Source organism: Aquarana catesbeiana, linkage group LG05, assembly GCF_042186555.1.
Source record: "Aquarana catesbeiana isolate 2022-GZ linkage group LG05, ASM4218655v1, whole genome shotgun sequence".
In the NCBI taxonomy this organism is placed as follows: Eukaryota; Metazoa; Chordata; class Amphibia; order Anura; family Ranidae; genus Aquarana; species Aquarana catesbeiana.
Window position 1 is genome coordinate 242,462,163 of NC_133328.1, and position 288,358 is coordinate 242,750,520.

Consider the following 288,358-nt stretch of genomic DNA (forward strand, 5'->3'; position numbering starts at 1 on the left):
GGAAGTAAACAAAGCCAGAAAGATAGAGATCTTCATTTTTTTAAATATCAATCTTTCCAGCCTGGAGAGGAGATCTGGGGTCTTATAGACACCAGATCTCTCCATAAAAAGGACCTGTCACACACTATTCCTATTACAAGGGATGTTTACATTCATTGTAATAGGAATAAAAGTGATCAAAGAAAAAAAATTTAAGGAGAAAGTGTAAAAATAAAAAATTGAAAGTAAAATAAACAATAATTTTTTTTTTTTTAAAGTGCTCCCATCCCATGTGCTCGGGCACAGAAGCGAAAGCACATGTAAGTATTGCCGTGTGTGTTAGAGCGAAAGCAACAATTTTAGCACTAGACCTCTGTAACTCTAAACTGGTAACCTGTAAAAAATTTTAAAGCATCGCCTATGGAGATTTTTAAGTACCAAAGTTTGGAGCCATTCCACAAGTGTGCACAATTTTAAAGCGTGAAATGAGAGGTATCTATTTACTCAGCGTACCATCATCTTTTACATTATACAAAAAATTGGGCTAACTTTATGTTTTGTTATTTTTTAATTCATGAAACTGTTTCGCAAATACTGTGTGAAATAAAAAGTTGCAACGACCGCTATTTTATTCCCTAGGGCAGTGATGGCGAACCTTGGCACCCCAGATGTTTTGGAACTACATTTCCCATGATGCTCAACTACACTGCAGAGTGCAAGAGCATTATGGAAAATGTAGTTCCAAAACATCTGGGGTGCCAAGGTTCGCCATCACTGCCCTGAGGTCTCTGCTAAAAAAACATATATAACGTTTGGGGGTTCTGTGTAATTTTCTAGCAAAAAAATATGGTTTTTACATGTAGGAGAGGAGTGTCAGAATAGGCCCGGTATGGAAGTGGTAATTCAAAATTATTATTAGTCATGTTTTTTGCTGCATTGTTTAAGCTCAGACGTGTAAAGTGTCTGCATTTGATTTTATTAAGAATGGCTAAAAGATTAATTCATAGTATGAAAATGTAACTCACAACATAGCAAAGCACTACCATAATGGTATAAGCAATTTTAAATGCATCTTTAAAGTGTACCTATGCAGGGAAAAAATATTAAAGTGGTTGTAAACCCTTAAAATAAAAAAACCTGCAAGACAAAGGCATAATGAGCTAGTATGCATAGCATACTAGCTCATTATGAATTACTTACCTTAGATCAATGCCCCCGCATCGGTCCTCGTTCACCGCTCCGGTGGCCGACATCTCTCCCGGGGGGTTGCTTCCGGGTATCGTGGCATGCGCGCGGGAGCTGCCGGTAATGGCACAGTATGACTGAAACAAAGGCATGTATGTACCATTGCTTCAGTTCCCTTAAGTGCGCATGTGCCGATAACGCCGGCACATGCAAATACAGGGATATCTCCTAAACATGCAGGTTTAGGAGATATCCAGTGTAGCGACAGGTAAGCCTAATTATAAGCTTGCCTGTAGTATAAAGTGGTTGTAACAGGTTTACAACCACTTTAAATTAGGCTGAGCTCTAGAGAGCATGCACTAATAAGGTACCAGAATTTGCATGTCTTGTTAGAATAAGCCTTCTCGCACTGGGGTTGATTTACTAAAACTGGAGAGTGCAAAATTTGGTGCAGCTGTGCATTGTAGCCAATCAGCTTCTAGCTTCAGCTTGTTCAATTAAAGAAGAACTCCATCTTTTTACACACTTTACCAAGCTGCCCCAAACTAACCATGTTCCTCACTAACCTGTGAGGCTGATGGATGCGCAGTATAAACTGTATTTACCTGCGGCTATATACAGCATACCCCACTGTGTTCCGGGTGCGAGCCGAGACTTCCTATTGTGACATCATTAGCCCGCCTCTCTAACTCAGCCAATCAGAGGAAGCTTTGTGTGTTGTGTTTCGGAATATGACAGGAAGTCTTGGCTCGCGGCCTTACAGATTAGTGAAGAACCAAGCCAAGCTTTGTAAAGTCTGTGGAAAGATGGAGTTCTTCTTTAAGCTTTGACAAAAGCTGATTAGGTTCTATGCAGAGCTGCACCAGATTTTGCACCCTGTAGTTTTAGTAAATCAACCCCAATGTGACCAGGTCAAAATGTCCCATACATATACCAACTTTCTAAAAGTTGCTATTTGAATAAATGTAGGCATGCCAGCCACTTGACAATGACTGAGATGGCATTAGACTGCCCAGGCACCAACTGCTGTCACATTGGAGATGGTGGTGTGTGGTTACTCTCCCTATACCTCAAGGGCCAGAGTATTTTGTGAATCTTATTTTTACATAGGGGTTGAGTTACTAAAGGCAAATAGACTGTGCGCTTTGCAAAGTGCAGTTGCTCCAGAGCTTAGTAAATGTGGTAAAGGTTCACTTTGCAAAGAATACCCAATCACATGCAAAGGAAATGAAAAACAGCATTTTTGCTTGCACATGATTGGATGATGGAAAACAGAAAAGCTTCTGCTTTTTTACTAAGCTCTGAAGCAACTGCTCTTTGTAGAGTGCACAGTCTCTTTGCCTTTAGTAAATCAACTCCTTAGTTTATAAGGTTGAAGAAAAAAAGACACAGGTCCATCCAGTTTAACCCATGTATTCCCATAGCCTTGTATATTCTGCTTCCTGAGGAAGATATCTAAATGTTTTTTGAAGTTGTCAACAGTCTCAGCTAGTAACATTTTGATAAGTTTGTAAATAGGAACTGGACTCTGGAAGCTGTGCAAAAAGATATGGGCAGAGGGCAAAGGACAAGTCACCAGCATTGCATGTGGATTCCTGTAGCTGACCTTTTCCCCATTATGGACTTACCATACCGCACTGTGTCTCTGTGTGGAGGTGGCCTTCTGGGTAGAGGCAAAGACATGTCAAGCCTCCAGCAAGTAAAACAGTGAGTGGCGCAGTAGTGAGATTACCAGCTCTCACTCCACATCTCCTGAGACAGTCAGAACAGAGATGCTTTAGATCTCACACAGCAGATATACAGCTATGATGCTGTAGGTAGAGAAGTGCCTAGGCACACTCACATACCAGTGAAGTGCACTGATATGTTTCAGAAGAAATTCAAGGCAAAGGGTAGCTTTTTTTCAGGGCACTGCTTAGACACAAATAACATTTCTAAATCTTAATTTTTTTTGGTTCAGGTCAACTTTAAAGACTGTGACCTATGATGCAAACAATTTAGTACCTATTTTTCACCAAATACTCATTTTACTTTAAATCAGGTTTTATCTACTTTGAAAAATACAGATAGATAATTCAGTGTTTCATATGCTAAAATATTTTAAAATAACTAAATGCTGTATGGTTCATGATCTGAAGGATCTTCAATGTTGTTTCAACTTCTTTAAAAAGGCAAAGTGTCCAGAAATAATTTGTCAATTACAGGGGGTGGTGGTACCAAATCTTCCAGCTTCAAGTAGAATATACGTTGAAGTCCCAATGTACAAAGAGCACGCAGATCCGTTAGAACACTTAATGCTGTTGCAGTATCTAGTTGTTGTCCTTTGTTTTGTATATTTAAAGCTATGTGATCTTTTAAACAACAAATGATTTTGTTGTGTAGTTCATTCACCTTCTTTGGTTCTTTCAGGCCATATCGTTCTACGAAAAAAAAAATGGTATTAATTACATATTTATTTACATTATTTTTAATAAGTATACCATGAAAATTGAGAAAAGCTATTTACAAACTATACAAACTGTGCACAACAAGCTATTTTCCTTTTGTTTTGATTACCTGTGCAGTTCTAGACATCCATGAGACTACATTTATATTAAATATTACACTTAGGGGTGTACTCACTTTTGTTGCCAGTGGTTTAGACATAAATGACTGCGTGTTGGATTATTTTCAGGGGACAGAAAATTTACATTGTTATACAAGCTGTACACTCACTACTTTACATTGTAGCAAAGTGTAATTTCTTTAGTGTTGTCACATGAAAAGATATAAGAAAATATTTACAAAAATGTGAGGGGTGTACTGACTTTTATGAGATACTGTGTGTATATATATATATATATATATATATATATATATATATATATATATATAAATATTTACATACAGTATACAGCACTTTTATACAGATGAATGAGAATGACCTACTTCTTTTTCAAACATGCTGTCTCTCAATAAAACTTCAGATGGAGCCAAATCTGTCTTACAGTGCCTTGCAAAAGTATTCACCCCCCTTGGCATTTTACCTATTTTGTTACATTATAGCCTTTAGTTCAATGTTTTGAACCCCATAGTGGGTCAAAGCCGGAAGCCATGTAGAGCAGGAGTCAACAATTATTGCCATAAAACTAAAGGGAGAAAACCTCCAGCTAAAATAGGGACATGTAGGCATAATTGGGGACGCTATGAAAAGTTCCACAGAGTTTTATGGGTAAAAAAGGTCAAAAGCGTTTAACAGGAACTTGTTTGGGGCGCCAATTCCAGCGCAATAGTCACATCCGGTTACAGGATAGACTTCTTTGATGAGTGCAAGATGCTCCTTTGGGGACTGGGCAAAGCTCACATACAGTGCCTTGCAAAAGTATTCACCCTCCTTGGCTTTTTACCTATTTTGTTACATTACAGCCTTTAGTTCAATGTTTTTTTTTAAATCTGAATTATATGTGATGGATCAGAACACAATAGTCTAAGTTGGTGAAGTAAAATTAGATAAATATATACATAAAACTATTTTTCACTAATAGAGAACTGATAGAGAACTGATAATTGCGTATGTATTCACCCCCTTTGTTATGAAGCCCATAAAAAGCTCTGGTGCAACCAATTACCTTCAGAAGTTACATAATTAGTGAAATGATGTCCACCTGTGTGCAATCTAAGTGTCACACGATATGTCATTACATATGCACACCTTTTGAAAGGCCCCAGAGGCTGCAAAACCTAAGCAAGAGGCACCACTAACCAAACACTGCCATGAAGACCAAGAAACTCTCCAAACAAGTAAGGTACAATGTTGTTGAGAAGTACAAGTCAGGGTTAGGTTAAAAAAAAATATCCAAATCTTTGATGATCCCTAGGATCCCTAGGAGCACCATCAAATCTATCATAACCAAATGGAAAGAACATGGCACAACAGCAAACCTGCCAAGAGACGGCCACACACCAAAACTCACAGACTGGAAAAGGAGGGCATTAATCAGAGAGGCAGCACAGAGACCTAAGCTAACCCTGGAGGAGCTGCAGAGTTCCACAGCAGAGACTGGAGTATCTGTAAATAGGATGACAATAAGCCGTATGCTCCATAGAGTTGGGCTTTATGGCAGAGTTGCCATAAGATGTCCACCTGTGTGCAATCTAAGTGTCACACGATATGTCATTACATATACACACCTTTTGAAAGGCCCCATAGGCTGCAACACCTAAGCAAGAGGCACCACTAACCAAACACTGCCATGAAGACCAAGAAACTCTCCAAACAAGTAAGGTACAATGTTGTTGAGAAGTACAAGTCAGGGTTAGGTTAAAAAAAAATATCCAAATCTTTGATGATCCCTAGGAGCACCATCAAATCTATCATAACCAAATGGAAAGAACGTGGCACAACAGAAAACCTGCCAAGAGACGGCCACACACCAAAACTCACAGACTGGGCAAGGAGGGCATTATTCAGAGAGGCAGCACAGAGACCTAAGCTAACTTTGGAGGAGCTGCAGAGTTCCACAGCAGAGACTGGAGTATCTGTACATAGGATGACAATAAGCCGTACGCTCCATAGAGTTGGGCTTTATGGCAGAGTGGCCAGAAGAAAGCCATTACTTTCAGCAAAAAAACAAAATGGCATGTTTTGAGTTTGCGAGAAGGCATGTGGGAGACTCCCAAAATGTATGGAGGAAGGTGCTCTGGTCTGATGAGACTAAAATTTAACTTTTTGGCCTTAAAAGAAAACGCTATGTCTGGCGCAAACCCAACACATCACATCACACAAAGAGCATCATCCACACAGTGAAACACGGTGGTGGCAGCATCATGCTGTGGGGATGTTTTTCAGCAGTCTGGACTGGGAAACTGGTCAGAGTTGAGGGAAAGATGGATGGAGTTAAATAGAGGGATATTCTTGAGCAAAACCTGTACCACTCTGTGTGTGATTTGAGGCTAGGGCGGAGGTTCACCTTCCAGCAGGACAATGACCCCAAACACACTGCTAAAGCAACACTTGAGTGGTTTAAGTGGAAACATGTAAATGTGTTGGAATGGCCTAGTCAAAACCCAGACCTCAATCCAATAGAAAATCTGTGGTAAGACTTGAAGATTGCTGTTCACAAGCGCAAACCATCCAACTTGAAGGAGCTGGAGCAGTTTTGCAAGGAGGAATGGGCAAAAATCCCAGTGGTAAGATGTGGCAAGCTCACAGAGACTTATGCAAAGCAAAAATAGATGGGGGGGGGGGGGGGGGGCAGAAAGCAATGTACTTCTTTCAATATTGAATATATCCTCAAGTATGAGTAGTTCCTGCTGTTCTCATCCTGCAATCCAAATAAAAATCATGTTACAGTGACAGACACTAATTTTAAGCTGGATGGATCACTTGATACTGCAGTCCAAGCTAGTCAGGTATACTATCACGGAGATGGGAACAAACTCTCAGATATATATCCAGTGCAACCATATGCCGAGGTGCCCACAGCATGCAGGTGTATCCTCTAGGCAATTATAGCAATAAAAGCTGTATGATAGCGCCGTTTCGGTTACTTACTGATAGCTGGTCATTCAGATATCTCTCCAATATGCGGTGAGATTCAATCTGCCGGTCTGTGTACGTACCATGGATCTCCAGCTGGTTTTCTGTGATGTTTGTATGAATAAAAGCGACTTGGAGCTGTGATAGCCACAAAGGTTGGCTCTACAAAGTATTGAATTAGGGGGGTGAATAGTTATGCACATTGACTTTTTCTGTTATTTTGTCCTATTTGTTGTTTGCTTCACAATAATAAAAAAAAAATCTTCAAAGTTGTGGGCATGTTCTGTAAATTAATGATGCAAATCCTCAAACAATCCATGTTAATTCCAGGTTGTGAGGCAATAAAACATGAAAAATGCCAAGGGGGGTGAATACTCTTGTAAGACACTGTATACTCTTGTGAGTGTAAATTTCAATGATAGGCATAGATCAAATCATCCTAACCCTCCTCCCTCCCAATTACACATTTCGATTTTTTTTCTTGGGTAGCAGCTACCTTTATCAGTTGGTATGAGTAGGTACTTGCTCCCACTTACTCAATCCTTACTAGGCATGGCTGACGTTAGCCCTTATTCCACCCCCAGCCTCCTGGGATACATGTTACACATCCAAGGAGGTTTCATGACATGTTCCCCTAGTTAGTAGATCTTGCACATTTGCAGTATCAGTATGGGACTAGCTGTAAGTAATCAGAAAGTCACAGCTTGCTCCTGAATTTAGGATGGTGGTGTGGGAACATAAATATAGGTAAAGACTCTGGGTTCTAGGATGGCAGTGCTGGACTTCTTGCGTTGGTAAATACGTGTTTTTCAAAAGTCAATAGCTACAAACAAGCAACCTCCCTGGACCAAATATAAGTTGAAGGGAAATACACGACGAATACACAGGATGCCCTCCTGGCGTCCAGACTTCATAAACTAGACCCTACCCAAAGGCTACTCTGTCTTACTGACGGTATGTTAACATGTAACCCTGCAAAAATTGTGTCAGAATTTGCTATTCCGAAAAAACAAAAGAATTGTCACGGACGATCACCCTACTGTATGGACTTGAGCAAGGAAGAATAAGTAGTTAATAAAAAAATACAAATAATTCTTTAACTTCAAGTCTGAAGAATTTCATTTATCGAAAGGAAACATGTCAGCATAGCATGATGCCTTGGCATTAGCTGCATCTCATCAACAAAACATGGACTCATAGCTATATGCCAATTTTTTTCACCTTCCTTCTTCCATCTCTACATTTAGATTTCACAGAGACAAGTCTTCCTGACTGAGTGGGGGAAAACAAGCTCTCCCTGGTCTCTGTGCCCCTTTGGAGTGAGTGGAGATGCTGTGGGACCTCACTGCTATCTATCAGATCACTGACCAGCTGTCAGTTTCAGAGGCTGAAGATTACAACATAGCTACAGACATTCCTTTCTCCTCTCTCTCCATACAATGGACAACAAGATACCTGTCAGCACATAAATCAACTGAGCCTCCTGACTTTGTATATCAGCAGAAAGCTGTCAGCAAGGACACAGTATATTGGTCTTTTATGACCTTACATACAACGAATTGCATCACACCGTCCCTTCTCCCTGTACACATCAATATTGGTCTGGGTAAGCAAAGGGAATTCAATCCCTGACATTTTCTTTTCTGTATGTCCTGTTATATTGCCACGGTTCAGACTTCAGTTTGAGATATTATATATGTGCTGACAGTGTTAATAATTACATGGAGAAATAACCTTTGGTTAATCTCATATGGAATATGAACTTTATTATGTGGTGGAGGAATCTATTATTTATTAAATTTTGTATATGGTGGATTTATTTATAATAAAGTAATTATTGTTTTTGCTAAAAAAACAGTTGTTGCTCCTCCTTGAAGAATCCCTTGTGGGCTGTTTGCCCTCTCTTTTTCTCCAGAGAATATTTTCTATAAGAATTTGCTATTCGCCTATATTTCTTATATGCCTCTTCCAACTCTTTCTCATCAATGGTAGCTGATACACTGCTTTCCCAGATTAAACTCCCTTGTGTACGTGGATCCTTTACAGAAACATTGGAAGAGCCCATAAACTTAACCAAGGTTGTGGTTTATGGTTTGTGATTAAATCTCTAGACAGCAATAAACGGCCTGGGCCTGATGGGTTTACAGTGGCATACTACAAACGCTATAAGGACCTTTTAGCCCCATTGATGCTTTTAATGACTTGCGACGAGAACGCAACTTTCATTAGAATCCCATCTGGCAACGGTGTGCATGATTTCAAAACTGAATGCAGATGACACTAATTGGGCAAACTATCGCCCTATTTCTTTGTTAAAAATAGAAGTTAAGCTGCTAGAAAAAATTCTGGCTACCAGGCTCAATGCTGGTATCTGTACTTTATACATAGAAACTAAGTGGGATTCATGCCTCTTCGCCAGGCAGGGGATAACGTGCGTTGGATTTTACTCCTGACTGAAGCTGCAAATAAACACAACCCACCAAGTATGCTCCTTTACCTTGATATAAAAAAAGGGAAATTGGGTTATGGAGAGAAATTCTGCACTTGGGTATTGCATTATACTTATCCCCCCGAAGCGCAGGTTAAGTATGCAGGATTTCAGTTCTATGTCTTTTTTGTTTTTAGGGGTACAAGGCAAGGTTGCCCCCTATCCCCATTACTGTTTGTGCTGGCCATTGAGCCCCTAGCACAGCTTATATGATCCCACTCTGATATCTTGGGCCCTGAAATTGCTGGTTATCAACATAAACTCAGCCTTTTTTCTGATGATACTTTGATGTTTATCACCAACCCTTCAGTCACTCTCCATAATCCGACAATACTATTGACCCAATTTGTTAGCCACTCTGGTCTTCATATCAACCACCGCAAATCCAAAATCCTGAATTTTTCCTCCACATTTAGCATCTTCACTGTGAGCCTCTTTCCCCTATTCGTTTGCACAGAAACACCTCCCCTATCTATGGATTAATATCACCACCTCGTATGATACTCTTTACGAGGCTAATTACCCACTACTTTTTCATAAACCTAAGCACCTTTTTAACTGTGTGGTCCACCTTATTCCTTTCTTGGTTAGTATTGTGGCAATTAAGATGGCATACCTACCGAAGTTGCTATATCTCTTCTATCCCTGTGCCCCCTCCCATGTTTTACATGCACATCAAAACCAGGTTATACGGTTCATGCGGTCATACAGTTCATTTGACATCACCATAAGCCTAGAATAGCAAGCAACACCCTATTTCATAATAGACCCCAAGGCGGCATGGGAGTACTGAACCTTCAAAAATATTTTCAAGCTGCCCAGTTGTCCTTTCTTAGCAAATATCATGCAACCACTGAAACCCCCACCTTTGGGTCTCTTGGGAGGCAGCTGACTGTGACCCCCCCTTACATATAGATAACTTGCTATGGCTTCTCCCGAAAGACTGAACTGGTATAAGCAACCCTGATCCATTACATTTTCTGAAACTTTGGGATGACCTCAGATACGCTGGGCAACTCCAATCCCCTCATTTACCTTTATTGAATTTCCTACACAATCCATATTTCCCCCTGGGCTTCAAGAACCCTTGCCTCCTTAAACAATGGTCACAATGAAGAGTCACTTGTTTACATGCCCTCCTTATGTCAGGTGGTATTATGTTGTTACAAACTCTTCAAAGAGAGTCTCTTCCTAATTCAGAGATATTTTTCTACCTGCAGATAAAACATTATGTCACTTCTTTGGTTCGTAGCACATCTGACAGGACAACCCTTACGTCTTATGAGCGAAAGTTTAAAGGTATGGTCCCCTTACTGTACAACCAACTTGTGAAGGGAGTTTCTAGTCCCAACCATGTGTATATGTCCAAATGGTTGTCAGACCTTGACAACCAAATAGAACTTAAGCAGCAGTCCCAGATCTGGGATACCGCCAAGTCATTCTTTCAGAATGCCATGGCCCTAGAATTTAACTGCAAACTAATATATCACTGGTATTTGACTCCAACTAGAATCACAAAGTACACCCTGGGACACATGGGAGCCTGCTTCCAAGGGTGCTTAGATTTGAGGACAAACCTCCACACATGGTGGACCTGTCCTGACATAACCTGGTGGAGACTATGGACTTAGGTATATGACACGTTAACTCTTTTGTTGGGCACTACAATTCCACTGCTGCTCACTCAGGCCCTACTACTTAAAGCGTTTGTTAACCCCCCCCCCCCCCCCAAAAAAAAGGATCCCGCTCCTTTAAAGCATGTTAAATGACACAGTGCTTGCCCTGTGTCATTGCCCCCCTGTAACACCTAAAATACCTGGCTGATCCTGCCTGTTTCTCCCCACCCTCTGTAAACTGACAACAGTGTATAATGGCTGCTGAGACCAGACATAGGTCAGTTTATGTGCCTCTGTTGTCAGCAGCCTGCTATCTGCTCTCCTCTCTGCTCCTGCGTCCTTCTCCCCCTCCCCTCTCTGTTTGTGTCTGAGCCGCCCCTCCCCCCTCCTGCTGCTCTCATAACACTAACCTGTATACACCATCAGCCCTGCCTCCTATTGCAGTGTCCCCCTCTGTGAATCATTTTTAAATATAAATGCTGCAAATACCTAATTTAAGAGCCAAGATTGTGATCACATGACCAGCTAGCTCTTCCTCCTATCCTCCTCCCCTCCAGACTGACATCAGCAGAGAAATCTCAGCCGCGCCCACTGCATTTCTCAGAGGAGAAAAGGAGAAAGCTGGCTGGTCATGTGATCGCAATCTCGGCAGTGAAATTAGGTATTTCCAGCATTTATTTTTTATAAATCACACACAGAGGGGGATACTACAATAGGAGGCAGTGCTGATGGTGTATACAGGTTAGATTGGATTAACAACCACTTTAAAAGGGGACAGGCTCCTAAAATGCCAACTCAAAGTATCCTTACGGCTACCAAACAGTCCAGAGAACATGCTTGGCTGACTCCATTTCATTAACGGGAGTTAAAAATAGGCTTCATGTAGGTACCCCGGGTTTACCCCCAACTGACTTAATAATATGGACAGAATACTCCTCTTTTTTTTTTTACCACTTCAGTTACCTTGATTCAGAGACATCTTTCAGATTGATGGTCATATTTGTCTCTTGTCGAGTGACATCATTGTGGCCATTCAGTCTTTTCTCTTAATTTATATTTTCAGTGTGTAAAATTTACAATTGTACAAAAATATGTCATAGTGAAAACGGGAAGACTTCTTCCCTAGGCCTTTTCCAAATTACCCAAACTAGTGAACCCCCCCCCCCCGCCCCCCATCCCCCCATCCCCCCATTGACCTACGCTCATTGTTCCGATGCACACCTTGTGTCTAGCTATTATTCCTTCTCCCCTTTCTCCCTCAGCTTCGGGTCTCTGGCTATGGTGCACCATCTCTACCCCAGTAAGAGGGTGATTGCCCTCAGTACTAAGGTAGCACTGGAAAGGAGGATGGCATTGCTTGGATCCATGGGTTCCATAGTTTCGTGAACGTTTTGTAACTGCCTAGCCTTATGTAAAATGTCCTTTCACTCCGTATTATGGAGTTAACCGTCCCGGCCCAGGCTTCCGGGTTTGGAGGTGTGCTTGATTGCCATGCTTGTGCAATTAATTTTCTAGCTTGAAACAAGCATCTTACTATCGCTATGGCTGTATTTCTATCCCTCAGAGCACTACTGGCATACCCCAGCACACAGATTTTGGGGTCGAGCACTAAGTTCACCCTAAACGTAGCGTTTATTTTCTTTATAATCTCAGTCCAGTACCTTGCTAGTTTTGGGCACCTCCAAACCATATGAATTAGGTCGCCTGTTCCTCTGCATCTAGGGCACTCGTCGTTAGTTCTACGGCCAAACATAAACAGCCTTTTTGGTGTATAGTAAGATCTGTGTAGCAGCATCAAGTGGGAGACTTTTTGTGAAGGAGAGACCGATACCTCTGGTCCAAACTCGAGAATCCTCTCCCATTGCTCGTCCGTTATCTCCCCCACGTCGGCTGCCCATTTACCCCTTCCTCCTAATAGGCCTGCCTTCGTGTTTCCTCTCTTTATTAGTTGGGAGTATATCTCTGAGATTAAGCCTTTAGTAGTCTCTGATTTAATTATTGTTTGTAGGAGTGGGGTCCTACACCATACTGGGGGTTGCCTACTGAATTGTTTGCTAAGAGCGTGCCTGATCTGCAGGTAACTATAGAATGCCTGGTTTGGCATCCCATACTCGCGTCTTAGGTCCTCAAAGGATTTCAAAGTATCCCCTTTGTATAATTGTATCAACCGGTTTATCCCACAACTTTCCCACGATCTATTCCTATCTACAGTTGATAATTCATGCAAACACTTATTATTCCATAGTGGCGCATGTTCTGTTATTCCTTTATACCCCATTGTTTTCTTAGCTGCCTGCCAGACCCTGGTGATCATTTTAAGTGTCGGAATTTCTCCTTGTAGCGAGTCTGCCTCCAGTGCTCCCACTAGTGAACTGTGTGGATTCCCCTGTAGAATGATTTTAACATTATTATTTCCCCCTCTCTCAGTGGCACAACCTCCCAGTTGTTGTAGCTGGGCTGCCAGATAGTACATAAATGGCTGTGGGACCCCCAGTCCCCCCTCCGTGTCGGGTCGCTGCAGTTTTTGTAGGCCGATCCTGGCCTGCCCTTTTTTCCATATTAATTCCCTAAAAAGGGACTGGATCTTTTGGAACCACTTCCCACTAATCCAAACTGGGGAATTATGTAGTAGGTATAACAGTTGCGGCATCCAGACCATTTTTATCAGATTGGCTCGGCCCGCCACAGACAAAGGGAGTCTGCTCCAAATGTCACGTTTCCTCTTAAATTTTAATAAGAGGGGGATCAAGTTGTCCTTGATAAACGTACCGGGGTCCTTAGACAGCACCACGCCAAGGTATTTCATTTTCTCTGTAATCTTCAAGTGAGGCAGGCACGTTGGGGTAGTAATAGCCACTGAATCTACCGGTAGAAGCTACGACTTCTCCCAGTTGATAACTAATCCCGAAAACTTTCCAAAGTCCTCTACTAAATGCATCACTTTCTCCAACGAGGAAGTCGTGTCCCCCAGGAAAAATATGACATCATCTGCAAAAAGTGCTATTCTCTCTTCTCTCCCTTTTCTTTGGAATCCCTGTATTTCCGTGGATGATCTCACTGCTCCTGCTAATGGTTCCATAGCCAGCACAAACAACAAAGGAGATAAGGGACATCCCTGTCTTGTCCCTCTTTCGAGGGGGAAGCTTTCCGAGTATTCACCGTTTATCTTGAGCCTTGCCCTTGGCTGATTGTACAGAATTTTTAGCCAGCTGATAAATGTAGGACCAAATCCAAACCTCTCTAGCACCCTCCATAGGTATTCCCACTCTAGGCTATCGAAAGCCTTGGCAGCATCCAGAGACAATATGGCTCTGGATCCCACATTCTCTGTTGGTACCTGTAGGTTCAGGTAAGCTCTTCTGATGTTTGTACTGGTGGACCGGCCGGGGATAAATCCCGATTGGTCTGAGTGCACCAGTTTGTCTATACATTTATTTAGCCTGGATGCCAGCACTCTTGCGATGATCTTAACATCTGTGCACAGCAGTGATATCGGTCTGTATGATGAAACTTCCGATTGATCTTTCCCCTCCTTTGGGATCACTACTATATCAGCCTCTGACATTGATAAGGGCAACCTACCATCCCTGGTCGTCTGCTCTAGCACTTTTAGGAGCTCCGGGAGCAAGATCTCCCCATACTTCCTATAAATCTCCAGTGGTAGGCCATCCGGGCCCGGAGATTTCTGGCCTGACAGTTCTGCGACTGCCTTTTGTAGCTCCTCCAGAATCAGAGGGGAATCCATCTCGCTTCTATCCCTTTCCGAGAGCATGGGCAGATCTACTCCCTCCAGAAACCTATCCATCTCGTGCTGGTTCGAGCCCTGACGGGACCTATACAGGTCTCTATAAAATATGGAAAAAATTTCCAATACCTCAACTGGGTCCGATGTGATATTTCCAGCTGGTGTTTTAATTGAGGAGACGGTTGGTGAGAGTAAATTGGTCCTAGTTAAAAGGGCAAGCGTCCGACCTACCTTCTCTCCTTCCCCAAAATAATTTTGTCTCTGGAAGAGTCTCTTGTTCTCTATTCTTCTGTTGATTACCTCTTTATACTCTTGTTGTTTGTTAAGCCAAATCTCCTGTTTTTCTGGGGTTGGGTCTGATACGAATTGTGCTTCTGCTTCCATAGCTTCCCTACTGGCCCTCACCTCCCAGTCCCTTGATGTTTTTTTTGCCATTACGACCTGCTGGTGTAGTAGTCCTCTAAGATATGCTTTTAGGGTGTCCCACACCACTCCTACTGGTGCTGTACCTGAGTTAAATGTTACAAACTCTTTTAGCTTGGGGAGTATTTCTGTTGGATTACTGATCAGGTCCAGCCATAGTGGATTTATTGTCCACCTCTTCTGACTGGTTCCGGTATTTAATTTTAGAGTCAGAGTCAGAGGTGAATGATCCGATATTCCCCTCGGTCTATATTCTATATTTCCTATTAATCGCAGGGCTTCGTTGTTACCTACTGCCATGTCTATGCGCGAGAGGGTGGAGTGTGACCCTGAGTGGCAGGAGTACTGCCGGATGTTTGGATTATAAGATCTCCACAGATCGTGCCATCCGATTTCTGCGAGCAATTGGGCTAGTCGCCCCTCTGAAACTCTTTCCGTGCGGGACACAGGGGGTAATCGATCCATACTGCTATCTAAAACTGCGTTAAAATCACCCACCGCTATTATAGGGATACCCTCCATGCCGTCCACAAACTCCAGCAGATCCAGCATGATCTCTGTTTTAAACGGAGGAGGAATATAAACATTTGCTATTACCAGAGGTCTATTTTCCACAACACAGCTCAGAAAAACATACCTTCCCAACATGTCTAGCCTAGCTTCCCTGCAGGAAAATGAAATACCTCTCCTCACCAAGATACTCACCCCTCTTGAATAAGAGGTGTGAACCGAGTGGTACTGTTCTTGGAATTTATTATTCCGAACGTACTGTTTAGTCTCATTAGTGAGGTGAGTTTCCTGCAGGCAAACCAGTCCGACATCATAATTTTCCATCACCAAAAATACAGCTGCCCTCTTAGCCGGGTCGCTCATACCCCTAATATTCCACGAACCTATTTTCAAGGTTTTAAATGACATTTACAAAAACAAAAGAAAAAAGAGAAAAAAAAAAAAAAAAAAAAGAAAACAAGAAATAAACTAACCCTTCAAAAAGGTAAGAGCAGTTCATTTGTGCAGTTGTGTCTACTAGACTTGCCATAGTCTCTATGGTTAAATTAAAAATAAAGAAAAAGAAAAATAGGGTGAGGGGGCGAGAATACTCCTCTGATACCTCACTTTTTAATCAGTGTACTCTTCTGGTCTGTACCCAAAAGGACAAGGGGGGCACTTTCCCCTTGGATATAGGTTCTCTTTTTCAGAATTCTGATACCTAAGACAGTATGTGACACAGACGAGGGGCTCTATATGGTGGGTTGGTAACTTCAAGAGTATTTAAAAATGTTAGATGTTACTCTGGAATGTTATGTACTGATTGGTGGAACTTGTACTATTTTGACTGTACTTTTTGCTTGTATTTGGATGTGACATCTCAATAAAATGTTACCTGAGTAAAAAAAAAGGCTTTATGAGACCTTTATTAATTAAAAGCTAACAGCGAGATTGATGGGCAAAATGTCCAAATTCCACATGGTTTGGGACCCCTGGGTCAAACATTTTATGCCAGCAGATTTCAACTGTGGGCTAGCTGACCTACGATACCTACTTTTGTCTTAGTGACCTGCACGAGACACAGGTTACACCCCCTTTTTTTTCTTTTCCATCTCCCCTATCCTTTTTGTTTTTTTCTTTTCCCTCTCCACCTCATCATCTTCTGTCTTTTCCTTCTTTCTCTTTCTGCTTTTTTTTTAACTAGATCTTCAGTGTCAAGATAAATATTGCACCCGAATAACTAAAAATCAAACTATATGCTTGTCATTTCAAGAGTACCAGTGACCCTGGCTGCCTTTTGAGTAGTGAGAGATTTCTATTGGACTTTATTCACTTCTACCTGAACCGTATTGACACATCCTGCTATACCAGTTTCATTTCCCCTGTATTATGCTTCAATAAAAAAGTATTGAACAAAACAAAAGTAAATAGCTACAGTACTTGGCAGCTGCTGATTATTATGTTTTGGTAACCGGGAGAAGCTCCCCTTTGAAGAGTAGTAGGAAATGGCTAAAAACTCCAAATGCTGGTTGAATATGAGAGAAGAAAACATATTTATTATTTGTTATTTACCTAAATAAAAAAACCTTGTTTTAGATTTTAATTTTAGTCCTGTGTATAATAAATACAATATGCATAAAGCACTATAAATTGAAGTCTGGTTCAAAATTAAAATAAACCTGTGCTTTTCCCATTCAGGCAAAATTAACATCTTTGCTGCATAGCAGGCCACCTCTACTGCAGGCACTTACTTTCAATTTGCTTCCACAAGTCCCTGAATAAACACTGTGCTTACAAGGACCCTTCCACTGTCCCCAATTAAGTGTGTTCAAGCCAGGCAATTGGCTCTTCTAGCATTGAGTGCTGCATTATGGAAGAAAAGGAGAGTCACATGTTTCCCTTTTCCTCAGAGTGCAGGGTTTTTATCAAGACCTCAATTGATAAATAGAGCAGCTGCTGTTTCCTCTTTGTATCTTCATGCTCTCCAGAGCCACCAACTCCAATTTCCATAAATCTACACCAGCAGCCAGCACTTTCTTTCTACATCTTTAGTAAAGCCTGTGGATTATGAAAATTTTCACCTTGCACACAGAAATCACAAATCTTAGCAAGATGAGTTCAATCTGACAGATGTTGGAAGTGTGCACTGTACTGCACATGTGTGGCTGGCAGTGGGTTTAAAAACAGATGTTCCTTTAAAAAGAGTTATTTGTAGACTTTCCCAATGCTTAGCCGTTTTTGGACTAAAGTTTTGTCAGATCAATATTCTGCTGTAAAAGAAAAAGGTTGTGGCATCAAGTAGTAAAAGCATACCTGAACTCAAATTAAAGATTCATAAAAGTATTGTTTTAGAGACAACAGGCACCTTCAGGTATATCAGGTCATAGTTTCTTTTAGGTGTTCTGGTAGCCTCTATACCTGAGGCACTCAAGTATGCTAATTTTTCCAGCTCTCGAGGTTGAGATATTCCGCCACCCCTTCCCAAAACTCAATAGTGGCCTCACCTAGTAAGGCCACCTTTTACGGTGATGGGCCTAGTCAGTCCATTTTGACATAAAAGCAAAGGTCCCTTTTACTGCATGCAATTTTATAGGTTTCTACCTGAAAAATGAAGTAATAAGTGCAAATATGCATAGTTTTAAAAAATATGGTAAAGAGAGATAACGAAACCTATTTTATCTTTCTAGAGTATTTTTTCAAAATTCCAGATAACACATTTCTACAACATTGTGTAGTTGTTTTGAGCCAAAGATGAAACATGAAACGATCTGGAATTTTCTCTGCTTCTCAGCTTGTCATGAGTCCTCAATTACTATGGCAACCATTATTTATTCAGTGAATTCACGTAAAGATCAATATAGCCTGCCAGACATGTCAGCACTGCCACTGAAATCCCGCAAGGTATTAACTCACCCTTCAGTGAGAGCACAACTATTTGGTCATCTATACAAAATTAATGTTTAATTTAACTGTAGCAGTAACAGCATGGTATTAAATGTAATTGTACTACCCTACTTACTAATGTGATGTACAATCAAATTGGTCTGCATGGCTGTCATCCCAGAAGGAAGCCTCTTCTATAGATGATGCACAAGAAAGCTAGCAAACAGTTTGCTGAAGACAAGCAGACTAAGGACATGGATTACTGGAACCATATCCTATGGTCCGAGACCAAGATAAACTTATTTGGTTCAGATGGTGACAAGAGTGTGTGGCGGCAACCAGGTGAGGAGTACAAAGACAAGTGTTTCTTGCCTACAGTCAAGCATGGTGGTGGGAGTGTCATGGTCTGGGGCTGCATGAGTGCTGCCGGCATTGGGGAGCTACAGTTCATTGAGTAAACATGAATGCCAACATGTACTGTGACATACTGAAGCAGAGCATGATCCCCTCCCTTCGGAGACTGGGACGCAGGGCAGTATTCCAACATGACATGATTAAAATGACCCCAAACACATCTCCACAGCTAAAGAAGCTGGTAAAGGTGATGAACTTGCCAAGCATGTCTCCAGACTTAAACCCTATTGAGCATCTGTGGTGTATCCTCAAACAGAAAGTGGAGGAGCGCAAGGTCTCTAACATCCACCAGCTCCATGATGTTGTCATGGAGGCGTGGATGAGGACTCCCGTGGCAACCTGTGAAGCTCTGTTGAACTCCATGCTCAAGAGTGTTAAGGCAGTGCTGGAAAATAATGGTGGGCACACAAAATATTGACACTTTGGGCCCAATTTGGACATTTTCACTTAGGGGTGTACCCCCTTTTGTTGCCAACGATTTAGACATTAATGACTGTGTGTTGAGTTATTTTGAGGGGACAGCAAATTTACACTGCTATACAAGCTGTACACTCACTACTTTACTTTGTAGAAAAGTGTAATTTCTTCAGTGTTGTCACATGAAAAGATATAATAAAATATTTACAAAAATGTGAGGGGTGTACTCACTTTTGTATGATACTGTGTATATATATATCTATATATATATATATATAGATATATATATATATATATGTACCGCCCTGCTCCTGTTGACCAGGCGCTTGCATGTAAATTTAGTGGGTTATCTGTTCTGTACATAGTTCAGATTCAATGTTATGGCTAAATTAGCCTCTGTTCCAGCATTGGCTGTGTTGCGTGCAGTTCCACACTGTCATCTGTAGGTGTCATTGTCACCACAGGCCAGTGATGGCAGGGCAACAGGCTAAGGTGTATTGAGTGTCCTTCATCCCCAGAAACAGCCCAGTGGGAGTGGTTCACCGCTGTGCATTCTGGGAAAGGATACTCAAGGGACAGACGCCATTTTTTTTCTTCGCTCTCTCACCTCATGGCCCACCTGGCCTAAGGTATGTGACAAATCCTTTTCTGCCTCGGGGCTCTGCTGGCCCGAGGCTACGTGACTGCAAATAAGCCCAGAAGCTGTCTGGGGCCTACTGGTTCAGAGGTGGTCCTGTGCTGTCTGTCCTGCGGGAAAAAGCCGAGCAATTGAAGGATCCGGGGGAGGACTCATCTTGGAGAGGACTGAGTGAAAGGCTGGTATCTCAAGAGGAGCCTGGTGACTCAATTGGAGGATGCATCCTAACCAATCTACCTCACAGTACTGCCGGATGGCTTAAAGGAACTTTGGTACTGTGTTACTGTATTCGTTACCATTACTAAATCCTGTGGCAGAGGATCGTCCAATTAACACTAAATCCTGTGGCAGAGGATTGTTCAACAATTATTGTTCTCATCAAGTCTGTGGCAGAGACTTTTGTCCCGGCATCATTCCGGCTGCTAGGCCAGTGAGGAAAGCCTATCCGGGTGAGGAAGATCCGTTGACTGAAGGTGTACTTGTCCCTGGGATCTCAAGTTTCTCAGTGATCTGCACAAGGTATCTGAACTTTCCCCTAACTCTCCATCCCCCTACTGCTCAAGTTGTTTAATAAAAAGCATTGGAAAAAGAACTACTGTATTTATTGGCGTATAACACTCACTTTTCACCATGAAAATCGGGTGCAAATAGCGTGTTATACGGCAATACTTCAATTTCAGCTGCCTCGGAGGCAACGGGGGGGGGGGGGGGGGGGGGACGGAACGAGTGCCATCAGATTACATACAGTGAGAATCTCTTGTTTACTTGGTGGCCTCTGTAATAGGAAGTCAATAGATGGCAATGGCGAGGCTGCTGCATTTATGGCAATAGCGAGGCTGCTGCATTGATGGCAATGGTGAGGCTGCTGCATTGATGGCAATGGTGAGGCTGCTGCATTGATGTGGACTAATAAGGCTGCATTGATGGCACTTGTGAGGCTGCAGGTGGGCATTAATCAGGCTGCATTGAAGGCAATGGTGAGGCTGCAGATGGGCACTGACCCTTATTTTGCTTCAAAGTTCCTTATTTAAAATTTAAGTTTTTTCCTTGAAACTTCCCTCTTAAAATGAATGTGCGTGTTATACGCCTGTGCGTGTTATATGCCGATAAATACGGTAATTGACTGGTGCATACATCGGTGTTCGCAAGACCCAGTATACACTCTAAGCTTCTGGTATGGTTAACTGTGAGTAAGGGGTGACGGCAAAGACCCAAAATAATAACCAGCAGCTTCTTCGGGGGTCAGTGCTACATATATATAATATTTAAATATATAAAATGTGTAAAGTTGGGAAGGTATGCAGTTTGACCCCAAAAACCTAAAATGCGTTATCCTAACCCCCACCTCCACCAAACACACAATGCAAGCCTCTATACTGGCTGCAAAGAGATGGATAGATTCAGTTGATCAAATATCAAAAGGACAAGAGACCTGAAAGGCTGTGATCTGAGCACACTATGGGGTGTATTTACTAAAGGCAAACAGACTGTGCACGTTGGAAGTACAGTTGCTCCAGAGCTTAGTAAATGAAGGGAAACTCTGCTGACTTCCATCATCCAATTATGTGCATGCAAAAATGCTGTTTTTATTTGTTTTTATTTTCCTTGCATGTGATAGTGCAGTCTTTGCAAAGCAACGTTTCATCTCATTTACTAAGCTCTGGCATAACTGCACCTACAAAGAGCACAGTCTATTTGACTTTAGCAACTCCACCCTTAGATTCCCTACCCACAAATAATAACAGCAATCAGAACTAACGAGATCTAGCCTCAAGAAGATCTTAAGTAGCCATGTGCATCTTAAAGCTAGTCTTAAGCTAGTGTTTGTAAAATAAGTTAAGAAGTTACAGTGTGCAGAGCAGCAATACTATGAAAAACTGATTTTACTGCTCAACAAACTCAAAAATCAAACTTCCTCAACTTAGCCATAAAGTAAAAAGCTAATGGAACCCATGTCCTGTGATCCTGCTTTTTTTAAAAAACTGTTTTGTTAACTGTGCTCCCATGCATGTAAAGAATTACTGAATTAGGGCAGCCATACCTGGATCAAAATTCAGCCGAGACTGGAGGAATTTCAAACCATGTATGGGCAAGCTGGTTATACAGAAGTCTCTCTACTGATCGACTTCTGTACAACCAGACTGCCTTAGTTTTCCCAAACAATCAGAGCCATCAGGTATAGCTGATCTCCCCACTGTCAGAACACAATAGCACAGCCGGAGTGATTATAGAGTATAGAGAGTGTGCATGGGGGAATGGGGTCAAAGTTAATAATGTTTGGCCAGCCTTACTGTAGTCTTCCCCAAAGCACCCAGCCCCCCATGTTCAGGGCATGCGGCCTGGTACGGTTCGGGGGGCGCTCGCTCTTCCCCACCCCTTTTCCTGACTGGCCGGGCTGCATGCTCGGATAAGGGTCTGGTATGGATTTGGGGGGGGCCCACTACGTTTTTTCGGTGTAAGGGGTTCCCCTTAAAATCCATATCAGACCGAAGGGTCTGGTATGCTCTTGGAGGGGGAACCCATGCCGGTTTTTTATTTAAAATTTGGCGTGGAGTTCCCCCTCAAGCTCTTCTCCCGCTCTCTGATGTCTTCTGCTGATGTCTTCTGCTCTTTTGTCCGCTCTCTTGCTAGCATTGGCCCGGTCTTGTCCGTCGTCTTCTTCCGCGGAGAAGAGGCCGGAGAGAGCGGAGAAGTCGGAAGAGACCCCCCCAAGTCGGAAGAGACCCCCAGAGCTGCCTAATAAATTACTTTAAAAACCGGTCTAGTGTGTTTTTTTATTGACACTTTTTTTCCCCAGGTGAATGGGTAGGGGTACGATGTACCCCATACTCATTCACATAGGGTGGGGGGCGGGATCTGGGGGCCAGTTATTAAAGGGGGCTCCCGGATTCCGATAAGCCCCCCGCCCGCAGACCCTGACAACCAACGGCCAGGGTTGTCGGGAAGAGGCCCTTGTCCTCATCAACATGGGGACAAGGTGCTTTTAGATGGGTGCCCCAAAGCACTCACCCCCCATGTTGAGGGCATGTGGCCTGGTACGGTTCAGGAAAGGGGGGCGCTCGCTCGTCCCCACCCCCTTTTCTGACCGGCCGGGCTGCGTGCTCGGATAAGGGTCTGGTATGGATTTTGGGGGGACCCCACGCCATTTTTTCAGCGTAGGGGGTTCCCCTTAAAATCCATATCAGACTGAAGGGCCTGGTATGCCCTTGGAGGGGGAACCCATGCCGTTTTTTATTTAAAATTTGGCGTGGAGTTCCCCCTCAAGATCATTAGAGCACAAGTCGCATGCCAAAGTCGGATCAGACAAGACAGCGATCCGACTTTGATCTGACTGCAATGATATTCATTGGGCTGAAGTAGGATCAAAGTCGGACCAAAGTAGTGCAGGGAGCATTTTCAAAGTCGGACCGACTTGTGTCGGACCAGTTAAGATGGCTCTCATAGGGAAACAAGTCGGATGGATAGGACAAAGATCCTACTTTGATCCGACTTCAATGATATTCAATGGGCTGAAGTAGGATCAAAGTCAGACCAAAGAAGTGCAGGGAGCATTTTCAAAATCGGACCGACTTGTGTCAGACCAGTTAAGTCGGCTCTCATAGGGAAACACTGATGTTCACACATCATGCGACATGAGCTCCTTGATGTACACGTGTGAACCCAGGCTCAGCCCAGGTTCATGCTGCTGCGGGTTATAAATCGTGCAAGCTCAGCTGAACTTGCATGATTTCTAACCGGCAATGCAGTCCGACTTGGGCAGCGATGTGCGGGTTCATGCACAGGTGTCTATTCCAATTGCCCCAGAAGTTGCCAAAAGTAGTACATGAACCACGTTTGGGAGTTGGTGCGGTGCTGCAAAGTTGGCGCCGCACCGATTTGGACGGTGCTATTGTCGGCAATAGCCGCCGATTTGGCATGCGATTTGAAATGTCAAATTAGCTCAATGTGAACGTGGGCTTAAAGTTTGCAAAATGTTAAATCAGGTGGCCCAGATTCACATACTTAGGATGAAAAAAGACACATCCACCAATTCAATGAAAAAAAAAAAACAGTCTAGATACAGGAGTAACATTGTGGAAAAGGTGAGATTAGCCGTTAAAAGTGCAAATACAGTAATTGCATATATTCCATAGTCATACCCCCCACAATCCTCTATTACACACACTGTCCGCTGTTATACCTTTTGCACTCTTCTTCTGCTCAAATTGCCTGTAATCATACCCTCCACACTCTTTTTTTTCCCACATACTGCCTGTCCCTATACTCCTGCATTCATACTCTCTGTATGCATTCCCTGCACATACTGCCCACCATCATACCCTCCTGCACATACTGCCTGTTTCATGCCTTCCACACTTCTGCCCTAAACATACTGCCTGCCACGATATCCTCTGAAAGTTTTCCCTACCTATACAGCCCTCTCTTATACAATTTGAACTATTACTTTACAGCTTGGCCTGTATTATCTGACCAATAATGATATCTATTATGAATACACTTATCCTTCTGAACAATTTTGTTTTCATGATCACTTATGCGCTAGATTCCTTGATGATAGTTTCCTACGTTAGGAAGGAAGTTTTCTTGAGTTTAGTGGATTTGTTATAATTCCAATGCTGCTGGTAATACATTCAGCCCAGAGATTCCAAATCCAGAAGTTACAATGTTGGACGTATGTTACTAAAGCACACATCCGAAGCACAGCCTGAACGGCTTTCTTAAATCACAATTCCTGGGAGTTTTTATTTATTACAGGTATTGTTGTAGCTCAGGCAATTTATGCAACACTTTACATATATTTTCATTCACATCAGTCCCTGCCCTCAAGGTCCCTACCTTCTATGCAGACATACACATACTAGGGTCAATTTGCACAGCAGCCAATTATCCTACAATTGTGAGCAAAAAAATAAGCAAAAGCAGACGCCGCGTTGGAGACAAGAGATAGAAATTAGCTGTCAGCACACAAAAAGTCAAGATACAGACTCCACAAGTAATAGTATATATAAATAGTGCAGCGCTAAAAAGACAAATGAATTAAACTTGCATGTAATTTTAGTAAATTCTTAGAGGAAAGTTCCAACATATATGACATGCAGAAGTTGAAAAAGTCCCATCCAAAAGTTCATGCACTAGTGGTAAACTCAGAATCCTCAGCTGTGCTCCGTGTAACAAAACACACGTCAGGTGAAGGAATGGTGATGATCCTTAAATCAAAGAGAATTCTGCTCCACACCCAGTGTAAGATAGTACAGTCTGCTTACCAGCTAGATATGACCACTAGATTATAGGTGGTCTGGCTGAGCATAGGGAAAATAGGTTTCCCCAGAACCTTTAAATGCCCTCTCCAATCCATCCGCTCACACCGAACTCGGAAATAAGAGAAAAATTGCTTCCATGGTGCAGTATTTCAAACATAAATTTAATGATAAAATTAATGATTGCACTTACAGGAATCTCCAGATAAAATAAGCATGTAATAAAATCCAATGTATAAACGAAAAGTTGCGGCGTCCATACGGGCTTCACTTCCAGGCTTACTCATGTAACAACCAATCAGAAGGAATAGTGTGATGACGTCACCATCGTAGGCCCGACCCTACACATTTCATCACATAGAACATCGTCTGGGGATAGGCCAGGTTGATGCGTCATCATGCATGTAGATTATATAGAGTTGCGGCGCCATCTTAACTGCTGGCCGCTCGTTACCCATGTCAGTTTAATGCAATAGGAACGGGAAGGGAAGTATAAAGGACCCGCATATAAAACATAAGATACAAAAATGTTACCATCCAGTGGGGAAAAATATTAATTACAAGCAATAAAAACAATATATTTCCCCGGAAGGAAGAGAAAACATAAGGACACCACTTATAAAACAGCCAAAATACCAGAAAAGAAGAGGATTTTTAAGCTTTATTGATGAAACAATTTATGTCCCAGTCAACATTTAAGCCAAAAAACCCGTAAAATTTCATATAAAAAATCCAGCGGGTCTCGAGTCTAGAAATGGATCTAATCATATTGTTCCCTCTCCAATGAGGTACCACCTTATATAATGCAATAAAACGACTGACTGGATTCCTGTCATGATATTTCACATAATGCCTAGATAGGTTATGCTTCTTGAATCCAGGTTTTATGCTGCCCACATGCTCAGCCAGGCGCACATGCAATGCCTGTTTAATACGACCAATATATTGTTTAGAGCACGGACACGAACACGGTCATGTAGACAACATATTCTGTGGAGCATGTAATAAAAGATTCAATATCATAATTCCTGTGCGTAAGTGTAGATTGAAAAGACGCACATCCCCCCACCCCCCAAATTTAATCTGACAAATACTAGACTTTCTACAGGGATAAAAGCCCTTCATGGACTGAAAAAAGAAAATTTTTATTTTGGGGTGATCAACGGTATTAGGAGCAATCATCCAGGACTGGGTGTACCAGGCCAAGCACCTTATCATTTTTCAGGATACCCTTATGCTTGTTAAGAATCTTTTTGATAGAAAAATGCTGATTGGAAAAACCTGTAATCATAGACCATTCAAATCTATTGTAATCTGACCTCCTGGTAGTCCCTCTTTCTTTATGTAGCATAGTCTGCCTATCCATGTTCCCTACCATAATAATTGTATCATTGATCTTGTTCACAGAATATCCCTTCTCTAGGAATCTGGACTTCAAAATATCGGCCTGCTGATAATAGCCCAAAGTATTCATACAAATGCGTCTAATATGTTTAAACTGGCCTTTTGGAACTGCATTAAGCCAAGACTCATGATGGAAACTAGACAAATGGATATAAGCATTACGATCTGTTTCCTTGAAATAAGTGGTGGTAATTATATGGCCTTCTCTCATCATGATATTCAAATTTAGAAAGTTATCTGGGAATTGCTGGCCTCGTACTGCAGGGAAATACCCTTATCATTTTGATTTAAACTCACAAAGAACGCCTCAAGGGAGGGTAAGTTCCCATCCCAAAGGAAGAGGACATCATCGATGTACCTCCTCCAGAAGCGTAACTCGACAGATTATGCAAAATTACCTATTTTTCCCAGTAGGCCATAAACAAATTGGCTAGGCTTGACGCAAATTTACCGCCCATAGCCACGCTGCGGCTTTGTAAGTAAAAACTGCCTCCAAACAAAGAATAATTATGGCCCTTTGCAAAAACTAGCAAATTCATAATAAAATATTTTTGTGCCTGTGCTAGGGAGCTATCCTGATAAAGAAAATACTGAAACGCCTCCAACCCATGTTGATGGGAGATAATGGTATATAGCGAGGCTACATCAGCCGTCACCAATATACAGCCATCTTTCCATTCAAATTCTTGTAGTAAATTGATAACTTGTGTCGTATCTCTAAGGTACGAGGGAGTAGCTGTTACTAGTGGCTGTAAGAATTCATCCACATACCTACCTATCCTTGCAGTCACTGAATCAATACCACTAATCATAGGGCGACCTGGAGGTTTAGAAAGAATTTTATGAATCTTCTGCAAATAGTACATAACTGGCACCCTAGGAGGCGAGGGTACCAGGTATGCCCTTTCCTTTTTATTCAGGATTCCTTGCCGAAAACCCTCATCTATTAGGTATTTAAGTTCTTTCTTATCCTACCATTGTGCCTTTTGAGTATGGGAGGAAACCATACTACCAGAAAAAAACCCATGCAAGCACAGGTATGTATTCACATTTACTTCACAAACACATTGAACAGAAAGATGGAAGAAAGCTGCACTCCATTTGAATGGAGTGTGGCTTTCTTGCACCTTTGTATTTGATGGCTTTGTGAAGTGGATTGTGGATTGCTGGCAAGCCTGCACCCAAAGTCATAGGTGCTGGGACACGAACGTCTGTAGAAGAGCTGTGAATTGTTAGGATTATACAGATTTGCCTCACTGACTTTACTTGCTGCATGCTTGTTTCAGGTCAGTAACTTAAAGCGTTTGTTACCCCAACACATCAAATTCATGATATGTGCCTGCTGTACAATGTATTTGTACAGTGCTTTGAAAAAGTATTCATACCCCTTGAAATTTTCCACCTTTTGTAATGTTACATTCAAAAACGTAAATGTATTTTATTGGGATTTTCTATGATAGACTAACACAAAGTTACACCTATTTGTGAAGTGGAGGGAAAATGATAAATGTTTTTCAAAATGTGTTACAAGTAAATATCTGAAAAGTGTGGCGTGCTTTTGTATTCAGCCCCCCTGAGTCAATACTTTGTAGAACCACCTTTCACTGCAATTACAGCTGCAAGTCTTTTTGGGTATGTCTCTATCAGCTTTGTACATCTAGAGAGTGACATTTTTCTTTGCATGGGCAGAGCGTCTGTGAACAGCAATTTTCATGTCTTGCCACAGATTCTTAATTGGATTTAAGTCTGGACTTTGACTGGACCATTCTAACACATGAATATACTTTGATCTAAACCATTCTATTGTAGCTCTGGTTGTATGTTTAGGGTTGCTGTTCTGCTGGAGGGTGAACCTCCGCCCAAGTCTCAAGTCTTTTGCAGACTCTAACAGGGTTTCTTCTAAGATTGCCCTGTATTTGGCTCCATCCATCTTCCTGTCAACTCTGACGAGCTTCCCTGTCCCTGCTGGAGAAAAGCATCCCCACAACATGATGCTGCCACCTCCATGTTTCACAGTGGGAATGGTGTGCTCTGGGTGATGTTCAGGGTTAGTTTTCCACCACACATAACATTTTGCTTTTAGGCCAAAAAGTTCAATTTTGGTCTCATCTGACCAGAGCACCTTCTTCACATGTTTGCTATGTCCCCCACATGGCTTCTCACAAACTGCAAACAGGATTTCTTATGGCTTTCCAGATTTGTGGAGTGTATGATTAATAGTTGTCCTGTGGACAGATTCTCCCACCTGAGCTTTGGATCTCTGCAGCTCCTTCAGTGTTACCATGGGCCTCTTGGCTACATCTATAATTAATGCTTTCCTTGCCCAGCCTGTTGGTTTAGGTGGGGGGCCATGTCTTGGTTGGTTTACAGTTGTGCCATACTCTTTCCGTTTTCAGATAAGGGATTGAACAGTGCTCCGCGAGGGGGGCAGGAGGCGGAGCAGACATGCATTGTTAGAGCTCCACACCGCTGAGGAGAGAAGAGAAGGACAAAGCGGAGCCTGCAGGCTCAAAAGGTATCCATTTGAACCTTTTTGCCCCAGGGAACAAACTGTGAAAGTTTGGGCAGGAAATATGGTACTGGGAGGAAACCGTGGCAGAAATAAAAATCACCTCACAAAGAGCTCACAGGCACTCACTGCAACTAAAGCAGCTCCAGTCACCTCACAATATACAGCATCAGGGCGCTCTCACAGACAGAAAATGTCACAGCAAGACTCTCCATTTGAGTCAGATACAGAACAAATCCTCTCACAAACTTCTCCACAAGCCTCCTCAGCATCCCCAGTAATATTATTACAATTTGAAAAGATGCTTCATAAGGCTTTAAAACAAACCTCAGACCAAATAACAAAAAGCCTAACCAAAGAAATAAGAGAGCTGGGAAACCGCACCGCAGCCTTAGAAATAAAAATGGATGAAATTGAAATAACAACCCAAGAAAATATAACAGAATTGGAACAATTAAAAAAAGAGAATTTAATACTTCAAACTAAGCTCGAAGATTACGAAAATAGAGCCAGACGTTCAAACTTGCGCATAAGGGGAATACCTGAAACTGTGACAGACCTGCAATCTACTATTACTGCTCTATTACAAGAACTAAAGCCAGATATCCCTATTGAACGTTTAGAACTGGACAGAGTACACAGAGCCCTCACAGCCAAAAAGAAAGATGGACCCCCACGTGATATAATCACAAAATTTCATTATTACAGAACGAAAGAACAAATACTAATTGCTGCAAGAGAAAAAAAGGAACTTAATTTTCAAGGACACAATTATCAAATTTTTGCTGACCTATCCCAACTTACTATTACTAAAAGACGATCCATGAAACCCCAACTAATGGAACTGCAACGCCACAACATTATGTATCAATGGGGCTTCCCCTTTTCAGTTAGATTTAACTACCAAGGTACAATTTACAGAAGCAGATCAGCAGATGAACTACAACAAACCCTTTTAAAATTAAATCTGACAGAACCCACAAGCAGCAACACCCCCACACGCAGAAGAATGGCATCATCTTCACTTTCAGGCAGCACCCAGAAAATTTCAGAACAAAATGGGAATCATCATTCTCACAAAAGAGGCCGTTATGCCACATCATCCATGGACCAAGAAGATTCAATGGACTGACATCCTAATTCCTGATATCTCTTCATTTATTATACTAAGAGATGGTTCTCTATAAAAAACCTGTATTTATAACTGAATGTAACTGCATTCTGATAGTCACACACTGTGTGGGATCATGTTACATTCCAGTTATATTTCTTATTACTTCTGATTCATATAGCCTTAGAATATATAAGTGAAATAAGGAAATTCTTGTTTAGTTATATATTATCAGGTAATAACAATAGATTTATTACTTTTTAGGACAAATATGTTCAATAATCCAGAAGTAATGGAAGCTTTTTCTTTCTTTTCTTAAAACAAATATATTATTACCTAACTAGTTCCTAGAATTATGTTTTTGTTTATTCTAATCTGAAGCAATACAACCTCAATTTTATGAGTTAACATTTCTAAACAGTTACATATGAATAAAATATGTAATTGTTTACTCTAAAAGGGTTAAAATCCCAAAATAATTCAAACTATCTTCATCAATACCAATGTTATTAACAGTACCTTTCTAACTGAATTATTTAGCCTAGGGCAAAACTAACCATATACAACCACCCTGGAATAAATAATTTCAACAAAAACTATATTCTGCACTCCAAATAATGAAACATCATTTTGATGTCTTTTGACATAGCACTTCTCTCCTGTAAGCGGAAGATCCGTGTACCCCCATTAGCCCTCCTCATTCTCCCAACCATATTATGTGGGAGTGTGACGAAGGCACTTATTCCCCTGAGAGAGATATTTATTCTCTTTCACGGGTAAATTGTGATTACTTGCAAAAAATAATTTATACAATGTATCATCTAATCTCATATGTTTTTTGTTTACTCTTTACTCCAGAATTCACTGGTTTCTTTTCTATCTTTTCATCTCTTCAGTCCACACAGGTTGATCTGCGCAGTCAGCTCTGCATAACAAAAAGTAAGTCAAAACTATTTGATCTGTTGCCATGGCACCACTGAATATACTTTCCCTGAATGTTCAGGGAATAAATGTCCCTCAAAAAAGGACCAAAGCCTTCCGTACTTTCCATAACAAGAAGGCTCACATAGTATGCCTCCAAGAAACACACTTCACCAAAGATTCTACTCCAAAATATATTTCTCCTTTTTATCAACAAATTTACACGGCTTCTGCCTGTACCAAGCAAAGGGGAACTCTAATTGCATTTCACCGATCCACAACATTCACCTTATCATCAGAAATGAAAGTCCCAGAAGGTAGATACCTGATACTCATGGGTTATATAATGGATACAGCAATCACGGTGATTTCCTACTACGCTCCTAACAAACAACCTACACCATTCCTCTCACATATATTACAAGTGATTAATACACACAAAATAGGAACAGTGATAATGTGTGGGGATTCGAACCAGGTCCTCCTCCCATTTCTAGATAAATCACCTTTTACACCATCCAAAATAACCTCTAGATTACCTTTTTCTCAACTTCTTTCCAAATACAATCTGGTAGATTCATGGAGAGAAAGTAACCCAATGAAAAAGAAATTCACTTATTTCTCGCACCTTTCTCGTTTGGATGAGCCTATAACTATAGATGAAGTTGCTAACGCCATAAAAGACCTAAAACTTAACAAAAGACCAGGCCCAGACGGCTACTTGGCTTTATACTATAAAACATTCTCAGAAATACTCTCTCCCATTCTCACTGAAACTTTTAACAAACTTCTAGATGGACATTCTTTTCGGCAAGAAACACTAATGGCAATTGTTTGTATGATCCCAAAACCCCTTTCTGATGATACTTCCTGTGTGAATTATCGGCCTATCTCTCTGTTAAACCTTGATATTAAATTATTAGCAAAAATAATAGCAAAACGCCTCAATAGCATTATAGGAAAATTAATACATAGAGATCAAGTAGGCTTCATGCCAAATAGACAGGCAGGCGATAATATACGCAGGGCAGTGTTATTGGCACATATTGCTAAAAAATGGAAAATCCCTTTATGTTTTCTATCTCTCCATATTAAGAGGGCATTTGACACAGTATCCTGGCAATATATGCAATATTCATTACAAAAATGGGGTTTTGGACCCCACTTTTTAACATGGATCAAAGCATTATATAATAAACCCAAAGCCTATATAAAATATGCTGGATACAAATCTGATGCCTTTAATATCGAAAGAGGTACCCGACAGGGTTGCCCATTATCTCCCTTATTATTTGCCCTTATACTCGAACCCATGGCCCAATACATCAGAACAAACAAAACTATAACTGGCATTGAAGTAGGAGGTATCACACACAAATTATGTATATTTGCAGACAATATATTACTTTCTCTATCATCACCACAGGTCTCTGGTCCTAACTTAATACCAGCTCTTGATGGATTTGCAGCCCTATCCGGCCTTATGATTAATCCCAAGAAATGCCTAGTGCTTAATATTTCACTCACAAACATGAAGTTGATCCCGGCTAGGGCTGCACTCCCATTCACATGGGCAGAAAAATCAATCCCATATCTTGGAATTCATTTAACAGCATCTCATTCTGACTTATTCTCAACCAATTATCCTCCTGTATTAAGACAGATCACAAATCTAATAAAACAATGGTTGCAACTTCCTTTATCCTGGATAGGGAAGATTAATGCAATCAAAATGACTATTCTACCCAAATTGCTTTATCTATTCAGAGTCCTCCCTATTCCAATTTCTTCCTATTTTTTGAGAATAGTACAAAAAAGAGCAACTTCGTTTATATGGGGCTCTTCTAAACCACGTATACCTATACACACACTACATCTTCCCAAAAATAAAGGAGGCCTGGGATACCCTAATTTTACTAACTACTACAGAGCAGCACATTTGGCCAGTCTGTCCAAATACCATGCAAAACAGGAAATCCCATTATGGGTATTTATAGAGGCTTCAGAAAATGACCCTCTATTAATATCAAACTTATTATGGCTTGATCCTAAAGACCGCTTTAAAATTCATAATCCCATAACTAAACACTTCTTATCTCTCTGGGATAAACTAAAAACCAAATATCAGTTACAATCTCCACACAATCCTCTCCTTTCTTTTATCAGAAATCCGGCCTTTTATCCAGCATGGATCTACCCAAATTCTTTTAAAGCTTGGACAACATCAGGCATTCAGACACTAAATGACTTCATAGCATCTAAATCATTCCTTTCATTCCCATCGCTTAGAGAAAAATATGATCTACCAAACTCTGAGATATTTAGATATCTCCAAATCAAAAATTTCTATACACCATTCCTAAAGGGGGATACACCAATATCCCAATTATCCATTTTTGAATCAATCTGTACAAAAGATCCATTTGCTAAAGGTACAATTTCATCACTTTATAATCAATTATATGGAGTACCAAATCTTAATAGACCCTCTTACGTTCAGAGGTGGGAGGAGGACCTGGGACGAACTTTAGAAGACACGGACTGGTCTAACATATGGCTCACATCTAAGTCATCTTCACCCAACATCTTAGCACTGGAGACAAATTATAAAGTCCTAACTCGCTGGTACCTTGTACCCGCTAGAGTGGCAAAATATTCACCTAATACCTCAGCTCTTTGTTTTCGAGGATGCCCAGAAATAGGCACACATTTACACATATGGTGGACGTGCCCAGTAATCCAAACCTTCTGGAAGGAAGTCTTCGTGATTGCATCTAAAATATTTTAAAAAATAATACAACCAGATCCTTATATAACTTTACTTAATCTAAAACCGGAATGGTTAACACTCTCTCAATTCAAACTTATGATCCAACTAACAACGGCTGCAAAACAAACAGTGGCCAAGGCATGGAAATCTCCTACATTGGTACTAGCAGAAACAATTCACAGAATGAATAATACAATGTCCCATGCTAAGATGGTAGCCATCGATCAAAATCAAATTCCAAAATTTGAAAAACTTTGGCATCCTTGGATAAAACAACAGTTCCTGTCAAACTTCAATGACTCTGTCCTGTTGCCATGGTAGCAGATTAAATGACTTACAGAGACACCCATTCTAAGGCTTCAAAGAGAACTAAAAAGAATAATAAACTGACGAGCGGGACAACCTTGTGGACCATACCTCTGCCTTTCTACCCTTTTTCTTCTTTTTCTTTCCTTTTCTCCACCTTACGATTAAAGCTCATTATCAGAATTTATTTGACCTATATACACTCTACCTGTAAACAATATGTATAGTAGGTATAAATCATTTAAATACCTACAAAAGTAACTAAGGAAATGATATATATCTTTAATTTAGGTTTACGTGAACCCAATGTTTAATATTTGAAATTTCATGATATTTACCTATATAAACCCTACTGTAAAACAATGAGCTTACTTTATAGATCCTTGTAAACTTACTTTATGTATCTTTATAATATTATATACTCAATAAACTTCTTTTGACAAGGAACAGTGCTCCGCGAGATGTTCAAACTTGGGATATTTTTTTTATAACCTAACCCTGCTCTAAACTTCTCTACAACTTTATCCCTGACCTGTCTGGTGTGTTCCCTGGCCTTCGTGATGCTGTTTGTTCACTAAGGTTCTCTAACAAACCTCTGAGGGCTTTACAGAACAGCTGCATTTATACTGAAATTAAATTACACACAAGTGGATTCTATTTACTAATTAGGTGACTTGTAGTTAGTCAGGTTGAAAAAAGACACAAGTCCATCTAGTTCAACCAAAAAAAAATAAATACAATTCCATATACACAATCCTTCACCCATAGTTGATCCAGAGGAATGTGAAAAACCCCAGCAAAGCATGATCCAATTTGCTACAGTAGCAAAAAAGTCCTTCCTCATCACCCAAGAGGCAATCAGATTTTCTCTGTATTGACTTTACCTATAAATGTCAGTACCATTTATATTATGTACATTTAGGAAAGAGTCCAGGCCTTTTTTAAAGCAATCTACTGAGCTTGCCAGAACCACTTCTGGAGGGTGTCTATTCAACATTTTCACAGCTCTTACTGTAAAGAAATCTTTCCGTATGTCGAGATGACTTCAATTGATGAAGGCAATTGGTTCCACTAGATTTAGTTAGGAGTATCAGATTAAAAGGGGCTGAATACAAATGAAGGCCACACTTGCCACAACCATTTATAATTTTCCTTCCACTTCACAATTATGTGCCACTTTGTGTTGGTCTATCACATAAAATGCCAATTAAATACATTTACATTTTTGGCTGTGACATGAAAAAATGTGGAAAATGTCAAAGGGTATGAATACTTTTTCAAGGCACTGTATGAGAAAGTATCCTGTTTTCTTTGTATTGCTTCCATGTGAAATCCCTGGTGTTCCTGTCAGTCCCTCTGCTTTTCTATTAAAAACTGACCACACGAAGCACACTGTGGTCAGTTCTCTAGCTATGCTGGGAACTCGGTGTCGAGAAAGCTCAGTGTGCTGTTGCTCCCCCCCCCCCCCAGCTCTTATGCAGCTGAGAATAGAGGGAATGTTATCACTTATAAAAAAAGGGAAAAAAGGTGTTTATATATTTTTTTATATCTACACAAAAATGTTTTGCCTTTCATTTTTATTTTAAACGGAATGGTTTATTTTACAAAGCGATCATTTACAATCACTTTAAAATGGTTGCAAACCTCAGACATGAAATATGAACAAAGCATATAGATCTATAATGTGTACCTGTCTCAATTAGGAGCACTAAGTGTCATTTCTGTCTTCCTCCTTCCTCTGCTATAAGCATGAATTACATCTGACAAGTTTTCCTGACACCAAGAGAAAAAAGGTGACATGGGAGAAAGCTCCAGTTGATTGACAGCCTCAACTCTATTCCTGTGAGCTATGTGAAGGGGGGGGGGGGTGTCCCTTCCCTCCAATCAGCTCTGAAAAAAGCTCTACTCATTGAAGTTAAGAAGAGTGTAACTTCAGCTCTCCACCCCCTGCTCTTTGGAAGCTCTAACAAGCCGTATAAATGCTGGACTTTGAATGGATGTGGAGAAGAGAAGACTGCAGATAAACAGGTACAACTTATATAGGAGGATTTGTTTAATTTCTGTGTATCACCTGAGGCCAGTCATTTCACTGGGTATATGGAAGGGTTTACAAGCACTTTAAAGTACTTTAAAGTGTACCCAAGTCGATCCATTGATCGACGTGGGTACAACCAGCCTGTTGCGATAACTACAGGCCGCTATAGCCACTAGCAGTAGTCTTTGTGTTCTGCTGGCCGGGAAGGCTCCACAATATCACTGCGGGAGGGATTCAAGCAATTTTCTTAACTTTTATCCATGGCAGAAGGAAAAAAATGTAATCATATATGGCTTGCCTAAAAATTTATTGGGCTTTAACCATTTGCCGACCGCCTAACGCAGATATACTGCGGCAGAATGGCACGGGCAGGCAAAATCACGTACCTGGTACGGTCGGCTTCCTTAGGGGAGCGATCCAGGCTGAAGGGGAGACCACTCATTCGTGGCCACCCCCTTGCGATCACTCCCAACGAATGAGATTCTTCCTCTGCTGCTGTATAGTAAACAGCGGCAGAGGAAGTGATGTCATCACTCCTCGGCTCGGTATTTTCCGTTCCGGCGCCGAGGAGAGAAGACATCGATGTGAGTGCACAAACACTACACACACAGTAAAACACACCAGGCACACTTTACACCCCCCATCACCCCCCGATCGCCCCCTGATCACCCCCTAATCACCCCCCTGTCACAGTGACACCAAGCAGTTTTTTTTTTCTGATTATTGCATTGGTGTCAGTTTGTGACAGTTAGAAGTGGTAGGGCAGTTAGGGTTAGCCACCTTTAGGTCTAGGGTACCCCCCTAACCCCCCTAATAAAGTTTTAACCCCTTGGTCACCACCCGTCGCCAGTGTCACTAAGCGATCGTTTTTCTGATCGCTGTATTAGTGTCACTGGTGACGCTAGTTAGGGAGGTAAATGTATAGGTTCGCCGTCAGCTTTTTATAGCGTCAGGGGCCCCCATATACTACCTAATAAAGGTTTTAACCCCCTGATTGCCCCCTAGTTAACCCTTTCACCAGTGATCATCGTATAACTGTTACGGGTGACGCTGGTTAGTTAGTTTATTCTTTATAGTGTCAGGGCACCCGCCGTTTATTACCTAATAAAGCGGTGCTATAACTTTTAGGTTAGGTTTTAGGGTCAGATATAGTCTGCGTCGCCCCAGGCAGTGTCAGGTTAGCGCCAGTACCGCTAACACCCATGCACGCACCATACGCCTCCCTTAGTGGTATAGTATCTGAACGGATCAATTTCTGATCCGATCAGATCTATACTAGCGTCCCCAGCAGTTTAGGGTTCCCAAAATGCAGTGTTAGCGGGATCAGCCCAGATACCTGCTAGCACCTGCGTTTTGCCCCTCCGCCCGGCCCAGCCCAACCCACCCAAGTGCAGTATCGATCGATCACTGTCACTTACTAAACACATAACTGCAGCGTTCGCAGAGTCAGGCCTGATCCCTGCGATCGCTTACAGTTTTTTTGGTAGCGTTTTGGTGAACTGGCAAGCACCAGCCCCATTCAGCGTCAGGTTAGTGCCAGTAGCACTAACACCCACGCATGCACCGTACACCTCCCTTAGTGGTATAATATCTGAACAGATCAATATCTGATCTGTGGAACATGTAACATGAGTCATTTTGGGGGGGGGGGGGGGTTGAACTGTCCTGGCATTTTATGGCCTTCAAAACTGTGATAGGTAGTGAGGAGTGAAATCAAAAATGTACGCCCTTAGAAAGCCTGAAGGAGGTGATTGGTTTTCAGGGCTCCGTACGCGGCTAGGCTCCCAAAAAGTCCCACACATGTGGTATCCCCATACTCAGGAGAAACAGCAGAATGTATTTTGGAGTGCAATTCCACATATGCCCATGCCCTGTGTGAGCAATATATCATTTAGTGACAACTTTTTTTAAATTTTTTTTTTTTTTTGTCATTATTCAATCACTTGGGACAAAAAAATATAATATTCAATGGGCTCAACATGCCTCTCAGCAATTTCCTTGGGGTGTCTACTTTCCAAAATGGTGTCATTTGGGGGGGTTTGTACTGCCCTGCCATTTTAGCACCTCAAGAAATGACATAGGCAGTCCTAAACTAAAAGCTGTGTAAATTCCAGAACGTTATGTGTGAATATGATAATTGATTATAATCATGCATGCTATAATGATAAAAAAAACTCTTAAAAGTTAAAAAAGAACCAACAAATGTTTTTTGGACCCTTTTTTTTTTTATTTGTTATGTTCTGTTTTTTAGACAATGGGAAAAAACAAAATTGTCCAAATAGCATTTAAAAAAAAATTGACAGACTGTATATGCCTTTTTTTAAAATGTTTCCTATTTTTTTAGTGTGTTTTACTGAAAAAGATAAAATGAAATGGTATACTTTCTATTTAACATTTTCAAGGTGCTGTTTTGACACCTTTTTAAGAGCTATCGTCTAAAACACCTGACATATTACACCCAAAAAAAAGCAAATGAAAAAAAACTTAAAACATTAAAAAAGATATTCAAGAACCAATCAAAGTTCTTGAAAGCCCTAAAATCATCCTTAAATCATCATAATTGTACCCATCCCTAATGACTCCAATACTTTTTACTGAAATAACCAACATTTTGGCAAAGTGAATTGACCATTTTCACTCATCCTTGGTAGCAAAATAAAAAAAACTCTTACAGGTTATTAGAACCGTACTTGTATTTATAAAAATTTTAAATTAGGACAAATTAAACAATAATTTAAAATCAAACAAAAAATTAAAAAAAAAGAGAGGTTCTGGGCCCAATCAAGGGGCTGCCCTACTAATATAATGACAGAAATAAAATACATTTGTCACACAGTTTTGCTTATGTTGTTTGCTTACCAGAAACAAGACACACTGCAGACAGGCAGGCTATCGTTGAGACATCAAGGTTAAGGCTTTGTAAATGTAATGAAAAGTTTCTAATTGAATCCAGCCATTCACCAAATCCACGAAGGCACTGAAGTCTGTGCAGCACTAGTCCATTACAAAACACAAATTCATCTGCAGTGACATTAGACCTGCATGGGAAAAAATATGTATCAATTTTTATAAAATATATACGTTCTACTGTTAAAATAACCTTGTTCATTAACATGGCTAATAATAAAAACTAAAGTAAACTGCCCACATAAATGTAGGACCTGCCCAAAGTGTCAACTGTATTTTTTGTTTAATGTTTATAGAGTGGCGCTGTCATGGAGGAAAGGGCACTTATATCCACGTGTGGTGGGACTGCGACCAAGTTCGCCCTTTTTGGGACAAGGTATTTAATATTTATAATGGCCTATACAATGTTTCCATGGTACCCTCCCCGCAAGTGGCACTATTATCCGTCCTTCAGCTCTCACAGAAAAAGCCTTCTTAGATATTTCTTGTCAGCAGCCCGACATGTCATATCGCAGTTCTGGAAGAACAAAGTGGTACATGGGAAAAATACACACAATTATGGTACCCTTGGCTCCACTCTTCCACATCGGAACCCTTCCTCAACAGCATTGCCACATGAGGAATGGGCCCCACAAATGTGGAACATGGAAGTGAAAAATAGATACAAACCCTCAACAAATGAGGCTCTGCTAACTCTTATAGTATATTGTATAGCTGACTGAATGGTTATTAGACATTTACTGCTGAGTACCCCCCCTCCTCTCCCCTCTTACTCATACCACCTGATCCATCCCCCTCTATACCTTGATGTCTTCCCCCGTACCCTCCCCTATCCTACAGCTGTTTTTTTGAGCAGGTATTCCAGGCAGTGTCTGGTGATAGATGACACTGCATGGCTGGGTCTTGTATTTTGTATTATGAAGAAATGCTTTAAATAGACAAATTGTTGTAAAATATAGCATTATGTATAGTGTGCGGTATGTGAAAACCGCCTCCCCTCTTCCTCTCCCTTTCTTCTTTATGTCCCCCCCCCCCCTTTTTTTCCTTTTTCTCACCTGTGTTATATTTTCTCTTGAAAAAATCAATAAAAAACATATTCAACCTTAATGTTTATAGAGAATAAGGGGTGAATGACACATTTGCGCTGCAGTAATGTGCGCATTAACACATATGTTACTACAATGCATGTTAACGCACGTATGGGACTCCAACGCACTAGTTAATGCAGTCTCCATCCACAATGGGCAATCTGCTAGGTTATAAGAGGCTGGAGCGCATATCCTTACCCCGTAGCCGCTTCTGCACCTCGGTAAAGGACTTGCGACATTGCTGGATCTCTAGTGAATAATCCAGAAAGAAGAGCAGCTTTGTGTCTTCATAACGCAGGTCAGACTTCAGACGAGCAGTAGCCAGAATGCGATCCCGGTTGCAGTAGTTAAGCAAGCATAGGAGGAAGGGACATGGAGGTGCATCTGGCAGCGGTGGTGATGTAGGAACCCTACGGGCCAGTTCGACCACAAACGTGGGAGGTGAGTTACCATGGTTGAGAATGGTGGATAAGAACTGCTCCATGAACTCGGCCAGCTTGATACCCGTGCTCCGGGAGACCAAGGACCCTGATGTTATTTCTCTGGAGTCTGTTCTTTGTGTTGATTGCCCATTCTTGCAATGCCTTAACCTGCAGCCAAAGGTTACATCCAGCCCTTGGCTGACAGGCAGTGGATGCACCAGTCTATGTATTGTAATACAGAGTCCAGCACATCCACCACCAGCCAGCCAGAATCATCTTTCAGTGCAAATTTCTTTCCCCTCATTAGCAGGTTATTGAATCATGTGCTTGAAAGCTCGTTGTATTCAGAGAATACTTTACTTTCACAGAGGATTAGCAATGCATGTCTTACAGGAAACAGGACAATAAAAGTACATATATTGAGGAAAGACAAGCACTTCCTCTGGTTACCTTAACATAGAATACACATTATAACACTGCAGTGCCACCTGATGAATAGAAAGGTATAATGCATATATATATATATATATATATATATATATATATATATATATATATATATATATATATATATATAGTTTATAGTCACATTAGAAAGCTGCTTTGCATTACATTTTGTTGTTCTTCCAGCACCCCTTCTCATGTGCTTTGTCAAATTATATGAAGTTCCTTCAATAAAGGCTTGATGAATGCATCAGCAGTCATCTCCTCTGATGGGCAGTATTGAATGTCAGTAACACCTTGCTCTTGATTGTTCCTCGGTAGGTGATACTTGACGTCAATGTGTTTAGTTCTAGGATTGACCCTTTCTGATTGCATAAGTTTTATACAACCCTGGTTGTCTTCAAAAATGGGGATTGGTTTTGACCTGTCTATCCCAATGTCCACAAAAAGTTGACAAATCCATATCGCTTCTTGACATGCGTGTGATGCTGCAATGTACTCTGCTTCAGGTGAAGATAGAACGACAGTTGTTAGCTTTTTTGACTAGACCAACTTATGATTACTTCCCCATCCTGGAAGATTAATCCACTTGTGGGTTTGTGGTCTGTGCAGTCTCCGGCTCAATCAGCATCCACATATCCAATCAGTTTTAGATTTCATGTTGCTGGTAACCGTAACTTCATCTGAATTGTTCCTTTGAGTTACTGCATCACTCTTTTTACTGCATTCTTGTCATGCTGACAGGGAGCTGCGACTTTCCTGCATAGTATGCCCACTGCTGTGGCTATGTCTGGTCTTGTCACAGTGGCAACATATAGCAGCTTACTAATTGCTCTGCGATGCATGTCATTGTTGGGTAGCAAGTTTTCTGCTTCATTGCTCTTTTGCCTGGTTTCATAGGCGTTTTCATTTCCTTTGCATCTTGCATACAATGGCGTCCCTAGGGGGGCAGAGAAGGCCCTGACCCCCCCTCCCAACATTATGCTGTGCCCCACCATGTGCCCCCCCCCCAATTAAAAAAAAAATTATTATTATTTTTTTTTTTTTTTTTTACAAAAAGGCAAAAAGGCAATGTCTTTTTGTTTGCATTCGTAGCGGATGCACTGCATCTTACTCGGGCCACCGCTGGAGTAACACAGTCTCTACTGAGAGGGAGAGCGTCCCCACTCAGCTCCTGTGGGTGATTCCTCCCCCCTCCCTCTGCTCGCTGACGCTGCATAATGCGAGCGCTCACACAACCACAGCCGCCCGATCTGCTCCTTCCCCTGCATCCTCATTGGCAGGGAGAAGAGCGAGTCGCAGGAAGGACTCCACCAGGACTCTCAGTTACTGAAAAAACAGACTGATTTCTCCTGTCCTTAGGACAGGAGAACCAGCCTGTAAATTCCAAGAGATGCCAGACCAGCGCTGTCAATAGCAGAGGCAGGACAGCAAGAGGAGGCTGGGGAACCCCACAGTGGCAGAACACCAGGGCCCGGTGGCAAGACAACCTTTGCAACCCTGATAGTTCTCCCACTGCTTTAGACCCTTATATTTTCTTGGTATGCTGGTGACATATATCTCTTGTTTTCTGACACCCTGGGGGGCCCCAATACAGTAGGAAGGGAGCTCACTGCAGAACATATGAAAGGGCCAGTTATGGGATCGTAGTAAAGGGCCCCAGGATATATACCGTATATATATATATATATATATATATATATATATATATATATATATATATATATTTGCATTTTATAGTTGCCCCCCTACTTTTGTCCCTGTCCCCCCCATGTGCCCCCCCTAAATATGAAAGCTGGAGACACGCCACTGCTTGCATATGGAATTGTTCCAAGATTTCGGAGATTTTCTCAGATTGGTTGAGAAGATAACTTGATAACTTCCATCTTCTTCTCTCTCTATTTGGATTCCCAGATGGTAGCTAAAGTTCCCAAGTTCTTTGATTTCAAAATTTTCTTTCAGGTTCTGAACTATCTGATTGTAATCCCTTTTTGTTCAAAACAGGTTATAATGTCGTCAACATAGATAAGGATGTATATCCATCTGTCTTCTTGATTTTTGGAGTAGATACAGGGGTCTGTTTTACTTCTTGAGAATCCCTCTCTGGTAAGTACTTTGTTCACTTTCTCATTCCACATCCTTGCAGATTGCTAGGCTTTGATCCATGCCACATTTCGAATGGAGTACTTTTAATGGCTCTTGGGGGTAGTCTGTTCTGTAGGTAGGTTGCATGACTGATTTTACCTAGTATTTGTGAGGTAGGTTGACATCTGACAACATGCACCTAGCCATTTCTATAGGAGGGAGATTTTTCCTTTCTGTTACACCGTTTTGTTTAGGAGTGTATGGTGTGGTTGTCTGGTGTACTATACCTTGTCTCTTCAGATATGAGGCCACTTCTTTGCTTATGTATTCTCCTGGTTTCTATTGGAATTTGTTGCTAGACATGGCAACACACTCTTGAAGTTTCTCTGATGGTTCAATCTTGTATTTCATTAGATAAGTAGTTGTGTACCTGGAATAATCATCAATGAAAGTCAGTAGATATCGGTTCCCGCCTGACGTGGGAGTTTTCATTGGACCACATACGTCACTGTGTATGAGCTGCAGGGAGTGGGTAGTTTTTCTTTGAGATGCCTGTGGAAGGGGAGCATGTGTGGCTTTTGCTTGAATACAGCATTTGCATTTCATGAGCACTTTGCAAGGCGTTATTGTCAAATCTTCTGATAAACCTCTCTTTATAATGTCCTGTATAGCTTCTGGATATCTGTGCCCCAGCCGCCTGTGTCATAAGTGAATACATTTGCTGTGTATGTCATTAGAGATTATATTGGCGGGAGGGCGTGGCCGGATGGCGAAGAGAGCAGTCGCATAGACACACAGCTCCGGCTCTCAACGACCATCCTGCAGCTATCCTTGGTCCTAAATCCTCGTGGAAGGTATCATTCTGTTCCCCACGGCTGTGGGTACCCACCAGACTGGCTGACATGGTGAAATACGGGCCGCTGCAGCCCTCACACACAGCGGAACAACTGGCGCGGTTCCGGAGGCAAAATGGCGCCGAGACCCATGTAGGGCACTCAGACACGCTGCAGCCCTCCTCCTCAGCCATCCAGTACTCTGTAACAGGGGTGAGTGCATCAATTCCTGCTATATTCCGCACACATACAGAACCCCTGCAGACACAAGAATCACAGCATTCTACTGAGTTTAGCCAGGCTGAGGATTCTCCTCCTGCTGAGCCTACATTATCTACTATTATGCTGGCTATCCAGGTTTGCAAGGCCTCCCTCTCCACTCAAATAGCTTCTATCCATATGGACTTTTCATTATTGAAACAAGATGTCCAGAACCTCAGAGACCGCAGAGGGGATGCTGAGGTACGGATCAATACATTAGAAGATACTGTACACCCTATGTCTGTTACTATACGTGATACTACAAGCGAGATGGCGGCATTACGCGCTAAAATCGACGATTTGGAAAATCGCTCTCGCAGGAATAATCTTAGATTTGTGGGGTTTCCAGAACGTGCGGAAGGTTCCTATCCTGAAAAGTTTCTTTATTCATGGCTGCGGGACATTTTTGGTAAAGACGCACCCTCATTCTCACATGTTATAGAGTGTGCGCATCGCACTCCTCCTCGTCCCCCTCCAGTGGGTGCCCCACCACGCTCCATCATTGCACGTATCCTAAATTTTCAAGATAAAGTGGCCATCCTACGTCTGGCACGAGAAAAAGGCCCGCTTACATTTAATGGCAATAATATTTCTGTTTATCCGGACTTTCCTGCTGAAGTTCAACACCAGCGGATCTCCTTCTCAGCAGTGAAGTCTAGATTGCGCACGGAAGGCCTCTCCTACGCCATGCTCTTCCCTGCTAAATTGCGCATTATCCACGATGGTAAGGCTCATTTCTACACCAATCCCAAGGAGGCCATGAAGTGGCTGAATGATCATTATTGTGTAGCACACAGAAGCAGAGGAGACTGAAGTCACCCTTAACCTGCAAGGAAAGATATACACCCTGCTATGCAAGCTACAGTGTCAACATTCTGCATGTCTCTTCATTATAAATCTTCCCCCCCCCCTTTTTTTTTTTTTGCTGACCTTCATCTTTACATTCCACCCTGCATTGGTACGGTTTACAACTCATGGTGACCTGCATACCAGAACAATCATCCGGACAACTTTTTCCATGTGAACAAACAGCTCATCTACCCTTCAACAGGACATGTCTACTGGGGGGGGGGGGGATATTTTTGTTTTTTTCCCCTCTCTCCTCGGTCATTAGTTGGGAGCCTCACCAGAACCCACGTTACCCCCCTTACCAGCTTGTGGCGAGTCCACGGTACAGTTTTTGACTTCCGCAGTTTTCTAGTTAGGAAGGACTTTTAGTTTAGGGATCCAAAGCTTGCTATGTTTGGGATGGCTGAGCGGAGTGGGGGGCACAAAGGTTTAAAGAAAAAGGTGGTTGGGTTTTTGTTTCATGTTTTCTGTTTTTTGTTTTTTCCTTCTTTTTTTACTTTTTATGTCCTTTTCAACACACTTATACCATTTGCTAATGGAGAGTCATCAAAAGTATACCGGGTCACCACATATAGTGGTTCATTAATACCTCTGTTGTCATTTATATGTCTAAAATGTCTTTTTCTAAAACAGAGGGGAAAAGGAAATTTTTTCTGGTCCATGCTACCTTATAGGCAGACCCATGCACTTTTTTGTCATGTGCTTGTGTGTGCTTTCGGTGGCGCGGCCCACCCACTCATATTGATACTAATTCAGAGGTTTACTTATGCATCTTTATTATTACATGTTTTACTATGGCACAACCCCTTAGGATAGTCTCCTGGAACATTAGAGGCCTGAATGCACCTCAGAAAAGATCCTTGGTTTTTTCTGTGTTAAAAAAATGTCACCCTCACATTATTTGCCTCCAGGAGACTCACCTGACAGGTTCTAAGACAAGGGCCCTAAAACGCCCATGGCTATCCAAGCTATACCACACTAATTACTCAAGAGATGTATCTATACTCCTGGCTAAATCCCTTCCAGCTGAGTTGATCAGCGTTAAAACAGACCCAGAGGGGAGGTTTATTGTTCTTATATTACAAATTTCTACTATAATCTTCACGTTGGTGATTATCTATATTCCCCCTCTATTCTCAGTAGAAGTACTCTCTAAATTATCCCTTCAATTACTGAATAGGCCTTCTGGCCCTTTGCTTTATGTAGGGGAATTTAATGCAGTCCTGGACCCAACGGTGGACCGCCTGGGTGGGGGAAGCAGATCTTTCCCCTCCTTTGTAGACTGGGCCCAGGTCCATGGTCTGACCGAGGTATGGAGATGGAAACATCCGGATGACCACCAATTTTCCTGCCATTCGGATTCCTTTCATACTATGTCTAGGCTGGATATGGCATTTGCGTCGACGGAGACCCTTCCCGTTGTCTCCGCCGTCTCATACCTGCCCAGGGGAGTCTCAGATCATGCCCCTTTGTCGGTGTCTCTCCTCCTCCTTCCAGGTTCGGGACCTGCTTTGTGGCGCCTGAACTCATACTGGCTGGAAGATGAGATGGTACAGAATGAGTGTAAGATGAGTATTTCTAACTACTGGAAGCATAATTTAGATAAAGTAGACCCCTCCACGGAATGGGACGCATTTAAGTCTACATTGAGAGGTACCTTTATGTCTATTACAGGGATTTTACGTAAAAACAACAAAATTCGCACTGAGGAATTAGAAAATGCTATGGTATGTGTGGAATCTGCTTATGCCTCTAACCCTGCCTCTGACACTAGGGAGACATGGTTACAGAGCCGTAGGGAATATGAAATCCGTCTGCTAGATCTCACACAAAAACGCATGTTGTATGTTTCACAAAAGTCGTTTGAATATGGTAATAAAGCAGGACGTCTCTTGGCATATCTGACCAAATCTGACCATACTCCCATTTCTATACCACGAATCCTTACTACTCAAGGTACTATTAGTGACAACCCAGGAGATATCCTAGACTCCTTTCTAAGCTTTTACAGAAAACTGTACACTTCCAGGGTTGAATATGATGATTCCCAGTTGTCTGACTATCTGGCTGACATATCTCTTCCCTCCTTGTCAGATGAGGGACGGGACATGTTGGAGGAGCCTATCACGGCCGAGGAGATTGCAGCAGCGGTCTCCCAAATGCCTGCACATAAAACCCCTGGACCTGATGGTTTCCCGACTGAATGGTATGCTAAGTTCAAGGACCTTCTATCCCCCCTCCTTCTCCGAACCTATAACAAAGCCCTAGAGACTAGGATCCTTCCCCCATCGACGAGGGAGGCTTTGATAGTTCTTTTGTTAAAACCCTGAAAAGACCCACTTCACTGTGAATCTTATCGTCCAATTTCTCTTATAAATGTGGACGTTAAGATTCTGGCCAAAATATTAGCAAACCGTTTAAATACTGTGGTTACATCCTTGGTTAATAGCGACCAGGGTGGATTTATCCCTGGCAGGTCTACTAGAATGAACATACGCAGACTGTTCCACAACTTGCAATATCCACATGACTGCCCTTCTACATGTGTCATTGTGTCCTTAGACACCTGTAAAGCATTTGATAGTGTGGAATGGCCGTACCTTTTTCGGGCGCTACAGAGGTATGGTTTTGGTCCCCGTGTGATAGCATGGATAAAACTTCTGTACACCTCCCCAACGGCTAGGATAAGGGTTAATTCATCTATTACTGATCCATTCCCAATCACTAGGGGCACTCGACAGGGGTGCCCATTGTCGCCCCTGTTGTTTGCCCTGGCCATGGAGCCGCATGCAGTTCGCATTCGCTCCTCCCCTACAATTAAAGGCCTCCCAATTGCAAATATAGAGGAACGCATTTCTCTTTACGCAGACGATACACTGGTGTACCTGGCAGATGCTAATGAGTCTCTGCGGGCTCTACTGGAGGAGGTCAACACCTTTGGGGACTACTCTGGATTCCGGGTTAATTGGGACAAGTCCAGCCTTTTTCCCTTGGATATGAATGACCCTCCTCAGGTGCACCCGGACTCCAAGCTTCAGGTGGTGTCTTCTTTTAGATATCTTGGAGTGCTGGTTCAGGCTCCCTTATCTTTATATACTACTAATAATCTTGACCCTTTGCTGACCCGCCTCCAGGAACAAACTAAACAATGGATAGATTTGCCGTTGGACCTCATGGGGAGGGCCAATATTCTTAAAATGATTTATTTACCCAGACTTCTTTATATCCTCTCTAACTCCCCATGTAAAATATCAAAAGCTACTTTCAAATGCATAGATGTGATATGTACTTCTTTCCTGTGGAAGGGCGGATCCCCCAAAGTGGCACTTGAGACCTTGAGACTACCAGCCCATCTGGCAGGTCTAGCATTCCCTAACTTTTTCCTGTACTATATGGCATCTCAACTGGTGCACATACATGACTGGATGAACCCAGATCCAGCTAATGCCTGTACAGCCACAGAGGGGGCTATCGCATCTTCACATGAAACTTTACATAACATAATATATAGAGGCCAGGTCCCAGACCGCCCTGGAACTTCTCTGCTTTCAGCCTCCCTCTCACTGTTTAAATACATTACCACAAAAATATCAAAACATTCTTGGCTGAAATCCCCTTGTGGTTTAATCCCAATGTGCAAGAATTATACTCTTTTCCAGATGCCAATCGTTGGTATTCAAAGGGAGTTAAATATCTATGTCACTTATATACTACACAGGGCTTTAAAACTTTCTCTCAGTTGAGTACGGACTTTGATTTGCCAAGATCACACTTATTTTATTATAATCAGCTTAGACATGCCATACATGCCCAATTTGGTACCTTAGATGATATCACTGATCTCCCTCCACTGGAAAGACTACTTAGGCAACCAGAACCCTCTAAATTGGTTTCCACTTACTATGCAGCCTTAATGACTGACTTTAACCCTAGGTTTCACAGAGCACATGAGAAGTGGGATTCATTGGATATTGATATGGTAAACGACGACTGGACAGAATTTAGTGACACATATAAAACCTCTGTCATTTCCTCCCGTAACCGTATCATACAAGTTAAAATTTTTCATCAGACCCACCTCACTCCGGTCAGACTGTATAAAATGGGTCTCCTGCCATCAGCTGTCTGTTTCCGAGGCTGTGGCCAGGAGGCAGACTTCTTACATTGCTTCTGGTCGTGCCCGATAGTGACTTCTGGGAGGAAGTGGGTGCCTTTATTTCAACTGTGTTGGGCCTTCCTAACATAATCCACCCTAAGAACTGCTTGTTGGGAGTATTTGGAGATTTACATATACCATCACATGCCAAGAGATTGCTCCGTATTCTTTATTTTTATGTTAAAAAATCTATTCTACTGTCCTGGAAAGGTGCACAGGCCTCTTTGAAGTCCCTCTGGTTAAAACTTATCAATGACTCCATTCCATTATACAAACTAACTTTTGAAATTCGCAAACGAAATAAAACCTTTTATAAAATTTGGGGAAAATGGTTGGCTTGTCCGCTAACTCTTTCTAAAAATTGAATACAATTGATCATTGTTGGGCCGTGCCATAGGGACCTTCAATACCAGGTCCATTAATATGGTTATGTCGTGTAAAAGTGCCTATATCTGACTGTTATTATTACCAATATCTCAACTCTCTTGAAATGAAATGACATGCTTACAATGACTTGTGTGATCTAACTACTAATTGGACACCACTTTTGTGTACTTAATGGATCAGATACTCATGTGTGTTTTGTTTTTGTTTTTATTTTATTTGTGACTGTTTTGTGTCTGTTGGTTTGTGTTGAACCTAAAATCAATAAAAATATCTTTAAAAAAAAAAAAAAAGAGATTATATTGGCTTGCTGGCCTGTGGTGATGAGCTTGTATAGGTGATCATCCAGTTTTCCTTTTGCGAGGAATCACTTATTATTTTGAATTGTGCATTCATTACCCTGGATCTTAACTGTGAGACCGTTGTTTGCAAGACTTTTCACTGATAGAAGGCTGCCTTCTAGTTCTGGAACATACAGCACTTTCTTTACAAGGATACTTTGCTTGCTTCCTTGTGGTGTAATGGAGTTCAGGAAGCCCTGACCTTTACCTTCTGATGTGATGCTTTTCCCGTTTGCTGGGAAAACTTTGTCTTTTGCACTGTAATCAATGTTTGTGAAGAGGGTCTCATTGCTAGTCATGTGGCTTGTCGCACCTGAGTCTATGCATCAGCCGCATGGCTTGCCGCTCTATGTCCTTTACCCACTTGCCTACTAGGCCAATTCTGACAGTTCTCTCCTACATGTAAAAATCATATTTTTTTTCCTAGAAAATGATATAGAACCCCCAAACAATATACAAGTAAAACAGGCGCAATGCAACAAGCTGGCTCCCCTCTCACGGCCGTGTCATCTACACATCTTGGATACCAGACGGGATGAACGTATATCACGGCACAGCCTGTGACAGGACCCGCGTCCTTTTTCCCCTTCTCCCGGAACCCACACCTGGCCAGATGATCGCATCAGTCACCTCATCTCTGCTCTGTGTGTCACCCTTATGAGGTTAAAGAGAAACCGCTGTGCCCCACCACCTCACACCATCCTCATTGGATTTGATGTGTTGCCAGCCATTTATGGACTTGCTGAGGCTTGCAGTTTTTTATAATAAATGCTATATTGATACATATTCAGAGGCGCCCCTTTCCTTGTTTCTCCCCAAACAATATATATATTTTTTTAGCAAAGACCATAGAGAATAAAATGACGGTCATGGCAACTTTTTTATCTTGCACGGTATTTGCGCAGCAATTTTTCAAACGTGTTTTTTTTTTGGAGAAAAAACAGTTTCATGCATTAAAAAAAAACAGTAAAGCTAGCCTAATTTTTTTGCGTAATGTGAAAGATGCTGTTATGCCAAGTAAAAAGATACCTAACATATCACGCTTCAAAATTGCACACGCTCGTGGAATGGTGCCAAACTTCGGTACTTGAAAATCCCCATAGGCGACGATTTAAACATTTTTACTGGTTACATGTTTTAAGTTACATAGGAGGTCCAGGGCTAGAATTATTGCTCTCGCTCTAACGTTCGCGGCAATACCTCACATGTGTGGTTTGAACACCGTTTACATATGTGGGCGCGACTTATGTATGCGTTCCCTTCTGCGTGCGAACACACGGGGACTTTTTTTAATTGTTAATTTTACTCTTATTTTTCTAGTTTGACACTTTCTTTTTACATTTTTTTGATCACTTTTATTTCTATTACAAGGATTGTAAACATCCCTTGTAATAGGAATGATGGGTCCTCTTTACAGTGAGATATGGGGTCAATAAGTCCCCAGATCTCACCTCTAGGCTGGGAAGCCTTAAATAAAAAAATAAAAAACGATCGCAGCTTCCCACCCGAGACGGCGCCATTTTTTTCAAATGCAGGGGCAGGGCGTGACGTTATAACATCGCGCCCAGCCTCTGAATGATCATAGAGACTCCTGGAACCATCTGGTCCACCAGAAATCTCTATCGTCAGGATCCGGCGCCAGCGGTTCCTTTCTCTGACTCTACAATGGCAGGGATGAGTCGGTAGAGGCACCAGAGGGTGACAGGAGAGGGGACATCCCCTCTCGCCACTTGTAAGAACGGTCAAGCCACTATGATCATTCTTATGGTGTAGGGAATCACCAGCACTAAAAGAAGATATCTGAATGATGTCTGTAGCTGCAGGCATCATTCAGATATCACCGCTCAAACCTGACGACGTTATATGATGCACGGCGGGTGGGAGTCGGTTAAAGGTGCCACTCCATGATGTGTCTTCAGTTTCCTTTGTGGCTGCTTTGACTCTTTTGTGGATAGCTCTAGCTTGCGCTGCTCGGCTTTCCAGATAGAAAAGTTCTTTTTAAGTGACCGGTCTTTCAGCGAAAACAGGCTCTGCTTTCTTTGTACATCTTAAGAGCTTTGTCATCATGGTGCATATTTTCTTTCCTTCTGCCATATTCATCGATTATTTTTGCCTTTGACATACACTAGTGTGAGCGCCTGCTCAGGTCTGGTTTCCAAAGCTTTAATAAGAGCAGTATATGTTTCTGGAAGGCTGCAGAGGAGCAGGGCAACAATATGATTATCTTTGATGTCCTCTTCGATGGCACGCATGATTTCTAGCATAGCATTCACGTGGTTACACATATGCAGGCCTTCTACTAGTCCCATTCCATATAGCTTCCTTAGCAGAAAGAGCTTATTGTTTAGGACTTGAACGCTCATGCAGTTTCTGTAATGAAGTTCATGTTCTTATGTGGATAAGCTGGTCATCTTCCACTAGTAAGCTTATTATTTCTTTTGCCTGTCTGTCCTTCCTATCCCAGTCTTCCGTCTATGGGTCTGTCTGTATTCAGCAATTGCCACAAGTCATCCTTGGTGAGAAACACTTCCAGTTTAAACTTCCACAGCTGGTAATTATCATTGTTCAGCTTTGCAATTGCAAACTTCACATATGAACTGCTTGCCATGTTTCAGTAGCTTGTATACAGTATTCACTGACTTGCTGTACTCACTGAGACCCGTTTCACACTGGGGCGATTTGTCAGGCGACTTAGCCGCCTGACAAGTCGCATCCTGTTCTGTACAATGGAACCGTTCTAATAGGAGCGACGCAAGTTGCTCCAATTTAGAAAAAGGTTCCTGTACTACTTTGGGGGCGACTTGAGGCGACTTGCATTGACTTCTATATAGAAGTCGTTTTGCAAGTCGCCGTTGCTGTCGTGTGCAGGTCGCCTGAGGCAGTCGCGCTGCAAGTCGTGCTGCCTCAGTGTGAACCGGCTCTGAGTATTCTTTCCAGTGCCTCTGGGTGCTGCTGGGTGCCTGGGATATCCTCTCCAATGCCTGGGTGACTGGGACCCATAACCTATTAGCAGGTTATTGTATCATGCGCTTGGAAGCTTGTTGTATGCAGAGAATACTTTACTTTCATGGAGGATTAGCAATGCACGTCTTACAAGAAACAGGACAATACAAGTACATATATTGTGGAAAGACAAGCACTTCCTCTGGTTACCTCACCATAGATTACACATTACACACTGCAGTGCAACCTGCTGGATAGAAAGGTGTATTGTATATATATATATATATATATATATATATATATATATATATATATATATATATATATATATTGTTTATAGTCACATTGGAAATCTGCTTTACATTACATGTTGTTGTTCTTCCAACAACCACTACCTCCACTGTGGTTAATTGCTGGGCCTTTCAGCCTGCCCCCTGCATTTACAGGAGAACTGGACTTCTTCTGTCCAGACTTTCCCCAGCTTCTGCCCTGCTGCTCTAGTACCTGAAAGGTAAGAGGGAACTCTGCTGGGCACACATGAATGTAAGAAGGGACTCTTATGGGCACTCCTTGATGTAAAACTGTTTTTTTTTCAGCCTGCAAATATACAATGTAGAATAGCACCCATATATGTACATGGACTTTAATGGCATCCCAGTCTTAGTCCGTAGGGTTCAATATAGAGTTGGCTCACTCTTTGCAGCTATAACAGCTTCAACTCTTCTGGGAAGGCTGTCCATAAGACTTATGAGTGTGTCCATGGGAATAAGTGACCATTCTTCCAGAAGTGCACTTGTGAGGTTGGGTACTGATGTGGATGAGAAGGCCTAGCTTGCATTCTCCGCTCTAAGAGCCCTTTCACACTGAGGCGGGGGGCGGCGTCAGCGGTAAAACGCCGCTATTATTAGCGGCGTTTTACCGTCTGTATGCGGCCGCTAGCGGGGCGGTTTAACCCCCCGCTAGCGGCCGAGAAAGGGTTACATACCACCGCAAAGCGCCTCTGCAGAGGCGCTTTGCCGGCGGTATAGCCGCGCCGTCCCATTAATTTCAATGGGCAGGAGCGGTAAAGGAGCGGTATACACACCGCTCCTTCACCGCTCCGAAGATGCTGCTGGCAGGACTTTTTTTACTGTCCTGCCAGCGCATCGCTCCAGTGTGAAAGCCCTCGGGGCTTTCACACTGAAATGCAAGCAGCGGCACTTTCGGGTCGGTTTGCAGGCGCTATTATTAGCGCAATAGCGCCTGCAAACCGCCCCAGTGTGAAAGGGCTCTAATTCATCCCAAAGGTGTTCTATTGATTAAGGTCAGTACTCTGTGCAGGCCAGTCAAGTTCCTCCACCCCAAACTCACTCATCCATCTCTTTATGGACTTTGCTTTGTGCACTGGTGCGCAGTCATGTTGGAACAGGAAGGGGCCATCCCCAACTGTTTCCGCAAAGTTGGGAGCATAAAATTGTCCAAAATGTCTTGGTATGCTGATGCCCTAAGAGTTCCCATCACTGGAACTAAGGGGCCAAGCCCAACCCCAGAAAAACAGCCCCGCACCATAATCCCCCCTCCACCAAATGATTTGGACCAGTGCACAAAGCAAAGTCCATAAAGACATGGGTGAGTGAATTTGGGGTGGAGGAATTTGACTGGCCTGCACAGAGTCAGGACCTCAACCCGATAGAACACCTTTGGGATGAATTAGAGCGGAGACTGCAAGCCAGACCTTCTCGTCCACATCAGTGCCTGACCTCACAAATGCGCTTCTGGAAGAATGATCAAACATTCCCATAGACACACTCCTAAACCTTGTGGACAGCCTTCTCAGAAAAGTTCATGTGTGTGTAAAGGCAGGTGTCCCAATACTTTTGGTAATATAGTGTAAATATTCACATTTAGCACACTTGCAGTCCTTCCCAACTTTCATGTACCAATATACTACATACCAATAATGAAATGCATTTGAATGCTGATGCCACATGCATACATGTTGTCACCTTTAAATTATGTTAATAAAAATGTATTGAAATTAAAATGAAAATCAGTTTTTTATTTTATTCTGTAGAAATTTGAAAAATGTAAACAAAGCAGGATTACCTGATTGAAAGCCTTAATAGAAAAAGTTCCAGAAATGCCATTTCTATCAGTAATGTCTGATCATCCAGTGAAAGATCACCAAATCCAGGAATCTTTTCTGCCCATTTTTTAGAAATTTCAATGGAGACAGTAAGAAGATTGTAGAACTGTTGAATACATTCTATATCTGTGCTGGCAGCTGCCTGGTCAGTATCAGCAGAGTACTGTGGATTTGAACAAAGAAAAAAATATATATTTGTGGAAATAATTCTGAATAACTTTTATTTTATTTTTAGTAATATTTTCTATTATTTTTTATCATGTAAGCAGGAAAATGTCCCGAAAACTAGACTATCACAAAATTTGCAACACTATGCACTGCAACACACTATGGTGTAGGGTCATGCATTGTGGCATTGCCTTAGTGAGTTTGGCTGCCATTAAAAAGGAACAGTAATGCAATGTAGGTTATCATGCATTGCTGTACATTACCTCAATAAAAAGATCTACTGTAAATTGGTACTTAATAAAGAAACCACATTCACAAAAATGCAGTATATTTACAAAAATGTATAATTATTGTCTGGATTGATATGTTGCTTTAATGACTCTATGAAGTACCACAAAGTAAAGTAATTACTTTTTTTTACAGTTTTGAATAAAGTAAAGAATGGTAAACAACACTGTCCGGTGTCCCATTGGGGAGATTTATTTTTACTTCCTGTACCAGAGACAAAACAGGAAGTTAGTGGAAATCTCTCTGAAGCAGGGAAATCCTCTTTCAGACATCTGTCACCTCTAGTTTTTGTGACAATTTTACATTTCTCATCACTTGAACTGAATCTCCCCAGAAACAAAGACAGCATTAAAAACCTTAAAAGAGATGATGAATAAAAATCATAACATTTGGAATATATAGTTCAAAAAGTTTTATTCAAACAAACAACAAACCAGCGTGTTTCAGCCACCAAGCTCAGTAACCATCTTCAGGGCTAAAAAAGAATAATAATAAACAATCCAAAAAATAGCCCTGAAGAAAGACTAGAGCTGGCTGGGTGCTTCAGCTTAATACAGAAACAAAAGTAAGACATGTGCAAGATGGCTTTTAAGAAGGGGGGAGAAGATAGAGCAGTGGATGGGGGGTGGTGCGTGTTGAGGTTAGAGCTGAAGAGGGGTGAAAGTGAAAAGTGGATGGGGATGCAAAGGTAAGCAGCTGTGGAAGAGTGCTGAACTCTGCACTCTTTGTGTAACCCCCTGAACTCTGCACTTAATGCACTCCTGGTATGTAATGACCCTTTACGACCCACCCACTGTTAGTGAAATTTGGCCACACCCACTATTTGATGTAGTTTGGAGGGTGTGTGGGGGAAAGGGGGGTTGTGGGGGGTCCTGGTTGAGTTCCTGCACCTGTTCCTATACCAAAAGCCCTGGTCATGGCTATTTTCATGCAGTAATCCACATACCCTGTCCCTGTTTATCAGCTGGACTGAAGGCATGCCTAATCTTTTTTATGCCAATCTCAAACTTAATGGGCGAGTCCACTCAGCTCCTTTAAGGACATTACACTATAAGGTCCTTTGGTGGTAGGAACTGATGCAAATGATCTAAATGCTCTACAAAGAAACTATTAGGGCTATAAAGAAACACACAACAATTAAACATACTGTAGAGTAGTCAAGATCCCTGGGTGAAGAGTCTTCTACTGCCTGAATCAAAGCCTCCAACATACTGTTTGAAGGAGATGGCAAACTCCTTTGAGATGATTCTTGATGAGAAGGGCTTTTTGGTTTAGATGGAAGTCTTCCTCTTCTTCCTTTCAGACTGTCTGTTCTTACAACTAATTAAATGAATAAGATATACCATGTTCAAATATATTTTCTATAACGGATATAACTAAGGCAAGTACATTCTGGTAGCAACACTATTCCCCTTATATACTTATAGTACAGTTTTGGATACAAGGAGGCTGATTTACTAATGTTCACTCAATATATCAATTGAAGATGCACTTCAATTATCCAATCTTGCAAAAAGCTAATTTTTATTTATTTATTTTATGTTACACATGATTTAGTGTTCAATGTGAACACAGCTACAATTTATTAGGTGAAGAGTCTCAAAATCCTTTAGTAAATCAACCTCAGTGTGTCATGTATGTGATTGCAAAAGTTCTTCTGAAGTAAGAAGAGAGTGCAGTGTCCCATTAACTTCTCCTAAAGTGTATGTGAAAGCAAAGTTTATGAATGTGCTCATACAGAGAAAGTGCCTATGGTACTTTAGAAGAGATACGCCATAAATAAAACACTTCAGTATAAAAAAATCGTCCAATTTTTACTTATAACATATAAATATTAAAAAACATACATGTTGATGTACAAATCCATAAATTGATTTTCTGATCAGTCAAAATGAAGTATCTAAGAAGTGAACGTTGCTTCACAAAACGTGTTTGGATGTATAATCTCTCCTCTGTCTACAATATGGCTAAATAGCATGTTTTTACTTGAATGGTTGATTAATGTATCATTGCTACATTTTATGGATTTATATATCAACATGTATGTTTTTAAATATTTATATGTTATGAATAAAAATTGTAAGATTTTTTATACTGAGGTGTTTTCTTTATGGCGTATCTCTTCTAAAGTCCCATGGGCATGTTCTCTGCATGAGTCAGTTCATAAAGTTTGGGCACCGAGCTACGCCTTACTCATGCATCAACCAGTTTTTTTATACAGTATCTCACAAAAGTGAGTACACCACTGACATTTTTGTAAATATTTTTTGTAAATATTTTATTATATCTTTTCAACACTGAAGAAATGACACTTGGCTATAATGTAAAGCAGTGAGTGTACAGCTTGTATAACAGTGTAAATTTGCTGCCCCCTCAAAATAACTCAACACACAGCCATAATGTCTAAACCGCTGGCAACAAAAGAGAGTACACCCCTAAGTGAAAATGTCCAAATTGGGCCCAAAGTGTCGATATTTTGTGTGGCCACCATTATTTTCCAGCACTGCCTTAACCCTCTTGGGAATGGAGTTCGCCAGAACTTCACAGGTAGCCACTGGAGTCCTCTTCCACTCGCTAGTAGATGTTAGAGACCTTGCGCTCCTCCACCTTCCATTTGAGAATGCCCCATAGATGCTCAATAGGGTTTAGGTCTGGAGATATGCTTGGCCAGTCCATTACCTTTACCCTTAGCTTCTTTAGCAAGGCACTGGTCATCTTAGTGGTATGTTTGGGGTCATTATCATGTTGGAATACTGCCCTGCGGCCCAGTCTCCGAAGGGAGGGGATCATGCTCTGCTTTAGTATGTCACAGTACGTGTTGGCATTCATGGTTCCTTCAATGAACTGTAGCTCCCCAGTGTCGGCAGCACTCATGCAGCCCCAGACCATGACACTCCCACCACCATGCTTGACTGTAGGCAAGACACACTTGTCTTTGTACTCCTCACCTGCTTGCCGACACACACGCTTGACACCATCTAACCCAAATACGTTTATCTTGGTCTCATCAGACCACAGGACATGGTTCCAGTAATCCATGTCCTTAGTCTGCTTGTCTTCAGCAAACTGTTTGCGGATTTTCTTGTGCATCATCTAGGACAACAGCCATGCAGGCCAATTTGATGCTGTGTGTGCGGCGTATGGTCTGAGCACTGACACGCTGATCACCCACCCCTTCTACCTCTGCAGCAATGCTGGCAGCACTTATATGTCTATTTTCCAAAGACAACCTCTGGATATGACCCTGAGCACGTGCACTCAACTTCTTTGGTCGACCATGGCAAGGCCTGTTCTGAGTGGAACCTGTCCTGTTAAACTGCTGCATGGTCTTGGCCACCGTGCTGCAGCTCAGTTTCAGGGTCTTGGCAATCCTCTTATAGCCTAGGCCATCTTTATGTAGAGCAACAATTCTTTTTTTCAGATCCTCAGAGAGTTCTTTGCCATGAGGTGCCATGTTGAACTTCCAGTGACCAGTATGAGCGAGTGAGAGAGCAATAACACCAAATTTAACACACCTTCTCAACATTTACACCTAAGACCTTGTAACACTAACAAGTCACATGAAACTTGTCAGGGAAAATGGCTAATTTTTCCCAATTTGGACATTTTCACTTAGGGGTATACTCACTTTTACATTAATGGCTGTGTGTTGAGTTTTTTTTGAGGGGACAGCAAATTTACACTGTTATACAAGCTGTACACTCACTACTTTACATAGTAGCAAAGTGTAATTCACATGAATTACACATGAAAAGATATAATAAAATATTTACAAAAACGTGAGGGGTGTACTCACTTTTGTGAGATACTGTATGTAGAAGCAAAGCCTTTTGTTCAGTTTTGGATAGAGTGGGGAAGGTTTAGACCCCAGTGTCAACAAAACAGGAAGTAATTGGAAATCCTAAATGTTAGAATTGTTACATGAGCAAAAGTTGAGGGGAAATCTCCCAATAGGGGCAATTGTTCTGGTAACAACTGTCTAAGATGGGAATTTCCCTCACTTTCCTCTATTTTCCTGTTATATCTCAAAGACAGGAAATATCCCCAGAAGAGCACAGCCAGCAAAAAAAAAAGCTACAATCTGATAGGGGCTATACATACACTTCTTTAAATCCATGTTTATTAAGCATTTTTGTTTTTCATAAATTTTATTGGGGCATGAAATGCATGTTTTAGAGAAAAGGAATTAGTCTTATGTAGTTACATCAAATGCATTCAAATAAAAGCAACTAGAATAAACACAGATGTTTTTTGTTTTTTAGCTATTTTTTCTTTTACCAAATGTTTATCCCTGTAACTCCAATAGGGTTTGTAATTCTTCTCAGTCAGTCTTGTGATATAGCAGTACAGCCAGGTACCTGACTGCCTTGCAGAGTACACTGCAGTTTAGCAATGAAGTCTGGTCTAGGACACACACCAGCCTATGTATGGGCAGTAAAGGAGCAGCAGCACTCTGTTTATTGTTAACTAATAGTAGAGTAATAGTATCGTAAGAGCCGGTTCACATGTGTGCGGTGTGATTTTATTCAGTTTTGCATGTGTTTTTAGCCACGCTAGCATTGAGCTTTATTATAATGCATGTTTTGATGAAAGCGCATCAAAGATGCAGCATGCAGGACTTTTATGTGTTTGCATCAAAACATTCATTCCAATAGCGTTCAATAGTAGCGTGGCTAAAAACGAAGCATAAAAATACATTGCATATATGTGAACCAGTCCAAATAGAGCCCATGGTGGACTCTAGTGCTGTCTATCCTGGAAGCTAATATCAAGACAAATGTAGAAGCTTAGGCTGGATCTAGGTAAAAAGGATTTAAAGCGTTCGTTACCCTAACACTTAAAGTAGTTGTAAACTCAGAAAAAAACAAACAAAGAAACCCTGCAAGACAAAGGCATAATGAGCTAGTATGCATCACATACTAGCTCATTATGAAATACTTACCTTAGAACGAAGCTGTTGCAGCGGTCCCCGCATACCGCTGAGTCTGACACTATGTCTCCCGGGTTATTTCTGGGTTCGCAGACTCCTGCGCTGTGATTGGCCGGAGCCACGGTGACGTCACTCCCGCGCATGCGTGCGGGAGCCGCCCGTCACAGCATGGCTACTGAAGAAATGGCACAAGCGGGCCGTTTCTTCAGTGCGCCTGTGCCAATGACGTCGGCATGTGCGGATACAGTGAACATCTCTTAAACTGTGCAAGTTTAGGAGATATTCACGGTTCCCACAAGTAAGACTTATTATAGGCTTACCTGTAGGTAAAAGTGGTGTAACAGGGTTTACAACCATATTAATATTCCTGATATGTTCCTGCTGTACTATGTAATTGTCTGAAAAAATATCCTGTTTCCTAACAAAATCTGACCACACTAAGCAGGAAAGCACAACGTGGCCAGTTCTTTAGCTAGGCTGGGAACTCAGTGTGCTCTCCCATGATCAGACTTGTCCTGACACGCCCCCGCTGCACAGCCACCCACTGGGAAGCTCAGTGTGCTGCTGCTTCTCCTCCCCCAGCTCTTATGCAGCTGAGAACAGAAGGAATGCGATCACTTATAAAATAGGGAAAAAAGGTATTTATAATTTTTTTTATATCTATACACAAATCTTTTGCATTACATTTCTATTTTAAACTAAAATGGTTTGTTTTACAAGGTGATTGTGTACAACCACTTTAATGGCTTTTAATGAATACAGAATAGATTACCTTCCTAAGGTCAACAAATCATAGAAGGAACTACCAAAAATTATATTTGATGTGCTCACTGCAATTTAGGTTTTATAGTAGGAGACCAAGGCTGTATTTAAAATAAATAGCATTTCAATTTTTTTAGCTAATAAGCTTATAAAAAAACCCAAACATTTTTTTTACCTTCTTTAACCATACCAACACTGAGGCATTTTTGAAATCTGCAGTACTGGCAGCGGTTTCTTCTTCTTTTGTCCACTGGACAAGTTTTGTTTGCCAGACATACATATTTTGCATTTTTCTGCACTGTTCTCTAAAAACATATAGGAGAGAATACTTTTAGTTGGTGGAAAAACAAATGAAGATGAGGGAACAAGGCATGTAATTTATCACTGCATAAACAAAATGCAATTTGCGATATTAGGTGAAATAGATCTTCCTAATGCAATAGCCTGCAGCAAAATTCTATGTATCAGAGCTAATGGTGCCTATTATAATAATCGAGACGACTTTAAAAAGATTCAGACACATTTAAATAGTACAATACAATTATACTGTGTATGAAATTGCTACTCAAGTAATTTTACATTTAAGGGTTCTCATTTACAAACATTTTTCTTTTTTAATTTGTGTAAATTAGATTTTTCAATGTCAAAAGTGAGGCTCTATAGGAAGTACAATAAATATATTTTTTATATATCTTTTTATTAAATTTCCAAGATCATTATACAGCATAAGTTTGCAAATACACACATTATCAAAACCTGAATAGAAGTAAAAAACAAAGATATGGGGGAAAGGAAGAAATTTTATATATATATAGGGTGGAAAAAAATCAATGATTTAAAAAAAAAAATTAAAAAGATCTTAAAAAAAATCAAAACAATCTGATCTTTTTGATTTAAATCAGATTTTTTTTTATTTAAGTCAGATTTTTTTTATTTTTATCAAATTTATTTTAATAAAATGCTATCTAAAGATAGTTTTCTATTTAAGATAGATTAATCATTTAGTTTATTCAGCATGAAATGGAGCTTAGTTATGTAGAATGAGGCTGTATATTCTGCAATATTTACATTTTTGGTAAACCCATTCAATGAATCCAAGCTCTGCAAGCTAAGATAACATGCACTGCATTGATGCATTCACACAATTTCACAGTAACCATGAGATAAAGCAAAGTTCAGGAATAGTCCTTTATCCCATTGTTTTGCAAATCTATGTACCCTATAAACAGTACGATTGAATCAGTTCTGATATCGCTGTTTTACTAACCTGACATCTTATTATTCTAAATAGAAAACATTCATTCTGTTTGCAATTATTAAAGATTCTAACTACCAGCAAGAATGAGTCCTTACATTTAAAGAGCACCTGTTAGCGGCATCCACTCACCTGCTGCCGCCACGTCCCTCACCTTGTTGTGTCACTGCTGCATCACCAGCCATCCCATTAAAGTGAATGGGACTGTCGGTGAGTCAACAGCGGGTCAGAGGAGGAGCCGCTGTGGGACAGAGATGACAGTTGCTCTGTAAAAATTATGATTTAAATTGAGTTGATTTACATCAAGCCTTTTTACTAGTGATTTAAATCCTGATTTAAATCGAGTTGATTTAAATCAAATCAACCCTGTATATATCTATCTATATATACATATATATATATATATATACATATATATATATATACATATATATCTTCTCTCTGAGTTACATATGTTAAGAATTATAAATCCATGTGGCCCACATCTAGTAAAATTTTTCATAAACTCCCTTTGCATTTGTAAACCCAGCACTCTGCCTCCATGATCCTGTCTACTTCTAATATCCATTCAAGCAATGTTGGGTGTTTGTCACTCCTCCAGTAACGAGGTATAAGACTTTTGGCTGCATCTAAAAGGAAAGGTAATACACTGTTCTTATATCTTTTAATTGAGATTGCTGTGTTATGGAATAAGATTTGAAGAGGGTCCTCGCTTACTGGGAAAGATGATATTCTGTTTATCCATAATAAGATGTCTTCCCAATATTTTTGTATCTTGGGATATTGCCACCATAGATGCAAACATTTTCTGCAAGCCCCTCGGTCATGCGTACTAATTTAACCCTAATTCTAGAGATGAATTTATAACCTGGTTCTTGCATTTTTGTACTAATAGATGTAGAGTGAGTGAGGGTAAAGATTTTTAACTTGTTACTAAGTGGAACTTCACGCTCCAGTTCTTGCTTCCACTCACTCCAGAAAGGTAGTTCCTCAGGTATATATAATGTTAAAAGAAGTTGATACAAGTTGATAAGAGATATGAGTCTTTAGATCTTCTTACGCACATCTTTTCCCATATGGTTACAGAATCTATTAAGCGGGGGGGGGGGGGGGGGGCGCGTACCTCAAGAGTTTTGAAAAAAATGTTAAAGCTGTGTCTCCACAAAAAAAACCTATTCGGGAAAAAACATATTGCTAACGTAGTTCAGCAAGGGTAAGTAAACTGCCACCTGAGGCTACTACACCACAGCTTATGTCAGTGCCACTGCCCCAGGTACCAAAGAAGGACATATCCTCTTCTGGAACAAACCATGGAAATCCTCCCAATGGAGCTAGCTGGGACACTGCAGGAGCCAATTTCACCATTGTTTACTCTATCCCAGACCCACAATGTAGCTGTTGTTTATGGAGATACCCCTTCCAACAAACTCCTATACGTGTATGCTGCCGGCACCCATGGGGCATGAGTAAAATGGCATCCAGCCATATAATTTTCTATTTTAACCCAAATCTTATCACTCTCATAGTGATTCCTATTTAGGATCCTCACTAATGTCATAGCTTTATAATATGACCGGATATCCGGTAATCCCAACCCTCCCCTGCTTTTTGGGCTCTGTAATATAGAGAAAGATATTATAGGATTTTTTAATAACAATATACTATATAGTCTATAAACATCTTAAGTACACATCTGAAAAAGGCATTTGGGAGATTAATAGGGACTGTATGGCAAAGATATAAATTCGAGGGAAGAGCATTAATTTTTAGAACATTTATCATTTCTAGCCATGTGAGAGGGCTCCTTCGTCACCTGAGCAGGACTTTTTGTAGAGTTTTCAACAATTGTTCATTATTTTCTAGGTTCAACATTTTCTGGTCTACAGAGATGAATATACCTAGGTAACACATAGACTGCTTTACCCACACAAATGGAAAAGCTGTTTGACATTGTTGTTGAGGAGATTGGTGGGGAGGTTAATAGCAAGGTTTTCAGATTTATTATAATTAATTTTAAAGTTCAATAACTTTCCATACTTATTCAATTCAGTCATTAATATAGGGGGAGATATAACAGGATCTGTAATATAAAAAAGAATATCAGCATATGCTGCAATTTTTTTTTTCAATAGGACCTATTGAATTTCCTTTATATCCGAGTTTTGCCTAACCTTGCGAAGCAGGCATTCTAACATTAAAGCAAAAAATAAAGGTGACAGGGGACAACCCTGTCTAGTCCCATTTCTTATTGGAAACCTATCTGAGAAAGTTCCATTTACTCGTATCCTGGCTTCTGATATAACAAAGTTATCCATCCTCCTATACGGAAACCTAACCCCAAGAACCACAATAGTTCTTCCATAAAGGCCCAGTCCACCCTGTCAAAAGCCGTTTCGGCATCTGTAGAAAGGATTAAAGAGGGTTGGGAGGTTAGCTGGTGGGTAGCCCATTTGATGGTAATAATGGCCCACATGGTATTATCACATGCCTCCCTACCCAGAATGAATCCCGTTTGATCAGGGTAGACTAGAAGGGCAATGAATCATTTAGAACCGTTATAAATATTTTGTATTTAAATTTACACATTTCTATTCTATATGTAATGACACAAGAAATATAAAGCATAGCTGTCTTTTTGTACTAAAAACCATGTATGGGTTACAGCACCCTCCACATATCTTGCAGTATATCCAGACACAGACCCGCTTCATTCTTCCCAGCTCTCCATTACTCCAGAAAGTGTTTACATCCATTTCTCCCCTAGGTGCCCCTGTTTCAGTGTGCTGGCATGACTACAGACTCTACAGAGATGAATGGAAGAGCCGAGTTGAGAGCCAAGTGGAAAGGCCAATTTAAAGTGGTTGTAAACCCTTTTACACTACTTTTACCGTTCAGGAGATATTTACTGTATCAGCATGTGCCTACATCATCAGCACATGCGCACTGAAGAAACGGCTCGCTCGTGCCGTTTCTTCAGCTGCTGCACGGGAGTGACGTAATTGCGGCTCCGGCCAATCACAGCGCTAGAGCCCACGATACCCGGAAATAACTCTGGGAGACATGTCGCCAGCCACAGCGGTGTGCCGGGACCGCTGCAAGGGGATTTGATCTAAGGTAAGTATTTCATAATGAGCTAGTATGCTATTCATACTAGCTCATTATGCCTTTGTCTTGCAGGTTTTTTTTTTTTCGTGGGTTTACAACAGCTGTAAAGTACAGTACAAAGGTACTTTAAAGTGGTTGTTAACCCACTTCCATAACTTTATATAAGCTCCTCTGTGTTCTAATAACAAGTGCTCCTGTCTGTGTTTTATTTTAAAAAAAAGCCTCCTTTACCATGTTTCACAGTGGTTCCCTGCTATCACGTCACCGGCAGTGTCTCCTCTCTGCCCGGCTGACAGATGCAGTGGGCAGGGCAAAGATTCCCCCTGCTGATGTCAGCCAGGACACGAAGAGGAGAGGAGAGAGAGAGCCGACCGTCATGTGATCGCGGGGAACTGCTGTGATATAGGGTAAAGGATGCATTTTTTTAAATAAAGCACACAGACAGGAACACTTGTTATTAGAACACAGAGGGGCTTATATAACGTTTTAAAAGTTATGAGAGCAGCAGAAGTGGAGAGGGCTGGCACTGACACAGGGGCAGACAGGCAGGGAGGGGAGGGGGGAGGAGGACAGAGGAGCACATAGTAGGACAGGTGGGCTGCGGATGATGGAGGCACGTAAACTGACCACGGTGTCAGGGCTCAGCAGCCATAATACACCATGGTCAGTTTACAGGGGGGAGAGTATAGCCAGGCAGGATCAGCCAGGTATTACAGGTGTTACAGGGGGCCAAATGACACAGCACAAGCACTGTGCTGTATAAAATGCTTTAAAGGGACAGGATCCATTTGTATTATTTTTTTGGGGGGTTAACAAACGCCTTAAGCATCAGAAGATGAAGGATGTGAGAATGAATGTGCTGTACATTACACAATACATTCACAGACATCTGCATCACCGATCTCTGACTGATGAGTTTGCGTGTAGTGGTTCCTTATAGAAAACCTGTCCTGGCCTAAAACATTTCTATGGTATCAAGAGTGCTGAAGTGCACTTTGTGGAACCTGCAAGTACCTGATTTTGTCTCAGTGTCCCAGTGTCCAAGTGAGTCCAAGTCTAAGTCTCCTTTATTTCTAGACCCAGGCTGTACTGAGAGCCTTGACTTCTACCCAAGTGGGGACTAATTACTCACCTCCTGATGCTATTGCAGCTGTCAAATGCCACTAGTAGTCAGATGAGGATCTTTTATTTGACAGCTGAATGAGGCTTTGGCTCCAGGAAGGCCAGGAGCTTAAAGTGCAACTTCAGTCATTTTTTCATCTTTCCATCTATTAAATCCTCTACCCTTATTATTTTAACTTTGGATAGTAAAATATTTTTTTCTGCCAGTAAATACCTTATACAGCCCACTTCCTGTTTCTTGTCTGGAAAAAAGCCTAGGCTTATGACATCATGCACAGCTCTCTCTCTCTCTCTCACTCTTGTGACAGTTTGCCAGGAAGGGAGGGGGGATATGTCATAAGAGGGCCAATGAGAGCTGCAGACCTAGGTGTGCTCTGTATGTCTGTGTAAATCCAGGAAGTGAACCAGTAGCAGTTTCAGCTGCCCATAGTTAAAATGGTTGCAGCCAGACTCAGTGGAGGGAGATTTCTGCAGCATATTTGGCAAGTATAGAATCACAGTATATATGAAATAATATGCAAAGTGGTTGGAGGGAAGCTTGAGAATGGCAAAGATGTTTTTATTACAAATTATGTGAGCAGACTGCAGTTCCTCTTTAAAATCGACTTAGAAAAGGCTTCATGTACAGCTTAAGCCTAGAATGCAAGGAGGTTTAACAGGAATACATTTGGAGAAATATAGAGGTACCTTTACAAACAACAAGGTGCCTACACTTTAGCACCGTTGTTTTCTTTGAAAACTTTTAGGTCAGGTATGGTATGCCTTGGTATGAAACTCAATTAAAAAAATGGTATCTTCTGTAATAAATGCTTCCCCCGCTTGTTGGCGGCAGTGTACACTGAGCCACGCATGCACAGCTCAGAATACATTTACAACACTCATTGTGTGTTGCCATAATGAAGTGACTCCCATGCACATATGCAGGAGTGAAGTCATCACGGCTCAGCCATTCAGGCAGCTGAACATTGTAACTGGGAGCGTCCAAGCACTGACAGCGCTGTTCTGGAGGGCTTCCTTTGATAGGTAAGTCTGTCGTAATGTGCTAGTATGCAGTGCACACAGTGCCTTGTAAAAGTATTCATACCCATTGAAATTTTCCACATTCTGTTATGTTAAAACCAAAAACTTAATTGTATTATATTGGGATTTTATGTTATAGACCAACACAATGTGGCACATAATTGAGAAGTGGAAGGAAAATGATAAATGGTTTTCAAAATTTTTTACAAACAAATATCTGAAAAGTGTGGCGCGCATTTGTATTCAGCCCCCCATGAGTTAATACTTTATAGAACCACCTTTCGCTGCAATTACAGCCTGAAGTCTTTTTGGGTATGTCTCTACCAGCTTTTGCCCATTCTGCTTTGCAAAATAGCTCAAGCTCTGTCAGATTGGATGGAGAGCATCTGTGAACAGCAATTTTCAAGTCTTGCCACAGATTCTCAATTGGATTTAGGTCTGGACTTTGACTGGGCCATTCTAACACGTGAATATGCTTTGATCAAAACCATTCCATTGTAGCTCTGGCTGTATGTTTAGGGTCGTTGTCCTGCTGGAAGGTGAACCTCCGCCCCAGTCTCAAGTCTTTTGCAGACTCTAACAGGTTTTCTTTTCAGATTGCCCTGTATTTGGCTCCATCCATCTTCCCATCGACTCTGACCAGCTTCCCTGTCCCTGCTGAAGAAAAGCATTCCCACAACATAATGCTACCACCACCATGTTTTATGGTGGAGATGGTGTGTTCAGAGTGATGTGCAGTGTAAGTTTTCCAGCACACATAGCGTTTTGCTTTTAGGTCAAAAAGTTAAATTTTGGTCTCATCTGACCAGAGCACCTTCTTCCACATGTTTGCTGTGTCCCCCCATGGATTCTCGCAAACTTCAAATTGAACTTTTTATGGTTTTCTTTCAAAAATAGCTTTCTTCTTGCCACTCTTCCATAAATGCCAGACTTGTGGAGTGCACGACTAATAGTTGTCCTGTGGACAGATTGTCCCACCTGAGCTGTGGATGCAGCTCCTCCAGAGTTACCATGAACCTCTTGGCTGCTTCTCTGATTAATGCTCTCCTTGCCAAGCCTGTCAGTTTAGGTGGATGGCCATGTCTTGGTAGGTTTGCAGTTGTACTATACTCTTTCCATTTTCGGATGATGGATTGAACAGTGCTCCGTGAGATGTTCAAAGCTTGGGATATTTTTTTATAACCTGACCCTGCTTCCAACTTCTCCACAACTTTATCCCTGACCTGTCTTGTGTGGTCCTTGAGCTTCATGATGCTGTTTGTTCACTAAGGTTCTCTAACAAACCTCTGAGGGCTTCACAGCACAGCTGTAATTATACTGAGAATAAATTACACATAGGTGGACTCTATTTACTAATTAGGTGACTTCTGAAAGCAATTGGTTCCGCTAGATTTTAGTTAGGGGTATCAAAGTAGAGGAGGCTGAATACATAAATGCATGTCACACTTTTCAGATATTTATTTGTAAAAAAATTTGAAAACCATTTATCATTTTCCTTCCACTTCACAATTATGTGCCACTTTGTGTTGGTCTATTACATACAATCCCAAATAAATAAATTGATGTTTTTGGTTGTAACATGACTAAATGTGGAACATTTCAAGGGTTATGAATACCTTTTCAAGGCACTGTACTAGTACTTTATGGCATTTTCCTCCTGGGGGGCCCATTTCGATTTCTTTTTAAGTGGACTTTAATACTGCTTCAAAAAATATTGGATTGAGTCATACAAACTTCATAAAAAATTGATGTAATTAAAGTATAATCTTGCAAATCTGACAACTGAATTAAAAGCACATATTGCAGCATCTGACAATGATTATGTGTGTTTTCATGAATAGCTAAATTTTTACTATATTGCCATGTATTGCTGTATAGTGGAGAATATTTACTATATGTTTAAGACTACAAATCCTACTTCTGTGACAAAACTAGCAAGAGCGGCCAACTTCAATCCAGCCATTACCACCAGGTAAAAAAGAAAAAGATAGTGGCACTTGCAAAGAATAAAAACAGCTTCTTTTATTGTGCAAAAATAGGAATGAAGTCCCATTAACCACGACACAAAGATATTTCATACATCACATTCCATGGGGGATTGTGTTCATGCTCCCGTTTTCCTGTTGGGTCCTTTTCCTCAGCTCCCGGGCCAGAGATGCTTTGGCAGACCCCTAGCATGTGGTATCGCACGGCCCCAGTATTGGTTCATACGTGAGTATTTTCAGGCATGGCCAGTCATCTCCAATTTACTTCCATCTCCCTATGTTGGCAGTTTTTATTAGATTACATTGCTTTTCTATATCCCTTTTCAGAACACCAATGCATCTTCTCCTGATGAGTGGATAGGAGTCCACGAAAAACGTCAAGCCCACTCTAATGCACTCATTTTACATTGACAATTTTTGATGGTTTACCTATGTACTAGACTTGATCTTGTGATATTGTTCAACCTTTATATGGAGGATTATGATGTACATGTTGTATGTTATGAGCCATGCTGTTATTATTCATACTATGCATATGGATAGTCATTGTGCTTTCATACATGTTATACTGATTTATGTCATGCCATCTTTGGTTCAACAATAAACATACATATGTTTACATTCATGTGAATTTGTTTGGTCCCACCACACACACTTCATTCATAGCCCCAACTTTGGAGAAAGGCTTGGAACACTTCCTGGAGTGCAGTGCTAAAGGGGATAACCTCACAGGCTTGATCGCGACATGTTTCTGGGCACATTCCTCCTACCACCAGGGTGCGTCAGCCCAGAAACTGTCGCGATCAAGCCTGTGAGGTCATCCCCTTTAGCACTGCAATCCAGGAAGTGTTCCAAGCCTTTTCCCCAGCTCTCCACCATTATACCATCTTCCTGCCGACCGGAAGAGCGCGCGATCAAGCCTGTGAGGTCATCCCCTTTAGCACTGCAATCCAGGAAGTGTTCCAAGCCTTTCCCCAGCTCTCCACCATTATACCATCTTCCTGCCGACCGGAAGAGCCCACAGAGCGGCTGAGACAGCTGAGACAACTGAGACAGCATACCTTCTACTGTCCAGTGTGATGGATGCCCTACAGAGCGTTTACCCACAGATGTACCCTTCCTTGTTTACCTAGATGTAAGTTACTATGTGTGTTTTTATTAAAACACACTTTACAGTCTAACTCAGAGGCACCCGCAATTGTTTTTTCTTGCATATCTTGGAGACCGCTTCTGCTTCCCTGCTAAGGCTGGCCCCGAATCAATAGACTAGGCCATTGGACTTCAGTACTATAGGATCTGTTTCAGTACCAGCTCCACATGTATATTTGTTAATGCAAGTGTGTGGGGTTGTGGTGCACACCTAGCCGACCAACTGACACTGGACAACTGGAACAAGTGCTCCAACATGAGGGAAATGAACGCAGTGGAACAAGCCCTACTCTCCTTTCAATGCCAGATCAGAGACAAACATGTTCAAATTCAATCAGACAATACCATAACCACTGCCTACATCAACAGATAGGAGGGCACCAGGTCTCACCGATTGATGACCCTAGCAGATAACCGTCTAACTTGGTCAAAAGCAAACCTACTTTCTCTATCGGCTATCCATCTGAAAGAGACTCAAAATTCACTGGCAGATTTTCTGAGAAGGAAAAAAGCCTGACACAAGCAGAATGATCCTTGGATCAAGAAACATTCAGCTGGCTTGCAGAGATATGGGGGACTCCAGCAGTAGACCTCTTCACTTCAAGAACAAATGCTAAGACACCAAAATTCTTCTCCTTAACATTAAATGATGGCAATGCAGGTATAGCCCAAAAAACTGAAAGTACTACTGCTCAAATGCACCCCAAACCTGTATCAGTCGGATCAGCATGTGAATAAACTGGTACAAGGCAGACAGGATCGGCTTGTCAAGCTCGAGTGCATACAGGCACTGACTCCCTATTGCATTAGTGTGAATGAAATGGGTAAAATATGGCTTCAGCTCCTGTTCTCCACCTGCAGAGAACTCCCCAGACATGTTTTGCCTTTTTCGGGGCTTAATCATAGACAGCAATGCGGGGTTGGATGCATTTGCCCAAAGTTGGTCATTCCCTCTAACTTATGCATTCCCCCTGACAAATTTGATCCCAAAAGTAATCCTAAAGATCAAGGAAAGGGCCGCAGTTAAGCTGATCCCACCCTGCTGCGCAAAAGGGCATGGTTCACTCATTTGCAAAACATGAGTGTACAACCTCACATCTCATTGCTGCTGAAGGAAGATCTTCTGAAACAAGGTCCAGCAATGCACCCTAATCTGAAAATCCTAAAACGTTCAGCTTGGCCACTGAAGGGATGATATTAAAAAACAAAGGGTTCTCAGACAAAGTTGTCAACACACTCCTAGCCAGCAGGAAGAAGGTAACACTAGTCATCTATGAGAAAGACCGCAGAAAGTTTGCAACCAGTTGTAAGGGAGGTGACCATAAAAAGAGACCACTCATACCAACTATGCTACGATTTTTTACAAGAAACAGCAGATAAGAAATGTTCACACAGCACCCTCAAAGTGCATGTCTCAGTGTTGTCTTGTTTCTTTGGATAACAAACTAGCAGAAGAGCCTCTAGAAAAGAGATGTATTTGCTCTATAGCTAGAACAAGACCCCCCCCCAAAGTGTGAAGGAATGTGATGTAGATAATAATAATAATAATCTGAAAATGTCTATTTTCTTATGTGCATACATATTTTTCTCCTTACTCATTATATAAGTATACAGGTTTGCTCTGTTCTTATATTTTTCTCAAGATGGCGGGTACCCCCTACATCCCACACATCAGAAGAATGCGGAACTGAAGATAAAACCAAGGACAGCCAAACCTCGTTATGAGGAATCTCCATCTTCTTTTCTATCTTAACCAATGAGATGTACTTTTAGACTAACATAGCAATGACATATTTTTGTGTATAAAACATTAGCACCGCCTTGAATAAATTAGAAGTGTAAAAAGTAACGGTGCTGAGCGTGTCTCAGAGTGTTTACTTTTATATGCATGCATAGCCACCCTTTCCAATTAGAGACAGCAGCAGATAACCTTGGGCTCGATTGGAGCTCTTAATCATTTCCTTAACAGCTGGTGCCAAAACCCGGGAGCTTCAGGCTACAGTCGAAGCCATACCGCGATAAGGATTCAAGCGTTAATTGATTGATAAGAGGGGGTTTGCGCAGCCCTAACAGTAGTACGGTAAGTCTTTTTATATTCTTACCACTGTACGACTTTCTTATCTTTCGGTTGACCGCTGGATTCTGACAGTATGCTGAGACTGTTTTAGAGGCAGGTATTTCCTCGCCTGAGGCTGTTTTAACGAACCTGCCAATGGGTTTCTGCTGTCTGTAACTGTTCACTGTCTGCCATTCTTTGGGCTACGAAACTCAGCAGTCTAAAAGTGCTACATGAGTGTATGTGTGTTCTCATCCCCAGATGAACTGTCGGCCTCTGGGATGAGGTTTTTCCTTGTAGCAGACGGTTATAGGACAGGTTACTCAAGGTTTGTCGGACCTTTGAGGGTTATCTCAGCTGCTGGAGCCCCCCGCAGTCTGAAAGTGTTACAGATGTCTCACCCCCAGACGAGCTGTCGGCCTCTGGGAGTAACTGTAATGACGACTATAAACTGGGTTTAAGGGGAGTTGTCTGCCCCTGAGGTTATCTTAGCCTGCTAAAATTTTGCAGTTCGAAGAGTGGCAGGTGTAATGTCCTGTCGTGAGTGTATTTGTGGTTTACTGTTTGCTATACACGAGAGGGGTTGGGGTGGGGACTGGTTAAGGTCAGAGGGGGGGCTGCCCGGGGGATCTGTTGGGTCGCGGGCCGTTGCTCCCCACTACCCCTGACGTGTTTGTTCTTGTTCTGAGATTAACCGTACATTACAGGGTTATAGAAGACAGTAGCAGCTAGGAGCGCAGCCTTATGTGCCCCCACCCAAGGAATTTGTTGATAAGGAGCAGTGAGAAGAATATTAACCCATTAGTTGTACGTATTCTCCTCTCAAGCCGTTAGCCGAGAAACAGAGAGAGAAAAGAATGTGATATTGTGAAGAATGTGATATTGTGAAGAGGAGAGAAGATGTTGAAATAGTTAACAAAGTTGAACGAAGTGGCGAAAGTTATGTTGCTAAAGAAACAGGGAGAAAAATCCTGTGTGATAAAGAAAATTGGATAAAGGAAGTTAAGAAAGATGGCGATTGTATTATGTATGTGTATCACAGAGTTGATGATACAGTATGTGAAATTACCACGCTATGTTGGAATTTGAAACAAAAGGAGGGGAGGGACAGCACTGCCCTCCGTCTAACAACCACTCCTTTCTCACCACCCAAGCACAACCCACTGTGACAACTCAGCCCGGCGGCCATCTTAGTGTACCCATGCCTTCACTTTCTACCCAGCCCACTGCACTTCCTGCCGGCGGCCATCTTGGTACACCCAGTAAGCTTAAACAGTCTGTACCCAGCCCTCCCTGTTTTAAACCAGGATGGTTCATACCACACACCTGTCTTCCCCAATACGGCAGCATCACATTCCCAGGCCGGATATGTTAATGATGAAGAAGCATCTGAGTGGGAAGCCCAACAGCAGGCAGCAAGGCCACCCGCTGATTTAACCCCCAATCCGTTCCAAGAGGATCTCAAACACATGCTGGCAACCGTAAAGAACAGTGCCCCTTGCCAGCCCCCGCCCCAACAACAATCTCGGTTACCAGAAGGGGCACCAGTGATGTATGTCGCTTTTACTCCATCACAAGCAGAGGCCTTAGTGACAAGTCTGCCTGACCCAGAGAAGCAGCCAATTCCCTTCTACCACAGGATAGTGCAGATACAAGACACTTACTCAGCTGCCTGGAGAGACTTAATCAGCCTATGCCAAATCAAAGCAGGACATGTCTTTTGGCGGGTCATGCAGACGGCCTTCAATGATGCCAGCCTGACAAGTGCCACTTCCTACACCTCAGGCGTGGAGTTCTGTGCACAACTCCACGACTGGGCAAAGTAGAAGTTGATGGATCAGACCACCACAATCCAAGATATTACCCAAGATAAAGGGGAGTCTGAAGAAGTATCATGCTAGACTTGTACCGGCCTTTGATGATCTGAGTTTCTCCCACTATGAAAAGAGACACACACGTTTCCTGCGTGGGAATGGATGGGGTGCCCCGCTCCAGTCCACTTACTGAGCCACTCCAAGTGGGGACATTTCCTGATTTGCTTGCCAGATTTGTGGTGTCCTCTACATGTCCCTTGAATCTACTAGGAGCTGATGTGTTGTCCGGACTACAGGCCTCAATCAGGACACGCCTGAAGGGGGGATGAAGTTACATACTCCCCTATCTTTAGAAGACTCATCTGCTTTGTGTTCTCTGCCTCTCCTGACGACACTTCATGAAGCAAAAACTTCAAGCTCAATACTGCAGGAAGTACTTGACAGAATCCCTGCGTGCCTATGGTCCACAGGACCGGAAGACAACGGTCACTTAAAAGTGCCACCAGTTTCAGTCAAGCTAAAAGAGGGCGCATCATTGCCCCGGAAACCACAATAACCCCAAGAAGAGAATCCAAAAAGAGAACCAGGTACCTGCTGTGGATGCCTTTGACTGCAAAGTACCTCACAGAGGTGGACCTTACAAACGCTTTCTTCAGTGTCCACCCTCACCCCTCCTGCTGGTACCTTTTTGCATTCATCCATGGAAAGAAACGGCAACATACCTAAACAGTTGTGCCACAAGGGGCACAGAACTTTCCAAGCCAGTTTGCAAAAGCTATGGCTATCATCCTTGACACATGACAAGAGGAACACCCGGAAGTGATTCTCTTTCAACATGTTGATGACCTTCTCCTTTGTGTAGCTGACTTACCCCCCTGTTGAAGTCACCTCAGAAAGCCTGTTGTGCTATCTTGCCAACCAGGGGTGCAGAGCCTTAAAGCCCAAATTGCAGTGGTGCTCAACACCTGTCATTTTCCTTGGACACTGTTTGTCTCATGGGACAAGACACCCCACTGAAGACAGGGTGCAAGTAATCTCTGATATCCCACTGCCACAAGGCCAGAAATCCCTTCATGCCTTCCTTGGACTAATTTCCTAGTGCAGAGAATGGATTCCAGAAGCCTTCCTACTGATGCTCTACAATCAGACCCTTCCAGATGTCTCCTGAAGAAATATCTAAGTTTGAGGCCCTCAAGTGTGCCATCTCGGGCGCTAGGGCTCCCAGACTACGACAATACGCTCAAGCTCTTTGTATCCAAACGTCTGGGACATGCTGCAGGTGTACTCACCCAATAACACGGCATCAGCCTACACCCCGTAGGATATTATTCCTGTTGGCTGGATGCGGTAGCAAGAGGAGGCCTATTGTGACGCGAGCTGGCTTTGCTACACAAGCCTTGCTTGACAAAAATTTGAACTTGGTCCTCGGACACTGCCTCGCTCTGCTTGCTCCCCATGACGTTGTTGCCATATTCAACCAAGATCCAGCCGAAACATTTGTCCACTACCAGACACTTGAGACTCCTGTGTTCCCTCCTACTGGACAGCATTACTCTATTAAGTTGTCAAACACTGAACCCTACCACCCTTTTTCCACTTCTCGAGGGGGGAAAGGAGGAGGAGGAGTAGAGTCTGAGGAGGAGGAGTAGAGTCTTGACTTGTCACCCCATGACCACACAGGACACGCGGTCACCACTGAAAACACTGTTCTACAAGCTGAAGCCTTACCACCGGTGATGTCTGCACAGGAGGCAGAGCTGTAAGCACTTACTACAGCATGTAAATGGGCAGAGGGAAAAAGAGCCAACATTCATATGGACTCAAGATATGCTTTCAGCATTGCCCATCATTATGGTGTTATCTAGGACAGAGGATTCCTGACGGCTGCAGGAACACCTGTGAAAACTTAATTGATGCCTTGCTTCTCCCAACCCAAGTGACTATTATGAGTAAAAGCACACGACAAACTGAACTCAAAGGAAGATCGAGGCAATCATCTAGCCAATTCAGCTGCCAAACAGACAGCTGGTGGTCCACGGGAAGTGGACAGCAGGGTGGTAGAAGAAGACCACCCTGTGCTTACCTTACAGACTCTCTCAGTGGACAGAGTTTATCTAAAAGAACTACAGGAAACAGCAAGTCCGGATAAGAAGGAAAGCTGGAAACGGAGAGGAGCAACTCTCAGAAATGGACTATTCAAGTGCAACAAGAAGCCTTTCTACCCAGGAGTATGTACCCAGCCGTGGTGCAATGGGCACATGGAGCTGCCCACTTGACAAAGACTTTTATGAACTCTCTTATCAACAAGTGTTGCACCAAGAGTTACTCCACTGACCGACAACTTCTGCAGATAATGCATTATCTGCACCAAATGTAACCCAGGACGCACAGAAAAAACACAGAAGAAGCACCTGGCAAAAGCCCTATACCCCATTCCAGAGGATGCAAATTGATCATTCTCAAGTTCCAAGAAGTGGCAGATTCGAATACGCCCTAGTGGAAGTGGTCATGACTGCCAGGACCACAGCTAAGAAACTACTGAGTGAGATAGTATGTAGATTTGGGGTCCCAGAGGTGATATTGAGAGATCAGGGACCAGCCTTAACAGCAACACTTACAAAAGAGATTTGGGCAGCACTGGGGGTTCAGTTGGCACTACACACCCCATACCACCCTCAAAGTAGCGGAAAGGTAGAAAGGATGAATGGGACACTAAAAAAACAGGATGTTAAAGATGGCCCAAGAGACTAACATGAGTTGGCCAGACAGTTTGCCCATTGCCCTGTTCAGTGTCAGACACACCCCCAGGGGAAACATGCCCTATCCCCTTATGAAATTTTGTTTGGTTCAGCTCCCAGACTTGGTTGTTACTTTCCACAACAGTTACAGTTGCAGTCTGATGTGTTGACTAATTATGTAACCACATTATCACGAGAATTAACCTGAATGCATGTCCAGGTGTTTTCTTCCATTCCAGATCCTGAATTAGATACAGGAACACACCAACTACTGTCTGGAGATCCTTGAGCCAAGATATGATGGTCTATTCCAAGTTTTGCTGACCACAGCCACCTCAGTCAAGTTGGCCAGGAAGAACACCTGAATGCACGCTTATCACTGCAGGAGAGCGTGTTTTCGAGTGCTGCATATCCTTTTTCTGTTTGATCTAGAGGGAATCTGGACCAGTGAATGTGCCCTTGCAAAGGTCATTATGCCCCCCCCATATCCTAACCAAAGATACCCCTGATACATACACTGACCCAGCACACAGTCAGAGGAGGAAGCGAGCAGTTCTCTCCGGAAGCATTGACCCTCATGTATACATAGATGACATAGGGGTTACAAGGGGGGTCCCTGATTAATTTAAAGCCAGGGACCAGGTAAAAGCTGGTTTTGAGTCTTTGATCCCCATAACAACTGTTAACAAGAATGTAGATTGGATTAACTACATGTCATGGTTATGCAATAGAGTTTGTCGATCAGCATACCTGTCTCCATGTGTTCATCTCTAGAGACCAGCTGACCCTCACCTGACTGCTTTTGTAACCTCTCCTCTAAGCATGGCCCCACCCCAGGCCCTATCAGGGAACCCTATATTAACCTGTGCACTGCAAGCCAGCAGTGCTGATCAACCATTGTGTGTTAGCCTCTATGTGTACTTGCTGTGTTTCCTACATCTGGTTCCTGTTACCGACCTTGGCTTGTCCCTTACTTTCCTTGTTGTTCCAGCCTGCTGCCTCCTTCCTCTTCTCCTGTAGTCTACCGTGAGCTGTGAGACCCTGGGGGCCGCGACCTGGAGCCAGACTGCAGCGCAATCCATCCTTACCATTAAAGGCTCTGGTGAACACCTGCTGGCTCTTAGACTCCGCGCCCTGGGGAATCTATGCTCTAGCTCCCAGTGGGATCTGTGTCAGTGATCCAGTAGACCTGCTTCCTGAACCTCCCAGGATTCAAGCCGCAGCAGTCAGCCGTAGGGTCCACTACCTTGCGGTGCACTCCTGATCCCAGGGGTGTGCATCTGTCACCCAGCCTCTAGGCGACCTGACACTACACATATTATAACCAACAGAGATTTGTAAATTACACTAAAGATGCCCTCCAGGGAATTGCTGACCAGTTAGCCCCCACTTCCTACATGACATTCCAGGACCGGATGGCCTTAGACATGGTGCTAGCTGGGAAAGGAGGTGTTTGTAAAATCATAGGAAAAAACGGGAACCTGTTGTACATACATTCCTGATAATACTGGCCCAAATGGTAAGGTTACTCTAGCTATAAAGAAATTAGAAGATCTGTCATTGGAGTTGAAGAAGAACTCAGGTATCACAGACCCATGGGATCAATACTTTAGCTGGATGAGTGGGTGGCAGAAGGTGCTCACCCAGATAGGGGTAACGGTATTAATAATCCTGGTTCTTTTAGCCCTGATTGTATGCTGTATTCTACCTTTCGTAAAAAGTTAATGAGCAAAGCTGTAGACAATAGCACACCTTGATTTCTCCGCCGAGAAGAAGAGGACCCCCTTATGATGGAAGATGACAAACCCTTCACTCCTCTACAGTCACTCCCTGTCCATAACTTCACAATCCTATAGGGTTATAGGGATAGATAGCACCTGACTGCACCTCTCCAGCTGTATTGAGGAGGGTAGTGAACAGTTGCTGCCCAATTCTATATACAGCCTAAAAGAGTTGCTGAGGAGAAGGGCCAGGCCAAAGTAGGACCTTTAGTATTAGGGACAGAAAAGAGAAAATAGTCATTTTAGGGGCGTCTGTGAAGGAATGTGATGTAGATAATAATAATACTAATCTGAAAATGTCTATTTTCTTATGTGCATACATATTTTTCTCCTTACTCATTATATAAGTATACAGGTTTGCTCTGTTCCTATATTTTTCTCAAGATGGCGGGTACCCCCTACATCCCACACATCAGAAGAACGCGGAACTGAAGATAAAACCAAGGACAGCCAAACCTCGTTATGAAGAATCTCCATCTTCTTTTCTATCTTAACCAATGAGATGTACCTATTAGACTAACATAGCAATGACGTATTTTTGTGTATAAAACATTAGCACCGCCTTGAATAAATTAGAAGTGTAAAAAGTAACGGTGCTGAGCGTGTCTCAGAGTGTTTACTTTTATATGCATGCATAGCCACACTTTCCAATTAGAGACAGCAGCAGATAACCTTGGGCTCGATTGGAGCTCTTAATCATTTCCTTAACAAAAGAACTTCCCACTTTGGGACCTATCCACAATCCTACAAGGATTCCCAAAACCCCCTTTTAGACCATTAAAAGACTGTTCTGAAAAAAATGCTCACCCTCAAAATAGTATTAGTAATATCTTTGGTGTCAGCACGGAAAGTCAGTGAAGTCCAAGCACTCTAGAACCTGAAGCATTCTAGAACCCTATTGATCTTCCTGGACAAAATAGTCCTAAGGCTGGACTAGCTTTCTTGCTTGAAGTATGCTCAGCATTCCACAGACTAAAGGATGTCATCATACCCTCATTATGTGGAAAGCCTATCAGCAACAAAAAAAGAGACATACTATAAGCTGGATGTTAGAAGATGTCTGATAGACTACTTGGAAAAAACAAAAGACTGGAGTAAGTCAACAGCAATGTTCGTACTCCTCTCAGGACCCAACAAAGCACAGAGAGCCTCTAAACAACCATTGCCAGATGGATCAAGGTAGCCATATCACATTCCACTACAGCTTGGGCATCATCATACGCAGAAAAATCAGGAATTACACCTGACCAGATCTGCAGGGCAGCGACATGGACAAACCTAAGTCACTACAGGATAGATTTCCTATGCAGCAAAGACCAATCTTTGAGTAGAAAAGTCCTTCAGGATGTTGACCCTTCCTAAGTAAGTGTTTCTTGCCGATCCTCTCAGATGCTGTGCTGAAGATGACTTCAGAAGAAATAATTAGGTACCTGGTAACTCATTTTCTAGGAATCTTCCATGGCAGTGCAGATACCAGACCCTAACAATCATAAGAGGCTTGACATTGCAACATAAACTTATAGATTATCACGTTACACACTGTTTACCTGTTGTTTCTTCAGTACTTGTGGCAGTAAAGTCTCATTAAGACACTAAAAAAGTGCTCCCCTGCAGATTTAAGCTGCCTGTCAGCGTGTTTTTACAGAAGACACTTTAATACTGAGGCACAGAGGTACGTGTCACTTTTTTATAATTATTGATGATGTGTTTCCTGTTTAAGGTTGGAGCAGCCTTCTCTCAGATGCTGCCTTAGACGATTCCTAGAAAATGAGTTACCAGGTAGCTAGCCTTTTTTTTATCACAAAAGTTTTAGTGTTTCATTAACAAGATATTTGTACTCTGTTTTTATTTATTTTTTTTTTTTCAAATGTTCATATTCAGGCATTTGTAAGTTAAAAAGCCAAAATAGCACTAATAGATAAGGAATGCATACAGCTTGTAGAAAAATAGTTACATAGTTAATAAGGTTAAAAAAAGGTTGATAACCATTATTCAATATTGAGATAAAGTTTATGTAACCCTGACAATGACCTTCTCTTTTTTAATCTCTTTTGGTCTGTTACATGCACCATTAAAACATTTTGCTATATCTGTGAATAAAATACTGATCCTGACACAAATCTAGTCAGCTCCTAACATCCTAATCATTCTGCCTGAGCTGTACTTAAATCTAAAAAAAGAAACAACCAAGAAGAAAATGATCTCAATGTATGCCTGTTTTTGAGAATTATAAGGAAAGATACTAGCAACTGATGGAATTTATCCAAATAGATAGAAAAGCACCTGCAAATTTGCCAGGTTATATAAACTGAGAATTGTAGTCTTAAAAAGATAAAATGGATCATTGTTTCAAAAATATAGATTTTCTAAAGGGATTAACCAAGAAGTTTAAGAAAAATTGTTTCTAATCCTAGAAAAGGAAAAAAGGAATCTGAAATAGTACAGAAAGGCCAAGATGAAGGGATAGTGGACTTTGTTAGTAGAATTGCCAAGTTTCCCATTGGGAAGACTTCCCTTCACCTCCTGTCACATAGCACAACAGGAAAGGAAATCCTTCCAAATGAGGGAAATCCCTGGTAGTCACCAGGGTCACCAGAACTAGTGTCCCCATCGGAAAATTTCCCCTCTATTCCTGTTCTCCTGACAACTCAAAATTTGCAATTTTCTTTCTATTTTGGTATTAACAGTCACCGGGACAAATAGGAGAGGGTAAATCTCCCTAAAGGGGATACACACAGCAATAAAAAGGTATTGTAATCCCTTATCACTTTATCCAATACAAAAAAAAAAAAAAAAAAAAAGTTTTTCCTTTAATTACATAATAAGCAAAAAGATTCTGGTTAGGAGTTTTGCTGTTTGATTGAGAATCAGACTCTGAATGCCTACGAAAAACTGCAGGCTAGTGAAGAAGAAGATAGGAATTGTTCTGTTTAATCTACACATCTATTACTTTGAGATGGGGCAAATTGCAAGAACCAGAAGGTTCAAGAATGCCACTGTCAGATGCATGATGAAATAGGTGTTCACCTTCAAAATGTGATTGAATAAGGTGTTCCTTAAATTCATTCTCCATGTCTCATGCACAAGTGTTCTACACATGTGAGACACAAACTTAGACACTTTCACAACTGAAGATCAGGGAGAAATTAAGGAAAGGGGAGGGGTTCCAGGGCTGGCAGAAGAGGGCAAGAACACATAATCCTTTGTCTCTCTAATCTCCATTAACTCGCTACCCCACTATCCCCAGATCCACTTTCCCTTCCTGCTTGAGAGATAATCTAATTCCCCATATAGCTTATGTACATTGGGGATTGTTTAAACTCAAACCAACATTTCCAGATTCTATAAAATCTAACTTCAAGGTCATTTTGCAAAGATACTAATTCTTACATTTACTTAACCACTTCTCTACCCGCGTATATACATATGACGTCCACAGATGGGATCTCCCATCCTGGGTGGACGTCATATGACGGCCTCGGGTTCCCGGCCGTCTAGGGGGCGCGTGCGCCCGCCGCGTTGCTCGGAACCCAGTGCGTGTGCCCGGCAGCCGCGATGTCTGCCGGGCACCCGCGATTGCCCGTTAACCGGGCCGGACCGTGGATTTGTGTGTGTAAACACACAGATCCACAGCCTGTCAGGTGAGAGGAGAGCGATCTGTGTTCCCAGTACAGCGGAACACTGATTGGTCTCCTCCCCTTGTACGTCTCTGCCCCCTACAGTTAGAAGCATTCCCTAGGAAACACATTTAACCCCTTGTGTCCCCCTAGTGGTTAACCCCTTCACTGCCTGTCACATTTACACAGTAATCAATGCAATTTTATAGCATTGATCGCTGTATAACTGTGAATGGTCCCAAAAATGTGTCAAAAGTGTCCGATGTGTCCGCCATAATGTCGCAGTCACGAAAAAAAATTGCGATCGCCGCTATTACTAGTAAAAAAAATAAATAAATATATATTTTTTTAAAATGCCATAAATCTATCCCGTATTTTGTAGACGCTATAACTTTTGCGCAAACCAATCAATATACGCTTATTGCGATTTTTTTTACCAAAAATATGTAGAAGAACACGTATCGGCTGAAACTGAGGAAAAAATTAGTTTTTTAAAAAAAAAATTGGGATATTTATTATAGCAAAAAGTAAAAAATATTGTGTTTTTTTTCAAAATTGTCTCTTCTTTTCTTTATAGCGCAAAAAATAAAAACCGCAGAGGTGATCAAATACCACCAAAAGAAAGCTCTATTTGTGGGGAAAAAAAGGACGTCAATTTTGTTTGGGTACAACGTCGCACGACCGCGCAATTGTCATTTAAAGTGCAACAGCGCTGAAAACTAAAAATTGGTCTGGGAAGGAAGTGGGTAAAAATGCCCTGAATTGAACCGGTTAAAGTGGATGTAAACCCGAATTTTTAAAATTTTTTTTTATATCATACTGTAGAGTATAAGATTTCCTATCATTTGAGCCCAGTCTTGCCACACAGAGTTAATCCATCTCTGAGCAATCCTCTTTTATTGTTCAGTGAGATAAATCTTCTTGTTAAATATATTTATTGAGTTTTCACAGAAGAAGAAATACAATGATACAATACATGGATACATATCAGTCGTCAGAAGATCTTTGCAGTATGATAAACAAGATAAATAAATAAGTTAATAAAATAAAGTAATTTTAGAGATATCTTACAACCATATTTACTATACACTAGTTGGGATTCTAGATGTAAGATTAGAGAAATAAATCAAGTTATTAGACTAAGTATCCACAGGAATATTTTAGGAAATAATAAAAGAAAAGGAGAGGGAGGAGAGATAAAGATGGAAAGAAGGAAAGAAGAGAAAAAAAAAAAAAAAGAGAGTTTCCCGGGATGATGATCCAGCTCTCATTAGGTATACAAATATAATATATATTTCAGTAATAATATGATATATATCTTAGTGTGGTAACAACAGAGATTGGTCAAAATCTGTAGGGAGGTAGTTTTTAACCCATGGTTGCCAAATTTTGCGAAATTTATTTATTTTATTTTCTTCAATAGCTGTCATCTTGGCGTATAAAAGTGCTCTGTTCATTCTGTGTTTAGCTTCAGCAAGAATTAGATTTTGGGACTTCCACGCCTTGGCAATCGTTTGTTTAGCTGCAGTGCTAAGTTGGATAAACAATTGGAATTGAGTATGGGTGAGTATTGTGGGTTTAAGGTTTAGGAGTGCCGTTGCAGGATCTGGAGGAATCGTGATTTCCAGGGCTTTAGAAGCCATAAGAAATATATTCTTCCAGAATTCTTCAACTACGGGGCATTGCCACCATATGTGAAAATGTGTTCCTGCTGTGTCACATCCTCTAAAGCAATTAGGTGAATATGTGGGGACAAATTTAGCTATTCTAGCTGGTACAAGGTACCAGCGTGCTAGAACCTTGTAATTAGTTTCTGCAGCAAAACAATTTGGAGAGGAAGTTTTGGTGGCTGACCATATATTCGACCAATCTTGTTTATTAAACACTCGATTCATATCTTGTGCCCATTTAGTTGTGTATGAGGGTAGAAACTCACTAGATATCATATTAAGTTGGAAATATAATATTGAGATAAGTCCTCTAATGTGTGGATCACTTATACAAATCCGCTCAAATTGAGTCATTTGATTAAGAGTTGAGCCTGTACCAAGAAGTGGTTCATAAAAATTTTTAATTTGTAAATATCGAAATATTTCAGTTTTAGGTAACCCAAAGGTTTCACATAGTACAGGAAATGTATAAATAGCTTTAGTCGAGGAAAGATTGTATAAACGAGTCAGGTTCGTAGAGGTCCATGCAGAGAATGATTTTGGGAATTTCCAGGCAGGATAAAAGGCTGGATTATTAAGAAATGAAAGCAAGGGATTATGTGTTGATTGAAGATTATGTGCAAATTTACATTTATCCCATACTGCTAGGGTCTGTTTCGTAATAGGATTAGAAAGATGTATTCTATCAGCAGGACAGAGCCAAAACATATTTGCCACTGAGATAGGGTCACTTTCCACTGACTCAATAGCTACCCATAGGGGAGCTTCTACAGAAGTATGATACTTGGGTATAAGTGCTAGCTGTGCAGCGTAGAAATAGGAGGAAAAGTTGGGCAATCCCAAACCACCACTCAATTTATTAAGGTAAAGTGTAGATTTAGGTATACGAGGTTTGGTGGTACCCCAAATGAAGGACATAACTCTACGTTGAGTAAGTCTAAGAAAGTAAGATGGTAAAGAAATAGGGAGTACCCTAAATAAATATAAGAATTTCGGCAGGATTGACATCTTTACCGCATTAATCCTTCCCAACCATGACAATGATAGAAGAGCCCATTGTTTCAGGAAGCCGGAAGTTTGTTTAAGGAGGGGTAAGTAATTTGCCGCAAAAAGGCCTTTAAGAGAGATTGTGAGTTTTATTCCTAGGTATGGAAGCTGCTTTGGAACCCAAGTAAAGGGTAAGGAAGTTTGTGCCTGCCGAAGTTCTAATTGAGATAAGGAAATATTTAATGCATTTGATTTTGTTGGATTAACATGTAGTCCTGATATTTGGGCAAAATTATCTAGTGTTTTTAGTAGATTAGGGGTGGATATATGGGGATGAGACAAAAATATGAGAATGTCATCCGCAAAGAGACATAGTTTATGGTGATAACCACCTAGTTCGATACCTTTAATGTCAGGATTGGTTCTAATAAGGTGTGCCAGGGGTTCTATTATTAGGGCAAAAAGTAGAGGGGAAAGAGGGCATCCTTGTCTAGTGCCTCTTTTGATATCAATCATTGTTGACTTATAGCCTGCATATTTGATATATGCTCTAGGATTATTGTATAAGGATGAGACCCAGGTTAAAAAATTGTTTCCAAATCCCCATTTACCAAGGACATATTCCATATAAGGCCACGTATGCTTTCCTTATGTCTAAGGATACAAGGCAAGCTGGGATTCGTCTAGTTTTAGCTGCATTAATAAGTAAGAGTGCTCTCCTGATATTATCTCCAGCTTGGCGTTTAGGCATAAAGCCTGTTTGGTCTTTATGGATTAGTAGGCCAATAATATTATTCAGTCTAGTGGCCAAAATTTTAGCAATTAATTTTATATCGAGATTTAGGAGGGATATAGGACGATAATTAGTCCAGGAGGTGGAGTCAGAATGTGGTTTGGGGATCATTGCTATTATAGAGGTGAGAGTCTCTGTTCTAAATGAGTTACCTTTAAGGATCGAATTGAAGGCTTTAGTTAAGATAGGTGTTAAGATTGATGCAAATTGTCTATAATATGTTGCCGAAAATCCATCTGGGCCTGGTCTTTTACGTAATTTTAAAGATTTTATTGCGTTAAGGACTTCAGTATCTGTAATTGGACATTCAAGAAGATCTTTCTGTTGTTGATCAAGGTTAGGAAGCGTGATATTGGAGAACAGTGTGTCTGCTTTAGTTTTATCAGGCAGAAGAATATAGTTTAGATAACTTAGAGCGAAAAATTTCAAGTATTTTCACTGGGTTACTAGTGTAAGATTCCCGGGATACTTTCAATCTGATAGGCGTATGTATATGTTGTGAATTTTTTAAAATTCTGGCCATAGGTGTATCAGGTTTATTTGCCCTGCGATATTGAACATGCTGGCGTTTACTTATAAGTTTATCTGCGGTATCAGTAAGAAAAAGATCTAGATCCAGGCGGGCTTTTTCTAGTTTGGTACTGTTGGTAGCATTCGGGGAGGTTTGAAAAGTTTGATCACAGTCATTAAAGGTAGATTCAAGTTTTGCAAACAACAGTTTGCGTTCTCTTTTAAGATTAGTTGCTTGTTGTATCAGTCTACCCCTAATGACTACCTTGTGCGCCTCCCATAATGTAATAGCAGAGACATCGTCTGTATCATTGGATTTTAGGTAATCAGAAAGTGCTTTTTCAATCTCAACACGATGGGAAGGGTGGGTCAGAATTGAATCGTTTATACACCAAGTGGTATAGTGTGCTCTAGGAATTGTGGAAGCAATGGTAATGAATACTGCGCAGTGGTCTGTCCATGGAAAAGGAATGATTTTGGATGATATGATTTCTGGTAGCATACTTGACGGGATTAGAATATGATCTATTCGTGAAAAAGAGTTATGCGGATAAGAATAATGAGTGAAGCGCCTACTAATAGGGTTCATCTCTCGCCAAGTATCTACCAGGCTATGAGTGGTGAGTAGATGTTGAAAAGTTAGGTTTATTGAGTTTGTGGTAGGTCCAGGGGGAGATTTATCTAAGAACGGGAAAATAGTAGCATTAGAATCCCCACAAATAACAACAGTACCAAACTTATGTACTTCTATAAGTTGAAAAAGGTGGGATAAGAAAGCAGTTGGGCGTTTGTTAGGGGCATAATAAGACACAATAGTAATAGGATTATCAGAAATAAATCCTGTTAGGAGAACATATCGTCCTTCAGGGTCTGTTATTTTGGATACAAGGTTAAACGGAGTGGAACGGTGAAAACCAATGAGAGTTCCGCGCTGTTTAACCGTAGCTGAAGCAGTATAGAATTGTAGATATGATGATGAAAGAAATTTGGGATAAACTTTGTCAGTAAAATGCGTTTCCTGCAAACATATAATATTAGCTTTTTTCATAGCGAAAGAGCGTAAAGCCTTGGTTCGCTTATGTGGGGTATTAAACCCCTGTACATTTAATGACAAGATATTTATAGGAGCCATAAAACAACGAATGCGAATATTATAGCATAACAAGCAGAGTACTCACCGAGAGCCAGGATCACCAACCCGAGAGTCAGGAGGGAATAGCAAAGATTAAAGAAAGAAGCAATAGAATAGAAAAAGAAAAAAGGAGAGGAGAATCGAACAAACCCAATATGAAGACAATTTAGCAGTATATAAAGGCTAAATAATAGGGTGTAGGAGCATCTCAGGAGAGTTTTTAGAACTCTCTGAGAGGGTCCGGGACCACCAATAGATACCCCCATAACAATGGTAGGAGTCCTTAGGTGGAATAAAGGGCAACAAGAAATTCCTAAGGGATGTATAACATCGGAGGACCACAGGAACTATTCCATTACTATCATGGAAAAATTTCGCTTAAATTGTTACAAAAAAAGAAAAAACAAAATTCAAAAACTTGAGAGGAAAAAAAAACAGAAAAAAGTTAATATAAAAAAAAAAAAAAAAAAATGTTTGTAACATAACAGTAGTATGTAGCCATAACTCATTTTAGTCATGAATATGGCCAGTTAATTAACTCTGTCAGCATACTGTGCTGGAAAAAAGTAGCAAGGACAAATAACTAGTCTGGCTTAGATTGTCAGTCCATTGAATCCTCATTGTTTGGTGGCGAATGTTCATATCGACCTCGCTTGTTAAGATTTTGATGGGAAGATGTGGAATAGCTGGGTTTTGGGTCTTTGTTTTGCTGTGTAGAACGAAAAGCTGAGCGCCTATGAGACTGGTCATTTGGTAAGATTGCTTCGGCTAGGCCCATATCAAATAGGGCTGACTTCAAGTCCTCTGAAGAGCGACAAACATATTTTGTTTCCAAATGAGTAAATCTGAGACAAAAAGGAAATCCCCATTGATAGGAAATTTGATTTCTCTGGAGTACCTGGAGTTGAGGTTTAAGTGCACGTCTTTTTGCAACCGTTAGTGGGGACAAATCCGTGAAGAGTTGATAGGTATTGCCCTGGAAGCTAAGAGATTCTCTCCCTCTGGCAGCTGTTAGTATCTGTTCTTTGGTTCTGTAAAAGTGCAATTTAGCTATAATATCCCTCAGGGGACCATTTATTTTGCGTGGGGCTAACGCTCTATGCACTCTATCCATTTCAAACCTGTCAATAGGGGTTCCAGGTAATAATTCTTGAAAGAGCGCCGTGATATTAGCCTGCAAGTCTAGAACAGATTCAGGGATTCCCCTGATTCGCAGATTCGATCGACGATCTCTGTTCTCTTGGTCCTCTAAACGATTTTGTAATGTAAGGTTTTCCTCTTTTAGTACCTTCATCTCAGACATGTAGTTCTGTGTAAAATTATCAATTTCATCAACCCTCAGTTCTAAGTCAGCTGTTCTCTTACCTAGTTCTCTAATTTCTTTAGTCAGTTTGTCAGTTATATGATCAGAAGTCTGTTTGAGGGCTTTCTGAAGCATACATTCAAATTTTTTGAAGATGTCAGACTGTGTAGCAGCTTGTAATTCACAGTATTCATATTCAGACTCAGACTCACCATTAGCAGCCTGTGTCTTCTGACTGTGAGGTAAAGATTTTTCAGTGTATTCACCGCTGTGCTGACTGTGAGGTAAAGATTTTTCAGTGTATTCACCGCTGTGCTGACTGTGAGGTAAAGATTTTCTAGTGTATTTACCGCTGTGCTGACTGTGAGGTAAAGATTTTCCAGTGTATTCACCACTGTGCTGACTGTGAGGTAAAGATTTTTCAGTGTATTCACCGCTGTGCTGACTGTGAGGTAAAGATTTTCTAGTGTATTTACCGCTGTGCTGACTGTGAGGTAAAGATTTTCCAGTGTATTCACCACTGTGCTGACTGTGAGGTAAAGATTTTTCAGTGTATTCACCGTTGTGCTGACTGTGAGGTAAAGATTTTCCAGTGTATTCACCGCTGTGCTGACTGTGAGGTAAAGATTTTTTAGTGTATTAACCGCTGTGCTGTGGGGGAGAGGATGCTGCCGCCATTCCAGCCGCCAGCCTGTGTGTCGTTTCCTTCGTTTTTCCTGCTTTAATTTTCGTTTTAGGAGCTCTCAAGACCATTGTCAGTGAAGCTGACAGTATTAGGTAGGATTTTCTGCAGTTTTGGGATACTTGTTGGTTCACTGGGACCTGTAGTCCTCCGATGAAAACTCCAGAGGAGCGGAGCTCTAAGGTAACATTACCTTCACCTCAGGCTGCCACACATGTGCCTCTCAGTGAGATAAATCTTGACAAACTGAGAAAAACTTTGTCAAATACTCCCCCTTGCTGTGAGTGACAGGTGATTTACATCTCGTGTACTAGCCTAAGACACAGGCAGTATTTTTTAACCACTTTACAACCGGCCCATAGCCGAATGATGGCAGCAGGGCGGTTGCTTAACTCTGGGATACACGTCATATGACGTCTTCCCAGAGCTCCCCTCTCACACGCCCCCTGGGGCGCGTACCTGAACACATCCGTGACCGCCGGGTCCAGAGGACCCAGCGCATCACGTATCCTGGTAAATTGCCGCTGATCGCGGCCATTTACCATGTGATTGCTCCGTCAAATGACTGAGCGATCACATGTAAACAGACCGGCGTCATCTGATGACACCGGTTCCTCTCCTCCCCTCCTGTGTACCGATCGGTACACTGTGAGCGGAGAGGGGGATGGATGGATGGCAGTAGCGCTGTGGGCTGTATGTGTAGTGCCCACAGCGCTAACCAGTGACATCCAGCCATCCATCCATCCATGCTCAGCCATCCCTAATGCTCTGCAATGCCCTGCAATACTCTGCAATGCCCCACAATACTCTGCAATACCCCACAATACTCTGCACTACCCCACAACACTGTGCAATTACTCTGCAATACCCCACAATACTCTGCAATACCCCGCAATACTCTGCAATACCCCACAATACTCCGCAATACTCTGCAATACCCTGCAATACTCTGCAATACCCCACCATACCCAGCCATACCCAGCCATACCCAGTCATACCCAGTCATACTAAGCCATACCCAGTCATACCCAGTCATACTCAGCCATACCCAGCCATGCTCAGCCATACTCTGCAATACCCCACAATACTCTGCAATACTCTGCAATACTCCACAATACTCTGCAATACCCTGCAATACCCTGCAATACTCTGCAATACCCTGCAATACTCTGCAATACCCCACAATACTCTGCAATACCCCACAACACTGTGCAATACTCTGCAATACCCCGCCATACCCAACCATACCCAGTCATACCCAGCCATACTCTGTGATACCCAGTCATACTCGGCGATACCCTGCCATGCTCAGCCATACCCAGCCATGCTCAGCCATACTCGGCGATACCCTGCCATACTCTGCAATACCCCGCCATACTCTGCAATACCCCGCCATACTCTGCAATACCCCGCCATACTCTGAAATACCCCGCCATACTCTGCCATACCCCGCCATACTCTGCCATGCCCTGCCATACCCAGCCATACTCTGCAATACTCTGCCATACCCAGCTATACTCTGCAATACTCGGTGATACCCAGCCATACTCTGCCATACCCTGTCATGCTAGGCCCCTGTATGTGGCCAGGCTGTGGAAGTCTCACACATGTGGTATCGCCGTACTCAAGAGGAGTAGGAGAATCTATTTTGGGGTGTCATTTTTGTTATGTACATGCTATATAATATTGTATAAATGGACAACTTTGTGTTAAAAAAAAAATGCGTTTTAACCACTTCCTGCCCGCCGGCTGTCATACGACGTTCTTGACTTTGTGTGGGGATATCTGAATGATGCCTGCAGCTACAGGCATCATTCAGATATCAGCTTTTTTAGCCGGCGATTCCCTACACCATAAGAACGATCATAGTGGCTGTTCCACTGCTTGATCGTTCTTACGGGAGGTGAGAGGGGACGTCCCCCCCTCCCGCCACCCTCCTGTGCTTCTACCGACTCACCGTTACGATCGAAGCCAGGATCTTTTTTTAAATTTTTTTTATTTCAGGCTTCCCAGCCTAGAGGTGAGATGTGAGGTCTTATTGACCCCATATCTCACTGTAAAGAGGACCTGTCATGCCATATTCCTATTACAAGGGATGTTTACATTCCTTGTAATTTGAATAAAGGAGGTCAAAATTTTTTTTTTTTTTTTTAAAAGCATCAAACTAAAATAAATAAATAAATAAAAAAAAAATTTTAAAGCGCCCCTGTCCCTGTTTGCTCGCATGCAGAAGCGAACGCATACGTAAGTCCCACCCACATATGAAAACGGTGTCCAAACCACACATGTGAGGTATCGGTGCGATCGGTAGAGCGAGAGAAATAATTTTGGCCCTAGATCTTCTCTGTAACTCAAAACATGTAACCAGTAAAAATTTTTAAAGCGTCGCCTATGGGGATTTTTGAGTATTGAAGTTTGACGCCATTCCACAAGCGCGTGCAATTTTGAAAGGTGACATGTTGGGTATCTATTTACTCGGCGTAACTTCATCTTTCATATTATGCAAAAACATTGGGCTAACTTTACTGTTTTGTTTTTTTTAAAAGCACAAAACTGTTTTTTTTCCAAAAAAAACGCGTTCAAAAAATTGCTGCGCAAATACCGTGCAAGATAAAAAGTTGCAATGACCGCCATTGTATTCTCTAGGGTCTTTGCTAAAAAAAATATATAATGTTTTGGGGTCTATGTAAATTTCTAGCAAATAAATGATGATTTTTACATGTAGGAGAGAAATGTCAGAATTGGCCTGGGTGCTCCAGTACGCCTGATGGTGCTCCCTGCATGTTGGGCCTCTGTATGTGGCCACGCTGTGTAAAAGTCTCACACATGTGGTATCGCCATACTCGGGAGTAATAGCAGAATGTGTTTTGGGGTGTAATTTGTGGTATGCATATGCGGTGTGTGAGAAATAACCTGCTAATATGACAATTTTGTGAAAAAAGAAAGTAAAAAAAAAAAAATTTATTTTGCAAAGAATTGTGGGAAAAAATGACAACTTCAAAAAACTCACCATGCATCTTTCTAAATACCTTGGAATGTCTTCTTTCCAAAAAGGGGTCATTTGGGGGGTTGTTGTACTTTTCTGGCATGTTAGGGTCTCAAGAAATTAGGCTGTCAGTACTTCAGGTGTGATCAATTTTCAGATATTGGCATCATAGCTTTTGGACTCTATAACTTTCACAAAGACCAAATAATATACACCGATTTGGGTTATTTTTACCAAAGATATGTAGCGGTATAAATTTTGGCCAAAATATATGAAGAAAAATTACTAATTTGCAAAATTTTATAACAGAAACTGAGAAAAATGCATTTTTTTACAGATTTTTCGGTCTTTTTTCTTTTATAGCGCAAAAAATAAAAAACCCAGAGGTGATTAAATACCACCAAAAGAAAGCTCTATTTGTGTGAAAAAAAGGACAAAAATTTCATATAGATACAGTGTTGCATGACTGAGTAATTGTCATTCAAAATGTGAGATCACCAAAAGCTGAAATTTGGTCTGGTTATTAAGGGGGTTTAAGTGCCCAGTGGTCAAGTGGTTAATTCCCTCCCCCACTCCTTTCTTCAGCAGCTCTGCAAGGATTGTCTGTTCCACACCTCAGCATGATTTGGCATGCTGAAGTCATGTGGTTACTTTCCTGTCTTTTCACTGGATGTTAGAGATCATAGCAGAAGTTCAGTGTAAGAAATATACACAGGAGAAAATGCATATTGACAAGGAGTGTAGAGGTGGGCGGGGAGTCTACTGACATCGCGACTCCACCCACTGAGCTCCAGGCAACAGACTCACCCACAGAATATGCAGTTTTTCATGTCTAATAACAGACAGAGGGGAGACATTTGACAGGTAAAGATACATGCAGGAGGCATGTATATCCTTATAGATAACCCCTATGGCAGTAGTTTAGAAAGGATGACATTGGGTTTACATCCACTTTAATTCTATCCACTTCCCCGAACCAGTCTTTCATTGTTGGTATTTTCTTTGATTTCCAGAACTTCGGTATTATTGCTTTTGCTGTATTTAGTAAAAATGGGGTACTGGCTCCTCTATATTTTTTCCTCAATTCATCTGTAGCGTGAAATAAACATCGCCAGGGATCTTGCCTGACCTCAACATTACTTATCTTCTGGATTAAGCCCAGCACACCTATCCAATACTATCGAATCAAATGACAAAACCACCAAATATGAGCATGTGTTCCCTCACTTCCACATTCCCTCCAACACAGAGGTGATATATCTGAATTAATCTTATGTAATTTTGATGGAACATAATACCAGTTTGTTAGCAATTTCTAATTACATTTTCTTAGCCTTGTATACATTGAGGTGGAATGTATATAATCTATCACAATTTTTATATTTCTGGTAAGGATTGATTTAATTCACACTCCCAGCTCTCTAAAAGACCTAATGATCTAGAGTCAGGTGGTGAGGTCAACATTTTATAAATATTGGAGATCGCATGTCTATTAATCCCCCCTGGTCTACCAATCTTTCCCATGGACTAAGCTCATGGGTAGAATGGAGGGGTTTTGGAAGGGTCTCCATGAAATGTTGGAGGTGGCGATACCTCCAAACATCATATAATGATATATAGATAGAAATAACGCACAAGTTTTTTGGATTTTGGGGGTGGTTTTTTTCTCCCCTTTCCTGTGCTTGGTTGGAGAGAAATTGGGAGCTATAGGCATGGCTTTTTTTCTGAAACAATAGGTGCTGGAACTCAACCACGACCCCCCCCAAAACCCCATCAAATAGTGGGTGTGGTCATATTTCACAAACAGTAAAAGGGTCTTAAAGGGGCATTAAATATCAGGATTGCATTACATACTGAGTGCAGAGTTCATGAGGGTTACACGCAGAGTTCATAGCTGTTACTTATAAACACAGAAACCAGACTTCTGTGTTTACAAGTGATTATGGTGAGCAGGCACCAAAGGGTCTGAGCCAGAGGTGGTGGAACTGAGTTCCACCAAGTTCCCCCCTGAAAAAAAGCCCTGGCTATAGGTATATTAAGGGGTAGATTAAAGGATTTGTGACATGCAAACTCAAGGAGTATTACATGTATTTGAATGTGAAAGTAATTTAATGTTATGTAATGTATTATGGAAAACTAATAAAAAAGAATTTAAAACAAAAGTTGCAAGATACTAGGACATTTGTCCTTGTGTTTGAGAGGGCCCTCTAAAGTATGTTATTTATTATTATTCATAAAGTTACTTAGCACATACTTTAAAAGACCCTATACCTGGAGCATTAAGCTGTTGATCTGGATGCATTATATAGTGAACAACAGAAGATAGATTAGAAAGAACAGACTGCATGTCTGAGTCATACTGGAATAAGCCTAGCACACATTACTAGAAAATCAGAAAAAAATATCTGTACTTGGAACGATTGTTTGATTTTCTGTTCGTTAGTATACTGCTTTGGAAAACTGTTCAGATGAAAATTTCTGAAGGGACATGTCAAATTTTTCTCTTTAGTTACCAGAAGGAAAGCTTTTTCCATGACTGGAAACAAAGTACAACCCGGAAGAAGATGGCAACAAAAATAATTTTCTTAACACAAAGAATTATTGTATACAGAACTAGAAAAGCTACAATTTCTGGGGAAATTGTGAAAAGTGTTCTTGCCTTTACAATTGGAGTGGGCGGAGAAACTGGATGGAGTGGCTTGAATAACTGTGAAAAGTGTTAAAAAGCTTAATATTTTAAAAAGTATAAATAGTAGTAAAAAAGTTGAAGTCCCATCATTAGCTGAAAGAGCTGAACATTTTTTTCAAAAGTTTTTTTTTTTCAAAAATGAATTATTTTTTTTCAAAAATGATTTTTTTTTTCAAAATTGATTTTTTTAATGAAATTTGTTTTTCAAAAATATATTTTTTTTCAAAAATGATTTTTTTTTTCATAAATGAATTTTTTTTTTTCCAAAAATGAATTTTTTTTTTCAAAAATGATTTTTTTTTTTCAAAAATGTATTTTTTTTTTCAAAAATGAATTTTTTTTTTCAAAAATGTATTTTTTTTTTTCAAAAATGAATTTTTTTTTTCAAAAATGAATTATTTTTTTTCAAAAATGATTTTTTTTTTTTTAAATGAATTTTTTTTTTCAAAAATAATTTTTTCTTTTAAAAAATGTATTTTTTTTTCAAAAATAAATTTTTTTTTTCAAAAATGAATTATTTTTTTTCAAAAATGAATTATTTTTTTTCAAAAATGATTTTTTTTTTTCAAAAATATTTTTTTTTATGGGGCGGTCATAATGTTTTGGCTGATCATGGGGTTGTCAGCTTTTGTCACCTCCCACTCTAGTTTTGAACATTTCGCCATTCATTCCTATGGGACCAATTTCGTCGCAAAAACGACGATATTTCGTGAACCATTCGGCGAAACGTTCCAGAAAGTAATAGCACACCAATTAAATGACATTGATTCCGGATTCACACTGGTATATTTCAGCTTTTCACAAAGTTCCACAAGGTAATAGCACACCAATTAAATGACATTGAACATTTCACCATTCATTCCTATGGGACCAATATTGCCGCAAAAACGACGATATTTCGTGAACCATTCGGCGAAAAAAGTTCCACAAAGTAATAGCACACCAATTAAATGACATTGAACATTTCGCCATTCATTCCTATGGGACCAATTTTGCCGCAAAAACTACAATATTTCATGAACCATTCGGTGAAACGTTCCACAAAGTAATAGCACACCATTCGGGAACAATCCGCACGTTTCGATATATTACTTGTCTATGTAGTGTAAAAACTGTGGGAGGAGTTAGGGCGGTAAATTTGGCTATAATAATAATAAGAACTAGAAAAGGTACAATTTCTGGGGAAATTGCGAAAGTGTTCTTGCCTCTACAACTGGAGTGGGCGGAGTAACTGGGTGGGGTGTAGTGGCTTGAGTAACTGTGAAAAGTGTTAAAAAGCTTAATATTTTAAAAAGTATAAATAGTAGTAAAAAAGTTCCATCATTCGCTGAAAGAGCTGAACATTTTTTTCAAAAGTAATTTTTTTTTTCAAAAATGAATTTTTTTTTAATCAAAAATGTTTTTTTTTCTTCAAAAATGATTTTTTTTTTCAAAAGTAATTTTTTTTTTCAAAGGTAATTTTTTTTTTCAAAAATTAATTTTTTTATTTCAAAAATAATTTTTTTTTTCAAATATATTTTTTTTTCAAAAATAATTTTTTTTTTAAAAGAAATTTTTTTTTCAAAAATATTTTTTTTTTTCAAAAATAATTTTTTTTTTCAAAAATAATTTTTTTTTTTTTTCAAAAATATTTTTTTTTTTTTTCAAAAATGATTTTTTTTTTTCAAAAATTATTTTTTTACTTTTTTCAAAAATTTTTTTTTTTTTTCAAAAATATTTTTTTTTTTACATGGGGCGGTCATAATGTTTTGGCTGATCATGGGGTGGTCATAATGTTTTGGCTGATCATGGGGTTGTCAGCTTTTGTCACTTCCCACTCTAGTTTTGAACATTTCGCCATTCATTCCTATGGGACCAATTTCGCCGCAAAAACGTCATTTCGTGGACCATTCGGCAAAACATTCCACAAAGTAATAACACACCAATCGGGAACAATCCGCTCGTTTCGGTATATTACTTGTCTCTGTAGTGTAAAAACTGTGGGAGGAGTCTACAAGCATTATCAAGTCTAGCAGATGAAGTCACATGCATTTGGAGTGTCTCAGCATCTTGTGTTTACAACCACTGTTTCCTAGCAACGCTCATGCCCTGTTTATGCTTCCCAAATACTACTTCATCAAAACTGCCCCATCAGAATTACCCCATCAAAACTGCCCCATCATATTCCTCTATTATAAATCAGTACATGGTGTGTCTGTCCCCTCCCCCGGGCTCTGTAATCAGCTGAGATGCTCCAGCCACCTCCCCCCCTGTGAATAACAGAAGCTTTGGTAACCATGGCAACAAAACAAACACTAACAGTACACTCTGATTAATGGCTAAAATTTCCTGAAATGACCTCTAAACAAATGGCCGTATTTTAAAAACTATACATCCTACAGCGAAGATCTTTATATTGTGAGAATCACAAGACCCAGACCTAGATTTTGATACATAGTATGTCTCTGAAATATTAAAATTGAAGGCACGGTCGCAGTTTAGATATTGCCCTTCAAATTTGGAGGGGGCTAGAGTGTAGTTTCAATGAATGTCAATGGACGGCGTGAGTTGCAAACAAATGGTCATATTGTGAAAACTATCAGGACTATGGCTTAGCCGTGGACATGTTTAGTGGCAGCAGGGATAGCTGAACGTTTTGATATAAGATTTGTGTAGGTGGGCTTGAAAATGAGGGAGTGGCGGCAGTTTAGAAATCATGTTCTGATTTTCCAGCTTTTGTCATCTCCCACTCTAGTTTCCCCATTCATTCCTATGGGACCAATTTCGCCGCAAAAACGACGATATTTCGTGAACCATTCGGCGAAACGTTCCACAAAGTAATAGCACACCATTCGGGAACAATCCGCACGTTTCGGTATATTACTTGTCTATGTAGTGTAAAAACTGTGGGAGGAGTTAGGGTGGTAAATTTGGCTATAATAATAAGAATAATATATATGTGAGATAACAGTAAGTGGTCTTGCTATGCAAGAACACTTAACTAGAAAAGGTACAATTTCTGGGGAAATTGTGAAAAGTGTTCTTGCCTCTACAACTGGAGTGGGCGGAGTAACTGGGTGGGGTGGAGTGGCTTGAGTAACTGTGAAAAGTGTTAAAAAGCTTAATATTTTAAAAAGTATAAATAGTAGTAAAAAAGTTCCATCATTCGCTGAAAGAGCTGAACATTTTTTTCAAAAGTAATTTTTTTTTTCAAAAATGAATTTTTTTTCTTCAAAAATGATTTTTTTTTTCAAAAGTAATTTTTTTTTTCAAAGGTAATTTTTTTTTTCAAAGGTAATTTTTTTTTTTTCAAAAATAATTTTTTTTTCGAAATTATTATTTTTTTTAAAGTAATTTTTTTTTCAAAAATAATTTTTTTTTTCAAAAATATTTTTTTTTTTCAAATATATATTTTTTTCAAAAATAATTTTTTTTTTAAAAGTAATTTTTTTTTCAAAAATATTTTTTTTTTTCAAAAATATTTTTTTTTTCAAAAAATATTTTTTTTTTTCAAAAATGATTTTTTTTTTCAAAAATTATTTTTTTACTTTTTTCAAAAATTATTTTTTTTTTCAAAAATATTTTTTTTTTTACATGGGGCGGTCATAATGTTTTGGCTGATCATGGGGTGGTCATAATGTTTTGGCTGATCATGGGGTTGTCAGCTTTTGTCACTTCCCACTCTAGTTTTGAACATTTCGCCATTCATTCCTATGGGACCAATTTCGCCGCAAAAACGTCATTTCGTGGACCATTCGGCAAAACATTCCACAAAGTAGTAACACACCAATCGGGAACAATCCGCTCGTTTCGGTATATTATTTGTCTCTGTAGTGTGAAAACTGTGGGAGGAGTCTACAAGCATTATCAAGTCTAGCAGATGAAGTCACATGCATTTGGGGTGTCTCAGCATCTTGTGTTTACAACCACTGTTTTCTAGCAACGCTCATGCCCTGTTTATGCTTCCCAAATACTGCTTCATCAAAACTGCCCCATCAGAATTACCCCATCAAAACTGCCCCATCATATTCCTCTATTATAAATCAGTACATGGTGTGTCTGTCCCCTCCCCCGGGCTCTGTAATCAGCTGAGATGCTCCAGCCACCTTCCCCCCTGTGTATAACAGAAGCTTTGGTAACCATGGCAACAAAACAAACACTAACAGTACACTCTGATTAATGGCTAAAATTTCCTGAAATGACCTCTAAACAAATGGCCGTATTTTAAAAACTATACATCCTACAGCGAAGATCTTTATATTGTGAGAATCACAAGACCCAGACCTAGATTTTGATGTATAGTATGTCTCTGAAATATTAAAAATGAAGGCACAGTCGCAGTTTAGAAATTTCCCTTCAAATTTGGAGGGGGCTAGAGTGTAGTTTCAATGAATGTCAATGGACGGCGTGAGTTACAAACAAATGGTCATATTGTGAAAACTATCAGGACTATGGCTGAGCCGTGGACATGTTTAGTGGCAGCAGGGATAGCTGAATGTTTTGATATAAGATTTGTGTAGGTGGGCTTGAAAATGAGGGAGTGGCGGCAGTTTAGAAATCATGTTCTGATTTTCCAGCTTTTGTCATCTCCCACTCTAGTTTCCCCATTCATTCCTATGGGACCAATTTCGCCGCAAAAACGACGATATTTCGTGAACCATTCGGCGAAACGTTCCACAAAGTAATAGCACACCATTCGGGAACAATCCGCACGTTTCGGTATATTACTTGTCTATGTAGTGTAAAAACTGTGGGAGGAGTTAGGGTGGTAAATTTGGCTATAATAATAAGAATAATATATATGTGAGATAACAGTAAGTGGTCTTGCTATGCAAGAACACTTAATAAGAACTAGAAAAGGTACAATTTCTGGGGCATCATATTGCCACCATCAAAACTGCCCCATCATAATTGCCCCATTAAAACTGCCCCATCAGAATTGCCCTATCAAAACTGCCCCATCATATTGCCACCATCAAAACTGCCCCATCAGAATTGCCCCATCATATTTCCACCATCAAAACTGCCCCATCAGAATTGCCCTATCAAAACTGCCCCATCATATTGCCACCATCAAAACTGCCCCATCATAATTGCCCCACCAAAACTGCCCCATCATATTGCCACCATCAAAACTGCCCCATCATAATTGCCCCATTAAAACTGCCCCATCAGAATTGCCCTATCAAAACTGCCCCATCATATTCCTCTATTATAAATCAGTACATGGTGTGTCTGTCCCCTCCCCCGGGCTCTGTAATCAGAGCTGAGATGCTCCAGCCACCTCCCCCCCTGTGTATAACAGAAGCTTTGGTAACCATGGCAACAAAACAAACACAGTACACTCTGATTAATGGCTAAAATTTCCTGAAATGACCTCTAAACAAAAAGCTTTTTCCCAAAAACTATAAATCCTACAGAATATTATATTGTGAGAATCACAAGACCCAGACCTAGATTTTGATGTATAGTATGTCTCTGAAATATTAAAAATAGAGGCACGGTCACAGTTTAGAAATTGCCCTTCAAATTTGAAGGGGCTAGAGTGTAGTTTCAATGAATGTCAATGGACGGTGTGAGTTGCAAACAAATGGTCATATTGTGAAAACTATCAGGACTATGGCTTAGCCGTGGACATGTTTAGTGGCAGCAGGGATAGCTGAACGTTTTGATATAAGATTTGTGTAGGTGGGCTTGAAAATGAGGGAGTGGCGGCAGTTTAGAAATCATGTTCTGATGTTTCACCTTTTGTCACCTCCCACTCTAGTTTCCCCATTCATTCCTATGGGACTAATTTCGCCACAAAAACTACGATATTTCGTGAACCATTCGGCGAAACGTTCCACAAAATAATAGCACACCATTCGGGAACAATGTAGTGTAAAAATTGTGGGAGGAGTTAGGGTGGTAAATTTGGCTATAATAATAAGAATAATAAGAACTAGAAAATGCATTTCCTGGGGAAAATGCGTGGGAATGCTGAATAGCTAAATTGCTAAAATGGCCGCCATCAAAACTGCCCCATCATACTGCCATCAAAACTGCCCCATCATACTGCCATCAAAACTGCCCCATCAGAATTGCCCCATCAAAATTGTCCCCATTAAAACTGCCCCATCATATTGCCACCATCAAAACTGCCCCATCAGAAGTGCCCCATCAAAACTGCCCCATCAAAATTGTCCCCATTAAAACTGCCCAATCATATTGCCACCATCAAAACTGCCCCATCAGAATTGCTCCATCAAAATTGTCCCACCATATTGCCACCATCAGAATTGCCCCATCAAAACTGCCCCATCAGAATTGCCCCATCATATTTCCACCATCAAAACTGCCCCATCATATTGCCACCATCAAAACTGCCCCCATCATATTGCCATCAAAACTGCCCCATTAGAATTGCCCCATCAAAATTGTCCCCATCAAAACTGCCCCATCAGAATTGCCCCATCAAAACTAAAAGTAATTTTTTTTTTTCAAAAGTAATTTTTTTTTTTCAAAAATGAATTTTTTTTTCAAAAATGAATTTTTTTTTCAAAAATGAATTTTTTTTTCAAAAATATTTTTTTTTTCAAAAATATTTTTTTTTTTCAAAAATGATTTTTATTTTTTTTCAAAAATATAGTTTTTTTTTTCAAAAATAATTTTTTTTTTTTTCAAAAATGATTTTTCTTTTTTTTCAAAAATATTTTTTTTTTTTTCAAAAATATTTTTTTTTTTTTCAAAAATATATTTTTTTTTTTTCAAAAATGATTTTTTTTTTTTTTCAAAAATAATTTTTTTTTTCAAAAATTTTTTTTTTCAAAAATATATATATTTTTTTTTCAAAAATATATATTTTTTTTTTTCAAAAATATATATATTTTTTTTAAAAAAAATATATTTTTTTTTTCAAAAATAATTGCTGAATAGCTAAATTGCTAAAACGACCGCCATCAAAACTGCCCCATCATACTGCCATCAAAACTGCCCCATCAAAATTGTCCCCATTAAAACTGCCCCATCATATTGCCACCATCAAAACTGCCCCCATCAAAACTGCCCCATCATATTGCCACCTTTAAAACTGCTCCATAAAAATTGTCCCCATAAAAATTGTCCCCATCAAAACTGCCCCATCATATTGCCACCATCAAAACTGCCCCATCAGAATTGCCCCATCAAAACTGCCCCATCATAATTGCCACCATCAAAACTGCCCCATCATATTCCTCTATTAAAAATCAGTACATGGTGTGTCTGTCCCTTCCCCCGGGCTCTGTAATCAGAGCTGAGATGCTCCAGCCACCTCCCCCCCTGTGTATAACAGAAGCTTTGGTAACCATGGCAACAAAACAAACACAGTACACTCTGATTAATGGCTAAAATTTCCTGAAATGACCTCTAAACAAAAAGCTTTTTCTCAAAAACTGTAAAAGATATCAAACTGAAAAGATATAGCCAGATAGCTGAATATTTTGTGAACATTTTAAAGTTTGTTTGGTGTCTCTAGGTGAAAGTATGAAGGAGCTGAAACTTTTGGGGCCGGAAGAAGAATTTAAGGATTTCAAGCATGCTCCCATTGACTTCAATGTTAAAAAAAGTGTTAAAAAGCTTGATATTTTAAAAAGTATAAATGGTAGAAAAAAAGTTGAAAAAGAGCACACCTCAGCTAAGAGAGATGAACATTTTAATAGTTGAATGGTTTTAATAGCTGAAAGTATGCAGAAGTTACGCAGAACCAAAAAACGTACGGAATAAAATTAAAATTAAAAATAAATAAAATTGAATAACAATAGTGGGACTGCTAAAGCATTCCCACTAATAAGAATAAGAATAATAATATATATGTGAGATAACAGTAAGTGGTCTTGCTATGCAAGAACACTTAATAACTAGAAAATGCATTTCCTGGGGAAAATGCGTGGGAATGCTGAATAGCTAAATTGCTAAAATGGCCGCCATCAAAACTGCCCCATCATACTGCCATCAAAACTGCCCCATCAGAATTGCCCCATCAAAATTGTCCCCATTAAAACTGCCCCATCATATTGCCACCATCAAAACTGCCCCATCAGAATTGCCCCATCAAAACTGCCCCATCATATTGCCACCATCAAAACTGCCCCCATCAAAACTGCCCCATCATATTGCCACCTTTAAAACTGCTCCATTAAAATTGTCCCCATCAAAACTGCCCCATCATATTGCCACCATCAAAACTGCCCCATCAAAACTGCCCCATCATATTGCCACCATCAAAACTGCCCCATCAGAATTGTCCCATCAAAACTGCCCCATCATATTGCCACCATCAAAACTGACCCATCAGAATTGCCCCATCAAAACTGCCCCATCATATTGCCACCATCAAAACTGCCCCATCAGAATTACCCCATCAAAACTGCCCCATCATATTCCTCTATTATAAATCAGTACATGGTGTGTCTGTCCCCTCCCCCGGGCTCTGTAATCAGAGCTGAGACGCTCCAGCCACCTCCCCCCTGTGTATAACAGAAGCTTTGGTAACCATGGCAACAAAACAAACACAGTACACTCTGATTCATGGCTAAAATTTCCTGAAATGACCTCTAAACAAAAAGCTTTTTCTCAAAAACTGTAAAAGATATCAAACTGAAAAGCTATAGCCAGATAGCTGAATATTTTGTGAACATTTTAAAGTTTGTTTGGTGTCTGTAGGTGAAAGTATGAAGGAGCTGAAACTTTTGGGAGCGGAAGAAGATTTTAAGGATTTCAAGCATGCTCCCATAGACTTCAATGTTAAAAAAAAGTGATAAAAAGCTTGATATTTTAAAAAGTATAAATGGTAGAAAAAAAGTTGAAAAAGAGCACACATCAGCTAAAAGAGACGAACATTTTGATAGTTGAATGGTTTTAATAGCTGAAAGTATGCAGAAGTTACGCAGAAACAAAAAACGTACGGAATAAGAAGAAAAAGAAGAATAAATAAAATCGAATAACAATAGTGGGACTGCTAAAGCAGTCCCACTAATAATATATATGTGAGATAACAGTAAGTGGTCTTGCTATGCAAGAACACTTAATAATAAAAGATTTTTTTAAAGAGATATAATCTGAAATTTCTGTGATAGTGATAAGTGAATAGGAGTATACAGTATACTAGTATACAGATTATCTCTTGGACTACAAATACAGGGCTATGATTAATAGTTATTAATATTTTTAATACTATTTTTGATTTGACTCAATATCAGTATTATTATTATTAATTTCTTAATTGTTTCTATTTTTTAAGGGTCACACGCACATTACACTCACATTACATCACTTCTGATTCTACACTGGAACACTACGTATGTGGGAAGTTATCCTCTGTCATTTGAGAATTTTTGTACCACTAATGCCATTCTTAATATAGTATGAAGGTTTTGAAAATAAATTAAACAATCGTTTGTCTGATTTTCTAATGATGTGTACTAGGCTTAATTCATTCAGTCTGTATGTACAGGGATAGGCTGCACAGGCTCTGACCCTGTGTCAGAGATTACAATAGGAGTCTCAAGCACTCTAAAGCTGGCCATAGACAGTTCACACAGCTTAGTTGAGCAGGAACAGGTTGAGATTTGAACCGTGTATGGGCAGGCTGAATGTACCCAAGTTGATCGGTCAATCAACTTGGGTACAACCAGCCTGTGATTATTGCTAGCCACTGTTATAGCCGTTAGCAAAAATCACTGCCCACAGAACACAATGGCTCCACAGGAGGGATTCCCCATCAACACTGACTTTGTTGATGGGTGAATCTAACGCAGGAAAGAAAATCACTCCATTTATGGCCAGCCTAAGGGACTAAGGCCCAGGAAGGTCAGAATTAGAATCAGTAGTGTCAGGCCCTGAAGCACATTTAGCATGTCTGCTACCAGATTGTTCCATTAAATATGCACAACTAAAAAAATTGAGAAGTGGAGATAAGAGGACTTGTAGACATAGAATAGGTCACTGGCTTAGACAGCGGGGGTATATAATCTGGTGGAGAGGACAATCTTATATAAAAAGGGATCCCAGGACCCAGGCATTGGTTCCCTCAGGGAAGACCAGTAAATCACCCCCATAAATTAGTAGGGGAATATTAGATTAGGTCACCTGTTGCAGCATGACTGTCCTCTGAGCAGGCCTAGGAGATGGTGTAGATGCACAACCAAGCAAACTACATTTACATGGGGTACAGGTGGCCCAAGGCAGAGGTATTTCCTATAGAAGAAAATGGCGCTCCACTCTGCGGGTGACAACATCACAGAGTTTTTAAAGGTTAAATTGTTACTTTAGCTAAAAGGCAGGATATATGAAAAAAATAAGCTGAGTGGTTGAAAACTGTAACGACACCCAGAGTATGAAAGGGGTTAAAGCCGTTTAGGACATTCCATTTCTGAACACAAAGGCAGGTACCGAACACTCCATTCAGCCGAACAAGAAACCCATACGAATAATTCTTCCCCCAAGTATGAGACGAGGCTCTGTATGGAGGGTCAAACAGGAATCAGACTCTTTTATTAGAACCAAAATTACAAGTCTTTATATACAGTTAAAGAGGACGTTCCCCCTCCTGCTCATATTACTCTAACAATACAACTGTAACCAGAAACCTAATTAACATGAGCTATTTTACTAAATCATTTACCCAGACTAGGTGACTCAGAGACATGTCCTTTAGGACAGACTTGTGGTCACCGAGCTTCACACATTAGTATAAACACAGGACACCTTCTCACAATAGCAGGAGCTAATTACAATTAACAATACAAACAGTGATCTCCTCCCCTCCTCAGCCTAGGAGGCAACAAACTATAGTATGAGTAGACTGTCCAGTTCCTACCCAGTTCTAGCGGCCAATGTGATCAGCTCTCTCAGCTAGCATGTTGAGTTCAGAATCAAACAAACCAAGAATAGTCTTTACATATATCCTGGGAGATATTGTGGATAAATATTACTGTCCCATTTTAAGTAAGCCAATCATATTCTCAGGGTTCATTCTTTTCTTGGTCACCCTGCGCCCAACAGTGACTCCCGTCACAAAAACCATGAGGTATTTTTTATTGTTTTAATGACCGCTCTGCTCTTTAAATGAGTGAAGGAAGACTTGGTCAAACCAAAATACGTACCACTACCCTAGACATGAATAATACTCTGCAGTGTACAAATACAGTACAAAAGAACAGAGTGGTACACATAGCAAAAGTTGATGATCATAGATCCCATATTAGTAAGTGTCACCCAACAGTAAATATCTGCTGAAAGACAGTGTGTTCACTATGGACATGGAGCTAACGCTTTGCAGATGACTCAGTACAGAAGGACTAAAAAACACCAAAAAGCAGAGCTTAGTGTCTGAAGGTGACAAAGTATATTTAATTAGCTACATCAGTGAGGTCAGTGGCTGGTGAGGCACTGGCTAGTATCAAGCCAGATACACACAGGTTACATACGCCGCGAACGTCAGAGCGAGAACAATAATTCTAGCACTAGAGCTCCTCTGTAACTCTAAACATGTATTCTGTAAAAAAAAAAACGTAAAGCGCCGCCTATGGAGATTTTTAAGTACTGAAGTTTGGCGCGAATCCAAGAGTGTGCGCAATTTAAAAGCGTGACATGTTAGGTATCTATTTACTTGGCATAACATGATCTTTCACATTATACAAAAAACATCAGGTTATCTTTAGTGTTTTTTTTATATTCATTAAACAGTTTTTTTTTTAAAAACGCGTTTGAAAATTGCTGCGCAAATACCCTGTAACATAAAAAGTTGGAATGACCACCATTTTATTCCCTAGGGTGCCTGCTAAAACAATATATATGATGTTTGGGGTTTCTGAGTAATTTTCTAGCAATAAAATGATGATTATTACTTTTAAGAGAGAAGTGTCAGAATTGGCCTGGGTAGCAAGGGGTTAATTACCATAAGTAATATACAAATAATTATTATATATTGTTTTTAAGGTAATGTACTATATTTTCATAAACTGTACTCAAGCAGGTGGCTTAACTGACAAATTGCTGAAGTTTGAAGTTATAACTTCAAACCAGTAATTTCTTAGTAAATAGACAAATAATCAATTATTATCTTATAACATACAGTGGGGACGGAAAGTATTCAGACCCCCTTAAATTTTTCACTCTTTGTTATATTGCAGCCACTTGCTAAAATCATTTAAGTTCATTTTTTTCCTCATTACTGTACACACAGCACCCCATATTGACAGAAAAACACAGAATTGTTGACATTTTTGCAGATTTATTAAAAAAGAAAAACTGAAATATCAGATGGTCCTAAGTATTCAGACCCTTTGCTGTGACACTCATATATTTAACTCAGGTGCTGTCCATTTCTTCTGATCATCCTTGAGATGGTTCTACACCTTCATTTGAGTCCAGCTGTGTTTGATTATACTGATTGGACTTGATTAGGAAAGCCACACACCTGTCTATATGAGACCTTACAGCTTACAGTGCATGTCAGAGCAAATGAGAATCATGAGGTCAAAGGAACTGCCTGAAGAGCTCAGAGACAGAATTGTGGCAAGGCACAGATCTGGCCAAGGTTACAAAAAAATTTCTGCTACACTTAACCAGTTGCCGACCGCCTCACGACGATATACGCCGGCAGAATGGCACGGGCAGGCAAAATCACGTACCGGTACGTGATCTGCCTCCCGCGGGCGTGGGGTCCGAGCGGACCCCCCTGGTGCCCGAGGCGGTCGGCTTTTGTCCGGGAGCGATCAGAGGTGAGGGGGAGGCCATCCATTCGTGCCCCCCCCTCGCGATCGCTCCCAGCCAATGAAATCCTTCCTCTGCTGCTGTATAGTAAACAGCGGCAGAGGAAGTGATGTCATCTCTCCTCGGCTCGGTATTTTCCGTTCCAGCACCGAGGCAAGAAGGCATCGATGTGAGTGCACAACACACACACAGTAGAACATGCCAGGTATACTTTTCACCCCCCATCACCCCCTGATCACCCCCCAATCACCGCCCCCCCCCCCCGTCACAGTGACACCAAGCAGTTTTTTTTTTTTTTTTTACTGATTACTGCATTGGTGTCAGTTTGTGACAGTTAGTGTGGTAGGGCAGTTAGTGTTAGCCCCCTTTAGGTCTAGGGTACCCCCCTAACCCCCCCCTAATAAAGTTTTAACACCTTGATCAACCCCCGTCGCCAGTGTCACTAAGCAATCATTTTTTGATCGCCCGGCGGTGATATAAGTTAGGTTTTAGGGTCAGATAGGGTCTGCGTCGCCCCAGGCAGCGTCAGTAGCGCTAACACCCACGCACGCAGCATACACCTCCCTTAGTGGTATAGTATCTGAACGGATCAATATCTGATCCGATCAGATCTATACTAGCGTCCTCAGCAGTTTAGGGTTCCCAAAAACGCAGTGTTAGCGGGATCAGCCCAGATACCTGCTAGCACCTGCATTTTGCCCCTCTTTCCGGCCCGGCCCAGCCCACCCAAGTGCAGTATCAATCGATCACTGTCACTTGCAAAACACTAAACGCATAACTGCAGCGTTCGCAGAGTCAGGCCTGATCCCTGCGATCGCTAACAGTTTTTTTGGTAGCGTTTTGGTGAACTGGCAAGCACCAGCCCCAGGCAGCGTCAGGTTAGTGCCAGTAGCGATAACACCCACGCACGCACCGTACACCTCCCTTAGTGGTATAGTATCTGAACGGATCAATATCTGATTCGATCAGATCTATACTAGCGTCCTCAGCAGTTTAGGGTTCCCAAAAACGCAGTGTTAGCGGGATCAGCCCAGATACCTGCTAGCACCTGCGTTTTGCCCCTCCGCCCAGCCCAGCCCAGCCCACCCAAGTGCAGTATCGATCGATCACTGTCACTTACAAAACACTAAACGCATAACTGCAGCGTTCGCAGAGTCAGGCCTGATCCCTGCAAACGCTAACAGTTTTTTTGGTAGCGTTTTGGTGAAGCACCAGCAGCCTAGTACACCCCGGTCGTAGTCAAACCAGCACTGCAGTATCACGTGGTGACGTGGCGAGTCCCATAAGTGCAGTTCAAGCTGGTGAGGTGGCAAGCACAAGTAGTGTCCCGCTGCCACCAAGAAGAAGACAAACACAGGCCCATCGTGCCCATAATGCCCTTCCTTCTGCATTCGCCAATCCTAATTGGGAACCCACCACTTCTGCAGCACCCGTAATTCCCCATTCACATCCCCAACCAAATGCAGTCGGCTGTATGAGAGGTGTGACAGACCTAGCCGGGACAGAGGCTGTTGGAGAGGACTAAATGCAAGCCTGTTGCCTTTTGATTATGGGCCCTAGCATTTGGGGGAATGGTGCTCTCTGTGAGCTGTATGCCTGGGGACCCTGGGGTTGGTGTTACTTTGGATTCAGCTCCATGTCTCCCCAAAACACACAGACTCTGGGAACCCTTTATATGCCATATTAGAATGATAAGACTGAATTATACTGTTGGGACACATCCTGTGAGGAGATGCTGGTGTCATCAACTCCAACTACCTGTGTTTATGTTAATTGAATGAGCTGATCACATTGTCCTCTATACAATGTAGGAGACGGGACGACTCCTATTGGAGCTGATGCTATTGTGAGGTGTCCTGTGATAATTAACTCAGTCTGGGCAAAAGGTCATGTCTCAATCACCTAGGCTGTATAAAGGATTAGTTAATTAGCTCATGTTAATTAGGTTACAGTTGTATTGATAGAGGAGGTTCCAACGGCATATAAAGTCTTGTAATTTTGATTCTAAATAAAGTGAGTTCATGTTAGCAACAAGCAAGTGTCGCCTTGTTTTGTGCTCAGAGAGGTTGGAATATCTGATATCTGTATACAGACTGGGAGGAAGTGGTATATGAGGGAAGCACTCAAGCAGAGTGTGGGACGTTCCATGACATTGGTGGCAAGCAGCGGGAAAGCTTCCTGCAGTCTGGGACATCCAAACTTCCATCTGGATCCAAGGTCCAGATAGCAGGAGAGGAGAGGTACAGATACCAGCCGCCATGGATGAGGAATTCAGAAGGAGGTTGCGAGAGATGCAGATACAGCACAGAGGACCAGTATCGGAGCAGGTCCTGCTGGGATGGTGTGATTCTATTCGCTGCAAACTCTGGAAGGAAGCGCTAGCCCGTGAGCAGCGACACCAGGGAAAAGTTCTCCCCTCCATCAAGGAAAGGTACTGGTCGCAGTACGGACTGCGGGTGCGGTTTTTGGGAGAAAAACCACACAAGAAGCAGACAGCTGAATTAAGCAGGCTGGTCTGGGCAGAGATAAAGCTGGATGAGAGCTACAGAGCCCTCCGGTGGCATGTATCCCAAGCATGTCCCTGGATAGTGGATGACAGCCCAACGGAAGGCTTAAGCTACGGCAGCTTGGGACTGTTGTATGTGAAGCTGACAGGGGACTCTAACTTTGGGAGTGATTTGGAGTGGCGGGTGGACGAAATCATGGATTTCAGAGAAGGGCTACTGAACATTTCGGAAGTGCACTGGGCACAGGAAGATTTGGAGTTTCTGGCCGTTCAGGAATGGGAGATAGAGCTCGCCTACAGACGGCTGCTAGACATTTCTCAGTGCCAGGGCTGGGCTCCCTTTGCCTGGGACTATCAGGAAATACCAGCTGACAACCCTGAAATCCTGGCTGAAGAGTCGGCAATGTGGCAGAGCAATAGTGTGCTTTGCCAACCTGCCCCCGCAGCTATGGAGGCAGAGGTCTTATGGCGGATGCAGCAAGTGCTGACTGACCTTGATGATCCTGTTTCTGCATGGGATGATCTTGGATGGAGGAATGTGCCTGTCCAGCAGCATGCCAGAGAATCTGCAGTGGAAAATCTGGAGATTGCCGTCCCCAAACCTGAAGTGCTGACAACAGGGCAGAGCTCTGCTAACCTCTGCCCAGCACTGATAGCATCTTCTGGATTCCATGGACAGGAGATGGTGAACCTCCATCCCCAGACACCAGTTGCAGAGACAGGGGATTTGATAGACTTTTCTGCTGAGGAAGAACCATCGGGTGAGCACCCAGCAGAAGAGTTGGGATTAGGGCCAAACTTCATTGCGCTCTGCTCAGCACTGATGGCATCTTCTGAGTTCCACGGACAGGATATGGTGAACCTCTATCCCCAGACATCAGTTGCAGAGACATGGGATTTGATAGAGTTTTCTGCTGAGGAAGAACAACCTGATGAGCCTCCAGCAGAAGAGCAGCTATCAGGGCCAAAGTTCACTGTGCTCTGCCCAGCACCAACAGTGGCTTCGGCCTTCTTGAGAGAAGAGGTAGTCGGCCTTTCTCCCACAACACTGACAGGGACATGTGATTTTCTGCCAGCAGCATCTATGGAGTTACAACAAACTTCTCCAGCTGAAGATCTGGTAACTGGACAGAGGGTCCAAGACCTCTGCCCCACACCTGCAGCAATTGTGGAGGCCCAAGTTGAGGAGGTGGCAGTCTATCGCGATCTGCAGATCAGGATCCAAGGAGAGAATGCAGTCATCACCTCACAACTGCAGCTTGATCTGGTGTCGGTGGATGGGGCTTCAGTTCCCACCTGTATACCCCAGGGATGCTGGGCAGTCGGCCCAGATCCCCAACAGCAGGATGGAGTGATCTCAGTCCCCCTGTCTTCTCTCCAGCGGCAGAAAGGATTCCAGGGAGAAGGGCCAGTCCAGGCCTCTCCCCAGCGGCAGATATGTTCTCTGAGAGAGGCAGAGGTTGGCTGGGTGAGTAATACTCTGTTTGGAATAATTTATTTGGGGTACTGTGTGGGTACAGGCAGTAGAGGACTGGACCTATGGACTAACTTCGGAGTCAACCCGTCTGGGGCCTCCTCCTGTGTTAGTCTCCTGCCGAAAGGGGAGAAATGTGACAGACCTAGCCGGGACAGAGGCTGTTGGAGAGGACTAAATGCAAGCCTGTTGCCTTTTGATTATGGGCCCTAGCATTTGGGGGAATGGTGCTCTCTGTGGGCTGTATGCCTGGGGACCCTGGGGTTGGTGTTACTTTGGATTCAGCTCCATGTACCCCCAAAACACACAGACTCTGGGAACCCTTTATATGCCATATTAGAATGATAAGACTGAATTATACTGTTGGGACACATCCTGCGAGGAGATGCTGGTGTCATCAACTCCAACTACCTGTGTTTATGTTAATTGAATGAGCTGATCACATTGTCCTCTATACAATGTAGGAGACGGGACGACTCCTATTGGAGCTGCTGCTATTGTGAGGTGTCCTGTGATAATTAACTCAGTCTGGGCAAAAGGTCATGTCTCAATCACCTAGGCTGTATAAAGGATTAGTTAATTAGCTCATGTTAATTAGGTTAATTAGGTTACAGTTGTATTGTTAGAGGAGGTTCCAACGGCATATAAAGTCTTGTAATTTTGATTCTAAATAAAGTGAGTTCATGTTAGCAACAAGCAAGTGTCGCCTTGTTTTGTGCTCAGAGAGGTTGGAATATCTGATATCTGTATACAGACTGGGAGGAAGTGGTATATGACGGAAGCACTCAAGCGGAGTGTGGGACGTTCCGTGACAAGAGGCATTTTCTTTATGTCCTCCTGAGTACCCCTACCCATTGAACCCCCCCAAAAAAGATGTTGTGTCTGCAGCAAGCGCGGATATAGGCGTGACACCCGCTATTATTGTCCCTCCTGTCCTGACAATCCTGGTCCTTGCATTGGTGAATGTTTTGAATGCTACCATACACTAGTTGAGTATTAGCATAGGGTACAGCATTGCACAGACTAGGTACACTTTCACAGGGTCTCCCAAGATGTCATCGCATTTTGAGTGACCCGAACCTGGAACCGGTTACAGTTACAAAAAAAAGTGTAAAAAAAAAAACAAAAAAAAACCAAAAAAAATATAAAATAAAAAAAAATAGTTGTCGTTTTATTGTTCTCTCTCTCTCTATTCTCTCTCTATTGTTCTGCTCTTTTTTACTGTATTCTATTCTGCAATGTTTTATTGTTATTATGTTTGATCATGTTTGCTTTTCAGGTATGCAATTTTTTATACTTTACTGTTTACTGTGTTTTATTGTTAACCATTTTTTTGTCTTCAGGTACGCCATTCAGTTGCAGCGCGGATTTATTTATCTTGACAGCAACAGCGTTTGCTCCCACGATATAAAGCCGTGACTCCAGCAAAGGTGATATATTGTGAAGCATGGGGGCAGCAGGGGCGGAGGAGCGATTTGCTCCTACCTTTTGCGGGAGGATGCCCCCATGCTTCGGCATATATAAATGGTGCATGTATGCCCATCATTAGAAGTGGGTGGATGAAGGGAGGTATTCTAATGGTGGGCATACCCACCGATCAATCTCTTTTTTTCGGTCAGCCCACAGGCTGCATGAAAAAAAAAAGATTACAATATATGCCCAACAAGGACCAGAAACGTACTGGTATGTTGCTGGATTTTGAGTGGTTATACCAGAATGATGCCTGCAGGTTTAGGTATCATCTTAGTATCATTCTTTTCAGCCAGCGGTCGGCTTTCATGTAAAAGCAATCCTAGCGGCTAATTGGCCTCTAGACTGCTTTTACAAGCAGTGGGAGGGAATGCCCCCCCCACCATCTTCCATGTTTTTCTCTGGCACTCCTGTCCCAACAGGGAACCTGAGAATGCAGCCAGTGATTCAGCCAACTAACCATAGAGCTGATCAGAGACCAGAGTGGCTCCAAACATCTCTATGGCCTAAGAAACCGGAAGCTACGAGCATTTCATGACTTAGATTTCGCCGGATGTAAACAGCGCCATTGGGAAATTGGAAAGGCATTTTATCACACCGATCTTGGTGTGGTCAGATGCTTTGAGGGCAGAGGAGAGATCTAGGGTCTAATAGACCCCATTTTTTTCAAAAACCTACCTATTGCTATCATAGGGGATATTTACATTCCCTGAGATAACAATAAAAATGATTAAAAAATGAAAGGAACAGTTTAAAAATAAGATAAAAAAGCAAAAAAAAAAAAAAAAAAAAAAAAAGCACCCCTGTCCCCCCCTGCTCTCGTGCAAAGGCGAACGCAAGCGCCGGTCTGGCGTCAAATGTAAACAGCAATTGCACCATGCATGTGAGGTATCACCGCGAAGGTCATATCGAGGGCAGTACTTTTAGCAGTAGACCTCCTCTGTAAATCTAAAGTGGTAACCTATAAAGGCTTTTAAAAATGTATTTAGTTTGTCGCCACTGCACGTTTGTGTGCAATTTTAAAGCATGCCATGTTTGGTATCCATGTACTCGGCCTAAGATCATCTTTTTTATTTCATCAAACATTTGGGCAATATAGTGTGTTTTAGTGTATTAAAATTTTTAAAAAAGTGTGTTTTTTCCCCAAAAAATGCGTTTGAAAAATCGCTGCGCAAATACTGTGTGAAAAAAAAATGAAACACCCACCATTTTAATCTGTAGGGCATTTGTGCTTTAAAAAAAATATATGATGTTTGGGGGTTCAAAGTAATTTTCTTACAAAAAAAAAAAATTTTTTTCATGTAAACAAAAAGTGTCAGAAAGGGCTATGTCTTCAAGTGGTTAGAAGAGTGGGTGATGTGTGACATAAGCTTCTAAATGTTGTGCATAAAATGCCAGGACAGTTCAAACCCCCCCCCCCCAAATGACCCCATTTTGGAAAGTAGACACCCCAAGCTATTTGCTGAGAGGCATGTCGAGTCCATGGAATATTTTAATATTTTATATTGTGACACAAGTTGCAGGAAAAAGACAAATTTTTTTTTTTTTTTTGCACAAAGTTGTCACTAAATGATATATTGCTCAAACATGGCATGGGAATATGTGAAATTACACACCAAAATACATTCTGTTGCTTCTCCTGAGTATGGGGATACCACATGTGTGAGACTTTTTGGGAGCCTAGCCGCGTACAGGACCCCGAAAGCCAAGCACCGCCTTCAGGCTTTCTAAGGGCGTAAATTTTTGATTTCACTCTTCACTGACTATCACAGTTTCGGAGGCCATGGAATGCCCAGGTGGCACAAAACCCCCCCAAATGACCCTATTTTGGAAAGTAGACACCCTAAGCTATTTGCTGAGAGATATAGTGAGTATTTTGCAGACCTCACTTTTTGTCACAAAGTTTTGAAAATTGAAAAAAGAAAAAAAAAATTTTTTTTTTGCTTTCTTCATTTTCAAAAACAAATGAGAGCTGCAAAATACTCACCATGCCTCTCAGCAAATAGCTTGGGGTGTCTACTTTCCAAAAGGGGTCATTTGGGGGGGGGTTGTGCCACCTGGGCATTCCATGGCCTCCGACACTGTGATAGGTAGTGAAGAGTGAAATCAAAAATTTACGCCCTTAGAAATCCTGAAGGCAGTGATTGGTTTTCGGGGCCCTGTACGCGGCTAGGCTCCCAAAAAGTCCCACACATGTGGTATCCCCGTACTCAGGAGAATCAGCTAAATGTATTTTGGGGTGCAATTCCACATATGCCCATGGCCTTTGTGAGCAATATTTCATTTAGTGACAACTTTGTGCAAAAAAAAAAAAAAAAAAGTGTCACTTTCCCGCAACTTGTGTCAAAATATAAAATATTCCATGGACTCAACATGCCAGAAAATAGCTTGGGGTGTCTACTTTCCAAAATGGGGTCATGGGGGGGGGGGTTGTGCCATCTGGGCATTTTACGGCCTTCAAAACTGTGATAGGTAGTGAGGAGTGGATTCAAAAATTTACGCCCATAGAAATCCTAAAGGCGGTGATTGGTTTTCGGGCCCCGTACGCGGCTAGGTTCCCAAAAAGTCCCACACATGTGGTATCCCCGTACTCAGGAGAAGCAACTGAATGTATTTTGGGGTGCAATTCCACATATGCCCATGGCCTGTGTGAGCAATATATCATTTAGTGACAACAACTTTTTGTAATTTTTTTTTTTGTTGTCATTATTCAATCACTTGGGACAAAAAAAATTAATATTCAATGGGCTCAACATGCCTCTCAGCAATTTCCTTGGGGTGTCTACTTTCCAAAATGGGGTAATTTGGGGGGTTTTGTACTGCCCTGCCATTTTAGTACCTAATGGCATAGGCAGTCATAAATTCCAGAAAATGTACCCTAGTTTGTAGACGCTATAACTTTTGCACAAACCAATAAATATACGCTTATTGACTTTTTTTTACCAAAGACATGTGGCCGAATACATTTTGGCCTAAATGTATGACTAAAATTGAGTTTATTGGATTTTTTTATAACAAAAATTAGAAAATATCATTTTTTTTCAAAATTTTCGGTCTTTTTCCATTTATAGCGCAAAAAATAAAAATGGCAGAGGTGATCAAATACCATCAAAAGAAAGCTCTATTTGTGGGAAGAAAAGGACACAAATTTCGTTTGGGTACAGCATTGCATGACCGCGCAATTAGCAGTTAAAGCAACGCAGTGCCAAATTGTAAAGAGTGCTCTGGTCAGGAAGGGGGTAAATCCTTCCGGGGCTGAAGTGGTTAAGGTTCCTAAGAGCACAGTGGCCTCCATAATCCTTAAATGGAAGAGGTTTGGGATAACCAGAATCCTTCCTAGAGCTGGCCGTCCGGCCAAACTGAGCTATCGGGGGAGAAGAGCCTTGGTGAGAGAGGTAAAGAAGAACCCAAAGATCACTAGGGCTGAGCCCCAGAGATGCAGTCGGGAGATGGGAGAAAGTTGTAGAAAGTCAACCATCACTGCAGCCCTCCACCAGTCGGGGCTTTATGGCAGAGTGGCCCGACAGAAGCCTCTCCTCAGTGCAAGACACATGAAAGCCCACATGGAGTTTGCTAAAAAACACCTGAAAGACTCCAAGATGGTGAGAAATAAGATTCTTTGGTCTGATGAGATCAAGATAGAACTTTTTGGCCTTAATTCTAAGCGGTATGTGTGGAGAAAACCGGGCACTGCTTATCACCTGTCCAATACAGTCCCAACAGTGATGCATGGTGGTGGCAGCATCATGCTGTGGGTGTGTTTTTCAGCTGCAGGGACAGTATGACTGGTTGCAATCGAGGGAAAGATGAATGCGGCCAAGTACAGGGATATCCTGGACGAAAACCTTCTCCAGAGTGCTCAGGACCTCAGACTGGGCCAAAGGTCTTCCAACAAGACAATGACCCTAAGCACACAGCTAAAATAATGAAGGAGTGGCTTCACAACAACTCCGTGACTGTTCTTGAATGGCCTAGCCAGAGCCCTGACTTAAACCCAATTGAGCATTATTGGAGAGACCTAAAATGGCTGTCCACCAACGTTTACCATCCAACCTGACAGAACTGGAGAGGATCTGCAAGGAGGAATGGCAGAGGATCCCCAAATCCAGGTGTGAAAAACTTGTTGCATCTTTCCCAAAAAGACTCATGGCTGTATTAGATCAAAAGGGTGCTTCTACTAAATACTGAGCAAAGGGTCTGAATACTTAGGACCATGTGATATTTCAGTTTTTCTTTTTTAATAAATCTGCAAAAATGTCAACAATTCTGTGTTTTTCTGTCAATATGGGGTGCTGTGTGTACATTAATGAGGAAAAAAATGAACTTAAATGATTTTAGCAAATGGCTGCAATATAACAAAGAGTGAAAAGTCTGAATACTTTCCGTCCCCACTGTATACCATAATAATATGGGATTTATTCTCATTCTCCCTCTTAACTGTGTGAGAAAAACATGGGATTGTGGGTAAATCTTATACCCATAAACCCATGTTTTTTCCTTCCTTGTAGTTAAGAGGGCTGGGCTGGAAGGAAGATTTGTCTTTTAGTCACGTGCCCCTTCTATGACATTGCAGTGAGAGGGCAGCCTCCACTGCAGCATTTTTATTGGACAGCTGGGGCTAATGGTATTTTACCATTTGTCCAAGACTCCAAGCTGTCCTTTAAGCTCAGTGCCTCTGACAAGAAGTGAGGAAAGAGGAAAGAGGAACTGTGAGCTCAACCTCTCAGTCTACTGCAGAGTGTGCCAGCTTGTATTTAAACTGGCCGCTCTGTATGTAGCTTTTGACAGGCTGCTCAAGGAGCCCTGTATCTCCGGAACCATAGATCGTAGGAGCCCCAAATTTTTACCAGTGGTGAGGTAGGACTTAGGCTACCTATCCTACCATGCCATTTGAGGTATCTGTGACTTAAGGTCGCCGAGCTACGACGGTCGATTTATTTATTTTTTTATGTTCATGGCAGGTGGGGCTCTACCTCACCTGCCTTCCCTTACTGCACGTGCCTGAAAAACACTGGCAGTGTGAAAGGGGTCTAAGAGCACATAAGAGCACAGTATCCAAGGTAACTTACCTTAGGCATTCTTACACAGGAAACTGTCAGAGACTAGGATAAATCAGAAGCTGCACCTTGATTATAAGGATCCTTTCACATGGGCGGTTTGAGTTCCAATGAGCAGACTATCCGCTCACAGATCCCCTCTGATTGGAGCAGAGTGGGGCGAATGACAGTCACAATCCTGGCTTTCCTAGCCCCTGCCCATGTGCTTACTCACAGAGTGAGTCTTTGGGATCAGGGTCACACCAGAGGTTTTGTCATGGCTATGGACCTGGAGAACACTATACAGTTAGCTAATAGTACACTAGAGTTTGGAAATGTCAGTGTCTGAAGGTCACATCCCTCTGCAAGTTTCTAGACCAGCTCAAACAGCTTGTTGGATATTTTGATTTAAGATTAAAAAAAAATCTAAGTAGATTTGAAGAGAATAAAGATGAGGGAGAATTTTACTTCAGCAGAGCTGAAGAAAAAGCAACCAACCTTTTAGGACACTAACAAAAAATGGAAGCATGACAGTTTGAGGCAGGGTTACATGGGGGCTGACTTAATATATTTGGTTTGCCAGTGTCCCAACCTTCTGAGGCGGCAGTATAACCCAATTGTCAAAGACTATCTATAATTCCCCTGTCCCTTAATGGACAATAAGGTAATTGCATTTTGTTTTTTATGTTTAGATAATTTTTTAAGAAACAACTTATGACAACTAATATGGATAAACATTTTTAGAGGACATTCTTTAAAATCAAGGACAGATGGTAACTATGCCATACTGTTACTTTATAGACCTGGTTATGATGGCTTAGCACCCCCATAGCTACTGTTGTAGACTACCTTTATGTTGCTGACAAAGACATCTTTCTCCACCCTGCTCAGTTTTTAACTCAGAATTTACATTTCTGCTTCCCTTCCTACAGGGAATAAAAATCTAAGCTGTTACCAAAAAGTAAATGAAAATAGACAGAAAGTCAGAGTGGTCCTCACTATCTGACAGAACTAGTATGTTACAACACAATTACAAGATGACAAGTGCTAATCTTCAGCAACAAACAGCAAATGTAGCTGGATGAAAGGACTCAGTGGTTGGCTGGGCTGTCTTCAAAAGCAAACCAAAATTTTGCATCTGGCTGCTATTTCACTTGAGGTGGTGGTGGGGGGGGGGGGGGTTGGTGTACTGCCTTGTCCCTAGAGAAGAAAATTACAAACCAAAAAGTGTGCATAAAAATAAAAAATAAAAAGCTAGATCAAAGTTTGGTCTAGATCAGGGTTGGAGTTAGGGTCAAAGGTCATGGTCAGAGTCAAAGGTAAGGGTCCATGTATTTTTGGTAGGATTTAAAAAAAAATAATTTATTTTGTATCAGTGGCAGTTAGGGGCAGTTTCAGTGTGTTTTAGGCAGGATAGTGAAAAACGAATAAAAAGCAAAATGCACACTATTATTTCTAGACTTTACTATGGGTAAAACAACATATAACATCCACATATGTGGTATCACTGCTTTCATCAAAAGCAGGAGAATTTTGCGGGTTGTTCCTTGATGTTAGGATATGGCAGTGCTGTACTTTGGCCTAGGCCGACAAGGCCCAGGCCTAGGGCTTTCTTTACTGCGCTGCCAAGCTGTAGATCAGCACAGCACAAACTTAATCAGGGCAGGCAGAAGGAGCAACTCCGTCAGTGGGCCGGGTCCTGCACCAATCCAGAGGCGGCTGAATGTCACTGACAGTGACGGAGGAGAGATCTGCATGAGTGGGAGGTCCAGGAAGATGAGGATGCTGGACAAACTGTACGAGTCTAGCGGGAGTCGGAAGTTCTGGCTGTCTGTGTGGGGGCCGGGGAGATCTTCTGGAGGAGAGAAAGATGTTGAGAAGAGTGGTCGGGAAGATAACTGTCAGCACCAACACAGATGGCAATAGGTGAGGCTGACAAGACTGCACAGCACAGAGGTGACAAGCAGGGACAGTGCCCAGGACAGCTTGCTCTGGATTCTGTTACATGAATAGATGTCTCTGGGTCTAACAGGTGGGATACTGGTGCCTGGGTGATGCTGGCAGCATGATTGTGCCTGGGTGTTGTTGGCAGCATGGTGGTGCCTGGGTGTTGGTGGCAGTAAGGTGGTGCCTGGGTGTTGCTGGCAACATGGTGGTGCCTGGGTGTTGGTGGCAGTAAGGTGGTGCCTGGGTGTTGCTGGCAGCGTGGTGGTGCCTGGGTGTTGCTGGCAGCATGGTGGTGCTCGGGTGTTGCTGGCAATGTGGCAGTTCTCGGGGTGTTGCTGGCAATGTGGCGGTGCCTGGGTGTTGCTGGCTACGTGGCGGTGCCTGGGTGTAGTTGGCAACATGGCGGTGCTCAGGCTTGCATGACAGTAATGAAAGACCCAGGGAAGCTTTGAGTTTGCCTACTGACAAGGCCAGATTTATAATTTTGTCCCACTTCCTTGTGTCACTCTTCTAATTCCCCCCCAGCAATATATGTATGCTTGTATGTATGTTTATAGATGTGTGTATATGTACGTTACTCTTGACCCCAATCCTGTACAATCACAACTGCTCTTTTTTAATGTTCGTTTTACAATGTCGGCAAGGACAAACGCTCCTCTGAAAAGCAATCCATACTCGGATCTCTTTTCAGAGGAATTTGACATGCAGTGAACAGGCAATATGTTGCCTCCTTAATGCCTCTTTGAACCCCCTTAAATGCAGTATCACAGTGCCGCAACATGGTTGCAGGTTGGTTGGCCCCATTCACCTGGGAGTACACTTCCTGCCTTGTCCAGTCTCTGACCATTTCTGCCTTGCCATGCCTGCGGTCTCTGACCGTCCCTTGTGCCATTCCCGCAGTCTCTGATGTTCCCTTGTGCCATGCCCACAGTCTGACTGTCCCTTTTGCCATGCCCGCAGTCTCTGACTCTCCCTTGTGCCATGCCTGCAGTCTCTGACCATCCCTTGTGCCATGCCTGCAGTCTCTGTGGACTGTGATGTAAGGGGGAGCTCTGAGGACTCTTGTGTAAAGAAAGGGCTTTGGTTACCAGAATCCCCCTTACATCAGAATTTCCCTTTACACCAGAGTCCACAGAATTCCCTTTTACATCAAAATTCTCCTTTACTTCGGGTCCACAGAGTTCCCCCTTCCACTGTAAAGAAGAACCCTGTGCTGGGTTATATTAAAGTGGATGTAAACCCAATGTCATCCTTTCTAAACTACTGCCATAGGGGTTATCTATAAGGATATACATGCCTCCTGCATGTATCTTTACCTGTCAAATGTCTCCCCTCTGTCTGTTATGAGAGCTGAAAAACTGCATATTATGTGGGTGGGTCTGTTGTCTGGAGCTCGGTGGGTGGAGTCGTGATGTCAGTAGACTCCCCGCCCACCTCTACACTCCCCTGTGTATTTCTAACACTGAACTTCTGCTATGAAAAGACAGGAAAGTAACCACATGACTTCAGCATGCCAAATCATGCTGAGGTGTGGAACAGCCAATCCTTGCAGAGCTGCTGAAGAAAGGAGTGGGGGAGGGAATTTAAAAATACTGCATGTGTCTTGGGCTGTTACTCACAGCAAGGGGGAGTATTTGACAAAGTTTTTCTCACTTTGTCAAGATTTTTCTCACTGAACAATAAGAGGATTGCTCAGAGATGGTTTAACTCTGTGTGGCAAGACTGGGCACAAATGATAGGAAATCTTATACTCTACAGTATGATATAAAAAAAAAAAAAAAAAAAAAAAAAAATTTCGGGTTTACATCCACTTTAACTCGACCTTCATGTAAATGGGGAAGTATGTATTCTTCTGCACCTTGGTAGGGCTAGGTGATTCTACATGGAAGTCTGGTCCAGGAGAAGTTCGTAATTTACTTGGATACACTAAGTTGTTGTAATGACACGCACAGTTTTACAACATGTCAAAGAGGCAAAAGCTCTGTTCAGAAGTTAAGATTTGTTTTAGCTTGAAGGGATTAAACAAGTTCAAGCATTATTAAAATCATGGCTAAGAAAAATAGATAATATTATAACACTCGTTTTCAGTGTTGGGCATTACCTACAAGAGCAGATAACAGTTGAAATGGTAGTGTAACATGTATACAATACACACTCTGAATAAAACTTTTTTAACAAGTACAAACTTTCATATTTCTAGAATCCTTTGCCAGTGGTCAGTTTGTGCATGTGCAGCCAATTGCCATTTGATATCTGTAGAAAGCTTTAGGTAGTTAGACATAAAAGAACTATAATGATAATAGGTATAAAGGTGCCCATAACCTTAGAGGACAGTCTCTAAATCTGACCAGATCAGAAGGGATTCAAATTTTGAAAAGCATTGTCCAATCCTTTTGGTTTTCCCATAAATAAGGGGTGTGATTTATGTTTATGTTTATGTTGTATGAATGATCACCCTCTGTGGACTTTATCGTTTGGTCAGTGCATGGTGGTCATTAGAAGTATAGTAGGAAAAATTCAGATGTAAGGCCTCAGTGACTGACTTCAGAATACTTAGGTTTTTAAATGATCATTTAAATTAGGCTTCAGGTTACTTACTTCTCTGACAACTGAGGAATGGAACTTCCTCATCCCACATGATTGGAACCACCAATTCCACAGTCCTCAAAACACCATTTTCACTGCACCCTTTTTTTCACTGTAAAAGAGTGACACCCATGGACACCAACTAGGCTTAAACCAGTCTCTAAGTGCTAAAAACCCATTATTGCAAAAACTCAAGTTCTGAGCAATAGCTGCTTAGAATAAACAATTGCTGGCATGCATTTATAACATTTCTTAAAGTATTTAGCTGCAAAATTATGTAAGGAAGAGTAACTTATGAAAAATAACGACCCATCTGGCTATGTGTGTAATTGCCATCATCCCTTGTAATTGAATATTTGAAAAGAAGCTCAAAATTGTGATTTTAAAGGCAATTGAAAAAAAGGGGAATTGTATTGTTTAAAAAATATATTTATTTTCATATAAGAAAAAAAAAAGAACAAAAGGAAGAGTACCTTATTAACTAGAGAACTGGAATGCATTTTTTCCATCCTTTAACCACTGACAGGTGCCCCATTATTGGTTCGACCGCATAGATTCCCAATACAGAACGCTAATATGGAAGAATGGGGTGGCCCATATTAAACTAACTACACTACAGTACCCCAAGGACCAAGGTGGGCTATCTGTTCCTCAATTCTTTACATACTCCCTGGCTGCACAGTTGCAGCACCTTTCTGGATGGGACTTGTCGGGGACATTGGACCTCTCCAGGACCTTGCTGATTAAATCCCTGGCGGAGTATTCGCCAATGTCCCAATTGGAACTGGGACTCCCAGAGGTTTCGCCGGATTGCCCAACTGTGCAGCTACTTATTAAACTGTGGAAGGAGCTTAAGAAGAGAATAGCATAACAGTTTTTTTTGGAATGTACCCCTATTTGGTGTTATAGATCATACCCTGAAAAAGCAAAAATTCCTAGTCATTCAATCTGGAGGGCGGCTGGAATTAAATATCTCTGGCAATTGTTTAATGGGTCAGCCATGAAAAATTTTGACCAATTGCAGGAGTTCCCTCTACTACACAAAAGCTAATACATGTACTTACAAGTGAGACATGCCATGAGGATGCAGGGCAGAGGGCAGACGCTCAATCTTGCGTTTAGCTGAGTCTGATTTCCTCAACTCGGTTCTCGCTACTTCAGACAAAAAGGGCATTATCTCCGGTATATATGCCTGTTTGTTATCTCATATACAGGCTCTAGATTTGTTACCCAGCAGGGAAAAATGGGAATCAGATGTTGGCCCTATTGATGGGAATAGTTGGACACAAATTCTGGCTGATGGTACATTAGTCGATATCGGCAGCACAGAAACTATTGCATTTATTTATCCTCCATCAGTTTTACAGAACTCCTATTCAGCTGCATAAGTGGGGTAGGAGGGACTCCCCTTTGTGTCCGAAATGTCAACTTCACCCAGGCACTCTATTACATCTGCTTTGGAAGTGTCCAAAATTAGTGAGATACTGGCAGGAAGTAGTCAGGGTCATTAATAGTATTTATCAGTTACAACTGAACCCGGTCACTTGTTTGCTTGGTGGCCTGGAAGAGGAATTATATTTTCCTGCTACATATATTGCCTTAACTAAACTATAGACTATAAACTTTATCTAGTTAGAAAACTGCATCACGGTACTGATTCTCTCCTTAGGCACCCATGTCACACCAATGGATACAACAAGTTAATGGTATATTGATTAGAGAGAAGAATGCATATTATCAGCATAGGAATGCGGAAAGCAAATTTATAAAAACTTGGCAGGAGTGGCTAGAGACCCCTGAGGTAGCTCCTCCTCAGTTAGTCCGTGATAGTCTACTCCAGATGTAGGAGAATCTTGTAAGATTAATTGGATTGCAGAATGGTGGAGGCAGGTAGACACAGCAATAGGACGGTCGGTTATACCATATATTTGCAAAGCTTGTTTGAAGGGTGGCACACCCTTTATAAGTTAGTTTTCGTTTTATTTATGCTCTGTTTTCTAGAATATAACAGTAACGAATCTTATTTTCAAGCTGTAGAGTATATACCTCGCTGTGATATACAGATACTGTATACTGGTTCGATTTCTGAAATGTATAATTACCGACTGAATGTATATATTATCGGAGGTCTATTTCTAAACCGGTTGTTTGTGCTTTTTTGTAATTTTGTACAATAAAATCCCTTTTCTGATTAAAAAAAGCACTTACAGCTACAGCCACAAAGAAGTAGTGAATGCAAGTCCATACCACACCAGTATGACATGCCTGTTTTAGAGGTACCTATATCGGTAAACCAAACTGTAACTACACACAGTAATGTATCTTCAGAAATCACTGCAACACACCAATAGGATGACACTTATGTACACTATGCTATTCTCTGTTCATATACCTGATGAATGGGCCTAGCATTCTGAAATTTTAAATGGCATAATTTTAAACTATCACACTGACAATGCTGTTGCCTCCTTATGTAAGTACTCTATAAGATAAGCATCAATAAACAGGAAAGCAAACAAAAAAGTTGAAAAGGATCTGAGAGGTTTTTAAAAACGCTTTAGAACTAAATTGTTCAGCAGGTGAAAATGCACTTATACCCCTTTACACATAGAGTAGTAAAGTAGACTCACTCACCAGACTCAATTGAAAAGACCCCTTAAAGCAAAATCAGGTAATAGGAGAGCAGGTAGCTAAATTGAGCTGAGCTTTTAACTCTTTGATTTCTACCTACAAGTCCACCTTAATCAGAGTGAGTGGAGGTTTAGTATTGATGAGTAGGAAACCTAAAGTATTGGAGTGCAGCTTTCTTTGAATTGGTGATTCTGGTTGCTAAGGGTGATTGACAGTGCTATTAGACGTTTTATATTACAGCGATTCTGTTTTCTGTGGGGAAGTGAAGGTGGCTTCTGTCATTGTAGGTGGACAATACTGAGCATTGCATTTAGGTAATTTATTTTACATAAGTATTTTACAATATGAATGGTAAACAGCTTTTATTTTTTTTTAGTATTTATCTATCTTTCTGTTACTCCCCTGTGCTCAGTTGAATTCACTGTACCTGCTCTCTGGGTATGAAGAGATAGTGGTTTCTGCATGAATGAAGCCTGCAAAAAATCAATGCGGCTCTATTCATAAAAGCACTGTAACTATATTGTTACTATGTAATTCTGTCATAGGCTCCATAAATGAAACGTGCAGACACTGGTTACAAGCTTTATAAATCAGAGGCCTAACTATAACCTTCAGGGCCCCAGTGCAAGAAACCATGAAGGACCCCTGACCCGTAGTATGATGGGGGGTATTGTGAAAGGATGAGGGGCAGTGTAACGGGGCAGTGTAACGGGGCAGTATGACGGGGCAGTATGATGGGGTATTTTGACAGGAGGGGGCAGTGTGACCAAAGAAGATTATCTAGAAAGTGTGACCAGAGGGGGGCAGTGAGACAAGAAGGGGCAGTACGATGGGGGCAGTGTGACAGGAGGGGGCAGTATGACAGGGGGGGCAGTATGACAGGGGAATATTGTGACATGAGGGTGGCAGCGTGACAGGAAAAGGATACCTGGGAAGTATGGCGGGGGGGCAGTGTAATAAGGGAGCACTATGAAAGGAGGGGGGCTGTTTAACAAGAGGGGGTAGTGTCACAGGAGGGGAGTAAATATGACAGAAGGAGGCAGTGTGATGAGGGGCAGAATGATGGAGGGGCAGAGTTACAAGAGGGGGGCAGTATGACAGGAGGGCATTGTGCCAAGGGGGCAGTGTGACAGGTGGGGGCAGTATGACAGGTGGGGGGGCAGGGTGATGGGAAATATTATGACATGGGCATGGGCAGAGAGGCTATGGGGCAGATGGGGGGGGGCAGTGTGACAGGTGGGGAGACAGTGTGACAGGTGGGGGGCCAGTGTCACAGGTGACAGGTGAGGAGGCAGTCTGACAGGTGACAGGTGGGGGGCCAGTGTCACAGGTGACAGGTGGGGGGCTAGTGTCACAAGTGGCAGGCAGAGGGGCCAGTGTCACAGGTGACAGGTGGGGGCCAGTGTGACAGGTGGGGGCCAGTGTCACAGGTGACGGGTGGGGGGCCAGTGTAAGGCAAGGGGAGGGGCCTCTGACCCGAGCATGTATCGGCAAGACTGTACAAGCAGAGTGACAAACTCGTGCACTGAATCTGGTGCCTGCTTGGGTCAGAGGTCCCTCCCCTCTCCACTATATACACTGACACTCGGAAAGTGAACTGTGCTCGCTGGAGGGACATCCCGCAGTCATCACATAGCTGCCGATCGCCACCTTCCGCCCCTCTCCCCTGTATAGTTAGATGCCAGCCAGAGGTACAGGGGTAGATGCGGGGTCTTGGGGGCCCCCCACACTGGCGGAATGCCAGGGTCCAGTCGTAAGTGCGACTGTTGCGACCCTGGTAATTCTGCCACTGTAATGTAAATACTTTTCTACAATATCATTAGTTATTTTGGTAAGTGCTTGTATACAAATCAAAGAATTGTCATTTAATTTGCATATAATATCAGCTCAAGGATGCCTGCATATGTTATGAAAATAAATAAAAGCTACTCATATTTAACCCCTTATTAACTAGTAGTTAACCCTAATTTATTTTAATCAACTCTTCCTTCTTTTGGATTTTAAATACTGTTTTTATAAAACGTTTTTGTTTGATTCATTTTGTTAATTTGCCATTGTAGCTTCACGTTAAAAAAATACACAAAATATAAAAAAATCCACCTTAATTTGTAAATAACCTCAACAAACTTTTAACTAGAAACATAATTTTAGTGTCTTTACAAAAGGAATAAATCACTAAATAAATCTTGCATCTTTAAAAGAGCAGACTGGGGATTTTCATTTAGATCCCAAGCAGATGAAATAAAATGTGGTTATTATAATGTTCATAAAAACCTGAATTGTTTTTTTATTATACTCATTGAGGGAAAAACTGCTGTGGGTGGCATACACCACATTATCAAAATAGATAGACCTGTTACTCCATCAGTGCCAGTTTCTATTTCATAGTGGTATGGGTTCTGTGCCTAATTAACAAAGGGGTCACTGCATTTTTTCATATAGAAAATTGCAGCAGATTTCCACCAGATTGAACCTGACATAACTGCTGGTAACCTGGCAGAGAACTTGCATGCCTTTTCTGCAAGTGCAGTGTACACACTAAATGAGCAGAGCCTGGATAAAGGTAGGGAAAGCTTCCCCTGTTATGACTAAATCACACATATTAAACCACACCTATTGAGCCTCACCCATTTTAGATATGTTTTGCCCACTTTTCATCTTACCATGCTACATGCACTGCAACTCTACTCCATCCCGATTTGGTTTTCCACGATCTGAAAAGTAGCAATCCTAGGGCTAGTGGAAAGTGACTTGTTCTGTACCTTTCACTCACAAATTTTGACATTTGGGTGTGCAGGCATAATCCTACAACCTTCAAACATCTTTGTGGCTCAATACATCTGTAAAGGTTGCCTCAGCTGAATGTGAATGGTTGCTTCAGGCAGCCATTCATGTTTAAGCCTGTGAGGAAAGGTGTTTCAGAAACTCTGAATTAGAAGGAATGTTTCAGAGATGGGTTTTGAACTTTTAGGCTCACTATTTCTTCTACCAGTGAAACTCAGCTTCCACTTTGGCATTTTCGCTATTGATGCTAAAGGACCTTGTCCAAGCACTGATTATCTGTTATCTTTTAGTGAAGACTTTTCTATCAGAGAGTCTGGTGAGTATGAATGGTTTAGAATAAACCTATCTGTGAATAGGTTCAATTCAGTGATTCTTTTTCCATTTTCTGGAGTAATGCAAAACATTATCTCTTTAATCATGACACTGTTAGTAAGCATATTTTACACAAATGTATCCTAATACAGACATGGATTAAAAAGGATTTTACAATCTCCTAAATCTTACCTTGAAGAAGCCTTTACATCCCTCACATGTCCTAACTCCATAGTGTTGACATGCTGCATTATCTCCACATACTGCACATGATCCCTCTCCAATTGAGGAGCTTCTGCTGGGTGGTGATGGAATACTGCCCTCACCTACCATGTTAATAGCTTGGCAAGTGGCGAGAGGAGAAAAGACAAGATTTGACACCTTTGCCATAGGTAAATTAAATGACAAGGACTCCACTGATATTTGTGTTGAGTCTCCTGGAAGGCCTGCTGACATGTTATGAGAAGATTCATAGCACACCTGAGGGTTATACAGTGGAGTATGAGAAGGAGAATTCTTAAAGCGGAAAATTGGAAAACGTGGAGAAAGAGTTCTATGTGAAGTCTCCATCAAGTTACTAGGAGTCATGCACGAATGAGTACCTGGCAAGGCATGTGTGTCTTCCCACTGTGGTGATTTGTGAGTTGAATATCCTGGTGTAGTTGGAGTTGATGGTGGAGATGTTTTAAAATACACTGATGTGCTTGGCAGAGCATCTTCTGTTTGCTGTGGAGCTGAACCTTGGTAACTGGATAAACTGGGATTTTCCATTTTTATCAGTGGCCTCTGTCCCGATGCTTGTATTTGGTACAAGCATGATGGTTTACATTCATAGCTTCCGGAATACCCCTCAATAAAAGTACTAAAGCTTGGCAAGGATGTAGTTGCAGAAGCAGTAATCTCTGTGCTCCTTAGTTCCATGTTACATTTTGTACTTGTAGAATTCATCATTTCTGAACTGAAATCAGAGGCATGACCACAGACCTGGGTAATGTAAGCAGAACCAGGTGGTGTGGGATTATACTGTATGCAGGGCATATCTGTAAATGAAATAAACATTACAAAATTCTAAAAACTAGTACTGTAAAAATGTAAAATATATCATTTATCAAATACTTTGGAAAAGCAGACTGTTGTTAAATAGAGAGAAAATTATTACTTTGATACTAGCACAATGTCAACATCTTAAAGGGAATACAAAAAATTTGCGTAATTTATTTTATGATTTTAATGTTTCTTATTTCTGTTAATGAAGTATTAAATATTGCTTATGAATTCTCCATATTTACTACGTGCATTCACCAGGTTGCTGTTCAGCTTTATTCAGAAAAGATACACAATTGTATTGTTACAAAAGGGACATAACCCCTCCCCATCCCTTGCTCATATGGCTCCAAAGTTAGTGTCTCTTTCTAATATCATGGAGCACTCTGTATTACGCTCCTTTCACATAGGGTTTGTCCATTTTGACGGACTTCACTTGCTTAGCAGGGATCGATCCTTTGATCTTCGCTGAGCAGGCGGAGGACAGGTCTGTCTCCGCTCACTGTGCAGAGATGGACCTGTCAGAGTCCTACTCTCCTCTATGGGAGATCGGATGAAAACGGGTCTGCCTTTCCATTTTCATTCGATTCCAACCGATTAGATCCGACACACAGATGGAAAACAGGGTCCCTCTATAGAGGTGAATGGGAATAGTCCAAGGTAAATAGTGGTGTACCCCATGGTTCAGTGTTGGTTCCTTACTTTTTAACATATTTTGGAATGATTTAGAGTTTGGGGTTAAAAGTACTATTTCAGTGTTTCCAGATGACACCAAGCTACGTAGTGTAACAATATTCTTATAGGATTTTACTTCCTCTTTGTTCCCCTGCAAAGTAAAAGCATAATGGGCTAGTATGCATTGCATACTAGCCCATTATGTGTCACTTACCTGCAAACAAAGCCCACGCTGTCCCCGCTGGTGGCCGCATCCATCTTCGCCCCTCTTCCTTCGGGGGCCACGGACTCCGGCTCTGTGACTGGCCGGAGCCACGTGACATCACTCTCGCGAATGAACACGTGAGCCATTACTCACGGCACTTGCGAGTGAAGAAACGGCACGGGGGCTGTTTCTTCACAGTGCATGCGCCAATGACATCATTGGCACAGTGTACAGCAAATATCTCTTAAACGGTGCACATTTAGGAGATATTTCCACTACCTATAGGTAAGCCTTTTTCTAGGCTTACCTATAGGTAAAAAAACAATAGGTAAAAGTCATAATCAAAGGTTTACAAACACTTTAATGATAGCATTTAATGTCAAGCTGCAGTTTCTAAAGCAAGCAAAACACCTTCTTGTATTAAAAAAAGCATATATTCCAGAGAGACATACTTTTGCCCCTTTAATTATTAATAAGACCACATCTAGAATATGTAGAAGGGGGGGCACACACTAGGGGTCTAGTGTGGATTTTGGGGGGGTGTCTTTTATTTTTCTGTGAGATATCTCTTAACATTCAAAGCAGACTTGAAGGACATGGATTTTTAGGGGTATAGATTTTGAGGGCCCCCCTCCCCCTCACCTTTTTTTCAACATTTTATTTTTGTGTGGGATCACCTTGAAAATCTATACCAGATCTCCCTCAACGGTAAGGATCTGGTATGAATTTTGGGGGGCTGGGGTGCACAAAGGTTTTTTTTGTTGTGTCTTTTTTGTAGAGTTTCTCCCTTTTAATCTTGCCCTTGGCAAAAAAGGGTCTGGTTTGGATATTGAGAGGAATCCCTTGCCCACGTGGTTTACAAATAGATCAAAGAGAATGGGAAATGTCATATGACAGCAAAAGTTTTTTTCTCTAAATGTCACTTTTGCTTTAGTACATCCTACAGGTGTGCCACTGCCTGTGAAGGTTTAAGGCATCCCCCATTCTCCTTTTTTTCCACAAAACTTGCAAATTGGCCTTAAAACCAGAAAAGACCAGAAAGAAAAACAAGTTTCAGCTCCTGTAGACTTCAATAAGGTTTGGGTTCTATGTTCAGGGTTCACAAAGTTTTAGGCCTTGGTTTGGCGAATGACCTGCGAATTGAATCCAAGCCAATTGTTTTTTTTTTTTAAACTTTTAGAAACATTTATATCATTCTTTCTTATGTCTTTACAGGGTCTCTCTTTTTCAGAAACAGTAACGTGCAGGAAGAGCAATAAGTGCAATAAGTTTTTTTTACTGGGGTAAGCTTGAAGGCTAGGATATTGGAGAATCAGGTATCTCATTGCATGGGCTACTGGTTGAGACCAAACACCACTTGGGCTTCAGGACTTGGAAGAGCCCATCTTTTCATTACTGGTGGCAAACAGCAATCACACTAGTCAGTGACAGTTTGCTTAGGTCATGTATCCATTGCTGGAAAAAAAAAAGTGCCCAATGATAAATCGAACAGTAGTCACCAATGCAGGGGTGAAAAGTTTAAAATGTGGGTGGAACTCCACTTTAAAGTACAGTCCTTTTGACATCCTTCATCTAGATAGCAGCTCACCTCCTCAAATCCACTAACCTTTTATGTGAGGCGAGCTGCCATCTAGATGAAGGAAGGTCCGTAGATGTAGGGTATCTGGATTTTGCAAAGGCATTTGATACAGTTCCCTACAAACGTTTACTATACAAGCTAAGGTCTGTCGGCCTGGACCAAAGGGTGAGTACCTGGTTTAAAAACTGGCTACAAGGGCGAGTTCAGAGGGTAGTGATAAATTGGGAGTACTCGGAATGGTCCAATGTGGAAAGTGGGGTCCCTCAGGGTTCTGTCCTGGGACCAGTCCTATTTAATTTATTCATAAATTACCTGGAGGATGGGATAAACAGCTCAATCTCAGCATTTGCGGACGATACTAAGTTAAGCAGGGCAATAGCTTCAGGATGCAGAAACCTTTCAAGAAGATCTGAACAAATTATTGGGATGGGCAACTACATGGCAAATGAGGTTTAATGTGGAAAAATGTCAAATAATCCATTTAGGTGGCAAAAACATGAATGCAATCCACTCACTAGGGGGAGAACCTCTGGGGTAATCTAGGATGGAAAAGGACCCGGGGGTCCTAGTAGATGACAGGCTCAGCAATGGCATGCAATGCCAAGCTGCTGCAAGCAAAGCCAATAGAATATTGACATGCATTAAAAAAGGAATTAACTACAGAGATAAAACGACAATTCTCCCACTCTACAAGACTCTGGTCCGGCCGAACATGGAGCATGCAGTTTAGTTCTGGGCTCCAGTCCTCAGGAAGGATGTGCTGGAAATGGATAGAGTACAGAGAAGGGCAACAAAGCTAGTAAAGGGACTGGAGGATCTTAGTTATAAGGAAAGATTACAAGCACTGAACTTAATCTCTCTGGAAAAGGGACGCAAAAGAGGGGACATGATTTCAATGTATAAATACCGTACTGGTGACTAGGGATGAGCTTGATGTTCGGGTCGAATGTAAGTTCGACTCGAACATCGGGTGTTCGACCGTTCGCTGAAGAGTGAACATTATGGGTGTTCGCGGCAAATTAGAGCACCGCGGAATGCCCCATAATGCACTGCGAGATCGCAGTGCATTGCTGTATGATGATTGGCCAAAGCATGCACCTGACCTGCATGCTTTGGCCAATCACAGCATGCTCTGCTAAGAGAGCCATAATTGGCCAAAGGCAGGGTCTCTTTGGCCAATCATGGCGCAGGGGGACTAAGTCCACGCCCCACTCTATATAAGGCTGCTTACACGGCAAGCTGTGTGTAGTGTTGTTGGTGTGGACAGAGAGATAGCTTGATTTGGATTAAGCAGGCAGGTTATTCAGTTAGTTGCAGTGTATTTGATATATATATATATATATATATATATACAGTCAGTCTAATATATATATATATATATATATATATATATATATATATATATATATATATATATATATATATCTATATATATCTAGATATATATAGATATATATATAGATATATCTATATATATATCTATATATATATCTATATATAGATATATATATAGATATATCTATATATATATATATATATATATATATATATATATATATATATATATATATATATATATATATATATAGATATATACTGTATATACTCTGCATTTAGCATAGACTATATATACAGTCAGTGCAGGCACTGTATTAATATATATAGATACAGTCTCATAATATATATATATATATATATATATATATATATATATATACTCTGCATCCAGTGTAGCCTATATCTACAGTGCATTCTGTGGTGTACTGTTTCTAATACACTTCAAGCGGTGTACACAGTATCTAATACAGTGTGTACAGTGTCTACTACACTTCTGGCGGTGTACACAGTATAAAATACAGTGCAGCCATTGTACAGTTTCTAATACAGTGCAGGCGGTGTACACAGTATCTAATACAGTGTGTACAGTTTCTACTACATAGTTACATAGTTACATAGTTAGTCAGGTTGAAAAAAGACACAAGTCCATCCAGTCCAACCATAAAAAAAACAAAAAAAAAAAAAACGTACAATCCAATATACCCAATACTATACCCACAGTTGATCCAGAGGAAGGCAAAAAACCCCAGCAGAGCATGCTCCAATTTGCTACAGCAGGGGAAAAAATTCCTTTCTGATCCCAGAGAGGCAATCGGATTTTCCCTGGATCAACTGTACCTATAAATGTCAGTACCCAGTTATATTATGTACATTTAGGAAAGTATCCAGGCCTTTCTTAAAGCAATCTACTGAGCTGGCCAGAACCACCTCTGGAGGGAGTCTATTCCACATTTTCACAGCTCTTACTGTGAAGAAACCTTTCCATATTTGGAGATGAAATCTCTTTTCCTCCAGTCGTAAAGAGTGCCCCCTTGTCCTCTGTGTTGACTGTAAAGTGAATAACTCAACACCAAGTTCACTATATGGACCCCTTATATATTTAAACATGTTGATCATATCCCCCCTTATTCTCCTCTTCTCAAGAGTGAACAAATTCAGTTCCTCTAATCTTTCCTCATAGCTGAGCTCCCCCATGCCTCTTATCAGTTTGGTTGCCCTTCTCTGCACTTTCTCCAGTTCCCCGATATCCTTTTTGAGAACTGGTGTCCAAAACTGAACTGCATATTCCAGATGAGGTCTTACTAATGATTTGAACAGGGGCAAAATGATATCTCTCTCTCTGGAGTCCATACCTCTCTTAATACAAGAAAGAACTTTACTCGCTTTGGAAACCGCAGCTTGGCATTGCATGCTATTATTGAGCTTATGATCTACCAAAACCCCCAGATCCTTCTCCACTACGGATTCCCCCAGTTGCACTCCCCCTAGTATGTATGATGCATGCATATTCTTAGCCCCCAAGTGCATAACTTTACATTTCTCAACATTAAACCTCATCTGCCACATAGTCGTCCAATTAGACAATGCATTGAGGTCGGCTTGTAAATTGGAGACATCCTGTAAGGACGTTATTCCACTGCATAGCTTAGTGTCATCTGCAAAGACAGAAATGTTACTTTTGATCCCAGACCCAATATCATTTATAAAGATATTAAAGAGTAAGGGTCCCAGCACTGAACCTTGGGGTACACCACTGATAACCTTAGACCATTCAGAGTAAGAATCATTAACCACTACTCTCTGAATTCTGTCTTTTAGCCAGTTTTCTATCCATTTACAAACTGATATTTCCAAGCCTGTAGACTTTAACTTACACATGAGCCGTGTGTGCGGAACTGTATCGAACGCTTTTGCAAAATCCAAGTAAACCACGTCCACAGCCACCCCTCTGTCCAAGGTTTTACTTACCTCTTCATAAAAAGAAATCAGGTTTGTCTGACAACTTCTGTCTTTCATGAACCCATGCTGTCTGTTGCTTAAAATGTTTTTTTCCAGCAAGAACTCGTCTATGTGGTCTTTTATTAAACGCTCCAGTATCTTCCCGACTATAGAAGTTAAACTAACAGGTCTATAGTTACTTGGTAAAGACTTTGATCCCTTTTTAAATATAGGCACCACGTTCGCCCTGCGCCAATCCAGTGGTACCATTCCTGTCATTAATGAGTCCCTAAAAATTAGATACAATGGCTTTGAAATTACAGAGCTCAATTCTTTTAGGATCCGTGGGTGGATGCCATCAGGTCCAGGTGCTTTATCCACCTTTATTCTGTCTAAATATTTCTGGACCATATCCCTTTTGAGCCATTGTTGATCATTGGGGGCTGTGTCAATACCACCCCCATTATGGACATGAACTTTCCCATGCTCTTTTGTATACACAGAGCTGAAGAAAGTATTTAATAAATTAGCCTTCTCCTTGTCCCCAGTCACCCACTCCAGATTATTCTGTAAAGGGCCTACATGCTCAGACCTGACCTTTTTACTATTAATATATTTGAAGAATTTTTTGGGGTTTGTCCTACTATTTTTTGCGATCTGTCGTTCATTTTGAATTTTTGCACCCTTGATTTCCTTTTTACATATTCTGTTAAATTCTTTGTAGCATTTAAATGACACTAGTGTTCCTTCATTTTTATATTTTTTAAAAGCTCTTTTCTTATTGTTTATAGCTTTTCTAACTTTGACCGTGAGCCACATAGGTTTTCTTTTTAGCCTTTTAAACTTATTGCCCATGGGAATATACTTTGCAGTGAGGTCCCAAACAGTCTTTTTGAAGAATTCCCATTTCTGTTCTGTGTTTATCGCTGCCAATATTCCCTCCCAGTCTAAGTCCTCGAGAGCAGCCCTCATCCTTGGAAAATTTGCTCTCTTGAAGTTAAGTGTTTTTATCTTTCCCTTATGTATTTCTTGTTTACAGCTAACATCAAATGAAATCATGTTATGGTCACTGCTACCCAGGTGTTCCTTTATCTGCACATTAGTAATAAGCTCTGCATGGTTTGAGATTACCAGGTCCAACAGAGCTTCATTCCTAGTTGGGGCCTCAATAAACTGGACCATAAAATTGTCCTGTACTAGGTTTATAAATTTTTGCCCTTTAACTGTCCCAGCAGTGCCATTACTCCAGTCAATTTCTGGGTAGTTAAAATCTCCCATTATTATCACTGTCCCAGCCCTTGCAGCCCTTTCCATCTGTGCAAGGAGCTGAGTCTCCACCTCCTCGTTAACATTGGGTGGTCTATAACAAACTCCAATGATTAACTTTGAACTACGCCCATCTATATGCAGTTCCACCCATAATGCTTCAGACTCATCACACTCTCCATCAATCAGGTCCTCTTTCACACTTGCTTTGAGATCACTTCTCACATAGAGACAGACCCCGCCACCTTTCCTTTTTACCCTGTCTCTCCGAAAGAGTGCATAGCCAGGAATATTAATAGCCCAGTCATGTGAGGATTGAAGCCAAGTTTCAGCAATACCGATTTCATCATAGTTCACTTCATGCACCAGAGCTTCCAACTCACCTATTTTGCTTGGCAGACTTCTGGCATTGGTGAACAAACACTTTAATGCATTATTACATTTTGGTCTGGTGTTTTTCATATATTTTTTAGTAGTACAAATGGCACTACAGTTTCCAATGGCTGTTTGCAACATGGGAAATTTCTTGACACCTGCCATAACCCTCCCCCCATCTGTCCCCATTCCACCCTCCATTAATGTCTGACCCCTAACTGACCTGTCTTCTTGATGTAATTCTAGTTCACCCTCCCCCCTCAATCCTAGTTTAAATACTCCTCCACTACTACACTTCTGGTGGTGTACACAGTACGCAATACAGTGCAGCTGTAGTACAGTTGCTAATACAGTGCAGGCGGTGTACACAGTATCTAATACAACCCCTGGCAAAATGATGGAATCACCAGTCCCTGAGGATGTTCCTTCAGTTGTTTATTGTTGTAGAAAAAAAGCAGATCACAGACATGGCCAAATTCTAAAGGCATTTCAAATGGCAACTTTCTGGCTTTAAGAAACACTAAAAGAAATCAAGAAAAATAATTGTGGTGGCCAGTAACAGTTAGATTTATAGAACAAGCACAGGTAATAAATCATGGAATCACTCAATTCTGAGGAAAAAATTATGGAATCACCCTGTAAATTTTCATTACAAACACTAACACCTGCATCAGATTAAATCTGCTTGTTAGTATGTAGGTAAAAAGGAGCGATCACACCTTGAAGAGCTGTTGCAACAAGCGGACTGACATGAAGCATGGCTCCAACACCAGAGATGTCAATTGAAAAAAAGGAGAGGATTATCAAACTCCTTAAAGAGGGTAAATTATCACGCAGTGTTGCACAAGATGTTGGTTGTTCACAGTTCACGCTGTGTCTAAAACATGGACCAAGTACAAACAACATGGGAAGGTGGTTAAAGGCAAGCATACTGGTAGACCAAGGAAGACATCAAAGCGTCAAGACAGAAAACTTAAAACAATATGCCTTGAAAACAGAAAATGTACAACAAAACAAATGAGGAACAAATGGGAAGAACCTGGAGTCAACATCTGTGACCGAACTGTAAGAAACCGCCTATAGGAAATGGGATTTACATACAGAAAAGCTAAAAGAAAGCCATCTCTAACACCTAAACACAAAAAAACAAGGTTACAATGGGCTAAGGAAAGGCAATCGTGGACTGTGGATGATTGGATGAAAGTCATATTCAGTGATGAATCTCGAATCTGCATTGAGCAAGGTGATGATGCTGGAACTTTTGTTTGGTGCCGTTCCAATGAGATTTATACAGACGACTGCCTGAAGAAAACATGCAAATTTCCACAGTCAATTATGATATGGGGCTGCATGTCAGGTAAAGGCACTGGGGAGATGGCTATCATTAAATCTTCAATAAATGCACAGGTTTACATTGAAATTTTGGACACTTTTCTTATCCCATCTATTGAAAGGATGTTTGTGGATGATGAAATCATTTATCAAGATGATAATGCATCTTGCCATAGAGCAAAAACTGTGAAAAAATTCCTTGAAGAAAGACACATAAGGTCAATGTCATGGCCTGCAAACAGTCCGGATCTCAATCCAATTGAAAATCTGTGGTGGAAGTTAAAGAAAATGGTCCATGACAACGCTCCAACCTGCAAAGATGATTTGGCAACAGCAATCAAAGAAGACTGGAGCCAGATTGATGAAGAGTACTGTTTATCACTCATTAAGTCAATGCCTCAGAGACTGCAAGCAGTTATAAAAGCCAGAGGTGGTGCAACAAAGTACTAGTGATGTGTTGGAGTGTTATTTTGTTTGTTTGTTTTTCATGATTCCATAATTTTTTCCTCAGAGTTGAGTGATTCCATAATTTATTCCCTGTGCTTGTTCTATAAATCTAACTGTTACTGGCCACCACAATTATTTTTCTTGATTTCTTTTAGTGTTTCTTAAAGCCAGAAAGTTGCCATTTGAAATGCCTTTAGTTTTTGGCCATGTCTGTGATCTGCTTTTTTTCTACAACAATAAACACCTGAAGGAACATCCTCAGGGACTGGTGATTCCATCATTTTTGCCAGGGGTTTTACTGTGTGTATAGTTTCTACTACACTTCTGGTGGTGTACACAGTATAAAATACAGTGCAGCCATTGTATAGTTTCTAATACAGTGCAGGCGGTGTACACAGTATCTAATACAGTGTGTACAGTTTCTACTACACTTCTGGTGGTGTACACAGTATAAAATACAGTGCAGCTGTTGTACAATTCCTAATACAGTGCAGGCAGTGTACACAGTATCTAATGCAGTGTGTACAGTTTCTACTACACTTCTGGTGGTGTACACAATACAGTGCAGCTGTAGTACAGTTGCTAATACAGTGCAGGCGGTGTACACAGTATCTAATACAGTGTGTACAGTTTCTACTACACTTCTGGTGGTGTACACAGTATAAAATACAGTGCAGCCATTGTACAGTTTCTAATACAGTGCAGGCGGCGTACACAGTATCTAATACAGTGTGTACAGTTTCTACTACACTTCTGGTGATGTAGACAGTACACAATACAGTGCAGCCGTAGTACAGTTGCTAATACAGTGCAGGTGGTGTACACAGTATCTAATACTGTGTGTATAGTTTCTACTACACTTCTGGTGGTGTACACAGTATAAAATACAGTGCAGCCATTGTACAGTTTCTAATACAGTGCAGGCGGTGTACACGGTATCTAATACAGTGTGTACAGTTTCTACTACACTTCTGGTGGTGTACACAGTACACAATACAGTGCAGCCGTAATACAGTTGCTAATACAGTGCAGGCGGTGTACACAGTATCTAATACTGTGTGTATAGTTTCTACTACATTTCTGGTGGTGTACACAGTATAAAATACAGTGCAGCCATTGTATAGTTTCTAATACAGTGCAGGCGGTGTACACAGTATCTAATACAGTGTGTACAGTTTCTACTACCCTTCTGGTGGTGTACACAGTACACAGTACAGTGCAGCCATAGTACAGTTGCTAATACAGTGCAGGAGGTGTACACAATATCTAATACTGTGTGTATAGTTTCTACTACACTTCTGGTGGTGTACACAGTATAAAATACAGTGCAGCCATTGTACAGTTTCTAATAAAGTGCAGGCGGTGTACACAGTATCTAATACAGTGTGTACAGTTTCTACTACACTTCTGGTGATGTACACAGTACACAATACAGTGCAGCCGTAGTACAGGTGCTAATACAGTGCAGGCGGTGTACACAGTATCTAATACTGTGTGTATAGTTTCTACTACACTTCTGGTGGTGTACACAGTATAAAATACAGTGCAGCCATTGTACAATTTCTAATACAGTGCAGGCGGTGTACACAGTATCTAATACAGTGTGTACAGTTTCTACTACACTTCTGGTGGTGTACACAGTACACAATACAGTGCAGCCGTAGTACAGTTGCTAATACAGTGCAGGCGGTGTGCACAGTATCTAATACAGTGTGTACAGTTTCTACTACACTTCTGGTGGTGTACACAGTATAAAATACAGTGCAGCTGTTGTACAATTCCTAATACAGTGCAGGCGGTGTACACAGTATCTAATATAGTGTGTACAGTTTCTACTACACTTCTGGTGGTGTACACAGTATAAAATACCATGCAGCCATTGTACAGTTTCTAATACAGTACAGGCGGTGTACACAGTATCTAATACAGTGTGCAGTTTCTACTACACTTCTGGTGGTGTACACAGTATCTAATACAGTATAGTGTGGTATTGCAAAACAAAATATACATCATGTCCGGAAGGCTACCAAGGAGGAGCATACGCTCACAGGCCACTAAAAGAGGGCAAGCAGCCTCTGTGTCTATAGTCAACAATGCTGATTGTGGACATGGTGCATCCTCTGCAGGTGGCTATGGGGCACACTTGTCCTTTTTTTTTGGAGTGAGCCCACAGGCGAGCAGGTGACGCGGGATCCCCCAGGGCGTGGAATCTATGGCTCAGCCGGTGTTCTGCCAGGGACCCCCTCACGAGGGTTTGGGCTTAGCTGCGTGCTGACCCCAGGTCACGACCCCCAGGTTCACGCTGCTTGCAGAGGAGAGCACCAGAAGACACTGTCAGACACGGATGGATGGATGAAGTAAAGGAGAGCCAGATAGCAAGCCAAGGTCAGGGCGGGCAGCAGACAACGTAATCAGGAGAACTAGCCGAGTCGGTACACAAGAGATCAGTTCATGAGAGGTCAGGATAAACAGGTTACACGCAGGGTGTTTAGGAACAAGTGTTGCTCAGATGAAGGCACGCTATCCCTGTGCCTAAGACACGTAGGGGAAGGGCAGGACGGAGCTACACAGACAAGCAGAGGATTACACACCACACCGCACGCCAGACGTTTATTCCTATATCCCTGTGTATTACATTATGGATAGGATGGTGCACTGACACACCCATACTTTGTGAGTACCCTCCTGGAGGGAAGTGGTGTTATATTTTAATAAATCTCTGACGGTATTATACTATGGAGTTTCTTTCTTTCCTATACATGTTACCATTGATGATTATCTGAGAGAGGTGCAGATCATTCCCAACAGATCCTATATGAGCCCAGGAGTGGCTCTACTGCGTGTATAGACACTGTTTAATCACTATGTCACACGCTCACAGGTGAGCGCATGAGCTATTGGGGGTCACTGGAGGGCACCAAAGCATGCCATATTTTGCACACCATATAGGAAGAACATGAGGAATGCCTATATATATTTTTTTGGACACTAATGCCTGCACTTTATATATCATATTTTATTGATTATTTTTATTGAATTTTTGGACACTTTAATATTTTTTTCATCATCACTTGGATTTTTTCACGTTTTGCATGTTGTATTTATATATATTTATTCACTGGTTTTCATAAATGAATGGCACTGATTATTACTGAATATTTTTAACGTGATTTATAGATTGTTTATACATTTTTATTCACTGGTTTTCATAAATGAATGGCACTGATTATTATTGAATATTTTTAACGTGATTTATAGATTTTACGCTACGATAATTTTTTTGGTGTTATCTATATTTTTATCACGTTATTTATTTTTACCTAGCGCATACACAACTATTTATTTTGATTTTGTCACATACACGATATGAAACGTGGATAGTGTGTGCAGCTGATTGAAGTATTTGGATTCACTTTATAGGCATCAATCCATTTGTGGCTCACAAGATCTTTATGCAATTACAGAACATGCAGAAGAGTTGGTGGAGTGGATAACGAAGTGTCACGGTGTCATGTTGCTAATGGTGTGAGCCCACAGGCGAGCAGGTGACGCGGGATCCCCCAGGGCGTGGAATCTATGGCTCAGCCGGTATTCTGCCAGGGACCCCCTCACGAGGGTTTGGGCTTAGCTGCGTGCTGACCCCAGGTCACGACCCCCAGGTTCACGCTGCTTGCAGAGGAGAGCACCAGAAGACAGTGTCAGACACGGATGGATGGATGAAGTAAAGGAGAGCCAGATAGCAAGCCAAGGTCAGGGCGGGCAGCAGACAACGTAATCAGGAGAACTAGCCGAGTCGGTACACAAGAGATCAGTTCATGAGAGGTCAGGATAAACAGGTTACACGCAGGGTGTTTAGGAACAAGTGTTGCTCAAGCAACCAGAAACTGGTCTGAGTGGAATTTAAATAGAGAAGCACATGGGAGGCTGGACAGGAAGTAGCAGGAAGGAAGGATATAAAAGGCAACAGGTGAAGCTGGCGACACCCATAGATGCTGAGTGCAGCAAGAGCTGAACAAAACCACATGGAACTACAGGAACCAGCTGACCTACAGCAGTAAAAGGTAAGACACAGATCAGCACCGCAGCTGATCTGTGACAGTACCCCCCCCACTAACGAGGTCCCCCTACACATCTGGGGGCTGGCTTGGAGGGAAATTTCCGCTGGAATCTGGTCACCAAGCGTTGGGCTGAGACACCTGTAGCAGGACCCCAAGACCTCTCCTCCGGGCCATAGCCCTTCCAATTAATCAGATAAAGTAGCTTCTCTCGGGAGTATTTGGAGTCCAATATTTCTTTAATCTCATACTGATCCATGGTATCAGCCATAGGAGCAGGGTGAGAAGAAAAGCGAGAGAAGCGATTGAGGACCAGTGGCCTGAGCAGGGAGACATGGAAGGCATTGGGGATCCTGAGATGAGAGGGTAGATGGAGCTTGAAAGCAACTGGATTGATCTGATGGAGAATGGGAAAGGGACCAATGAAGCGAGGGGCAAATTTCATTGAGGGCACGCAGAGTCGGATGTGCTTGGTAGAGAGCCAAACTCTATCGCCAGGTAGGAACTTAGGAGCCGGACCCGATGACGATCTGCTGCCATTTTATGCCTGGAAGCAGCCAGATAAAGATTCTTAGAGACTTCTTCCCAGATTGAGTTGAAGGTCCTTTGGGTTTCAGCTACACAAGAGGAGAAATGGGAACAGGAATGGGAACAGATAGATGCAGCCAGTAAACAGTGAAGAAGGGAGATTTTCCAGAACTGGCATTGGAGTGTTGGTTTAAGGCAAACTCTGCCCATGGCAAAAGGTCCACCCAGTCATCTTGGTGGGCTGAGATGAAGGCACGGAGAAAACGTTCTACATTTTGATTGAACCAATCCAAATTGATCCAATTTAATCCCAAAGGAGCTGGCCAAGGCTCTCCAAAACCGAGCAGTAAATTGAACTCCTCTGTCAGAGACGATATGTGAAGGCATCCCATGAAGACGAAAGATCTACTTAATGAAAGTTGTGGCAAGACTGGGAGCAGAAGGTAGGCCTGGGAGAGGAATCAAGTGACACATTTTGGAGAACCGATCCACCACTACCCAGATGACTGTAGAACCTGTTGAGGGGGTCCCTGGTAACAGATCAATGGACCAGTCATAGTCTCTGTGAGGAGGAAGGTGATCAGCGGACTTTTTGCAGAAAATATCTCGGAAGGACTGATATTGGGAAGGCAACATGGGAGTTGTGGAGGTCTCCTCCAGAGGAATGGAGGGAGGTGGTAGTACCTTGGAAACACATCGTTGCTGACACTGAGGACCCCAAGCCAATACTTGTCCAGAGTTCCAGTCAAGATGCAGAGAGTGTTTCTGCAACCATGGAAGACCCAGAATGATGGGACTGGAGGATTTAGGCAGAACTAGGAAAGAGATTTCCTCACCATGAAAAACCCCAATGCGTAACGCAATAGGAGGGGTTTTAAACCAGATGGGGCTCATTGGCAAGAAGGAGCCATCTACTGCGGTCACAGAGAGGGGTATAGCCAGGGCAACAAAGGAAATGCCTAACTGGGAAGCCAAAGATTGTTCAATGATGCACGTATGCAGAGAGTTGATAGGCATTTTGAGCCCATTGGTCAGACACGGGTAGGGTGAAACGAGAGAAGCTGACAGAATTAAAGGACTGGTCTAGATCACCTCTCTCCGAGTGACCTAGACCCTGGAGTTTTTCCAGACGAACTGGACAGGAGTTCAAAAGATGTCTTTTATTGCCACAATAAAAGCACAAGCCCAAACCCATGCGCCTGGCATGTTCCTCTGGATTGAGGCGAGTTTGCCCAAGCTGCATAGGTTCTTCCAACGTTTGAAAGGTTGAAGATGGAGAGGGCTCCACAAGTCTTTCTGTCCCTGGCAGCCGGTATTCTGCCAGGGACCCCCTCACAAGGGTTTGGGCTTAGCTGCGTGCTCACCCCAGGTCACGACCCCCAGGTTCATCCTGCTCACAGAGGAGAGTACCAGAAGATACTGTCAGACGCGGATGGATGGATGAAGCAAAGCAGAGCCGGATAGCGAGCCAAGGTCAGCGCAGGCAGCAGACAACGTAATCAGGAGAACTAGCTGAGTCGGTACACAAGAGATCAGTTCACGAGAGGTCAGGTTAAACAGGTTACACGCAGGGTGCTCAGGAACAAGTGTTGCTCAAGCAACCAGAAACTGGTCTGAGTGGAATTTAAATAGAGAAGCACATGAGAGGCTGGACAGGAAGTAGCAGGAAGGAAGGATATAAAAGGCAACAGGTGAAGCTGGCGACACCCATAGATGCTGCAAGAGCTGAACACAAGCATGTGGAACCACAGGAACCAGCCAAACTACAGCAGTAAAAGGTAAGACACAGATCAGCACCACAGCTGATCTGTGACACAAAGCCGTCCTCATCCTCCTCATCCTTTGTCACCCAGGGTCAGAGTTGTTTGCCTTCCAATGCAGCTGCCAAAGCGGCCTATTCCACCGGCTCCTTGTCCACAGTCACTCTTTCCATAGTCTCACCATCATACACAGAGTCCCCAGAATTATTCGATCACAGTGTCGGGTGCATGCTGCTGGAGGATGCGCATTTAAAGGCTCTGTTGTTGGTTCCCAGGTTGAGGAAGGGAGTAATGTGAGCCTAGAGAGAGGGGGTGCCCAAGGACAAGAAACTGACAGTCATGTTCCCCCAGCTGCAGCATACTGCCAAGTTTGCTCCAGTGACGAGGAGGGAGGCCATGATGAGGTCACTGGCTGTACTTGGGTGCCTGAGAGAAGAGAGGGGGAGGCACAATGCCAATGAGGCAGGATGTCCTCTAGGGGGCAGCTTAAGGGCAGCCACCCTATTGCATCACACTGCAGAGCTCCACAGGTGCAGGGCACTGCTGATTCCCTGCTGACTTGTAAAAGTTCCTTGATGTGGGCCTTTTTCGACACGTGTGCAGCAAATTGCACCGTTGCTGTTTGCAACCTATGTCTGAAGCAGATCAAGTGTGGCCAGAACAGCAGCCGCTTGGGCACCACATGCTTGACCAGACATATGACGACCTGCCATGCAGTCCATTGGCAACAGCACTTGAAAGACCCACATCAAAGAAAAAGGCGGACTTCTCCTTGCTCCTCATCTGGGATCTCCAACCCTACTATACCTCCAGTCCTCTCAAAAACCTGCACTGAGAGGAATGAAGGTATAGCAATAGGTGTCCCAAGTATCTGCAGCCAATCTGCTAGCAGTACACCACCATCTGATTTTAGCAGGCAAATTTCCCTACCCCAGTTGCTGAACCGTAAAAAGAAATTTGGTCCCAGCCATCCACATGCTCAGTGTCTAAATGCTAGCTTGGCCAAATTGCTAGCACTGCAACTGCTGCCTTTTCAGCTGGTAGACTCTGCCCCCTTTTGTGAATTTGTGGAATGTGCTGTACCTCAATGGCAGGTTCAAAAACGCTATTTCTTTTCACGAAAGGCCATCTACCGGCATATGGAAGGCAATGTTTTGACCTCATTGGACAGGGCGGTCAGCAGTAAGGTGCATAATACTGCTGACTCATGATCCTGCAGGCGTTACCTTTCCTTCACGGCGCACTGGGTAACTCTGCTGGCAGCTGGGAAGGATGCAGGACAGGGTTCAGTTTGTTAGAGCTTGTTCCGCCACACCTCCAAAATGCTAGTGGTGATTCTGCCGTAGCTTTCTCCTCAACCCCCTCCTTTTCTTCTTCCTCTATGGCCTCTTCTGCAGATTTGTCCTCTGAACCAGCGGTGCTCCGTAAGCGTTCAAGGGGCTACACAAGCAGTCAGGCTAAAAGATGCCATGCGGTGCTTGAGTTGGTCTGCATAGGGGACAGGAGCCACACTGGGGCAGAGATTCTGTCAGCTCTGCAGGGGCAGGCTCAGAGGTGGTTGACGTCATGCCAGCTTCAGCCAGGAATGGTTGTATGTGACAATGGCACCAACCTTCTCTCCGCCCTCTGACAGGGACACTAGACCTATGTTCCATGTTTGGCACACCACCTGAATTTGGTGGTGCAGCGGTTCATGAGCAGGTACCCAGGCTTACAGGATCTCTTGGGGCAGGCCAGAATAGTCTGTGGTCATTTCCACCGGTCATACAATGCCAGTGCTCGGCTGGCTGACATTCAAAGGGAATGCAACCTGCCCACCAACTGCCTCATTTGTGACATGCCCACCAGGTGGAACTTAACATTGGCAATGCTGCAGCGGCTGGGGATGGCCATCAATGAGTACCTGTGCGAGTATAGCACCAGGACAGAGTCAGGGAGCTTGGCTTCTTTTCGCCACGCCAGTGGCTACTGATCAAGGATGCATGCACTGTCCTGTCACCATTTGAGGAGGCCACAAGGATGGTGAGAGCGACAATGCATGCATCAGTGACATTGTGCCTCTAGTCTTCCTGTTGGATCACATGCTTTGTGGAATCATGGACAGGGCATTTGAGGCAGAACAGCGTGAGGAAGAGGAGGACTTCCTTACCTCTCAAGGCCCCCTTTATCCAGATAGCATTCCTTCGGGCCTGCCAAACACACAGGAAGAAGAGGAGGAGGAGGATTGTGTCAGCATGGATGTAGAGGATAACACTCAGCAGCAGTCTTCAAGGGATGGTTTTCAGTCCGCAGAAACCCAAGGAGTTGTACGTGGCTGGGAAGAGGTAGTTACGGATCATGTGATCCTTAATGACCCAGAAGACTCAGAATCGAATGCCTCTGCAAACTTAAGCTGTGTGGCCTCCCTGATACTGCAAAGCCTGAGAAAGGACCCTAGGATTCGTGGTATCGAGGAGAGGGATCATTACTGGCTGGCCACCCTTCTTGAACCACATTACAAGGGTAAGGTTGCAAAACTCATCCTGCCTATGCAGAGGGAGCAGAGGATGAAACATCTTCAGGAGGCCTTGAAGAAAGGTTTTTTAACAACTCCGCAACGTGCGAACGCGCGTACGCAACGGTGCGTGCACGACTCGACACAGGCGCCTGTTTATTTAAACGCTCCACTGACAGTGCCACATCGCTGGATTATCATCAGCTCTTCCTGCGTACCTGTATTTGTGATTCCTGTTTACCTGATCTCCTGTGCACCGACCCGGCTTGTTGATCTGCTCCTCCTGTCCTCCTGGCTCCACCTACTGGCTTGCTTTTGATTCCTCCTGCCTGCTTCCTGCATCTGACCCGGCTTGGCTCACAGACTCCGCATACCTCTGTCTCCTGTACCTGGATTTGTTGATTCAGTTCTTGGACTGTCTTACTGTGTTTGACCCCCTGGCCTGGCTTCTGATTTTCTATTGGACTTCCATATGTCCTCTTCTCCGGACCTTTAAGCACGTTGCTCCAGTGACTTTGCTCTATCAAGCTCCAGACACCAGCTTCTACTTCCAGGCAATCCGTGCTTCTGTGGGCACCGCATCCCTGTGTCATCTTCAGGGTTGTACTGCACTCGACCGCAAGGGGAGCCCTCCCAGCATCTCAGCCTCCTACCAAGATCCTCACAGTATAATTCAGCCATGTCAGAAGCCGATGGAGGTGACGCCTCGATGAAGGCTGTTCTCCAGCAGATCACGGCTCTTACCCCAGTCATCCAGAAGCTTCAGGAGGAATACTTCCGGTTGAAGGAACATCTGCAGCACCTACCAGAGTCACCTATTCCCTCAGTTCAAGGCCCGCCTCCAGTGGTAGCTACTGGGTTTATGGCCCCTCCAGAACCACGAGTCCCAGCGCCAGAATGTTTCCATGACGACCGAAGGAAATTCAGGTCCTTTAAGAATTCCTGTTACTTATACTTTGCCTTGCAACCACAGACTTTTCCCAGTGAAACAGTCAAAGTAGGTTTCACTATCTCCTTACAACGCGGTGAGCCGCAGACCTGGGCCCATGGCCTGTTGGAACAAAGCAGCCCTGTCATTAACACTATGGACCAGTTCTTTGAAATCATGGCCCGGTTATATGATGATCCCCTACGGGTAGCTACTGCCGAAGCAACTCTATATTCCCTTTGTCAGGGTCAGCGCCCTGCGGAAGACTATACAGTAGAATTCCGCACATGGTCCATAGACTCTGGCTGGAATGAGGCGGCATTAAAATACCAGTGTCGGATGGGGTTGTCTGAGGCCCTCAAAGATGAGCTAGCCAGATTACAGGTTCCCTCCACACTAGAAGATCTCATCCAGCTAACATTCAGCTCGACAGACGTTTACGGGAACGTCAGGTTGAACGCGATCAAGCCTCTTGCTGTATCCGGACACTGCCTCAAGTCCAGTCTACATCAGCCCCCATACAAATTGGCATGCTCCAGCATTAACCTCTGAGGTGAGACTTCATCGCCGACAGGCGAACCTTTGTTTCTACTGCGGGGAATCAGGACATTTCATAAACAACTGCCCCACAAGACCAAGAAAACTAACCCTCCATACTCCGGTCCATCTTCAAGTAGCCAAGTCTTCTTCTGCTCATATTTCACTCCCTGTTACATTGCTAGTGGCAGGCGAAGAAGTTCACCTCCAAGCAATACTGGATTCCGGGGCGTGTAGTTGTTTTTTGGACTTGGCCTTAGCTAAGAATCTTGCTATTCCACTGAACCATAAGAAACAGAGACTGACAGTCCATCTGGCTGACGGCTCCATGCCAAGCTTGGGTTATGTCACCCAGGAAACCGTACTTATCCTTACCATTACCAATTCAGGTCATCGGGAGTTTCTTAGATTCGATGTCTTAAGTTCCCCTATGTTCCCGGTCATCCCAGGAATTCCATGGCTACAAGCACACAATCCTCAGATTGATTGGTCCAAGAAGGAGGTACTCTTTACATCTTCCTATTACCAACAACATTGTTTGGCCCCTGAATCCAAGGACTTTTCCAGTTGCCTAAGGGTACAACCCACACCCAGTCCGGATCCTAATATACCAGCAGCTTACCTGGAATTTCTTGACGTCTTTGATAAGAAGAAAGCAGACACCTTACCGCCACACCGTCCCTACGACTGTCCCATCGAGTTACTGCCAGGAGCTACTATTCCGTTTGGTCGTATATTCCCCCTTTCCGAGACTGATCTTGAGACCCTGAGACAATATATTGACGAAAACCTTGAAAAAGGATTTATCCGCCCTTCTTATTCCCCTGCCGGTGCTGGCATTTTCTTCGTCGAGAAGAAGGATAAGACTCTGAGACCATGTGTGGACTACAGGGAATTAAATAAGATTACCCTTAAGAACCACTACCCGCTCCCACTCATCCCTAAGCTCTTTCAAAGTTTCCGTACAGCACACATCTTCACCAAACTTGACCTCCCTGGCGCTTATAACCTCGTCCGTATCCGAGAGGGGGACGAGTGGAAAACAGCATTCAGAACAAGATTTGGACATTTTGAGTACCCAGTCATGCCGTTTGGGTTGTGCAATGCCCCAGGCGACTTTTCAGCATTTCATAAATGATATCTTCCGGGAGCACTTAGATCACTTTGGTGTCGTCTACCTCGACGACATTCTTATTTTTTCAGCCACTCTGGAACTCCACAGAATACATGTTAAGAAGGTACTGTGCATCCTCAGAACCCACGGGTTATCCGTTAAATCTGAAAAATGCGATTTCGAAAAGACTTTAATTCAATTCTTGGGACTTATCATCACCACAGGTGCAATTGCCATGGATCCTAAAAAAGTGAAGTCTGTCCTTGACTGGCCGGCCTCCTCTGACAGGAAGGGTGTACAGAGATTCATCGGCTTTGCGAACTTCTACAGAAGATTTATAAAGAATTTCTCCACCATTGTAGCACCCATTACTCAGACCACCCACCAACATTCCAAGTTTCAGTGGTCCGCAGCGGCACAGTCCGCCCTCAACCAGCTTAAGACCTTCTTCCCTTCTGCCCCAATTTTACAACACCCTGACCCCGCTCTAACCTATGTCCTGGAAGTCAACGCCTCGGAAGTAGCCACAGGGGTGATTCTATCTCAGCATCAGGGTCCCAAGGCATTACTGCATCCCGTGGCCTTTTCCTCGCTGAAAATGAGCCCTCCAGAGAGAAATTATCGGGAACTTTTAGCAATTAAGACAGCTCTTGAGGAATGGTGGTATCTCCTGGAAGGTGCCACTCATCACATCCTGATTTTTACGGACCATAAGAACTTAGAGTACCTCCGCACAGCCAAACACTTGAGACCCCAACAGGCTCGATGGGCTCTATTTTTCTCTAGGTTTAATTTCCACATACCCTATTGCCCAGGGTCGAAGAATGGAAAGGCGGATGCCTTATCCCAGATGTTCCCGGACACTCCTGAAGAAATTGCACCCAGTACAATTTTGTCTCCCCAAAACCTTCTATTAATTCAACCTGACCTAAGATCCTCAATTGAGCAGGCCTCTAGTCAGTGTATGGAAGCAGAAGTCTCCTCCCTGAGAAGTCAAGAGGGACACCTATGGTACCATAACAAGATTTTCGTTCCTCAGCAAGCCAGACTACAAGTATTGAAGATCTTTCATGACCATCAGCTAGCTGGCCACTTCAGGGTCCGAAAAACAACTGAACTTGTTCAGCGGTCCCTATGGTGGCCCACTTTGAGATCTGATTGTAAGGACTACGTTAACTCTTGCATAACCTGCCAACGGAACAAGGGGTCCAACGCCAGGTCTTGGGGCTTGTTAAGACCACTGCCAGTCCCAGAACAACCATGGAAGAAGATTTCCATGGACTTCATCGTGGATCTGCCCCCCTCAGAAGAATTTACTACCATCTTGGTGGCAGTAGATCGCCTGTCCAAGACGGCGCATTTTTTGCCAATGAAAGGTATTCCCTCTGCCTTGGATACAGCAAAGATCTTTATTAAGGAAATTTTCCGATTACATGGATTACCAGATAACATCATATCAGATAGAGGGGTACAATTTACCTCTAGGTTTTAGAAAAATCTCTGCAAACTACTTTCATTCGAGATATACTTGTCCACAGCCTACCACCCACAGAGTAATGGTCAGACCGAAAGGACCAACCAGACGCTAGAGCAATACCTGTGATGCTTCTGTTCTTTCTCTCAGGATGACTGGATTCAACTACTACCTTGTGCAGAATTTGCATATAATAACTCGGTGCATGCTTCTACCAACCAATCACCCTTCTGGGCGAATTACGGCTTTCATCCCTCATTTTTACCCAACGTCATTCTGGAATCTTCAGTCCCGGCAGTTCAGGACAGAGTGGATTTCATCCATACAAATTACCAGATACTCCAGGATACCATGAAGAAGGCCCAAGAAGAATATAAAAAACAATATGATAGAAAAAGAAGAGCTAACCCTACCTTTAAGATAGGGGATAAGGTGTGGCTCTCATCGGTGAACCTCAAGTTGCCATGCCCATCTCGGAAATTGGAACCCAAGTTCCTGGGTCCTTTTGAGATCAAAACATCTTCTTAAACATGTTGTTTCTAGTCCTTTTCAAGGGAGAGAAGAAGTGCCCCCACCTCCGGTCCAGGTTGAAGATAAAGCTGAATTCGAAGTTGAATCTATCCTTGACTGTCGTCGGAGAGGTAGGACAATTCAGTTCCTAAGTGGAAGGGATATTCTGCAGAAGAGAACTCTTGGGAGCCTGCAAGTCATGTGTACGCTCCTAGGCTGATACAGAGGTTCCGCAGTAGGTACCCTGAAAAATGGGCACGCTTAGGCATCCGGAGGCTGCCCCTTGGGGGGGGGCACTGTCAGGGAAACAGGCGCATTCCTATGCACAGTTCTGCAAGGTTAGCAAACCAGTACAGGCAAGGTAGCTCTAACGCGCATCAACGCACATGGATGCGCAATATCGCCACTAGACGGACACCTGGCGCTGCGATCAGACGGATGCGCGTGCGCGACAACGCCGCAATCGTTCGAATGCGCGTATGCAGCGGTGCGCACACGACGTGACACAGGCGCCTGTTTATTTAAACGCTCCACTGACAGTGCCACATCGCTGGATTATCATCAGCTCTTCCTGCGTACCAGTATTTGTGATTCCTGTTTACCTGATCTCCTGTGCACCGACCTGGCTTGATCTGCTCCTCCTGTCCTCCTGGCTCCACCTACCGGCTTGCTTTTGACTCCTCCTGCCTGCTTCCTGCATCTGACCCCGGATTGGCTCACGGACTCTGCATACCTCTGTCTCCTGTATCTGGATTTGTTGATTCGGTTCTTGGACTGTCTTACTGTGTTTGACCCCCTGGCCTGGCTTCTGATTTGCTATTGGACTTCCATTAGTCCTCCTCTCCGGACCTTTAAGCACGTTGCCTCCAGTGACTTTGCTCTATCAAGCTCCCGACACCAGCTTCTATTTCCAGGCAACCCGTGCTTCTGTGGGCACCGCATCCCTGTGTCATCTTCAGGGTTGTGCTGCACTCGGCCACAAGGGGAGCCCTCCCAGCATCTCGGCCTCCTACCAAGATCCTGACAATCTGTGAGGGGTTACAGTGTTGTGGCAACACCACCACCACCACCCAAGACCCAATTTTTCTGCCCCTGTTTAACAGGGGCATGTAATTACAATTCTTGATATAATATTTCACAGCAGGGCCCGTTCCTGTGCGCAACAAGAGTAACTATGAAGGCTTACAGTGTTGTGGCACCACCACCACCACCACCAAAGGCCCAATTTTTCTGCCCCTGTTAAACAGGGGCATGTAATTACAATTTTTGATATAGTATTTCACAGCAGGGCCCGTTCCTGCGTCCACCAAGAGTAACTGTGAGGACTTAAAGTGTTCTAGTACCACCAACACCTAAGGCCCAATTTTCTGAAGAGTATATAGGGCAGGCCATACAGTATATATGCTGCTGTTCAGAGTATTTAGTGCCTGGGGGCCTGGGGGACCCCCACGCCATTTTTTTTACATTTGGGTGGGGGGTTCCCCTTAATATCCACACCAGACCCAAAGGGCATGGTAATGGACTGGGGGGGACCCATGCCGTTTTTTTTCAATGATTTTCATCTATATTGCTGGGACCCGACAACACATTACAGCCGCGAGTGTTTTTTTTTTTTAATCCAACAAAATGTTATTAAATTTACAGAAATGTATTACAAACATAGTCTTCGTTGCATTATGGTTCAACTGCATACATCATAATCCTGATGTTAACCAACAACATAAGTACAACTTCATTTTCACCTTATCCTCTTTATTGTTTCTCTTAGCCCATTGTTCACCCTGCATTTATTCCTAGCAATCTGTCAGCCACTAGTTGCACCGGGGCGAGACCTGGCACATCAAGCCACGGTGCCCATGGTTTCTCAAATTTTTGTGTACTTCCCCTGTGCTAGTATATCAGCTTTTCCATTCTCAATACTGTGCTTATATTGTCAATCCATTCTTCCAGTGTGTCATAATTAATTTTATAGCTTGAAATAAAACCCTGTGTATAGACTCTCTGCTGTGCCCCTCCCATTCGTATTCCTCCAAAGCACCCAGGAGGCACGTTCTCGGGTCCTGTGGAAGAGTAACTTTAAACACTGAATTGACAGTATTCAGTACTCCTGCCCAATATGTATGTAGCTTAGGACACCGTCACAGTAGGTGTATGAGGTCCCCATGATCTCGTTTACATCTTGTGCATGTGGAGTCAGGTTGCAAGTTCATCAGATGGAGTCTGTGAGGGGTGTAGTACGTTCTTAACAGTATGTATAGCTGGGTAAGTCGTTGGGACACATTTAATGAGCACATGCTCACTGCCTGAAAGATCTCCTTCTATTGTTCCCCATCCAACTGTCCAACATCTGCCTCCCATTTCTCCCTCAGGGAATGCTGCCTCATCACGGACTGTAACCAAAAGAGAACAACTCTCTCCTGCGCTCAAGTAACTAGATGCTCAGTGTGCGATAAGGCCAATAAGCTTCAATGGTGTCTGCTGTCTTGCAGCCCTCTTCAGAATGCTGGGCATTCAAAAGCTACAAAGACCTTGCGCATTACCACTGATAACGTTTATTAAAAATTGTAAAAAAGCAAGTATTACTTACAAACAAGCTTGGAATACAGGCATGGACATAAACTGCAGGTGTGCAGTAACAGACATCAGGATACAAATAGGACTGGACATCAGGTGAATACGGCGATGGCTTACGCGTTTCGAGGGGCGAGCCCCTTTCTTCAGAGCCTAAGCGGGTGGTAACTGCTCACGAGTGAGGGCTCCTCTATATGTATGTGTGCATGCCTGTAACCGAGCCTCCCAGTGGTCACCAGCACCAGCCCACCATGGCCACTCCCACCTATATAGAAATCTCCCAGTTAGAAGAGCCCTCTCTGATGTCACCAAATCTGCATAGTAACAGCATGGTAATATCATATCCATGAAAGAAATGTGTATGTTAGTTAATCATTAGTATTGGTGGTGTGATACACAGGAAGAAACCCTACCTGTGGGCCAGTGGAGACCATCTAAGACTAGTGGTCCGGCCACATCACAAATGTAGATGTGAGTATAGATGTAGACAGATGATCATGACAATATCATCATTAGCAACTCTACAGATCAATCAATCATGATACACAAAAGGGGACTTTACCTGCACTGTTAGGGACTATCCAGGGCTATGATCCAGCCACATCACCAGTGTAGACGTAGGTGTAGACGTAGGTGTAGATGTCGGCAGGCAGAAGTGACAGTACCATCTGTGCCACCCCTGCAAATGGGGGGTGTGATGTGGGCTGTGCGTAGCAGAGGGGGCTACAATGGACCATCGGCAGGCTTCAAAGGGCTACAGGCGCCGGTGGAAAGCACGCCGCTATGGGAACCCGGAAGTTCGGGTATAATAGCGTTCCACAGGCGATTTCCGGCTGCCTTCAATGACATTTCCGCCCGCGCATGCGCAGTGGACAGGCCGGAGGTGCGGGTGGATAAGCTTTCCACACCGCGACCTCCGAACACTACAGCCCATACACTCGCTGTAAGCGAGCATGTAAGGGTGCGCACGCATCTTCTCAGCGCTTAATCACAAAGGTGGGAAGATGTATGAAGCTGGTCATCACTTAGATTAACACAAACTGATGGTGTGAATGCGCTGGTATTGGAGCCTAACCCTCAAGGGGAGGGGAAGGGAGGAGGGAGGGGAGGGCCAGAGGCTAGTGCTGATGCCGGGACTGCCTCAAAGAATGCAAGCAACGTGAACACAGCACACAGAGGAGATCAACTCAAAGGGCAGTCGTTAGAGAGTCCCCAAGTAATAAATACACACTTCTATTATAAAAAACCTAATTGTTATGGTCAGTGTGAAAAATTAGTAGCAGATAGAAAATATATCCGCAACAGTACATTATAAAAACACAAACCTACATAAAAATGATGTGCTATTAAAAACAAATATATTATATTAAATTATAATATATATTATAAAATTTAATATAAAAATCACATCCGCATCTGTACACTGCATTGCAACACATAATGGATCTCAACTAAAAACTCTCCATATATACGCATGCCCTTTCAAAAAATAATAATAATAAGTGTTGGTGTACATGGAGGAAATAATTGACCTTACTTGATCCAACATTGGGATATAAAAATAAAAATAATAATAATAAAAAAAATAAATAAATAAATAGAATGTGGTTTAAAATTGCGTGCAAACAAAATATATAAATTCACAGTGTAACCGAGACATGATGATAACTGTTGGTAATAGAATCATGGAATTTCTATTCCCTACACTAGATGTATTGAACGTCTAACTAAGTCTTAACAGAGAATAGAACCCCAACAAATAGGATGGGGACCTTCCCAGTCTAGGGTGGATATTCTATAACTCCCATAACCGTGGGAGATGTAAAGGAAAAGGATGACTATGAGCAGGGGGGAAAAGGAAGGTGGGGGAAATTCTAATGTCACACACGGTATAAAGTCATAGGTTGGTCAGTGTACCTGGATGTCGTGAGGGACCAGGATGAGGAAGGAAGTGGTGAACAAGCAAGGGTGGCACATGTCATAGGACACTGTGTGTAGTTCATCACGGACTGTAACAGGATGGCATAGCATTGGGAAATAAATCCTTTAAACGAAACAGCATCCCCAAGAAGGCTAAACACTGGAGTCAGGGACAGGCCTTTTGCTGCGACCGCATGACTAAGTTGCATATAGTAGAAGTGCATCAAGGAGGGTAGACCATATGTTTCCTTCAGAATCGCGAAGAAAAACAGCACCCCACCATTGAATATTGGCTTAAGATGGGTAACTCCAAATGCCTTCCACCTAGCTCCAGACTACAGTTTGGCCACTTCAGTGTATGTGTCATTGTGCCATATGGGGCTGTACTCTGTACAGCCATCAGCATTCTGGAGATATTTGGATCTGTTCCATACCTTCTGAACTAGACTAAAAGTTGGGTAATTTTTGTGTGGCTTAGTGAAGGCTGAGGCCTCCAGCGCTATGGGAATTGGGCCTCTACCCACCGTGTGGAGCATCAGTTTCTGAGGTGAGCTTTGCGACCTATTTATCGTTCCCTCCGCTGTTGCAAATGTGCCAATTAGATGTTGTAACTGGGCTGCTAAGTAATACAGACAGGGATTGGGCAACACCAATACACCGCTGTCTTTGGGTCTCTGCAAGTGGTCCAGTTTAATCCTTGGGAGTCTATTTTTCCAAATGAGGCTACGAAAAATGGTATTTACTATACGGAATATCTTCAAGGGGATGACCATGGGGGTATTATGGAGGAAATAAAGTAGTTGTGGCATGAGTATCATTTTTATTAGATTCACTCTGTCCGCAGCTGAAAGGGAGAGGGAGTTCCAAGTTTTAATTTTTTTCTCTAAACCACTGAAGGAGGGGAGAGATATTTAGAAAAAATGCCATCACTCCATTCAACCGGACCTTAGCTAATATCTTGACGTCGCTCTGTATCAACGAGATCGGGTGATATGCCCCTGGATTCACTGGGTCCTTACCCGGCTTGAGTAATAGAACGATGTTCGCCTTGGACATTGAAGGTGGAAGAAACCCTCCCTCTCGTGATTTATTAAAGACTTTTCGTGAGTAGTTTTAAATTACATTTTTTCCTTTAGAAATGTTATTTTGCTGTGGTATTGTTCTAAACATGGGAAAAATGCGCTACTTTACAGGCATACTAAGGACACCCCCAGGCACGATATTTAAAGGAATAATTCATTTTTAATGTTTCACTTAAAGCATTATTAAAATCACTGCTCCCGAAAAAAACTTCAGTTTTTAAACCTTTTTTTGCATTGATACATGTCCCCTGGGGCAGGACCTGGGTCCCCAAACACTTTTTATGGCAATAACTTGCATATAAGCCTTTAAAATGAGCACTTTTGAATTTTCACGTTTGTGTCCCATAGACTTTAACGGTGTTTGCGTGTTCGAACAAATTTTTTGCCTGTTCGCATGTTCTGCTGCGAACCGAACCGGGGGGTGTTCAGCTTATCCCTACTGGGACCCCACAATAGGGATAAAACTTTTCCATGAAAGGGCATTTAAAAAGACTCACTGCCATTCACTAAAATTAGAGGAAAAGCAATTTAACCGGAAACAGCGTAGAGGGTTCTTTACGGTAAGAGCGGTAAGAATGAGAAATTCTCTTCCACAAGCTGTGGTTTCAGCACGGAGCATAGGTAATTTCAAAAAACTATTAGATAGGCACCTAAATGACCACAACATACAGGGATATACAATGTAATATTGACATAAAAGCACACACCCACCCCGGTTTGAACTTGATGGAATTGTGTCTTTTTTCAACCTTACCAACTATGTAACTATGTAACATGTTAATACCGAATTTGAATTCAAACATGCAAGTTGTTCATAACGCCATGTAACGACAATATAAATTTACAGAGATGCTAAATTTGTACTTAACAAAACTGTGTATTTATATATGTGATAAAACACTACAAGCATGCATGGCCAGTCTGACTATTGGAATCCCTCTGGTTAGGGCAACAAGCAGGTATTAGATGATTGTGTAAACAAACTAAATTTATACCATAAGTTTAAAAGAAATCCAGAATAGTGATTAAAAAATTGTGGGTACGAGGGGGCAGGAGGCGGAGCCTAGCGGAGCAGACATGCATTGTTAGAGCTCCACACCGCTGAGGAGAGAAGAGAAGGACAAAGCAGAGCCGGCAGGCTCAAAAGGTATCCGTTTGAACCTTTTTACCCCAGGGAACAAACTGTGAAAGTTTGGGCAGGAAATATGGTACTGGGAGGAAACCGTGGCAGAAATAAAAATCACCTCACAAAGAGCTCACAGGCACTCACTGCAACTAAAGCAGCTCCAGTCACCTCACAAGATACAGCATCAGGGCGCTCTCACAGACAGAAAATGTCACAGCAAGACTCTCCATTTGAGTCAGATACAGAACAAATCCTCTCACAAACTTCTCCACAAGCCTCCTCAGTATCCCCAGTAATATTATTACAATTTGAAAAGATGCTTCATAAGGCTTTAAAACAAACCTCAGACCAAATAACAAAAAGCCTAACCAAAGAAATAAGAGAGCTGGGAAACCGCACCGCAGCCTTAGAAATAAAAATGGATGAAATTGAAATTACAACCCAAGAAATTATAACAGAATTGGAACAATTAAAAGAAGAGAATTTAATACTTCAAACTAAGCTCGAAGATTACGAAAATAGAGCCAGACGTTCAAACTTGCGCATAAGGGGAATACCTGAAACTGTGACAGACCTGCAATCTACTATTACTGCTCTATTGCAAGAACTAAAGCCAGATATCCCTATTGAACGTTTAGAACTGGACAGAGTACACAGAGCCCTCACAGCCAAAAAGAAAGATGGACCCCCACATGATATAATCACAAAATTTCATTATTACAGAACGAAAGAACAAATACTAATTGCTGCAAGAGAAAAAAAGGAACTTAATTTTCAAGGACACAATTATCAAATTTTTGCTGACCTATCCCAACTTACTATTACTAAAAGACGATCCATGAAACCCCAACTAATGGAACTGCAACGCCACAACATTATGTATCAATGGGGCTTCCCCTTTTCAGTCAGATTTAACTACCAAGGTACAATTTACAGAAGCAGATCAGCAGATGAACTACAACAAACGCTTTTAAAATTAAATCTGACAGAACCCACAAGCAGCAACACTTCCACACGCAGAAGAATGGCATCATCTTCACCTTCAGGCAGCACCCAGAAAATTTCAGAACAAAATGGGAATCATCATTCTCACAAAAGAGGCCGTTATGCCACATCATCCATGGACCAAGAAGATTCAATGGACTGACATCCTAATTCCTGATATCTCTTCATTTATTATACTAAGAGATGGTTCTCTATAAAAATCCTGTATTTATAACTGAATGTAACTGCATTCTGATAGTCACACACTGTGTGGGATCATGTTACATTCCAGTTATATTTCTTATTACTTCTGATTCATATAGCCTTAGAATATATAAGTGAAATAAGGAAATACTTGTTCAGTTATATATTATCAGGTAATAATAATAGATTTATTACTTTTTAGGACAAATATGTTCAATAATCCAGAAGTAATGGAAGCTTTTTCTTTCTTTTCTTAAAACAAATATATTATTACCTAACTAGTTCCTAGAATTATGTTTTTGTTTATTCTAATCTGAAGCAATACAACCTCAATTTTATGAGTTAACATATCTAAACAGTTACATATGAATAAAATATGTAATTGTTTACTCTAAAAGGGTTAAAATCCCAAAATAATTCAAACTATCTTCATCAATACCAAAGTTATTAACAGTACCTTTCTAACTGAATTATTTAGCCTAGGGCAGGACTAACCATATACAACCACCCTGGAATAAATAATTTCAACAAAAACTATATTCTGCACTCCAATTAATGAAACATCATTTTGATGTCTTTTGACATAGCACTTCTCTCCTGTAAGCGGAAGATCCGTGTACCCCCATTAGCCCTCCTCATTCTCCCAACCATATTATGTGGGAGTGTGACGAAGGCACTTATTCCCCTGAGAGAGATATTTATTCTCTTTCACGGGTAAATTGTGATTACTTGCAAAAAATAATTTATACAATGTATCATCTAATCTCATATGTTTTTTGTTTACTCTTTACTCCAGAATTCACTGGTTTCTTTTCTATCTATTCATCTCTTCAGTCCACACAGGTTGATCTGCGCAGTCAGCTCTGCATAACAAAAAGTAAGTCAAAACTATTTGATCTATTGCCATGGCACCACTGAATATACTTTCCCTGAATGTTCAGGGAATAAATGTCCCTCAAAAAAGGACCAAAGCCTTCCGTACTTTCCATAACAAGAAGGCTCACATAGTATGCCTCCAAGAAACACACTTCACCAAAGATTCTACTCCAAAATATATTTCTCCTTTTTATCAACAAATTTACACGGCTTCTGCCTGTACCAAGCAAAGGGGAACTCTAATTGCATTTCACCGATCTACACCATTCACCTTATCATCAGAAATTAAAGACCCAGAAGGTAGCTACCTGATACTCATGGGTTATATAATGGATACAGCAATCACGGTGATTTCCTACTACGCTCCTAACAAACAACCTACACCATTCCTCTCACATATATTACAAGTGATTAATACACACAAAATAGGAACAGTGATAATGTGTGGGGATTCGAACCAGGTCCTCCTCCCATTTCTAGATAAATCACCTTTTACACCATCCAAAATAACCTCTAGATTACCTTTTTCTCAACTTCTTTCCAAATACAATCTGGTAGATTCATGGAGAGAAAGTAACCCAATGAAAAAGAAATTCACTTATTTCTCGCACCCTCATCAAACCTTCACCAGAATAGATCATATTTTTCTAACAATAGGAATGATACCAGAAATTATTGCATCAGCTATAATTCCGATTCTGTGGTCTGACCATAATGCAGTATACACTACTATAGCCTCAGCCATACCAAAAGCGCATGACCCAACGTGGTACTTACCGGACATAATGCTCAAACACCCACTACATCAGATGGCCATTAAACAAGCTTTAAAGGAATACATATCAATTAATAATACAACAGACATCTCCCCAATAACACTGTGGGGAGCTCATAAGCCTGTCTTGCGTGGTACAATACAAAGACAAATGGCACTATTTAAACGGGAACGCAAAAATCTAGCAAAAAAACTAGAACTCAATTTTAATGCAGCCTACATATCATTTCAAGATAATCCATCTCAGAGTACAAAATCTCATCTGGAAAAATCTAGATTGGAATACGATCTATTTCTCACTGAGTCAGTTGATAAATCCCTCAAACGCTCCAAACACAATTTCTACATGAATACAAACAAACCAGGTACATATTTGGCTCGGGCATTAAATTCAACTAACAAATCTTTCAAACCAATACGTTTGAAATTATCAAAAAATGTTTACACTTGTAATCCAGTTAAAATAGTCCATAAATTTCACTCACATCTCGCAACTTTATACAAGACAAACAATGAATTTAATCCTACAGAGGCTGAATCCTTCTTCTCAAAAATAACCTTACCTGAGTTATCTCAGAATCAAAAAAGCAGTTTGGATGAGCCTATAACTATAGATGAAGTTGCTAACGCCATAAAAGACCTAAAACTTAACAAAAGACCAGGCCCAGACGGCTACTCGGCTTTATACTATAAAACATTCTCAGAAATACTCTCTCCCATTCTCACTAAAACTTTTAACAAACTTCTAGATGGACATTCTTTTCGGCAAGAAACACTAATGGCAATTGTTTGTATGATCCCAAAACCCCTTTCTGATGATACTTCCTGTGTGAATTATCGGCCTATCTCTCTGTTAAACCTCGATATTAAATTATTAGCAAAAATAATAGCAAAACGCCTCAATAGCATTATAGGAAAATTAATACATAGAGATCAAGTAGGCTTCATGCCAAATAGACAGGCAGGCGATAATATACGCAGGGCAGTGTTATTGGCACATATTGCTAAAAAACGGAAAATCCCTTTATGTTTTCTATCTCTCGATATTAAGAGGGCATTTGACACGGTATCCTGGCAATATATGCAATATTCATTACAAAAATGGGGTTTTGGACCCCACTTTTTAACATGGATCAAAGCATTATATAATAAACCCAAAGCCTATATAAAATATGCTGGATACAAATCTGAAGCCTTTAATATCGAAAGAGGTACCCGACAGGGTTGCCCATTATCTCCCTTATTATTTGCCCTTATACTCGAACCCATGGCCCAATACATCAGAACAAACCAAACTATAACTGGCATTGAAGTAGGAGGTATTACACACAAATTATGTATATTTGCAGACGATATATTACTTTTTCTATCATCACCACAGGTCTCTGGTCCTAACTTAATACCAGCTCTTGATGGATTTGCAGCCCTATCCGGCCTTATGATTAATCCTAAGAAATGCCTAGTGCTTAATATTTCACTCACAAACATGGAATTGATCCCGGCTAGGGCTGCACTCCCATTCACATGGGCAGAAAAATCAATCCCATATCTTGGAATTTATTTAACAGCATCTCATTCTGACTTATTCTCAACCAATTATCCTCCTGTATTAAGACAGATCACAAATCTAATAAAACAATGGTCGCAACTTCCTTTATCCTGGATGGGGAAGATTAATGCAATCAAAATGACTATTCTACCCAAATTGCTTTATCTATTCAGAGTCCTCCCTATTCCAATTCCTTCCTATTTTTTGAGAATAGTACAAAAAAGAGCAACTTCGTTTATATGGGGCTCTTCTAAACCACGTATACCTATACACACACTACATCTTCCCAAAAATAAAGGAGGCCTGGGGTACCCTAATTTTACTAACTACTACAGAGCAGCACATTTGGCCAGTCTGTCCAAATACCATGCAAAACAGGAAATCCCATTATGGGTATTTATAGAGGCTTCAGAAAATGACCCTCTATTAATATCAAATTTATTATGGCTTGATCCTAAAGACCGCTTTAAATTTCATAATCCCATAACTAAACACTTCTTATCTCTCTGGGATAAACTAAAAACCAAATATCAGTTACAATCTCCACACAATCCTCTCCTTTCTTTTATCAGAAATCCGGCCTTTTATCCGGCATGGATCTACCCAAATTCTTTTAAAGCTTGGACAACATCAGGCATTCAGACACTAAATGACTTCATAGCATCTAAATCATTCCTTTCATTCCCATCGCTTAGAGAAAAATATGATCTACCAAACTCTGAGATATTTAGATATCTCCAAATCAAAAATTTCTATACACCATTCCTAAAGGGGGATACACCATTATCCCAATTATCCATTTTTGAATCAATCTGTACAAAAGATCCATTTGCTAAAGGTACAATTTCATCACTTTATAATCAATTATATGGAGTAGCAAATCTTAATAGACCCTCTTACGTTCAGAAGTGGGAGGAGGACCTGGGACGAACTTTAGAAGACACGGACTGGTCTAACATATGGCTCACATCTAAGTCATCTTCACCCAACATCTTAGCACTGGAGACAAATTATAAAGTCCTAACTCGCTGGTACCTTGTACCCGCTAGAGTGGCAAAATATTCACCTAATACCTCAGCTCTTTGTTTTCGAGGATGCCCAGAAATAGGCACATATTTACACATATGGTGGACGTGCCCAGTAATCCAAACCTTCTGGAAGGAAGTCTTCGTGATTGCATCTAAAATATTTAAAAAAATAATACAACCAGATCCATATTTAACTTTACTTAATCTAAAACCGGAATGGTTAACACTCTCTCAATTCAAACTAATGATCCAACTAATAACGGCTGCAAAACAGTGGCCAAGGCATGGAAATCTCCTACATTGGTACTAGCAGAAACAATTCACAGAATGAATAATACAATGTCCCATGCTAAGATGGTAGCCATCGATCAAAATCAAATTCCAAAATTTGAAAAACTTTGGCATCCTTGGATAAAACAACAGTTCCTGTCAAACTTCAATGACTCTGTCCTGTTGCCATGGTAACAGATTAAATGACTTACAGAGACACCCATTCTAAGGCTTCAAAGAGAACTAAAAAGAATAATAAACTGACGAGCGGGACAACCTTGTGGACCATACCTCTACCTTTCAACCCTTTTTCTTCTTTCTCTTTCCTTTTCTCCACCTTACGATTAAAGCTCATTATCAGAATTTATTTGACCTATATACACTCTACTTGTAAACAATATGTATAGTAGGTATAAATCATTTAAATACCTACAAAAGTAACTAAGGAAATGATATATATCTTTAATTTAGGTTTACGTGAACCCAATGTTTAATATTTGAAATTTCATGATATTTACCTATATAAACCCTACTGTAAAACAATGAGCTTACTTTATAGATCCTTGTAAACTTACTTTATGTATCTTTATAACATTGTATACTCAATAAACTTCTTTTGACAAGGAAAAAATTGTGGGTACTGGCAACAATCTGATGCCCCAGGAAGATGTTTCTTATGCCCCGTACACACGGTCGGATTTTCCGACGGAAAATGTGTGATAGGACCTTGTTGTCAGAAATTCCGACCGTGTGTAGGCTCCATCACACATTTTCCATCGGATTTTCCGACACACAAAGTTTGAGAGCAGGATATAAAATTTTCCGACAACAAAATCCGTTGTCGGAAATTCCGATCGTGTGTACACAAATCCGATGGACAAAGTGCCACGCATGCTCAGAATAAATAAAGAGATTAAAGCTATTGGCCACTGCCCGTTTATAGTCCCAACGAACGTGTTTTACGTCACCGCGTTCAGAACGATCGGATTTTCCGACAACTTTGTGTGACCGTGTGTATGCAAGACAAGTTTGAGCCAACATCCGTCGGAAAAAATCCTAGGATTTTGTTGTCCGAACAAAGTCTGACCGTGTGTACGGGGCATTAGACCGAAACGTACTATGGGCGGAGAATAGCGGTGACATCATCACGGGGCACTGGCAGTGCGGTCTTAAATGCTTATATTGCCTTCTTTTTGTGAGTAATTTTAGTTGATTTTATAATAAATTGATATATACAGTACTTCGCTATGGGATACTATTATCTTTTCCTTGGTATGTACTGTTGATGGTGAGCTCAGATTTAGTGAATAATTATGAGATCATTTCTGTGGCATACTATCTCTATGAGAGCGATTCGAGGCATTATTGGTTGAGAGACTAAAAAGATCGAAGCTTTCCATCAATCCATCCATCCATGCATTCATGCATTCCTGTGGAATCCTGTGTCATTCAAATGCAGTTTGCGACCTTTTGTAATGTAAGGTCTAAATTTCTGGTAAGCAGCCTTTTTTTCTCACATTGTGGCTGGTGCACTTTGGATTTATCAAGATTTTTCCTTTGCGATGGACTTTTTTCAATTAACACTTGTGCTCTGTACACACGATAGGATTTTCCGATGGAAAATGTGTGATAGGACCTTGTTGTCAGAAATTTCGACCGTGTGTGGGCTCCATCACACATTTTCCATTGGAATTTCCGACACACAAAGTTTGAGAGCTTGCTATAAAATTTTCTGACAACAAAATCCTTTGTCAGAAATTCCGATCGTGTGTACACAAATCCGACGCACAAAGTGCCACGCATGCTCAGAATAAATTAAGAGACGAAAGCTATTGGCTACTGCCCCGTTTATAGTCTCGATGTACGTGTTTTACGTCACCGCGTTCAGAACAATTGGATTTTCCGACAACTTTGTGTGACCGTGTGTATGCAAGACAAGTTTGAGCCAACATCCGTCGGAAAAAATCCTAGGATTTTGTTGTCCGAACAAAGTCTGACCGTGTGTACGGGGCATTAGACCGAAACGTACTATGGGCGGAGAATAGCGGTGACATCATCACGGGGCACTGGCAGTGCGGTCTTAAATGCTTATATTGCCTTCTTTTTGTGAGTAATTTTAGTTGATTTTATAATAAATTGATATATACAGTACTTCGCTATGGGATACTATTATCTTTTCCTTGGTATGTACTGTTGATGGTGAGCTCAGATTTAGTGAATAATTATGAGATCATTTCTGTGGCATACTATCTCTATGAGAGCGATTCGAGGCATTATTGGTTGAGAGACTAAGGAGATCGAAGCCTTCCATCAATCCATCCATCCATGCATTCATGCATTCCTGTGGAATCCTGTGTCATTCAAATGCAGTTTGCGACCTTTTGTAATGTAAGGTCTAAATTTCTGGTAAGCAGCCTTTTTTTCTCACATTGTGGCTGGTGCACTTTGGATTTATCAAGATTTTTCCTTTGCGATGGACTTTTTTCAATTAACACTTGTGCTCTGTACACACGATAGGATTTTCCGATGGAAAATGTGTGATAGGACCTTGTTGTCAGAAATTTCGACCGTGTGTGGGCTCCATCACACATTTTCCATTGGAATTTCCGACACACAAAGTTTGAGAGCTTGCTATAAAATTTTCTGACAACAAAATCCGTTGTCAGAAATTCCGATCGTGTGTACACAAATCCGACGCACAAAGTGCCACGCATGCTCAGAATAAATTAAGAGACGAAAGCTATTGGCTACTGCCCCGTTTATAGTCTCGATGTACGTGTTTTACGTCACCGCGTTCAGAACAATTGGATTTTCCGACAACTTTGTGTGACCGTGTGTATGCAAGACAAGTTTGAGCCAACATCTATCCGAAAAAATCCATGGATTCTGTTGTCGGAATTTCCGATCAATGTCCGACCGTGTGTACAGGGCATTGGACTTTATTTATTAGCTCTTTGATTTAATCTTTTTTGAATTTATGTGACAGCAAAATACTTATCTCTTATAAGCATTTTGAATATTTGTATGTAATATCAGTGAGTGCTGCTGTCATCATTACAGTGGAATCTTGGATTACGAGCATAATCCGTTCAAGGAGGATGCTTGTAATCCAAAGCACTCACATATCAAAGCGAGTTTCCCCATAGAAGTCAATGGAAACAAAGATAATTTGTTCTGCATTGACTTCTATTACATGCAATACCGCATGTGGCCAGAGGTGGGGGGGGCACCGGAGAGCCTCGGAAATACTCGGGGAGAGCTCGGCTGAACCGGAAAGCCTTGGAAAGGCTCGGAAACACTCGGGAATGGAGTATTTCTGAGTGTTTCCGAGTATTTCTGAGTGATTCAGAGTATTTCCGAATGGCTCCGAGCCCTTACAAGTATCCATAGCGCCCCCGCACCTCTGGCCAAATGCGGTACTGCACACCCAATTAGCTTGAATTCTGCTCGTTTTGCGAGACAACACTTGCAAACCGAGTGAGAATTAAAAAAAAACAGTTGCTTGTCTTTCAAAACGCTTGTTAACCGCGTTACTCGTAAACCAAGGTTCCACTGTATATATCATATATATATGTATTTTTTTTTATTATACACCCATTGATGTTTTTGGGGTGTACCTAGCACAGGATATACAGTATCTCACAAAAGTGAATACACCCCTCACATTTTTGTAAATATTTTATTATATCTTTTCATGTGACAACACTGAAGAAATTACACTTCTACAATGTAAAGTAGTGAGTGTACAGCTTGTATAACAGTGTAAATTTGCTGTCCCCTCAAAATAGGTCAACACACAGCCATTAATGTCTAAACTGCTGGCAACAAAAGTGAGTACACCCCTAAGTCAAAATGTCCAAATTGGGCCCAAAGTGTCAATATTTTGTGTGGTAACCATTATTTTCCAGCACTGCCCTAACCCTCTTGGGCATGGAGTTCACCAGAGCTTCACAGGTTGCCACTGGAGTCCTCTTCCACTCCTCCATGATGACATCACGGAGCTGGAGGATGTTAGAGACCTTGCGCTCCTCCACCTTTCGTTTGAGGATGCCCCACAGATGCTCAATAGGGTTTAGGTCTGGAGACATGCTTGGCCAGTTCATCACCTTTACCCTCTGCTTCTTTAGCAAGACAGTGATCATCTTGGAGGTGTGTTTGGGGTTGTTATCATGTTGGAATACTGCCCTGTGGCCCAGTCTCTGAAGGTAGGGGATCATGCTCAGCTTCAGTATGTCACAGCACATGTTGGCATTCATGGTTCCCTCAATGAACTGTAGCTCCCCAGTGCTGGCAGCACTCATGCAGCCCCAGACCATGACACTCCAACCACCATGCTTGACTGTAGGCAAGACACACTTGTCTGTGTACTCCTCACCTGGCTGCCACCACACACGCTTGACACCATCTGAACCAAATAAGTTTATCTTGGTCTCATCAGACCACAGGACATGGTTCCAGTAATCCATGTCCTTAGTCTGCTTGTCTTCAGCAAACTATTTGCAGGCTTTCTTGTGCATCATCTTTAGAAGAGGCTTCCTTCTGGGATGACAGCGATGCAGACCAATTTGATGCAGTGTGCGACATATGCTCTGAGCACTGACAGGCTGACCTCCCACCCCTTCAACTTCTGCAGCAATGCCGTCAGCACTCATACGTCTATTTCTCAAAGTCAACCTCTGAATATGACGCTGAGCACGTGCACTCAACTTCTTTGGTCGACCATGGTGAGGCCCGTTCTGAGTCGAACCTGTCCTGTTAAACCGCTGTATGGTCTTGGCCACCATGCTGCACCTCAGTTTCAGGGTCTTGGCTATCTTCTTATAGCTTAGGCCATCTTTATGTAGAGCAACAATTCTTTTTTTTAGATCCTCAGAGAGTTCTTTGCCATGAGGTGCCATGTTGAACTTCCAGTGACAAGTATGAGAGAGAGAGAGCGATAATACCAAATTTAACTTACCTGCTCCCCATTCACACCTGAGACCTTGTAACACTAATGAGTCACATGACATCGGGGAGAAAAAATGGCTAATTGGGCCCAATTTGGACATTTTCGCTTAGGGGTATACTCACTTTTGTTGCCAGCAGTTTAGACATTAATGGCTGTGTGTTGAGTTATTTTAAGGGGACAGCAAATTTACACTGTTATACAAGCTGTACACTCACTACTTTTTACATTGTAGCAAAGTGTAATTTCTTCAGTGTTGTCACATGAAAAGATATGATAAAATATTTACAAAAATGTGAGGGGTGTACTCACTTTTGTGAGATACTGTATATATATCATTGATTAACAATCAAAAGTATTCTGAACGTTTATTAGAGTTCATCCGTATACTCCACCTGTAAATATATACATTAAGCTTAGTCCTTAACTAATACTGAAAATAAAAAAACAATTAAAAAATGAATGCTTTCATTGGTTGTCCTTTTTAAAAATAATATTCCCTTGTAACAAGAAACAATTTCATGTAAAAACAAAGAAAGAACTTGTAGCTAGTTTTATTTTGTATGGTATCATGAGGCTTCTCTTAATGGGCTACCGGTATAACAATTAATTGCCAGACCAAAGACTGAAAACATTTGCCCCAAGTACAACTAATTGAGCCCACAATACAACTAAGCAATACCTATATGTGTTTCTACGATGTGCAGTTACATGGGCAGGACTTACTGTAGCACTTTATAATATTAATACAATTATGGTATATTGATTAAAAAGCCTATCAGCACTATAGTATTACTGAACACATTTATTATATACACATACAAAATACAGTATATACAAAATGTCTATGCATGGTCTAATAAGGGGGACAATAATGCCTACTTCGACAAATTATTTTGATATTTTTCATATTTACTTTAAAGGTTTTGAAGTTATTGCCTTTATAATGCCTATTATCTTTTGTTATATTTCTGACTTAAAATATTTTAGATATATACTTTCCATTTATTAATGCAAATGCAACTTATATATTATGAGAAATTGGTACCTTGGGTTATACCCTATTGGTACTGCTAATACCCTATTGATAGAAAAAGGGTTATTGATACATAAGGAGGGAATAACTGTCCACAGGATATGCACACCATAATAAAGGCCCATCCCTTGGGATAAAATGCATTGCTGTCATAATCATTAATGGCCCGACTTGGAATCCATTTGACACACACACAGCACAAAGCTGTACATACTACCAAGGACTGTCTGAAATTATAAGACCATTTTGTTTGAGTACTTTTTGTTCAGTAGTACCCAAGAATGAACTGTCTAAATGATGTCTGGAATATTTGTACACTTTATTTAATGTGCATGGAGGCCAAGTGGACAGCTGCAATGCTTAACTACAAATTATAACTATTTTAAATTCTGCTTGTTTAAATGTCTGGAACTTTAGAGAGTGGGGACTGTGCAGTAAAAAGGACTGCATGCAGGGCCGATAGATAGATACAGTAGATAGATAGATAGATAGATAGATAGATAGATAGATAGATAGATAGATAGATAGATAGATAGATAGATAGATAGATAGATAGATAGATAGCATTAAGCAGGCTCCAACCCCACAGCTGTTAATTAAATCAAATGAAGGAATGCAACACTATCAAACATACTGCAAATAACATTAATTCATTTATTCATAACATACGTTCATACATGCATACACACAAACAATATGTAGCTACTAGATTATATGAAGATTGATTTACAGGGGACTATAGGGACAACAAATTTTGTCTCAAGTCATAATCTCTGGTAACCGATTTACACAGAGGATCAGAAGATGTCAATGCATGATAGTGAATTTTGGTTTGGTTTGATAACCTTCTTCTGCCTTGGCAAATCTTATCATTCTTTTTTTTTATCATTGGGTGTCAATTTCCTTTACAACTTCTGGTCTAAGAGAGACTATCCAGTTCTAGATTTGTTTTGGTAATGCAAGGAATTTTAATTTTTCATGAGCAGTCAAGTAAATTATTCTGGATGGTAGCCTGATTTAATGTTTACATATTTTCCCTTTTTTTTTCAGAAAGAGTAGGTAAGAGTATTAGCCATGTAATTAGGTAATAACACAAATATTACAATTCCTTGAGTGCCCCTGTATTCTCCTGTCGCTTTTGTAGTGCTTCTAAGATGTGCAGCTATAATGTACCAAGCTGAATTGCACAACAATCCGTTAGCAGTGTTGATTCTCACGCACTGAATGGTCTCTTGTGTGCATCAGGAGAGAGAGGGGTAAAAAGGATTGTAAATATTTGCTCTACTGAATAGCCGAAGTTCCCGCTGGAAAAATTCTTGATGTCATTAATTTGATTCCCGAGAATTAAAAATACTCTAAGATATGCAACTTTCATTTTAAAGTAACCTTTCAATCAATTTACAAGTAAAGAAAGAAAAAAATATTTCTCATAAATGTCATGGTACAGCAAAATGATCACCTTATTGGTGTGTTCTAGGGTAAACTGGGCATTGCAGTATATACTGTACCCTCTCTCTTGCATACCTTTGGAACTTGTTTTATATACTAACTATAGAACTGAATGTTATTTAACTATGATTCGATCCACCTAACTCATATCTGTATTGTAAACATTTCATGTGACAGTTTGTCTAAAGATAGGCATAGTAATAAGATTTCTATTTTACAAAGAAATTCACCCAAATATAGTGAATTCCCCAGGTATATTTCTCTATTGTTCAATGTTAATTTTGGTCCACTGATCATAATCTGTGACCATCAATTACAGTTAGTGTATTTTGTCACAGTTTACGTCTATCTATCATTGCTTCTGTTCATCAAGCATCGTCTATCTAATCACTGGTGTATGTGTATACGTGTAAAGATAGGGAACAGTTCAATGCTTTCCTCAAAATACTATGCAAAGATGATTATATATATATATATATATATATATATATATATATATATATATATATATATATAAAGAGAGAGGTTATTACAAAAGCATCACCAATTTTTCATAGTTAATTTATACATATCCGGTACGCCATAACACAAACTTTAGCAACCCGTTGCGATATATATCCATGCAATGGATAGTGACATACACAGACACAACACACACCATCTGCAGTACTGTTCAAAATTTGATATCTTACGCATACTATCTATCAAACTGTTATCTAGACACACATATTTAAAATATGACCCTATAATAGTAATACCTGGATGGAATCGTTCTTGCTCAATGTTGGAAGTATTTTGCAGGCAGGATAGAAGATGATCTTGAGTAAAAACAGAATCTGAATAAATTGGATTTCCTTTGTCTGTGGTTTGTGACGGTCGTTCCTTCGACCTGCAACCTAAAGAGAAAGTTAGAGAACATTTACCAAATACTGCAATATTATTGTAATTATTACGCTCCAAGTTAACCATTGCTATTATTCTCACATATTCTTTCAAGAGTAACATATTCTTACATATGTACAGTATGTAGTCCTCACATACTTTACTTGACAATACATACATATGTACCAAATACTGCGATATTATTGTAATAATTACGCTCAAAGTTAACCATTGCTATTATTCTCACATAGTCTTTCAATGGTAACATATTCTTACATACGTACAGTATGTAGTCCTTACATACTTTACTTGACAATCCATACATATATATATATATATATATATATATATATATATATATATATATATATATATATATATATATATTTGTTTTAGTCCAAAAGTTTTTATTAGTGTTAAAATGAGTATGAAGTAACAAAGACATGCGCCTATATTGTAGGTATTTAGTCAAAGGGGAATAGATAAGACAAGGTCTCTGCAATACTGCAATATAGCATACACAGAAGGAATGTATTACATAGACAATTGGCACGTTACCAATATGCTGAAGAAAAATGAAATGAGAGACCAAATGAGACTCATTGCATAAATAAGTTCATAATTGACAACCCATAATCCATAGCAAAGCCCATATATTTAGAATATAATCAGTTAAGAGACTATGAGAACCTTAACTAAAAGTATTGTGTGCGGTCTCAAATATAAAGATATTGGATAGAGGACTAGCGTTCAAAAAACTACAGACAATCTGATTTTCTCATCATGTGTACTAGCCGTTAGAGGTAACGGATCACAAATGAGTATATAACACTGCAGATTGAGTACATAAACACATAACAACCATTGTTCAAAATCAAGTAGAAGCTGCGTCTGATGGGCAGCAAGTGGAAGATTTTTAGGATGATCACTAAGAAAGAAATCATATGGCTGGTAAGGTAACATACACTTTTCAATTAAAGTTTACATCAAGAAAAATGTAATTACAAATACTAATAGGTTACTAAAAAAATGCAAAAGTTGTCAAATGTAAGTTTTATGTACAGTATATGTCGTATGTGTCTTTAGATGCAATGACTCTTTTATTTTATTTTTTTTCTTTGCTAGAAATTAGTTTGTACAAGATTTACCTTTCTAGCTTACCCCTTTGAGCTCTGCACATCAAATTGTTATTCACAGATCTAAGCCTTTACTTTTTATCTCTAAGAAGCTGCAGTCAAATAATTTGGTTGCCGAAGGAACAGTCATTGGTACTTGAAACATGCGCCTAATTACAGCAGTAACAGCCCCATACAACCCTGGCCAGACCGTCTTTGCACAATTTAGCTGAAAAGACCAAGTGCTATAAATTAGCAGAAGGTTCTGCCTCTAGCTATGACTCTTTCACGCTTATGTAAGAGATGGAGATAAATTAGGGAATAAGGAACGACGTGTGAGAAGGGGAGGAAAGTAATAAGAAGTATGACTAACCTACGCTGCTACAAACTCCAAATGGCAAAAACTGATGTTCATCATTAGCCAGGCAGACTAATACATTACCAAAAACATTGATGTATATTTAAAACTCAATCTCTACATTTACACATAATTGAGATACAATTTCTTAAAGTTTGGAATGATTCCACCAAACTAAAGTCTGTAATGATAAATATTCCCTGTCTTAATGCTATACAATACATATATATATATATATATATATATATATATATATATATACACCCAACATCTTGTTAATCTATGCCATGAAGAATTAAGGCAGTTTCAAAGACAAAGGGGTCCAACCCGATACTAGCAAGGTGTACCTAATAAGTGGCCAGTGAGTGTGTATATTAACAGGTTAAGGCTCCATGCACACTGAAGCTCATAAAAGGCAGTTTTTGGGATTTTGGGCGTTTTTTTTAACAGCCCATAAACTCCCCTTTATGTTATCCTATGTGTCTATGCACACATGGACGTTTTTGGATGATTATCAGCAGTGGAGTTTATGGGCTGTTTTATGAACGCCATAAAATCGTGTTCAGGAGTCGTTTTTCTGACCACAAAAAAACGCCAAACGCTCATAAATGCTGATAAACGTCGATAAACACTAAAAAACATTGAGTGTGCATGGAGCCTTAGTGATAATAAAGACATACAAATCTCAATCTATGCCTAATTTAAGATGAACTGTGTCCACCACTGACACAGTCCTGGCACAGCGTTACTGTATAGATCCAGATTTGACTTGTGAATCCCATGTTGTTGACAGCCAATATACAGGCAATAGCTTGGCATTTTGTAGACTGATTTACTGAAGGAGTATTTTTCAGTGTATCAAAAGTGATCCTAAAGTTCTCATCAAACATCAGATCTCTTCCAATGTCAAAATGTAGGAACTTCAGCACCACTGGGTGTTCAGAGGAGACAGGTTCACTGCTGTTTTAATGAATCATTTCAATAAAGTAAAAATGAAAATAACAAATTACATATATACTACAGTCACTGTAGAATCACTAGAATTAAGACAATAATTGTTGTTCTAACTCCCCTCTTAATCAATGTTGTATGACCTAATGATCCTGCCTGTAGATCACTTTTTTCCACTTGCTTAAACAAGGTGACAACTGTGTTCATTCTGCAGTGAAATTGCACAGCAGCGTAGTCACTCTGTAGACAGGTTAGACTTAGATGAACCTGAAGTTTTAAATGGACTTTAAAGTAAATTTCCCCCATAACAACATAACTTAAATAAAAAGTGCAGCTTTTTAGATGCTCTTTGCTCGAAACTCTAGCGCTGAACAACTCTACTTAGTAGTCTTTGTTTATTACCTGTTTGTATTGTGCTGGCAGATCTCTTTATCAGTGGTAAAGAAAATTTCCACACTGTCTGCTCTAGCAAATGATTTATTATATACAAGCTTGCCTTCTGCACTGTGTGTTAATTAAAGGAAATGTATCCTGTCCTAAGCCTAAGTTATGCAGTCTGCCTTGACACCTTTGACAAAGGCCGGCCGTAAATGGAGCGATTTTCTTTCCTGCAACCATGGGTTACAGGAAAGAAAATAGCTTGATTCCCCCATCAACTCAGTCAGTGTTGATGGGGGAATCCCTCCCGTGGAGCAATTGTGTTCTCCCAACAAGGGACGGGAGAAGCCGTCCCCACTGGGAGAACACAGTGATTAGTGCTAGCAGCTATAGTAGCTGCTAGCAACAATCACATGTAAAATCTTACAGGCTGGTTGTACCCAAATTGATCGATCGATCAACTTGGGTACATTCAACCTGTCATACATGGTTCGAATCTCGGCCAATTCCTGCTGAACCGGACAAGATTCCAACCGTCTATGGCCAACTTTAGAAACAACCAAAAGGTAGGAAATTCTTTTTAGGCATGCTTTGTGAATGAGAACACATAACAAGTACATAGTGTGCTTTTTTTTTTTAGTTTTTTTTTTAATTTGACACTTCAATGCAGTGTTTAAACTCAAAAACAAAAATGTAGTATATTGCAGCTTACCAATCATTAGATGTGGTGGCTGCATTCGTCTTCTTTCCTTTATTTTCACCTGGTGATCCAGCCAGTAACACACTTCCTGTCTTAGTGTGTCTCCTCTCTGGATGGAGAAGCAATAGAGACACCTTTGGACAGCAGCATTGTCAGTCTGGGGAGAGGGTAGTGTTAGATGCACTAGCAGATTTTGATGGATTTTAATAACAGATTAAAAGTTAACCCCAGTTATAATGTTTTAAGCAGACCATTATAAGCATCCCTGTCAATGTTAAATGGTTTGGCTGAACCCTTTAACTGGCACTTCTGCTGGACAGCTTGGTCTGTTAAAGGAAGTTGAAAATAAACAGACTTACTGGCCAGATCAACAGATAATAATAAAGGGGAAAAAACTGATGCAGCCACCACATCTAAAAATGAGCAAGCTGCAATATATTACATTTTTGGTTTTGGCTTTAAATACACTTTAAATGGACTTTACTGAGCAACAGTTTTTTTTGGTAAAAAGATTTAAACCATCTAAATAATATCTGACAGTTGCAAACACTCCTATGAGGGTTATAAATAAACAGGACTGAACCCTTTATTTACACTTTAAATGGACTTTAAGTTAGCAATAAATAAATGAAAGTCTAGCCCCAGCTAGCACCTTATAAAAGTTACAGCAACAGTTTTTGTACATATGTAAAAAAAAAAAAATCAGTGGACTTTACTGGCATTGAATGGGGAACATGTAGTTTGCATAAAGGCATAATGCTTTATTACAAAAGATGACAATGTACACAAGGCTAAAAGCCATAAAAATAAGATATAACACATTACATCATAGTATCTTGTTTTTATGGCTTTTAGCCCTGTGTACATTTTCATCTTTTGTGATAAAGCATTATATTTTTATGCAAACTATGTGTTCCCCATTCAGTGTTAGTAAAGTCCACTGATTCTTTTTTTTACGTTTGTACAACTTACTATGGATGAGGCAAACTGAGCGCTATATTACTGAGCAACAGTTTTTTCTTTTGGTAAAAAGATTTTAACCATCTAAACAATATCTGACAGTTGCAAACACTCCTATGAGGGTTATAAATAAACAGGAGTGAAATTAAAAAAAAAAGGAAATGGATATACCGAATTGTATCAATAACAATAGTAACTCCATATTATACAAACACTAGGGGGATTTATCAAAACGGAAGCAGACAGAATCTGGAGCAGCTGTGCTTGGCGACCAATCAGCTTCTTTCTTCAGCTTGTTCAGTTAAGCTTTGGAAATGAAAACTAGAAGCTGATTGGTTGCCATGCACAGCTGCTCCAGATTTTGTCAGCTGCAGTTTTGAGCTATAAGACTAAAAAGACTTTCAGTACATCTTTTTTATTTCTAAGCTGCTGTTAGAAAAGCTGTAGTTTTCAAGTATGCTTTAACCACTTGCCAACCAGCCGCTATCATTATACTGCGGCAGGTTGGCTCTATTTGCACGAATCGCCGTAGCTGTACATCAGTTCGTGCAATAGATACAGTGGCACGGAGCTGATGCGCGTGACCGGCGGCCGCGATGTCTGCTGGCCAACCACGATCGCTCCACAGAGAGCCAGAATGAGGATCTGTCGATGTAAACAAACAGATCCCCATTCTGTCAGGGGAGTAGAGAGTGATCGTCTGTTCCTAGTGATTAGGGACAGCGATCTCTCTCCTCCTCCAGTCAGTCCACCCCCCCACAGTTAGAAACACCTCCCAGGGAACACATTTAACCCCTCGATTACCATTAGTGTTAACCCCTTCCCTGTCAGTGTAATTTATACAGTAATAATCAATGCATTTTTATAGCACTGATTGCTGTATAAATGTCACTGGTCCCAAAAAAGCGTCATCTGTCCGCCGCAATGTCGCAGTCCCACTAAAAATCACTGATTACCGCCATTACTAGTAAAAAAATAAATAATAATAAAAATGGCATAAATCTATCCCCTATTTTGTAGACGCTATAACTTTTGCGCAAACCAATCAATATACGCTTATTGCGATTTTGTGTACCAAAAATATGTGGAAGAATACATATTGGCTTGAACTGAAGAAGAAATTATTTTTTTTTGGAGATATTTATTATAACAAAAATGAAAAAATATTGTATTTTTTTTTTTCAAAATTTACGCTTTTTTTTTTGTTTAAAAAATAAAGACCGCAAAAGTGATCAAATACCACCAAAAGAAAGCTCTATTTTTTGGGGGAAAAAAACGACATCAATTTTGTTTGGGTACAATGTTACGCGACTGCGCAGTGCCGTATCGCAAAAAAAAATGCCTGGTCATTAAGGGGGTAAATCCTTCTGGTCCTTAAGTGGTTAAAGAAGGGGACAGATGACAGCAGTAGATCAGTGGAGCCGACAGCCCTGTAGCAGCAGCAGCAGCATCATTGCCATGGCAACCGCAGCAAATAACTGTCTGCCTCCAACTGACATCTTCTCCCGCTGAATGAAAAGTCTCCGGACAGACAGAGATGTCACGTCGGTCATGTCCCCTTCATAGGAGTGATCGTCCTATGAATCCGAGGGATCGCACAATACCTACTTGGTTGCTGTGACGGTTCCGTCTTTACACTTCAATGGGAAAAGTCTTTAGAAAGCAAAACAAAAACAAAAAATGACAAAGATCGAAAAAGAAATACAAAAAAGTTGTCCTTGTCTTTAGTGAAAGTAAAAATCCGACTTGTTCCTACAGCGATGAATGGGAATCGGTGTGTCTGTGGTGTCCACATAGGAGATGTCAGGGCTCCGTGTATAGGGATGTGTAGGGACGGTTTAGCTGGGTGTAGATGCGGAGGAGAGCTGTGTCCGAGCCGTCCGATCGCTGTGTGTGAGCATCATTTATGAGAGAGGAACCCTAGCGGTCTCCCCGTGGAGCGGCTGGAATGCGAGACGTCAATAATGACAGCATGGGCAGCTGACGTCACCGGCCTCCCCCTCCCCGCCCCCTCCCTCCGAGGAGAGGCTTCTCTACATCGTACAGTCTGTGTGTTCCAGCTGAGAGGTGGAAATACAGTAGCTGAGCTGTGCGGCTCCACACTGCCATCCTCTGCCAAGCCGCTTCATTCTTTAGATTGGTGGAAGGAAGTCTACGGAAATCACAAGAGGGAGGATAGGAAATGAAAACACATGGTTCTCTGTGCACCCCATGAACACCCATCATACCACAACAACACACCTAAACAATAAAGGAAACACACAAAGACGGTTGTGCGAAAACTTTAGGCCCTTTGAATGTAACTATTTGTCTACAGGGCAATTTTTAACATTTTTTTTGCACCTGTTAAAATCTGCATTTTTGCTTCATTTTACTTTGTAAAAAGCAGAGATCCCTGGAGAATAAAATGGTGGCTGTTGTAATTTTTTTTTCTTTTGGACGATATTTCTGCAGCCGTTTATCAAACGCACATTTCCACAACAAAATACAATAAAATTAATTTTAGTGCACACAAACACAATATAGAGTTGCCACCTTTTCTTCAAGTTGAACCCAAACACTTTAGCGGCGCACAGCAATTTTTTTATAGTATAAACTATATGTATATTTTGCTATTAAATAACATTTCTAATCATATGAAGTTAATAACAAGAGTCCCCCTTTACATCAGAGTTCACAGAGTTCCCCTTTTACACCTGAACTCGCAGAGTTCCCTTTCACTGTAAGGGGGGAACTCTGCAGACTCTGTAAGGGAGAACTCTGGGGACTCTAACATAAAGGATGCTCTGGGAACCCTGATTTAAGGGGGAACACTGAGAACTCTGATGTACAGAGAGGACTCTAATGTAAGGGGGAACACTGTGGCTTCTGGTGTAAAGGGGAACTCTGATGTAAGGGGTGCTCTGAGAACTCTGATTTATCTTAGTAGACTCACTCAGAGGCAGGAGAGAGAAGGGGGAGACTTCAGTCACAGGGATGGATGGTGAGCTCACTCACCCCTTGCGAGTCAGCACCTCCCATCCAGATGTATCTGAGGCTGCTGGACTTCAAATTTACAGCTCACACTTTCTTTTTCTGAGGCACAGCACCGGTGATTGGAGTGAGGGCAGACACAGAGGGGTAGGGGCGGGAGGAAGAGGTGCAGATCGAGCCCTTTCTCCTCTCCCATGTGTGTGTATTTGGGGGAGGGGGGATTGTTAGTGTTGGCTTTGGGCAGCATAAAAGAGAGTGTAACAGACACTCAGTTTAGACAACTGCAGCCAGCAACCATACTGGGAAGCCATAGTCTGGTCTGAATAATGTGTCCAGGTTTCAGGCAGTCTGAAACGTATGATTCTAAACCCGAACTGTCAGGGTGAATCCTGGACAGGTGGCAACCCTAACGCAATATGAGGTTTGACAAAAACCAAGACAGTGCCTGTAGTCTTTTAGTTTAAAGCGGAACTAAACTCGCCTATCGTTTTCAGCCAAGGAGGCTGCCATCTGGCTCATTTACGCTTGCTTTGACTTTGACAACACACATTAAAGTGTTGTAAAGTCTTGTTTTATTTTTCTTTAAAAATAACAAACATGTTATACTTACCTGCCCTGTGCAGTGGTTTTGCACAGAGCAGCCCAGATCCTCCTCTTCTCGGGTCCCTCTTCGGTGCTCCTGGCCCCTCCCTCCTGTTGAGTGCCCCCACAGCAAGCGGCTTTCTATGGGGCACCCAAGCTGAGCCACAGTTTCCTGTGTCCATTCAGACATGGAGCCGCTGCCTGGCCCCACCCCCTTTCTCTCCTCATTGGCTGACTGACTTTAATTGACAGCAGCAGGAGCCAATGGCGCCGCGCTGCTGTCTCAAGCAATGAGGAGAGGAGTCCCGGGCAGCTGAGACACTCCTGCAACATCGCTGGATCTAGATGGGGTCAGGTAAGTATTGGGGGGTTACTGCACACAGAAGGCTTTTTATCTTAATGCATAGAATGTATTAAGATGAAAAACCTTCTGCCTTTACAACCACCTTAAAGCGCTTCAACATGCTTTTTTGATTTTGTTGCTACCGTGATGCTGCAATGATGCTATTTTGAAGCTTTAAAGAAGCTTTGCAAAAGCCCTGTGTGTATGTGTGTTGATTTTCTATTTGTTTTAAAGGGGTCCAGTAGAAACCCAGCTCAGTAGTACCCCTGTTCAGCAACTCGCCATATCATTAATACCCTCGTTCAGCAGATCCCCAGCTTATTAGTGTGCCCCACTCAGTAGTATCTCCAGCTTTGCTGACCCTCTGCTCAGTAGTAACCCCAAGCTCTGCTGATGCCCCACTTAGCAGTACCATCAGCTCTGCTGATCCCCTTCTCAGCAGTAACCTCCAGTGCTGCTAATCTCCCACTCAGTAGTAACCCCCAGCTCTGCTGATCCCTTTCTCAGTAGTAACCTCCAGTGCTGCTAATCTCCCACTCAGTAGTAACCCCCAGCTCTGCTGATCCCCTTCTCAGTAGTAACCTCCAGTGCTGCTAATCTCCCACTCAGTAGTAACCCCCAGCTCTGCTGATCCTCTGATTTGCTGATCCTCCTCTCTCTCTGGTCCCTGCTTGCCTCCTGCTATATTGCTTCCACACTGAGCAGCACGTGTGACATTGCTAGCTTCTCCTGCTCTGGTCCCCTCAGCTCTGCTGATCCTCTGCCGCTCAGTCCTCTCTTTCTGGTCCCCACTCACCTTCTGCTATAGCACTCCCATGTTGCACACCATGTGTGTCATCTGCTAGTTGCTCTGCTCCGGTCCGGACCCCACTCACCTTCCTGCTGCTCCATGTTGCACACCAGATGTGACGTCTGCACCAGAAGCTTCCAGAATATATACAAATGAACTGGAAGTGACTGCTGATGACGTCTTTCTGGTTCACCTGTTGGGTTCCCAGTGCATCCTGGGATATCTCATACCTGCAATACTTCCAAAGCAAAGCCAATGCTGGATAAAAGCCTCTCAAAAGCTGTAGGTGCCGTAAGCGAGCTTTGTCATAGACTTCTATGGGGGGTTTGAAGACACTTTGAAGCACCAAGAAAGCGACACAGGGTATCACTTTTAAAGCAAAGCAAAGCAAACACAACAAAGTCACGGACTGTTCTCTGACTCTGGAGTGACTGTGAAAATTCGATGTGCCTGGCTGTGCAGGGTGGGGGATCCCAGTTCAACTGCGGCTTCTAAGGGGGTGCGCTATACAGTGTATTACTGGATTTTAAACTGTATAGACACTTATTTTTAATGTTTTACATATTTATACTTGCAAAAGGGGCCAGCCTGAAGTGATGTAACAGGGCTTAATTTTCTAAGGTTCCACTTTAAGTGAAGCTTCACTTTGCAAGGAAAATAAAAAAAACTGCGTTTTTGTTTGCACCTGATTGGATGATGGGAGTCAACAGAGCTTCCCCTCATTTACTAAGATCTGGAGCAACTGCACAGTCTATTGGCCTTTTGTAAATCAACCCCTTGGTCTTTGGGAAGAGGTAAATCTCACAGGGAGCCAGGTCTGGTGAATAGGGTGGGCGCTCAAGCACAGTGATGTTGCTGTTAGTTAAAAGCTGCTTCAAAGACAAAGCATTGTGGGCTGACATTGTCTTGGTGCAAAATCCAAAATTCATTGTCTTGATGCATGGATGGTCAGAGCGATCATCATCTTTCATACTTTCTCTGCCTGATGAAATCAATTCTGCCCTTCAAAAACACATGAACAAGATGTACACTCTTCACAATAAGCCTCAGTTAATAAATTAAATGTTTCTGTTGCAGATTTCTTTAGTTTATAAGAAACTTGATGTTTACTTTCTGTTCACTCTTGCACTCAGAGCCACTGTTCTATCGATTTGTGCCCTCCGTTGAATAGTGCCCGTGCATGCGCAGAACGGAAGGACACTCTAGCTGATTTCCAGATCAGCTGGAGTGATATCTCCATAGCGGATGCACACATCGTAGGAGTCTTTTTTCGACGGTAGATACCATTTCACAGCCACAATTAAAAGCTATGCAAAGAGTGGAGGGACACCGTAGTTGTCAGATTGAGCCTCGCTGTTGCAGGGTGGGTTGTGGGTGTGTTGAAGGGCGGGTTTTGTCTGTGTTGCAACCCGCCCTTACACACAGGCAAAACCTGCCGTTCAACACACCAAACCCGCCCTGCAACACTGACAAAACCAGACCTTGAACACACTGTAAACCCGCCCCGCAACAGCAAGGCACAATATGACAAATATCGTGTCCCTCCACTGTTTGCATAGCATTCAATTGTGCCCATTAAATGGTATCTCCTGTCCATTAATGCCTCCTACGATGTGCGCATGCGCTATGGTGACGTCACGCTAGCTGATCGGACAATCAGCTGGAGTTCCGCACCGTTCTGCGCATGCTCGGGCACTTTTCGATGGAGGGCACTTTTTGACAGAACACCGGGACAAGGTCATCTAGAGCCCAGGGCAAACATGCCAAACTGTAACCTCCTGAGATATATGAGCATTATGTGTCAGCAAAACCTACCCCCCAAGAAAAATTGAGTACTAATCTGTATGCTTACACTCTAAGCATAAATTCCCCCTCCTCCCAGTACAAATCCACCCTCCCCCCCTTGAAATCCCCTCCTCCTAGCACAAATCTTTGCCCCCATCCCCTAAATCCCCCTAGCACAACCCCCGTCCCCCCCCCCCAAAAAAAATTACCCCTCCTAGTACAAATCCTCTACCCTTCAAATCCCTTAAATTTCCTCTCCGAGTACACATCCTCTCCCCCCCACTCAAAAATTCCCCTCCTCCCCCCCAATTCCCCCTCCTAGCACAGATACCCCCCCCCCCCCGAATTTCCCTTTCTAGCACAAACACCCCCCATTCATCCCTACTAGCACAAATTCTCCCCCCCCCCCCCCCAAAAAAAAACTCTCCCCTTCTAGCACAATTCCCTTCCCCCCTGTACCATATCACCTCTTTTATCACAAACCCCACAAATCTCCCTTCTTAGCACAAATCCTCTCCCCTCCATCCTACCTCCCAAAACAAATACCCCTAAATCACCATTCCTAGAATACTCCCCCAAATTTCCCCTCCTAGAACAATTCTTACACCCTGCTGCCCCCCAAATTTCTCCTCCTAACACAAATTCCCTCCCCCCAATCTCCTTGCAGCGCCCCCCCCACCTCATAAAAGATCACAGTGCCCAGGGCAGCGGTCCCTCCTGTCCACCGCTTCTCCCAGCTGTGCTTGCACTATGACATTTTCTGACCAATGGTAAGACCAAATCAAAGACATGCTGGTAGGTTAATTGGCTTCTGTCCAAAATTGGCCCTAGTATATGAATGTGAGTTAGGGACCTTGGATTGTGGGCGCCTTGAAGGTAGGGACTGATGTGAGTGTGTGATGTATGTGTGGAGCTCTGCGTAAACTGACGGCGCTATGTGGGTACCTTAATATATAATAGAGGAGTATCTTAATGAGATACAACGTACAGGGATATTGACAATTGTAGACACGCACCCACACTCACTCAGGTTGAACTGAATGGACTGGTGTCTTTATTCAACCTTACTAACCATGTAAGAAAATGTCTATATCTGAACACACGTCCATTCATACTGGGTGAAGTGCTCGAGTTGAGTGTCAGGAATCTCATGCAGCAAGTGCTAATTCCCATGCAGCAGGTGCTTATTTTCTTGCACATGTGCAGGGTCATGACCATAGAAGCTTAAGAAGGCGTGCAAGAGGGCGCCAACAGATTCCGATGTCGCCCAGTGGCCTATTTAAACCTGATGTCTGCCTAGCCTCATTGCTGGATTGTCTTCAGCTGATTCCTGTTTCGAGTTCCTGAAAACCTGATCACTATGTTACCGAACCAAGTTACGCCTGACACTTCTCTTCAGATTGCCCATGCTTGTTATGTTTGCTACTCATCTGTGTTATTATCCCCAGCCTGTACTTTTGACCACGATTCTGCCTCCTGACTTGATACCTCGCTGCCATCTGATTGCTGACACCTGCCTGTCCCCGACCTTGAACCTGATCGTGATTTTGTACTGTACCTGGCTGCTGCAAAACACACCTGACTCAATACTGCCACTGGGTGGATATCTGTGTTTCCAAGTCCAAGTTCACTGCTCCAGCTTCCTGGCACCTGCGCCCTTCCGCTGCCCTAGCAGTCCCTGTCTCCACTACTAGGGGTGCTTGGATAGGAAATGCACAAGAAGCCACCCTCGCCATCTTGGCTCCACAGTCAGGTATGTGACATTAAGTCTTATCTTATTTTGACAGATTAGAACATGTTGTATAACTGTCTATTTGTCTTTCCCTTCCCACTCTTGATTCCTCAGCTGTAGGGTTAGTCATGTTTCTTTTGTGTCAGACCTTGTAGAATACCTATTTTTTTGGTAAAATATAAAAGAAAGAGTTGTGCTGAGTAAATTGATACCAAACATGTTAAGACTGAAAATTGCAAAAGCACAGGCTTAAAGCGGAGTTCCACCCAAAAGTGGAACTTCCGCTTTAAGGACTTCTAAGCCCCTGACATGCCACATTTGGCATGATATTTTTTTACCTAGTTTTGACAGGTACCCAGCTCTCACTTCCGTTTGTGCCGCCTAGGTGACTCCTCTTCTCCTCCTCCCTCCCTGCAATCTTCTGGGACACGTCACAGGTCCCAGAAGATTGCTCGGCCATTCAGGATGAGCAACGTGACTAGCGCATGCACAGTGCGCACCTGCTGTGAAGCCACAAGCTGTCACAGCCTGGTGCCCACAACTATTGGTGCTGGCGCCGGGGAAAGGCAGGGGAGAGAACTGAGGCTTTCGGCGGCTTCATAGCTGGTGCGTGGGACAGGTCAGTGTGTGTTTATTAAAAGTCAGCAGCTACACTTTTGGCGTTTTTTTTGCCAAAGTTCCTAAACTCAACTCCATAAAAGCCTATGTGTCCGTGTACACATAGGCTTTTAGGATCGTTTAGGTGTTGCTGAGGTTAGAGGAGGTTTAACCTCCCCTAACCTTCCTCTCCTGAATCGCATTCAGGACAGGAACGTTTTGACCGCCGGCTGCAAAACGCGCAAAATCGTGGCACGATTTTGCCGTGTTTTGCGTTTTCCTGTGGCCGGCGGTCAAAGTAGTTCAAGTGTACATGAAGCCTAACCTGTTTGGTATCTGTTGGTATCAATGACAACAAACTATGGTACCTAAAATGTTTCATAGGCAGAACTTTGAAAGCTTTTATGGATTAACTGTTTAGATTTGACCATGAATTATTGTCCTAGAATTATTGCTCTTACCCTGACATTCATGGCAATACCGCACATGTGGCACAATCACTGTTTGCACCATTACTGTACATCAGTGGGACCCACACACGTCTTTGCATTTGAGCATATTCCTTTACATTTTTTTTCACTGATTTTTGAAAAAAAAAGTTTTTTTATGTTGATATCACAAGGGGCTAACAAGCTCAATAGGCATGGGCAGGTGACGGGTACTCTTAATGGAAGCATCAGGGGTCTATTAGACCTCCAATGTCCCCCTGCCATCCAATGCAGCCAATTAAGCAGAGAATGTGCTTGATCAGCTGCATCCTCCACTACACTAGCCGACAGCTTCTTCAGTCGCAGGGGGGTTCAGGAAAACTGATTTTTCCCACAGTCCCAGGCTCCCTGGGATCACTGCGAGTGCTGTCAGCAGGGGTTGTGAGAGGCATGCAGAGCACACCTTCAGAGCCCTTATAAAAGTGATCAAGCCACCCAGGTGAACACTGGTCTGCAGTAGCAATGGTGAGCTTGCTTTAACCCTTTGCTTATCATGCCGAATATAAACATACCTTGGTGGACAAGGTGTTAAATCAATTTTAACTATGAAATAAACGTTATCCTTTATTACTACACAGAACCTCTGTTAACCATTAACAGACCTTAGTGCTTAGTCACCAAGACTAAAGCAGTAATACCTTACAGTCCAACAAGTGTAAACACTGCTCGAGGTGTGTGTGCACAATTCCCAAATATCACATCTTTCAGGGCTGGGCTCAGCTCTTCCTTCTCTGAGCTGGCTAGCTGTCGGCTAATTGCCAGCTCCTATCTCTCCACAGTGACCTACCTGTTGATGATATCCTGCTCATCAGTCCTGCCTACTTAAGCCGTCCAGCCCAAATTATCTCTGCCTTCGCCTTGGTCATATCTCTAGAGATGTTCTCCTGTGTTCCTGTTAAAAACTTGCTTGGCTGATATTCCTTCTGGCTCCAGATCTTGCTTGCTGTTCTACTACACTCATCTCTGGCTCCCTAAAGTTTTGGCTTGTCTGACTATCCGTTACGGTTCCTGAACTCTGGCTATGTTTTGACTACGTTTACTCTGTTAACCTTTTTTATTATTATTAAACAAGTGAGATTTACAGTAACTGTACTTCTGTCTCAGTCTAATTCATGGTTTCTGACAGTAGGCGAAGGTCATGAATTCAGAAGATGCAGTCAATCCACTTGTTGGTAATATTTTTTCCAGATTGGATGAGCAGGATCATCGCATGGATCATGGCGTTATAAACGCTCCTGAGTCATATGGCTCACCTGGAATCTCCCACTGTGGCTGCTCCGGTACAACCTGTGTTTCAGGCCAGTCTAAGTACCGCTCTCATGAAATGCTCCACCAGCAGGTTTGCTGCCCATTTCTTTTGGGTAAAAGCCAAGATGGCTGAAATTTGCACCTTAAGCGAACTTAGCCCCAAATCCAATCCGGATTGCAGGAAAGACAAGATTTGAGATACATTTGGGTCACTAGGGTCAAACTGACATCCAGCTGCAAAGCTCGTGAACCTATTCCATATTCTGGAATAGATGGCATTGGTTGACCCCTTTCTGGAACTCTGTAAAGTTCTAATACCCTCTGGAGAACATCCTAACTCTTGTAACCGCCGCCTTACAATCTGCAGGCCGCTAAGGCCAGTCATGATGGTTGCGCATGTAGAGTATCTCCTACAGAAGATGAGGAGTCACTGGCGGAGTGATCGCTGTGAACAAGCTGAGATCCATTGCCAGAGAGACTCATGGTCTATGAGGCCAATAAGGAAATACTGCGAGGACTGTCAAATTCTGTCAACAATCTCCTCAGGAATTTCAGGATTAAAGAAATTGGAGGGAAGGCATAGACCAGTTGCCCAACCCAAGGATGGATAAAGGCATCCCTCCCCTCCCATAATGGATGAGGGTAGCGTAAGAGGAACCAGCTCACCTTGCAGATGGTTGATGAGGCAAAAATATCCATCTTGTGGACACCCCCACTCGTGGATGTTCTGTTTGAACACTTCGGGGTGAAGGGACCATTCGTTGGGGTACATGAATTATAAAAAGAGGGGGAAGGGGATTGTTGGGACTTTAAATGAAGCGATGAATGGGTAAATTCATCCACCTCCATCCCTATGTTTGACTATGTCAATGGAAGGAGAGGGTTGGGACTTTAAATGAAGCACAACTAGAAAAATAAGGTCACATGATAATGGATTCCACACAAATATACATAGATTAAAAACATAACATGATAAGATAAAGAACACCTTAACAATTTATTGTACATAGTAATATCAACAACCATTTTATGGATAATAATACATAAATATACAGTAATATAATTGTAGGGGTTCATAATCAACATAATTTTATATTAAACGTTTTTTTATTGAACACTGTACAAGTGAAACATAACATTGCAAGACGTATGGCAATAATAATAGCAAAGCAACCCAGCAGAGACAATAAATATATACATTAATACATATGGGATTGGTGCAGGTACATTCTGAATACTTCATACAGGTATTACTGAGTGGGGGGAGGGCACAGGGTTGGGTACATTCGCAAACTTCCAATTAAGAGCAGGCACCAGGCATACCATGAACTGTAATCCTTAGGGTCGATCCGTGCAAGTGATAGAGGACTTAAGCCACCTCTCCCAGGTTTTATTATACTTATCGGGAAAGCCTCTATTAAGATACATACATTTTTTGTACGGCAGGGTAGTATTCACGTCTGCTTTCCACTCAGAGAAGCTTGAGGGAGTAGACCTCATCCACTGTCGGGCTATAACCTTCCTAGCTGAGAAGAGTGTTTCATGAAGGAACAGTTTGGTATATTTGTCAAGGTCCGAGTCAGGAAAAATGCCTAGCAGGCATTGTTTAGGATCCGGGGACAGGGGAGAGCCCATATCGTCATGGAGGAAGTCTACAATCTGTTTCCATAGACCCTGAAGTATGGGACACTGCCAGAGTAGATGGAAAAATGTACCCGTCTCCTGTGTACACATTGAGCAAGCTGTAGTGGTTTCAGGCCTAAAACGAGCGACCCTAAGAGGGGTAAGATACGCTCGATATAAGATATATATTTGTGATAACCTATCAGATAGTCTGGGGGAAACCATCTTGCAGGCATCAAGCGCCTCGTTCCTCTCCTCATCTTCCATCAGTCCCACATCCCTCTCCCATCTTGGTTTGAGGTTGTACGCTAATACAGTAGCCGATGGAGTGAGGAGCATACTATAAAAATCAGAAATTAATTGGCGCGGGTCTGGTCCCTTGATCATCGCCACCAGAACATTAGAGGCAGGCTGTGGGGGGGAAAATTGGGAACGTGCTGCATGACATAGTTGGAGAAATCTATAATGCATGGATCTAGGGAGCATATATTGATTTTGGAGGTCCTCAAAGGTTTTAAGAGCCTCTTCAGACAATATGTGATGTAAATAGTATACCCCTTTCCTACTCCACACCTCTGTGTCTGGGATCCGTCGAAATTCAGGTAAAGATTTATTATGCCAGAGAGGGGTATATTCATTAAGTGTGGGAATCTTGATTTAATAAGTGGTGATGTCCCATATGCATCTAAAGTGATACAGGAGTGACTTATGCCACGTACACACGAGCAGACTTTACGGCAGACTTTGTCCTGCGGACTTTTCGATGGACTTTACGACAGACTTTACGAATGAACGGACTTGCCTACACACGATCAACCAAAGTCAGATGGATTCATACGTGATGACGTACGACCGGACTAAAACAAGGAAGTTCATAGCCAGTAGCCAATAGCTGCCCTAGCGTCGGTTTTTGTCCGTCGGACTAGCATACAGACGAGCGGACTTTTTGACTGGACTCGAGTCCGTCGAAAAGATTTGAAACATGTTTCATTTCTAGGTCCGTCAAACTTTTGGGGAAAAAAATCAACTGGAGCCCACACACGATCGAATTGTCCGACAGACTCCAGTCCGCCGAACCAAGTATGGCGTGAAGTCTGGTCGTGTGTACGTGGCATTACTATGACCATCATATTCATTGCCGCCCCTACCCACTGCTATTGCCGTTAGGGGATCCGTGGTATGTTGGGCCTATTGTGGGCAGAGGAGCATAATAAACCTGAGTCTGTCAGTTTTGTCGATGTCGTATAATTGGGACAATTGGGACGCAAGATAGTATAAATTAAAATCTGGGAGTGCTGTTCCACCTAAGTCAGTGGGGTTTTTGAGTACTTTCCAAGCCAATTTGTGCCTATTGTTACCCCAGACAAACATCTTAAGCAAGGCCTCCATTAATTTAAAGTATTTTAGGGGTATGTATATAGGCGTGTGCCAGAGCATGCATAGTATCTTGGGTAACAAAATCATTTTTATGATGTTGATGCGTCCCCATACCCCTAACGGCAGCCGAGTCCACACCTGGATCTTGGATTTGATTAGAGTAAAAAGAGGCTCTATGTTTAAGGAGATGTAATCAGCTGGTGACCTGGAAATAGACACTCCCAGATATTTAATAGAGCTAACCCGCTGCAACAGCAGGTGTTCTTGCAGCTTAGGGGAAGGAAAGTTATCTATGGGCAATATTTGTGATTTGTCCTAATTGATTTTAAGGACAGAAAAAGATCCAAAGTATTCAATAGTTTTGTAATGCTGTTTGCAGGGAGATGTCAGAGTCGGCTAAATAAAGTAATGTATCATCCGCGTAGAGGCAAATTTTCTCCACTAGTGAACCCAGGCGGAGACCATGAATCATAGGATTGTCCCTAATAGAAATTGCTAGGGGTTCGACTGCCAGGGCATATAGCAAGGGAGACAAGGGGCACCAATGTCTAGTGCCTCTGGTCAGGTCGAAGGACTGAGAGGGCCAACCATTGGCGACAACCCTACCCTTTGGGGCCTGATATAATAGCTGAATCCATTTGATGAAGTTTGGGCCAAAGCCAAACCCCTAAGACAGCCCCAGAGATACCGCCACTCTACAGAGTCAAATGCCTTAGCTGTGTCTAAGACTACAATGACCCGGGAGTCGACATTGGCATGCACCACTTGCAGGTTGATATAGAGTCTCCTGAGGTTTAATGAGGTGTTATGCACCGGCATAAAACCAGCTTGGTCAGCATGGATTAGGCTCAGTATCACCTGATTCAAATGGAGTGCAAAGACCTTAGCAAGGATCTTTACATCCACCTGCAAGAGTGATATAGGTCTATACGATTCTGGGAGACCTAGGTCCTTCCCCCGGCTTTGGTATAAGAACAATGGTTGCTTCTCTCATAGAAGGGGGCAGGGCAGAAGTTTTAAAGAGGAGATTATAGAGGGTTAACAATTTAGGGGTGAGTAGTTCACTATATTGTGCATAAAATTCTATGGGCAGTCCGTCAGACCCTGGAGCCTTAGACCTGTGAAAACTGACAATTGCCATAGCCACTTCGTCAGATGTGAGGGGTGCTTCTAGAGTAGCAACTTGGGCATCTGTCAATTTCGGAAAGTTAATTCCCGCGAGTAAGTCTGCGAGTTGGTCGGCTGATCTAATCTCCTGGGAGGTGTACAGTTGTGAGAAGAAGTCCCTAAACTGGTTGGTAACCGCCCATCAGTCCGTGATCTTACCTCCATCAGGTCCTGTAAGCGAAATAACAGGCGGGGGTTTGTCTTCACTATGAACTAGGTAGGCTAGTAGTTTGCCTGCTATTTCTCAATGCTCAAATAGCTTCTGTTTGGCAAAGAATAATTTGCGCCTGGCTGCCTCATATTGGAGCTGATCTACCACTCTGGCCTGCAATCGAAGCTGGTCAGCTCTCGCAGAGGACGGGTCAGCTACATATAGCTGCTCAGAGGTTGATAGGTCACTTAGAGCTCTATCTAGGGCAGCAACAGAGTCAGCTTTGAACCTATTGATTCGGGAGGTCAAGATCATGCGGGCATGTAATTTAAAGGATTCCCATACCATATCTGGGGAGGTAGAACCTGCATTTTCTGTAAAAAAGTTAGTCTAAGAGTGTATGAGCTCGTCATCTTCTGATAATAGGGAAAGCCAAAAAGGATTCAGCCGCCATAGGGGTGGAGGTTTGTCTATTGGAATGGAGAGGGTAACTCAGTAGGGGCTGTGATCAGACAGTAGTCTGGGGGAGAACTCTGCTGTTATCAGTCTTGGAACAAGGGCAGCTGTTATAAGTATAAGATCGATATGGGACATAGTATTGTGAGAGGTCAAGAAACATGAGTAGGCTCTGGTAAGGGGGAATTTGTGGGACCAAGTATCAATAAGGTTAAAAGTAGAAATAAGTCTGGAGGACCTAGAATGTGATGGAACTGGACTGCGTGGCGGCACTGGCTGGGATCTGTCAAGGCTGGGGTTCAAGGTAGCATTAAAATCCCCCAACCAGACCCCCTGTGTTGAGGGATAGCGAGTCATGAACATTAAACCTTCAGAAATAATAGCAGAGCTAAATGGGGGGGGGGGGGGGGGCACATAAAATGCTAATATCAGAAAAGGCTCCCCATATATCTTTGTTGAAAGGAATACATAACGTCCCTGCGAGTCGGAAAGTACATCACAGAGTTCAAAATGCACTGATTTGGCAATCAGAATCGAGACCCCGCGAGCCTGGGACGAGTGGGTCGAATGATCCAGGTAAGTAGTTTTAGTGTGGCCATCTAACCGGGGGGAATATAAGTGATACATCAGGGTTAGCCCATCCCAACCATCTCCAGTACAAACTATCTGATACACCATATCTGCCATAATCTAGTTGTGGGTGTAATGAAACATATTGCATATATATGGTAGTATTATTATGTCTCAGTAATAGCGAATTCACCATAAAACCATTAGTATTTCCTTTTAACATAAGAACATTAACCAAACCTTCCCCCCACCCACCCTGCATCTCCCCCAACTGATGTGGATATAACCCAAAACAAAACATGAGATAGCAACCAGAAAAGGGTCACAGCATGTCATAAAGCTGCATTGGTAGGTATATCCCAGGGACCCGGAAGGTTCATGGACCAAAAACGTATGGTCAACCACCGTCACACTGCAAACCGCAGATGTGGCATGGGATAAATGCGGGGAAAATTACTCCTGGGTCCGGCAGAGATAATGCTTTTCCTGTCTGCTAGGGGGGGGGCGAAAAAAAACGCTGCACTAAATAGGTAAGGCGTAGGACAGAGCGTGCTCCATATTCATATGCCCAACAGTTCAGCGTGTAAGGAACATAGTGGTTGTAGAGAGCTGGTAGGTATCAGCGCGGGTTCCAGCTCACCAGCGAAGAGTATGCAAGAGAGGGGATATCCAAGGAATGACAGGGTCTCTCCAGGGGTCAGGAACAAGGTAGAAGAATTTAGCAAGGAAAGGGGAAATAGAAAAACACATACGAACATACCAAGTCCTCGAGCTCCTGAAGGACGAGTGCCACAGTAAGAAGGCATGTGAGTTGTGAGGATTGTTATCTCTCCGTCATAGGGTATTGCATGGTTATTCAGCTGCTCTTCTGGAGGAGTCAGGGCGTTCTAGCCAGGCTAGAACTTCCTTCAGATCTTCAAAGAAAAATACCCGGCCATCTCTCTCCACTCTGAGGCGGGCCGGGAGAAGCATGGAATATTTGAGGTGCTTGATCCTGAGCCTTCTCTTTGCTTCTGTAAAGCTTTGGCGGCGACGCTGCACATCAGCGGAGAAGTCCGGAAAGATTGCAGCTCTGGAATTCCCAAGCTCGATGTTGCCCTTCTCCCTGGCCAACCTCAAAGCCACATCTCAGTCTTTAAAGTTCAAGAACTTGGCAATGAACGTGCGGGGGGGGGCCCTGCGGAGGAGCTCTAGCCGGCATACGGTGAGATTTCTCCACCGCAAAGGTCAGGGAGAAGGCTTCGTGGCCATAGGTGGTAATGAGGAGCTGTTCCAGAAAAGTAGTTGGATCTTTTCCCTCCGCTCCCTCAGGCAAGCCGATGAATTGGAGAGTACTTCTCCTAAGTCTATTTTCCATATCATCTTGTTTATGTATAAGCTGGGAAATTTGTAACTGCATGCGATCGGCACCTGTTTGGAGCGGAGGGATGGCGTCTTCCACATCTCCAATTCGGGTTTGAGCCAACATGACTCTCTCTCTCTAAGTTTCTGAAAATCTTGCTGCATGAGGGAGATGTCAACTTTAACCTCCTCGATTTGAGCCGTTAATGAGGTGCGGCAGAAGGTAATTGCCTCCAGGAGCTTTTCTGTATCTCTTCCCGGTGCGGCCTGTTCGGCACTCGTGGTGCCGCCATCTTCTCCAGCACTGTCCATTTCTAGCCGGCGGTATTGATCTAGTTTAGCAATGGCAGCGCTCTGGGACTTTGGCGGAGACATGCTGAGGTTCATGCCTGATCTTGTCCTCACTTACTGGGATCTGTTAGGATGTCTTGGGGAGATAGGATTAGCGGATTAAAAGGATTAATGGACGGAGCTCTTCTCTCGTGCGTTCTACTCCATTCCTCGTCAGGCCACACCCCTATGAACAAGAGCAAAATGTTCCCCTGGGGTGGGATTTTGGAGGCATTACCACAAAAAGTATATTGATAGTAAGAAATATTTTATTACAAAAACAGGAATATAACACACAATAATCAAAGTATACCATAGCACATATAAAAATACAAATATAGAATTGCATCGGGAGTGCAGGTGACAACAAGAGGTGGTATATGTCACACACGACAATAAATGAAAACCAGACTGATATTATAAGATGGAGTGGGTCTCACTAAACCAACGCGTTTCGGAAAGTCCTTCGTCAGGGTTTGACGAGTGAGAGTTACCATCTATTAAATATTGTAAAAACAAAAAAGTGTCAAAATAGTTAATGTCAAATACATGCATAAAGTAGTATGTCCCCCACACCCCAAGTGTGAGAGAGTACACGCTTACCCAATGCAGAATAAAAAACGAACAATCAGCGCATAAAATCAGCTCTGCTGTGGTGTCCCAGGCCGCATGCATATGTTAGAAGTCCAAGAGTAGATGGGCAGAATGCTATGAATAGATCCGTATAAGGAGTGCTCTTCCCCTAAATGCTGAGGAGACGCCGCGTCCAAATAGGGCGCAGCGCCTGTGCGCAGGCTGGGGTCCAACTGGATCTTCGGACCTAGAATTGTATGAACCATATCATGAGAGAGGGCCAATAACATATAAGAAAACTAATACTACTAAATATGGTGAAGTCTGAAGAAAACAAAATTCTAAAGAAAGCACCAGAAAAGTATATCTGCATGTATAAAAAATAAAGGCCAGGAGCATACCTGAAATTTGGAACTGGGGGGGACACCTACATTGTGTAATGTAGGGAAGGGAGGAGAGGCTCATATAACACCGTACCAGTTAATGGGCTGGCCAAAGAGTAAGAACCTATTGTTAAAAGACAAAGGGAGAGAGGGTAAGCTCCAAAGTAAAGTAAATGGACAAGTAAAAATGTATAGAGAACACCATGCAATAAGGTGTTCTCCAAAGTAAAATCTAGTAAATGCCCCCAATCCATCAGAGTATATTACCTATGGCAGCCAAGAGCGCAGCACTGGTGCACCGTCCACCTCCGATCACAAGATCAGAGTGGATGGGCTAAGGTATATATTCACAGTGGAGGCACTCCCAGCTGATTGTGATGACAATCAGCTGGGCGCCGTGTGTTCCCTGAGTTGTCTCCTCCCGTTCACCACAGCTGTCAAGCAGACAGCCTATGAAACGGCATCCCGTCCTCCTCGTCCAACCCTGGACCCCCTGGGAGTGGACCGCGCCGCGCCCCCCCACGCACGCCGGCCCCGGTTCCCCACCGCGCATGTGCGTTAGCCAGGCTGGAACGCACCGTCACGGCTGACGTCACGGGGCCCCGCCCCGGGGACGCGCGCCGCCGTCCAATCCCACCGGCACGGGAAGCCGGGGCTGAGTTCAGCTGACGCTGAGTCAGACCCGGAAGGGAGGAGCCGAAAAACGGCTACCTCTCTAGTGTCCCCAAAGAGGGGAAGCCTTTCCGTGCCGGGTCTGCGCACATCACAGCAGAGGGGGGCAAATATTAAAGGTGTCACCCAAGAAATTGGGCATGCATAACCAAAAAAGTATCTAAAAATATGAAGAGAGAAGCACGTATCTATGGACATAGTGTTCCATGATGAGGGAACATGAACGATGTTAGTTAACTAACAAAGCACCTATGGCGTGAGAGACCACAACACAGCTGTTACATGGGGAGAAAAAATGCTGATAAATACGTAAACAGAGAATTACATAACACTCAGATAAGGGGTCATAACATCTAATTCGCCCCATTGGGACAGGATTAGATCAAACGGGGATAACCTCCTTGTCCTGAAAAACAAGAGCAGGTAGTGTAAAGCCCCCAGTATGGCCTGTGAGGCACCAATATCCAACCCCTGGTATAACAAAGGCCCATCCTCCCCATAATGGGGGCATTGTAGAAGCAGAAAAGAGGCCAGGTCGGAGGTGGTGGGATAGAAGTTTATTTTTCCATGCCCCCGGAGTCAAAGCCCTCTAAGAAGGGTTTGAAGCATGTGGAATCGTTCAAACCAGGGGGTCTGGTTGCACGTAAGTTATAGATCCACCTAAGCTCGAGCTGGAGGAGGTCCTTGTTCCAGTCTCCTCCCCTCCAGCCCGGGTGGACCCGGTCCAAGATCAAAAATTTGATATTGGGAAACTTTCCCTGGTGAACCAGGGCCGTGTGTCTCCCCAGAGGTAGATCGGGGTCACATGTCTGCATGCTCCTGATGTGGCGGTATGCCCTATGCCAGAATTCCAGTTTGGTTTTCCCGACATAGAAACATCCGCAATCACACCGGAGCATGTAGACCACCCCTTTCGTCTTACAGTTTGCAAAATGCTTGGGCCTGAAGACACTGCCATTAGGTAAAATAGGATTTTTTATAGTGTACATAAATCTACAGTATCCACAGGCCCCACACATAAAAGTACCCCTGTACTTGCAATGCTGGGCAAATTTTTCGTCCCTAAATTCACTTCTGACCAATCTGGAGGAAAGAGAAGAAGCCCTTCTGAAAGTGAAGAGGGGACTCTCAGGGAGGAGTCTCTGTAAGTTGGGGTCCATGGTGAGAATGTGCCAGTATTTGGACACAATTTTCCTGACTTCAAAATGTTGGTTACAGTACTTTGTGATGATACGCAGGGAATTATCCTGAGTCTTGTCTTTTTGCGAGTAAATAAGGGATTGTCTGCTGCGTGTGGTGGCCCGTTTGTAAGCTTTTTTGAGAGAGGTACGAGAGTAACCTCTCTCAAGGAGTCTCTCGCGCAGATTGTTTGCCTCTTTCTTAAAAGTCGCTTCGTCTGTGCAATTTCTACGCACCCTCAAATATTGACTATATGGTATAGATTTGATGAGACTTGCTGGGTGAAAGCTTGAAGCATGAAGGATGGTATTCCCAGCAGTGGCCTTCCGAAAGAGGCCACTGCTGAGTCCACCATTCCAGTCCCTACTAACCATAACGTCCAGAAATGCGATCTCACTGCGACTGAATGCCATAGTGAAATTGAGATTGAAGCAGTTTCTGTTCATGCTCATCAAGCATGATTGTAAGAGTTCTATAGGGCCATCCCAGATGGTAAAAATGTCGTCGATGTATCGGAGCCACAATAAAAAGTGGCTCGTATACATCGACGAGTCCTCATCACTGAGAAAGGTAGTTTCCCACTCCCCCAGGTACAGGTTGGCATAAGACGGGGCACAACAAGTCCCCATTGCCACCCCCTGTACCTGGAGGAAGTGGGAACCATCAAAAGAAAAAACGTTATGGTATAAAATGTATTCCAACAGTTGTAAAATGAAGTCATTATATGTCCAGTCACCATCCTGTCTCTGAAAGATGGCCTTTTTAACAGCCCTAAGTCCACCGGTATGGGGAATGGAGCTATACAGGGCCTCTACGTCGATCGTCACGAGATAAGCATTATCCGGTATGGTGAGATTGTCAATAATTTTAAGGAAGTGGATAGTGTCTTTGACGTATGACCGTAAACTGGTGACATGAGGTTTGAGGTACTCATCAATCAAACGGCTGGCATGTTCGCTGATGGATCCCCTCCCCGAGATGATTGGTCTCCCTGTGGGATTCTGACTGTCTTTATGAATTTTAGGGAGTGAGTAAAAAGTTGGTACTATTGGGAATTTAACTCTAATGTATTCCCATACTGTCTTGTTGATAACTTTGTTGTTGTATGCCGTGTCCACGAGGGAATAATATTCCTGGTAAAATCTGTTAATCAGATCACTAGAAATTTTTTTGTACCAATTTTTGTTCATAAGGATTTTATTGCACATTAGAATGTATTGGGCATTGTCCATCAGGACAATGTTCCCACCCTTATCCGAGGGCTTGATGACTATGGATTTATTGTCACCAAGTTCCTTGAGTGCCTGTCTGTCAGCCAAGTTGGTGTTTGTCTCACTGGGGGTGCGAATACGCATTTTTTCAATGTCTTTATGTACCAATTTAAGGAATGTAGAAATATATGGATTGGAGCTAGGAGGTGGGAATTGGACTGATTTCTTTTTAAGTTTGGACCTCTGATCTGACTCACAGGCCGACACCTCCCTGTTTGACAGGGGAAGAGAAAGCACGGAGGGTAGATCAATGCGATCAATGAGATCAGTTGTGTCGCTTTCCTCCAAAAGCGACACCAGTTGGTCAATGGCTTGATTTTCCTGGGGTGTAAGATCCATGGACCCCTGGGGTTTCTGATACATGTTTTTTAGCATTAGTTTACGTGCAAATAATTCGAGGTCTTTAACAACCTCGAATCTATCCATATTCTCGTTGGGGCAGAACCCCAGTCCCTTTTGGAGCAAGTGTTTTTCCCCCTCTGTGAGGGTGTGGGATGAGAGGTTGACGATGCTGAAGGTCCCGTGGGGGCGTTCAGCAGCATCTATGAAATCCGCCTCTTCACCCCGCTCTAAGTTCGATTTGTAACTTTGTTTAAAAGCGCTTCCGCTAAAGGGACAGCGTCCTGTCTATCGTTGGCCTGATGGGTAGTTTTGGATCTGGTAACTGGAGGTAAGTTTGTGTTATGCACCGGAGGTATAAGGGGGGTATTGGTGGAACCTCCACCGAACCCTCCTGTTTGTCTACCTATCCCCATCGTTGCACATTGTGTCCCCTCCATTGTGTTCACATTTTGAGTCCTTGTTCCCTGAGATCTGTTTTCACTTTGATGGGAACGGGTTCCCTTTTTGGTTCTAGGGGGAATCAGTGAGGAAGTAGAGGAAATGCTTGAAGAGGAATTGGAGACAGCAGAGTAATGGTCCCTTCTGTTCCTAAATTTGTTAGCATTTTTGAATTGTGGTTGGTTCCACCTATAGGCCCTATTTTCCTCAAATGCGCCACGATCCCTACTTAATTTGGTTTCTTTTTTAATAAGGATGTCCCTATTAAAATCCTCGAGATGTTTTTTGAGTTTGATCTCTCTATCTATGTATGTCTTGTGGGTTTGGAGTGGTTGGAGTTTCAAACAGATAGTTTGAATTTCGCCATCCAGCGCATTCGACCGTTTCTGATATTCGGTGATGAGAAGTTCCATCATGTCTTGGGAACAGGTACGTAAGATTTTTTCCCAGGCATTCTTAAACTCAGTGTCCAGACCCTCCAAATTAGGGAAGATCTGGACCCTGAGTCCTAATGGATTCATGTTGTCATTGATGTAGTCACGAAAGGACCTAATGTGCCAATATAGGGATGATTTTTTCTCAAGAAATTTGGTTAATTTCACAAACAATCCTTTGATTTCAGATTCAATATGTTCATTCTTACCATATTCGTCCAGATAACCCGACATGAGGCTGTCCCAATTACTCCCCACATAGTTAGCCATGATCTGTACGTTTACAACAAAAGAATATACGAAAAGATATGTGTATGAATCACAAAATGAGATTAATAAAGGAAATTCAAAATCAAAAATAGTAAGGTAGATAAAGGGGGCAAAAAAAAAGGCCCAACAAAGAAAAAGTATTGATAGTTTACTACTGCTCGTCAGAAAATGCGGGGATTGGTATCTACTACCATAATAAAGAAAAAAAGGAGGTTCTGACCAGAAGTAGCAAACAGAAAAAGGTATGCCACATCCCTTAATAACATGAACAAGAGCAAAATGTTCCCCTGGGGTGGGATTTTGGAGGCATTACCACAAAAAGTATATTGATAGTAAGAAATATTTTATTACAAAAACAGGAATATAACACACAATAATCAAAGTATACCATAGCACATATAAAAGTACAAATATAGAATTGCATCGGGAGTGCAGGTGACAACAAGAGGTGGTATATGTCACACACGACAATAAATGAAAACCAGACTGATATTATAAGATGGAGTGGGTCTCACTAAACCAACGCGTTTCGGAAAGTCCTTCGTCAGGGTTTGACGAGTGAGAGTTACCATCTATTAAATATTGTAAAAACAAAAAAGTGTCAAAATAGTTAATGTCAAATACATGCATAAAGTAGTATGTCCCCCACACCCCAAGTGTGAGAGAGTACACGCTTACCCAATGCAGAATAAAAAACGAACAATCAGCGCATAAAATCAGCTCTGCTGTGGTGTCCCAGGCCGCATGCATATGTTAGAAGTCCAAGAGTAGATGGGCAGAATGCTATGAATAGATCCGTATAAGGAGTGCTCTTCCCCTAAATGCTGAGGAGACGCCGCGTCCAAATAGGGCGCAGCGCCTGTGCGCAGGCTGGGGTCCAACTGGATCTTCGGACCTAGAATTGTATGAACCATATCATGAGAGAGGGCCAATAACATATAAGAAAACTAATACTACTAAATATGGTGAAGTCTGAAGAAAACAAAATTCTAAAGAAAGCACCAGAAAAGTATATCTGCATGTATAAAAAATAAAGGCCAGGAGCATACCTGAAATTTGGAACTGGGGGGGACACCTACATTGTGTAATGTAGGGAAGGGAGGAGAGGCTCATATAACACCGTACCAGTTAATGGGCTGGCCAAAGAGTAAGAACCTATTGTTAAAAGACACACCCCTATAATCAACATAATTAATTGATAATCATAATAAAAAACTCAATATTTCATAGCATTTTTAATGTGGAATCTCAGAACAGCATGACCATATGATGTAGCATAAGGCAAAGCTTTACGTGTTTCATGGAATCTATCCACTCATCAGGAGCAATTATAAATACAGAGATCTACAATGAAAAAGAAAATTTGCAAAATGAACAAATGCTGGACATAAGGAAAGAAGGAACGAGGCTAGGATAAATATTTACCGAACGCTTATACCTTCACATAGAATGGATGTAAAATAGTGTGGTGTTGTAACCAATTGGGGGCGCCATAGAGAAACAGACATCCCACGGGAGCTGAGGCCGCAAAAACGCAGCCAGGAAGTGACCAGGGAGACAGTATTGAGAGCATGGGTGATGTAAGGAACTCCTGTTGGAAATAGAGGGTATATGCCAATTCCAGTAGATGTACTGTATAAAAAAACATATAGCTATATTAATATATGGAGCTGGCCTTAAAGTGAATGTAAACCCAATGTCTTCCTTTCTAAACTACTGCCATAGGGGTTATCTATAAGGATATACATGCATGTATCTTTACCTGTCAAATGTCTCCCCTCTGTCTGTTATGAGACCCAAAAAACTGCAGATTCTGTGGGTGGGTCTGTTATCTGGAGCTCGGTGGGTGGAGTCGTGATGTCAGTAGACTCCCCACCCACCTCTACACTCCCCTTGTCAATATGCATTTTCTCCTGTGTATTTCTTACACTGAACTTCTGCTATGACCTCTAACATCCAGTGAAAAGACAGGAAAGTAACCACATGACTTCAGCATGCCAAATCATGCTGAGGTGTGAAACAGCCAATCCTTGCAGAGCTGCTGAAGAAAGGACTGGGGGTGGGAATTAAAAAATAATGCATGTCTTAGGCTAATGCACGAGATATGTAAATCACCTGTCACTCACAGCAAGGGGGAGGATTTGACAAAGTTTTTCTCTGGTTGTCAAGTTTTATCTCACTGAACAATAAAAGAGGATTGCTCAGAGCTGGAATAACTCTTTGTGGCAAGACTGGGCTCAAATGATAGGAAATCTTATGCTCTACATTATGACATAAAAAAAAAATTCGGGTTTACATCCACTTTAAACAATTACTATTCAAACTAGGTGGATTAATATACTAGTTAATATAGCTCGCATATCCAGCCAGGGTGGAGATCAAAGTTGGGAAAATAAGTAACTCAGTAAGTGGACCATAAATAAGAAATAATTACCTTAGATCTCCAACACATGTAATAAGGGCTGGTATGTAGAAATCTATGGAGTAAGGAGAGATATGTGCTCCACCTGTGTATAGTCTCGATAGTCACAACTAGCCACGTTATGCCGCCAACGCCACACTGCGTTATAAAAGGAAAAGGGAGAGAAAAGATGGCGCCAGCACCCGGACGTATAACGTCATGTGGTAACCAGTGCAACCAACCCTCCCATGTATACAATGCTGGTGGAAAAACCAGGACACCGGTGCGCGGCGTCACTTGATGCCGCATGTACAGTGTGCTGGGCGTGGCGCCGATGTGCAGCAGGTTCCTGCCCACCACCCCATTGCTATAGGAGGGAGGAGGAGGGAGGGGCCTATGCTGCACAACGCAGCTCCCGGGAGTGCAGGGCTCAGGCATCCCCAGTGACCAAACACCACTAATAAGAAATAATATAATAAAGAGTCCACAATTTCAAGCAGAAGTCATGATGCAGTTAATGTAACCAATAACCGTTGATACCAAGATTGCTAACTTAACTAGTGTGCTTCCATCCCTAAATCATTAATAAAAGAGAGGGAAGGGGATTGTTGGGACTTTAAATGAGGCAATGAATGGGTAAATTCATCCGCCTCCATCCCTATGGTTCCCCCAGTTGGTTACAATACCACACTATTTTACATCTATTCTATGTGAAGGTATGAGCGTTCGGTAAATATTTATCCTAGCCTCGTTCTTTCTTTCCTTATGTCCAGCATTTGTTCATTTTGCAAATTCTCTTTTGTATTATAGATCTCTGTATTTATAATTGCTCCTGCTGAGTGGATAGATTCCACGAAACGCATAGAGCTTTGCCTTATTCTACATCTTATGGTCATGCGATTCTGAGATTGCACATTAAAAATGCTATGAAATATTGATGGTTTTTTATTAGGATTATTAATTAATTATGTTGATTATGAACCCCTACAGTTATATTACTCTATATTTATCTATTATTATCCTTAAAATGGTTGTAAATTTTGATATTACTATGTACAATAAATTGTTAAGGTGTTCTTTATATTATCATGTTATGTTTTTAATCTATGTATATTTGTGTGGAATCCATTATCATGTGACCTTATTTTTCTTGTTGTGCTTCATTTAAAGTCCCAACCCTCTCCTTCCATTGATGGGGTCCATGAATTGTCCGGATAGGCAATCTGCTTCCAAGTGCTTCCAAATTCTGACAGCCTGGAAGATATATGCCCCTCAAATCTGGGAGATATTGTTGTGCCAATGTCATGATTGGATCCACCTCTCTCAAGAGGGATCGGCTGTGCGTCCCGCCTTGTCACTATATGTAGGACACTGCTGCCATGTTGTCCAGATGGAGCAGGACTGGGCGACCCTGTATGTGAGGCAGCAAGGTGGCCAACACCATGAATGCTGCATGAAGTTCCAGAATATTGGAAACTAGGCCCTGAGTGGGAAATTCCCCTCTGCCCTGGATCCTGAGTTGTTCGCAGGTGGCGCCCAACCCTGCTGTGCTGTAGTGATCAATGATCCATGGCTGTGGCCCTAATGGACTATGCCATTTAGCATTTGTTTCGTCTACCACCAGAGACTCTGGCGCCTCCGGCTGGTGATCCTGATTGGCTGGGCTAGACAAACTCTTCCACTGCATCAGGAAGCCTTGTTGGAAAACATTGAGAGGACTCATGCACTGGGATGCTGACATCACTGGTGCAGCCAATGCCTGTTGGAACTTCTTCCTGATTTTGGGGAGTTTCTGAGGAGGCAAAGAAACTGTGGCCACCTGAGTATTGAATTGGGCCCCTAGGTAGACCATTTTCTGTGTAGGCTCCAGCTGGCTCTGGTAATGCCTGTTCCTCAACGCAAATCTGAAGAACTGCTGGTATGACTGAAGGATCGGGACATGCTGATAGGCATATTGCAAGTGCACTGAAATCCTCCAGTTTCCTGGTTGAACAACCTGGATTATGGTATGAAGAGACTCCATCTTGAGTCTATCCGGATAAACTGATTCAGCCTCTTGAAGTAGTTTTGGAGGCTGCCGTTTAAACAAGCAATAATGGCCTTGCGCCACTGTGGACTGAATCCGCCATTTTTTGGCAGTGGTCTTGTCGGAACTGGGTCACTTTGAGCCACCTGGCTCCAACTGCCTCCTGGGCAGGCCTGGCATTAAAAGGGCTTTTGGGTATCTTGGGGAGCCGCAGGGGTCTTAGCTCTCTGCGATCTTACAAAGGTTGACTGTGTACCCCTCCAACGCCTTCTGAAGTCCTTGGATAGGCAAAAGCCTCTGAAATCCCAGTACCTGTTTGGCGCACCTCTGGATGGTTGCCCCCTCTGGCATCTGGACCTTCGATCTTGGGGCAGAAGACCTGATTTTCCTCCTGTAACCCTGGAGATGGCAGTCTCCAGTTTTTTGGCCAAACAGCGCCTTTCCATCAAAAGGCAGTTTACAACAATTCTGCTTTGAGGAAGGGTCAGCCGCCCAGGGTTTTAGCCACAGCGCTCTGGCTGTGACTGAGCTTAGCATGGCTCTGGAGGTCTATACCTGCCTCACCTGCAAAGTCCGCCGAGAGTTTTATCTCATCAAGAGCCTTGATGATTTTTTTTCTTTTGGTAGCTGGTTTTTGATCGCATACTCCAAGTTCTGCGCCCACACTCACATAGCACTTGCTACGGATGTTAAAGCAATGGCGGGTTTACAAGCACCACCTGCCCTGAGGTAAAACTTTCTTAAGTCCATGTCAATGCGTCAATCAAGAATATCGTGAAAGCAGGAAGAGTCTTCCATCGGAAGTGTCACATTCTTGGCCAATCTGGTGAGTGCTGCATCCACCGTCGGTGGGTTAGATAAAGCAGTCGCATCTTCCTCCATTAGTGTATACAACTTCTGAAACCTATTGGTTGCAACCAGTTGTCCTGTGCCTGTAGCTGAAAAACACCCCCGCAGCATGATGCTGCCACCACCATGCTTCACTATTGGGACTGTATTGGACAGGTGATGAGCAGTGCCTGGTTTTCTCCACACATACCGCTTAGAATTAAGGCCAGAAAGTTCTATCTTGGTCTCATCACACCAAAGAATCTTATTTCTCACCATCTTGGAGTCCTTCGGGTGTTTTTTAGCAAACCCATGCGGGCTTTCATGTGTCTTGCACTGAGGAGAGGCTTCTGTCGGGCCACTCTGCCATAAAGCCCCGACTGGTGGAGGGCCGCAGTGATGGTTGACTTTCTACAACTTTCTACAACTTTCTCCCATCTCCTGACTGCATCTCTGGAGCTCAGCCACAGTGATCTTTGGGTTCTTCTTTACCTCTCTCACCAAGGCTCTTCTCCCCCGATAGCTCAGTTTGGCCAGACGGCCAGCTCTAGGAAGGGTTCTGGTCGTCCCAAACATCTTCCATTTAAGGATTATGGAGGCCACTGTGCTCTTAGGAACCTTAAGTGCAGCAGAATTTTTTTTGTAACCTTGGTCAGATCTATGCCTTGCCACAATTCTGTCTCTGAGCTCTTCAGGCAGTTCCTTTGACCTCATGATTCTCATTTGCTCTGACATGCACTGTGAGCTGTAAGGTCTTATATAGACAGGTGTGTGGCTTTCCTAATCAAGTCCAATCAGTATAATCAAACACAGTTGGACTCAAATGAAGGTGTAGAACCATCTCAAGGATGATCAGAAGAAATGGACAGCACCTGAGTTAAATATATGAGTGTCACAGCAAAGGGTCTGAATACTTACGACCATGTGATATTTCAGTTTTTCTTTTTAATAAATCTGCAAAAATGTCAACAATTCTGTGTTTATGAGGTGCTGTGTGCGCATTGATGAGGAAAAAAATTAACTTAAATGATTTTAGCAAATGGCTGCAGTATAACAAAGAGTGAAAAATTTAAGGGGATCTCCCGGCATACCTGAGACAGCACCCGAGAATAGATTAAAAAAATAAACGCGGGTACGGTCCAGCAGTTGGGGTTGGGGTTTGAAGGAGATGGACGTGCTGTGAGTCCGCTCTTACTCGCCCAGGCAATCAGCTGTATTAACTCCCAGATAATTATGGACTCCTCCCAGTCCTCCCTCCTTGCAGCGTGCAGTAAATCATAGTATGCTTGGATGTGACCTGATTCACCGGTTGGGTCTCACAAGTATCCCCGCTGAGAGCTTATGCTCAGAAACAAGAGAGTTACCGGCTGGATTTGACGGCTATCCCCGCTGAGAGCGGAGGAATGGAGGTGCACCTCATTGATTCCTCATTGGTGTGTGAGTCCTGCTGAGACTGGGGTATTCCCCTGGGGAAATTGTGATCGGCGCCGAGAGAACTGAATTTCCTCTAAGCTCTCCTGGATTCTAGTTGAGCTGTGGATGTACCTGTCTTTTTGCCCAGGAGGTTTGGTGAAGGCTCTCCCCCTTGGATCGAGAACGTGCGAGCAGAACGGAGCAGGTCGAAGGTGCACGAGCCCTCCTGAACTGACTCACGAACAGAGACAAGCCGATCCGAGCCCCTCTGTCCACAGCGGGATCGGGGTATGCTCCCATCTGTGGGTAATGCTCAGTCTGTTGACAGTGATTGTGGGCATACGAGGAGAGCTGCAGTACATCACACTAGGATCAGGCGAGTATTACTGTCTATTTAATATTCGATATTTGGAGGTGGAAAGACCACAGAGAATTTGCTTTAACAGCTGGTAGAGGACTTGAATCTTAGTGAAAGCAAAAGCCTATTTCTATTGTAATTGAAGGAGGGTCAAGATTTTCTAACTCCTAAGGAAGAGATAACTTGATATTTGAAAGTTCTGGAGTGGGGCCATACAGTGGAGCTGGCATTAACAGATCCCCTAATTATATGGTATCAATAAGCGGATACAATAAAGTAATTATTTAAAGGCACAGGTGTACAAAAGAACTGAGGGTGTGCGATTTCTGCAATACTCCCTATCTCATTGAGTTCTGATCATAATATGCCTCCAAAAAGTGCACATTCTCAGAAAGCCAAAAGAGGATCCAACGGAGGAACAGCTAAAATCCCCCCGAAGCCTCCATCTACTCCAAAAATAGACATCAAGGGTTTTTTCAGCATTATCAGTCTCAGGATCAACTAGAAGGCTCTATAATAACGGAATTGCACTCTGTGTCTCCTGCAAGGGATACAGAGCCTAGATCCAACGCTGATTTGGAGGCCTATACACCACAATTTACGATGGATCAAGAGAGATTGTAACAAAATCATACTTGGGATATGCAGGCATATATAAAGTCCTTACCAACTAGGGAGGATATGGATAAATATGCCTATAGACTGGAAGTTTCCTATAAAGAGGAAATGCAGACACTGAGGTCTTCTTTAGTGGAGGTGCAAAACAAGATAGTAGCCACAGAGTCTAGATTGGACATTATTGATCATAAAATATTATTGCTGGAGGAAAAGAATAATGAAGTTGATCAACGGATAAAGCATTTGATTGATGCCTCCGACGATTTGGAAAATAGAAGTAGGCGTAATAATATAAGAATAAAAGGCTTGCCAGAATCGGTGGGAATGGATGGCCTGAAAGTGGCACTCCAAGGCATATTTAATGACTTATTAAAATGGCCAAGGACAGCAGATCTTGAGATTGACAGAGCACATAGGGTAATGGGCCCCAGAGACAGAGAAACAAGATTACCAAGAGATGTTATATGCAGAATCCATTTCTTTTTTGTTAAAGACAGCATTAAGGCAGCGGCCCGGACACAACGTACCATAGGATATGAGGGTGCCCAGCTTATGTTTTTTTATAGGATCTGTCCAGATATACAATGATGAAGAGGAAGGCAGTAAAACCTCTACTGGAAATTCTGCGACAGAAGGAGATATCTTATAGATGGGGATTTCCCTTTCAAATTAAGGTTCATCGAAATGGACACAATATTTTTTTCGGGACATGGGGGACCTTCCCAATTTTTTAAAAAATCTTCAACTCCCTTTAGTTGATTTGCCGGCATGGTCTCAAATATATTATGGTAGGACAATACAGGGGGTAGATTGATGGCTGAGCGAGGTCGGGACGGGGGAGGCTGGGGGAGGGGGAAGATGAGAGGGATGTGTGTTTAAAATAGAATTCATGCTTAAAATAGAATTTTTTTTTTTCAATTAAGTTTAAGCACTGTTAGTTGTATATGAAAGGACCAGATGTTTCATGATGGAAAATTTATTACGAGGTTATTGACAGCTTATTATAAGTTGGGGCGGGATTGGGATATGGGTTATATTTCTGATGGCACTTGGTTTATCAGAGGTATGTAGGGTGGGTGATAACGGGGGGGTTTTCAGCATCAATTTTTTTTTTTGTGCAATGGAGTTTAATCACTGTTATGCCCTGTACACACGGTCGGATTTTCCGATGGAAAATGTGTGATAGGACCTTGTTGTCGGAAATTCCGACCGTGTGTGGGCTCCATCACACATTTTCCATTGGAATTTACGACACACAGAGTTTGAGAGCTTGCTATAAAATTTTCCGACAACAAAATCCGTTTTTGGAAATTCCGATCGTGTGTACAAAAATCCGACGCACAAAGTGCCACACATGCTCAGAATAAATTAAGAGACGAAAGTTATTGGCTACTGCCCTGTTTATAGTCCCGACGTACGTGTTTTACGTCACTGCGTTCAGAACGATCGGATTTTCCGACAACTTTGACCGACCTTGTGTATGCAAGACAAGTTTGAGCCCACATCCATCGGAAAATATCCATGGATTTTGTTGTCGGAATGTCCGATCAACGTCCGACCGTGTGTACGGGGCACTAGTTGTATAATATTTATGAAAGGACTAGAGGTTTCATGATGAAAGATATATCACGAGGTTATTGATTGCTCATTAATAATTTGGGGCGGGATTGGTGATATAGTTATATTGTTGGTGGTATTTGGTTTTTCGAAGGTCGGTAGGGTGGGGGTTATGGGGGGAATTTTCAATATTTTAAGTGGTTGCACTTGGTTTTTAATAGACTGTTATTAGACTGTTGAGGGAAAGTTTTTTTTTTTTTTCTCCAACCTCATAACAATTCATAAGGATAGGTTGTTTACTGATGTTAAGGTGCTATGAGGTTAATTGTATAATTTTCTCAATCTCAAAGGGGAACAGGTTATCACATTATGTATTGGTTATTAGTTTTGTAAACACCAATTGCTGCATATACTACACTATAAGGAGATATTGTTATTATAATTATTATGTCGGGGAATTCATTTGCACATTGTTGCTGATAATACTTGGTTTATAGCCAGACAGGGATGGGTGGAGCATGGATGGAGTGGTGTGTTGTTTTTTTTTTCTCCTCCTCACAATAGTTTTTGAAAGGATTGGTTGTTCAATGAAGAAAAAGTTTTATGGGGTTAACTATATAATTTATATAATTTTAAAGGTGAATAAGTCTGCACTTTATGTACTGTTTATTGCTTTTGACAGCACTTGATGTTGCATGTTTCATATTTTAGGTGATATTGTTGCTTCTTTAACCACTTGACCACTGGGCACTTAAACCCCCTTAATAACCAGACCAATTTTCAGCTTTTGGTGCTCTCACATTTTGAATGACAATTACTCAGTCGTGCAACACTGTATCTATATGAATTTTTTGTCCTTTTTTTCACACAAATAGAGCTTTCTTTTGGTGGTATTTAATCACCGCTGGGTTCTTTATTTTTTGCGCTATAAAAGAAAAAAGACCGAAAAATCTGTAAAAAAATAAATTTTTCTTCATTTCTGTTATAAAATTTTGAAAATTAGTAATTTTTCTTCATATATTTTGGCCAAAATTTATACCGCTACATATCTTTGGTAAAAATAACCCAAATTAGTGTATATTATTTGGTCTTTGTGAAAGTTATAGCGTCCACAAGCTATGGTACCAATATCTGAAAATTGATCACACCTGAAGTACTGACGGCCTATCCCATTTCTTGAGACCCTAACATGCCAGAAAAGTACAAATACCCCCCAAATGACCCCTTTTTGGAAAGAAGACATTTCAAGGTATTTAGAAAGATGCATGATGAGTTTTTTTAAGTTGTCATTTTTTCCCACAATTCTTTGCAAAATCAAGTTTTTTTTTTTTCTTTTTTTTTTTTCACAAAATTGTCATATTAGCAGGTTATTTCTCACACACAGCATATGCATACCACAAATTACACCCCAAAACACATTCTGCTATTACTCCCGAGTATGGCGATACCACATGTGTGAGACTTTTACACAGCGTGGCCACATACAGAGGCCCAACATGCAGGGGAGCACCTTCAGGCGTTCTGGAGCACCCAGGCCAATTCTGACATTTCTCTCCTACATGTAAAAATCATCATTTATTTGCTAGAAAATTACATAGAACCCCAAAACATTATATATGTTTTTTTAGCAAAGACCCTAGAGAATACAATAGCGGTCATTGCAACTTTTTATCTCGCACGATATTTGCGCAGCAATTTTTGGAACGCGTTTTTTTTGGAAAAAAAACTGTTATTTGCTTTAAAAAAAAACAAAACAGTAAGGTTAGCCCAATGTTTTTGCATAATATGAAAGATGAAGTTACGCCGAGTTAATAGATACCTAACATGTCACCTTTCAAAATTGCACACGCTTGTGGAATGGCGCCAAACTTCACCACTTAAAAATCCCCATAGGCGACGCTTTAAAATTTTTTACTGGTTACAAATTTTGAGTTACAGAGGAGGTCTAGGGCCAAAATTATTGCTCTCGCTCTACCGATCGCAGCGATACCTCACATGTGTGGTTTGAACACCGTTTTCATATGTGGGCGGGACTTACGTATGCGTTCACTTCTGCATGCGAGCACACGGGGACAGGGGCGCTTTAAAAAAATTTTATTTTTTTTTATTGTTCATTTTACTTTATTTATTTTAGTTTGACACTTTTTTCCAAAAAAAAAAATTTTTTGATCACTTTTATTCCTATTACAAGGAATGTAAACATCCCTTGTAATAGGAATATGGCATGACAGGTCCTCTTTACAGTGAGATATGGGGTCAATAAGACCCCACATCTCACCTCTAGGCTGTTCCTGAAATAAAAAAAAAAAAAAAAAAAAAAAAAAAGATCCTGGCTTCGATCATAGCGGTGAGTCGGTAGAAGCACCGGAGGGCGGCGGGAGGGGGGGCGTCCCCTCTCGCCTCCCGTAAGAACGATCAAGCAGTGTAACAGCCGCTACGATCATTCTTATGGTGTAGGGAATCGCCGGCTGAAAAAGATGATATCTGAATGATGCCTGTAGCTGCACCCATCATTCAGATATCCCCGCACAAAGTCAAGGACGTCGTATGACGGAAGGCGGGAAGTGGTTAAAACGCTTTTTTTTTTTAACACAAAGTTGTCCATTTATACAATATTTCTAACACATAGCATGTATATACCAAAAATGGCCCCCCAAAATAGATTCTCCTACTATTCCTGAGTACGGCGATACCACATGTGTGAGACTTCCACAGCCTGGCCACATACAGAGGCTGGGTACGGCTGAGCATGGCTGGGTATTGCAGAGTATCACCGAGTATGACTGGGTATGGCAGAGTATGGCTGGGTATCACCGAGTATTGCAGAGTATGGCTGGGTATCACCGAGTATTGCAGAGTATGGCTGGGTATTGCAGAGTATGGCTGGGTATCACCGAGTATTGCAGAGTATGGCTGGGTATGGCAGAGTATGGCTGGGTATGGCAGAGTATGGCTGGGTATGGCAGAGTATTGCGGGTTATGGCAGAGTATTGCAGATTTTTGTGGGGTATTGCAGAGCATGGCTGGGTATGGCAGAGTATGGCTGGGTATCACTGAGTATTGCAGAGTATGGCTGGGTATTGCGGGATATTTCAGGGTATTGCAGGGTATGGCAGAGTATTGCGGGGTATTCCAGGGTATGGCAGAGTATTGCGGGGTATTGCAGGGTATGGCAGAGTATTGCGGGGTATTCCAGGGTATGGCAGAGTATTGCGGGGTATTGCAGGGTATGGCAGAGTATTGCGGGGTATGGCAGAGTATCGCAGGGTATGGCAAAGTATTGCGGGGTATGGCAGAGTATTGCGGGGTATGGCAGAGTATTGCGGGGTATGGCAGAGTATTGCGGGGTATGGCAGAGTATTTCGGGGTATTTCAGGGTATTGCAGGGTATGGCAGAGTATTTCGGGGTATTGCAGGGTATGGCAGAGTATTGCGGGGTATTGCAGGGTATGGCAGAGTATTGTGGGGTATTCCAGGGTATGGCAGAGTATTGTGGGGTATTCCAGGGTATGGCAGAGTATTGTGGGGTATTCCAGGGTATGGCAGAGTATTGCGGGGTATGGCAGAGTATTGCGGGGTATTCCAGGGTATGGCAGAGTATTGCGGGGTATGGCAGAGTATTTTGGGGTATTGCAGGGTATGGCAGAGTATTGCGAGGTATTGCGGGGTATGGCAGAGTATTGCGGGGTATGGCAGAGTATTGCAAGGTATTGCGGGGTATGGCAGAGTATTGCGGGGTATTGCAGGGTATGGCAGAGTATTGCGGGGTATGGCAGAGTATTGCGGGGTATTGCAGGGTATGGCAGAGTATTGCGGGGTATTGCAGGGTATGGCAGAGTATTGCGGGGTATTCCAGGGTATGGCAGAGTATTGCGGGGTATTGCAGAGGGAATTGCAGAGTATTGCACAGCATTGCAGGGCATGCAGAGTAGTAGGGATGGCTGAGCATGGATGGATGGATGGCTGGATGTCTCTGTGCAGCGCTGTGGGCACTACAGATGCAGCCCACAACGCTGCAGCCATCCATCCATCCGCCTCTTCGGTCACTGTGTACCGATCGGTACACAGGAGGGGAGGAGAGGGGGAGGAGAGGAACCGGCGTCATCAGATGACGGAGCGATCACATGGTAAACGGCCGCGATCAGCGGCCATTTACCGGGATCTGTGATGCGCCGGGTCCTCTGGACCCGGCGGTCACGGATGCTCTCGAGTGCGCGCCCTAGGGGGCGCGCGAGAGCAGAATTCTGGGAGGACGTCCCTGGACGTCCTCCCAGAGTTAAACAACCGCCCTGTAGCCGTCATTTGGCTATGGGCCGGTTGTTAAGTGGTTAATCATGTTTGGGAATTAATTTGTGTAATGTTGCTGAGAATATTGGATCTATAGCTAGATTGAATTGGGGGGGGGTGAGGGTGGGACAGGGGGGACGGGTTTTTTTTTTTTTTTTTCCTTCTTCCCTCTTATTTCTCCCTTCTCCTTTTCCTCTCCCAAGGTGCCCTTCCCCCTCCCTTCCTCTTCTTCCTGTTTGCTCAATTTTTCTCTTTGGGTTAGTTGGGAACAAAAGGATTTTAATTGAATAATATGCCTGGGTGGGATACGTCTTTTCTTACTAAGTAAGATTGATTCTAAGGAATCGAGTAGGTAGTGAGAGAATCTGTGTGTGTGGGGTGCGTGATTGTTGTGTGGGGTAAATTTTTTTTTTTTTCTTTTTCTTTCTCTCCCTCATGGGGACAATAAAACTCTGCTCTTACAATGTTAGAGGTTTAAATTCTGCAATAAAAAGAACACAAATCCTATACTCTCTCCATAAGCAAAAGGTGGGTATTGCCTTATTTCAGGAGACACATTTTCGATCAGACCATATACCTAATTTACAGAATAGATTCTATACAACTTGGTATCATGATTCTTTTTTATACACAAAATCTAGGGGAGTTTCCATACCAATACATAAATCAATACCTCAGGTAGTGGAATGTTGGAGGAACAGAGAGATGGGAGAGCATTACTAGTAAAACTTGTTATATATGGTAAAAAACACACTCTTATTAACGTCTACCTCCCTAATTATGAACAAATTAAAATAGCAACACACCTGTTAACAGATCTTATGGAGAGAGCAGAAGGGGTAACAATAGTAGGCGGTGACTTTAATTTTGTCTTTGATCAGGATATAGATACTACCACACCTGTAAGGTCGCAAAAGAGTAGAGATAAAAAGAAATTTAAGGATATGATAGAGAAGCACCAGTTGGTCGATATATGGCGGGATTTTCACCCACTAGAGCGAGAATATACGTTCCACTCAAAAGTTCATGATACTTATCATAGACTTGATTACTTTTTGACCAATCAGTTGGCAACAGCGGCAACCTCTTCCTCGGATATAGGCAATACGATTTGGTCAGATCACATGCCGATATTTTTGGTGATAGCAGAATCCAATGGGAATAGGAATAGAAGTTTTTGGAAGTTAAATGATAACTTATTATTTGATGAGGCCTGTGTAGTTGAGATTAAAGAAGCAATAATGAATTTTATAAAAGATCATATAAGGGACTCTACCTCCTTACCTATTCAGTGGGAGGCCTTGAAATGTGTAGTGTGGGGTCTATTTATAAAACACAGATCTAGATTAAAAAAAGCTAAAGAGAACAGAACAGCTGCACTCCTTAAGGAAATGTCGAGATTGGAGTCACTGCATAAGGGATTACCAGAATCGGGAAAATGTATGGAACTAATAGAAAAAAGAGCAGAGTTGCGAACCTTGTTAAATGAACAAGCATGCGGGTTAGAGATAAAACTGGCCGTTGTATTATCAACAGGGTAATAAACCGGGCAAACTATTAGCCAGGGCACTACGCCAACGGGTAAATGCATCATCCATTGTAAAGATTAAATCAGAAACAGGTGACGTAGCGTATGACCCAAAGGGGATTCTGAAGGCATTCCATACCTTTTACACTAGATTATATAATATCCCAAATCAACTAGCAGAACAGGATCCGGAAAAATTCCAGCAGAGAATATATCAATATATAAAAGATACAGCTTTACCAACCTTATCGGTAACAGAAATAGAACAGCTAGAACAGGAGTTCTTCGAGATGGAAATACTGAGTGTAATAGATTCATTGGTGCCAGGTAGGGATGAGCTTCGAGTTCGAGTCGAACTCATGTTCGACTCGAACATTGGCTGTTCGCAAGTTCGCTGAACAGCGAACAATTTGGGGTGTTCGCGGCAAATTCGAATGCCGCAGAACACCCTTTAAAAGTCTATGGGAGAAATCAAAAGTGCTAGTTTTAAAGGCTTATATGCAAGTTATTGTCATAAAAAGTGTTTGGGGACCCGGGTCCTGCCCCAGGGGACATGGATCAATGCAAAAAAAAAGTTTTAAAAACGGCCGTTTTTTCAGTAGCAGTGATTTTAATAATGCTTAAAGTCAAACAATAAAAGTGTAATATCCCTTTAAATTTCGTACCTGGGGGGTGTCTATAGTATGCCTGTAAAGGGGCGCATGTTTCCCCCCAAAACACCTTGTCCCCATGTTGATGAGGACAAGGGCCTCATCCCCACAACCCTGGCCGGTGGTTGTGGGGGTCTGCGGGCGGGGGGCTTATCGGAATCTGGAAGCCCCCTTTAACAAGGGGACCCCCAGATCCCGCCCCCCCCGTGTGAAATGGTAAGGTGGTACTTACCCCTACCATTTCACTAAAAAACTGTCAAAAATGTTAAAAATGACAAAAGACAGTTTTTGACAATTCCTTTATTTAAATGCTTCTTCTTTCTTCTATCTTCCTTCATCTTCTTCTGGTTCTTCTGGTTCTTCCTCCGGTGTTCTCGTCCAGCATCTCCTCTGCGGCGTCTTCTATCCTCTTCTCCTCGGGCCGCTCCGCACCCATGGCATGGGGGGAGGCTCCCGCTCTTCTCTTCATCTTCTTCTTCATCCTCTTCTCTTCTTCCTTCTTCTCTTCTTCTCTTCTTCATTTTCTTCTCCGGGCCGCTCCGCATCCATGCTGGCATGGAGGGAGGCTCCCGCTGTGTGATGGCGTCTCCTCGTCTGACGGTTCTTAAATAACGGGGGCGGGGCCGCCCGGTGACCCCGCCCCCTCTGATGCACGGGACATGAAGGGACTTCCCTGTGGCATTCCCCGTGACGTCACAGGGAAGTCCCGTCAAGTCACCGTGCGTCAGAGTGGGGCGGGGTCACCGGGTGGCCTCGCCCCCCGTTATTTAAAAACCGTCAGACGAGGAGACGCCGTCACACAGCGGGAGCCTCCCTCCATGCCAGCATGGGTGCGGAGCGGCTCGGAGAAGAAAATGAAGAAGAGAAGAAGAGAAGAAGGAAGAAGAGAAGAGGATGAAGAAGAAGATGAAGAGAAGAGCGGGAGCCTCCCCCCATGCCATGGGTGCGGAGCGGCTCGAGGAGAAGAAGATAGAAGATGCCGCGGAGGAGATGCTGGTTGAGAACGCCGGAGGAAGAACCAGAAGAGCCAGAAGAACCAGAAGAAGAAGAAGATGAAGGAAGATAGAAGAAAGAAGAAGCATTTAAATAAAGGAATTGTCAAAAACTGTCTCTTGTCATTTTTAACATTTTTGACAGTTTTTTTAGTGAAATGGTAGGGGTAAGTACCCCCTTACCATTTCACACAGGGGGGGCCGGGATCTGGGGGTCCCCTGGTTAAAGGGGGCTTCCAGATTCCGATAAGCCCCCCACCCGCAGACCCCCACAACCACCAGCCAGGGTTGTGGGGATGAGGCCCTTGTCCTCATCAACATGGGGACAAGGTGTTTTGGGGGGCTACCCCAAAGCACCCTCCCAATGTTGAGGGCATGTGGCCTGGTACGGTTCAGGAGGGGGGGCCGCACTCTCGTCCCCCCCTCTTTTCCTGCGGCCTGCCAGGTTGCATGCTCGGATAAGGGTCTGGTATGGATTTTTGGGGGACCCCACGCCGTTTTTTTTTTTTTTTTGGCGCGGGGTTCCCCTTAAAATCCATACCAGACCTGAAGGGTCTGGTATGGAATTTAGGGGGAACCCCACGTCATTTTTTTTTTTAATTTTGGCCGGGGTTCCCCTTAATATCCATACCAGACCTGAAGGGCCTGGTATGGAATTTAGGGGGACTCCCACGTCATTTTTTTTTTTAATTTTGGTTCGGGGTTTCCCTGTGGGGAATTCCCATGCCGTTCTTATCAATGAACTTCTATGTGTATTGTCGGCAATGCAATAGCCGCGGGTAGTTTTAAATGGCTTTTTTCCTTTGAAATGTCATTTTGCTGTCAGACTGTTCTAAACACGGGAAACATGCGCCCCTTTACAGGCATACTATAGACACCCCCCAGGTACGAAATTTAAAGGGATATTACACTTTTATTGTTTGACTTAAAGCATTATTAAATCACTGCTCCTGAAAAAAACGGCCGTTTATAAAACTTTTTTTTGCATTGATCCATGTCCCCTGGGGCAGGACCCGGGTCCCCAAACACTTTTTATGACAATAACTTGCATATAAGCCTTTAAAATTAGCACTTTTGATTATTCATGTTCGTGTCCCATAGACTTTAACGGTGTTCACGTGTTCGAGCGAACTTTTTTCCTGTTCGCATGTTCTAGTGCGAACCGAACAGGGGGGTGTTCGGCTCATCCCTAGTGCCAGGCAAAAGCCCCGGACCCGATGGCTTTACCCCACGATTCTATAAAACTTTTAAAGATTTATTAGTCCCTATTATGAAGCGGACATTTAATTCTGTACCTGCCCCGCAGCTCTTTGTTTCTCAAGACATGCAGGCTTTTATCTCATTGATACCTAAACCCGAAAAGGACCATACTTTATGCGGTAACTATCGAGCTATTTCATTGACAAATATTGATCTTAGAATATATTCTAAGATTATTGCAAATAGAATCTCCCCGATAATACCGAAGTATATACACTTAGATTAAGTGGTATTCATAAAAGGAGGAGAGGCAAGAGATAACACCTTAAAGACATTGACACTGGTGGAATATGCCCGGATACACACCATCCCATCCTGCCTCCTGGCAATTGATGCCGAGAAGGCGTTTGATAGGGTGGGATGGTGTTTTCTCCGGGAGACTTTAGGACTGTGGGGGTTAGGTGCTTCTAGAAAAAATAATGGTGTTATATCATAATCCAACTGCTAAAATACGAACGAATGGTGATGTATCTGATACAGTCACCATAGCGAACGGTACCCGACAGGGATGTCCGTTGTCCACTTTGCTATACGTATTAGATATGGAACATTTAGCAATAGCTATTCGGAATAATAGGGATATATCAGGTATAAAAATAGGAGATATCGAATATAAAATGTCAGTTTATGCTGACGATCTGCTACTTTATATCACAAACCCATTGGTGACTTTACCAAATCTAATTAGGGAATTCAAGCGCTTTGGGGAGGTGAGTAACTTTAAAGTGAACTTTGATAAGTCAGAAGTGCTCAGTATCACTCTTCCAAGTGATACTGTGGAATTAATTAAAAAAAAATTTTCGTTTAAATGGCAAGCAAATGCGCTTAAATACCTCGGAACATACATCCCTAAGGATATAAGTAAGATACAGGAATATAACTACCTTCCGTGAAAAAAATTATAAAAATTACTTCAACAATATAATAAAGGAATATTTTCTTGGATAGGTAGGATAAGTATTATAAAAATGGACATTTTGCCTAAGATACTTTACATATTTCAGACTATCCCAATATTCCCTTCAACAAAAGTCCTGATCCAACTATGGAAAGCCATTGGGAGTTTCATTTGGGCAGGTAAAACCGCTAGAATTAGTAGAGAAGTATTAATTAAATTAAAACAAGATGGAGGGTTGGCCCTCCCAGACCTATCAACTTATCTAAAATCAGTTTTTATTACCAGGATCATGGATTGGTTTCATAACGCTGATAGCAAACAATGAGTGAGGTTGGAGGAAGAAGTGGCAGTGATTAAACTGAAATCATTACCATGGATAGTAAAGGAAAGACGAACTCCTGAAGGGGAGCTACCCTTTTTGGTTGTTTCAACACTGAAAGTATGGGATGGAATACTGAAATTGGGAGTAAGGTCTACCTATAGAGGTCCAATGACCCCGATAATCCTGAATTCCCTCCAGCAAGGGACGCTAGGAATTATCTTAAATGGCAAAGAAATGAAGACACCAGGATAGTAGAGACAATGGAGGGGAATAGACTTCTTCCGATAGAGGCTTTGGGTATGGAATTTAAAACAAAATGGATGCAGTATCGACAGCTTCAGATGTACATCTTTTCTTTGGCGAAAGAGGCGATATTGGATAGACAACTTACAGATTTGGAAAAAATGCTTCTACAAGAACAAAAGCCATTGCATACACTCTCCAGGATTTATAGATATTTAATTTCAAATAATAATATACATGAGGTAACATATGTTAAAAAATGGGAGACAGAACTGGGGACAATTATCCCCAAAGTAAAATGGGAAAAGGCAATTAAGTTAACACATAAGCTATCGATCTCCTATAGACATCAAAAGAGAAATTTTAAGATTCTAGCAAGATGGTATAGATGCCCTGTGGACATGCATAAGATAAAATCAGATAATGAAGACATCTGTTGCAGATGTCGGGGGGGGGGGGGCAAAGGGTACAATGTCGCATATATGGTATTTTTGCCCGGGGGTCCAAACTTTCTGGAATAAAATTTTTGAAGTATATAGGGCAGTAACAGGAATTAACTTGCAGCCTGATATATTTATAACAGTACTTTCAATGATCCCAGGTTCGGAGAAAAGTATAAAGAAGGGAATTCTTAAACATTTTTTAACAGCAGCGAGCACAATTATAGCCAGAAAATGGAAAAGTAGTATAGAACCCTCTATAGGGGAATGGGAGTGTGAGCTGGGTGAAATGGGGTCATTAGAAGAGAGGATGGTATTAGAAACTGGGCTAAAACAGCAGATTATAACTTCTTGGCAGGTATGGGGAGAGTATAGAGCCATGTTGACATCATGAGTAAACGGGGGAGAGAATAGGGAATTGTATGGTCCCCCCCCCCCTTTATTTGTGGGGGAGTATCTTTTTTTTTTTTTTTTTTTGTGGGTGCGTGTGAGAGGTATAAATGATTCAGATGATAGGACTTTTATTAATGGATGGTCAAGGGTTCTACTTCAAATTAGTATAAAGAAATGAGAGAAAAGGTAAGGGTGAAAGGAAGAAAGAAGGGAAGAAAAAAAAGAGAAAATAGAGAGAATAAATGTGGCATACATAAGGAAAGATAGTCGGAGAGTATCAAAAGGACAAGCTACAGGGGTTTAAGTTTGAAGTGGGTCCCATAATTATGAAAAAATGAATGATAATACCATATCATTGATAAAGGTTGGTTATATATATAAAAAAAAAATAAAAATTTAAGGGGGTCTGAATACTTTCCATCCCCACTGTATATATATATATATATATATATATATATATATATATATATATATATATCCACTGTATCCAGTTTAGCTAGATCTGACTGCAGTCTGTTCCTGGTGTACTGTTTCTAATATACTTCAGGCAGGCAGGTGATTTAGTTAGCTGCGGTGTATTTAATATATATATACAGTCAGTCTCATATATATATCCACTGCATACAGTTTAGCTATATCTCACTGCAGGCCATTCCTGGTGTACTGTTTCTAATAAACTTCTGGCAGGCAGGTGATCAGTGAGCTGCAGTGCATACAATATATATACAGTCTCCTACATATATATATCCACTGCATTCCAGTCTAGCCAATCCTATATCTGACTGCAGGCCATTCCTGGTGTACGTTTTCAAATATACTTTCAGGCAGGGTGGTGATTCAGTGATCTGCAGTGCATAAAATATATATACAGTCTCCTACATATATATATCCACTGCATTCTAGTCTAGCCAAGCCTATATCTGACTGCAGGCCATTCCTGGTGTAAGTTTTCAAATATACTTTCAGACAGGCAGGTGATTTAGTGTGCTGCAGTGCATAAAATATATATACAGTCTCCTACATATATATCCACTGCATTCTAGCCTAGCCAAGCCTATATCTGACTGCTGGCCATTTCTGGTGTACGTTTTCAAACACACTTTCAGGCAGGCAGGCAGGTGATTCGGTGATCTGCAGTGCATAAAATATATATATATATACAGTCTCCTACATATATATCCACTGCATTCTAGTCTAGCCAAGCCTATATCTGACTGCAGGCCATTCCTGGTGTACGTTTTCAAATACACTTTCAAGCAGGCAGGTGATTCAGTGATCTGCAGTGCATTAAATATATATATACAGTCTCCTACATATATATATCCACTGCATTCCAGTCTAGCCAAGCCTATATCTGACTGCAGGCCATTCCTGGTGTACATTTTAAAATACACTTTTAGGCAGGCAGGCAGGTGATTCAGTGATCTGCAGTGCATTAAATACAGTCTCCTACATATATATATTCACTGCATTCCAGTCTAGCCAAGCCTATATCTGACTGCAGGCCATTCCTGGTGTACGTTTTCAAATATACTTTCAGGCAGACAGGCAGGTGATTCAGTGATCTGCAGTGCATAAAATATATATACAGTCTCCTACATATATATATCCACTGCATTCTAGTCTAGCCAAGCCTATATCTGACTGCAGGCCATTCCTGGTGTACATTTTCAAATACACTTTTAGGCAGGCAGGCAGGTGATTCAGTGATCTGCAGTGCATTAAATACAGTCTCCTACATATATATATTCACTGCATTCCAGTCTAGCCAAGCCTATATCTGACTGCAGGCCATTCTTGATCGTGATCTGCAATGCATTAAATATATATACAGTCTCCTACATATATATATATATATATCCACTGCATTTTAGTCTAGCCAAGCCTATATCTGACTGCAGGCCCTTCCTGGTGCACTTTTTCTAGTAAACTTCAGGCAGTGTTTTGCTAATAAAATTTTACAGCATTCCTGGAAGGCCACCAAGGAGAGGCAGACGCTCACAGGCCCCTAAAAGAGGGCAAGCAGGCTCTGTGTCTACAGCCAACAGTGCTGGTCCTGTTTGCCTGTAGTTTGCCTGCCAATGCAGCTGCCAAAGCTGGCTATTCCATCGGCTCAATGTCATCAGTCACTCCTTCCCTTGCCCCACCATTATGCACGGAGGAGTCCCCCGAACTGTTCGACCACAGTGTCGGGTACATGCTGCAGGAGGATGCGCAGCGTTTTGAAGGCTCAGATGATGGTACCCAGGTTGAAGAAGACAGTAACGTGAGCCCAGAGAGAGGGGGTGCCCAAGAAGGAAAAGAAACTGGCAGTCATGTTCCCCCAGCTGCAGCATACTGCCAGGTTTGCTCCAGTGACGAGGAGGGAGGGGATGATGAGGTCACTGACTCTACGTGGGTGCCTGATAGAAGAGAGGAGGAGGCACGTCTCCAATGAGGCAGGATGCCCTCCAGGGGCCAGCTTAAGGGCAGCCACCAAACTGCATGACACCGCAGAGCTCCGCATGTGCAGGGCGCTGCTGACTCCATGCGAAAAGTTTTTTGGTGTGGGCCTTTTTTGATACGTGTGCAGCAGATCGTACCGTTGCCGTTTGCAACATATGTCTGAAGCGTATCAAGTGTGGCCAAAACAGCAGCCACTTGGGCACCACATGCTTGACCAGACATATGTCGAGCTCCCATGCAGTCCGTTGGCAACAGTACTTAAAAGACCCACACCAAAGAACAAGACTGACCTCTCCTTGCTCCTCATCAGCTGGGATCTCCAACCCCACTATACCTTCAGTCTTCTCAGAAACCTGTACTGAGAGGAGTGAAGGTGTAGAATTAGGTGTGCCAAGTACTTGCGGGCAATCTGCTATCGCTACACCAACATCCAATTGTAGCAGGCAAATTTCCCTACCCCAGTTGCTAAACCATCAAAAGAAATTCAGTCCCAGCCATCCACATGCTCAGCAACTGAATGCTAGCTTGGCTAAGTTGCTAGCACTCCAACTGCTGCCTTTTCAGCTGGTAGACTCTGCCCCCTTTTGTGAATTTGTGGAATGTGCGGTACCTCAGTGGCAGGTTCCCAAACGCCATTTCATTTCATGGAAGGCCATTCCGGCTCTCTACCGGCATGCGGAAGGCAATGTCTTGGCCTCATTGGACAGGGCGGTCAGTGGTAAGGTGCATATTATCGCAGACTCATGGTCCAGCAGGCATGGACAGGGATGTTACTTTTCTTTCATAGCGCACTGGGTAACTCTGCTGGCAGCTGGGAAGGATGCAGGACAGGGTGCAGTATTGTTGGAGCTTGTTCCGCCACCACACCTCCAAAATTCTAGTAGTGGTGATTTTATCACACCTCTCTCCTCCACCCCCTCCTCTTCTTCTTCCTCTATGGCCTCTTTCTCTGCTGATTTGTCCTCGGAACCAGCGGTGCTCCGTAGGCGTTCAAGGGGCTACGCAAGCACTCAGGCAAAAAGATGCCATGCGGTGCTTGAATTGGTCTGCTTAGGAGACAGGAGCCACACTGGGGCAGAGACTCTGTCAGCTCTGCAGGGGCAGACTCGGAGGTGTTTGACACCATGCCAGCTTCAGCCAGGAATGGTGGTTTGCGACAATGGCACCAACCTCCTCTCCACCCTCCGACAGGAACACTTGACCCATGTTCCCTGTTTGGCTCACATCCTTAATTTGGTGGTGCAGCGGTTCTTGTGCAGGTACCTGGGCTTACAGGATCTCCTGAGGCAGGCCAGGAAAGTCTGTGGGCATTTCCGCTGGTCATATAATGCCAGTGCTCGGCTGGCTGACCTTCAAAAGGAATGCAACCTGCCCAAGAACCGCCTCATTTGTGACATGCCCACCAGGTGGAATTCAAAGTTGGCTATGCTGCAGCGGCTGCACAGGCAGCAGAGGGCCATAAATGAGTACCTGTGTTAGTATGGCACCAGGACAGGGTCAGGGGAGCTTGGCTTCTTTTCGCCACGCCAGTGGCTATTGATCAAGGATGCATGCACTGTCCTATCACCATTTGAGGAGGCCACGAGGATGGTGAGCAGTGACAGTGCATACATCAGTGATACTGTCCCTCTTGTCTTCCTGTTGGAGCATACGCTTTGTGGAATAATGGACAGGGCACTTGAGGCAGAACAGAGGGAGGAAGAGGAGGACTTCCTTACCTCTCAAGGCCCCCTTTATCCAGACAGTATTCCTGCGGGCCCGCCAATCACACAGGAAGAGGAGAAGGAGGTGGATGAGCATTGTGTCAGCATGGAGGTGGAGCCTAGCACTCAGCATCAGCAGCATTCTTCAAGGGATCGTTTTCAGTCCCCAGAAACCCATGGACTTGTACATGGCTGGGAGGAAGTGGCTGTGGATCATGTCATCCTTAGTGACCCAGAGGACTCTGGATTGAATGCCTCAGCTAACATTCGCTGCATGGCCTCCCTGATCCTGCAAAGCCTACGAAAGAACCCTTGGATTCGTGGTATCAAGGAGAGGGATCATTACTGGCTGGCAACCCTTCTTGATTCACGTCACAAGGGTAAGGTTGCCTTCGCAGAGGGTGAAACATCTTCGGGAGGCCTTGCAGAAAGGTTTGTGCAATGCGTTTCCAGAGCCTGGGAGGTTACAATTTCCTGGTCCTCCTGGACAACGTGTTGCTGAGGCTTCGGTCAGTCACAGAAGGAGCGGTGGAGAGGGTGGCCGTCTGACCGATGCGTTCAGACAATTCTTTAGTCTGCAGCCCTGCAGGTCTGATCGGTTCCAGCAACCATCGCAGCATATGATTTACAGTGGGGACGGAAAGTATCCAGACCCCCTTACATTTTTCACTCTTTGTTATATTGCAGCCATTTGCTAAAATCATTTAAGTTCATTTTTGTCCCTCATTAATGTACACAGAGCACACCATATTGACAGAATAACACAGAATTGTTGACATTTTTTGCAGATTTATTAAAAAAGAAAAACTGAAATATCACATGGTCCTAAGTATTCAGACCCTTTGCTGTGAAACTCATATACGGTATTTAACTCAGGTGCTGTCCATTTCTTCTGATCATCCTTGAGATGGTTCTACACCTTCATTTGAGTCCAGCTGTGTTTGATTATACTGATGGGACTTGATTAGGAAAGCCACACACCTGTCTATATAAGACCTTACAGCTCACAGTGCATGTCAGAGCAAATGAGAATCATGAGGTCAAAGGAACTGCCTGAAGAGCTCAGAGACAGAATTGTGGCAAGACACAGATCTGGCCAAGGTTACAAGAACATTTCTGCTGCACTTAAGGTTCCTAAGAGCACAATGGCCTCCATAATCCTTAAATGGAAGAGGTTTGGGATGACCAGAACCCTTCCTAGAGCTGGCCGTCTGGCCAAACTGAGCTATCGGGGGAGAAGAGCCTTGGTGAGAGAGGTAAAGAAGAACCCAAAGATCACTGTGGCTGAGTTCCAGAGATGCAGTCGGGAGATGGGAGAAGGTTGTAGAAAGTCAACCATCACTGAAGCCCTCCACCAGTCGGGGCTTTATGGCAGAGTGACCCGACAGAAGCCTCTCCTCAGTGCAAGACACATGAAAGCCCGCATGGAGTTTGCTAAAAAACACCTGAAGGACTCCAAGATCGTGAGAAATAAGATTATCTGGTCTGATGAGACCAAGATAGAACTTTTTGTCCTTAATTCTAAGCGGTATGTGTGGAGAAAACCAGGAACTGCTCATCACCTGTCCAATACAGTCCCAACAGTGAAGCATGGTGGTGGCAGCATCATGATGTCGGGGTGTTTTTCAGCTGCAGGGACAGGACGACTATTTGCAATCGAGGGAAAGATGAATGCGGCCAAGTACTGGGATATCCTGGACGAAAACCTTCTCCAGAGTGCTCAGGACCTCAGACTAGGACGAAGGTTTACCTTCCAACAAGACAATGACCCTAAGCACACAGCTAAAATAATGAAGGAGTGGCTTCACAACAACTCCGTGACTGTTCTTGAATGGCCAGAGCCCTGACTTAAATCCAATTGAGCATCTCTGGAGAGACCTAAAAATGGCTGTCCACCAACGTTTACCATCCAACCTGACAGAACTGGAGAGGATCTGCAAGGAGGAATGGCAGAGGATCCCCAAATCCAAGTGTTAAAAACTTGTTGCATCTTTCCCAAAAAGACTCATGGCTGTATTAGATCAAAAGGGTGCTTCTACTAAATACTGAGCAAAGGGTCTGAATACTTAGGACCATGTGATATTTCAGTTTTTCTTTTTTAATAAATCTGCAAAAATGTCAACAATTCTGTGTTTTTATGTCAATATGCTGTGCTGTGTGTAGATTAATGAGGAAAAAAATGAACTTATATAATTTTTTGCAATATAACAAAGTGAAAAATTTAAGGGGGTCTGAATACTTTCCGTCCCCATGGACGGCCCAGTTTTTCTGCCCTGTTTAAAGGGGCATGTAATTATAATTTTTGATCAAATATTTAACAGCAGGGCTCGTTCCTGTGCTCAACTAGAGTATCTTTAAGGGGTTACAGTGTTGTGGCACCACCACTGCCTAAGACCCAATTTTTCTGCCCCTACTTAACAGGGGCGTGTAATTACAATTTTTGATCTAATATTTCAAGAGTAACTGTGAGGGCTTACAGTGTTGTGGCACTACCACCACACCACCACCAAAGGCCCAATTTTTCTGCCCCTGTTCAACAGGGGCATTTAATTATAATTCTTAATATAATATTTCACAGCAAGGCCCCTCCTAGCGCCCACCAAGAGTAACTGTGGGGGCTTACAGTGTTCTGGTACCACCAACACCTAAGGCCCAATTTTCTGTAGAGTATATAGGGCAGACCGCATAGTATGTACAGGCGGTCCCCCACTTTCAAACATCCGACTTACAAACGACTCCTACTTACAAATGGAGGGAGACAACAGGAAGTGAGAGGAAATCTTCCCCTAGGAAGGGAAATTCTCTCCTGTAAGAGTTAATATGGGAAAAAGGTGTCTCCACTGATGCTTTATCACCAATCCTTGTTTCCCTAATAACCCCAAATTTTCAAAATCCAATTGTCATTGGGACAGAAAGTGAGGTGAAATCTTCTGAACAGGGGCACAGACAGCAAAACAAATGTTACAGGGGTGATAACCCTTCCCTATGTTATCCAAAAACCTTAAAAATTGATTTTTTGGCTGGAGTTACACTTAAAAAATTTACCTGTTCCAAATTACAAACGTTAAAAACAGATTCAACTTAAGAACAACCCTACAGTCCCTGTCTTGTTTGGACCGCCTGTATACTGCTGTTCAGAGTATATAGGCCCTGGGGGGCCCCACGCCTTTTCTTTTTTAATTTGGGTGCGGGGTTCCCCTTAATATCCATACAAGACCCAAAGGGCCTGGTAATGGGCTGGGGGGGGGGGGTACCCATGCCGTTTTTCTCAATAATTTTCATCCATATTGCCGGGACCCGACATTACATTACAGCCGCAAGCAATTTTAAATAACTTTTATTCCTTTAGAAATGTCATTTTGTGCAGGGGCTGTTCTACACACAGGAAACACGCACCACTTTACAGGCATACTATAGTCACCCCCCAGGTGCGATATTTAAAGGAATATTTCACTTTTATTTTTTTCACTTTAAGCATTATGTAACTCACTGCTCCCGAAAAAACTGCCCTTTTTAAAACTTTTTTTGCATTGATACATGTCCCCTGGGGCACGACCCGGGTCCCCAAACACTTTTTAGGACAATAACTTGCATATTAGCCTTTAAAATTCACACTTTTGATTTTTCACAGTTGGGTCCCATGGACTTTAACGGTGTTTGAATGTTCGCGCAAACTTTCAGTCCGTTCGCATGTTCTGCGGCGAACAGAACTGGGGGGGCTCATCCCTACTAGGATAGCAAGACTTACCTGTCATTGACTGTTCTTCAGAATGAGATGCTGCCTCTCTGGATGCTTGAATACCAAAGTCATCCATTACCTGACCATTTATGCTCTGTAAATAGAGCACGAGAGAGAGAGAGAGAGAGAGAGAGAGAGAGAGAGAGAGAGAGAGAGAGAGAGAGAGAGAGTCTCAGCCCTCTCTTACCTCTGTTCTAATTGGATTGAAGCCCATCCATACAAAAGGACACTTTTAAGCTGGCTAAACATCATACAATCCTCTTCAGATTTTTTCCCTCAGATTTACCAAAAGCACTCAATATGAGGTCAAACCTTAAGAGCCTCAGTTTGTATGCAATCAGGCAGGCCTCTGCCTGGGGGAGGTAGCTCTCAGTCAGACTTTTATAGAGCTAAACAGGTTCTGTAGGTGGATATAGGGGCGGTGCCATATCATATGTATGCTGCCATGTTTGGCTTCAGGAAATTATTATTATTAGTCTATATCTTGTACTGAATGAACAATTTTCATTGTTTTAAAATGGAAAATATCACATTTGGCAACTAGATGGTTTCCTGTGATACTTAACACCATCTAGTGTTATTGTCTGTGGCGGCTGGTGCTCAAAATTTTTTGGGGGGGGCGCAAACAAACTGAAAAATACTGAACCCCCATCAATTGCAGCCTCACTGTGCCCATCAAATACAGCCATTTTTCCCATCAAATGCAGCCACTGTGCCCATCAGTTGCAGCCATTGTGCCCATCAAACGCAGCCACTTGTGCCTGTCATATGCAGCCATTGTGCCCATCAAACGCAGCCACTGTGCCCATCATATGCAGCCACTTGTGCCCATCATATGCAGCCACTGTGCCCATCAAATGCAGCCACTTGTGCCCATCATATGCAGCCATTGTGCCCATCATATGCAGCCACTTGTGCCCATCATATGCAGCCACCGTGCCCCATCATATGCAGCCACTTGTGTCTGTCATATGCAGCTACTTGTGCCCATCATATGCAACCACTTGTGCCCATCATATGCAGCCATTGTGCCCATCAAATGCACCACTGTGCTCATCATATGCAGCCACTTGTGCCCATCATATGCAGCCACTGTGCCCCATCATATGCAGCCACTTGTGTCTGTCATATGCAGCCACTTGTGCCTATCATATGCAGCCACTTGTGCCAAACATATGCTTCCATTGTGCCCATCAAACGCAGCCACTGTGCCCATCATATGCAGCCACTTGTGCCCATCAAATGCAGCCACTTGTGCCCATCATATGCAGCCACTTATGCCCATCATATGCAGTTACTGTGCCCATCATATGCAGCCACTGTGCTCCATCATATGCAGCCACTTGTGCCCGTCATATGCAGCCACTTGTGCCCATCAAATGCAGCCACTTGTGCCCATCATATGCAGCCACTTGTGCCCATCAAATGCAGCCACTTGTGCCCATCAAATGCAGCCACTTGTGCCCATCAAATGCAGTCACTTGTGCCCATCATATGCAGTCACTTGTGCCAATCAAATGCAACCACTTGTGCCCATCATATGCAGCCTCTTGTGCCCATCAAATGCAGCCACTTGTGCCCATCATATGCAGGCACTTGTTCCCTGTATATGCAGCCATTTGTGCCCATCAAATGCAGCCACTTGTGTCCAGTATATACAGCCACTTGTGCCCATCAAATGCAGCCAGGCTTGGCTGACACTTCACTAACCTCCCCCCCCCCGTGGCCGGTCCGGCGGCACTTACCGCTAGTGTGGCGGGGCTCTGCTCCTCTCCTGGAGTGATGGGGCTGTCCTCCTCGGCGGGAAGCGGCGGCTGCGGCTCCTGTGTCCGCTCGGCTTGTCCTCAGGCTTCCTCCACCGTGTCTCCTCTTCCGCCAAAGCGTTAGGCATCCAATAGGATCGCCCAATGCTTTGGTCAATCGGGAGACAGGTCTCACCGACCTGCCTGATTGGCAGGGAGGAAAGTTAGTGTGAAAATAGTGAAAATTCATTTGCTATGCCACACAACAGGGTGGGATCGGGACGCAGTGCTCTGCGCCCCAAGCCCACCATATTTTGAAGCCTATTAGAGCCTCTGGCTCTAATCACGTGCTTCAAAATACACACCCCCTGCTTATCCCCGCCATAGTATTTCATGTGTCCAGCATCCTGAAAGGGGCTGGGCACATGAATAGGGAGGGTGGCGGAGGTGTCGGGCCGCCACTGTATTATAGAAGGTAGTGATCACTGGAAAGCTTGAGAGGCTGAGAGCAGGAGTTTGCTCTTTGGCTCCTGTGGTACGAAGCAGGAGAAGCTGACATTAGGGGCAGATAAAAGTGTCTGAAACTCCTGCCAAGTGCCAATCCATTACACCCCATCACCTGGTGGGAGTTATTGGAGTGAAGCAAGGGAGAAAGAAACTCAGAGCTTGCAAAAGTGTGGTGACAGAAAGGCTTGACAAAACAAATATCTTATGAAGCAGATGACAAGGAAGAAAGTGGATTGAGATTGCTACTATACCATTTTATTGCAAAGAAACCTGTCAGGGCCATTGATTTATTAATGTATTTTTCATGGAGAAGAGGGTTCAGCCTTAGTGACCCAGAGGAAAAAAATTAGGCAGCACACTCAGCACACTGCAGTGGGAGAGGACCTAAATTTGAGCACATATTACACAGAGCGCAGGGTTCAGAAGTGCTTAAGATGCAGAAAACAGAGCTCAGGAGTGAGTAATTAACAGAGTGCAGAGGTCAGGAGTGCATTTTACACAGATTACAGGGGACAAGAGTGTGTAACACAGAGTGCAGATGTCAGGAGTGCATATTGCACAGAGGGCAGGGGACAAAACTGCGTAACAAACAGAGAACAGGAGTCAAGAGTATGTAACATACAGAGTATGGGGTCAGGAGTGTGTAATGCACAGAGTACACAAGTCAGGAATGCATATGACATGGAGAGCAGGGGTCAGGAGTGTGTAATGTACATAGTGCAGGAATTTTCTGGAGGAAAAGAGATTTAACCTCCACATACAAAAAGGATTCTGCACAGTAAGAGCTGTGAAAACGTGTGAAAAATTGAATCCCTCAAGAACTAATTTTGACCAACTCAGTAGATAGTTTAAAAAAGAGCTGGATACATTACTGAATGCACAAAATATACCTAAATACTAACATTAATAGGCAGGGCTTTTTTTCAGCTGAAACGTGGCGGAACACCCTTCCACTACCTCCGGGAACCCTTCACCTATCCAGCCTGTCACTTAACACAGAAACTGATCTGACAGGCGGAGCTGCACATAGGAGACTGCACTAGGCTGAAAAAAAAGCCCACCACCATGCCTAATACAACGTAGACAGCTGCACCGCTGCTAATGTGAAGTGGTGAGAAAGCTGCTGAGGAAAAGAGGGAAAAGGGGGGAAAGGGGGTGGGGGAACTATTGTGCAGGGAGACAGTTGTGGAGAAACTGTTCTCCAGAGGTCAGAGCTGGAGGAACAATCTGTGCTAAAGATTGTTCAAAGTGAGAGCTGTGGGCAGGGGAATTTGTACAGAACTTAAGAGAAAGCTGAGAGCTGTTGTGGGAGGGGGGGTTGTAGAGGTGAAAGGTGAGGGAGTTGGGATGTGGAGATGAGATGTTGACAGAGAAGGATAAAAAAAGTGAGGGAGGGGAGGCACATGCTAAGGTGAACTGTGGAATGTGGGAGGGGGAAGGTGAACTGTGAAGGGGGGGTGGATGAGAGGGAGTGAGCTGTGGATGGGGGAGAGCTGGGGAAGGGGGGTGTATGGGGGGAGTGAGCAGTGGACAGGGGAGGTGAGTTGTCAATAGGGGGGAGAGGGAGCAGTGGATGGGGGGGCTGAGTTGTGGATAGGGAGGAGAGAATGAGCTGTAGATGGGGGGGCTGTGGACGGGGGGGAGTCAGCTGTGCATGGGGGGAGGGAAACTGTGAAGGGGGGGAGTGAGCTGTGGATGGGCAGAGAGGGTGAGCTGTGGATGGGGGTGTGTGTTGTGGAAGGGGGTTGAGTTGTGGACAGGGGGGAGCTGTGGATGGGGGGAAGGGTGAGCTGTGGACAGGGCAAGTGATCTGTGGCCAGGGGGGAGAGGGTGAGCTGTGGATTAGGGTGGGGCGGGGGGAGTCCCAAACTCGAAAAAAGATTTGGGTGTACATATACTTTGAATATTCCAGATTCATTTTTGTATATGTTTATATTTCAGTTTATCTTTGTAGCTTTCCATATTTGACACAAGCTAAGCAATAACCACTGGAACGGTTTATTTGCAACTTAAAATGCTACATAAGCTACAGATATTTCAACAATTAATCCATCTCAAGTACCTTTGATGGACCATTGTAAGTCGTAAGTCGCTTTTCATTTCTCTCTAGCTTTCAATTTCCTATTATCTTAAACTATTTCTTTTTTTTTATGATTTATATTTTTTCCAATAACGCTGTGGTGGTTTAAACCACATTTGACCTGGCAAGTAACCTCTTCATTTTGACTCCTTCTTCCTATTTTTGGTAACCCTTAAGTCCCTAAGTGATTGTGAATGACAGAGAATTGTAGTGTGATAGCCATACATGAACTTTGGGCTCCACCCAAAAGGGAAAGCTCTGCTTATCTGCTCCCCCGCCCCTCCACTGCCACACTTAGCATCTTTTGGGAGGCAGTGGGGAGCGGGTACCTGGTTTTAATAGGTACCCGCTCCCACTTCCGGCTGAGGTCACAGTGGAAGTTCGGGCCCCCCCCCGCAGCTGGCCCAATTAGAGAGCACAGCACGCTTCACGCACTGCCACTTTCCCTTAGTGGAGATGGCGGCGGCAGCACCCGACAGCCGATGAGAAAATCGGCTCGGCTGAAGACACCGCTGGATTCCTGGACAGGTAAGTGTCCTAATATTAAAAGTCAGCAGCTACAGTATTTGTACTGTAGCTGCTGACTTTTAATTTTTTTCTGAAGGAGCCTGGAGCTCCTCTTGCGGTGTAGCCTAATCATCCTTATGTTGAGATTTGCCAACTAACATCACTGTGCACGAGGCCTTTAAAGTGTGAGTAAAATCTAACAATGAATTTCACTTATTTGTTCTTCTTTTGTCAGATAAATATATGATTGTAACAGTTTTTTTTTATATCTGTGGGTAGGAGCAAAGTTGATCATGTGGGTAAGTGCCTGTTGATCATGTCATAAATTCAGAGCTATTCCATGTCTAGAGTTTCCTTTCTGTGTTATCTGCCAACATATAAACCCTGCCAATTCATATCTTGGACTATTGAACAAATAATCCCTGCATTGTAGAGATAAGAAGATCCAGTAGTTTACAAAAGAAACAGCTGGGCAGGGCTTACACCATTCAGTCCACAAAAATGTTGTGTGTCCACAATGAGACTTAAGGGGCTGAGGCATTTCTGGCAAATCAACAGGTACAGTATTTTTATTACTTGCAGGTTCTTTAAATCGATACAACATTGAAAAATATGGCTGTATTGCAGAGATGTGCTGTTTTTTTTTTTAACAATAAAGTTTATTAAAGCTTATGGCAAAAATACAGAGTCAACAAGAGTAGACAGTGAGTACTACACTTAATGACCCAACATACAGAACATTGCCGTAAAAAAATTACAAAGGCTATGTAGAACCGAGGTGCATTTGTATAAATCCTTCATATCTATTGCACATAACCCTGCCATTCCATAAACTAATTGTCATCACCCTTTGCAACCAGAACCACAGACATGAAATATATAACAAGGGCTAGATAGTACTTGACCTATTTGATTTTCCAATAATATGGGCAACCCATAATGAAGAAGGCCAAAGAAGGTAATAATGAAACCAAAGAACAGAGGAGGAATTAAAGTGAGAGAAAAGGAAGAGAAGTGAGCCCATGACCGTGAGCCCACCTGGCACCCTCCACAGCTGCCCTAAGCTCTACAAGGATATCACAGTAATGACTGAAGTTTAGAAGGCGTGAAAAAGTCGATCCAGGTAAACCAAACTTACACAAAACTCGAGTACCGCTCATATAAGCTGGCCATTAGCTCCTCCATCCTTATGATTGTATTGAGTTCCTCTGCCCATTCCCTTACAGAGGGGGTGGTGTTTTTTTCCATTGTCTAGGGATCAGGGCATGTGCTCCTGTGATGAAGAAGTGGAAAATCCCCTTTTTAAACAATAGACCCAAGTATACAGAGATGTGCTGTTAATGGTTTTTTTATTATTATTATTTTGCCCTGACATACACTCGTGACTGTATAAGTTATGGATCAAAATGCCTCTCTGTTTTGCTGTAAAGCATCAGCAAGTCCATAGCTATTTTGAATGTAAAAATTAACTTCTCCAGCTCAGTACAAATGTTCTAGCACTGCTATGAATGACTAACCACGTACTGTATTGTTTGAGCAATATATGCCAGTGGTCTCCAAACTGTGGCTGGCGGGACAGAAGCGGCCTTTGCTTACCTTTATCCGGCACTTGGGAAACTATTGATTACACTGATTTGAGGCACTGATCCTCACACTGACACCACCAAGGGGACACAATACCTCCTACTGATGCAAGATGGGGCACTATTCTTCCACCTACTGACTACAGGCTATAACTTATTTACTCCCACTGACCACCAAGCCTGAGATGTTGTTTACTTCCACTTTTGCTGTGACATTTTCTACTCTTACTGGGCACAATCCGGCCCCTTTAAAGTATGTACTGGCCCCGTTTAAAAAGTTTGCAGACCCCTGATATATACTGTTTGCTAAATCAAAAGTGTAGTCATGGAAAACGTACATTAGCAACAGTCCTAAAATTCTTTAGTGGACTATTTGTCATCTGTTTTGAGATATTTAGGAAGACAGAAAAGAGGAAATTTCTAGTTTGGGGATTGAAGACTCACAAATAGAGTTTTCTTTTAGTAAGTGGGGAGAGTGTGAACGTCTCCTAACTCAGTACCAAAATAGTGGAACAACTTACTGAAAAAGAAGGCTTCCATACCCCAACTGAGGATAACTTTGGAAGCAGGGAAGAAAAAATATATATTTTGGTTTATTTTAGAAGGTATTTATAAATGAGAAATATGGTAAATAGGTTTCTAATGCATTAAAGAAATAGTTTAACTATTTTTTAGTTTTGGATAGAGTGGAGAGAGATTAGAACACCTCTCAGGTTTTTTTTTTATTGCTGCTTTTGACCCCATTGAGGAGATTCGCCCTATTTGTCCTGTTTACCATGATCATACAAAGTGAAAGTAAAGGAGAAGCCAAGAGGCAAATCTTTCAATTGGGACACTAGTTCCGGTAGCCCTAGTGAAAACCTGTGTAGGCAGCTGTGGTGCAGGGTAGCCTAGCTGGCTGCAAGAGGTAGTGGGTTAACAAGTGTATATTCTCACTTCCAGCCTCTTTGATATGTTTACTATGTGTACATAGGTTCAGAGCTGTTTGGCCTCTATATTGTCTCCAGCACCATTTTGGAAAAACCTGGTGTACTGATAGGACAAGCAAATCCCGAGAGATTTGGTCGGCCATTTTTGGGTGTATATCTTATATAGGAAATCCCAGCCACGTTTAGTTGAGTTCACATGTGTGCATAAGACAGGGAAAGAGACCCCCGCTTGTCAGGGAGAGTTAGGAGAAGATAAGGAGAGTGTTCCGGCCTGTGAGGGATAGCTCAGGGTTCCTATGGAGTCCTGTATCAACAATCCTGGTCGGATGAAAGACTCCCCATTGCGGATAATAAATCTGGTGTCCTCGCTGTAAGTGAGGGACAAGTGTATCAGATGCTTATATCCATCTGCTGAAGGAATACCGCTGTTACTGGGTAACGTGTGTGAATATCAGCCTCTACGGATACGCATTGTGTGCTTGGGTTTATACTGTGTCAGTAGAAAGTGACTATAGTGCTGACGAATATAACTACTGCTTACATCAGAAGTGACTGTGCTGTTTATCTATGCCTCCATGCTTGGAGTGAAACTACTTGCATTACTGCTGTAAATACTCTTTCTACTACCGTCTCTCCAGGTAATAAATGTTGCCTGGTTTATAAAGTCAGTACGTGTGATTCTCTCTGTGAAGCCGCTACACACATCCTTCACTTTGGAGGGATTTCCTCCTAATTCTTGTTTTGGCTATGGGATATCTCCACAATGGGACACAGATGGCAAAAAAATTACTTGGGTTATAACCCTCCCCTACCCAAAAAAAAAAAAAAAGTTTTGCATTTAGTGCCACTTTAAACAGACTACATAGTAGGTGAGGTTGAAAAAAGACACAAGTCCATCAAGTCCAACCTATGTGTGTGATTATATGTCAGTATTACATTGTATATCCCTGTATGTTGTGGTCGTTCAGGTGCTTATCTAATAGTTTTTTTAAACTATCGATGCTCCCCGCTGAGACCACAGCCTGTGGAAGGTAATTCCACATCCTTGCCGCTCTTACAGTAAAGAGCCCTCTACGTAGTTTAAGGTTAAACCTCTTTTCTTCTCATTTTAATGAGTGGCCACGTGTCTTATTAAACTCCCTTCCGTGAAAATGTTTCATCTCTATTGTGGGGTCACCAGTACGGTATTTATAAATTGAAATCATATCCCCTCCCAAGCGTCTCTTCTCCAGAGAGAATAAGTTCAGTGCTCGCAACCTTTCCTCATAACTAATATCCTCCAGACCCTTTATTAGCTTAGTTGCCCTTATATGGCTATCCTCATTAAAGATACTTTTGATAGCATTAAAGTGGTTTTTAAGCCACTCTAACATCTTTATACTATCCATGCTGTCTCCTAATCCTGGGTCCCACCTATGTATGTGTGATTCATAAAAAAAGAAAATGCAATATGTACCTCATTTCAGAGCACTACTCGGCGCTCAGGTGATTGGCCAGCTCTCTCCCTGTCTGACAGCTTCAGCGGGCGGGGCCGAGATTCCCCCGCTGACTTCAGTCGGGAGAGGAGGAGAGAGCTGGTCGGTCATGTGAGCGATGATCGGTGCTCTGAAATAAGGTATATACTGCATTTTTTTTATAAATCACACACACACACACACACAGGGACACACAGGATTAGGAGACAACTGGGATAGTATACAGCTGTAGATGTTATTCCAGCAGCAGGAGTGGGGGGGGGGGGCAGGCACTGTCACTAGCTGATAGGGAGGGGGGAGAGGAGGACAGGAGAGACAGTGGATGACGGAGGCATGTAAACTGACAACGGTGTCAGGGCTCAGTAGCCATGATATACCGTGCTCAGTTTACAGAGGGGAGGGCATTGCCAGGCAGGATCAGCTAGGTATTTCAGGTGATATAGGGGGCCAAATTACACAGAACAAGCACTGTGCTGTATAACATGCTTTAAAGGGACAGATCCTTTTTTTCTTTTTAGCGTAACAAATGCTTTAAGTAGGGCATCTTAATCAGAAGCTACAAATGTAAAATGTGTAAAAGAAATTATGAAACCTGAGCTTGGTGGAAATCAACATTCACACTTGGAAACTCTGTGGGCTGAGAGGCCAAAAGGTATTGTGGCATTGTAAACCAGCAGCTTGCAGTTACACTGAGGTCCCATTCACACCTGCCTATTCTGGTGCATTGCATTATTGTACACACATTACCACACATTAGGTCGTGGCTGCCAAAGCACCAGAATGGACAAAAAGAACAGACCTGCAGTATTTCTTTCTGATGCTGTCTGTTTTGATGTGCTGCAACATGTGCTTCAGTGGCATGTTGGGTTATGTGTCAAAAAGCAAGATACTCCCAATGGTTTATATGCAGCTTACAAGTAATGAAAAATACTTGTTTTATATAAAAATATTGTTTTATTTTCAATTGGTAAAATTGCATCAATAAAAGTAGCAATAACAAAGGGGAAAGGGGATGGAAAGGGGAACATGTGGAAAAGGAGGAACAACAACACAAGCTCTGGTGTACACAAAAATAAACATATTAGATGTCTATATGATATTTAACAAAAAGAAATCCACAAATGATATATCTGTATATTACTATTTAGAGTAACCCTAACGCATTTCTATCATAATTTTGTATACAATCTTCTTCAGGGAGATACAGACATCTATAACATATCAATACAGAATATTAGCAATATTGACATCAATAACATCGTCATGTATATACAGGAATTCAAAAATAAAAAAGGGTCCTACCTTTGATACGAGAAATATTTAAATAGCCAGAGGAAAAAAGACAAAACGTCACCTCACATCAGGATATGCTCACGGTGGTCCACCATCCAGAAAATGGGCAGAGAGTCCAATTCTGTCTACAAGAGGTCATACTTGATTAGACGTGCAGGGGTGGGAGGAGACAAAAATGCATGTATGATGTATATAATATCTAGAGATGAATTACCTTCAACTTGTTTTTATTATTGTAAGAGTATCCTATGCACTGATTCAAATCCTGTGCTTTGTGCTGAATGAATGTGTTTCACAGATTAAATGCATCACCTGGGGGATATACATTACCAACAGTTGTATACATATGTATAAATGTTTATAACATATGACTATATAGGTAAAGTTGCATTCAATGGGTATAATTACCTTGTTTAACTATCTATCAATCCAGTGTGTAATATATTGATTTATCCAGTATGTCAGAGCAGGCAGCTAGTTATAAGTTCATTACAAGATTAGTGGTATCATCAGTTCCTCACCATTAAAGCACCCACATGCTGCATTGAAAGAAACATATACAGTATCTTACAAAAGGGAGTAAACTCCTCAGATTTGTTTATTTTTTTAATTATATCTCTTCATGTGACAACACTGAAGAAATGACACTTTGCTACAATGTAAAGTAGTGAGTGCACAGTTTAAATTTGCTGTCCCCTCAAAATAACTCAGCACACAGCCATTAATGTCTAAACGGCTGGCAACAAAATTGAGTACACCCCTAAGTGAAAATGTCCAAATTGGGCCAAAGTATCAATATTTTGTGTGACCACTATTATTTTCCAGCACTGCCTTAACCCACTTGGGCATGGAGTTCACCAGAGCTTCACAGGTTGCCACTGGAGTGCTCTTCCACTCCTCCATGATGACATCACGGAGCTGGTGGATGTTAGAGACCTTGTGCTCCTCCACCCTCCGTTTGAGGATGCCTCACAGATGCTCAATAGAGTTTAGTTTAGAGACACATGCTTGGCTAGTCCATCACCTTTACCCTCAGTATCTTTAGCAAGGCAGTGGTCATCTTGGAGGTGTGTTTGGGGTCGTTATCATGTTGGAATACTGCCCTGCGGTCCAGTCTCTGAAGGGAGGGGATCATGCTCTCATTCAGTATGTCTCAGTACATGTTGACATTCATGGTTCTCTCAATGAACTGTAGCTCCCCAGGGCCAGCAGCACTCATGCAGTCCCAGACCATGATACTCCCACCACCATGCTTGACTGTAGGCAAGACACACTTGGCTTTGTACTCTTCACCTGGTTGCCGCCACACACGCTTGACATCATCTGAACTAAATAAGTTTATCTTGGTCTCATCAGACCACAGGACATGGTTGCAGTAATCCATGTCCTTAGTCTGCTTGTCTTCAGCAAACTGTTTGCAGGCTTTCTTGTGTATCGTCTTTAGAAGAGGCTACCTTCTGAGACGACAACCATGCAGACCAATTTGATGCAGTGTGCGGCGTATTGGCCTGAGCACTAACAATCTGACCCCTCACCCCTTCAACCTCTGCAGCAATGCTGGCAGCACTCATACATCTATTTCCCAAAGACAACATCTGCATAGGACACTGAGCACATGCACTCAACTTTTTTGGTCGACCATGGCGAGACCTGCTGTTAGTGGAACCTGTCCTGTTAAACCGATGTATGGTCTTGGCCACCGTGCTGCAGCTCAGTTTCAGGGTCTTGGCAATCTTCTTATATCCTAGGCCATGTTTATGTAGAGCAACAATTATTTTTTTCAGACCCTCAAAGAGTTCTTTGCCATGAGGTGCCATGTTGAACTTCCAGTGACCAGTATAAGAGAGTAAGAGCGATAACACCAAATTTAACACACCTGCTCCCCATTCACACCTGAGACCTTGTAACACTAACGAGTCACATGACACCAGGGAGGGAAAATGGCTAATGGGGCACAATTTGGACATTTTCACTTAGGGGTGTACTCACTTTTGTTGCCAGCGGTTTAGACATTAATGGCTGTGTGTTGAGTTATTTTGAGGGGACAGCAAATTTACACCGTTATACAAGCTATACACTCACTACTTTACATTGTAGCAAAGTGTCATTTCTTCAGTGTTGTCACATGAAAAGATATAATAAACTATTTACAAAAATGCGAGGGGTGTACTCACTTTTGTGAGATACTGTATGTATATATATATATATATATATATATATATATATATATATATATATATATCTGTACATGTATAACTAAATCAATTAGTCAGAGAGGGCTGAGACAGCTTTCTCAAACTCCCAGGTAAACTGACCATATTGCAATATATTTTCAAAGGAAAGGGATGGTAAATGGTTACTTACTGAGAGTTGTCTTTCACTATATGCTCCTGTCCTGCAACTATCCAGTGTGTTGTATCCACATAGGAATAGGATTATACTGGGTGTGCCGTTTATATGGAAGCCTGCTGATGCCCTGATCTGTCTCATCTGTGTGCATAATCAAGGTATGAACCAGCGCATCAGTGTCTCACCTCCCCATCCTGTATTGCACGCCCCTTCCAGCGTTGAATAAATCAAAGGCCAGCTGTATGGCATCCTCGCGTTTAGGGAGAATCCTGGTAATGGCCGACGACTCCATGGAAACCTGTCCGGCGTCCCTGCTGGTGGCTGTGCGAACGTGCGCGACAGACACCAGCGCCTGGAGTTGCCACTGAATGCCGCTGACGCAGAGGGAGATCCCCAGCTTATGCCGGAGGTATGGTGGGAGGGACAGACTCTGGAGTCCTCCTGCCCCCCTCCGCACCAGGAGACAGAAAAGGAAAGAGCCCCGACCACCTGACCAAAACAGGAAACCACCGAAAGACCTGTGTGGGGACACACACAAAAAAAGGGGGGGACAGTTATTGCATACATCTATACATTTTTCTATAAAGTTAATTATTTAACATGTACATGTAAAATTCCTTGTGTAAAAAAGGCAAGGACTTTAACTTATCATTATGGTTTATTAATTATTTTAATCAATACTGATTTTAAAGAGGTATATACTCCCAGAAGAGCTTGCAAAAGATGTATCATGAGTTACTTAACTGTTATTATCTTACTATATAAATCAATTATGTGTATATTGATGACTATATATGGCTAGCACAGGCTTTCCAGCTTGAGTTAGGGAGAAAGCATCCGTCAGTGTCTGCATGTGCTTTTTCACCCCCTTCCTTCTCCCTGTTTCACTGACTGAGTCTAATGTAATTTTAGCTGACACACACATAGCTGTTCATTCTATAGCCTCCCTAGTGCCCCTATTGGCAGGAAGAAGTAAGCCAATTAAAGGCACAGTTACAGCAATCAATCAGGGAGACAGTACTGAACAGTAGGAAGCAGCTGCAATGGATTCTGGGACATGCATTTCCCTCACAAAACGGCCCCATATACAGAGAGAAACTACAAAGCCCTGGATGCTCTGCACAAAAAGGAGCTGACGACTCAATCTTGTGTCCTTAGGGAAAGTCAGTCACAATGAGGCAGGGAGAGAGATCAGACCTGAAGGAGAGATGCTGTTTCTCAGATGATTTTCCCAGGCAATTCAAGCCTCCACCGCAAGTTGGAACGTCCAGACTAAGAGAGGGGAATCCCAGGTGAATATCGAGGCACACCTGTCTCCGACAGTGAAGCGTTCCTGTGTGAGATGACCAGTCAGGTCACCGGGAAAGCCTGCTGTTCCAGAACGTTCGTTTGGGCCTTGATCGCACAATTGGGTGAGAGGGCATCTTGCCCATCTGCAGGGAACAGAGACACTGCACCATAGAATGAGTATGAACACTGTATACAGACATCATTGCTGGTAGTCGTCTCACTGACACTTGTAGCGCCACAGGGATAAGGGATAAAGCTATCCATTTCTGGGACACTGTATACAGACATCATTGTCTTCTCACTTTGCTGAGGAGGATCCTGCCTGTTTCACTTGATAATGGGCCAGTTGTGTTGTTTGGGCCCGCTATACAGGGGTTTAAGTGCACTAACGAAAGTGGCTAGCTGAAGACACCAAATCTTATCTTTTCTTCAAAAAGACTGAAGCTACTAGTGCCATACGGATCCACACACACACATATTCGGGGCTCTGTATATGCATTGAGGGTGTGGGACAGTTTATCTAAAAGTTAAGTGTCAGAGAAGGAATCTGAACCCGTCTTGCCAGTACCGTCATTTCCCTGCACACTTGCACGGCGGAACAAAGCTTTGGCGCATGCGCGTTCGTGGCAAAACAGCATTTCAGCGCACACATGTTCGTTGCCCCATCGAAAGGCGCACACACGTGCGCACTAGCACATGCATATGGTGACCTCCTTGCTGCCTATAAGAGCTGCCTCCTCCCTCAGACAAATCGCTGGTTTGTCACACCTGGACTTGCCTTGACAACATACCTCAGTCAGTGATTGGGACTACCGATTCTCTGTGCTTGACCCACGGCCTGGTTCTGGACTTCCTGTTTGTTTATCTTCAGCAAGTCGTCCCATCTGCCTGACTCTGCACAGCTGCTCAACCTTACAAAGACTACTACGCTAATCTACTCCAGCCAGCTGGGTAGCCTGTGCCTCTTTGTGCCATTCACTCCCTGTATCACCTTCAGGGGGCGGACTGCGCTTAGTAGCAAGGGTGAAACGCTCTCGGCATCTTGGCTTCGGAAAGGACCTTTCTGACAGTACAAACCAGCCATGTCAGAGGCCGACAGAGAGAGTTCCCCTCTTGAGATCCTGTGCCAGCAGGTCTCGGCACTCACAGATGCCGTTCAAAAATTGCAAGAAGGCTATACCCAAACAGCCACAGCTCCTGCACCCTCCAGTGGGGCCTCTTCTTCTTAAACTTCATCAAGCCCTATGGTGATCATGGCTTCCCCTGAACCCAGGGTCCCAATACCGGAGCGATTCCCTGGCGATCGCAAAAAGTTCAGAGCCTTCAAAAATGCTTGTTCATTATACTTAGCTCTTCAACCCAGGACCTTCTCATCTGAGGTGGTAAAAGTGGGTTTCATTATCTCCCTCCTGACCGATGAACCACAAGCCTGGGCCCACAGCCTGATGGAACAGAGGAGCCCTGTGTTAAATTCAGTGGATACCTTTTTTGAATGCATGGCAGAACTTTATGACGACCCCCAAAACATGGCCGCTGCTGAAGCTACTTTACACAACTTATCTCAAGGGCGAAGGCCGGTTGAGGACTATACTGTTGAGTTTCGGAAATGGTCGGCCGATACCAGCTGGAACGAACCTGCCCTTAAGTACCAGTTCCACCGGGGGTTGTCTTAAGCCCTAAAAGATGAGCTAGCCAGGATAGAGACCCCTGCTACTCTGGAGGATTTAATCCAAGCAGCAACCAAATTGGACAGGCGTATGCGGGAGCGAAGTTCAGAGCGCTTAGAGGTCCCTAATCCCAGCTGGATGCTTCCCAAACTGACTCCCATCCATCCGCCTTTCCCGGCTCCTCCAGTCTCCACCACTTCTGGGGTCGAGCCCATGCAATTAGGATTGGTCCGTGCTCCTCTCACCCCGGAAGAAAGACTACGTAGATGTCAGGCCAACCTATGCCTTTACTGTGGGGGGTACAGGACATTTCCTTCGCACCTGCCCGGTGAGACCTAGTAAGTCCTACCCACAATTTGTCATGAACTATCAAGCCTCTGGTATTTCTCAGACTTATGTCACCCTCTTTGCCTCTCTACAGTTAACGGAAAAGGAAACCCGCCTGCCAGCCATAGTTGATTCTGGAGCATGCAGCTGCTTCCTAGATGCTTCACTGGCTGCAAGTCTGCATATCCCTCTTCTGACTAAGAAACAAAGCCTCCAGGTACACTTGGCTGATGGGTCTCTTCCCTGCTCTGGACTTATCACTCAGGAAACCAGACTCATCCTTACCACCATGGACTCCGGTCATCAGGAGTTCCTGCGCTTCGACATTATCTCCTCTCCAGTATTTCCCATCATCCTGCGGCTTCCCTGGCTGCAGGCACATGAACCCCAAATAATTTGGAATGCGAAAGAAGTCTCCTTCTCCTCCAAATACTGCTCCCAGCATTGCCACCTCCCAGCTCCAGCCTCTTGCTTAACTATGACACCTGTACCTGGCAGTCTCCAACACGTACCTCCAGTTTACCTTGAGTTTAAGGACGTCTTTGATAAACAACAGGCTGACCGTCTACCACCACACCGGTCTTACAACTGCCCTATTGATCTCCTGCTCAGCTCTGAAATCCCTTTTGGCCGCATCTTTCCATTGTCTGAAACTGAACTGAAGGCCCTCAAGTTTTATATTGACAAACATCTGGAAAAAGATTTTATCCGTCCTTCCTCATCACCAGCTGGAGCCGGTATCTTCTTTGTAGAAAGAAAAGACGGCTCTCTGAGGCCCTGTATCGATTATAGAGAGCTTAACAAGATCACCATTAAAAACCAGTAACCGCTTCCTCTTATCCCAGAGTTATTCCAACGTTTTCGGTCCGCCCCAATGTTCTCCAAGTTAGATCTTCGTGGGGCCTACAACCTTATTCAAATTCGGGCTGGCGATGAATGGAAAACCGCCTTCAGGTCCAGGTTTGTGCATTACGAGTACTTGGTTATGTCGTTTGGGCTCTGCAATGCCCCGGCAGTCCTTTCAGCACCTGGTAAACAGCATTTTCCGGGAATACCTTGATGACTTCCTAGTCGTTTACCTGGATGACATCCTCATTTTTTCTGCTACTATTGAACTACACCAAGTACATGTCAAACAGGTCCTTGCAATCCTCAGGAGGCACAAATTGTATCTCAAGGCGGAGAAGTCCGAATTCGAAAAAACGATGTTGCAGTTCCTAGGATTCATCATCTCCACCAACGGGGTCGCAATGGACCCTCAAAAGGTCAAGGCAATCCAGGAGTGGCTGGCTCCTGTGGATAAAATAGGGGTGCAACGATTCATTGGATTCGCAAATTTTTACCGGAGATTTATTGCTGGCTTTTCATCTATCGTAGCACCCATCACCCAACTAACACACCAACATAACCATTTTCAGTGGTCCCCGAAAGCTCAGGAAGCCTTTACCAGACTAAAAACCCTGTTTTCGCCTGCACCAATCTTACAGCATCCAGATCCGGCTCTGAAACAGCCACCAGGGCCATCCTCTCCCAAAGACAGGGCCCCCAGGCCCTCTTGCACCCTGTAGCCTTCACTCCCCGGAAATTAAATCCACCTGAAAAGAACTAGGAGAAACATGATGACCTACTCTGGTCCCCGGGAAAAATTATTGTCCCGCTGGAGGTAAGACCCCTGGTTCTAAGGACCTTCCACAACCACAAGCTGGCAGGCCACTTCGGGACACAAAAGACTGCTGAATTGGTTTCCCTTTCTTTTGGTGGCCGGGTTGGAGACAGGACTGCAAGGGCTATGTCTCCTCTTGTATCCCATGCCAGCACAGCAAGGGATCTAATACTAAATCTTTTGGGGTCTACTAAAACCCTTGTCCATTCCTGATCAGCCGTGAGCAGAAATCTCCATGGACTTCATAGTAGATCTACCTCCTTCGGGAGGGTTCACCACCATCCTTGTCATTGTGGATCAACTTTCAAAGGCACATATCCTGCCCATGGTGGGTACTTCCTCTACTTCAGATACAGCCAACATTTTCTTCAAAGAAATCATTAGGCTGCATGGGGTACCTGAGAACCTGAGAGTCTTGGATAGAGGTGTCCAATTTACTTCTAAATTCTGGAGAGAGCTCTGTAAATCCCTGGAAATAAAAAAATTTCTCTCCTCTGCATACCATCCTCAGAGCAATGGCCAGACGGAGAGAATGAACCAAACTCTGGAACAGTACCTCCGCTGTTTTTGTTCCGCCTCCCAAGTTGACTGGTCCACCCTCCTGCCTTACGCTGAATTTGCGTACAACAACTCCATCCATACCGCCACCAACCAAACACCTTTTTGGTCAAACTTCGGTTTTCATCCCTCCTTTCTCCCAAATTCCATTCCCGAGATGTCTGTTCCTGCTGTACAAGACTGAGTAACCTCTATTCAGCTGAACTTTCAGAAAATTCAGGAAGCTATGCAGAAAGCCCAGGATGACTACAAAAAGTATTACGACAAGGGAAGGAAGGAGAACCCAGTCTTTAAGGTGGACGAAGAAGTGTGGCTATCAGTGTGGCTATCAGCCATTAACCTTAGAATGCCACATCATTTCAGCGCACACACTTTCATTGCCCCACTGAACAGCACATGCACGTGCGCACTAGCACATGCATAACATGACCTTCTTGCTGCCTATAAGAGCTGCCTCCTCCCTCAGACAAATCGCTGGTTTGTTTACAGCTTCCTGTTGCATTTGATCCTGTTTCCTGTACCTGTTTGCCTGTTGTGACCCGGATTGATCTTGACTACTTTGCTCTTCTCCTGGACCTGACCCTTGGCTCGCTTATACGGATTTCCACCTTGTCTCCTGTGTTTGATCCTCTGCTTGTCACCCGGACCTGCCTCCTGTCTCCTCACCTTGACCCTCTGCTTGTGACCTGGACTTGCCTGGACTTGGCTTGTGTCTCCCTGACACCATACCTCAGTCAGTGATTGGGACTACCGATTCTGTGTGCTTGACCCTCAGCCTGGTTCTGGAGATCCTATTCGTTTATCTTCAGCAAGTCGTCCCATCTGCCTGACTCTGCACAGCTGCTCATCCTTACAAAGAGACTACTACGTTAATCTACTCCAGCCAGCTGGGTAGCCTGTGCCCCTTTGTGCCATTAACTCCCTATATCACCTCCAGGGGGCGGACTGCGCTTAGTCGCAAGGGTGAACTGCTCTCGGCATCTCGGCCTCGGTAAGTACCTTTCTGACATTAAGTCATTACCTGTTAACTTGTATAGAGTGTTTAAAGTTGGGCCTGTGGTGTCAAGGGACAAGAGAGAGAGGCCTGACACAAGAGGGAGTCATTCCTCTGCTCTCCTTCTGCCTGGACTCATGGAGCTTACCTGAGTAAAGGTAACCAATCCAATTTAAAGTGCCATATTGTGCTTTATTTGCCTTTTAAGTGTGCCTCTGCTCTTGGGGACATTCTCAGGATGGAATCCCCTGAGAGCAGCTTGAATATAGGATTGAGAGCTATATTGCTCTTAATCTCAGTTATTGTTATCCAGTTCAACTGTTAGTTTGTTATTCCTTCACAGAAATATTGCAGTAAAGACAATTTCTGTGTTTTATCATAACATGTGTGTTTCTCACTGTTCATTGCACTTACACTATTGCCAGGTGTGCCAGGTGGGGGCTGAGGCTGTTATTAGGGTTGAGAGGTAGAGTAAGGGACTGAACTAACTTAAGCAGCTCCTGCGGGGGTATCGTTACACGTGAGGGCTCCTCCGGGATAATTCTGCTACTCTGCATTCAACTCCTCAAGTCAACATGCCTGCAGGCCTCCTGTGGGGGTATCGCTACACGTGTATTGCTAGGGAGTTCTTTTTTCTTGGGAGAGTGCATATGTGATCAGCGCAGGGCCAATCAGCACTTTTCAGACAGAGGTTCAGGGGTCCTGCAGCCTCATAGGACAATCAGGGGAGAATGAAAACTCCTTCTACAAGCTTTAACCAGAGACACTGATAAAAGTCACAAGACTGCTCTAACTGCTCATGAAAAAAGGTCTTTGGCAGTTTATATTTACTAAAAATATTGCATTTACATGTTCTGTGTACTGTGGGAGACCAGATATAGTGAATACAGGGTCCTGGGTTAGTAACACTTTAACTAGGAAATTGCTGGAAGGTCTTCAGCTGTACCCTTGGACCTGAAACTGCACCTGAAATTTGCTTTCCTGTTGCTGAGCCAGCCTGCCTTTGGACTTGTTTCTGCTTTGCCTTCCTGCTGATCTTGGCTAGTTCTTGACTGTGGCTTGTACCTGCTGTTTCCCAGTTTGACCTTGGCTATCTCTTGGCCATGACTTGTCTCCAATTCTTGGTTTGACTTCAGGTACATCCTGACCACGGCTTGTACCTGCTAATTCTCAGTTTTACCTCACTAGTTCCTGACCACGGTTTGTATCTGCTTGTTAGCAGGTTCCTCTAAGGCAGTGGTTCTCAACCCTTCTAGTGCTGTGACCCCTTGATAAAATTTCCCACGTTGTGGGGACCACTAACAGTAAAATTATTTTCGTAGCGTGGGTTGTCAGCACCCAAGGTAAGACAAGTAATTTGCGCCCCTAACCCACGGACATATAGCGCTCCCTGAGTCCTTTCCACTCATACAGTATTAAAACCCCTCATGGTATATTTTAGGATGTACCACTCTTTCTCTTTGTTCTCCTTTCTTTCCCTTTTATCTCTCTCTCTATCCTAATTCCTTGTTTTTTTTTTTCCCCATCCCTCTCTCTAGCCGTCTTTCTTGTTCTTTCTCTCCCTTTTTCTTTGTTCCTCCCCCTCTTTTCCTATCCCTTCCATGTATTCTCTATTTTTATTCCTTCTCTTACGCCTTGGTGGTGGGATGAGTGGCAGTGCTGGCGGGGAGTTGGGATCAATGGCAGTGCTGGGGGAAGTTCTGATCAGCCAGCTTAGGTGCTCTTGATCAAGGTTATCTGCTGATCTGAAAGCTGTAGTGGGGACTTTAAATGGCAACTATAGTCGCAGGTAGTGTTACTCACTGTATCTCCGACTTTGTGGTGTCTCGTAGCAGTGACACCTATGCCAAAATCAGGAGATAGGGTCTCCTCCAGCCCCTCCCACTTCACATTCCTCACCAGTCAACTGACCTCTAGTCTCTGCCCTCCAGTCATGCCGTGAACTGAATGAGCGGCCACAAAAAAGCTGGGAGAGCAGTGCTGGCTTCAGGAAAAGCCCAGGATTCAGTGACCCCTGGCAAATCATCATTTGACCCCCGAGGGGGTCCCGACCCCCAGGTTGAGAACCACTGCCCTAAGGGCTACTGGGTAAACTACACATCATGAGCATTTCACTGTCTACTCTAATGCAGCGTACACACGGTTGGAATTTCCGACAGAAAGAGTCCGATGTGAACTCTTCATCGTATATTCCCACCGTGTGTATGCTCCATCGGACTTTTTCCGTCGAAAATTCAGACGGACTTAGATAGAGAACATGTTCGATATTTTTCAGACAGAAAAATTACTATGGGAAAAACCGCTCGTCTGTATGCTGTTCCGACGCACCAAAAATGACGCATGCTCTGAAGAAAATACGAGACGGAAGCGATCGGTCTGGTAAAACTAGCGTTCGTAATGGATATAGCACATTCCTCACGCTGCAAATCCTTTGATCTTTTAATGCAGTGCATTCTTTTGTGCTTTATAATGCTAGAATAATGAAGTTGTTTTGCTCCTGATAGTCACGCAGAGTTCTGACAAACTTATTTCTTTATTATTTCTCGTGATCTCATGAATAATCTTTTATTTTTTTAAAGCCAGATCTCCATAATAATGATCAGAATTGTTTTTTATAGTCATCTTTTTTTTTTATTTCATCAAGATCTCCTGTTTTTTGTATTATTGGAAAATTATTTTCTAGTGATCTCCATAATTGTTTTTCTTTTGTGTGTGTCAAGTTTCCACAATAACATTATTATCTTGTATTTTTTAACCTCAAGGAGGTTGGTTGGTGTCCCTTGTTAAATTGTATTTTTGAAATGTACCTGCCTACTCACAAACAAACTGTCCTTTTTATAGAAAAACACCTAGGCAAGGATTTGTGAAAAATAAAATCTCCATTTATTCTGGGTAACAAAATAAAGAGGAAGGCAACGCTGGAGAAACTTTTGAAATTTGAGAAGCCTTTTGGCCCCCAGGGCAGACATCAAGTCTGTAGAAAATAAAATTTTTAGCTTGAGGAGTCCATATAATTTGGAGCCCAATCTGGTCCATGACTCCCAGAGATCAGGACCAACAGCAGATGATATCTATGTCCCCAGGCTGTGGTACTACACCAGCCTGCGTCTCCTGTCAGACCAGACTGAACCCAGGCCATCACTTTCTTCTCTTCACTGCAGCCTTCCCTCCACGCTTCCCTGCAGCCTTCCCTGGAGGCTGTGGCTCTGGTGGTGGACTTGTGGCAGGAAGAGGAGGAGGAGGATGGGCGAGCTCACATACGTGGCTGTTCTCAGTCAGCTGGCCCCTCAACCCCTTCTGAAGGGCCTGAGCAAAAATTCCCTTAAAGAGGAAGCGTTGGCCCTCCTCCAATTTCTGCAATCTAGTGGCTAGATAGCAGCCATAGACCTCTTCAGTGTCGGGGGGGCTTCTGAGGACATCACTTGCTTCCCTAATGAGGCCCCGTGATTGTCCCCTCCCTGGGCCTTTTTGTTGTAAGGCGGAGGGAAAGCACCTGTGATTGGGTGAGGCCACTGGGCCCGCCCACCTCCTGGCTGACACTGGGCCCGCCCACCTCCTTGCTTGCACTGGGCATGACCACCTCCTGGCTGACACCGGGCACGGCTTCCTCCTGCCTGCCACTTTCCAGACCCTCCTCCTGGCTGAGCTCATCCTGTGTATAAAAAAGGGACATATTTTTAGTTTTTGGTTCATCAATCACACACAATTTTCAGCTTATGACTTACAAATTGAATGTTAATATATAGAAAAGACTATCATTCTGAGCCCAGCATTTTTCATTCTTGTCCCAAACATTTTTTGGCCACTACTGTCTATTGTAACGAAATTCACTTCTTTTTAAATCATTAATTTGTTATCAATTATAACATCTAGTTAACATCATTAATATTAGGACAATAAATATGTATAAAAATAATATACCTGGCTCCAGCTTGGCACATCCACGTCTTCCAGGATGGAAGGCCCATGTTGGTCCTTGTCAGCCTCTGCTGGGGTTGAGGGAAGGGTGGAGGGAAGGCTGCAGGGAAGGGTAGAAAGTCATTCCCTGGCTTCAGTCTGGTCGTCCAGTAAACGCAGTTTGTTGAAGTACCACAGCCTGGGTACATACACTTGCGCTGCTGCTGCTCCTGATCTGAGTGATTTCTGGATCTTATTATGCTGCTTCTTATACATGTTCCTCAAGATCCCAATTTTCTTTTCCAAGAACACAATGGTTGCATCAGGGACCTGAGTCTTCACAAATTCCAGAAGTTTCTCCAGCATTGACCTCCTAGCTTGTTTATTATAATATAAGCTGTGTTTCACCTCCCACAAATTCCTCATCTCCCTGTACCTGTCTATGAAACTGGCCATGAATTCTGGGTCCTTAAAGTGATTCATATTTGCTGTAAGACAATACACCAGACAAAAACACTAATGTCAGTCTAAACTCTCATAATCTTGTCCCAATATAGGCCTCAATCTTGAAGCACTATATGCCACTGATGGCCCAAGTTAAAATTTTACCTTTGTTTAGGACGCTCGGCACTTCCGTTCCTCCTTCCTCCGCACACAGAATGTAGGTACGACACATGTGTGTTAGCTTGATATACACTGCGCATGCAAGAAACTCAGCCCGCGTCGCCCGCCCCTGAAGTTCTTTATTGTCTATTCCCCGCCCCTTCTCTTTCGGCACGCAGTAGAAGCGACATGGCGGAGACACAGCAGGTGTGTGTTAATTCCAGTAATGAGGAGGAGGAAAGCCCGGAGACAGAAACATCCCGATCCCGGAGGAGAAGATTTAAGGCCACAAATATGGCCTTTGTAGAGATCATGGAGATGGTGGACATCTTGAGGAGGAACGACTATGATGGGAAGCATGGACCGTACCTAAACCCAAATGTGAGAAAGGCCAAGGTCATGACTAAAGTTGTGAAAAGTCTGCACAGGAATTTTGGGGTACGACGATCCAAGGAGCAATTGAGGAAACGCTGGTCAGACCTGAAACTGAGGGAGCAGGATCAGTATAGAAAAATCAAGAGAGTGCTTCTAAAAAGTAAGTACTTGTCGTGTGTTCCTATCATTATTATTATACTTGCATGTTGCTCCATGTGCTTTTCTTTACTGTTGTACAGTTTAAAATGGCGACTTTCATGTTCATGGGCACAGTATTCGCTCATTAAATACGATGTTTTGGGCAGATACAGGTTAAATACATTTAGTCATGCCTATTGGTATAAAAATAAGTTTTGTACATTGCTGTCTAGATGTGTTTGTAACTAGAATGAATTGCAAGCTTGATTCAGTATAATTTAAGGAGAGGATACTCAGCAGCTGTTTACACATCTGGACTCTGGAGCACTGACACAAGAACAAACTTTTTAAAGTGTCCCAAACAGGTGCTCCAGTGGATACTTGGGGTGTCTCCATGTGTGAAAATTGTCACAAAAGGTAAGTATTCCAGCTTTGTTAAGGTAAAAAAATCATGTCTTCAGCTTGGAACTCTGCCAAAACAGACAATTGTACTCCACTTCCCAGCAATGTTTCATATTCCTATATCTGGACTCAAATATCTGTGTGCTAAGTATACCTTTTGTTTCATTCTCATAGGGGAGAAAAGACTCGGAGGACACCACTCAGAGGTCACCAGGAAACCCCCACCTCAGAAAGAAAGGGAACTCAGCACAACACCACACCCCGAGGATCTGGAGGAAGGAGAGGTGGAGGAAGTGGGCGAACTTGTCACCACAACAGGTCAGTGTCTGACACCCCAGCTTCAGGTAATATATGTATGACTGCATATTTATAATACATGTTTTTTTAGGTGATGTGCTGGTTGTGGAAGAGCAAGCTCAACATTTCACAAGTGCAAGTGCACAAATCCTAATCCAGGACATCATGGTGTGGAATCGTGAAATTGACATCATAAGGAATAAACTCAATGTTCTTGAACAACAAATGAAGAACATGATTGATGTGTTGGGGAGAACCTAAATATCTTATAAATGCCACCATTTTATTTTTTTTGTACCAAACTAAAATATTTTTTGTACATTTTAAAAGCCAAATTTTGAAGATGCACACGGTGTGTCAACATGTGCTATCTGCCATCAGGGGATATCAATGTACACATTTTGTGGGTGCAACCCTTTCCTCGTAACTCTAGTAGGAAGGGGTTGCACCCCCAAAACACGTCCATTGATCCCCCATGATAGGAGATAGCACATGTTGACATTAGGCATGGGATCAGGAGGGAAATACCCATTTTGAATCCCAGTTTGTGTGCAGCTTCAAAATGTGGCTTTTACAGGGGTGACATCACCCCCCTGATGAAGGCAATATCAACACATTTTGGACAAACTAATGTCTGATATTGCCTTCAGTTCTTCTACCTTGAAGTTTGTAACTTTGTAGAGTTGTGTATGTTATGTTTTGAAACATGCCTGTTTATACCAAAAAAAAAAATTTAAAAATTGTAAAAAACTTGAGAAGTAAAAAATTTATTTTACATCAAAATTTTATAACGCACATGTGAATGTGCACAGAGTAAAAAGTTTGAGAATCAACAATGTGTGGCTTCTTCTTTCAATGTTCAATACCAGTTTTTTAAGTAATTTTACAGTGACAATGGGGCTTATTTACTAAAGGAAAATGCACTTGGCACTACAAGTGCACTAGGAGAACCTATAGGAGACAGCTAGAAGAAACACAAGCAATAAAGAAAATTCAAGATTTTATCAGATAATTTTTTTTTTTATTAAAAAATTATTTAGAGATAAAATAATTGACATATTTCTGGCGAACTTCACGGGCGCTTTGGGGTGCCAAGCCAGGACGGCCAGCATCCAGGCCCGTTTGGGGATTAGCAGGAAGTCTGGCCTCAGGCCCAACTGAGGCAGGATAATTTTGGGCATTTTTATGTAAAAAATTGTGCAATATGCAGCAGAATAATATGATGTGGTTAATTTTGTAGTCTGCCATATGTATTGCTGTCAGAAACAGGCGGAACCGGCTGGCCATTATCCCGAAGGCATTCTCAACGACTCTTCAGGCTCTGGCCAGCCGGTAGTTAAAAACCCTCCTCTCCGGGATGAGGGTCCTCTGGGGGAATGGCCTCATCAGGTGCTTGCCCAGACCGAATGCTTCATCAGCAATAAAGACGAACGGGAGTCCTTCAACATTGTCCGCAGCAGGTGGCAATGCTAGGCCACCAGTCTGGAAACATTGGTAGAACTCGGTCTGGGCGAAGACTCCTCCATCCGACATCCGGGCTTTCTTCCCCATGTCCACATAGAGGAACTCATATTGTGCCAACACCACCGCCATCAACACTAATACTAATAAAACCCTTATAACTGTAATAGTAAGACCCCGAATGGGGCGGTGGCACGATGTGGACATGCTTCCCATCTATAGCCCCTCCACAATTGGGAGAGTCCCAACGGTTGGCAAAATGGGAGGCCACAGTCTGCCATTCCTGTGGCATTGAAGGAAACTGTGAAGTCAAACCAGACAAAAAAATATTAGTACTTTTGCACATAACATTGCAATCAGATTGGACAAAAACATTGTTGGCCAACATCAGTATAACATTTATTTTAAGGAGTATTTAAAGACAAAAGTATAAGGTCCACTTATCAGATATTGCGTCACAATAAGGGGACAGCAAAGCCAACAGATGGTGAAAAACGGGGTCCGTCATCCCGGGAAAGTTCCTGAAATCATCAGGATTATTCTCCTGGATCTCACGCAGCAAAGGCATATGAGATAATTGGTCATGCTGGAGTAACCAATTCTTGATCCATGAACTCCTCCCCACCCTGTTCATGGACTAGGCTTGGGTCCAAGTATGAACCCCAACACCAAGCCCCCACACAGCACGAAGTCTACGACGAGTACGTTCCCGCAACATGGATTCAAAACGGTCGGCTGCTCAGAACGAACAGAACGAACTGAAGAACAGCAAGGCCTGTGAACAGCGAGCTGAAAATCAGAATCGAGCGGACAAGAACGCACTGAAAAACAGATATGAACTGACTACACATACTGAAGAACAGATACAAACCCCACAAGCACAAACTGAAGAGCAGTAACAAACTGAAAAGCACGAAAGCTGAAAAGTGTGAATCGTCTCTCACCAAACTTCTACTAACACGAGATAAACACGAGATTAACAGAAGGAGCCCAAAGAGTGGCGCACTGGCTATTGAACTTCCGTATTTTTTTGAACTTCCGTTTCTAGTCCCGTCGTATGTGTTGTACGTCACCACGTTCTGGACGGTCGGAATTTGGTGGGACCGTGTGTATGCAAGACAGCTTGAGCAGAATTCCGTCGGAACTCCACTTTCCGACGGGAAAACTGGTCGTGTGTACAGGGCATGACACTTATTTTTTGTGGTTTAACAACACTCTGTGGCTGGAGGCCATACCATACTTCAGAGCTCCTACACATAGTACCTACACATAGGTATGCTTCTTCTATCCCACCAGTGACTCCTTTCCCAGGACTGACTACAGAGTAATTTCAGGAAGAACAGTGCTAAACACTAATTCACCCTCACCAGTTCTTCACAACACTTACAGTACACTTACTGTTGCCCAGCACTCAGGCAAGGAGTAGGGCCACTGCACTTAGTCACAGGGCCCTGTACTTCAAGGTTCCCAGAATAATTCCATACCACAGGGGGCCTTATGATATGGACCCAATCACATAGCCAGCCACCTCTACTTATAGAATCTCTGTCACTGGAATTCACAGCTTCAAATCCAAACTGTCTGCTCCCTCTTCTTGACACAATATGCTTCAGGACCCAGAGGGTTAACTATATTTCAAACTCTGTTTCATTACCGCAAGGATTAACCTGTATTACACACACACTGTCTAACCTGGAGGGTTAATTTAGACAGGTACTCTAGCATTCCCCAGTTCTTTTGATACGCTATGGATTCACTTGTTAGTCACACACTTGATTCAACTCTCCCAAGTAACTCAGACTAGGGTATTCTTCTTTAACATTAACTGCTTTTACTTAATAACATGGTCAAATACATGTTGAGGTAGTACAGTAGACCTAAAATCACGATTACTTGACTGTCCTCTTGCATACGTTGCATTACACTGAACTCTGGCTATGCTTTACCCTGTGGTGCTGTCCATATGTTATAATGTCTAAAGTCATTCTCCACCAGTAAGTCCAAAGTCCATCTTTTGGAAAAAATGACAGGGTCTCATTAAGTCGGTAACTCCACCTCTCTGATGGATCACATAGTAAAAGTTGGTCCTCACTGCATCACTCCCATGCTGGACTCACCTTGAGGTCTTGCCCTCCCCTGTTTATATCACTTCATAAGGAAGTGAGTCATACAGGGGAAGACACTTCACAGCACAAACCCTAACCCATGCAGCACAAGATTAAACAGCATCTTTAGGTAGGCACCTGCTTACATGCTGATTTCAAGTTTGACAATGGCTAGAACCTGACTATGGTTCACTCCTGCTGACCTGTTGGTGTGATCTCAGTTTGTCCCCTGATCTTGATTCTTGCCTGCTGTCCTTTTACTTAACTACTGTCCACCGCCTATCCAGGCCAACGTTAAATATACATAGTTACATAGTAGGTGAGGTTGAAAAAAGACACAGGTCCATCAAGTCCAACCTATGTGTGTGATTATAAGTCAGTATTACCTTGTATATCCCTGTATGTTGTGGTCGTTCAGGTAGTTATCTAATAGTTAGATAATAGTTTGTTGTTGGGCGGCATAGTGGTGTAGTGGATAGCACTTTCGCCTAGCAGTAAGAAGGGTCGCTGGTTCGAATCCCAACCACGACACTACCTGCTTGGAGTTTGCATGGTCTCCCTGTGCCTGCGTGGGTATCCTCCGGGTACTCCGGTTTCCTCCCACACTCCAAAGACATGCTGGTAGGTTAATTGGATCCTGTCTAAATTGTCCCTAGTATGTATGAATGTGAGTTAGGGACCTTAGATTGTAAGCTCCTTGAGGGTAGGGACTGATGTGAATGTACAATGTATATGTAAAGCGCTGCATAAATTGACGGCGCTATATAAGTACCTGAAATAAATAAATAATAATAAATAAATAATAGTTTTTTGAGACTATCGATGCCCCCCACTGAGACCACTGCCTGTGGAAGGGAATTCCACATCCTGGCTTTCTTACAGTAAAGAACCCTCTACGTAGTTTATGGTTAAACCTCTTTTCTTCTAATTTTAATGAGTGGCCACGTGTCTTGTTAAACTCCCTTCTGTAAAAAAAGTTTTTATCCCTATTGTGGGGTCATCAGTAGGGATGAGCTGAACACCCCCCCGGTTCGGTTCGCACCAGAACCTGCGAACGGACCGAAAATTTGCATGAACGTTAGAACCCCATTGACGTCTATGGGACTCGAACGTTCGAAATCAAAAGTGCTCATGGTATTGTCCTAAAAAGGGTTTGGGGATCCGGGTCCTGCCCCAGGGGACATGTATCAATGCAAAAAAAACTTTTAAAAACGGCCGTTTTTTCGGAAGCAGTGATTTTAATGATGCTTAAAGTTAAAAAAAAAAAGTGAAATATTCCTTTAAATATCGTACCTGGGGGGTGTCTATAGTATGCCTGTAAAGTGGCGCATATTTCCCGTGCTTAGAACAGTCCCTGCACAAAATTACATTTTTAAAGGAAAAAAAGTCATTTAAAACTGCTTCGGCTTTAATGTAATGTCGGGTCCTGGCAATATGGATGAAAATCAGTGAGACAAACGGCATGGGTACCCTCCAGTCCATTACCAGGCCCTTTGGGTCCTGTATGGATATTAAGGGGAACCCCGCACCCAAATTAAAAAAAGGAAAGGCGTGGGGCCCCCAGGCCCTATATACTCTGAACAGCAGTATACAGGCTGTGCAAACAAGACAGGGACTGTAGGTTTGTTGTTAAGTAGAATCTGTTTGTAATTTTGAACTGCTACTTTTTTAAAGTGTAGCTCCAGCCAAAAAAATCTGTTTTTAAGCTTTTTGGAAAACCTAGGGAAGGGTTATCACCCCTGTGACATTGTTTTTTGCTATCTGTGCTCCTCTTCAGAAGATTTCACCTCACTTTTTGTCCCAATGACAAACGTTTTTTGAAAATTTGGGGTTTTTAGTGAAACAAGGATTGGTGATAAAGCATCAGTGGAAAGGAGAAAAGTTTTTCCCATATTAACTCTTACAGGAGAGAATTTCCCTTCCTAGGGGTAGATTTCATCTCACTTCCTGTTGTCTCCTTCCGTTTGCAAGTAGGAATCGTTTGTAAGTTGGATGATTGAAAGTAGGGGCCTGCCCTATATACTCAGCAGAAATTTGGGCCTTAGGTGTTGTTGTGGCCTCAACACTGTAAGCCCTCACAGGGCCCTGCTGTGAAATATTAGATCAAGAATTATAATTACATGTCCCTGTTGAACAGGGCCAGAAAAATTGGGCCTTTGGTGATGGTGGTGGTGGTGCCACAACACTGTAAGTCCTCACAGTTACTCTTGGTGGGCACTGGAACGGGCCCTGCTGTGAAATATTCAATCAAGAATTGTAATCACATGCCCCTGTTGAACAGGGGCTGAAAAATTGGGCCTTTGGTGGTGGTGGTGGTGCTGGTGCCACAACACTGTAAGTCCTCACAGTTAATCTTGGTGGGCGCAGAAACGGGCCCTGCTGTGAGATATTAGATCAAGAATTCTAATTACATGTCCCTGTTGAACAGGGGCTGAAAAATTGGGCCTTAGGCACTGGTGCTGGTGCCACAACACTGCAACCCCTCGCAGATACTCTAGTTGGAGCACAGGAACTAGCCCTGCTGCAAAGAATTGCATAAAAAATTGTAATTACATGCCTTAAAAATTGGGCCTTAGGCACTGGTGGCGGCGCCCAGAACCAAAAATGTTCTTACAAGCTATCAGCATGATCATTGAGGAGGAAGAGGATAATTACTCAGCATAACAGGATAGTCACTTAGCATCAGCATAGGCAGTCTTTGAAGGATCTGACATGTCATAAAAAATTATTCGGTTACATCAGCATCAGGTGCTTGGTAGCTGGTGGTGATCCAAGACTGATTCATTTTTATGAAGGTCAGTCGATCGACCGAGTCGGTGGACAGACGCACCCTGTGATCGGTTACAAAGCCTCCAGCAGCACTGAATGTGCGTTCCGAAAGAATGCTGGATGCAGGACAGGCCAGTAGCTCAATTGCATACTGTGCAAGCTCTGGCCAGTGATCCATCCTGTGAAGTTAAAATGAATGAATATCCGGTGCTTTAAATAAAGAATAAATGTCCATCAGTGGAATAATAATTAAAGTCCATAGAAAATGAGGACCTTAATGGTCACCACCTATGAAGAGTATGCAAAATCCCGTCACCACCGTGTAACTCTATATAGACTATATAAAAGATAATACACAGCTGGTTACTAATTAGTCCACCATATGTATATATTAGATCTTGTTGGTTGGTAAGTAAAAAGGCCAATTCGATACACCACACCACAGTGTCTTCATGAAAACATGTAATTCCCACAGCCAGTGAAGGTGGAAGCTTACCGGAGTGTTTGAACCCAAAGCAGCATATGCTGTAAGGGTCAAACCAGCTTGTATTGCACACCGGCAATGGAGGGAAGACCTTGGCAACCTGGAGATGAAGGGATCCCAGGGGACTTCATGGAAGTGTCTTCTCCAAATATAACGCAAAATATCCCAGCATATGGCTCATAAGAGATAGAAAAAGGGCCACATAGTGTGATTCCGTAAACAAAGTACTTTTATTATAAAAAAGAAATACACTTACATTTAAGAAGATAAAAAAAGCGCTTGTACATAAAATGAAGGCGGCAGTGGAGTCCTCCCGACGCGTTTCGTCTAACAAGACTTCGTCTAGGGGTATCCATCCACTGCAGCCTGACTCCCTAATATAGGTACTGTAATCCTTATGATGTGACTGCAGCCCATTCAATTCCGTAAATCAGCACTTCCGGGTTGCCCAAGATGGCGGACCCGCGTGCGTTCCAAGCCTCAATTTCGTGGGTATACTTTGCGTTCCACCTCACTATAATATAGTTCCATAATCCCAATGTAACACAATCGTACTTGAACCCATACCAGTGTAGCGGAAAAAAGATAGTATTATGTCCGGTGCCAATGTTGCAATGTAATTAAAACGAGAACTATTTCCTTATATGTGCGGAGACAATTCCCAGCACATCTCGCGATATGACGTCGTGACGTCATGACGCGGGAATGGAAATGCGCTTAAGCAAGCCTCGTTCTGAAGCCGCTTGCGCTTCAACTATACTTGATTAGTAGGAAGCTTGCGTTCCACCGTATGTTGCATCCACGGACCGTACGGCGTCGCAAGCATCAAATATAACAGCATGATTTCTCATAAGAAAACTTTTATTAATCAATCTTAATAATGAAAATACAGAATTGAGCACTAAAACCACTCGATTCTATATCAGCAGGAAAAACATTCACCCATATAGGTGCCCATATACATGAGTGCATGTTGCCTTATGCATTTCGTGTTTTCGTTTCAATAAATTAAATGCAAGTGACAATGCTCTTAACAAAAACCATAATTATAATAATAACTCAATGGAAATAACCAAATTAAATGTGAAGCATACAAGACGGCTACATTATGGCCACGGCTGACGTGGCATCATTGTACATGTGCATACCACACAATAGGGGCATTGAGGCGGTTAAACATTTTTTGGCCCGTGAACACTCTTTGGCGTCATTCCAATGTGACTATCTCGTGGAGTTGCTTGAGTTTGCAGCCAAACATAATTACTTTTGGTTTAATCATAATTTTTATCTCCAACAATGTGGAGTTGCCATGGGGGCGAAATTCGCACCTAGCCTTGCGAACTTATTTATGGCCAAATGGGAGGAGGATGTCGTCTATACCCATGAAACCAGTTCCTTGGTGTTATGGACCAGGTATATAGACGACATCCTCCTCCTATGGTGTGGCACTATGGAGACTCTTGAAGAATTCTTTGAGTGTTTAAATTCCAATGATAGAGGGATCTCTCTATCATATGAGGCCAGTGAAACCAAAATTCATTTTTTGGACCTGCAGATAGAGATAGTAAATAAACAATTCAGATTTAGTACATACTTCAAACCCACAGACCGTAATGGTTTTATTCCTGTAGACAGTTGTCACCATGGATCATGGTTGAATGCAGTCCCGCGAAGTCAGTTTCTAAGACTTCGCCGGAACTGCACTGACACAGAAGTATTTCTTGAACAAGCGGAAATTCTGAAATATAAATTTTTGGATAAAGGATATGATAGAAGCAGTTTGGATTTTGAAATCCAAAGGGCTACTGACACGGATAGGAAATCTCTACTGGAAATTAAACCCAAGAGAGAGCCGGATGGGAAGCTCAGGTGGGCCATGTTGACATCCTTTTCAACACAACACAGGCAAATTAAAAATATCATGAGGAAGCATTGGGGTGTCCTCAAGCAAGATAATATTCTAGGTCCACTTATTCCAGAAGAAGCCAATGTCATCTTTAAAGGTGTACCATCAATACAAGGTCGGATAGCTCCTAACACCATCAATGCCCCCACCCGTCCTTCTTTTTTTCATGACTGGACTGGCTTTTTTCCATGTAGGAAGTGTGTTGTTTGCCAACACAATACCGTGAGGACTCGTAAAGTGACGGAATTCACTTCCACGGTGACAGGCAGGAGATATACGATAAAACCATTCTGTACATGTAGCACCAAATATATAGTGTATCTTATTACCTGTCCCTGTCACAAACAATATATAGGCCGTACCACTAGGACATTCTCTATAAGAGTGGGGGAGCATATTGCCCTGATTAAAAGTAGAGATCCAAAACATACAGTCCCGAGGCATTATAAAGAATTCCATGATGAAAATCCAGAAGGATCACAGTTTGTCATTATTGACAAATATACACCACCATGGAGAGGGGGTGCCAAAACCAGAGGGGTATCCCGTCTGGAAATGTTCTGGGCACATGAGCTACAGACATTTGCCCCCTTAGGGTTGAATGTAGAGGTAGATGTTAATGCCTTTATAGATCAATTAATTTTATACACAATTTCTATCTTTGAGTTGTAACAATCGATTCGAATTGTATGCATTTATGTGAATCCAGTCCATTGAATTCCCTATGCATAAGACATCTTATATGCTATACACATACATGACCCTTCACATTTAATTTGGTTATTTCCATTGAGTTATTATTATAATTATGGTTTTTGTTAAGAGCATTGTCACTTGCATTTAATTTATTGAAACGAAAACACGAAATGCATAAGGCAACATGCACTCATGTATATGGGCACCTATATGGGTGAATGTTTTTCCTGCTGATATAGAATCGAGTGGTTTTAGTGCTCAATTCTGTATTTTCATTATTAAGATTGATTAATAAAAGTTTTCTTATGAGAAATCATGCTGTTATATTTGATGCTTGCGACGCCGTACGGTCCGTGGATGCAACGTACGGTGGAACGCAAGCTTCCTACTAATCAAGTATAGTTGAAGCGCAAGCGGCTTCAGAACGAAGCTTGCTTAAGCGCATTTCCGTTCCCGCGTCATGACGTCACGACGTCATATCGTGAGATGTGCTGGGAATTGTCTCCGCACATATAAGGAAATAGTTCTCGTTTTAATTACATTGCAACATTGGCACCGGACATAATACTATCTTTTTTCCGCTACACTGGTATGGGTTCAAGTATGATTGTGTTACATTGGGATTATGGAGCTATATTATAGTGAGGTGGAACGCAAAGTATACCCGCGAAATTGAAGCTTGGAACGCACGCGGGTCCGCCATCTTGGGCAACCCGGAAGTGCTGATTTACGGAATTGAATGGGCTGGAGTCACATCATAAGGATTACAGTACCTATATTAGGGAGTCAGGCTGCAGTGGATGGATACCCCTAGACGAAGTCTTGTTGGATGAAACACATCGGGAGGACTCCACTGCCGCCTTCATTTTATGTACAAGCGCTTTTTTTATCTTCTTAAATGTAAGTGTATTTCTTTTTTATAATAAAAGTACTTTGTTTACGGAATCACACTATGTGGCTCTTTTTCTATCTCTTATGAGCCATATGCTGGGATATTTTGCGTTATATTTGGAGAAGACACTTCCATGAAGTCCCCTGGGATCCCTTCATCTCCAGGTTGCCAAGGTCTTCCCCCCATTGCCGGTGTGCAATACAAGCTGGTTTGACCCTTACAGCATATGCTGCTTTGGGTTCAAACCCTCCGGTATGCTTCCACCTTCACTGGCTGTGGGAATTGCACGTTTTCATGAAGACACTGTGGTGTGGTGTATCAAATTGGCCTTTTTACTTACCAACCAACAAGATCTAATATATAAATATGGTGGACTAATTAGTAACCAGCTGTGTATTATCTTTTATATAGTCTATATAGAGGTACACGGTGGTGACAGGATTTTGCATACTCTTCATAGGTGGTGACCATTAAGGTCCTCATTTTCTATGGACTTTAATTATTATTCCACTGATGGACATTTAATCTGTTTTTGATGGACATTTATTCTTTATTTAAAGCACCGGATATTCATTCATTTTAACTTCACAATTTGTATATTGAGGGTGCATTTTCATTTTTATTTAGCGCTACACTTTTGTTTTATTGGTTTATTTAGCAATTATTCTTTTTGCTGTGTTAGCGGCTCATACTTTAGAGCAAGCGCAATTTTATCACTGGTGTTTCAGTGATCCATCCTCAAGACCCAGTAACCCAGAGGATTTTTGGTGGGAAAGGTGTCCAAGTCAGATCTTGGCCCTAGGTATTCCTGCACCATGTAAAACAGACGCTGGCGATGGTTGCTGGAACCGATCATACCTTGGGGCTGCGGACCAAAAAATTGTCTGAGCGCATCGGTCAGACGGCCACCTTCTCCACCGCTCCTTCTTTGACTGACCGAAGCCTCAGCAACACGTTGTCCAGAAACAGGCGTTTGTAACCTTCCAGTCTCTGGGAACGCGTTGCACAGACCTTTCTGCAAGGCCTCCCGAAGATGTTTCATCCTCTGCTTCCTCTGCGACGGCAAGATAAGGTCCGCAACCTTACCCTTGTAACGTGGATCAAGGAGGGTTGCCAGCCAGTATTGGTCCTTCTCCTTGATACCACAAATATGAGGATCCTTACGCAGGCTTTGCAGGATCAGGGAGGCCATGCAGCGTAGGTTTGCTGAGGCATTCGGTCCGGAGTCCCCTGGGTCACTAAGGACAACATGGTCCACAGCCACTTCCTCCCAGCCACGTACAAGTCCATGTGTTTCTTGGGACTGATCCCTTAAAGACTGCTGCTGATGCTGAGTGCCAGGCTCCACCTCCATACTGACACAATCCTCCTCCTCGTCTTCTTCCTGTGTGATCGGCGGGCACGCAGAAACACTGTCTGGATAAAGGGGGCCTTGAGAGCTAAGCAAGTCCTCCTCTTCCTGCCTCTGTTCAGCCTCAAGTGCCCTGTCCATTATTCCACGCAGTGTGTGCTCCAACAGGTGGACAAGGGGAACAGCGTCACTGATGCATGCACTGTCACTGCTCACCATCCTCGTGGCCTCCTCAAATGGTGACAGGACAGTGCATGCATCCCTGATCATGGCCCACTGGCGTGGGGAAAAAAAAACAAGCTCCCCTGACCCTGTCCTGGTGCCATAGTCACACAGGTACTCATTGATGGCCCTCTGCTGCGTGTGCAGCATGGCCAAAGTTGAGTTCCACCTGGTGGGCATGTCACAGATTATATATATATATTTTGAGGGGGTTAGCTCGGCAGCGGGTGTGTGTGACCCCCTGGATGGGTTCACCACACAAAATCAGGCACAGCAGACAGCATTGTAGGTGAAACAAAAACAAAGGTGTGGTTTATTTATGCTATATGCAGTGAAAAATATAACAGCAAAACAAAAAGAAACATGAAAAGAAATCCTGGTCAGTTTGACCGCTTACTACACACGTAGATTCCGTATCTAACAACTACACACTCCCAAGTCTACACACACAGAACTGGTTCCAGGATGGAGCATCTCCCTAAGCATGCTGGGGTGTTTTCTATAGGTCTTAATGAGCCCACTTACTTCAGCTGGGCTCATTAACGCTTCCCCTGCAGGACCCCCAGCACTCCCCCCTAGTGGTATAAGTCAGCATAAAGCCTGAATCTAGGGCATACATATTTTCCATCCTGGATACAACCAGATGATTTTACCTGCCTGCTGTCACAATATATATACTGATACTGCAGCTAGCAAAATCAACTGCCTGCCTGTAGTATGAGAACAGCACCAACCTTCTACAGGTAGCTTTAGCTGAACACTGTGCAGAGGTCGCACTACACTAACGTGTAAATAATTTAGCTGCCTGCGGTAGTGATTGGATCGGGAAAACACCACCAACTTTCTACAGGTAGGTTTAGCTGAACACTGTGCAGAGGTCGCACTACACTAACGTGTAAATAATTTAGCTGCCTGCGGTAGTGATAGGATCAGGAAAACACCACCAACCTTCTACAGGTAGGTTTAGCTGAACACTGTGCAGAGGTCGCACTACACTAACGTGTAAATAATTTAGCTGCCTGCGGTAGTGCTAGGATCAGGAAAACACCACCAACCTTCTACAGGTAGCTTTAGCTGAACACTGTGCAGAGGTCGCACTACACTAACGTGTAAATAATTTAGCTGCCTGCGGTAGTGATAGGATCAGGGAAACTCCACCAACCTTCTGCAGGTAGCTTTAGCTGAACACTGGGCAGAGGTCGCACTACACTAACGTGTAAATAATTTAGCTGCCTGCGGTAGTGATAGGATCAGGAAAACACCACCAACCTTCTACAGGTAGCTTTAGCTGAACACTGTGCAGAGGTCGCACTACACTAACTTGTAGCTCTAGCTGAACATTGCTCAGAGGACGCACTGCACTAACTTGTAGCTTTAGCTGAACACTGTGCAGAGGTCGCACTACACTAACGTGTAAATAATTTAGCTGCCTGCGGTAGTGATAGGATCAGGAAAACACCACCAACCTTCTACAGGTAGCTTTAGCTGAACACTGTGTAGAGGTCGCACTACACTAACGTGTAAATAATTTAGCTGCCTGCGGTAGTGATAGGATCAGGAAAACTCCACCAACCTTCTACAGGTAGCTTTAGCTGAACACTGTGCAGAGGTCGCACTACACTAACGTGTAAATAATTTAGCTGCCTGCGGTAGTGATAGGATCAGGAAAACACCACCAACCTTCTACAGGTAGCTTTAGCTGAACACTGTGCAGAGGTCGCACTACACTAACTTGTAGCTTTAGCTGAACACTGCTCAGAGGACGCACTGCACTAACTTGTAGCTTTAGCTGAACACTGTGAGGAGGACGCACTACACTAACTTGCAGCTTTAGCTGAACACTGTGCAGAGGTCACACTAAACTAACTTGTAGCTTTAGCTGAACACTGTTCAGAGGACACACTACACTAACTTGTAACTTTAGCTGAATACTGTGAGGAGGACGCACTACACTAACTTGTAGCTTTAGCTGAACACTGTGCAGAGGTCACACTAAACTAACTTGTAGCTTTAGCTGAACACTGTTCAGTGGACGCACTACACTAACTTGTAGCTTTAGCTGAACACTGTGAGGAGGACGCACTACACTAACTTGCAGCTTTAGCTGAACACTGTTCAGAGGACACACTACACTAACTTGTAGCTTTAGCTGAACACTGTGCAGAGGTCGCACTACACTAACTTGTAGCTTTAGCTGAACACTGTTCAGAGGACGCACTACACTAACTTGTAGTTTTGGCTGAACACTGTGAGGAGGTCACACTAAACTAACTTGTAGCTTTAGCTGAACACTGTGAGGTGGACGCACTACACTAACTTGTAGCTTTAGCTAAACACTGTGCACTACACTAACTTGTAGCTTTAGCTGAACACTGTTCAGAGGACGCACTACACTAACTTGTATTTTTAGCTGAACACTGTGAGGAGGACGCACTACACTAAACTTGTAGCTTTAGCTGAACACTGTGCAGAGGTCACACTAAACTAACTTGTAGCTTTAGCTGAACACTGTGAGGAGGACGCACTACACTAACTTGTAGCTTTAGCTGAACACTGTGCAGAGGTCACACTAAACTAACTTGTAGCTGTAGCTGAACACTGTTCAGAGGACGCACTACACTAACTTGTAGCTTTAGCTGAACACTGTGAGGAGGACGCACTACAATAAATTGTAGCTTTAGCTGAACACTGTGCAGAGGTCACACTACACTAACTTGTAGCTTTAGCTGAACACTGTTCAGAGGACGCACTACACTAACTTGTAGCTTTAGCTGAACACTGTTCAGAGGATGCACTACACTAACTTGCAGCTTTAGCTGAACACTGTTCAGAGGACGCACTACACTAACTTGTAGCTTTAGCTGAACACTGTGCAGAGGTCACACTAAACTAACTTGTAGCTTTAGCTGAACACTGTGAGGAGGACGAACTACACTAACTTGTAGCTTTAGCTGAACACTGTGCAGAGGTCACACTAAACTAACTTAATCTAGCTACCTGACTGTGGTACTAATAGGATCAAAAGAACATCAGCAATTTTCTTCAGTTAGCTGTAAATACTGTAACAACACAAGCCTGCCTGTCAGTAGGAAGATAACAGGAACGGATCTAGCTAAACTGAATACAGTGTATATATATATATATATATATATATATATATATATATATATATATATATATACAACACCTGGGATGCATATATATACACAATACACTGTAAGTGCAGCTAACTGACTGACTGTCCTGCCTAATCTATCTAACTGAAATCAAATGACACTGTCTCTTTCTCTCTCTGTCTAGCTCTCTGTCAAGCCGGAACACACTACATAGGGCCGCCGTGCAGGCGGCCTTATACAGTGTGGGGCGTGTTCTAAACCCCCTGAGCCATAATTGGCCAAAGCAACCCTGGCTTTGGCCAATTACAGCTCTCTCTACAGACGGCGCTGTGATTGGCCAAGCATGCGGGTCATAGTGCATGCTTGGCCAATCATCAGCCAGCAATGCACTGCGATGCCGCAGTGAATTATGGGCTGTGACGCGCCACACGAATTTGGCGCGAACGGCCCATATTGTTCGCAATTCGGCGAACGATCGAACAGCCGATGTTCAAGTCGAACATGGGTTCAACTCGAACATGAAGCTCATCCCTAGTCATCAGTACGGTATTTGAAAATTGAAATCATATACCCTCTCAAGTGTCTCTTCTCCAGAGAGAATAAGTTCAGTGCTTGCAACCTTTATTCATAACTAATATCCTCCAGACCCTTTATTAGCTTTGTTGCCCTTCTTTGTACTCGCTCCATTTCCAGTACATCCTTCCTGAGGACTGGTGCCCAGAATTGGACAGCATATTCTAGGTGTGGCCAGACCAGAGTCTTGTAGAGTGGGAGAATTATCGCTTTATCCCTGGAGTTAATCCCTTTTTGATATGCATGCCAATATTCTGTTTGCTTTGTTAGCAGCAGCTTGGCATTGCATGCTATTGCTGAGCCTAGTATCTACTAGGACCCCCAGTTCCTTTTCCATCCTAGATACCCCCAGAGGTTCTTCCCCTAGTGTGTAGATTGCATTCATATTTTGCATTATTGCAAATGCATTATTTTATATTTTTCTACATTACACCTAATTTGCCATGTAGTTGCCCACCCCATTAATTTGTTCAGATCTTCTTGCAAGGTTTCCACATCCTGCAGAGAAGTTATTGCCCTGCTTAGCTTAGTATCATTCGCAAATACAGAGATTGAAATGTTTACCTCATCCTCCAGGTCGTTTATGAATAAATTAAATAGGATTGGTCCCAGCACAGAACCCTGTGGGACCCTACTACCCACCCCATTTATCACCACACTCTGAACACGCCCTTGTAACCAGGTTTCAATCCATGTACTCACCCTGTGGTCCATGCCAATGGATCTTATTTTGTACAGTAAAACGTTTATGGTGAACTGTATCAAATGCTTTTGCAAAATCCAGATACACCACATCTATGGGCCTTCCTTTATCTAGATGGCAACTCACTTGCTCATAGAAGGTTAATAGATTGGTTTGGCAAGAACGATACTTCATGAATCCATGCTGATTACTACTAATGATACCCTTTTCATTACTAAAATCTTGTATATAGTCCCTTATCATCCCCTCCAAGAGCTTGCATACTATTGATGTTAGGCTAACTGGTCTGTAATTCCCAGGGATGTATTTTGGGCTCTTTTTAAATATTGGTGCTACATTGGTTTTTCTCCAATCCGCTGGTACCATTCCAGTTAGTAGACTGTCAGTAAAAATGAGGAACAATGGTCTGGCAATTACTTGACTGAGTTCCCTAAGTACCCTCGGGAGCAAGCCATCCAGTCCCGGTGATTTATTAATGTTAAGTTTCCCCAAGTCTAATTCTAATTCTGTCCTCTGTTAGCCATGAGGGTGCTTCCTGTGACGTGTCATGAGGATAAGCACTGCAGTTTTGGTTACTAAAGCCCCCCATTCCCTCGTGAAGACTGAGGAGAAGAATAAATGCAATACCTTCTCCATCTCCTCATCCTTTGTAACGAGATGTCCTTCCTCATTCTTTATGGGGCCAATATGGTCTGTCCTCCATTTTTTTCTGTTTACATACTTAAAGAATTTCTTGGGATTTTTTTTACTCTCCTCCGCTATGTGTCTTTCCTGTCCTATCTTAGCCACCCTAATTGTACCCTTACATTTCTTGTTGCAATTTTTATAAAGTCTGAATAATAATAATATTCCCTAAGCCTTGTATTTTTTGAAGGCCTTCTCCTTTGCTTTTATTTGCATTTTTACATTGGAGTTAAGCCATCCAGGACTTTTGTTCGCTCTTTTAAATTTATTACCCAATAGGATGCACTGGCTAATGCCCTTATTTAATATGCTCTTAAAGCGAACCCATCTCTCCTCTGTGTTCTTTGTTCCTAAGATTTTGTCCCAATTTATGCCTTCTAGCAAGGTTCATAGTTCAGGGAAGTTGGCTCTTTTGAAATTCAGTGTCTTTGTATTCCTCTTATGTTTTCTAATTGTGTGATTTATACTGAAGCCAATTGACCTGTGATCGCTGTTTCCTAAATTGCCCCGTATTTCCACGTTCCAGGCTGCTGTTTGTTCTTGTGTCCTAGCCAGTTACCTTCCTCTCGGTCTGCATGAGCACCTCGTAGCCAAGCCTTCCAGAAGAAGGAAGCTTCTGTGGACTGGACTCCTAGCACCCATACCACTCTGTGCTCTCCGTGTTGCATTCCAGGGGTGTCTAGATCAGAGATATAAGGGAAGTCCTCTTGTCTTCTTGGCCTCCATACAAGTATGTGATAATTAGGTTAATTTAGATCTGTCACATAGGTATCATGAAGTAAGAAAATGCATCTTATAGTGAGGGAATGATGTAGCCAAACATAACTTTTGTTAAACCAATATTGGATTAGTGCTACTGGGTCATTACACTAGGACTAAGACTCAACTGTGTGTACTTTGATATTCAGGCATAATGACACTGGTGTGTGGTTATAGAGGTAGTGGAATATGGGCAGAAGAATGGATCTGTAATTTTTAATGCTGCCATGTTATTTATTTTTGGGCACTGAGGAATGTTAACTTTTTTTTGGGGGGGGGGGGTGAGAGAGATTTGGCTTGGTATTTATTTATTATCAAAGGGTAATGACATACATACACACATACCATCCAACTTTTTGAGATGGGAACGAGGGACACCTGTTAGCAAAAATATGTAGACATATGACACCCCCCCTGCCACACGCTCTTAAAGGAAAATTCTAAAATGATTATTTAAACCCACAGGTGCTTTTTTTAACCACAACTATTCCTTTATACTGGCTTTTGAAATGTATAAATGTGGCAATTTAGAAATTGGATGAAAAATGGGGAAACACTTTTTGAAAAATAAATAGTGCATTTTGTATACAATTATATAGATCAGACCAAAATGAGAGACAAATGAGGGACAAATGAGGAGGAAAGAGGAACAGAGGGACCAAAATCAGGGACAGTAGAGAGCTATTAACACAGCAGTGAAGGGAAACACAAAAAAGGAATGAGATACATAAGTAGTACAGGAATGAGACAGACAGAGCAAGAAACTCAGGAGAGACCAACAATCAGTGAAAAAAGAGTTAACTGTAGAGGACAAGATACACACAGCAAGGGAACAAATGATGCAGAAGAAGACCTAGAAATGATAAGTAAAGGACTGAGAGACACATTCACAGTAAGGGAACAAGGGAACAAGAGACACCAGTGTAAAGGAATAAAAGGGAAAAAATGGGACAAATTTAAGAATCAGGAAACCAGAGACACAGTAGTGAATAACACATGAGCTGTAGCAGAATATATCAATGAAAGTCATACCCACACAGCAGGAGCACATCTAAAATTAAGGGATATACAGAAGAGAGAGAAGAAACATAAAGAATAAACAATGTCATGAAACTAGGAAAAACACAGACAAGATAGACACACACAGGAAGCACAGCAGAGTCACATATAACTAGATAAAGAAAGATATAAACAAAGAAAAATAAAAAGAAATAATAGACTCTGGGAATAAGGTGTCATTAAGTTAAAGCAGTGTTTCACAACCTTATTTTAAGTCAAGGTCTCCTTTAAAATTATGGACAGTCTCAACGTACCCCATTCTAAAATGTAAAAACTATTCTAATAGTTTTACATGATGTGGCAGCATAGACATACGTAGAGGTGATTTATTCTTACAAAGCGAATACACTTTTGCACACCGATTAGTTTGCCAGTGTTTCTCCTCTCTCTCAGTTTCTCTGCATCTCTCAGCTAATGTGACCCCAGTGTTGACGGAGAGGGGCAGGGGAGGGTCAAACAAGGATGCGGTGAGAGCGATCAACACCCTTCTTATCAACACTGATGACATCACTGGTTATTAGGATGCCTGTGGCTGGAAGGCTGAAATGGTGCACAATAAAAACCTGTGGCTTTGTGTAAGTAGAAGATAGGCTTGATCCACCTGCTGGCTTGTATACATTTTGGGACATTTTTAGTCATTTTGCCAAGGCACACCTGAAGAAGCCTCAAGGCACCCCACTCTATCCAAAACTTTTTTCATTTTGGATAGAGTGAAGATGGATTAGAATTACCTATTAGGTTTTTATTGCTGTCTGTGAACTAAATCTCCCCCCCCCCCGTTAGGGAGATTTACCCTCACTATTTGTCTATACTTAATTAAAGACCTGGGTTCAGTGCTGCTCCACAATCTGAATATCACTTTTCAGGAGTAGGCTGCACAATGGGGTGGGGGACGCAAATATTTGATTGGTAATCACTCTGAATGCTTACCGATCAAGTTTTATGGTGATGGCAGTAATGGCATATGAACAAACTCATGGCTGTTTGCTTAATTTTAGTAGAGCTCGCTTTGGGCTCTCTAAAAGAAATGATTCAGGCAACTATAAAGCTCACTTCTTTAAGCAAATAAAGCTATACCCCTCCAATATGTCCTAGGTCTGAGACCTCCAAATCTGGCTTCAGGATGAAGAGCAAAGAGGTCCCAGACACCCACCCATGAGGAGTCAATTCCTCAATCTCCTTTCTACGCAAAGAACCTGTAAATGCTCAGCTCTGAGCACTTCCAGGTTCATATCTGACAAAACCCAGATGGTTATGACAATCAGCAAATCTCCAACTCTGTGTTCTGCTTGACCTTTAAACAGGGACAAAAATGAAAGAGGACAACAATTACCTTTCTGGCTGTATTAACTTGACTTGACTTGTAAGCCCTTGTGATAGCAATAAAGTTTGGTGTAAAAACAATAAAGTTTAATGTAAAAAAATTATATATTTTACAATTGTAAAAAATAATATAAAAATGATATACTATAGAAATAACTCTAAAAAAATAAATAAAGCACATATATGTATACTGTATATATTCCTATCTAGGACATACATAAACGCAACACCATATTAGGTATCATAGTTTTTCACCAATTTACAGGCACTATCTTTCTTTTTACTTCAGTCTCAGCTTTTATATACAGTGTCTCACAAAACACCCCTCACATTTTCGTAAATATTTTATTATATCTATTCATGTGACAACACTGAAGAAATGACACTTTGCTGCAATGTAAAGCAGTGGGTGTACAGCTTGTATAACAGTGTAAATTTGCTGTCCCCTCAAAATAACTCAACACACAGCCATTAATGTCTAAACCGCTGGCAACAAAAGTGAGTACACCCCTAAGTGAAAATGTCCAAATTGGGTCCAATTAGCCATTTTCCCTCCCCGGTGTCATGTGACTCCTTAGAGTTACAAGGTTTCAGGTGTGAATGGGGAGCGGGTGTGTTAAATTGGGTGTTATTGCTCTCACTCTTTCATACTGGTCACTGGAAGTTCAACATGGCACCTCATGGCAATGAACTCTCTGAAGATCTGAAAAAAAGAATTGCTGCTCTACATACAGATGGCCTAGGCTATAAGAAGATTGCCCAGCCCCAGAAACTGAGCTGCAGCACAGTGGCCAATACCATACATCAGTTTAACAAGACAGGTTCCACTCAGAACAGGCCTCGCCATGGTCGACCAAAGAAGTTGAGTGCACATGCTCAGCATCATATCCAGAGGTTTTCTTTGGGAAATAGATGTATGAGTGCTGCCAGCATTGCTGCAGAGGTTGAAGGGGTGGGGGGGTCAGCATGTCAGTGCTCAGACCATACACCGCACACTGCATCAAATTGGTTTGCATGGCTGTCCTCCCTGAAGGAAGCCTCTCCTAAAGATGATGCACAAGAAAGCCTGTAAACAGTTTGCTGAAGACAAGCAGACTGAGGAAATGGATTACTGGAACCACGTCCTGATGAGACCAAGATAAACTTATTTGGTTCAGATGGTGTCACGTGTGTGTGGCGGCAACCAGGTGAGGAGTACAAGGACAAGTGTGTTTTGCCTACAGTCAAGCATGGTGGTGGGAGTGTCATGGTCTGGGGCTGCATGAGTGCTGCCGGCACTGGGGAGCTACAGTTCATTGAGGGAACCATGAATGCCAACATGTACTGTGACATACTTAAGTAGAGCATGATCCCCTCCCTTTGGAGACTGGGCTGCAGGGCAATATTCCAACACCATAATGACCCCAAACAAACCTCCAAGGTGACCACTGCCTTGCTATAGAAGCTGAGGGTAAAGGTGATGGACTGGCCAAGCATGTCTCTAGACCTAAACCCTATTGAGCATCTGTGGGGCATCCTCAAATGGAAGGTGAAGGAACGCAGGGTCTTTAACATCCACCATCACCTTGATGTCGTCATGGAGGAGTGGAAGAGGACTTCAGTGGCAACTTGTGAAGCTCTGGTGAACTACATGCCCAAGAGGGTTAAGGCAGTGCTGGAAAATAATGGTGGCCACACAAAATATTGACACTTTGGGCCCAATTTGGAAATTTTGACTTAGGGGTGTACTCACTTTTGTTGCCAGCGGTTTAGACATTTATGGCTGTGTGTTGAGATATTTTGAGGGGACAGCAAATTTACACTGTTATACAAGCTGTACACTCACTACTTTACATTATAGCAAAGTGCCACTTCTTCAGTGTTGTCATATGAAAAGATATAATAAAATATTTATAAAAAGTGTACTCACTTTTGTGACATACTGTATATATATATATATATATATATATATATATATATATATATATATATATATATATATATATATATATATAGTTTTTGATCATTTTTTTCAGATATTTTTGGAGCACTACAATGATGTTTTTACATTCACATTATGAAATTTATTGTGTGTACAGATTATTATCTATTTTGAGCACGTTTGCACGTTATTGATTTGTTTTTCAGATGCATTGTATTTTGGGGCTTATTTCTAGGTCCTATCTATGATCACATTTTTTCACTGTAAAGAGATATTTATAGGGTGTTATTCATAGTTATATTTGATCAGCACTGCCTTCCTTTCTTTTCACAGTCAGATTTAGCAAAGGCCATTTGCAGGCAGGAACTCAAAGCCCCTTGTTGTGCAGCAGAACACAGTGATCAGCTTGCACTTTCCCTCCTGTGGCTACTGGTCCTAGCTCCACCCCTTCAGGCACTACCAACCCACCTGGCTGCAGCTGCCCTTTTCACTAGCCCTCCAGGCTAACTTTCCTCCAGACTGTCTCTCACCAGCCCACCCGGTTGACTCTGCAGGAGATCTCCAAGGGAAGGGGTGAAGACTTGGCACACCACTGTCTTCAGGGAGAACTGACTACATGTGGCAGTCTCCCCCCCCCCCATTGTAAATAGTGCTGCTCTACTCACACTGTCCTTTTATTTGCTCCAGTGCCTCCAGGAAGGGCTTCCCTCATGTGTTGTGACAGGATCCTTCCAGCACCCGGGCCTTGGCCCAAGGTCACCCTCCAGACTAGGGGGTACCCCAGAGGGCCATGACAACCTCCACAGCACTATATCTCCATCTTTCACCAAACTGCCTCTGCTGGTATGGCTCATGCCTTTTTATGAGGTAAGCCTTGCCCCCTGCCAGCCCTTTACTGGGTATTGGTTGAGGACCTCATAAATATTCCAGGCAGCTCCTCATAACCTCCACCCACTAGCTCTAGAAGTTTTTACAACCTTCTAGACCAGGGGAGGCACCAGAGGAGCTGTCAGAATGAGTCATCCTGCCCTAACTCACTGAACCCTGACCCAGATTCACAGCTCAGGCTTAGCCCTGAGCTGACTAAATTTACCTACACTAAAAACTAACACAACCTAGAGGCTGCTCCAAACACATTTTCACATCATTCTGATCTGATCACGTGATCCGGCTCCCCTGTTTCAGCCAGTGGCAGCTGCAGGGGAGAGGAGGGAGCTCTAACAACAGATGGGCCATAGGAGCCTACAAATGATGTCACCATTCCATGCTTTACCATCTGTGGTCAAATGCTCTCTCCTCTCCCTTGCAACTGCTGTTGACTGACACAGGGAGATCAGGTGACTGGACTGTGAAAATAGATAAGTATATACCTTGTTTAGGCCAGCTATACACCGTGCAAATTTATTTCCTGCAACCACGGAATTCAGGAAAGACATTCGCACTATTCCCCCATCAACACAGACAGTGCTGATGGGGGATTCTTTCCTGCTGAGCCATTGTCTGCTGCCGGAATGGGTGGGCAGGGGAAGCCATCCACGCCAGGAGAAGACAAGGATTATTGATAGGTGGTTTAGCAGCTGCTAGTGATAATCACAACTGAATCATGCAGGCTAGTTGTACCCAAGTTGATTGATCAACTTGGTACATTCAACCTTCCCATTAACGATTCAAATCTTGGCTGGTTCCTGCTGAACCAGCCGAGATTTTAACTATGTATGGCTGGCTTTACACAGGTTAGTAAACATATGGTAGGTGATAGGAGGGGAAGAGGTGGGTGTTTTTAAGATTAGTTAGATTTAGTCTGAAATTGTTAGGTATAGACATGAATGGTAAAATAGCCTGCAGAATTCAGCGTATTTCACCTGTGATGCACTGGTCATGGTTGTAGGGCCCTTTCACACCCAATGCAGTTGAATGCAGTAGGATGCATTTTGAAATGTAACTGCATCAACTGCAGCCCAAAATCAAGGTAATCCTGCGGGCATAGTTCACATCATTGACAAGAATGAGGGACTCACCGCATCAGGTGGATAAATTAGTGCCTGATAGGAATGTCCAACCAAGTGCTACTGGGTAAGTAGATAAAGGAAGAAATGGCTGCACATCGATTGAAATCCAAAATGTTTATTGATCACCAAGATGACATCAAAAGACACCAAACACATAGGTCTTGTAGAAAGGTTTCACACAGTACAGTTGTGCTTATTCATTACTATAATAATGATTAAGCACAACTGTACTGTGTGAAACGCGTCTACAAGACCTGTGTGTTTGTGTCCTTTGATGTCATCTTGGTGATCAATAAACATTTTAGATTTAATTCATAGTTCACATCATTGCAGTGCAGTTCAGTAGAGCATGCTGCATGTTTCTGCACTGCAAATGCAGGGAACGCGCTTCAAATGCACTTCAAATGCACTGCAGGCACCCCTTTAACCACTTAAGGACCGTGCCTATTTTTTACACTTGGTGTTTACAAGTTAAAATCATTTTTTTTGCTAGAAAATTACCTAGAACCCCCAAACATTATACATATTTTTTCAGACATCCTAGAGAATAAAATGGCGGTTGTTGCAATACTTTATGTTACATCGTATTTGCGCAGCTGTCTCACAAATGCAATTTTTTTGAAAAAATACACTTTTTTTAAATTAAAAAATAAGAAAACAGTAAGGTTAGCCCATTTTTTTTTATATTGTGAAAGATAATATTATGCCAAGTAAATTGATACCCAACATGTCATGCTTCAAAATTGCGCCCGCTCGTAGAATGGCGACAAACTTTGACACTTAAAAATCTCCATAGGCAAAGTTTAAAAATTTCTACAGGTTACCAGTTTTGAGTTACAGAGGAGGTCTTTTGCTAGAATTGGTGCTCTCGCTCTAATGATCGTGGCGATACCTCACATGTATGGTTTGAACGCTGTTTACATATGCGGGAGCGACTTACGTATGCGTTCGCTTCTGCACACGAGCACGGTGGGATGGGGTGCTTTACATTTTTTCTTATTTATTTTACTTTTTATTTTTACAGTGTCCCTTTAGAGAAATTTTTTTGGATCATTTTTATTCCTGTTACAAGGAATGTAACATCCCTTATAATAGAAACAAAGCATGACAGGGCCTCTTTAATGTGAGATCTGGGGTCAAAAAGACCTCAGATCTCACAATTATACTCAAATGCAATAAAAAAACTTCCCCATAAAGACCATTGGGTGGAAGTGACGTTTGACGTCGCTTCCGTCAATTAATGGTATGGAGTCGAGTGGGGGCCATCATTCCCTCACTTAAAGTGTTTGTTAAGCATTTTTTTTAAAAACTGCCAGCTGCTCTATTAGAGGCTGGCATATAACACTGTGTAAATGCTTTCTAAAAATGAGCAGTGTAAATAGCTATTTAGAGCTGTCTTCAGGCCGGTCACGTGACTCGCTGCTGCTTTTCAGCTCCGATACGCGGCTACTGCAGGAGGAACCATGATCTCCCTCTGACGTCAGTGAAAGTGAACTTATTCCCTCTGGAGAAGAGACGCATGAGAGGGGATATGATTTCAATTTACAAATACTGTACTGGTGACCCCACAATAGGGATAAAACTTTTTCGCAGAAGAGAGTTTAATAAGACTCGTGGCCACTCATTACAATTAGAAGAAAAGAGGTTTAACCTTAAACTACGTAGAGGGTTCTTTACTGTAAGAGCGGCAAGGATGTGGAATTCCCTTTCACAGGCGGTGGTCTCAGCGGGGAGCATTGATAGCTTCAAGAAACTATTAGATAATCACCTGAATGACCGCAATATACAGGGATATGTAATGTAATACTGACACATAATCACACACATAGGTTGGACTTGATGGACTCGTGTCTTTTTTCAACCTCACCTACTATGTAACTATGTAACTATGTAAAGCAATTCTGGTTCTGGGCGACCACACTTGGTTAATTTCAGCAAGACCACTTGGATCCTCGGACACTCATATGAAAACACATGGAACAGGAAGTGAATTCACAAGATGTCTGTCTTTAATGAGAAGGGATACAGCTTATATGGGATACAGATCAAAGGAGGGGGCGTGGTTAGTTGAATGCATAGGGTTTTAGGGTTAGACCATGTTGTCACTCTGATGTGTATCTATAAACATACAGATATGTTGCTACTGTCCAGGTGGCCTATCTTTATCTGATTGCCTAAGGCTAAACAGGATATACTTACTTGAAAGTGCTTGACAACAATAAAACACAACAGGGGGTCTGTTGCTGTACAAACATTCCCACATACTCATACACAAAAAGAAACCTACACACAGAGATTTCACATAAGATGGCAGGGGAAAGAGAAGATGGAGTCGTGGTGGTTCATTCATATTATTACAATCCCCTCTTAAGTCGTGGACATGACTTATCCCGTAACATACTCATCTTGGTTTTTGTAATATAAGCTGAGGTAAGCTCTATTAGCGGCAGCTAGGTCAGGGGTTCAAGTAACCCAGGAAATTAGGCACATAACAAGTTTGAAACAAGCATACACGAACAAGACTAAAAGCAAAGGCATTATAATAACCATAGCAATATCTTTTATCCAATAGAATATCCCACTAAGGCCAAATCCTCCTATGTTGTTAAAATCATGTCATGTTGTTGCTAAATCATGGAATTCTGTTTTCTGATCGCCCTTGTGTCTAGGTTTAGTTTTGAAATGTCATCAGAATTTAACCTATGTCAAAAAAGGGGGGGTAGTTTCTCCTTAAACTATAAAACAGCATTCCTTATCTTTAAACTTTAATCTTCAGGGAAAAAGGCCTTTTTACGTCACTAATCTTTTAACATTTCACTTTATTTGTTTTTATCAATTTTATTAACTGCATTGGGTGTGGCTCCAATGACCACATCATTAGCCATCCCAGAAAGTGTTTAACCACTTAACAACCGGCCCATAGCCGAATGACGGCTGCAGGGCGGTTGCTTAACTCTGGGAGGACGTCATATGACGTCCTCCCGGAATTCCCCTCTCGCGCGCCCCCTGGGGCGCGCACCCGAGCACATCCGTGACCGCCGGGTCCGCATCACGGATCCCGGTAAATGGCCGCTGATCGCGGCCGTTTACCATGTGATCGCGCCGTCAAATGACGGCGCGGTCACATGTAAACAGACCGGCGTCATCTAATGACGCCGGTTCCTCTCCTCCCCTCCTGTGTACCGATCGGTACACTGTGAGCGGAGTGGGGGATGGATGGCTGGCTGCAGCGCTGTGGGCTGGATGTGTAGTGCCCACAGCGCTGCACAGAGACATCCAGCCATCCATCCATCCATGCTCAGCCAACCCTATTGCCCTGCACTAATCTGCAATGCCTGCACTACTCTGCAATGCTATGCAATACTCTGCAAAGCCCCACATTACCCTGGAATACCCCCACAATACTCTGCAAAGCCTCGCAGTACCCTGGAATACCCCCACAATACTCTGCAAAGCCTCCCAGTACCCTGGAATACCCCCACAATACTATGCAAAGCCTCGCAGTACCCTGGAATACCCCCACAATACTCTGCAAAGCCTCGCATTACCCTGCCATACCCCGCCATACTCCGCCATACCCCGCCATACCCCGCCATACTCCGCCATACCCCGCTATACCCCGCCATACTCCGCCATACCCCGCCATACTCTGCCATACCCCGCCATACTCCGCCATACCCCGCATTACCCCGCCATACTCCGCCATACCCCGCATTACCCCGCCATACTCCGCCATACCCCGCATTACTCCGCCATACTCCGCCATACCCCGCCATACTCCGCAATAACCCGCAATACCTTGCCATACTCCGCAATACTCCGCCATGCCCCGCCATACTCCGCAATACCCCGCTATACTCCGCAATACCCCGCCATACTTTGCAATACCCCGCCATACTCCGCAATACCCCGCCATACCCTGCCATGCTGAGCCATGCTCGGCTGTACTCGGCCTCTGTATGTGGCCAGGCTGTGGAAGTCTCACACATGTGATATCGCCGTACTCAGGAGGAGTAGGAGAATCTATTTCGGGGTGTCATTTTTGGTATGTACATGTTATGTGGTAGAAATATTGTATAAATGGACAACTTTGTGTTAAAAAAAAAAAAAATGCGTTTTAACCACTTCCCGCCCGCCGGCCGTCATACAACATCCTTGACTTTGTGCGGGGATATCTGAATGATGCCTGCAGCTACAGGCATCATTCAGATATCAGCTTTTTCAGCCGGCGATTCCCTACACCATAAGAATGATCATAGCGGCTGTTCCACTGCTTAATCGTTCTTACGGGAGGCGAGAGGGGATGTCCCCCCCTCCCGCGCCTCTACCGACTCACCGCTACGATCGAAGCCAGGATCGTTTTTTTTTTTTTTTTTTTTTAATTTCAGGCTTCCCAGCCTAGAGGTGAGATGTGGGGTCTTATTGACCCCATATCTCACTGTAAAGAGGACCTGTCATGCCATATTCCTATTACAAGGATGTTTACATTCCTTGTAATAGGAATAAAAGTGGTCAAAATTTTTTTTTTTGGAAAAAAGCATCAAACTAAAATAAATAAAGTAAAATGAACAATAAAAAAAAAAAAAGTTTTTTAAAGCGCCCCTGTCCCTGTGTGCTCGCATGCAGAAGCGAACGCATACGTAAGTCCAGCCCACATATGAAAACGGTGTTCAAACCATACATGTAAGGCATCGCTGTGATCGGTAGAGCGAGAGCAATAATTTTGGCCCTAGACCTCCTCTGTAACTCAAAACATGTAACCAGTAAAAAATTTTAAAACATCGCCTATGGGGATTTTTGAGTAGCAAAGTTTGGCGCCATTCCACAAGCGCGTGCAATTTTGAAAGGTGACATGTTGGGTATCTATTTACTCGGCGTAACTTCATCTTTCACATTATGCAAAAACATTGGGCTAACTTTACTGTTTTGGTTTTAGTAAAGCACAAAACAGTTTTTTTAAAAAAAAAAACGCGTTAAAAAAATTGCTGCGCAAATACCGTGCGAGATAAAAAGTTGCAACGACCGCCATTGTATTCTCTAGGGTCTTTGCTAAAAAAACATATATAATGTTTTGGGGTTCTATGTAATTTTCTAGCTAATAAATGATGATTTTTACATGTAGGAGAGAAATGTCAGAATTGAGTTGGGTGCTCCAGAACGCCTGAAGGTGCTCCCCTGCATGTTGGGCCTCTGTATGTGGCCACGCTGTGTAAAAGTCTCACACATGTGGTATTGCCATACTCGGGAGTAATAGCAGAATGTGTTTTGGGGTGTAATTTGTGGTATGCACATGCGGTGTGTGAGAAATACCCTGCTAATATGACAATTTTGTGGAAAAAAAAAAAAAGTAAAAAAAAAACCTTGATTTTGCAAAGAATTGTGGGAAAAAATGACAACTTCAAAAAACTCACCATGCATCTTTCTAAATACCTTGGAATGTCTTCTTTCCAAAAAGGGGTCATTTGGGGGGTATTTGTACTTTTCTGGCATGTTAGGGTCTCAAGAAATTAGATAGGCCGTCAGTACTTCAGGTGTGATCAATTTTCAGATATTCGCACCATAGCTTTTGGACTCTATAACTTTCAAAAAGACCAAATAATATCCACCGATTTGGGTTATTTTTACCAAAGATATGTAGCGGTATAAATTTTGGCCAAAATATATGAAGAAAAATTACTAATTTGCAAAATATTATAACAGAAATGAAGAAAAATGTATTTTTTTACAGATTTTTCGGTCTTTTTTCTTTTACGGCGCAAAAAATAAAGAACCCAGCAGTGATTAAATACCACCAAAAGAAAGCTCTATTTGTGTGAAAAAAGGACAAAAATTTCATATAGATACAGTGTTGCATGACTGAGTAATTGTCATTCAAAATGTGAGAGCACCAAAAGCTGAAAATTGGTCTGGTTAGGAAGGGGGTTTAAGTGCCCAGTGGTCAAGTGGTTAAATTAATGATTTTTAGCTCACAGTTTTTAGATTAACTTTTCTTTTAGAATAAGCAAATATAATATTTTACGTTTTCTTTTCCATATTAAATTTACCACAGTGCAAAATGACTACACATTGCACACGATTTTACAATTTTAAGTCAATATTTACCCAAATTATACAGATCAAATTGTTCACGATTTTAAGTCAGAAATAAACATTTTTAGTCTTGTAATTGTACTTGTGTAACAATGTTACATCACTTTAAAACATACATAACAAACACAAAACAAGTCATCATGCATCCAATATTCAATCTGTGTTATCAACTGTTTTGTTGATACAGCACTTTAGGCATATTAATACAACTAACACGACATGACATAATCCACGGATCTCATACACCTCTACACAACAAACATAACTCTCACACTTGTCCAACTACAACCTGTAGACAAAAATATTAGCACATTTCTCTAATAAAACTGCACTTTCCATGCCTACTGTCACGTACCTTAAGGTAGAGCCTGACGAGCAGAGGAAGCCTCTCGTACAACTCTGGTTCACGGGCCACTGAGATTGCAAACAGCAGCCATGAGAGCACGGTGGAGTAGGAGTGCCTGTGATGTTCCGATAGCAGGAGGAGATGCATAGCAGCTAGCAGCAGTAGTGAAGCTGCGGTTGGTGACTGAGGGTGCAGACTTGTGGATGCAGGGATGCTGCGAAAGCAGGGAGATTGCTGGTGCCAGGTACCATGGAAGCTGGTACGTGGAGGCTGCAGCAAGGTGCAGAGTGAGACAAGCCGAGTCAGACACAGAGGGAACAAGGTACATCAAAGGTAATATTTTAAGAATGGTCAAGTCCAGGCAGAGGTTTGGCAACAGAGGAATCCGGGGGTAAGACAGAGGAATGGTCAAGCAAGCCGAAGTAAGGAATGGAGAGAGTCAGAGTAGTCAGGAAGCCAGGTAACAATCAGATCACGGAAGGGTAGCGGAACAGGATACAGGTGGAACTGCAGATCAGACAGCAAAGGCCCTAGTACATCTGCCATCCTTATATACTATAAAAGGGCGCCAAAACTAATGGGGGGCATCCGCCTGAGCCCACGGATCTGCCTGTCAGAAGGGACAACATTGGTATTGTGCCAACGCATGAGCAATGGTGTCTTGCCCTGCGCATCTGCTCTGCTATGGCCAGCGAGTCCCTGACATTGCCCCCCTCTTACGGACAACCTCTGGATGCCCACTTGGTGTTCCCTCTGTGGGTGCCTATGGAGAAACTCCTGTATCAGCTCTTTTGCATTGATATTCCCCTCGAGTTCCCAGGAGTTGTCCTCTGGGCCATAATCCCTCCATTTTATAAGATATTGTAGCTGGTTCTTTCTTCTCCTGCAGTTCAGAATGGCCTCTACCTCATATTCCTTATCACCATTGATTAATACTGGTTCGGGTGGACCCAACCCTCTATCAGGGAAGGGGGCCTGTATCTCAGGTTTCAATAGTGATACGTAGAATACTGGGTGGCTCTTAAGTGACTTTGGTAAGGACAGTTCATACGATACCTCGTTCAATCTTCGTTTTACCGGAAAAGGACCTATGAACTTAGGCGCAAGCTTCTTGGATGGGCAAGCCAGCCTGAGGTTTGCTGTGGATAGCCATGCTCGATCTCCTGTTTGAAGATTCAGCTCCCTTCTCCTCTTCTTGTTGAATGCCCGCTTGTTGTCCATCTGTGCCTTTGTCACTGCCTCCTGTAGGATCTTGTTGTTGGAGCTGAGGACCCCCATGATATTCTGTACTGCTGGGACTGAGGACTCGGAAACAAAATCAGGTAAAAAATATTTGTGGAAACCATAGTTCGCAAAAAATGGGGATTGCCCTGTGGCGGAATGGCTAGCATTGTTGTAAGTAAACTTGGCCTAGGGCAACAATGTCACCCAATCGTCTTGTACAAACGATGTAAAACACTGGATGTACTGCTCCAGAGTCTGGTTTGTTTGTTCTGTCTGTCTGTTAGTTTGGGGGTGGTATGCAGAGGATAAGTATAGCTCAATTTTCAGGACCTCACAAGATACAATATTCACCGGAACCCCATGAAATCTCCTTAATAAAGATTTTGGCCATCTCCATGGCAGAGTGGGTATTCTTCAATGGTAGGAAGTGGGCATCTTTGATAAACTGTCTACCACCACAAAGATCACCGTGCATTCTTCTGATGGTGGGAGTTCTATGATGAAGTCCATTGCAATCAATTTCCATGGTCTATTGGGGACAGGTAGTGGTTTCAGTAAACCCCAAGCTCGGCTCCTTGCGGTCTTGCTTCGGATACAGGTGGGTCATGAGTTCACATAGCTCTTGCAGAACCCCTCTAGGTCTGGCGACCAGAAGGTATGATGTACCAAGTCGATTGTCTTTGTGATGCCGAAATGGCCTGCTAGTGGGTAATCGTGAAGAAGCTTTAGCACCTGTATCCGGGTCTCTTCTGGTATGAAGATCTGGCTCTCCCGCCATTGTAGACCATCTCTGGCTATCAAGGTTACCACGGGGGGGGACTGCTGATATTAGCGGAGGCCTGTTTAATCTGTGACAGTAGATCAGGTTGTAGTAGCAGAAAGTTACCTGCGGGTAAAATGGTATCTTGTACGGCCGGTTCCCTTGGGTCATCGTACATCCTTGACAATGCATCTGGTTTGACGTTCTTGGATCTGGGTCTGTATGTGATATGGAAAGTAAATGTTGTGAAGAATAGTGCCCAACAAGCTTGGCGTGGCCTCAGCCGTTGGGTGGATCGGAGGTATTCGAGGTTCTTGTGATCCGTGTAGATTAGTATGGGGTGTGTTGCCCCCTCTAGTAGGTATCTCCACTCTTCTAACGCTGCATTGATGGCAAGTAATTCTCAGTCACCTATATCATAATTTCTCTCCGCTAGGGAGAGTTGACGGGAGAAGAAGGCTATAGGGTCCATTAGGTCCTTTAGTCCTTGGCGTTGTGACACCACTGCTCCTATTGCTGACTCTAATGCCGCGTACACACGGTCGGACTTTTCAGCTACAAAAGTCCAATGGACGCTGACGGACTAAAGCTGGCTGGTAATCCGATCGTGTGTGGGCTTCTCCGGACTTTCAACGTACTTTTTTAGCCTCAAATCCGACGTACTTTAGATTTGAAACATGCTTCAAATCTTTACGTCGTAACTACGCCGGACCCAGAAATCCGCTCGTCTGTGTGCTAGTCCGACGGACAAAAACCCACGCTATGGCAGCTATTGGCTACTGGCTATCAACTTCCTTATTTTAGTCCGGTGTGCGTCATCACGTACGAATCCATCGGACTTTTGTGTGATCGTATGTAGGCAAATCCGTTCGTAAGAAAGTCTGCCGCAAGTCCGCCAAAAGTCCGCCAAAAGTCCGTCGAAAGTCTGTCGGACAGGCTGTCAGACTTTTGTAGACGAAAAGTCTGACCGTGTGTACGCGGCATAAGGCATCTACCTCCAAGATGTAGGGTAGTGCTGGGTTAGGGTGGCCCAGGATCGGAGCGAAGTGAACAATTTCTTTAGTGTCTGGAACGCGTCTTGGTCTTCTGTGCTCCAGTTGAATCATTGGTGCGACTTGGTTAGCTGGGTGACGGGGGTTATAATAGCTGAAAACCCCTTGATGAATCTCCTGTAGAAGTTGGCGAATCCTTTGAATCGCTGCACCCCCTTCTTGTCAGTGGGTGCCGGCCAATCCATGATAGTGGAAATTATTTTTAGGGTCCATCTTGATTCCGGCTAGGGAGATCATCAACCTCAAAAACTGAATGCTCTGACACTCAAACTCGCATTTCTCTATCTTAGCGTAGAGTTTGTGTTGACGAAGTCAGAGCAGGACACTTTTGACGTGTTCTTGATGGGTGTTCAGGGATAAAGAGAAGATTAGGATATTGTCCAGATAGATGATAATGAAGATATTTAGAAAGTCCCGTAACACATCGTTGATGAAGTGTTGGAAGGTGGCTGGCGAGTTGCATAGACCGAAGGGCATCACCAAATACTCATTGTGGCCAAACCTGGTGCGAAAAGCTGTCTTCCACCCATCCCCCTCTCTGATGCGGACCAAGCTGTATGCTCCTCTGAGGTCCATTTTAGTGAAGATGGTTGCTGTCCTCAATTTTTAGCTCGGGTATCAAGGGAAGAGGGTAGCGGTTCTTAACCTTGATCTTATTCAGTTATCTGTAATCAACACATGGCCGTAGGGATTCGTCATTTTTGGTCACGAAAAAGATTCCAGCCCCTGCGGGGGATGTGGACGGGCGGATTAATCCCTTCTTGAGATTCTCATCCACGTACTCCCTTAGTGCTCCTTGTTCCTTCTTGGACAGGGGGAAGATACGTCGAAGGGAATCTCGGCCCCAGGAAGTAACTTGATGGGGCAATTGTATGGTCTATGGGGAGGCAGTGTGTCTGCACCCTGTTTATTGAACACATCCTGGTATTCCTCAAAGGCCTTGGGTACAGGCTGATTTGTCTCCAGGTCTGAATCCACACATAGTAAGCTGGTTGCGGTCTCGGAGGCCCTAGGGAGGCAGTGATCTCTTCAGTGCTAAAATAAATCTGCGGGTTGTGGGCTTGGAGCCAGGGGAGGCCCAGAATGATGGGAGTGGGGACAAGATCGCATCCAGGCTTAGGAGCTCTTTATGCTGAGTTGGCGTAGTCACAGAGAGGGGCAAGGTCTCCTGGGTGACTGGTCCTGACTTAATACGGGATCTGTCGGCCAAGTATACTGATGATCCCAGCATCTTGGATCACAGTGGGAAGTGCTG

The 288,358-nt window shown here is 42.6% G+C and overlaps 1 protein-coding gene across 2 annotated transcripts; it reads right to left on the bottom strand.

Moving 5' to 3' along the window:
• Positions 1-737: 737 nt before the first annotated feature.
• On the bottom strand, positions 738-179,751 carry NR4A3 (nuclear receptor subfamily 4 group A member 3). Of its 2 annotated transcripts, XM_073630648.1 has the most exons (9): positions 179,315-179,751; positions 176,759-176,903; positions 173,121-173,258; positions 129,141-129,988; positions 61,270-61,399; positions 56,550-56,722; positions 54,907-55,109; positions 38,968-39,146; positions 738-3,584 (listed from the first exon to the last, which is right to left on the bottom strand). In XM_073630648.1, exons 2-9 carry the CDS (start codon positions 176,781-176,783, stop codon positions 3,328-3,330), a joined length of 1,953 nt encoding a protein of 650 aa, XP_073486749.1. In that variant the 5' UTR covers positions 176,784-176,903; positions 179,315-179,751; the 3' UTR covers positions 738-3,327. The 2 variants fall into 2 exon arrangements, with proteins under 2 accessions (XP_073486749.1, XP_073486750.1); XM_073630649.1 differs by lacking the exon at positions 176,759-176,903.
• Between the last annotated feature and the right edge of the window lie 108,607 nt (positions 179,752-288,358).

Bases quoted from the DNA above. Each gene is read 5' to 3' on its own strand.
- NR4A3 (XM_073630648.1), bottom strand. From the start codon at position 176,783: ATGCAGCCACCACATCTAATGATTG. The intron at 56,723-61,269 runs GTAAAAAAAATG...TCATTTAATTAG, and splicing joins TGTTGGTATGGTTAAAGAAG to TTGTAAGAACAGACAGTCTG. The intron at 39,147-54,906 runs GTAATCCTGCTT...TTTCCCATGCAG, and splicing joins CTATTAAGGCTTTCAATCAG to GTCTAATGTCACTGCAGATG.